Genomic DNA, 288,358 nt, shown 5'->3' with positions numbered 1-288,358 from the left:
TGCCTCCTGCACAGACTTCTAAGCCACGTTCTTCTTCACTGCCATGTTCAGCCTCCCCAAAAGCCAGTGCGCGGCTGATGGCGTGGGTACTCTTTCCTGGGCATAGCTAAGAGCAGACTTGGGGTTGCTCTAACATCTGTTAGCAACTCCCTGCTCCCTCCCCCAGCCCATCTTTCTCATCTGTTCTGGTGTGAGTACCTAGTGAAATGCCACTCTCAGTCCTCACCAAAAGCCCACTCCAGCCTGCATATAAGGAACAAACCAAACAGAAAAAGCTGCTAATTGAATTTCCCATTCTGTAGAGTTGTTAATGATCATCAGAGTCTCCTAGGGTTTCCTAGAAGTTACCCCTTTTCCACAGAGAGCAGTTCAAGGGATTATAAAACAATATCAATGCCAGAGGTCCTTTTAGGGTGTTCATAGATATATGGTATCTCTTGTTACATCTCTAGTCCTCCAAGGAGAAATCTTGCTACCATGGCTTGTTCACTGCGCCTTTGTAAAATCTCTTTGGCTAACAGGTACACACCACTAGAGAGACTGCAGCTAGGAGGTCAGAGCTAACGCTGCCAAGAGAGATGCAGGTGAACAAGTATAGTGCAGGCACAGACGTATCAGGGTTGTCAAAAGTGGTTATAAATGTTACCTACAGTTTGCACAGTCACTTGCTCAGTTCATCCCTTTTTCATATCAAAGTTATAGCCATATGTTTATGTCTATTAAATCCTCTGCAGAATATAACATTTCTCATCTAACCCTGTTCCCTGATGCCTCAGCCCTGAAATATATCTATGTGGGTAAAAATACCCAGAGGAACCTGAATATCCAGTGCTGAATAATCAACATGTTCTAATGTTGGAGAAACAAAGGATCAAGCAGTTTGTAATCAGTTCTAAATGAGAGTGCGCTTCAGAAGTAGACACATCTCTCTGCAGGAACATCTGGCTGGAAGCAGAGGGAGTACCTGGTACTGCACCTGGGTGGGAAATGGGTTTCTTCGTCTGCAGAGGCTTAATAAAAATCAGAAATAATAATTTTGATATGGGATGAAATTGGAAGTGGAAAAATCCAAAGCAACTGAGAAACTCATGCCGTATCACTTAAGATTTTCACTTCAATCATTTTTAAAATACTGGCAGTCTATTAGACCAGGAGATGAAACTTCTTGGCAAACAAGATGTTTGCTAATTTTGGTATTTTGTGTGAGTCAGAAATGTGTGGAGGGAAATATATTGAAACTAACCCCTTCTTGTGAACTGCTTCAGATTGCATAACTGACATTTGCCAATAAAAATGTTGCATCAGAAAGTTTCTGAACATGTCCAAAAGCACAGGCTTTAGAAGGTACTGCAAACACTCCCCCACACATCACTAAAGGCCATCGGTCACATTGAATTTTCACAATGGTCAACATAATAAATGTGTGCTTTCCACTGTGCCTAAGTCCAGCTAGTCACAAGGTAATCAAGTCCATTTATAAACTTGCATATTTCCACATCATTTACTTGATCATAGAGCTACACCGTCCCATTTCTTTTTATTTTATGTTTTCAGCTGTTTTGTGAAAAAGCAAGGGGATAGAAAAACCCAACTCTTTGAAAATGTGAATATATCATCTACAAATCAGTAAAAAAGTCGTGTTTCCCTTGATAGCATTTTCACACCCACATGTATTCAAAACTCTTAAAATTTTAATTTTGGCTTCTGGAAAGTACATTTTAAAGTGAAAATTATGGTTACAAAATTAGAATTGTGGTGTTGAAAAATCTACAAGTAGTTTGATTTAAATTATCCACAATTGTCTATTTTTCCTCCTACTGCAAAATAACATGTCACAGGTTCTTAGGATTTCCTTTTAGTGATGCTAAAAAAGCCTTGAACATAACTTATTTGCTTAGTGCACTTTTGAACTGAAGCATTTAATGTTTGAAAATAAGCACTAAATATATTATAGTTAATTGGAGAAAAAGAAAATTTTGGAAAGAATTTTAGCTTCTGTGACAGCTTAAAAGTTACAGTGAGAAGTGGTTTTATTGTCTTGATTTATGAGACTCATGTTGAATTCTAATTGCATTAAATGGGCAAAATACATTAAGAGATATGGAAACTACTGAGGGACAAAATAAACAGAGTGAGTATCTAACTAATACAAAGAGTGGAAAATCCTACTTAAATAACCTCTTTTTGTAACTAGTCATTCAAGGATTTCAATGGAAACAGTGAAAAAAAAAGTAGACCTTTTGAATATTCAGGAAGTCCTTTATTAAAATCTCTCTGGCTTCTAAGAAGTGTGTGAACATGGGCAGTTTGTAAGGATTTGAGCAGGCAATAAAAGAGTCAAGGCCATAATTCAGTAAAGATTGAATATCCTTTCTGAGTGCTTCTAGTGATATTTTGAGGCCAGATCTTCAGCGATATATCAATGATGATTCAAAGTGTTTAAGGCCATGGGGGCTGGTCCTCAGTGAAACAAATCTCTGCAGAAAAAGATTTCATTTTGCAGTGACTTCAACCATAGCTTGTAGCTCCGTAATTGTGAAACAATAAGGCCAAAAGGAATAGGTGACTTCTGATTCTTCTGGAAGCTTCTCAAGACATTTTAGTGACTGCACGCACACCTCAAAAACAAAAACTTCATGTTTCCACTTATCCCATGGGCACCAAACTGTTGAGATGAGTCGATATGGACAAAAGAAGATGAACCACAATCTGACACAGCTATACATCTGAGTTACAGCTACAAAGTGAGCAAGACTTCAGTGGTGCCTGGGGGAGCAATGCTCTGTCAGGATGGGTGCACAGAGCAGTGCCTGGTTCTGGCGACTACTTTAAAGCCACAGGTGTGTGGACACGCTGGAAGTGGTAGGAGAAATGCCCCTGCAAGTCTGTCTGTCTGAAGTGCTATGCCCTGAACAAGTGTGATGAGCCTCACACTGAAGGTGACATGGATCTAGTGGATATGCGCTTTTGCAGGGGCCTTTTGGAAGAGGCTCATAAGGACTTGTTTTTTCCATTGCTTCTCTGAGGAGTACTATGAAGACCTAGTATCTTCTTATATTGAAACCTGCCTTGTCCTTCAGTGCCCTGCAGATATCTGAGAGGAGTGTCTGCCATTGCCAAGGAGAGAGAACAAGGGCGGCCAACACTTTCTGGCTGATGAAGTTGGCTTGAGGTAGTGAGTTTTCCTGACAACCATAAGGCTTTTCCTCTATCATTCTCCTGGTGAAGCTGAAGAGAAGTAACACTCTAGTAGTCATCAGCTACTTTATCTGTTTATTTATCTGCCCTTGTTCCGGTGTCATGCCTCTCTTTTGTTGCATGAGGTGAAGTCCTGGCAAGGGAATTGCTGTTCACGTATGGGGTCCAATAACCACATAATCACATAATCATATTATAGAATGGCTTGGGTTAGAAGCGACCTTAAAGATCATCTAGTACCAACCCCCCTGCCATAGGCAGGGACACAGCCACTGGATCAGGTTGCTCAGGGCCTCATCTAACCTGGACTTGAATACCTCCAGGGGTGGGGCATCCACAACCTCTCTGGGCAACCTGAATAATCATCTTGGTGTCACAGCACCAAATGAGACAAAAGGAACTCTGGCTAGGTCTTCTCGCCAAGCTGTCCCACTCCTGAAGTCAATGTAAGGCCAGCACTATGGCAGCTGGCGGGAGTTAGAAGTTCCCTTACTCAGAATGCCTTTAGATCCGATTTCTTCTGCATGGTGGGGGGGGTCATAAAAATCAACCCAAGACACTGAGAGATAATGAAAGAGAGAATACTATCAGGAGTTAAAGCTGTTTTAGGTTCTCGGCTCCAAATGTGGTTTCTTTGTGGAGTTATTTCCAGTAATGACACATGGTGGGTGGTAGGTTGTGTAGTCAGCTCCCCAATTAGTTGTCTTTGCATGAGTTCCACTTTTATCAAATTAAATAGAACAAAACTCAAGACAGATGCTACCTGCTGATCAGGATAGTGTGGTACATATGCCACACGAATGCTGCGACAAAACCACGGAGGCTGAATAATCCAGATTGTGATTTTGTTACAGCTAGATCAAAAATTGATATTGATCTAAGTTCCAACATCAAAAAGTCTATTCACTTGTCCTCCTCTACAGAAGTGGTCACAACCTGAAAACATTCAGAGCTGGTGTTAGTACACCTTTCTTCTAATCCTTGCAGTTGTCCTTGTAACCAAGGACTCTGAATATACCAGTTTAACATAACCCAGGCCGTGGTATTTCTATCATCAAGAAATTTGCTGTGAAGAAAAAGGAGACGTAACAGAAATCATTCTGGACATGAGATACGATGAGTCATTCTCCATCTCATAATTCAGCATCATTTTAGGGCACAGCACAGTCGATGTAACACAGAGCCCTGTGTTAACTCACTGAATGTGTGCGCTAGTTCTTCCTTTTTCAGGAATTCCACACAGCTTCTGTGTCCCTCTGCTATGAGAACATAGAGGGATCATCTGACCCTACATAGTAGAGAGCCTTTGCCATGGAGGGATCTGTGCACCTGCCTGTCCTGTGCCTCGCAGAGTGCTCTCATGTTGTTTTTTTCTTATCAGTGGATGAAATGCAAGAACAGATTGGTCATGGTGTTGCCAGTGCTTGTGGGTTAACTTTAAAAATAAGTTAATACTATTTGGGTTTCAAATCAGCTCCAAACTTTTTCCCCCCAAAATGTGGAACCTTCTCTAAACCTTGTTTCAACAAAATGTTTAAAGATCCATCTCTCTGTCAGCACAGATTCCCCTTTTCATTGTGTATACATATGCAAACTGTTTAAACCACACGTTATGTCAAGGACGTGGAATGGAAAGAAAAGTGTGAAGACTGTTTTGCCCATATGCTGAGAAAAAATCTGCAGCAGACAGTAGAGAAGCTGGTAACGGGAAAAATATATGAAGTTACGTTACAAGGTAAAAGACAGGATTGTGGCTGTGAAAACAAACTAAAACAAAAGGAGATAAAATACCCTTTGCAAGATAAAGTGATAGTACTGTGATGCCGTAGGTTGTTGGGGGTGGTGGTAAGGTCACTGTAACAGTGTGGGGGCTGGCACAACTGACTTTGCTGATGCTGATATCACACAAAGCTCCCTCTCAACTCACAATATGAAATGGAGCTCTGACCAGGAGAGAACCCAGAGAACAAAAGACAGGAAAGTGTGCATGAGGAAGACAGGAGGCTGCATCACCTGAGAAGGAGCAGGATGTTTGCAGTGTGGGATATACGCCAGGGGAAGGAATCCCCACTCTGAGCTGCAACGTTGGAGAGTTGTAGATAAACACTTGGAGAACATACTTCATTTGACATTAATAATGCAGTGCCTAAAGTATGTTGGATGTGCTTTAAATATTACATGTGAATCCCAAGCTTCTCTTGTTATAATTTTAGGAAATATCCATAATCTTGTCATTTTAACAGCAGAACAAGTTTTCTGGCCTTTTCATCCTTCTTGGTGTATTAGGAACTGAGATGTGCATACCTTCTCCACATAAAAATTGCATTTACTGTTATTGCTGCCTCTGCAGCTATACAAGCAACAGCCTACCTGATTTCAGACACTTAAAGTAAATTAAGAGAGGATGAAGCCCCAAGCCCTATAAAACTGCTTTGGAGTCATCACAAGACATTAGCATAGAACAGTTGGCAGGTCAGACCCAGGTCTGGCATCAACAGCCTCAGCTCCAGCCCTTACAAGAAGTGCCTGTAAACATCAAGGCTACCCTCATACATCAAAGTTTGTGCTGACTGGAAAATAATTTGGGGCTTTGGAAAGCAGTACCAACAGTGCAACAAGATGACCAAATCATCATTGCAAGGTTCTTGCCAACATGATTTCCACTGGCTTACTTTACAATCCAAAAGAAGCATTACTGTGCATACAGACGAGGACGACAGTTTTGTACAATGTATAGAATGAGGAACAAATCTGATTCATTTTTCTACTTCAAAATTTGCCCTAAATTAAAGAGTAAGTCATAAGGGAATGTATGAACAGGAAAAACAACTAGGGGAATTTCTTTTTCTTTCTTTTTTTTTCTGGGGAGAAGTATGTATACTTCCAGTTAGCATCACGGGGACTTTAGAAGTATGCTTGCAAAAATACAATTTGTTCTTTAGATATTAAAAGACTCAGCTTGCTGCTGTCAACAATACAAGATGGGCAAGTGACACAATGCCTGCCTGAGCTAAATGGGTAGATTAAATATATATGGATTTCTTTTTTGTTTGGTTTATCCCACAGCTTTTGTACTGCTGGATGGTAAAGGTCACAGTGAAGGCTGAAGCTTTCCTTTGATATGAGGCATTATTAAAGCAGTGCTTAATTAAATTAATCTGCAATATATTAAAAGAGCACAGTGTTGCTCTTACACCAGGCCCTACCCCTCTAAACTTGGGGCTGACAGAGATTCAATCTGATGCAGAGCCATAACGATTATCTTCCTATTTTCTGACTGTTCAGTTGTACTCCTATTTTTCCTGTTTGATATGATCAACACACTGTTTATACGCTCAGCTACCCATACTGATAAATACATTTACTCACCGCTGGAGCTGCAGAGCAGCAGTTCCAACAGAAGCTGCAGTCATCCCAGTTCAGTAGTGGAGGGAAGAGAAGCAACATTGAACTGGGAATTAGGAGAGCAAATGCTCGTGTTGGTCCTGTACAGCGTGTGACTACAGGCAGGTCACATCACCTCCGTGTCCTGCCTCCTTTTTTGTTGGCTTTGACATGCTTTGAAGCAGGGAATGCCTCCTTCCCTGTGAGTCTGCGAACCCCCTGGTGTGTTTTCCTGCTGATGTTAGCCCTTGATCTTGAAAGAGGTGCCTGAGGGCACCATGCTGATGTTTCTGCTGTGCCAAATGTCCAAGTGGCGAATGGGAAGGCTGAACAGGTCAAGCCGGAGGCTCAAACCGTAATGGACCCGTTCAGCGCCCAGGAGTTAAAATCTCACTGATGCCAGGTAAAAGTTGAGCCCTTTGCTACCCGATGGTGAGTAGGGAGCTGTGTGACACGTCCCTTCTGCTCCACCTAGTACACTGGTAGGGTGTGCTAATGGGGGGTTACAGACCTCTTTACTCCTTTCTGCTTTATTTGCTCAGAGAATAAACAAATATGCCACACACACACACATGCACACTGAACGCAGAGAAAATCGTGCAGAAAGCTATTCAGCATAGAAGTCATAAATACACAAAAAAGAGTGTCACTTCCATGGTCTGTGTTATATGAGGTTCCTGACTTACTAAAACGTACCCAAAGAGAAGTTAAAAATGGCTTCCCATGGCCAAGACTGCTAAAATACAACATTTTGCTGTGGAAGAGAGGACCTCTGCCGGGGCTTCTGTGTTTACAATGTCACCAAAGGCAGGGAGTGCACATGAAAACGGGGGGAATTGTAGTGCAGAGGAGAAGAAGAAAGCTGGAAAGAAGAAAGAAAGGCACACAAAACTCGAGCTTTTAATCACATCCCTATGTTGCTAAAATATTTATGAGATCTCATTCAATTAATTAGAATAAACTATGTAACACTGCAGGAAACAAATTGAAAATTTAATAAAGTAAGTTCACTTCCAATTTCTTTTGAAGAAAGAAGCTAATTATATTTAGTTCTGTAATTATAACTTTAATTAAAATATAATGCAAAATATTCCATAAAGTGAAAACAGTTCTGTGTTAGAAGATGGAGCCTTTAAGACAACTTGCTCCTCAGACAGAAATTCATAACAATTTCAAACGGACATTTTAATACACCAGTTTCTAAAATCCTTTCAGACTAATTTTAATACAAATCCATCTTAGAACTGCTCATTACTGTTAGCTTTTATTTAAAAAGTAATGTCTTACCTTCCTGCTTTTACATAGAAAAGTTTTTTACTCTACATTAGTGATGCATTTTACTTACTGTATTTAAACCAGAGACACACTCCTTATTTATATTTGCCTATTGCAACCTACAGAACCCAATTTTTATTTAGAGAATAATTTCAAAACACATTGTAAATTATATCCACATAGCAGCTACCTTTACCTGAACAACAAGGGAAGAGAGTGCCTCAGGCAGAGGCATCCAGGCAGGCACAGGGAAATTTGGGTCTAGCAATATAAAACGAGAACACTGACAAAATGACCTTTTGTTGATGTTTTTGATGATGATTTAATAGCAGCAGAGTCTTCTAGGCTTGTGTGAAATGAATTTGTCTTTAGGACTTAAAAAATAATTTTACAAATGATTTCTAACACACAGTTCACCGGGGAGTCTGGGATGATGTGCTGTTTGTGTATTGTTGGAGTTTATCTGAACCGTATTTGAAGTCCAGCTGCATTTCTCCCACTTTGTTGGATTCTGATTCAGACGAGCTCCTAAGTATTTCCATTTAAGATAGAAACCATAATTAGATGCTTAAATACATTTTTAAATAAGTGTAGCATGGAGTCCTGTTCTCAGTGAAGCCGTTAGAGTCCTGGACCTTTAACATTTCTGTGGTTTCCAGTAGGAAAATAGTTATGCCAGTGCACGACCTTTGAGTCTTGTCTCTCATGTGGCTTTAGCTACCTGCCCTAATTGGCAGCTAACAACGCTCATCTTCCCGGGCCCTGACCTGTTTCCTGCCATTTATTCTTCATCTCTCAGCCTGCACACATCCTCTCCCAGCTGGCTCATGACCCCCACCTCCAGCTGAGCAGCATCAGTTCAGGATCACCTAGCCCCATGCGTACAAGGGACTTCCACGGTCCCTTCAGAGCATCCTGACAGTAACATTTCTCTCTTTTTCCTGGCCCATGCAGCTGGCAAATGCCACGTGCTAGGTCCTGACCCTCTCCCATTTTGCTTCAGCATGCTAACCATCCACCACCATTGGCTTTTTAAATGCCAGAACTCAGGCGGCAAGCTTTGCTCGATAACCATGGGAGTGCTGGCAGGTCTTCTCTGTCCTTCCCTAGTTTTCTGCGCTGGGATAGTCTGCTTTTTTTGGCTAAGCATGGGTAGTATTCTCTCCTGTCCTCCTCTGTTAAATAGCTGTATTCCTAGTAACACACAAATGAAACAAAGAGATCACATGGAAGAAAAAAAAATTGTGAAAAAAAGTAAAAAAGATGATTGCTCTTACCAATGTTATCGTACAGCAGTGGTCACTAATGACATCTGTTACAAATGTGCTTTTTGCTTCTATTCAATACCAATCCTAGGGAACTGCCTTTGCCTACATTTTGAAAAAAAAAGAGGGCATCAGACCTTAGGTCTTTCTCACGTCCACCTGTGCCTGTCATTGCCATAAAGTTGCTTAACTATAGATTTTCAGTGCTGACAAAAACTCCTTCTGTTCTCTCCAAGCAGATCAGATGTAACACGAGTGAGTCAGTTGTAGCGGTGTTAATTGAACAAAACAGGAACCCAAAATAGAACTATTTGAAGGAAATGCTGGATTGACATATGCTGTTTTCGTACATTTGTTGAACATTATTGAGCATTTCTAGTGCAGTAATCAGAGAGTAGGAAAATATCTGGGAGTGTTTATTTGATAGAGTTTACATTACACAGCCTGCAATACAGCCAGAGCAGCGTTTTGTGATCTTTCTGATCATCATTCACTTTCTTCCCCTCTTTGCCAAGGAACTCATAATGATCAAATATGACCACTGAGTGACCAGAAGCTGATGTCTGTCTAATGAATAAGAAGCACTGTAGCAGTGAGAGTCCTCTCAGGGTGGATCAGAGGCTGTGGCAATAGCTCTGTGCTCTGCAGAAGCTGCAGAGTAACTTCTTTACAGCTGTAGCTCGCTCTGCCTGATGAGCTGATCGAGGTGGTGGCCTTTCATTCCCCACACCATAAAGCCCTTCATCCCTCAGGTCCTGTTTCTTGGGATTTCTTCATCTCAAGGAGAGCAGCTGAAGACATTTGCTCAAATCTGCCTTGCTTAATCCCTGTTTGGCACAACTGAGATATCCAGTGACATTTCCACCTCCCTGCAGAACTGGAATGCTAAAGATCTGGATGGCTGGACTCATACAGGTGAAAATCAATACTGAAGTCAATGAAACTAAATCAGGACATAATTCATGGAAATCAGTTATAACTCTACTCAAGTTACTGGAATTGCTGCCATTTCAATTACAAAGTAATCCTGCTAAAGCCATGGTGTAAAACATGGTTTTGCTTGGTGTAAAAATAATGTTAGAATACGCTTACTTGCTACTGTTTCTACAGACACAGTATTAACCATATGTTGCTTTGTGCCTTTGCTCCACAAGCAAACTTGCTGGGCTGGACAGTCCAAGACTTGGGCAAAGATAAATTGTTAAGAATTTTTTTTTTTTAAGTGGCTTAAGAGAAATAGGTACACAGCTACAATTAACTGAATTTGCAGAAAGATGTAGTTTATATTCATATCTCTGTTGGTACTGTAACATACTGTAGAAACCATCTGTGGTTTCTGAGCATTCTCTTCTGCTGACTGCTATGGATGTGACTTGAAAGGCAGGGACACTTCCAAGGTGCTTGCAGCCCAAGTATCATCTCTAATCTAAACATAATATATTGCCAAGTTTGCCATGAATCTTCTGTGTATCTCTTTCTGCTCTGATCTTTTGCCTGTTGGGTTTATGTAAGTTCAGCATTCTGCTGCAGGAATTAACCTTTATGGCACATCTATAAAGTACCTAGAATAAATGGGTGTTGATCTCAGTGGGGAACTTTAGACAGTGGCATCATGCAAATTAGAGTTTAATCTGTAACACTTCTGACCCTGTTGTTATCAATGCATCTATGCACCCAAAGAAAAACTAATAATGAAGAGAAACAGTTGTTGTACAAGAGATGTGAATACTTAAATAGCTGTCTGCTTTCTTTCATATTTTTAAGACTTAAAAGTTCATGGATTTTTTTTCGCTGCCTATGTTAAATGAAAGCATCTTTACTTGATATTCATCATTGTACAATGGCCATTTCATCACCTAGACAACATGAATAAAAGTTATTATTCTTAGTCATTAGTCACTCAGTCAGGAAAAAGAGAAAAATTGAACGTTTTAGAACATTTTACTTTTCTGTCATTTTAGAGTAAATGACACTCCTAAATGATGGCCAGTCAAACCTACAGAATCTATTAGTAACTTGATAATAAGTGTGAAGGGATGCTGGGACCCAAAGGAGTCTTAAAGTGGCATTTATCAGGCATGTCACATCATTGCTACTGGTAATAAAAGCATTTTTGTTTTATGCTGCAGCGTCTATAGAGAATAATATTTTTTGTGCTATACCTAAAAGTGATATTGCTACATTCATCACACTGTTTGATATGAAATAGCCTAAAAGCACTGGAAATTGGCTGTCATTATTTGTTTCTTCCTTTTATTTTTTTCCCCTCCTAATCAAGCAGCCTGCTACAGTGGTGGGAAGAGTTCTCCTTGCCTTGAAATTAAGATACAAAGACAGAAAGCAATTTCTCCATCATAAGTCTAACCTTCTTTCTTTTTTCCTTTTTTTTTCTAGCACTGCCTTAATGGGTTAGTGTCTTTTCAAGAAGAAGTTTATGAGAATTTATAAGAATATTTATGATTAACATTTTGTTTTCTGAAAGTAAGGTTCAGAGTGTTTGGTTTACTCTCCTAGTCTTCCTGGCAAAACCTTCATTGACTGTAGTGAAAATTCTGTGTGTTTGGGAACTGCAAGATGATAACTTTGTATGTTAGCATCTGAATGTTAAAAATCAGAAAGAAAGTGCAGTGAAAAACAAAACAAAATGAAAAACCGAGGCTTTCTTCTTTTCATCTGACTTCCTTGGTAGGAGAAAGTTCCATCAGTTGCTTTCAATTGATGGGTCAACCAGTCACGGCCTTGTGCTCTGTATCCCCTGTACAGCTGCTGCAAATTTGCATGGCAAAGCTTGTGCAATTTCCTATGGAACTGTAAGACTAGGATAGGCAAATGCATCACAGGAGCTCACTTAATAGCAGAGAGGAAACAGAGCACATTCATCATATTGAATTCTTTCCCACTGATATTCATCATTTGCATGTAAAAATGCCATCTGATTTTCTCCCTCATAAACCTGGTGTGATGTTTTCCTTTTTTTCTGTTGTTATTTTGGTTTGGATTTAAATCTGTCACTTTTGTAAACTTATGCTTTGTAAGCTCCACTGCATTCTGAACATAGAAATGAATGGGATTTTGAAGGACTGGAGAAGTTAAAATACTCTTTGTTAAGCATGCTGGTGCAACACAATGGATTTTATAATTAATTGAGCCTGTTCTGAGTGGTGGGGTTGCTCTTTGAAGGTAAATTCTGCCCTGACCATTTTTTCCAGACTACAGAATTTGTCATATTGACTGACTGGTGAGATCTGGCATGCCTTATTAACAGTCTTCAGCAAAGCAACCCTCTCCTTGTCTGAAACATAGAGTCAGGCTAGACAGTTGGAACAGCTAGAGCAACCTTAACACTTCTGAGGGGCATGGTGGTGCCAATATTGTAAATAGCCCTCTGCTCTTCCCGCACATTAATCTTATTCCCTCTTTATACTGTGCAGACATATCAGCTGACTCCATGGGACATTTAGTCTTGTAAAAGTATGATGCTATGACAATTTAATTCAGGTTTTTAGAAGTTCATGCAGCCAGTCAATAAAAAAGGTATACCATATAAAAATGCAGAAAAGTACTACAAATGTGGAAATGCAATACGGTTAGCATGGATGACCTTATTTAAATTGAGTGAACAGGTTATGCCTTTCTCTTCCTGACTTTTTATATAATTATTGCTAGTTCTCTGCACAGCAGTTAAGAACTTGAAGATGAAGCAAGCTGCTGCTTTGAGGTCAAATATATCACTCATAGAGTATGGTGATAAGAAGTGGCCCTTACCAAATAAACTAATTTGTAAATAACATTTACTGAACTCTAGAAGTCACTGTGTTAACCTGTTCAGCCTTCCAGAAGATATGACATGCCTCAAACCACAGACTGAAATACCCAACAGTTGCAACCACGTGCAGGTCACTCTGAGAAACGAATGACAGGAATCATTTTCTTTTTGAATGCCTTTATAACTAAACACTAATATCACCCTGCACAGACTTTATTATTTCTACATTCTCTTTCCCTGACAGCAGTTCTTTTTGAAGCTGTTTCTGGCAGAGATCCATTTGTGTGGCCTTAGGGGGACTCCTGTGGGTTATGGGTGCTGTTTTCTGCCAGTGACTGTTTTCCCCAATCTTCCCTACCCCTTGCTCTGGTAGCATTTGCTGATTTATTTCTGAAAAGATAATGCATACGCTAGCAGACAGTTCTGCAATAATCATGTCTCAGCAGTTGTCTTTGGTCACCAGTAATGAGAAGAAAGGAACGAGCTAGAGAAAATGCTCTAATTAGTTCCTGTAGATCAGAACACTTCGCCGACAAAATAAGCCATGTGTCTTCACAGAGCTAATGTCATTGCACTAAAATGTTGGTTTTTCTGAGGAAAGAAATTGCAGTATGTTTTAAGGGACAAACCAAAATAATTCCATTATGAAAAACAAACAAACTGCAATAGTCTGAGGAGAGGAAGTTCAAAGTTTGTATCTGAAAATCTCAAAATCAAATATGCTCGTATTAATCTATTTATATATATTTATATTATATTCGTGTATTTATAGCTCATATTTAGTTTGTGTGGTACTCCATGGATATTTTCAGACTGAGTATCTCATACTGTTTGCAAAAATTTTTCTTTTGTCTTTACAGTCATCAATTTCTTGCTTGCTGCTTTCAAACATCACTCCCCCTCTTACTGCATTTGAACTGAGCAAAATGACCCACTTTTGCTTTTGTTAGTATTTGCATGGAAAACTAGAGATGTTTGTAGAGAATCCATGAATTTATTCTACAAGAAAATGCTGCTACTATTGCCAGCAAAGACAGTTTTTCTAGGTTAGCACAGTGAAATTTCACCAGGAGCAAGCCACAGATGTGTTGCAGTGAGACAGCTTGCCATTTGTTAGTGGAAACACTTTGCAGCTTCTAAAATATCACTTCTCTCAGGAGCAGCTGCCTCCGTCTCCACTGTATATTTGTTCTGTTGGGTAAGGTAGGTGTCTGGATTGCTCACATTCATTGCATACACACGTCCCCCATACATATGCACTCACAACTTGTCTACCTATTCCCCCTGCAAACAGAAGGAAAGCAGAACAGTGACATTGTTCCTACCCAGATAATTCTTGGCCCATGTTTGTTGTTTTGCTCCAGGGCGGCATTCCCTTCACCTCGCCATAAGAATGCGTTGTGAGTAAAGTTGTCTAGGCCAATATTCTGTCTCTGACAGTCATCGGAAACTGATGGCTGGGGAGGAGTAGAAGAAGGAACACATATGTGATTCTTCAGCCATTTTCAGTATGGGTACTAAGTTTTTAGTATGCCTAGATGGGTTTTGATTCCATGAATGAATTTTGATTCCATGAACTTTCCAGACTTCCCTCAAACCACTCTAAACTTCTTGCATTCACAGTACCCTTTGACAAAAGGATTCACAGACCACGTGCCTTTTGTATGAAGTACCACTTAGCTTTGTTCTAAGCCTGGCTAGGAATTATCTTTTTCTGTCTGTCTGTCCTTCTGTCTTTCTGCTTTTCTTACAGAAATGCTACAAGCTGTTTTGAGACATCTTTCCTTTCCTTTCCCGTCTTAAAATATCTTGATCTTTGTAGTGCTTCTCGTTTCTCAACTCCAACCTTCTCCATCTCTTCTATATGAAATCAGTAGGCAGTACCCTTGGAACATAAGATCCTCAGAAGAATATCTTGTTTAAAAGGTTTTACCCCTTTAGGACATTCTCCCTCCAATAGGACATAGGTATTTAAATAACAAATGCGCAGTCTATATGTTTGAGGGTTGACATTTCACTAGGGCATGACAAATAAGATCAACTTGCTCTGTTCCAGTTTTTTTTCTGCCATTGAATGCATAAGAATTCACTTCTTATCTTCTATTCAAAGACTATCCTGAGGCATTTCAGAAAAATTTATTGGAATGACTCAGCAGTAATAAAATATTGCAGGCTCAGATGCAAAGTCAAATACAAAAACATTTCAGCTTTAGCTAAAATCTTGGAAAGAGCATCCTAGCTTAGGAGCTGGACTAGGCAATGGGTATTGTCAATCCAATTACTAAGGTCTACTGTTTTTCCAGCTGCTTCCAGTAGCACATATGACATTGCTTTGAGCACACACAATAGCTTGTGACACTTACAAGCCCATCTGGAATATTTTGTTGCTTTATATCTTTGTATATACTAATGCACTACTCTAAAGTCATTTATTTGGTGTTCCTAACATCCTACTTTCCTCTGAACCCCAAGGATTTTGGAAGCCTGTCACACACACATGAATGTGAAGTCTGCAGGAGCAGCAGTAAGTAGTTAGCTGTCAAAAGGGCTAGGGGAGCAGTTAGCTAGCAGGAGTGCACAGGAAACTGCAAAGGAATCCACATAATGGGTAGAAAAGAGGAGAGAAACCAGAAGTCAGGAGTTGAATGCCTGAAAAGAAAAAGCATAAAAGTGCATATGAAAGCACTTAGCAACACGGAAATCGTAACTTCAAGGCCACTGGAGGAAAGATACAGAAGTGAACCTTCATTTTGTGCTTATCACTCAGTGAATTCTTTGGATTCCTAGTTGTTATGAAAAATGCAAACAAGAAGACAAACTTGCACACAAAATAAAACCATGTAACAATGGAAGGGAAGATGTGAAGCTCTCTAACACAGAGAAGCTTAAAACTGCTGTTATTTTTCATGATCACTTGAGTAGGACAGAAAAGCAGTCAGGAAGTGTCTAAAAGACAGCAACTGTATCTTGTTTCACAACTGTGCCTCACAAAATATGCGTTTACTCTTTAGTGAACCAATGGAAGGGTATCTGGATTCATAAATTGATCATTCTCATTAAACTTTACTGATAGCCTAAACAGTTAAGCTGACACAGATGTAATAAAAAATACGGAGACCTGGAAGAAGGTCAGAGTAGGTATCTCTTAAGTTCTAGATTTATTACTAGATGTTTATAAACTACAAGGAAATGCTTCATAAATAAAAAGGAATTAAGGCTATCACTTGTAATTCATCAATTTATACTGATAACATCTCACTGTATTTATAACCCAGCCTTACAGAGAGCATTTTATTCATTTGGTAGAGAGTAGCAGCAGATGTACTGTCTTCCATTAAAGCTGTGAGTGTTAAAATGTCACTCATCTTTAAAAAGCAAACTACTGAATGTTTTTCCACATTCACCAGTTTTCTGCAGTCATGTATTATTTGTGAAACTTAAGTGATGGCATTTCTGGGACAACCTTGCATGCAAGAAATTCAGCATTTCCATCCTCTAGAAGAGGCACATCTGGTGGTGACATTACCAATGATACATAAAACAACAATGATGAAGTAGGGATTACATTTCCTAGTCTAACTCTGAGTTTTTGTGCTTTGAGAGGTACCTAGGTTTCTTCAGTTGTTTCTATAGCATCCCAGTGTTTGTGTATACAGTCTGTGTGTATGTAGTTCCAAATCAAAGCTGATGAAGGTGGGAGGAATATGGAAAGATAAGAGTAATGTTTGCAACAGAAGAGCTGGAAAGAAAAGAATTTCACTTATCTGGACAGCTAGATTACAGTGGAAGGCAATATTTGATGGAAGACCCATGCAAATGTCAGGTGAGAAAGCAATACGTTCTGGCAGCTATCAGAGATCTAGACAGAAAGATGCCTCTGAAAAGTAAAGTGAAATTCTGCAGCAGCAACATCTTCAGTATTTTCTGTAGAGTGGAGATGTGGCAGGTAAGACAGAATAGAAATTGGGTGCTTTAGTATAGCATTTCTAAAATCCATCTGGAACTGGAAAGTAGGGAGGGGAATTGTTAAACAGATTTCTTGCAGATCTACCAGCCAGATATTTGAGTCAAACATTGTACAGCAAAAAAGACTGCCGTTTGTAGTGAATTCATTGTTTTTCTGTACTACTCAAAGCTTGAATAAGCAAGTGGTCAACTGTAGCTCCCAGGGACAGTGAAGAAGTGAAAGAGAAGAATGACAGGTTGGGGTGGTAGGACTGAATACAGAAAGGGAGGACATCATCTGAACTGAATTTGAATGCAGTGCAGGCAACTGAGATGCAAACATGTCACCTCCCAGTCTCTGCACGAAGGAACTTACATGGTCAAAATCATCCGGTAATGCAAAAAACACCCTTATTACTGCAGAATGGTTTGAAGAGGTACAGTGTTATGACTTTCTAGCTTGGGGAGACTGATACAGATATAGTAGCTCCGTAACCACCGTTACCAACTCTTCAGTCATTCTTGTATAAAAAAATAAAGCAAGATCCACGATTATCTTCCTGGATAGCAGTTTCTATTGTAGTGGGAAAGCCACTGTAAATTAATCATGCTTCAAAGACCTCATCACATTGTTTAGTCCATTCTCCTAGGTAAGTAGTAGACTGTATAATGCAGTTCCTGCAGCTTACAAAGGATCACAGAGCCTGCTTTCCTAATTGTAGGAAGAGGGCACTGTTTCTTTCAGTTCTAAGCATGCTTTTTTAAGAAAGGAAAGGGCAGTATGAGTGAAATATCAAAGATATTTCCTCTGCCGCCTCCTCTGGAGGAGGATTTTTATCACATATAGACATGCTTCGGATGGGATAAGAGAGAAATTCTCAGCCTTGCCCACATAGGCAAATATCAGAGCCGTAGATTTAAGGGAGGAAGAATGTATCAAGCCTAGGTGCATTTCCTGGCATTTTAATTTTATCTCTACATAAATTTCTGGGTCCTTTGTAGGTAACTGTTTGCATGTACTCATCTGATTAACCCTTGGGCAATTCTTACCTGCAAGTGCAGCCAGAAGGAGGATAATTTAGAGAAGCACTTTACTTCAATACTCTGCAGCTTAGGGATCAATGGGTAATGTATAGCTATTAAGATCTAGGTCAGACTATACCATTAGATTATGTCAGGTTTTAGGAATTCAGAGATACAGTTTCAGAATATGCGAGTGTTTGAAAAACTGGCTGTAGTATAGTAAGTATAGTGCTGCCTTCTATCTCAGTTTCTATCACTAGTCATCCAGGGTATTTGGTAATATGAAAGTCTGTCTGATATTCAGTTTTTTTCACTTTGCCCTTGAACCTCTTCTCCTTTGAAAAACAGTGTTAAGCAGAGGTTACTGACTAGCTTCTCTGTCAGGTGAGCTACCATGTTATTTACACCAATTTATCCTGCCCCATTGTCCATCTAAACCATCCCTGACTTAAAGATCACTGTTAAATAGTATCTTTTTATAACATGAAATAGGAATGATTGTTATCTGGCCAAGTGGAACAGAAATAAGATCCCACAGTTTGTGATAATAGCTTCATTGTGTGTCCTGAGGGCTGCTGAGCAACTGCAGTGCTATTGATTTCAGGATATTGCATACAAGTTTTTAAGATGTGTTATTGAATAGGATTTTCTCCTATTATTTGTTACAAGTTCAATGTGAAGTACCCCACAGAAAGTCACAGTGGAAGGACAGCTAAGATGGGAGGTGAGTATGGCTTGAGTCACTGTAATACTGATGATGCTCACCTTGCTCTTATGCAACCAGGTCTGTGTGAAACAGCCACAACAGTTTGCAGGTGGACCTCTCAATTTTGTTGTATGCCAAGTTCGTAGTCCTTTGACTCTTCTGTGAGATTTTTAATCCTGCAATTTAAAGGAAGTGAATTTCAGGCACGGACTTTTGCATTGCTTTCTAATAACTGTAAAATTGCCCGGTCCTTTGGAAATCGCCCAAGGGTCATGAACTACAACAAACCTTTGGAAAATATTGTTGTAAGTTCCAGATGCTCTTAGGAGTGTTTCCAACGGGCTTCAGTGATGAAGCCTGGAAACTTTCCAACGCTGGTAAATGCATCTAATTCCCTTCAGGTCCAATAGCTACTGCAACCTCTCTTGGAGCCTTGAACTGTTAGCACACTGGACTTTTGTTGGGTAACTCAGACTTCTCTTTAGCAGAAAATCAGAATGTAATCATGTTAGCAGTGAATTTTACATTAAAGCAATCCCAAAAATACTAGCAATCACTCTAGGTTTGTGGAGCACATCTCTCAGAAATGAACCTGACTGAGTAACAAGAACTCTGTAAGAGTCAGATAACCCTTCCAGCTGCAGAGAGCTCTGTAAGTAATTGTTTTAAGCTGTTATTGGAAGATGAAAACACTGCTTTAGTTGTTGAACAGTAACAAGTGGGGCTTTTTCTTGCACAGCACTTTTTTTCTGGTCATCACCTGATCATCTGTACATTTAGTCTGATGCTTTAATGGTTTATTTCACTTTTGTCTCTTGGTTCTTTTTGGCCCAGAGGTGTTTTATTTCATTTACTCACATTCTCTAATACTTTCCTATTATGCATTTTGCATTATGATTATCAGTATCATTTTGAATGGTTCGTGATTGGAAAGATACTACAATTATTTTACCCGCTGTTTCAGCTTTGATGGGTTACAGAGATGGATTGTTATTTTATATAATAGTAGGTTTTACATGTTAAATCCTTTCCTTTGACCTGTGGCATAGAGCATTCAAAACTAATAGCTGTAAAAATATTTGGCTGCAGGCCCATGACTGACTGCATTCTAGTTATAACAACAAGTTCACCTGCCCAGTCAAGGCAGGGCTTGGGACAGTAATATCAACTCTGACAGCTAAATCCAGCTGGGCTATCTATTGGAAAAAAACAATAGCAAACATCTGGTCAGCTTCAGAGCTTAGCTAAACTGCAGATTGCAATCTTGTTCTCACTGGATGGGGCAATCTAAGGAGTTGTGTTTTTTATGTGTACCAGACCAAAATGGTCTGTAGAGACTTCAACAGTCATCTGGGGGATGAAAATTAGATTGCACCTGGACATCTAGCTCTGTGCCTAATCCTGATGGACCTATTTTTTCATCCTATGAGACATCCTATGGGACATGAGAACATTTGATGAAGGACACCTACAATTTTTCCTCTTGGTCAGGCAGAGCACAACCCATCCTAGTCTGCAGGGCATAGTCCCATGGTTTGCACTAGCAGATTGGGAGCTTGAGCGTCTGTGTAAACAAACCTCCAAATTTATAATCTATTAGAGCTCTTTTTCAGATCATGGGTTTTGATCGATTTTCTTTTGAAGTATTTTATCTTTCTGGATTACACGAGATTGTGGAGAGGTTTTCTTGCTTCAGTGCCTTTTCTGGCACAATCTTCAGGACACTAAGATGATCTGGCTCTAGTCTCATCTACTAAAGCTAGATGCTATTTTAATCTTTCAATATAAGAGGACTCTAAAAATCAGTCTACAAATTAAATGGTAGGAAAGGAAATGATGAAAACTTAATTCCATTAGCATAATTGTTTAACAATTTTTACCTTTACCTGCTTGTAATAACTTAGTGTAACTTCAGTTATTAGACTTTCAAGCAATGTACTTTGCCTGGAATTTATGGTTTTAAATATGGACAGGCTTCAAAATGCTGTGGTAGACTGTATCAACAAAGTTTTTCATCACACAAACTCTAAATTTTGTGTGTAAAAGTATTTATTTTTTCTTGCAAATTTTCTTCAGTTTGTGGTGACTGTAATGTCACCATCTGTTCAAGAAGAAACAGAATAAGGTGCCAGCTCAGATATGTCAGAGAGATTAAAGCCCTGTAATGTTTTAAAATTTCATATTATGATAAATCTATTTGGTTTCTCTATACTGTTTATTGTTTATAGTCAGTATTCCCAACTATAAGAGTCATATGTGAGAAACTCAAGCTTGACTAGATACCTGGGGCAAAATCTTGGCCAGACTTTTTTTTTCCTTTCTGACTTCAATTTGCAGTGTTTCTGAAGTTCACTCCAAAAATTACCTACTTATTTTGGGCCTGCTTTATAAAGCACTTCAGTTCAGAACAAACATTACCTGAGCAGACCAAGCCACATTCTGCCCAGTCCTGCATTTCAGCTGTAGCAATCACCAACCTTCGATGATTCAGCAAGAGTGATGCTTCTATGTTATCCTTGTCTAAGACAGTCTATCAGAGACTAGATTATGCTAGGTGTAAGGTATACATACACCTTGGCAAATGCAGTTTTCAAATCCAAGTTTTGTGATTACACAATTGCACCCTTTCTTTATCTAGAGCATTTCGTGTGGATTCTGGCCCTTTTGAAAATTAAATATGAACAAGGTTTTCTGCAGGAAATGCTTCTATTATTAAAATATGTATAATGGGAGATACAGCTTAAAGAGTTCCCTTTTTATGTAAAGGGATATTTGCCAAACAGATTGCATAGGAAGCAATGATTAGCAGAGCTATATCCAAGCTACTTGTTTCTGTGAAATTATCCAACACGACTGGATGTCCCCTTTGGAAAATAACAAACGGGCAGGGTGGACTAGGTTCAGCTACATTTTAACAGGATTCTCTTTTGGTATTCAGATCCATTAATCTGTTTAATCTTCTGGTTTCTAGACTCTTCTCTTCATTCAGTGTCCAAAGTACATACAAAATTTCATCTGCCATGATAAGGCCTCTCCTCTAACAGTAAGGATTAGCTGAATTCTTTCCCTTGCAGGGCTCCAGAGTTTGTCACAGTGTTAAATTTTGAATGACAAAAGAGTGAAACTGTGATAAAAGTGATACTTGCATCAACAAAGAGTTCTGCCATATCTCTGCATCTCAGAAAGATCTCCAGGGCCTCTGGCTTCAAAACGTTATTAGGATCTTTCCTCTTCTGCCCCAAATAGAGCTTCAGAACAAGAGGCAATGGACACAAACTGAAGCACAATAGGTTCCACCTAAACATCAGGATCTAAAGTTGATTCTCCTGCCGGCATGGAGCTAGTGCAGCTATGGCATGTCCAGAAGTAAGTGTAGACAGCAGAACAGGGTGTGAAGGTCTGACTGGGGAACTGTTCAGCCTTGCAGATATTTTTAGATGCCTGAATGTCTCATTTAGTATGACTTTTAGAAATACTCTTGGGGAGATTTACATAATAGTTCACTTCTGTGTGCAGAAGGAACATTTCTCAAGATTAATGGTCCAGCATTAGAAGCAGTGCTGGTACTGAGTACCTGATGAAGACAGCCAGTGAAAAGGTTAGTGTTCAGATTATTCCAAGGCTCTTCCAGAACTGTTTTCTTACCTTGTCTTCTGAAGCTGTCCATTGCTGGATAGAAGGATCAGACCATTTTCAATATGAAAGCCTATTCTAAATACTAACACTATCAAAATAGAGAAGACACAGGAAAAGAAATGGGCTCCCACATCTAATGAAGATAAACAGAGTATTTGACAGTAAGGACCTCAATAGAAGTTACTGTGGATTGTCGTTCTCCTTCAATACACGGTTTGAATTTTTAAATTCAAAGTTTTAAAGTTTTAAATTCAGAAGAGATTTTACTCTAGCAAAATTGCCAAGCACTGACTAGTATGAAGATCTGACTCTGGCATAGCTAGATAATAAATCTGCTTAATTTAACTCTAACATAAATTAGCCATCAGATTCATACATGCACGTAAACACAGTAATATTCCTTCAGGCAACAAGGCCAATTTGTGAGCACTATCTATGTAAGAAATGGATGTATCTTGACAGCAAACATACGGTATTAAAACAGTTCTTCCTTTTGTGTGTAAAACATTCAGCAACTCCTCTGTGCAAGAAACCTGATGTACTTTAATTGGACATATTTTTGAGAAATAGTTATGTTTTAGAACAAACTGTCTCACTTTGGAGAGGAATCATTGCAAGTTAAATGATCATTTTTTTTCTGGCCGGACAGTATGGTTAGGTCACACTCCTTGTGAAAAGCAGCGTCTGGGATTCAAACAACTTGTATGGCTTGGAGGGCAGGAATGCTCCTGAGATACTGCATCGTGGAACACTCTCAGTTCAGCAACTGACTCTGTCAGTTTAATACAGTTCCTGTATTAAGGCAAGAAAACAAGTTAAAACAAACAAACAACAACACAAACAAACCAGAAGCAATACTAATAAATAAAGTGCAAGTCTGTTTGTGGTATTTTAAGTTCAATCTGAAACTTAATTCATAACAATATGCTTCAATAGTTTACATTAATTGCAGTACTAAAATATCTGGATACTTTAGTGCCTCTACAAAATGAAAGTAGGAGATGATAATCTTCAAAATCCCTAAGGCTACTTTTTTAAGCATGTTTAACCCAGAGCTTAGCTAGCACAAGGAAATGGGTGAAAAAGGCTTTAGGCATATTTAAGAAAACCTAAAATTCATAGTCACAAATCTCATGCAACGGGCAGGACTGGGTGATATATACAACCCTGTCAAAATCCTTTTTTACACTGAGTGAAACAGAGGCCTCTGGGCATGTGAGCTCAAGTGTGTGAAGAAGTGAGAAAATGTTTCTTGAACAGTTTGGGTGTTTCATAACCTGTTGAGTTTGTTCTTTTAGTTCACTTTAGGGTAGGATACCTACAGCTGTCTAAGGCACAAAGTGATGGGTGATTGAAAATTATAGAGTGGTTACAGGGAAGACAAGATCTGAGGTCAGACCTCTACATTTTAAAATAATTCTGTCTCCTGTCATGCTGTCAGTCATATTTCTATTAATGGTTGGTACCTAAAACCAGAAGGACTGAGTAAGAAGTATAATGGTGTAAACCAATCTTTCTCCGATGTAAAAAGAGGGGAATTAATGTTTGACCCCTGCGAGCTGACTGGCATATGTCTGGAAGTATGAGATTTAATTGAACAGATGGTAGTACGCATTACTGCTTTAGAAATGTGATTAATCATTATAAATGTTCTAGGTCCTTTAAAAGAATGACTAGAGCATCTGGCTATCCACACTGAAACAGTATACACCCACCTGACAGGAATCCATCTCCTTAACGTAGATGATACTTGTATTTCTGTTAATTACTTTGCATCTTTATGCTTCAGCTGAATGGACAACTCCTGGCACATTCTTTTAAATGAGGCAGGTTCATTTTGCAGTTAGGTTACATTTAGTTTCTATTTACTGTTGAATTTTGGCATCAACAAGAAGCACGAAGCAAACAAAAAATGTAACCTTAACCCATCAGTTTTCAAGAAGCCCGGAGATGAAATTTTTTTAGCCTAGGAAAAGGCAGAGTGCCTTCGCCTGTTGTTGAGGTGCTTTTCTTCATCAGATCAGTGAGGAACCCCATCACAGCAACTCCTGGGCAAGTGCACTGCCATTAGTCCTAATGCGATCTCACTGCTCGCCATCTCATTGCAAAGTGGCTCTTGTGTTACACGTATCTGCGATCCAACTTTGTTCCCAGTCAATGAACAGAAAAGCTGCCTGGCTGCAATTCACTGCTATTCTTGTATGTCATCCTACCACTCATGGCCACCCACAAGGTGTCTTTGAAGTATTCCTTATGCAGGTGCTTGGTAAGTGCCTAACAACTCGCCTGTGATTTTCTGAGGGACACAACATGAATCAGGAGGAGATGGCTAATGCCACTCAGCCCCTTCTGCTGGGCTCATACCTTTCAGATCTTGTCCTTGGATGGTTATGAGCATGGTGATTTATTTGCCTCAAATAGATATTTTATTTTTTAGTCCTCTATATTTATCCACATTCTGTCATTTAGTTCCATCTGCTGTACAGGGAAAATAGAGTCTTTATTTTAGAATCCAGTTCTGCAAACTGCTGTCAGTTTAAGGCTTTGAGAGATTCGCAGCGCTTAAAGCTGGACAGGAACCTTGTTTTCAGTCTGGTCTCCACAGTGCATGCCTCAATTCATTTGTGTCCTCCAATTGCACATTGCTGGCTGATCTCTGAAGTATACAGCAGATTTGCAGGAGATGTTCAGTGCTTGGCAGGATGGGGAGATTCCTGTGAAGTTCTCTGAGGTCCCTCTGCTTGGGAAACTTTCAGTCACACTCAAAGAAGTAAGTGATGAGACCAGCCTGAGGCTGAATGATAGCTTTCAGGTCGGTAGCCAAAGCTGCTAAACAAGTAATGTAGTCTTAACAGATATCTATCTGTATGGGCTTCTAAACATGTCTTCGTTTGCTAGAAGTCACATTAAAAGCCAAAGATACTAGGACAAGCCAGCTTGCTGTTTGTTCAACAGCTTTTGTTCAACAGACCGGTGGATTAATACTCTCTATCATTTTCATATGACTCTAAAAGGCTTACAGAAACAAACTTACTTCAGAGGATTACCCTCTTGTTTCTGTGCATTTATAAATGCCATCTGTTCCTATCTGAGAGCTGGGTGTTATGGTAACCTGAGTCTTTTAAACTCGAGCTAATTGCAGATCTCATGCCCGTAGTCGTGGATCACACATACATGTGGGTGCATAATGCTGGCATGAGCACGGCGACAGGGAACGATCCAGAATACAGCAAGCCTTTGGGTCAACCTTTCCTGACACAGCACGCACAGAGAGGGCTGGTAGGAAGGAAGGAGGTCAGTCTCCTTCACACGCAATGCAAGGGAATCAAGGAATTTTGCTTGTAATACTACAATATGCCCAGAGGCCAGGCAACAAGGGCTTTGCTCTTTTGGGACTGTAAAGCAGGATCTGGGGAAAAGATGAGGGTGGAGTGGAAGCCTCCATGCTGCAAATACTTTTTCTGTATAAAATTTAACATACTTTGTGGCTGTTTTTGTGATACACTGGCTGCTTCAATGTGAAGGTGTCACCTGTCTGGTTTACTCCATCTGTACAAAGAAAAGCTCATGATTATTACAGCCATGGAGTGAATTTGAGTCATCATGTGCACAATTCCTTGTGCATTTACCAAAATTCTTAAGTTGTTCTTCATAGAAAAAAATGGCATATGTAATAGACACCGTCTCAAATGACTTTTGCTCTTAAAAATGTCTTTCAGTATACAAGCATGTAGATCTAATAAAAGTTAATAACACAATTTCATAAAGTTTGACAGGTGCACAGGCTCATTCCCCATAGGTGACTGCTGTATGAACTGGCATCCTGCTACTGTTTTCCTCCTCTGTGCATCCATTAATTATGGATCAATTATTCAATTCTTTAAGAACTCAGGTGATGCTTGGGCTACTGAGTTGTGAAATTAAAGCAATGCCACAGTGAACAGGGAAGAACATGCATTTACTATACCACTATTATCCTATGATGCTGATATCCCTGGGATAAAAGCATTTTTCTTCAATCAATAATTAATCTAATTCATATGGATGTCCCGTTTCTCCACACTGCTTCTACTCTCCTTGCAAGGCCTATCAAAACCTCCTTTCTGAGTAACAATCTTTCCACATATTTTTAATGGCACAATCAAAATGTGAGAGCCAGATGCCTGTTGTCGTCCTAGGCATAATTCACTGTGCTCTACATTTTTCCTAAATGAAGCACAGCACAATTAGCAAAAAACAACTGCTTTACAAAACGAATCTTGTAGTTCAGTAAACTTTAGCCACTGAGGATCTGCTCAACAAATAAAGTATTAATTTGCTATTTGACATACTCGAAAAAATGTCAAACCAAAATGAGAGAGATGGCTTCTCAGCTGCTGGGACCAGGATTAGCACTCTCCAGGACATTGCTCATTGTGCAGTCAGTCTCTAGCTTACAATTTCACAGAGGTTCCTGTAACATTTTGCTGGATAAGTCAGTTCCTCTTTACCTTCAGGGAGTGAAATTTCAGATGACAAGTCTTTTGTTAGTAAATATTGTTTGCTGTTGAAAAATGTTCTGTAGCATAAGAATGTGAATAAAATCGAAAGCAAATATTTACTCAAAATAAAAATACGCTAACAAATAAAGATAATGGCTCGCTTTTCATTGCCTTACCCTTTGTTCTCTCATCTACATCAATCAAGTTAAGCAGTTAAGCAAATTACAGGAAAAAATATCTAACACTTCATCTTTTTTTTTACATGGGGGAGAAAGATGACTATTTTCAAATATCTGCTGTTTTGTTGAAGTGATGTGTTCCTAAAAAGTATTGTACTCAATCCCTATCAGCTGCCATATTATCTTTAACATTGTAGTGAGAGGCCATGCTTGTATAGATGGGGATGCTTTGTATGTTTTGTCTACTTCAGGGCCGAAAATGGTGTCTCTCTTACCCATTTGTTGCATTAGCCTGTTGCAAGAACAACTTGTGTTCTTGTAACCCTGAGAAGCATGGCACCGATATCTAAAAAACATGGTTAATTTTTAACCTGCTAGGTTATCTGGAATTCTGAGTTGAATAGAACAGAACTGTGGCCTGAAAGAAATGTTTGTGAATCAAGCTTGTGTAGAAATGAAAATGGTTATCTGGACTTTCTGTTTTGGTGGTTGTTGTTTGTTTGTTTGTTTGTTTTTGTTTCATTTTTCAGGGAGGAAATCATGACCTTCTGTGATGGGAAAGGTTGTCTTCTCTCATGTGGTCTGGGAAGGTGTGAAATGTGTAATTTGAAAGCCCATAGTGCTGCTTTTCCTTTTCTAGCATTATAAATGGCAAGAAAATTTACTTCAGGATAGTCACATAGCACTGATATTTGAATCATGCAAGTACTGATGTTTTAGCTTGGTCTTGATTATGGGCTGTATTTTTTTCTGTTGTTTGTTTGTTTGTTTGTTTGATATGCATGATTTAGCATAGGGTCATTGTAGAGACTTTTTTAATGGGAATTAAGTAACATTTAAAGAAGTTGTGCTGGAACATTAGTTTGCTAACTAGAAATGAAAAGGATGAAACTTCCCTTAGTTTGTTTCAAAAACCTCAACTTACACTTCTTTGCCAGTTTCTTCAGAAGAGTACTTCTCAGGTATTATAGCTGCCGAAGGATGGTGACATGGTGCAGTGCTCTGGTGGTTATTCATTCATTGACAAGCTGCCTGCTTTTGACACTAGATTTATATGGCCATTTAAAGAGAAAATTCAGCGCCTGTAGACTAGACAAGAGCATCATAACGTGCTATTTCTCCATCTAATGGAAATGTCCCGGTCAACCCTACCTTCTGCCCAAGAAATTCTCCACCTTTGAAGGATGGATGTGTTTTATACAGGATGAATCCAAAAGAAAAAAAAAACGTTTTGCTTCATAATAGATTTTTTTTGAGTTTTTATGTTACGTGTCTTCACTAGGTCCAACCCCACTCACAAGAACAGACTTGTTCATCACCACCAATGACCATACTAAGGGGACACATGTGAAACTCTCCAGAGAAGGGCAAACCTGGAGGGAATCTGAGCACTCATTCGTTCCTCTGATCTGACTGGAAAGAACACCAGTGAACTCAAGTCCAGTCCCCTTCAGGTTTCAAATCTTCCAGAGTTGAATGCGGACATATTCAACCTGTCTGTGCCAGAAGGCATAATGAACCTATGGATGCGTTTGCCCAGTTCCACTCCCAAGCCCAGGATTCATCTTGCAGCCCAGACACAGCAGAATCACCTTGGCTGTGAACTTACTTAGGAGCCAGGGACTACAGTCCTAGAAAAGCTGTATCCCTGGGCCTCAGCCTGGCAGCCCTTTTAATGGGGCCAATAATATCAGCTTTAAGAGCAGCTAGAGTAATTTAGATGAGCTAGTTAGTAGAAAGTATTATTAATAGATTTTTTTTTTTCTGACAGCCAAAACAGGGCTGACGTTTCTCACTGTTATATATTAAATGAGTTTTTTTTTTTTCCTTTTTCATGAGTTGGAATAGCATTAGAAACCATGGCAAACACATTTCCTGATTGCTTTTTCCTTTCTTTCTAGCATCAGAATACATCACTTCAGGGACTGTGTATTATTTACTGAATTGCTTCTGTTTGCCTCCTCCAGCTACTTTGTCAGCAGTCAGGGATCCAGCCTGTACCATTTTTTCAGTCCACATCTCAGATGCACACGGTGCTGAGTCCTGCCCAGATGCTTTTGCACATTTTTCCCTGAAGTTTAATGCTACAGTTGTTCAGCTGAGTAATACTCATAGCAGGAGGTGAAGGTCTTGAGAAAGAAAACCAGACAAAAAGCAGGCTCACCTCAAATATTGAAAACAGTTGGAAAAGAATTTGATTTCCATTTAAAGGGCACTTCTGCTTTGCCAGTTCTGGAGTGCAATGTGCGGTAATAAGAGATGATTATGCTGCACAATAGCCTGAGTATAGTCGTTGAAGCAGGTTGAAATTAAAAAAGGTTTCTTCATATAAGGCATGATGTAATGATTTCTGTCACGCTTACAGACATAAATGAAAATAGCAATTCATTACACACCAAAACTAAGCAAATAGTTGAGGCTGCAGGTAGTGCATAAGCAATAAAACCAAAGCCAATATAAGGACCCAGAGGCTGAGTGCATTTTCTACTTTATTTATTACCTTTGATCTAGACTAGAATAGACTAGGCTAGAAATAACTATCCACCTGCTCTGAGCACCCTGCCAATTATTTCAATCTACAAAACCAAAATGCAATATGAACAGCTCACTGCTTCTAGCAAAGTGCAATACCCATTCAGATATTCCTGCCCCTCCTTTTCCAGCAATACTTTAATTCATTTCTCTCTCTCCCAGTGCCAGGTCAAAAGGATGAACATTGCAAGCACTGCTGATAGATGCAATAATAAACTATTCTTTTCTTTTCCTTGTTTTCAATGAAAAGTAGGGAATGTTGCCTAAAGTGCGATGAAAACACTTTACAGGGTCTGTGTTTAGAAGCAGCCTTGCAAATTACTCTTTTTTGTTCTCTGTTCAGACTTCTCTTAAGAGACTGCTTTTCTCTTCTTTTCTGTGTTTAGCTAGATTATACAACACTTCAGCCTAACAGCTTCCTCTCTTTCCTCCATTCCACCCTTTGACTTACTAAAATGTTGGAGGAGGAGTAGCAATATTGCTTTTAGTAGGAGAAAGGTATATGAAAATCTGCCAATGTTCTTAGCTATTTAACCATCATGCCCTTGTTTCTTTTAATCTCACTAGAAGTTAAAAGCATGAGTAAATCACGTATTATTCTGAAAGGATTAACACCTTACCAATTAACAGTTTTAACAACAAATTTAACAGGTGTTGTTATATAGATACAGACCAAGAGAATAACTTTGTTTTCCTAGACACGTAGGAGTGATGAGACTTGTGAAAGCATGGATGAAATCTTAGTGTCCTGGAAGTCAATGACAGAACTTCCTAGTGTGCCAGTACTCAGACTTTTGAACAAATTAAGTGCCCAAATCCCAGTATGCATACCTTAGGTGTTTTGTTTTGTTTTGTTTTGTTTTAGTAAATATCATAGAACCTCTGAGCTGAAATGTAATCTTTTTTTTCTCTTTCATTTCAGGAGGTGACATATAAATAAATCTGAGAACTGGAGATGATGATGCCAGACAGAATATTAATAAAATCTCCTTACTCCTGCTTCTACCATATCTCTGGGTGAGTCTTTGCAACCAGGCAGACCAGCTAAAATCTCATATATATCGCTCTGATCCCTCCCAGCCCTTGTTGCATCTCCAAAGACCGCTGGCTTCTCCCAGTATCTGGGTGTCTGGAAATGCTGCAGGCTCCCGTTGCCCAGCCCAGCACCACTCCCTCCTGTTCACCAGGCGCTTTATTCCCAGAAGCTTCCTTCTGATCAGGTTTGGTTGCTCCTTTGACCAGGAGAAATGTTCACCTTCCCAAAATGGGTACCTGACAATGGCAGTGACCTTTCAAAGGATCTTAATGCACAGAATAGGAACAAATAGGTGCTATTGCTCACAGGAAACTGAAGCCTTTGCTTAAGCAAAAGGTGTTGTACAGCCTGTTTAATACTCATAATATTGATTTTTGAGAATAACTCTGAGGGAAGCTTGATGCACAACTTAACTTATGTGTTTTATAAAAAGGCTGAAAAATGCTTCTGCATTTCTAGACTGTTTCTTTCCTCTGTTTTAGTGGCAGCAGCAGTGATATGTTGCTCTGAAGTACCTTTGTTTGGGTGTAGAACCATATTTGAAATGACATCAAGCCATCCTTTAAATACACCAGCAAATAAAAGGGAATAAAATCCAATTTATAGATACAGATTCTAGAATTCCATATTCAGTGCTCTTTAAGTATTGCAATCCTATGTTCTTGAGATACCTTACAGATATATTATAGATTTAGAACTGAGTAAAGGTGAACTTCATTATATAGGTTCATTATAATGGTATTTCATTGGTTTGGGCTTGTGATTAATGGCTTATTCATTTATACTTTAAGACTGGAAGAACATGATCATATAAATAGTCCTACTGAAGTTAACAGGGCTGTTCATTGAGGGAAAATGCCATTCAGGAGAACACTTAAGTGTATGCATAGCTCTAAGCATATGTTTAAGTTCAAATTAAGTCAATCTATTTGGTTTTAAGAGGACTTGACTGTGCTTATGTTCCTTGAAACATTTATACTCATATATAGGGTAGCAGCTGAAGTAGCCTTGGGATGTCGTTAATGTCTTAGAAACAATAGTCTTTCTAAGCACTCATGACCATTAGGTAAGAGAACTGCTAGTAGTTCTGGCAGCCAGATTCAGGCCCTAAAAGCTCTGTGATCTGACATGTTTATCAAACTTATTTATGTATTATACAGAGGTAAAGAAGAGAATTTAGCTGCGTACCAGTTGCACACAAACTACTCCCTACTGCCAAATGTTACAGACAAGAAGTTGCCAGGAAAACAGTGCATCTCAAGAATGGCGGTAAGAGAAGGAATTTCTCTCTCTTATTTTTCTACTTAATTATTTAAAACAAAAACAGTGGGTTTGTTCTGGGGATTATTTTCCTTGGGCTATTTAGGACTCTTGTCAGACTGATAAAGACTGTATGTTATGGGAGAATGGAGAATACCGTTATGGTTACCATTTGCTGTAGTGGGGCAAGCACAGTGTGGTGAAGGGACATTGCTGACACAGTAGCCACTTTGGTACATATCTCTTACAGCAAAAAGCTGTGCTGTATAAGAGTAATTTGAATACAAAAGTTCATTTATTATATTTTTGTAACAAAGAGATAAAATGTCCTAATTACAAAAGATTAATACAGAACTAACAAGAACGTTGTACATTATCAAATGAGGATATAGAGGTTGAAAGTATTTTTTTTGCTCTATACACATAGGACACTGTATACACAAAGCCAACTGCTAAAGTAAGAATTCGAAGTGTAATTCTCAAGGTCTTCCTCATAGCTAATCTATAAAGAAATGCAAAGTAAACAGCATGCTTAATCCTCCTGCTTTTTAGGTGTATCTATGGGTTACTTGGCAGCACACAGTGATGGCAAGCTCCACAGAGCATCATTTCCCTGATTGGAATGAAGTCATCCCACAATTTTTCTCCCCTTGATTTCCAAAATAATTTTTACAAAAGAAATTTTTTATGTCTCTGCAGCTGCCACTCTCTACAATCTAAAGGATACTGCTACTATCCCACTTGTGTCTATAGTCCAGTTCATACTACAAATTGAATGAAAACCTACTGACTTCCATGTTGTAAGGGGTTTCATTCGTATCAAAGAGGTGCTATAGTTCCTTTGACCTTATGATCCTTTTATCCAAAGTAACAAAAATGAATAAAAGTACAGAAATGATGATTGATAAAATCTGCTCCTTTAATATTTAAGCAACTATTTTTGGACATCATTTTACTGTACTTTTGGCAATGATTTCTTAAAACTAGAGATAGAGGGGGAGTGCAAGCATAGAATGCATGAGTTTTTCCTTGTCATTTCCCAGCTATAGTCTGAACTCTGCTATATAACACTCATTTGCTTCTGTCTTGAATAACTAAATTCTCATTTGCATAAATGGGATAATCCAACATTTTCTTTAAGTTGTTTCTTCCAGATAGATGCATAAAAGCAGCAGATTCATATCACCATGTTTTTTTTGCTGGACACAAAACGGTGCAATTCTGAAGAAATTCTGTTGTGCCTTTTTTTTTTTTTTTTTTTTTTTTTTTTTTTTTAAGAAATGGATGGATATGCATGACTTGAAAACAGCAAAAGCCCTTACCTTTCTGTTGGTACTGAGATCCAGTACAATGGGTAAATGTTGATTAAATGCCAGTTACACCACACTGGGCAGTGCTTTAATCAGGTTTTTTTCTATATGTTCTGAAATGAGATGCACACTTTGAATTAAAAGCTTTGGGAAAAAAAAAATAATAAAAAAAGACAGTAGTGCTATAGTCAACAGGATGCAGAGAAATACCAGAAGTCTCATTCAAACATTTCGAAGCGTTGTACAGCAAAGCTATGTAGGGCTTACAAAAATAGAATGTCAAAGATGCAAGCTTTTAACATTGCTGTTCTGTTTCAGTGAGTGGACATAAACATGACATTTATGAGGTTTTGTGTTTGCCACTCGATCATCCAACATAAAACCTATTTAGTTTATAATTAGAAATATATTCTGTTCCATTCTCCAAATTCCAGCTTGTACTTTGGAAGTCAAGATGCAAACTTTCTATCCCACACATTGACAACAGAAATGAAAGCTCTATGTCAAATTAGGCCCAAATTAACACCTCAAGAACTTCAGATTCTTCAATTTCCCTGCACAAGACTAAGACTTACTAAACAGCTTGGATGATGGTGGTGCAAAGGAAGTAACTTCCATCTCACTCTTTTATATCTGAGCTGGTTCTCTGGAGCTGAGAACAATTAAAATATTTTCTGTCACAACAGTCAGCCAAATAATGTCATTGATGTATGAAAAGAACACAGAGCATTTGAGAGGGTGGTGTTCTTATATGATCATTTTCTCACTGGAACCAAAATGTGGCTTGCAGTGGATATCCTTTATTCTCCATACAGAAAATTTTGATGGAGCTGGTGTAAGGGTGCTATGAGCAAGGTATCCCTGGATGTTTGGTTATACCTAGAAAAATAGAAATTAGCTTCAGTCCACTAGCAGCACACCAGTAAGTATAGTTTACTAATAATAAACCTGAAGATAGACTCATATATACAAGTTAGGCAAGTGCCATTTGCAATCCTTTGATCGAGCAGTATTCTGTATGCATGTTCACTACTGTCAAATGGCTCAGAGTTTTTGTGGTCTAGTTTCACAGCAAAAAGATGTAGACACTTGCTTTGGAACAGCACCTAGCTTACTGTTTGTCACTTTTTACCAGATCATTTGAATAAGATTTGGGAAGCAAAATGTAACAGTTTGTTTGTTTTGCCTTTTTTTTTTTAAAATTTAAAGTTTACAGAAAGAAAGATTAGTGTGTGTGTCTTTTGAGTATTCTTATCAATTTCTTCTGTTCTGAGTTCTTCCTTGAATCAAAATTAATTCCTCTGAATGGAGATTTCCTCTCCAAGTTGGCATTTAGAGAAACATTTCTCTAGTTGCAGCTTAGCGTGGATGCTCAGGAATAACAGAAACTTTTAAATTATGGAACTAATTATCTACTTACAGCTGATCAAACACTTTGCACTTCTAGCTGTGAGTGCAACTCACCGCATCTGTTGGCCTCTCCCTGGGTAAGTCTACGCTGCAGTTGCTGCTGTGAATGTTACAGAGTGGAGACACACCAAAGGCAGCATTAAACTAACCAGCCTTAGATTTGTTAGCGTGTCAGCACAAAGCTTCGTGGTGGCTTCTTGCCTGGACCCATCCCCAGCTGCTTGCCGGGTGCTGGAGCCAACGAGGAGTTTGGGGGTGCCACAGCTGGGCAGCCGCAACAGCTCTCGCTGGTGCTGCTCTGTCCTTCACAAACTCTTTCCGCTGCTGTCTGTTTTTTGGTTACTTTAGTTAGGCTAAAAGCTGACTGGAGCTACAGATGGCACTTAATGCTCTTAGAGGGCAAGGGGATGATGACAGCGAGTTGGCACAACATCAAATCCAAGCAGGGAAAGAGGCCAAGCAGTCCATGAAGTAGTTTGTCCCTCCATTAAAAAGTTTGAGTGTCCCTGGGTCATAGCTATGAGAAAGGGTAAATTTGTTTAGACAGGTACAGTGTTCTCTTGAGTGCCTTACATTGTGAGAATTATTTAATATTCAAAATATCCTTCCCTCACTTAGATCGTCAGGACTCACAGAGTTGCAGAATATAAACACAATTAATGCACAATGTATTTTTCCTTACCTGACACATGGACGGCCTTTATGAACAGTCTTTCATACAGGCTTTTGGACAGTATGAATAATCTTTCGGTGAAAATACATATTCCACGTGCAGGAGTGCAAACATTGTCATCCAGATGCCTTGGGAAACCCTCCACTAGTATTTTCTGTACAATCGCTAACTTGTGCTGTGTGTTCAGCCTTACCTATGCATAATAATAGCACAAGAAAGGCACGTGACGTTCCATTATATGTTTGTGTATAATAACGGTGCTAGAAAGCCATATGATACTCCATATTCTCTTTGCAAGCAGAAGGGAAGAAGCAGTTGAGTCTTTTTTGTTCAGAAACATGCTGTTCTTCACCTATCCTGATCAGCAATTGTCAGCCCATTGTTTAAATTTCCCTTGTACTGGTCCTGTTTGCAGTGCATAACAGCTTGCTTTCTCTGACTAACAAAAAGCTTCTTTTTATTATTATTTTTCCTCCACTGAATGGAAGAATAAGGCCAAGCAATTTCTGATTTAACCTCCTGCTGCTGACTTTTCAAATTTTAAAGTGTTAACAAAAGGGACTGCACGTTTTCAGTGCTGAAAGCTCTGACTGCAATGGCACAAATTTATAAAAATCAAACACAGGCAGAGAATAGCAGGTTAGAGATATGTGACTCTCTTAAACTGCTGGCCTCCTGTACTGGAAATTGAACTTTCTCAGGAAAGCAAGCTGTAAAAAAGAGACTGTTCAGCCGAGTCTGAGTCCGTGTCCATTGTTGATAGATTTAGTTAACCTGCAAGGGAACAACAGTATTGACATATATCACTTTGAAAAATGCCAGCTGAATGAGATATTTTTGTTTCCTGGGTTACGCGGTGAAGCCATGTCATTTGTTCTGATTTTTTTCTGTCCCCACTAACACACTGTTCCTATATTTTATGATTACGTATTCACTTTCTGAACTACCCTGGGGTTATTGATTAGATTTTTTTTTAATTATTATTTTTCTGTGTGTTTCAAGTTTTCTTTGTGTGTTTCATGAGTGGTTTTTTTGTGTGTTTAATTATTATTTTTTTGTGTGTTTCAAGTTTTTTTGTGTGTTTCATGAGTGTTTCAAGCAAGCTACACAAAACTCTCATATTTGTTTCCATTTACATAATTGTTTAGATGAGAAATATAATTAGATGAGTTAAATTCTTCTCATAAAGAGCCTTAAACCTGGCAAACAATTTTTGGTGGGAAGACTTTTGGTTCCATAGCTTTCCTCGGCTGACATCACACATGAGAAAGTGTTGCCCCCAAAGGAGAAAACTAATGAGATTAGTTACATTTGGGTGTTGCCTCAGTGAGTTTTTCCTAAGAATTAATCACCGCCTGGTCCTATGCCTTCTGAGTCTCCCTTCTGGAAGGGTAGTGAATATTAAGGGAAAGAACCTTTAAGTTTTTTAAGTCTTCAGTAAAACTATGGATGCAGCTGCCTGCTGAGGCACCTCGCAATGCAGAGTCAGATCTGGGATTTTAAGATTCGGATCTCTTAAGATTTAGAACATGATCAGAAAACCAGAATGGAATGGACAGTGTCACCACTGCTTTTACTTAGAGCTTGTTTGGTGAGAAGGGTCAGGATCAGGCTTGTCAAGAAATGTTGATGAGAACAAAGCTTTTACAACAGAGATGTTCTCTTTTTCTTTCCTTCTTTTCTTCCATCCCCTACCCATGTAGGAAGCGGAGGTCTGTGTGGACAAAACCTGCACTCACAGCTGTTTGCTGACACCCCTTCAAATTTGTGTGCACAGGGCAGAAATGCTTGAATAATTCAAGGTAGGGCTGGTTAGAGCTGACTTCTGGATACTTCCTTTCTGTGAAAGCCATCTCTTGTTATTTAGAGAGGGAGCTGATAGTGTTGCTAGCAGTTCAGAGCAGCTTTGCTCCCAGGCCAGTGCCAGAAAGCAGATGTGTGATGTGCCATATCCTTAACAGATGGACATGCCATATGCCATTAAAAGTGCTTATCCAATTTTCTCTCACATTGTGGGTGAACAGCATCAAAACCTTAACAGGCAAAAAAAAAAAAAAAGAAAAAAAAAAAACATTAGTTCCTTGGGGAGGTGAGTAACTCAAAGGAAGATTTCCCAAGTGTCTTCCAGAGTTTTCCTCAGTGTTGAACACTTGTGTGCGTTTCAAGCGTCTGCGTGCCTGAGAGTTTGCTGTCCCCATGTTCCTGGCTGTGGGAAGTGTCCTCTCCTACACACAGTCCTGGGATTACACTAATGCACGTCCAAGTCTGAGCTAATTTACTTTGCCTTTCCCAAGGCAGGCCTGGAGCCAGGCTCACGTGGTCGTGGGGCATCTGGAATGACTTGGCGTACACTGTAGCTCCCATCTTCAGAGAGCAAAGGCAAGGCTTGTACAAATGAACATGGATGTGTAGCTGCACTCCAACTTTCTTACTGGATGGAGTAGAGCAATGTTCAATGGCCCAAGAACAGCTACAGACACGATTTGTGTTGGTTAGATTGTGTTGGTACCCAGCTTGGATGGGACACTTTCAGGCCATACTCCAGAAGGATATAAGTACTGGGGTACTGGACCACTCCGGTGTTTTAGGCTTATACAATTTTAGACCCATGAATAATGCTATGGCATTGTGTGGTTAAGTCATTTGTTGGACTATTGTGTAGGCTCTTTTTAATTCTGAGGAGGAAAAATTATTGTCATACCACTATTTGCTTGTAGTCCTAAACAACAAAGCTGAGATGATACAGTTTTTATCTTTTTAGGGTACGATATGCATCACATAAGGAACTAAACATAGGAAGTAGAATCACTCTGCCAACTCTGGGCTGAAAATGTTTATAATGCAAAAAAGTTGGAATTATACTGATAGAAATAACTTTTATAAAATGTCTTGTGCTTAGGTGACTAGCTTCCTATGAGGAGCATACAGTTTTAATAGAAATGTGCCAGAGCAAGACTGTTTTAAGGCTGACTGGTATACTGGTTTTGGTTTCCCTCTCTCTCTGTAAACTTGCTTTATTCAAATGAATGACTGGGCTTGGCTGCCTGGTGTTTTAGGTGGAGGTGGTACGAAATGGGAGTTGAGGGGAAAGGATGTGTTGAAAGTCTTCATAGGTAACATTTTTTCAGACCTCCAGCAGCTCCTGCAGGTGGCTGTGTTTCTGCCCCAGGTTATTCAGAACGCCTGATGCTGGAGGATTAGGATGAATGGTTTCGATTTGGAGAGTCTGCAGCATAATGAGAGACAATGGCCACAATAAAACCTACATAGATTGAATAATGCAGAGTCAATACACGAATGGAAGTGTGTGACAGGGGTTGCTATGGCATCTCCCTTATTTAATAAAGGAATAAATAAAGGAATGGAAATCTCCATAAATGGTCTGAGCACAAATGAGAACTGCTCCTAACTGTTCTAATATATGCAGTAACATTTTTGAAAAATTAATTATCTTCTTCCTTAAACAAGAATGTTATGTTTTGATCATGGTTAAAATTACTTTAATTTGTCTAAATCTATGCCAATTCCAGTTGAACTCTCACCAAAGCTTCACTTAGGGAGTAGGGAAATTATGAATACAGAGATTTGTATGAGTGTTTTGTTCAAATGCTTTCTGCCATTGTGTGCTGGAAGAGTAAGAGGACAAACATAAACACACCCCAAAACAAAGTTCCTTGGAGGATGTGGGACCTAAATCTGCAAGAACTTGAGCCCTTAGTTTTATTACCAGTCTTGACAAAGAAGGGGCAGTGACAGGATTTACTCTACATCATTGGAGCTGAAAGCAGTGCTGGCAGTTCACCTCTGAACCCCAAACCGATTCCCTATTCAGGATGTTCCTGAGCTACAACACCCATGCTCAGATTCCAGATCACATTCTCGTGTGCTTAAAATTGGGTTCTCTAAGGAATTAACAAGATTACACAACTTGGGTGTGGAGAGATGAAAGGACAAGTAAGTTACATGCAATGAATAATTAATCCATGGAGTTAATATCTGGTTTTGCTTGTCAAACATTGATTTTCTCAATTTAGCCTTACTAGCACTTGATAATATCACACATTTGAATAGTTGTGCCCGATCTGAGACTTTCAGAGTATGATGTTTAATTTTGTGCTGTTATTCAAATGGCTTTTTTCTTTATCTTGAATAGGACAGCGCTGAAGTTGTGCATCACATCTTGTAGGTGTTCAGATATGGAATTTATTGTCCACAAATATTTTCTCAGTCACATTTCTTATTGATAAAATCTCATGCAAATGAATATCAAAGGGGCATATTCTGGCAAAAAGTAATACAAAGAACATGTGGGTGAAACTTCTTTAAACGTGTTTCTCTTTCATTTCAAGATTGAGTAGAGGTTTCTCTGTGCTAGAGCATTTGTTACCCCTTAAATTTATAACACCCCCACATCTCCTACTGTTCCTGGAGAGTGTGTCAACCTTTAAATGAATAATTTAGAGCTAACTTAACTTTCCTGAGAACCGGTCTAATGAATAGATGTAAATGATGCCCACTAGTTATCACATTCCAGGGTACTTGGTGAATACATTATCTTTTTTTTTTCTTTTTCTTTTTTTTTCTTTCTGTTTTCCCTGCATGAAACAGTCCTCATTTGTGGAAATATGTTTGCTAGTAAAAATTATCCTTCAAATAATGTATGCTAACCAAATAGTATGTTTTGTGCAAGAGGCCTTCACTCACCTGAGTCACAGGTGAGTTTGTACTTCCAACAACAACAACAAAGCAAATACCAGAGGACAAATGATGAATGTTTGCTTAGGAGAAAATATCTTTGATTGCAAAATGAGGCATTTTTGTGGGCCTGATTTAAAGCCTGCCACTAATCTGAAAGTCCTTACACGGGTCAGGCAGTTGACAAACACCTTTTCCCCGAGATTTTTGTGAAAAGAGCAAATAGCTTATGGGAATATTTGAAAATAGTCAAAAGTAACAGGTATAGACAAACAAAAATCATTCGAGTTGCTCCATATTTCCTGCTATTTGTCTTAGTTACAACACAGAAAAATAGAGCAAATACATATGAAATACTTAATCTCATGAACCGTGGCCCATGGTTGTAATGCAAAGAGGTTGTGGGGCACACGCTGCACAAACAAACCTCCAGAAGCTTAATAAGGTGATTGCAGGTTTAGTTACTTACAGACAGTGAATTGCTGATGTTAATTAAAAGTATAAATAATTTGCAACAAGAGGAAGAATGGGACTGGGAAAATTATTTGTCCACGTATTGATTGTAAGTGCATTTTTCAAATTCCTTGTGATGTGATAAGTCCCACTGGCAGTAAAAAATTGGGGCCAGATCATTAGCTGAAAAGTCAGTAGCATTTGCACTGAATTCAGAAGGACTGAACAGGTTTGCCTCACCAGTAGCTCTGCTCTGTAAATCAACAAGCAAAATTTGACAGCTGAGTGTTTTATTCTCTCTGTTTATATTTACTATATAAACTATACATGAAAATGTTTGCACTTATTCTCTTCCTTGGACTTGCACATCATGCTACCCTATCTATGTTTCTTTGGCATCATGTCACTTTTCAACCAGAATTTAACAAGAAGCTAAAATATGCTTATTAATTTATTTTCATTTGCCCTTTAGGCTGTTTTATTTTTTTTATTTATTTTTTTGCCTTTTAGCATGAAGACATTTAAACATTTTGACCAAAAATATATAGTAGAAAGGTTTGTACAGTAGGAAAGTTTATGGCCACCCTCTTTTGAAAAGGGATTTTACATACGCCTCGGGAAGGGACAAATAAACAACTGTGTTCACTACAATATCACTTCATGCAACTTTCTCTTGCCACTAGTTAGGCCTTAGTACACTTAGAAGGTTGCTCTTCTAATTTGAACTGTGTGAGACTTTGGCTGGAGGCTACTTCTGTGTCCCAGTGATAAAAGAAGACATAAAACAAGCTGGTGCCTGATCATTCTCCCTGGCCGTCAGTGAATCATGTTTAATAGCATCTCCATTGCAGTTTTGGTCAATTTGCTTGCAATGGCATCCTTTTCCATGGGCTTACTGCTCAGCAGGCCCTGAAGCAATCTATGAATAACTTCCCAACAGATGCTGTTTATGAATTGAAGCAAATGGCTTCCCTGTTTCTCTTTTTTCTCACTTCAATAATTTTCAGTTACATTACGATGAATATTTATAGTCCTATAGCAGTGCATAAAAATGGGAACAAGCAGACCTGTGCATTGTTTCATACGTGAATGCTGTTCTAATGGGTTTTGGCTCAATGGTTTTAATAATGTTGTGTTGATGGACTGAAAAGAGAATGCAAATTGTAGATCAGTCACTTCCATTCACTGTTTTAGCAGACTGGGCATTGACGGAAGACTATATTAGGAGCATGTGTAGTGCACCTTATCTTCTGGAAATAATACACCCTCCTAATACAAGCCTACAATACCTTTCTGCTCAGCTTTATTTCCTATGAGTGATTCCAAATACATTGCTAAACACAGGATCTTACACTACTGCAGCTTGTACTAGGTTTATCAGGGTCTGGCTAAAATATCATGTGTTTTAGAACAAAATTAACGTTTAGGGGTAGAAGGTAGCCAATGTTACAAGTGTGTCATTTCTATGAATTGGGATGGAACAACTGATTTGTGATAAGCTGTCTTTCTTTAGCAGAACAGCGCAAAATTCTTGTTCAATCCTAAAAAGGCCACTTTACAACATTTTATAATTTTACAACAGCTCTTTAATGTTGTTTTGCCAAGAAAAGTGATGAGATTTACAACTGTATGTGTTTATTGAGTTTTTTCCAAGGGAAATGTTCTCAACACTGCTCCATTCATCTTCAAATGTCTGATCTGCTTGTCATTTCTATTAAACAATGGAGGCTAAAGAAATAATGCTTTTACTATCACAGTAATTCCGAGATTATTAAACCCATTAAATTACTGGATACACTTGTACAAATACATTGTGCAGACATATATACTACATGCTAATGTATATTTAAATACAGAACGTGTTAAATCATTCAATTTTCCATTGCTTTATAATAAATTAATTTATACTATAAAAGAAATAGGAAATATGAATGACCACATGCACTATTCATACTGCACATCCTTAATACAACATTTTATTCCCTGGTACTGAATGTGGAAGCAGGTAACAATCTGACCAATTTCTTGTATCCTAATGAGATGGCACTCATGTATTACAACTGTTAAAATCTGTCGTAAATAGGGTGCACTGAATAAATACGACTGTTGGGCCTATTAAACTCAGACTGTGTGGTTTCATCACTGTGGGCTCCCCATAAATGAATAAAAAGCATATACCATGTTAACTTATATTGTCAATTGCCATCTTAGGAAAGTAAACTCAGACATGCACTCTGTCCTGAGTTCTAGGCCATTAAGTAGCAAAATAAACTTCTACTTCTTTAATGTTCTGAAGTCTCTTCTAAAAGGCACATAAAATGGAAGGTTGGCATTTCTAATTCACAGGATAATGTGATGTTTGAAAATGTGTATTTGTTCCATTTCTCATCAAATCAATAAGCTGGCACGCTGGATTACTGAGATGGTGGAATTTGGCCATCAGGGTGAGGTCTGGCTCCCCACACTGGGTGGTGGGCTCAGGCTCTTGGCCACCAGGAGCATTTGGCTACAGCCTTCCCTTTCCAGCTCCTGACCTGCTCTTCTCTTCTTCTCTAGGCAGTGCCATCTGCTACAATTGCTGTATAAGCTCTTGGCACTTCTTTTCTGCTCCTTTTCCGCCAGGAGAGTGCAGTGTACCTGTGTCTTTCTCACACCTTTGTGATGCTTTTTCTGGCCTCCTGTAAGCGAAGTCCTACATACTGTATAGAATCATAAACGAGTCCTTCCCTTGAGACTAGATCAAATTAAGAAAGGCAACAAAACCACAGTGACAGAAAGGCCTAATTTGAAATTTTTAGCATCTTTTAAGAGTGAAAAAAATGCATTTAAGTGTTGAGCAGATATTCAGAAAAATGTCTTCTCCCTGTCAGTCATACACAATGCTTCTTTATTTAATTATTCCATATAACTTATCTTCACAGTTCCTTCTACAGCTCATTTCCACAGCTCCCTGCTTCTTGGACAGGTTATTGATCTAACGTGTACAGAGAAGGTTTTTTGAAGGCAGTCTTTTAATAATAACCACCTATGCACAAAATCAAGGAGCTCTTTAATGTAGGCAGTGGTAGAAATTTGATCAATGTGGGCATTACAACATTAGGCTTTGAATTATTTTTTTCAGCTTACAATTTTGGTCGCTTTGACATCACTTCAATATCTGGTCTTTTCAGAATTTTCTCATGTAGGAAACATTATCTTCATACATCACCATCAGCTAAGAAATTTTGCTGGAGAAGGAAGCAAAGTAAGTGGTGTGAACAATTTTCCACTGGAAGTTGGCAACTGAACTAGATACTAGCCCTAGTTTCCAGCTCCCACAACAGTGATTTAATACCTCAAAAACCCACAGAGAAAGCAGCGAAAAAGCTCTGTCCAAAACATTTGGCAAAAAAAGCTTATAATGTGTTACAGAAGCATCACTCAAATGGGCAGTGGGATACAGAGGTTAGCTATGCTTAAAGCAGAGTTTGGGTCTACATCTGAGATATGTTTGATGTGTGTTTTTTGTTTGTTTGTTTGTTTGTTTTTTCATTTTACCAGAGATTTTGACTGCTGAGGACTATTGCCATTAGTTAAATCTTCATTAAAAAAAACAAGTGTCGTATTTTTTTTAACCACTGGACGAAGATCAATGCTCTAGACCCAATACTCCTTCTTTGTTAACCTCAATTACGAGGGGTAAATAGATGCTTTCTCAGGTTAAACATAAAGAATTGATTTTTTTTCAAAACAAACACCTGAAGCAACATCTAGACAGTGAACTGTCAGGGTCACGCACGAGCACGTTTCAGATCACACACTGGTCAGCCTCCCGCTGGTCCTTGGGGACCATTGCTGCTGGCTGCAAACACCCTTCAGTAATGGTAATAACGGAGCAGGCAGTGAGTCTGCAGAGATGCCAAGGAGACAGTGTTCTTTCCAGCAGGAGAAAATGTGTATACAAATGCATATATATTCCTTCAAAGGCGTTTAATGGTTCGCATGTAGTTGTGAACAGTTCTAAAGCTTAGTGTTTCTAATGAGTTGTTTATTACTGTGGACCTTCAATTTGCCACCCACTAGCAAGCTATAAATATTGGTCCTCTATAAATTATTAATAAAATCAACATCTTTTATCACTTTCTTTCCTGACATAAACTGTTTTGAGCTTTAAGTCCTACAGATGCTTTTAAACCTCCCCACCCTCGTACACATGAAGGAAATATTTGCTTTTATGCAACTGTGGAAGTGATTTTGCTGTGGCCAGAGTAAATTTCCTCTGACTTTTTACAGTGGATACCAGTAACCAAAGTGGCTTTGTTATTGCCTAACAAAAGGCTAGCATGCTTTACCTTTAAAAAAACATCTCTTTCCTATCATCCTGTTCATCTCAGACCTGTTTTGTGATATAGTTAATTATTTTTCTCATAGACAAAATAAACCCCGTTAGTACTAAACAGAGAGATTCAGATCAAGGGCTCACAAAGACTTGATTCTCAATGTTAACATTATAATGTGAGCATGAATTTATCAATTTGGGATTAAAAAGTAGTCACCAAAAATGTTTAGGGCCATGATTCATAGTCAAAACAAAATATTAGAATGTTTATTTTATTCCATAGAAAAAGCAGATGTCTTTATCTTAATTCTATGGGAATTATGCTGGAAAATAAAAAGGTGTATGTCTTTAACAAAGCTAAATTTGAACCATCACATGTGATCATTTCACCTCTTTTTTTTTTTTTTCTTCTTTTTTTTTCCTTTCTCAGTGTGATGTTACTCAGACAAAAATAGCAGGATAATATCACAGATGTTCTTTTACACCAATCACCAGTTATTGCTTATCCAAATGATGTTTTAATACAAACACACAACTGATCATTCTGGTTTATTGCTGTCAAAATTTTGTTTCAGATTTAATAAATGGAGAAGTGTGAGCAGATGTGTCATTGACAGCTTGCTTCCTTCTCTGAGCTCCATGGCAAGCCAGAGGATGTCAGTCACATCTGCATTTTTAGAATATCTAATTCTGCTCCTTTTTCACCCAGTCTGGCACTCCCCAGTTAGCTGTTAGGGCCGGTGCAAAGGGGCTGTGGTTGTGCATGGCATCTGGAAAGCTACCGCAAGCCTGGAGCTGTGCAAGCAGTCAGCACCCATCGCTACCTCCTGGAACTGCAGGTATCTCACTGGCTTCTTGGAGAGCATTGGGAAAACTCATTTTTCCAGCCACAGGTGATCCCTGAAAACCTTAGCTATGTCTGCATTTATCCCATTTATTTTCAAGGTATTTGACATCATACTGCACCGTCTCTGACTGCTGCACAACTGTGGTTACAGACCCAGCTGTGCTCTGGTAAAGCCCATGATAAGACTGGTTGCCAAAATTAGATCTGCAGCCCCTGGGATGTCTGGGCCATCACAGGAAATGCATTTCTTATCTGGTGGGGGAATTTCAAGGGCTATTGCAATGTGGAGGAGGAGTTGGACAGGAAAGTCGGCTAGATCCTAATGAGGATCCCATAATCCGGTGAAATGGGTAGCTGATGTTTCTGGGAACAAGGCTGAGAGAAATCCCAAGGAAGAAATTGTCCTGCTATAATAACAGCTGAGGCCATAAAACACTGAAAAAAAATAAAACTTGTAAACATAAAGTGAAAAAATTAGTTCCTCAATTACAGTTTTTATGTGATTTATGTCTTTAATTTATTTAAATCAGTGACCCTTTGAATGCAGACACAAATTAGAAGTTCAGCAAAAATTTCAACCGCCATAAGGAAATACAGAGTTTTTATTTTCTCTTCTCCTGTGGCTGCCTCTCCATGTTACATGAATTTATCTCAAAATGTAGCACAATGAGGAATCATCTTCCCAGAGGATTATTGATCTGTGATTTGGGTAGCAGGCTCAATACTCTATAGACACAGAAGTGAAAGAGACAATTTTCTCCCTCTCGCACCCAAATTTTCTGGGAGAGTATTTGGTTTCAGTTACATAAGTTCATGGCAGTTCTGTGACCAAATATATGCCACATATTACTTAGGGGATTTCTCAACAAACCAAGAATGAGTCAGTATCCTTGTATTAATCAGATGGTCATGGTTTGAAAGCTGCTGATATCCGTGTCACATGGCCCAAAGGGGTCCACAAACAGCAAGCCTGCTCTGCAAGTTACTGAAGGGATTTTTTATTTCATTTATTTCATTTCATTTTTTTATCCTTCTCATTGGTTACAGCGGGATTTGGTTCAAGCTCAATAAATTCAACAACAAATATTGGATCTTCAGCTGGTGTAAATTTCACACATTGCTACAAAAGCAGCCGCTGCCTTTCACGGTGGGAATTTTCCTGGTATCTTGGGTATACATATTTTGCAAGTGATGGACTGTCCACCTCTATAACTTTGAAAAAGATGTTTTCCATGCTTTCCATGCTAGTGTCCATACTGTGAGTAGTACTTTTCTCCTCCTTTTTATTCTCTTTGTTGTTGATCAGTAAAATGATTATTTGTACAGACATTTTCCAGAAATACATGACCAAATTATGCCTGCAGCATTTGAGAAAAATTTGGTCCATGTGCCAGGACGAGGCCAAAAACGCACAGCACAAGATGTGTTTGATTTTCTTGTAGGAAATCATAGTATTTACAACAATCTGGCCCTCCCTGCCAAAATAATCCAACCCTCTTTCAATATTTGCCAGGAAAGCTAGACCAATATATCAATCTTTAATTATAGAAAACCATGTCTGAGTACAGGAAAAAGGGAAGTTTTAATTCTCTTCAAGGCATTGATTTCTTTTGCAGCCTCTGAGAAGTCAATCAACCTGCTTGACCCTGTGGTGGCCACTTATTCGTAATATAGGTGATGCAGGAAGGGCTGATGGGGGCAAAGTTTATATGTGGGTTGTCCATGGCTTGAATGAAGTGCCTCTATGAGGGACTGACTTAATAAAAAGCCAGCTCATCTTTGCAGGCTTGGAATTGTGCAAAAACTACTCAGAAAAGCTCTCTTATTTTACACAGAAGTGATTCGTTCAACTCACAAGCATATTTCTTCCTTAGGAAGATATCTTTAGGATTAGGCTCTCTGAAGTGCAACAAAGACATGTTGCACTTTCTAAAGGCTCTGACATATGTAAAAGCTTTTTCTGAAATTTGGCCATTTAAATTATTTTAAAAGTGTTTTTTTTTTAACAAATTGAGCCACAAATACGAGCTAATGGCATCCAAATATTTGTTTTTGCTCCACAGTGATTACCTTATTACATTATCTATGTCAAGGAAAAGCTCTCATGTTCATGATGCATATTTTCTGCACGTGATTCCCGATAGCTGTGCAGTTAAGAGGCTTCTGAGGGCCCATCCAGCGCCGCTCTCTGCTCTTCTGTGGTGGCCACAGAAATTTCTTCCTCTTCATGACAGGAAAAAGTAGAATGAAACTATGATGATTTCTGAAAGATGAGGATCAGTAGCTGCTACCTGTTGAACACTGCCAAGACATATGGCTTACGAGTGGCACCCTACTGGTCTGGGTGTATTTGATCTGCATCAGGCACTGATGCTCACTACATTTGTGTCTCATTGACAGGATTCCCTGGCAGAGAAAGTATGCCAGGTTTTGCTGAGTCCTGGGAAGATAGATGATACCAGTTGTCCTGGTTCATCAGTACAATGTCAGGTCCAGAGGAGTACAAGCCAGAGGGATCCATGATCTATTCTTGGTAAAATCAAGCCCCACTCAACCTATCTAACGCAATTATGAATGTGTAGGTTGATTTTATACCAGGTCAGCTCTTTACATTTTGCAGGTGTGACTTAATACACAGACTTCAGAAGCTGAATTTGCAATACCATCTAACCGCAGCTCCAAGAAGAGTTTGTAATCCTCTCCCCCTGTGTCATCTCTATTGACCTCAAAATGAAACTCTCTTTTGCCATACTTTGTGGATTATGGAGCCCTCTAATGTCAGGAAGCTGCACTGGGTGAAATGTGTCCTCTCCTCTGAGTTCATTCAAGTTGTGGATACTGTCAGATTCATTACTCTGCTTTGAGACACAGGATAGCGTACTTTATGAATGACAGACATGTATTATGTATGCCAGCACACTTCCAAATTGTGCTCCTGTTTACACTCTGAAATCTGCTGACTACAGTGGTACATAATCAGGACAGAACTCATCATTGTTTCTTTAGGAAACTCATATTTTTCTTGTTAGAGATGTTTTTGCTGCAGTAGCGACATACGTAGCTCCGTCAAGTTCTGATCAGAAAATGAAGTAAATAAACAGTTGCATTACAATTTCCTTCTCAGAACAAATACAAAGCAGATTTCTGGAAACATGCAGTAAGTTAAAATTAGAAATAAAATCCTGCCAAACCCTTAAAGCTGGGCAAAATATGTTACCAAAGAAACCAAAAATACAAAAAGAGAGCCATGTCACTGAACCTCACACATTGCCCTCTTGCTAAAAGCCAAAGTAATCTATATTAATGGAGAGCTTAGCATGTAGCAATGACAAAATCTGTATTAAATGGCATAAAAAGCCAGTCTAATTTTCCATGACCCTACATAAGCCTAGTAATACTCATTAGTGTCTACACAAATTTGTTAAACCTTCTTAGCATTGAGAAAACATGACTTCTTTCAATTTGGATTTGTTTGCAGCTAAAACTTTCAAACGCTATGGCTTTCATGAGGGTGACAATAACTTATATTTGAGGATTAAGGAAACACATTATGTATTCCACATCTCAATCAAAGTAACTAAACATTGTGACCTACCACCTTTCCCAAAGCAATCAAATGGCAAATCTCTGCCCTCTAAAGTAAACAGGCTTTCCTGTAAGAGAACCATTTTGAATTTCATAATCAAGTGAAAAATTAGATGAACGCAAGTGGGGTTATGAGTTGATGCAGTTTGATTGTAACACGAGGGCCATTAATAGTTATTAATGATAAGTGGGATAAACTGTCAGATATCATCCATGTGTAACTAGGTAGACATGAACGAATGATTAATAAAGGTGTCCTAAAGAAAAAGAATCCTTGGCTGAGACTTTAGTGAACTTGCAAGCTAGGAGAACAGATACAATAAAATGCTGAAACAAGGCATAAGTTTTAATTTTGGATATATTTTATTTGAGTACAGACCCCATCAGCAAGCAATGGCCTGCCATGGAAACAGCAAAGTTACAGATTTTAGAAGTCAGTCACATAGAAGTGCCCCTTTTCGCTCAGAAGCCTTTATCCACCCCTGACTAATTTCATTATGCTGCTCAAGCTGACATACTGATTAAAAGAAAGTCATTCCATTTACTGTTCCTTTTAATCATTAGGTAAACATAATACAGAGTGCCTGGTACATTTGGTAAATACGAAGTAGATCAGTTATTACTCCTCAGGTGCTGATAGCACTATCACACTGGGTTATCTCCAGTGTTATCAACACCCCATTCTGCCATATAGCAACTTCTCGAAATTTCAGCATTGTACACAAGAGGCCTTTGGGTATTTGCTTTTCTCTTTTTCAAATATACGTAATCACTCAGTAATACCAGGATGGTTAAATTATCCGTACAGCCAAATGACTTTGAATTAGATTTCTTCCTTAACTACATCAATGCCCCATATGCCACTGATATCTGTAGAACTGAGACAACAATAATTTCCTCTGCTGGGGCCATGTTCTGCACCCATCTCCAGGCTAAGGTGGCTCTGATGCACAAAGCCCCTCAGTAGCTCTTGCAGCTGCTCGCAGAGTACGTGCTGCTCCAGATGAAGAGACGTCCAAGTCTGCCCACGCTGGTGCCAGAGTCCTCTCCTACGTCAATGCTGTCACCCCTTACCGAAGAAGGACATTTTCAAATAACCTGCATGACACTGTTTTCAAGGCTAGTGAAGGCATTGCAACAGAAGGGTGGGATTTTCAAAATGCTGATGTAGATCTCGTTCTTCTTAAGCAATGGGAGCTTCACTATTGATTTCTGTGAGAGTGGAATTGGTGTACAGCTTTCCAAACCTCTTCTCTGCAAAAAAATGCAGAACATATTTTAAACTTGAGGGATGATGTAATGTGGATAAGCGAAGCCAAGCTGGAACACTGATGGGCCTCCTTCATCCTTTTATCCCTCTTTTGGCCATGCAGAGCCACTTCTTTTCTTGCATTGGCACTGGCAATATCTGAACCTGCAAACATAAGGAAATCAGTGGATAGGGTGCACAGAGATGGGAGGGGTAGGTATAGCACAGGCAGCAGTTTACCAGCATGTAGCTGATCCTTTCCCTCATTTCCACACAAATATGGAGCCATGCTCTGCTGTCTTGCAGGGGTACCACACAGAAAGATATATGTCTAATTCCTGGTTAACTCTACTAAGAAGGATGTTATATCATTCTGCAAGAAACAGTCTCCAAACTCTCTTGGGTAGGGGTTTTGAAAATCTCTAACTTGCAAATTATTTGTTTTCAGGCAATTCCCATCATCTTTATTATTACAACTGCTATTACTATTATTGGCATTTTTGACCATAGTTGCACATGCATTTTTCACAGAGTAAGGGTAAAACAGGAACCCAATTAATTTTTCCAATTCTAGTCTCACAACTACAAAAACAAAAACAAAAAAAACAGAGGTTGTCACCAGCCTGCCTATTATTTTGTTTGCTGCATAGTCCTTTGCCTCCTGAACAGTTGCAACAAGATGAGCATATATGTTGTCATTTCTCTTTGTTTTCTCTTTGCAAGATGCTGATGGCTCGTTGCAGACTGGAGAAGGCTCCCGGCATGGCAGCTGTCTGGACAAACTGCAGGAGCAGGTTAGCTGGGAGTAAAACCTTCCAGAGACACAGGTTTAATACTGTTTGCATGGCTTTCCCTCTTTGGTTTGCAATCACTCTGACTTCAAAGAAGTGTTTTATGGGTTCCTACAGTCAGAACATTGCAGAGAAAACTATTCGTTCATTCTTTCCTTCAGCTACTCCCAGGAACAGCCTGAAAACAATTGGTAAAGGGGAGGCGTTTTACCTTTCTGAGTCCCTTAAAGCAGCAATATCTTGCAAGACTGGAGGACAATTACAGGTGCCATGATTTTTTTGCTATCATCCTTCCTAGTTTGTCTATTCCAATTTAATATATTCTCACAGCTATGATTTTCCGTGGGTATAATTAATATTTTGCCTTCTGAATGCAGCAAGATAAATTTGCTGGTCTGTTTAGAGGCTGAGCCAAAATGCACTGTTTCTCACTTGGTAACATTTTAATATTCTCAGGGAGCACTGATCTATTTGTTAAAATTTTGTTCAAATAGAACAGCAGCCAAAACCGATATGTGCCTTTTCACATGAATCTTTCCAATGTCCTTGTTTCAGGTATGAATTTTCTTCAGGGGCTGTTTATTTACTCTATTTATTATTATTATTATTATTATTATTATTATTATTATTATTATTATTAAGGACATTGCAGATGGAGAAAAATAAAGGCAAGCAGGCAAACCTGTACATTGCTGAGATTCTCACCCTAATAGCTACATACAGTGAGGTGTAGAGTTTGCTGTGAGCATAAAAGTCTGGTCATGAACAATGACTGAACTCTCACTGTCTCCAGGAACATCAGCATCTCCTCCAGTGTCTCTCTCATAAGACCAGATGTTCTCATTCCTTTGTCTGAATCTTTTCTTCTAAAGAACTCATTCTCAACACTCTCTGATTTCAACCTTATTAAGAACTTTATTCATTTTCCCCCTTCCACTAAAGAATAACATATCTTTAAAATGAACTATGAATTCTATAGAAATATCCTGGTTTAGACAAAACAATTGTTGAGGAGCTAGATATTATTGTCAAAAAGACAGTAAGATCATGGCATTACTTTTATATCAGTGCTGACAAAATTTAGCCTTCAGGCTCATGTCTGAATCTCTTGTTTGCTTGATTTATTGCAGATTTTTCTCTTATCAGGTGAATAGTTTGATCATTTGATTTTATTGTTGGTTTCTTTCCAGGTGCCAGAAGTAGCGAGTATTTAAATATATGTCCAACGTGGAGCAGGAAATTGAAAATTGATTCTCTACAGCATTTATATGAGATGTGGTTCAAGTTCTTCAAGTTAGCCAAAGCAAAGAGCTTCCACTCTCAGTGGAATGCCAGCTTGGCAGGCAGTCTGGAGTTGATTCGGTGGCATCTTTGAAGAGAAAATCAGAAATTGTGTATTTTTTAAACAAGTTTCCTAAATAAGCATGGAAGGTAAAAAAGACTCCAAGAAGGATTTTTAATTACCTATGTAATGTTCAGGCACCTTTTAGTGGAGACAGAGGTGATGAGCTGGCAAATATGATTGATGATCAGATTACAACTCCTAATGATTTTCTTTAGCTGTGCTGTGGAGTGACTGCAGGCTCTGACACAGATCAGCCTTCTTGTGCTAGCTCTCATACACGTAGACACAAAGGAGGTGGCTTCTGCCCAAAGCATTAACCCACAGACTGCAATAGCAGCAAGCCTGGAGAGGACCAAAAGCTAAGAAGACAAAAGGTGACAGCCCGTTGCTGGAGCCTGAATATCCTCTGACACAGACGCCTGGTGTGTGGGTGGCTGTTCCCACAAGCACACATTCGCTGCACACTGGTGGCTCAGCCTCTGCCATGGAAGTGCATTTACTCTCCTTCAGCTTTCCAACCAGTTCCCAAGGTTGCTGAGTACAGCTGCAGCACACGAGTGCACTCCAGGAAAGCTAAGTGCCTACTGTGAAAGTAAGTGGCAAGACATAAAGTCATATTTTCACTAATGTTTCCATGAATTTGATATAGTAACAGGGGTGTACTGATTTGAAACGGTAACCTTTGTCACTCTGAGTCCTCTATAAACGAGTGGTTAAAATGGCACTTGAGTGTTACACAGTTTAGTGATGCTTTTCTCAGCAAAATCAATGAAACTGGTCTTGGGTAAAATGTTTGCAAGAATATAAAAGTGACTTAGACAATTCCATGCCTAAGCTTGAGTTTGGTAGAGCAGCACCTTCAGTGGTGGCCCATAAAACGCTGTTTGGAGTCCAGGAGCTGTGATGTGTGAGGCATCTCTAACCCTCTTTTACGCTCCAGCAGGAGAGAGAGTGCAATAATGATTCACTGTTACAGGCCAGCTCAATACAGATTGATTTGGGTTCCATGCCTTTTTGTTTAAAATGTATTTCCACACAAATGGGTCTGGTATGTTCAAACTTCCTAAATAATAACTCCAACAAAATTCTGCAATAAATAATTTTAAATTACCCTAAAAAATCTATTGGAATTAGAAATAAATCAGCAGATTCTCTGTTCAGCAGGAGCAATAAATCCTTCTACTATCACAGCATACACTGTTTACATTTGCCTAGGGGCTCTAAAACATTATGAGATGAAAAGATTTTCCTGTTCCTTGGTGTCTGGCTGCCATAGAATTTAAGTGTTTCATGAATTTAATTGTGAAGCGGAGAGTTTAACATCTTTCAGTCCCCTGTGGGAAGTGGAAGGAGGAGTCAAACACATATTATGCTGCCCCTCCAAATTATTCATATTTAAAATTTTGCTATGATGACTCTATCAGGTGAGATTCAGAAGGCCATCAAATGATCCTAAGTCCATTAGAGAGTAAGCTATCAGAAGAAGGCTTTGGAATCATAAGTAGGACCTAGTTTTCTGCTTGTGGTGGAATTTCATCCCAGGTTGCAAAAATATCTTTATTTACGCAACATTAAGCTAATTTTTATCATTTTCCTGAAAATCTGTTAGTTGCTTTCATGCCCTCTGAAAGGTATCATATTTCATGGCATGAGAATTCATCTGTCATACTTTGGAGAGAGAGTTTATATCTCCAGCAACTAAAAGCTTGTAAAAAAAAAAAAAAAAAGGCAGTTGCAGTCTTTTGCTGGAGCATAGGTAGAAGAAACAAAAATTACTGTTGTTGCTTAGATGTAAAAATATATATATATATTTTTTCAATTGAAAAGACTGTTCTGGTTTACCTTGATTACTGGAGCCAAGGAAAACATATAGCCTAAGTCTGACATACCATTTTTGTCCAATTTAGAGAATGAGAGAGAATTGCTGTACAAGCTGGAAAAAGAAGCAAAACTACTAGTTGAACCTCTTTAAAACATATACCTCTTTTTATTTTCATTTTTCAATCTCTGTTTCTTTATCTCAGTTCTCTTTTATTCAATTTCATGTTTTGCAAGCAATATGAGAAAGATTTCTGTGCCATTGTGTATGCTTACTTATTCTGACTTCTTGGCGCACAGAATTCAGTGTGACACGAAAAACAATTTGATGTACAGAGCCTACAATGCCAACAAAATCTAGTATTTTATTCCAAAGTAAATGACAACAAAATCTTTGAAAACCTGAGAAGAAGGTGGGATAGTAAAAGAGATGTGTGGGAGAAGAAGAATATAAAAAAAGGATCAAAGCAGATAAATTTCAGCTGGCAAGTGATAACATACTCCTCAGTTTCTACAGTTAAATTTGTAGCTTCCAGTATATTTTAGTGACGGATCCCGCATAGCAAACTTAACTGAAATTATCCATTATAAATTTGTTTCCAAACAAAAAACAAACAAACAAACAAAGAATTAAATATCATCTTATAAATTTTGCAGATGTGCTTGGGAGTGAAGCAAAATCAGCAGTCAGACAAAGAGCACTGTTGACAAATTCAGTGAAGTACAAAATCAGTCAAGTATAATGTTCATCATTCCTTATTTGCTATGATAATTAGTTCCCGACATTCTGCACTGTGATGTGCATGCTTGCTTTGTTCAAGATGTTACCCACGTTATATCTTTGGGTGTTGTCTTCTTTCTTTGCCACCAACTCAATACACATGCTTTTGGTATATATACACAGAAAATGGGTGCTTCAAAACTTCCTGATCAGCCCCACACCTCTCCACATGCATACCAAATGACACGGAGACAAATGAATTTTCTTCCAGGGACACAACTGTGTGAAGCGTTGCTTTGGTTCATTAAAACAACTGCCTGGATACCCACTCAATAAACGTTCTTTATCACTGAAAATTAGCAGTGATGTGGATGTGTCTCTCGAACTTTGTTGCTACAGTCGGGGTTACAAATGGCACAATCTGAGCATTGGGAATTGGAAGAAATAAAAGAGTAAATCTGAAAACAGAACAGACTGGAGGCTGGAGCACTCCTGCATCTCTCTTAGGGTAGAACTGTGCATTAGCAGATGGCAGCCTAAAAACAATATGCGCTGAGAGAGCTTGAGATGTATGGCAAGATTTTCAACACCTACGCAAACGTTCAAAAGAGTATTGTCTGTCAGGGGTGGTGGAGCAATTTACAAGTTGCTTTTGTGTGGATTTCTGAAGCTATTATCTACATACGATCAACTAGGAAATGTTGGAGGCAAATTCAAGGCAAATTTTTACAAAATGGAATACGAGAACTAGTCACAATATTAATCCATATGTTTTGATGTGAGCATTGTAAAACTTATACAAAGCAGCCCAGACCCTTCTTATTGGTAGATCATGTAGCTAGGTTGCTTGTGCGAGGCAGCAGAAAATTGCAACTGAAGAGCAAATCGTGATCTTGCCATCTGCCTGGAAGGAATTATTATATAGGGTTGGCTGTCAATCAACCAACCTGTTTTGGAGCAAAGGCAGAACAGTATATGATTTTTTCCATGCTCATTTCATGCACTAATTCCTTACTCAGAAACTCCCCATTTCCAGCAGTTCAGTACACGGGGCTCTGGCTGCGGTGCTCTGCCCAGCTCTGCAAACAAGTAGATGAGATGTGGAAGGGAGTGCTTGGAGTATTTTTCTTAAATAATGACAAAGCCCATAGCAGTGACAGCGAATTAAATCATAAGGTATCGTGTTCTTCAAAGCAATGGCATCAGGGATGCACTGGCTGCTGTATATCACATACTCATGCTGATTCTCACTTTTTCTTGTTCCAGTGGGAGAACTTTCCCCAGCCTCTTTTTTTCCTCTCCTTAATGGAGTCTTTTGTGTTGCTTTCAAATTTTTTTCTTTTTTCTTTTTTTCCCTCTTTTTCTTTATCATTTTATTTTTCCCCCCCTTTTTTTTTCTTTCCCTGAACATAGATTGTCCCTGTATGCCTGCTTTATCTTTCCAAGGATTTTCCCCCAAACTCTAGGCTATAGTATCACACACTGTATGTTTTTTTTGTTTTTGTTTTTTAATCCGTAACCAAAATTGCCTTGTGTAGCACCTCTAATCTGAGGCACTCCAAGCATGCTAAAAGAGTTGTATGGAAGCCACTCCACGTCCCTTCAAAATTAAAGATATTTCTTAAGTAATAAACCTAAACATATTTTAAGATCAAATAGTGAATCCCTCATAAGTGTTCATGCTACAGGGAGCAGGTAGCAAAGAAACCTCTCAATTTGTTAATGTTTTTTTCCACCATTGGCTTGCTTGGTGGTAAATTGGAAGCAAATACACAAATTTGCAAATAAGCTGTTTGGTCAATGCCCTGGTACAGCACAAGACCTGACATTCCCTCTGCAGCTGGGGCCAACGCAGAGTATATTGACTTTAAGTGCTATTTTCAGGGTAGCACCTGGAGTTATAAAGACCAGAAGTGCAACGCTGCAGAGCAGAATTGGCTCCTTGGATCTATCTTTTGCAGAGGTACCAGCCAAGTCTTTCTTTCCGAAATAAGATGTTTCTGAGTGCAGATGCTGGGTTGGGCAAAGACACACATTTAGTGTGTGCTGGAGCACACAGGGGTGGTGCCTGGAGGTACTGTGCAGCAAGGAAGGGCATTGAGCTGGTAGCGTGCCTCTACGCAGTGCTCCCTATCATGCAGCACAACCATCCTGGCTTCCTTCCCAAATCAGCCTGGTCATGTCTTATCACAGAGACTTACTGTAACCAAATAAATACTGTGTATCTGGTAGCTTTATGAGCTTCCAGAATGGCTTACACCTGTGTCAGTTTGTGGCCCCTTCAAAGTGATCCCAGGTGGCCTGAGCTTATAAAGGTTCCCCTCACCACACATGAGGAAGGAGGTGTGAGGAGTAGAGGTAAGTTAAGGAGTTTGCTCCGGAAGTAAGGTTAAAAAAAAAAATAGTCACAAATTTATTTAAAGAAGTCTGTGAGTTAGGGGGAAGCAGAAATGAAAGCTAAACCTTTCTGAGAGGTCAGACCTGGATATTTCAAGGTGGAGGCTTGGGGGTAGGCGTTTTGGGGCTGAAGGAGCACGTTCCTGGTTGAACTGAAAACGTGCGCTTTGAGCTTTCACTGTGTGTTGGGGCAGCTCTTTCTCTTCCCAATGATGTGCTGGGAGGGACTAGTAGTGTCTGGGAAAGGGCTGATGCATTTTTGAACTGTGGTCAGTGTGCAGGCCTTTCTGCTCCTGGCTGCTTCTCCCGCTGCCTTCCTGGGCCTAGCTGGAGGCCTGCTGATGGGGCTGAGGGAGCGCAGGGAAGGAGGTGGGCTTCTGGCTGCAGCACCTGAGGAGAAACCCACTTCCCCAGCAGCCTTATTTCTGCCTTTCTGAAAGACAAGAACTATGACAGAAGAGGCTTATCTTAACTGCTGCTTTCATTACTTGGAGATAATGGAGCCCTATTGTTTGTTAAGTTTAATTTAAAGCTGGGAACACAGCAAGGCTAGAGGGAATGAAGGCAGCCCAGTGACCATGTCTGAGCTCTCCTCAGTGAATTTGCCTGCCAGCATATCTCAATTGCTTTGTCTTGGTTGGATTTCTTTTATTTATGTTGTGAATTTTGAAAGCACTTGTACCTTCATGTAAAAATTGACTTTTTAGCAGCAGAAGTAAATGCTAAACCTGTGCCTGGGGACAGATATTTGACATCCTGAAACTGATTAATCCAATATCAAGTGTCCTCTCTGACTACAGATACACTAGTTTTCAGTTCATGCACCATGGCCCCTGATTTGTCTGCTGTAGGTGGGTCTTGGATGGAATGTGGGTCTAGCTGTTCCAGAAGGACAACCACAGACTAACACCAGTAAGAGTTCCTTCTGAAACTAGGGGTATTTCAAAAGTATTTCGTTTAATGGATTCAACTGTGCTAACAGAAGAATGCATGGGATGAAGGCTCTTGAGTTTGTGCCACGCAGAAGCTGAGAATCAATGAGAAGTTTCTGAATTTCAGATCAGGATGATCTCTCCAGCTGATGTATAGCTGATAAAGAATAACAATATCATTACTTGACAAGAACACCATGACCAGCATCACTCTAAGGCTGTTTTAACTTAGATTTCTTTGGTTTCTTGGGCATCTCTGAACTGAAACTAAATAAAAATCATCTCCGTTATACAGAGCCTACGTTCACCTGCCATAATATCCTGAGCACAATCATGTTTTTATGCTTATAATGTACTGGGTGTTACTGAAGTTTTGTTGCTTGTTGGTAACGTACTGCATAGCTAATTCCTCTTGTTACTCCATAGCATGTACTGATCTTGTTGGCTAAAGGCAAGTTATAGATAAGGATTGAGATTTGTTGTGTGTTGTCCTATGTACTTTAAAAATAGCTTGGGACACAAGCTTTTGATATAAACTTCCTTGACAAATAGTTTTCTTTTTCCTTTCCCTCCTCTTAGGTATGGACAATATGTATGAAGCAGAATCTTTGCCTCTCAAGCACAGAAACTGTGAATACTAGACCTCTCATTCACCAGGAAGAGCAGTGCCTTAAAGGTAGGCTGAAAAAAATTACCATAAAAGTCTTTCCTTTTGTGCACTACATAGCTGTGGCTGCAGCAGGATCAGAGCAGACTTGCTCGCACACCATATGTGAGGTGGGATGATAACCATGTGAACTAGCCCCTGGACTCCCATAGGAAATGGTTTCCCTGCATGTGCTGTTGTTCATCTCTGCTTCTTTAGGCTTTTGGTGTGTGTCGTCTGTACTTGGCCAGTAGAGGCTGTGGTCACAGCCAGACAAATCACCAAATGTGATTCCTTCACAAAAAGTTGAGTAGCTTTCTGGATGAGCTTTTCATGGTCGGTGTGGGTACACTGAAGTAAAATCTTTGCTTTCCACTAAAAAATTTAAAGGAGAGAACCTGACAATACAGACTAAATGATTTAATGTTATTGTAGAAGACATAAGAAGAAAGGGAAATATATTTGGTTCTGTCATTGAGGTTAGACCAGACCCCTTTCAAGAGAGGAGCAAAAGCACTGGGGACTGAGAAAGGAAAGTTTCTGGGCAAGAAGGGGGAAGTAAGGTTTTCCTGGGAAAAAGAAATAAAGCTCTACTGTGAGCGTCTGACTGGCCATGGGAGATGTGCATGTAAAACTCAAACTGCTACAAACACCTGTATGCATTGAGCATAGCATATAAGTGTTTTTCTGGGCACAGCTGCATCCACGCCTAGTTTTTAGGAAGCTCCTAGACTTCTTGCGCTCTCTGAAAAAATCCTGCTTTAGTGTTGGTTCTCCCTCTTCCACTGGGGGAAGAAACCAGGAGCCAGAAATGCCTGGGGAGACACAGGACCCTGAATGAGGGGTTGTTTCATGGCTGTTTTCATTCTGAGCTTCATGGCTGCTGTTCTGGCTATTGTATGTATGCAGACTGATCTTTGTGTGCCCAGCTGCTGGCAGTCTATGTGGACTGGCTTTCAGTGGAAGCCAAGCTTTGCTGTTGCAATTGATGCTGGGGTGGGAAGGCAAGCAAAAACTCTGTTCTGTGGGATTTTAAAGAAAGCTTCCATAAATGTTGTAGATATGAGATGAGAGAGTCTGTAATTTCCTTTTCTGGTGGAGGTAAGGTAAAATATACTGTTAGGCTGGCTCACCTGGAGTAGGAACATGTAGGTACTGATGAGCTGCAATGTGTACTGCCTGTTGCCCAGGCAGCAGCTGAAACTGAGTCTGGGTGTATGGAAAAGAGTGGTGTAGGGTGGGTGGGAGCAGCTGGGAGGGATGGAGAACACAATCTGTGAAAACCAAAGCTTCATTGTCCCAGGAGCACTAGAACTAATGAGCTTTGCATTTCAAAGGTGGTGAGCCTTCTTCAAACCCTGTAAAATACACGCCTGGGATTTGTCGTGTTAAATTTCTACATGTGGAAAAGGCGTGTGTGGGGGAGGTGGAGAGGAATGGAGATGGCAGCATGAGAAAGTAGAGGACAGAGGCCCTTATTTGGGTGCAAGTACCAATCTGCTGTCTGCATTAGTCTGCCTGGGTTGCATATGCTCTCCTTTTCTGTCTGCACAGAAACTTGTGATAAATAGAGGTTCAGGGATTGAAGAGCATTTATTTTTATTTGCCTATTTTTGTCATTCCCTTGGCATCTTCAGATGAATGGTGGAACCAGGAGGGAAAGGCTATTCTTCTTGTGAATACAATCATTGTTTGTGTGAGGCAACCTGTCTCAAAGGCAGTTTAATGCCTGCCGACCCCTTGCAACCTACCTTCACCTTAGAAATATCACATCAGTGTAATGGCCTGCTTTTGGCAACCCTGCCAGCAACCCCATAGAGTTTTTTGATCAGAGCTGTGGATAGGCAATTTTCCATTGCTCTTTGATTAGGGTAGCTCAAAACTCCTGGTTTCTGTCATTTCTTCTGTTTGCCATCAAGTGTTAGTGGAAGTGGAAGGACCAAGTGGGGAGGAAGACAAGCCAATGTGAGTAGAACACTCGAGTGTTTCTAGCATAAGCTAATAACTTCACCCTCACCTTTGCTGTGCCTGGCCTTCTCCATACCTGTAAGCCTTTCTTGTTTCTGTGATGGGCAGATCACAGGCTCCTCTCTGCTGTGGCTGCTGCCAGATGGTTGGAGGGAGACAAGGGGCAAGACCTTGTTTACAAATACTCTGCTTCCCTGTAGTCCTGCTGCAAGTTGCTTTTAGACAAATAATATCTTGTTCACAGGTAAACTGTGTGCAAACTGCACTGGGTGTGCAAACTGTAGATCTCCCTGGCCTGCCTTTGCTATTGCACTTTTTGCCACTTCCCCTCCCAGGCATGGATCATGTAACCCAGGGGCTGGTCTACCCCTGCTGCAGGGCCTGGTTCCATATTGTCCCAGCACTGGACAGAGCTGCCATTGCACCGGGTGGCTGGCACAGCCTTTTGCCTAATTTTCTTTCCTCTAGACATAAATTACTCTTTCAGCCTTTCCTTGTTATGACAAAGGATTTTGAAATGTGCAGACTGTTCACTGGTGTCTTATTTTCCTTCACATCTTCTGTTTCCAGCCTTGTCAGTGATAGCAGCTCCAAATTCTGTACATGAGCCTATGGGCACATGTAAAGCAGCATTCCCTTCCTGTCAAAGCCAGTGACTCCTGAAGTGAGGAGGCAAAAGTAAGCCCCAAAGCATCAGGCGAGGACACTGCCCAGCCTAAAGCAGGGTGAGAGGAGCTGTTTCATGTCTTGTTGGTCTGCTGAAAGTTAAAACTGGCAGCAAGGACATCAGAACAGGTGTAAGGATGCTATTGCAAGATTTGCCAAGGACTCCTCTGTTCCCATCTGATGCTGGGAGCCAGGGCAGGGAGGAGACTGCAAGTGCAGCCTGTTTGATATTCTATTCTGTCCCTCTGATCTTCCCCCCTACCCCGCAGAAGCAACATGTCCCATGTTTCTGCAGAGCTTGTCCTGAGCAATAGCAGCATCTGTCAGGGGTTATGGTGGCATTAGCCTCATGGAGCTGGGAGTTAGCAGTGCTTGGCAGAGTGACAGTTCTGCTGTACCTTACATAAATCTGCATCTTGCATAAATCTGTCTCTGCCTACTCTGCCAAGGTGTGTGGTCACAATTTGTCTGATTCCTCCTGCTGTCCAGAAGGCCTTTAACTTTCCTAGAAGATCTTATTTGCTCCTTGAGGCCCCTTTCGCTCCTCTTGCCTCACACCTCCCCATGCTGCACCCTTCCCCACTTGCCCTAGAGGGAGCACATATTGTTAAATGTGTTATTTTTAAAATAAATTCCCATCACCTGCCCCCCAGGTGTTGTGGAATGCTCCCCACATTTCCATGGAAAGAAGGAAGGTCTTGAGCCTCTTTGTGGCTTTGGACGGAAATCACAGCAGCTGTGACCACCAGTCCTCCACCCACCCATCACCTCCTGCTGTGGGCTGCACCTGGTCCCAGGTCCTGGTTCCTTAGGCATCAGAACTTGATGTGCTTTGGTTGTCTCTCTTATCAGCATTTTTTTTGGAAACTTCTAGACCCTTCTGAGGCCAGGAAGTAGCAGCAACTGCTCCAGTTCTTGGCCTTCTTCCAGTATCTAAGGAAGATCTTAGGGAAAACGTGCATTAAAGAGAACATTATGTTCCCAACCGTATTAGTGTTGTGTGGTTTCATATGAAATATCCAAAAGAAATGTTGACCTCTTGAAAGCATCTATGGCCGCTACAGGACTTGTCCTGAGCCACCCTCTCCCCAGGGCAGCTTTGGGACCTGTCAGGAGCTGTGCTGCAGTGGTGGCCAGGAGTGAGGGGAGGGCTCCTCCCCTGTCACATCATCCCTCACCCCAACTGCTTTATTGTGACAAGGCTGTAATAGAGAGCTGCGATGAGTGCTGTGGTGGAGACCAGTGCGATGATCCTGTCAGTCTGTAGGGCCAAGCTCTTAATGTGCAATCCCCAGTGAAATACAGAGCCTCCAAAGGAGAGTACAGACAGGTAAACTCACTGCAACTCTCAGCATCTCCACTGAGACATCTGTCCTTGGGTGCTGAGAATGAGGCGCTTGAGAGTAGGGTACTTATCGCTGTTACTTGCTATTGTTGGTGTCTGGAGCTGGTAAGCAGTGAAGGTAGCGTGCTTTTCTACCACAGGTTTAAGAAAATACCAACACAGTTACCCTGTTCACCCTGAGCTCTTAAAATGGAAACTTGTTTTGTCTCCTTGCCTTCTTCCTTTTGTAGGCAGAGATGTGAGCTGTAATGCTGAGTGAATGGTGTGCTTCGATGTGTATTAAATATATACAATGGCTCTTTAAAAAATAATTACATATGGTACGACAGGGAGAGGAAACCACTCCATTCCTGTAAATGGCCACTTAAGACGTAGCCAATAAATAAATAACTGTAATAAATAATTTTAGCATAAACAGCCTTATCATCTTAGCATTCAGGAGGAGTAAAGCAAAGCTCGTTTCTATTGTCTGTTGAGCCGCATGGCAGCGGAGTTGCGAGCAAGCCCCTCTCTCAGGTGCGGCAAGGTGTTGCAAAAACCCTGCTGGCGTGCGGGATCCGGCCCCTGCCCGCCCCGCACCGCCCCTGCCTGCTCACACGCGTCTGTCAGAGGAGAGAGAAAGGGAGAGACGGAGGCTTTCTTAGCGTCTTCCTCGCCTGTCGCGAACAAGTACGGGAGGAGCGCCCGCGGAGCGAAGGCGCGGCGCAGCCCGGCCCCCCGGCACTGCCCGCCCGGCCCCGCGCCGGTGCCGGAGCCGATCCGCAGCTCCGGCGCGCTGCCTCGCCACCGGGGGCCGTGTCGTTTTAAGGCATGTGATACCCTCCCGAGCAGGGATGCATTGATACAGGCTACGGTACTTACAGCATCGTATAGCGGCGTGCCTACGGCTGCCCGGCTCTGCACTGCCCGCGCTGGAGTGAGGCTGCTCTTGTCGTTGAACTGCTTCTCGTCCTTAAGTATCCTGGAAGCTGCAAATTATCTCAAGATCACTTCAAAGGTCTCGTCAAGCAGAGGGTGATGCTAGGAGATGATTTAAAGGTGAAAATGAGAAGGTTTCCACCCCTCAAACCTTGGCCACTTTTCTGACGGCAGTGTCTGAGAGCTCAGATGTCGTCTTTACTCTGGGAACAGGATTTGTAACGAGATTTTTTTTTCCTCATAATCCTGATAAAGAAGATTATTGGGAAGCTATTAAAATCCCTTATTGTGGTACAGATGGATTTTAAAAAGTGTTAGACCTTTCCAATGAACACTAATAGAGTGCTCTGCTCTTGGTTGGATTACTCAGGTAAGGAGCTTCTTTAGGATTTAAGATTCAGAAAGCAGATCTAGAACTCATCAGATCATAACAGGAGGAATGCTTTCTGCTGTGTTCCTTAATAATAAGATGATCTGTGCATAAAACTGTGTATGATAAGTCTGCTGACAAACAAGTGCAAGACAAATGTTTGTAAGAAATGCTGGGGCTTGAGCAAAGGTAGTTTGTAATAGTGTAGTTTGGGAAAGGTTTAAAAAATAATTAAATAGAGACCATAAATAAATAAGAGTGGATTAAGGAAGTCTGCTGTCCATGTGGTTTAGAAGATGATGCCTGAAGAAAGACACAGGAGAATTAAGCAGACCGTAGAAGTTTGGCTTTGCTTTACTGCTTGGCTAGGTTTTTAAAAGTTCAGTTTAAATAACCTGAATACCTGAAATATCCCTGTGTCTGAGAGTTACCTTTCTCTCTTACCTTCTTGTATAAAAAAACATAGGAGCACCAAATATGACAAAAAGAAATTTCTTCTTGAAGACACAGGAAGCCTTTTGGGAGCTCCCTGATCTGAGGGGACTGAATCTATTTTGCAAGATAACTAGGTCTAAAGAGAGGAGAAGTACACTGTATACTGGGAAGTAAACATTCAGCAATGAAACTAATTATATGCTGAGTAGTGCATCAGATCCTCTAAACAGAGAAAGAGCCTCATGCTGATCAAAATAATGTTTGGGTGTTTGCTGTTAATTAGACTTGTCAGTTTACGTGGCTCTTTTCTGCCAGTTAGTCTTAAAGGTTCCCAAAGGCTATGTCTACTTCTTTAAAAATGGGTGAAAATATTTTTCCATGCATATATTTTATTGACATTGAATTTCTCTATATTAATGCTGCTAATCTTCCTACTGCAGAAATCCCACTGATAAGTCACACAGACTTTTTTTTTTCTGTAAAAGCATGGTTTTTCTGTGTGAGAGATTTAATCTTTCAAAGTCTTTCTTCCTCTGTGAAAATGATGTTCAGCTGATTGGATTATTAGATAGAAAACGACATCATGTCATTGGCTGGAGAAGGAGAGTGCCTGAAGTTTGATTAATTTAGCAATATGAAATGCAGCAGAAGGTGTTGTTAAGGGAACTGGACGATGTGTAGCGTAGCTGAGCCTTGCAAACCTCCCGATTCTTGCAGGCATTAAGGAAGAGCTGCTGAAGTTGAAAAGTCAGGAAAATTTAGCCAGCTAGTACAATAATGAAAGCTAGTACAATAATGAATACAAGTATGAAAAAACATGACCACCTGTACTGGATGCATCTGTACATCAGCACTGGAAGACAGAAAGAAAGTGCCCTTTCCCTTTTTTCAGGAAGTTTTTCATTAAAAATTTGACATAACCTCTTTTGTGAAAAAGATAAAATATTCTACAGAGTATGTATGAAAGCCAGTCTGGCCATACTCCGGTCCCTTTACATGCACAGGTAGAACAAAAGGAATCTGGTTGCATCTGGGGATTAGAAGATAATTCTGAGAAACAATTACTTTGTTTAGCAGACAGCATCATGATTAAAAATTAATGCTCCCAAAAGTAAAAATAATAATAATAATAAAATTACCTTCTGGGGCAGTATTAGTCTTCCAGTACTGTGGATGGAGTATTTTTGAAATGCATCTCAGATGCCTGATAATGTTGTATCCCTATCTGCAACGTGTTTAAAGTAGTTTTGATGCTGTCTGGACATCACAGTATTTTTAGCTGGCCTTGTGATTTCCCTTCCCGCTTTTAAATTCAGCAGTGAACCAGTGTGGGAATATTTCCCAGCCTTCTGTTTATATTTTCTTCTTGTGTTCCCCCCCCCCCCCCCCCCAAGTCCTCAGATCGTTACAGTTTCATTTTTGCCACTGAATTATTAAAGTTATCCAGGCTTCTGTGCTGACATAGTGTTACATCAACTGTCCTTTTTGGGCATGACCTTTGTTGTATGACAATTGCATCCCATGGGGGGAAAATTGACCAGGTAAAAAAAAAAAAAAGACGTTTAACAAAAGGAGAAGAAAACTAAAAATACTGTTGTAATGGAAACTGACTACTCTGTGTGCTGCAAGGTGATGGATAATAATGTCTGTCTAATATTTCGTTTAGAGAATGGCAGTGGTCTCTGCAATGTCCTGGGTCCTGTATTTGTGGATAAGTGCCTGTGCAATGCTGCTCTGTCAGGGGTCCCTCCATCACACTTTCCAGCAGCATCACCTGCACAGACCAGGTAGGACTGATATCATCTGTGGGATGCTGTAAGATTACAGGCTTTCCCCCATGCTCATGTCTGTCTTGATAAATGACTGACTAATCATAAAATCCATTTTATCATTTAACTTTTATCCGTTTTCTGCCTTTATGTTGTAGAGCATCCTTTTTGGTCTAACGTGTTGCGCTTTGCCAATCTGATGTTGTAATATTCATCCTTTAATTTTGTCTTCTAACAACCTACCAACATGGGAATCCCATTCTGGATAATGGTTTAGTTTCTACCTTTGTCCTTATTTCTATTTCCCTTTTTCCCCCTTTCATGCAGTTCTGGAGTGGGTGTACAACACTGAAAGACGTAACAGCACAGTTTTGGGTAACTTTGTTTGCATTATCTAACTTAAGCTGGACAGGGGTTGCTTACTTGAAATGCTGTTACCACATCTCCCGCAGTCTTTAGGGTTCACTGGAGGTCAGGTGTTTGCCTTGGTGTAAATGACAATACAGTTTTTCTTAGGTTTACAGGCTTACCTCTGAAACTTGCAGACATGCAGCTCAGAGGAAAATTTGGGTGTGTCTCTCAATGGAGTCAATCACGTGCAAGGCTTTCAGAGTCAGACCCTCAGGTTTGCAACGAATGCAACTCACTTTGCTGTGATCCATAGAGACTGCACATTAGTTTTATTGTACTTGTGTTTTTATTAATAAATTCAATTGTTAATTTTTCAACTGTTAATTGTGCTTTGAAGAGGATGAGCCATATTTAAAAATTGAGAAGTTGGCATATTCTAGTGCAGTATTATCATCTAGTTAAAATTAGATAGACCATGAGTTGTGTATTACAGATCTAGAACCACAGAAAGGAGGGAGAGGTCTTAAGAGCTTTAGAAGTGGAAGATGGTAAATGTTAACTTGCAGTGACGCATCACCTAATATTTGGCAGCTAATACTTGGAGTTTTTTATAATCTAATGGCATACCTGCAAAAAGAGATGTCTTTAACTGTAGGTCTTTATCAACCTAGTTATTCAAAGTTTTTCCCAACTATTTCCCTTGTCCAAGAGTCATAGGTCTTACTTTCTTGGCATAGTCTTGTTTTCTTGTAATAAAATTTGCGTAATATAGAGAAATAAACTTAAGTCCTTCATAGATCAGTTCTCGGTAGCTACATTAAAACATTAGATAAATGCTATTATCTTTACTAGCTTGCACTGGAAGTTTGAGTCTTTGAATGACAATGTTTTTATTTGGGGCTTGCAGAGAAATGAGCAATATAGTTGTTACAACACAATTGTGAGTAATGCTGCCAGTTTTTTAAGTCTGTCCCCCAGTGAAGGAAATAGGAAAAAACAGCTCAACTAAGCAGGTAGGTAAAAGGAAAATGTAATCTTGTTTTGCAAAATCAGTTGAAACAAGTGACATTATGAGAAAAAATGAGAGCTGGACAGATTCAGAGCTCTGCAACATTTGCCTAAGGTTGAAAAATCACCTCTTTTATGAGGCAAGAACAGCAAGACACTGAATGCATACCAAGTGTTAGAGAAATGTGAAAAATGACAAAATCTTTCACTCAGAGATGTGATACAGATAGAGTGAAGGTTTTACAGCTGCCTCATCACCTACTTAGGCTCGCAAGAGGAAAAGCTTGGCTGTTTCTTTCTCAGGCAGCATCTCCACACCCTACACGAATAAGATTGATGGTGTTCTGATCCCAGGCAGCCAATTTTGGTCTCTCAAGAAATAATCCACTACACTGACAGATGAGTAGAATTTGACATGATGTTCACCTCGGTTTCAGATTGTGTGGCACCTGGGAAGTAACAGTGAGCGGGCATCCTTTAGGGAAACTGCTCAAGATTTTGGGCAATTTCTGCTGTCACAACAGAAAATCAAGACTGTTTTTTATAAGGCCATGAATTTGCAGTCTGCCAACTGAATGCAAAAGGTTGTACATAAAAGGGATGGAAATATGTTAACTAGCAAACTGAGTGATTTTAATGTATTCAACTGCAGTCCCTGAGCACACCCTATTTTTCATATTTATAATATTAGGAATGCGTCATTTACTTTTAGTTAGTCACTGTGTAAGTAAGATTAAAATGTTCAGCCAAATAAAAGTGAATAAAAAATGGATGCAGATGAACCAGAACATAATTTCAGTAATTTAATATTTGGTATATGAAATTTCAACTTATTGGATCATGGCAAATGTAGCTGTAATCAATAGCATGCTCAGCATACCTTTTCCCTCAGTTTGTGATATTCCATAGATAATGAGAAGCTTTAAAATAAGAGCAATTCTGAGCTGTTCAACTCCATTGTGGGGCTACCTTGGTACAACCTGATTAAAAAGGCAGATTCCACCCTGTCTTATGCTTCTCATACTTGATGAATAGAAGAGTCTCACTAAGCACAGGAAGGTGCAGGTAAAAGATAAAATCCTCATGGAGAGGATTTAGCATAATAAACTTGAACTGAACTCAATGGATTAATGCAGTGAATATACCCATCTGTAGTACTGTGGTTAATTCAGTTTTGAACCACTGGAAATCAAGGGTAATGTATGAGAAGATTAGTTTATTATCAGACATTTCTGAGCTTGTTCTTTTTTTCGCCTCCTGTAAATATCTTAAGCAAGCATCTGAATGGGTTGAAATAAGTTTCTACACTCGGTGTGCAATCACAGAAGTTTAAATCTTCCTTTAAATGTCGTATACAGTTTTATAGTTCATGATTTTATTCAGTTAGATGACTTGGCAGAAGGTGCAAACTTGAAAACAAATGTGATGAACCATTTTACGTGACATCATTTGTAATTGACTGGAGCTTTATTTTCTGTGAAATGTTGGCATGAGGGCACAGATAGTAAGAGCATATTGCTTGATTTTTAAGATGTATTATTCTGTATTTTCTGTACCTGTTCATGAATTCTTGCTTGTCCTATTAACACAATGAAAAGTTTCGATGCTGTGGTTAAGTACCCTTAAGTGATGATAGCTGTTCCTTTTGACTGAGACAGGTGAGGTGGGCAGGGTGGATTTTTGAGCTTTTTCAGTAGGATCCAGAGATCTTAATGGGGAGTAAGCTAGCTGAATGCCATTACTGAATGATTCCCCTTGGGTAATACGTATAGTTTTCTGCAGCTTTTTATGAATATATTTCATTTTGATGGAAATTGTTAGGCAAAGGATGTGTGATAGCATTCACAGGAAATAACTTTGTGCAAACAAATTCCATTTTTCAGAAGTATGTCATTTCTGTATGATTTAATAAGATCCAGCAGTAATGAGTAGAATTCCACATTGGCCGTTTTATGCTGTAAGAAGCTCTATGGTTGTAGAGTTGTTGAATTGGCCTGAGGATTAGAGTGGACAGGTTGTGATTTGCAGAGTTAGCTGAGTGCCTGTGATAGTCCATTGATCATCTGATTGACAGTATTGACTCTGTCCCAGAGGCAGAGTGTAAATGCTGGCATTTGGCAAGAAAATTAAAATATTCAAAAAGCAGTGTTTCATTTTTTTTCTAAATTAAAAATAATAATTAACCCTCCCCTAAACTGTGCAATTCTTAGCAATTTTTCTGGCTTTGTCCCATGAATGAGGGACGTCTTGCATCCAGTGAGGACCATTAACTAGCACTGAATCACGGTGGACAGCACTGGTCATGTGTTGCTTAAAAATATGGGAAAGTATACTGGAACCTGTAAGTTCATGCAAAATAATTGGCTGCGCATTAAGGATGCTAGGTTAGTCTTGTGCACAGCATAAAGATGTGAGGCAGACACAAGCAGAAACATGTACCTACTATAGCAGTGCTGACATTTGCAAATATGTTGATTAAAAATAGGTTTATTCAGAGGAGGGAAGTCATGGTCTGAATCAAGTATGGCTGGAATTGTAAGTCAGTAAATACGAAAGTATCTTTTATTGTGACAGTAGTTAATGATGTGTCCATTAAAAATCACCTCAGTAAATGATTCTCTATACCTCATATTATGAGGAGGAAAATTGGCATCAAAGCAATTCTACGCAAGCTAACAACCAACATCAACCTAAGAGTTTTCTGAGCATCTTTCTTAGCAGACAGCATTTTGCAGAAACTTGAGTTTGTGGCTGTGAGCAAAAAATTTCTTAGTTCTGATCTTGGCCCTCCCACTGATTTTTATAGCCTTGAGGGGAAACTGCATATTTTCACATTTCAAAAGGTCTGCTATTTTCATATGCCCCAAATGCAAGGCTACTCAGTTCAAAACAGCCTGGGAAGAATGTTGGTCTGAATCTCACTCCTCAGTAAAGTGTAAATAAAATATTTTTCTGTACTTGGCAGAGTAATTAAGATTTGGAAGATTAATTCAACAGGGTTTTTGCTCTTGGTGTTGATAGAAGCAGGTCTAGAACTAGGTAGTTAATACATGAATGGGTACACTTTCTGTGATCAGTAAGAATTGCATTCTGTTAATAGTTTGGTCTGAATGTGAGTTGCCTTCAGTATATAGTGTCTGAAATGTTGTGCAGCAACTTGGCCTGTATGCAGTAGATCAGATCGTGGACATGAAGTTGACAACTGGAGCTTCCTGCTGTGTTAATTGAAAGGAACAAACTGATAAGCTTTAATGTCTAGTTCAGATGCCATTTATGTCAGTAAATACACTTGAAGCAGCATCCTGGTTGGTTCATGATCAGAAAAACCTCCTTCCAGCTCGGTATTCCACAGGTGCTAGGTGGAAATCCTCTGCTCTCTCAGTAACTTTCTGTTGTGCATTTCTGGCCTTCACAGGCTGTATTTGAAAATGGGGAATCATCAACTGCAAGGTAAAGCAATCCTGGAGGTACCTACCGTGTTCCTGGTCATGCATGAAATATATCTGGATGAACATGTTTGTGTTTTGTGTAAGCAGAGAACTGATGTAATGAAGCCAACACTTTGGGACAAGGTAGGACTGCTGTCAGCCCAGTAGTGATGAATGGCCTGCAGAGCTTGTGTGGTGCACTTGCTGACAGTAGCAGGCTTTTATTAGAGGCGTGTGGCTTTTGAAGAATCAAACCTCCAAACAGGAGCAGACTTTAGGGCTTTAACAGTCTCTAAGGTAGAGTGCAGAGGGTATGTAGCACTGCCAGGCAGCAAGCGGAGCTCAATGGAGGGCCGAAGGCAGGAGGACACCTCTCTCCTTCACCAGCGCGTAGCTCAGCTGCAGATGGAGGAAAGGTGTCACCGGTCACAATGCTGAATGTGACACCTTGTTACTTCTGATCCGGGGAGACAATGCAAGCTGAGGGGAGCAGGTGTTGCAGCTCGATGGGCTGTGAAGAACAGCGTGGCTGCGCTGTGTGATGTGAACCAAGCTGCCCGCTGCGCACAGCACGGCTCCACAAGCTGCTGCAAGCACCGCTGTGTCGTCCTGTGCAAGAGCCCAAGCCTAGGGTGCTAATGGTGGTATTGCAAGAGGAAGGCTGTGTCTCTTGCACATGCAATTTCTGCAATTTTTCTGTGCTCAGGTTTGGATCCCCCTGCCTATGCCATTTCAGCTCCCCCTTGGACCTCTCTGCAGGTGGCCAGGCAGGCAGGAGCAAGGCATATCCACCTGTGTGGTGGGAGGTGCTCTGGGGGAGCTGGGACCAGAAAGCCCCTGTGAATGCGGTGGTCCCAGCAGGTGACTCCCCCTCCCAGATCAGCCCTGGGGCTGCGGTGAGTCATGGAGGGACCTCTCAGTGCTCTGCACTATTTGTAGCTCGCCATCGTGGTTTTAAAGACCGTGAGAATTGATACCATGGTGGTTGAGCTCCAAGGAAAAGTTGGCACCTACAAATATAACCCCCCAACGGCAATATAGGTTGCTCTGCACTGGAGTATTTCTGCTGATAATGTCAGAAACCTGCCTTTAATGATTAGCCTACTTAAGTCCAATACTCATTTATATTTTAAAAGGCAATATCCAAGTGCATTTCCTCATAAGATAGGCGTCTTTTTCTCCCATTGGTTCGTACTGTTTTATCCTATCCCTCTTGCAATCTCTGGATTTCTCTTTGAATGCTTTCTTTTCTGTGCTGCTGTGAAATCAACCTTTGCTGTGAGAAAGATTTATTTTCCTGTTGGGATTCAGCATTTTTGCTATTTCCAGATGCTCTGTATAGAGCAGCTATCTCCAGCTAAACTTTTTTTTTTTGCGTAGTAGCAGTGCTGGAGACTTCTTTTCATTGTGCTCTAGGCAGGGTCAGCTACGACTGCAGCACAATTGGACTCTAAATTTATTAGACTCAGTCAATGATGCACAGTAGGGAATTGGGGGTGTAAATTAAGCTGAATGAAGTTACAAAGCCCCATGTATATATCTGACTCATATTTCTATGCTCTATTTAGAAGACTGTTATCTGACATCTCTTGCTTGCATGTGTCTTCTGTGTCCATTCCAGAGCAGTGGTTTTCCCCTTTTCCTTTGCATTGGGTGAAGAAACCAATTTAGCTGTCCTTGGAAGGTAATGTCTTCAGTGACAGGATCATTGTGGCTATTATTTGATAATCGATAATTGTCATAGTATTCTATTGTAATCTTTATTTTCCCTTAGGGGTTTGGAGAGGGAGGAGGGAAGCTGTACCGGGGAAGTGAGTTGACTGCAGGAAGGGAGGACCTTACTAGTTTTTGGATGATGTGAGTAAATCAGGATTTTTGGAATCAAGTCCTAAATACTTGGAGTGATCTACACATCTGGCACTCTAGTATTAGACACCCATCAGCTCCTGATCTTGAGCTTTTTTTTGGAATTCAGCACTCTTACAGCTCAGTCCATAAAGGTACTGGGCAGGTTCTGCACTGCGCAAGGTCTAGCTGAAAGGGGCACTATTCTCCTTCCAAGGCTTGGAGCTCACTTCTTCCTTGAGAAAGGCCAAGCGAAGTAAGACAAGGCCAATCTGTAGTCAGAGATGGCTGAACTTGCTCAGTGGTGCTCTTATTGTGGTGCCTTGACTTTGAGCTACATGTAATCTAGAAGACTGCTCTACACCAGCAGCTAACACTGACAGTCATGCATGCTGGTCTTTTTTAAAAATTATGTCTAAATATTTCTCCGCTGAGCTTTGAAGGTTTATTTGTATATCACGCATCCTGACACTATACAAATAGGCAGCTAAAATGCAGATTAAATGGGAATCATTGCTCCTTTATTATTTAGGAGAGCTGCTCATTCAAGTCAAAATACGCATTTAATCTGTCCTCTCACATGATCCAATGGGATTAATAGTTTGGATTCTGTAGAATACAAATGTGAATCAAGAGCCTTCATGGCAAATACACTAAATACAATGAGTAAAAATCTATTCTGTAGTTAACTTTCATGCAAGTGAAAGTTTCCTTGGCTGGGAAGCACCTATGATCAGCATGATAAACCGTTCGAGTTTGTTTGAAAGTGGGGAACTGGGCTTTGGAAACTTCTGATGTAAATAATGCCAGCAGGCTATATAGGTCAGTCTGAGTGCAGGCAGGAGCCTCAGGACCTTAATTGTACACACTTCGATAAAACTTTATTATCTTTTTTTTACTGTCCTCGTTAATGCTCTTCAAAAATGCTGTTAAGTATTTCTGGCAAGCAAAGCTTCAGTGTAATTTTACTGTATTGTTAAGGATTTATTAATTATAATCTTTCCTTGCAGAGTCTATTTATATTTGATCATGACATTAATTGGTTGCCAAAACAAACTAGAGTTAATTGTGTTTAATTAAGTGGTTGGGAGCAGGCAAGGATAGTTTATTTGGAAAATGAGTTTCATTGATTTGTATGTTTACTTTTTTAAAGAATGTGAATAAATGAAGGGAACTTATTGTTTAGGGCCTTTTTCCCTAAATGCTGAACAGTTGTCATCAATAGCAGCTGTGGCTCTGTACAGAATCATGGATGGATATTTACCTAGTACTGTATATATTTCACTATACAAACCTATTAAGAAGTAAATGATCACATTCTGAACAATTCTGAATTTAGATAAAATCCAAAACAAAACAGAATTGAGATCAAGAAACACTGACCTTAAAGGTAAGGTAGTGTTCAGAACTTCATTTTGAAAAATGCATTTGTGAGAGAGAGAAAAAAAAACTAGCTCAGCTTTGTGATTTGGCTGAAGGTGCTTTGTATAAGAAAATTATAGTAAAATACACTGACGTATTATGATTATAATGCAATATATTGTTTTATGGCTATGATACAGTAATATATTTACACATTTAAATAGCAACTAATCTTATATTTACACAAAAAATAGCTAATTTTTCTGTTCAGAAGCTTTTGAACACTAGCCTCATTCATGTTCTCATAGTGAAATCAGAACAGAGTGGAGAATTCTGAAACCTTAAGGTTTTTGAGGAATTGGTTTCCTAAGCTGAAACTGTCTAATCACCTAAGGGGGAAAAAAATACCAAACTAGTCGCTTTCTGCATTCCTCATTTCTACTTTGACATTCTCGATAAACGCTTTTTTTTATCAGCATAAAATTTCTCCATTATCCCAGCAGCCAACTAAAACAAGTAGTCATCCTGTTAAATGAACAAATCCTGTCTGGAAGCATATTTTCAGATATGCCAACAGTGGCTTCTTTCTGAAAAGGTGACGACCTCACAGACTTCAAATCCAATGCCAACACAAACCCAGAGAGGGTCTTGTGTGTTCTTCCAGTTGGTACCAGCTCTTGTTTTGGTGTGCAGCATCAATGAACTTAAAGGAGGCCTATTTTTCCAGAAGTTGCCTTTTTTCATAAAATCAACTGTCTCTGTCTGCTGTTCTAATAGAATGTATTTCCCTGATCTAAAAATTTTGCTTAGTCTGTAAGCTACCAGGGCTATACTAATGATGTGCATGTTATTAACTCATGAAGTTCCTCTCTTTGGCTACTTCCATGGGATGCCTTTAAATTTGGGTGGCCAGTCAGCCAAAAGGCACTATTGTGTATGAAAATGGGAACTCGAGAGATGAGTTGGAGATAACAGAGGTCTTTGAATGAGTTTGTAATTGCTTTCAGTGTGCCAGTGCAGGATCTGACAGAATGATTGCATCCAAGCTGGCTTCCACATCTGTAGTATAATTATTTCTGTAGTAATATTGTATTTTGTGAGGCTTTAATGACCTGGGGGAAAAAAGATGCATTTTTAGAAACTGGCTTTCCATGGCTGAAACTTCAGCCTTTTCTCCATGAATTCAGCTGCCCAGGTGGTGTTTATTTTAACCTTGTTTCAAGTTCTCCAACAAATAGATGACTCCTTTGGTTTTAATTTAGCTTCTCTTGGTATTTCTATTATCTTTCTGGTTGGCAGGCAAGGAAATCCAACGTGCGTCAAATGAAACCATTTGTCATGGATTAGTGCATGCAAATGCCTTGATGACAGCAATAGACAAAAGCCTGTGTGTGTCTGCTAACTTTGGAAGAGAAAATTAATGAGGCCCAAACACCACAGATAGCAGTCCCGAGATGAGTCTATTAAATACCTAAGAGTAAGGCAACACTTTGTTTCCCTCTTTTACTTTTTTTTAAATCTTATTGGAATCTTAAGACATTAGGTATCCCCTGCTAATTCGAAAAGTGCCCATGGGACCTCCTGACTTTTCCAAGGCTACTCAATGGCAGAACCTTTCCTCTATTAACACCCATCTGTATCCACAGCAGAGGAGGGGGACGGGACTCATGGCAAACAGACACCCCTTAGTGATGCTGCAGCATGCATATCCCAGTATGTCACAGTGCATCGGGTGCATCAGATGAGCTGCCAAGTGGGATACTTCAGTGAATCTTGTGGAGGTGAAATACATCTTCCTCAGTGTCTTGGTTGGAAACGCTCTGCATTTCCCTTATCCCTTAAGAGAGAACTGAGTAATTGTTTAGTGACAGTCTCCTCCTGTTGGTAACTCATGGAAATGAATGAGTTGACAGTGATTGTTAGATCTTTATCTCATGTTTTTATTTGTAATCCAGCTTCATGATGAGTTTGATTAGACTCTTGAGTCCTGAAAGATAAGTGTGGGCTCTGTTGAGTTTTCTACTTAAAGGATAGTAAGAGGAAATACTGGGACAATGTTGTAAAAGGAATTTGAAGATACCCTGACTGGGAGCAGGATAGTGAACATGCTGTGCACATTGTATCTCCACCCTTAGGAGAGCAACAGACTCAAATGCTGGGGATAAAAATAGGCACGAATTAAAGGGAAGGGGATTTCTGCTTTCAATGTGAGTCATTTCATGGTTTCCCCTGGTAAAAGCGTTCCTTGACTTTTTGGATTGGATTTGAATTGGCTTTGAGCTGCATGATGTTTCGTGATGATGTGCTTTATACGAGCAGCAGGGTATCAAGCGGTTCTTTTGTATCAATTGTACTCTTCTTCTAAGGCTCAGGCTATGCAAGTCCCCCTTGAACCAAGTTCTTATGTAAATTGAATTACTTGCTAATGTTCTTGTTTTCTAATCTATCAGAGGAATAGGGAGAATCTATAGTGTCTAGAGATGGAAACAAACTACAAAGCAGTATCAAATTTATGCCGAAGTTCTTCTGATAAGGATTATGTGTCTTTAGTGGGCTGCTCCCTGCCTCTGAGAGGCTGTGCTCTTTAACAGGTGAGAAGTGATAATCCCTTAGTCCTGGTAGAATCTATGAATCAAAGTCTGTTAGGGGAAATTCATATAGTTTAAAATGCAATCCTGCTTTCATATGTAAATATAACAAAATAATTATCTCTGTATAATGGAAGTGTTTTATGCTTAGTACCTAAAGTTTTGGAGGTCCTCTTGTAAACTGCATCCTGTCTGATTTTAAAGAAAGGCTTTATTGTCCATGTTTTACCTCAGAACTAAGTAAACATATGAACAAAATTCATAAATCCCTTGGGGGGGGGATTATTCAGTATTCTGATAGCACATACAGATCTCCAGAACACCAACATTTGCGATAAAGAGAGCAGAGTTTTGCAGGGTACCCAACCAACACCTGCTTTTCTGTTCATTTTTTTCCTTCATGTCCAGCCATGAGACAGTTGTGCAGTACTTGCACAGAATTCAACATTGAATCACACGAAGATACTGAGAGATCGCCATCGTGCGTGTATATATATTGCAGTGGAGATGCAAATAATGGAGGCTTTGTTCTGTTCCTTGAGTGAGTTTATGGCAGTGTCTGGTGGCTGCCAGAGAGACCAGCCTCCCAACCTCCCCCGCTGGCACCCAGGGCAGGCATCCCATCCCTGGTGCTCCATCCTTGGCATGGCTTGGCAAGGAAGTACGAGTTTCTGCGAGCTGGGTGATGGATCATGGAGGCTCTTTGCTCCTTCTTTTCATGAAATCAAGTGCTTCAGTGTAAGCCAACTTCATGCTGGCTTAAACTTTCATGGTGGTTAAGCTATAATCTATCCGACTGCCCCAGCTGTGAGGTGTAAAGAGCCTTCACGTTCGCTTACTGTTACTCAATTGACAAACAAGTTGTAAAGGCACAGTGGATTTTTTCCCTGTGTCCCTATTCTCAGCTGAACCACAGGCTCAGCATGCGCAGATGGGCATTGCTGTATTTGCTTCAACGTGGAATTTGCTTTTTGCTTAATTGCTTCCTTCAAGAGATAAGGCTGGGTTTGTCTTTGGACAAAAAGGCTTCTGTTTTAAGTGTGTTTCTCACTCGAAAGCTGAGCTTCCCACCAGAGTTCTGTGCGATGCTTCCAATCTTTCACAGGCGGGGTAACACTGATTCTGCATAACTCAGTGTATTTTTATAACACGTCTGACTTGCAAATCTTGTTAACTGCACGCTGTTATCTTAAAATGCTTGCAGGCTGGCTACAGCAGCATAAAAACCTGTGGCAAGATAAATCATGTCATTTTTCTTTTAATAAGGGGGAAAAATTCAGAATACTTCACTTACCACAATTGGGGGGGGGGGAATCCACTTTAATCTCTTGATTGCTTCTAAAGACTTGGATTGCTCTGGAGAGAGGCCTGGAAGATCAGTCCCCAAGAGCATGGTGCTGTGGGGATCTGCTAGCTGGAAAAGCACCCCTGAAGGCTGTCTTGCTTGGCCCAGCCAAAGGTGGGGGTGGATTGGGGAAGGCTGGGGTGCTGTTAGGGTGCTGCATGTCCTTCCCCACTGGAGACCCTTTCTGGCTGCTGCCATTGGGTTTTGAGCCTCCTGCTGAGGTTCTGTTTCTCACTGGTTGGGGCCATAGAAAATCTATGAGCTTAGGAATAGATCTTCCACATTATTTACCCCTGTTTTGGCTTGGAGGTTTTATAGCTTTTTATGAGTATTTATGAATACTGTCTTGTTTCCTGGCAGGATTTCATGCTCTCATAGAGGCGCAGCAGGAATCCTATATTCGAGCTCATGTTGGGGCCACCTGGTTGGACTGGGGTCTCCTGGCAAGGGATCCTCTTCTGCAGGATCCTTCTCCTCTTATGCAACGAGAGGGGCAGCTGAGCTTCAGCTGATGGCGACTGCCTAATTTGCAGAGGGCATTTGGAGGCTTTTGTTAGGATTTGAGAATTAAACTGGGACTTGATTTAATCTGTATTGCAGAATTAATTTAAAACTTGCTGGGTTTAACCTCTTGTGGTTATGAGCTTTTATGTGCTTAAGGAATTATAGCACATTTTCTTTTCTATTGTGACAATTGTTTTATTTTCCTAGGTTGGAGGAATGCACAGGGTAACACTGCATTTTGAAAGCAATATTTCCTTTGTGTGAGTAAAGCAGTGTAAATAATTGAAATTTTTTTTGACAGCCAAAGCAAGATATCAAATGTTGGTTCGTTGCAGTATTTACATTTTGAAATTAGTTTAGAGCAATTTAATTGTTTTCCTTACTAACTGGAAAAGAAAAAGGAAACAAAACCTGAAACAATTTGTCTGATTTCTAAACACTAAACAAAAAGCAAGGAAAAGGCCAGATTATATAATGATAATAATGAACTCTAGAGGAGAAGGTACTGCTTCTTTCCTTAAATTGTTTGGTATTATATCTGGTTAGAGATACTGATTTTAATCACTGTTCTGCCATAGGAACTGACCCCTCTCCTTTCTCACATAAAGGAGGGCTGTGGTGTTACAATATTGCTGGTAGAGATGGTGGGTAACTTCCAGTATTTCCTGAGTTACCCATTTTGAATAAATAATTAGGTAATCAGGAAAGCAGAGGTGAAGCATCAGGATTTTCTCTCCCATCTGCTATGGCGCTGCTCCTGGACTCTGCTTTTCCATTCACAAAAGAAGCAGGAGCCCACAGGGAACTGATGTCTATGGTGCTACCGGGGTGTTTAGCTGACTGTTCTGTCATTTTAAGATCTTTGCTGATTTCATGAGCCTGCTTCACTTGTCAGGGTGATGTAGTTATCCATGTCAGAGACCAGTGCCCCTTCTCCTTTACCCAGTGCACAGCTGTAGCAGTTATTTTGCTGTCCTTGAAGGAACACAGGCTGAAATCTCACTATTTTTAAAGAGATGATGCTTCTAGTGTTTTTCTTGTTTTTAACTGAGGCTTGGTATTAGAAACGTTGTCTTTATCTAAGTGATAACATCTGCTTTTGTCATTTTTATGTAAACTCAGCTCTGCTTTGCAGAGCACCGCTGTTCTCTGCTTCTGGAGAAAATGTAATCATCTATCAGCACTGATGCTCTGTCTGTGTACTCTAATATTAATTGAATCCAACAGTTGTTTAAACTGTTTCTACTTATGCCTTCTTCATGACAAGTTCTGGGAGGGTGTGTGTGTGCGCGCAGGGAGTGTAGTGGGAGTCATAAATGACTGTATTGTATTTTAAATAAGAATATTTACAGTACGTTAAATAGGGATCATGTGCCAGACAAGACCTTCAGTGAAATTGCCTAGTCTGGTCAGTTAAAAAATAAAAATAAAAATTGGGAACATACCGATTTTGGCAGGATCCAAATTTTGATAAACTAAATGAAAACATCTAAACATCTCTGCTGAATATAATCAGCAGTGTGGTGTTTTGGATATGTCCCCGGAAGCTGATCCAGACCATGGGCCGGAATTTGTCTTGCACTTGTGCTACTGAGTTGTCTGCGTTTTTCCTTTCCTGGGGAGAAAGCGTGATCCAGCTGACCTCCTGTTCAGAGCCAACAGCATGGCCAGGCAGCAGCACAGTGCAAAGCCCAAGGGTTGGTTTTCAGCAGCACAAAGTGCAATATTTCTGCAGCCTTGTAACCGTTGTACAAGTGCCAGCTTACTTGTGTGTGATGTCTTTTTGTACTGCTACCTAGCTCAATGGACAACCAGGCACTGTCATGTCTTGCAGAGCCCCAGATTCCTGACAGCAGAAACTGAATAGGGGTGTAAAACATTTTTTTATTGTTTTGAAGGCCCTTCATCACATTGAATAGAAAATGTAGATTCATTTCATAGCTGACAGAGCTGATTATTTGTTTCTTAGAAAACTAAGCATGTCTAAGGTGTTTTTTTTAATATTATGAATTACTTTCTTTGTATTTTCACGTCCTTGTTTTTGAATTGTGACAGAGTAAGCAACAAGCAGCCCCTGAATTTTTTTTGCAATTGTTTACGTAGAATTGGACTTATAAATTTTGGAGATTTCTAATACGAAGCCTGTGAATGAACACATTGCAATGCAGTTTTGAGAAATGCCCCCTGAATTGTATCTACAGAAGGTATTGGTGCCATCATCCTGTTAAAAACACTGATTAATGTGTCAGGAAGTCATGCGACAGGAAGTCATGATGCAAAGTTGCTGATTTTTGATGCTTCTTTAACAGTTTTGACATAAGAATGTGAGTCTTTATGCTGGGTTATATCACTGCCTTTTTCTTTTCTCGTTGCTTTTACTGTGGCATGTAAATGTCAAAAGAACAAAAATGCACATCTTGTAACAGGAAAAAGATGAAAATTTTCCATCTTGCTCTAGTGCTCTGAGTACTTTAACGTCTGTAATGTAATTATTTCCCACTAAATAACTGACCCAGTTTTGGATAACCTCTTCTGTCTGAAGTGTCTCCCTCTTGTGTAACAAAGTTTTGGAAAGATGCTGTAAGAAAAGGAGGCTGAATTTTGTTCTACTGAAAAGCCTCCTTATTCATGGCTATTATTATAATTTTACACGTTTCCTTTCCTTACTCACTGAGGAGGGTAGAGGAAGGTGGCAACGTATCATCTCCCAAAATGTGTGTGTCTGTTCACATGGCTATGTGCACCTAACCTTTTTGTTCCTGGTGATGCATATTTGTGGGCACAAGCCTCTGTGTGTTACCTCACCTTGTAGTGCAAAGATGCATTTTTGGCTTACAGAGCTCGATTCTGGACCTATTTTGTTCACAGAATGTTGCCCTTTGCTTTTCCCTTATTTCTCATCCTCTCAAAATAGCCTGTGGTGGGAATGTTCAAAGAGGCAAGGTCTTAGTCACTGTTACAGATAACTTGGTGGTAAATGTCTCCCATCAGCTGACCAAGACTTGCAGTCAGTTATTCCAATAGTCTCAAGGGTTTGGGGGTTGGCTGTATTTCTGGTTATATATAAATGTCAGTCCGGAAAGAAATGCTTGCTGCAGGACCTGGTGCTTGTCATGTGCCAAAGCACCAGTGAGAATGGCTTTCTAGGGGACAGCAGAAAATCCCTACGCTGCATTGCCAGGTGGAAATGTGTGGCCTCAGTGCTTACAAGAATTGTGTTTTTTAAATGAAGTACTTAAAATCATAAAGGACAAATGTATGAAGCCTGGGAGCAATATTAGTTTTCCTGCCTTTTTTACTTCTCTAGAAATACTTTTCTTGTTATGTTTGGAATTGATTCCTGTAAGAAATTCAAAAGTATGTAAACTCAAGTGCCAACAACACTCAAAGTATCATTAAGTATGCCATGACTGCTTTTATCCATATTTAAACATATATAAGTGCAATTCATGCTGCAAACAAAGCCATGGTAAATTGGTGGAAGGTGTACTTGAGGTGTGTGCTCATATACACATCCATAACTTTACTGCAAGCCAACTTGTTTTCTGCTTTACATTCCCTGCTATTATATGGATTTCTTTCACTGGGTTTTTGAGTCTATACACTTGTGTGTGTGGTAAGATCCAGAAGTTTCAAATCTACATAATTAATCCTCTGGGTGATCTGCTCAGTAATGCTCAGGAGCGTATGGTTTGTCCAGCCCTGCACCTTGGTGTGCTGCGCTCTGATGCTCGTGGCCTCCCCAGGAGGGACCGGTGCCTCGCTGCTCCTGCAGCTCCCAGTGCTGCATGGGTGCCCTGAGCTGCTGCTGCCGTATTTTTGGATGGGGCATAAAGATCCGGTATTTAGCGGTGAGTGGGGATTTGAAGTAGTAACAGGTTTTCTTTACGATAAGCTTGCCAAACATTTTGGTTTCATCACACTTCTTCTGGCAGTGATGGATATATTAATTAGCATTTTTATCGTGTAATAGTCTATAGCCTGGAAATGTCAAACTGTGAGCACATTTGTAGATTAGGTTTAACTATTAGTGCTTTTCCAGGATTTATATATAGATACGTATTATTTCTTTATTGGCAATATTAAATCATCGTAGTTGGAGAACTATACATCTGTTCTTGATTCATTTTTCCCCTGCCACCACAGAAACATACAGACATCGCAGCATCTCACCCAGCTGTCAGTATTTGAAGATGTTTTCTCTTCTTAAGTCTCTTATATAGCTATATAATATGGGGGAGTGGAGGATATAGAGGTTTCATCAAGATGCATTTCTGTAACTTAATTTATATTTTTCAAGGAAGGAAACTTCCACATCTGTGAGGAGAAAATGAGGTAGACTATAAAACATTGTTTTTAATGGCAGCAATGAAAGTGTTCTGTGATTTGGGATGCTAGAGCAAGTCTGCTGGGAAATGGATTGGTAGGCCAGGAGAGGGTATTTTGATCAAAATGCATAGAAAATTAATTTACCTCACAGTCCTACAATTTATCACGTAGATATCACCTCTTCACATGAAAAGATACATGAGTATGGATGCAATATTGCTCTAGTGCTTATATCTTATTCCAGAACTTAAATAATTTAACACTCCTGCTTTAACCTTATTGAAATATTAAAACACTGCAATCCTTTAGATTTGCTTTTGTTACAACTGTAACATTACGTTTTCATGTCATCATGACACCGGTTTGTAATTGCAGCCCAGACAGGTCTTTAGCCATTCAAACAGAAAGCAAAAACTTGTTTTGACTGGTGAGTGTTGAGCAATTTCATCAAGAGCGAGGACACGCATTATAAAGAAATAGTAAATTAGATTAATTGACATCATGAGGCCTTTATAAAATCTTTTTCATTTGCTCATCCTTGCAACTCACATTTTGACTTAGACGTTTCCCATCTATGAAACTATTTAGAGTGATTATTTTTCAAGCTGCAGTAGTTACACTTCACAGTTGGACCGGGCTGGTAAACAGTTAATTGAAAATATCTGCTTTGAAGCAAGATGAAATGTCCTTCAGACATTTTAATAGAGAATGGAACAAATTAAAATCCATGAGTTGTTGAAGAGCCTCTGGACTGGGGGTGGTGGTGCAGGGAAGTGGAGCATGGGAAATGCAGAGTTAAGTCCTGACATGAGTTGTGGAGCTTTGCGTTCTCATTTGGTTCTCAGGGTCCAGGAAGGTGCCCTGACAAGGCTGCTCTGGTCTGTTTGTGCCTCTGACCAAGAACTGACCTGATCCTCAGTAACTCTTTCCTGTAAAATTGCTGCCAAATAGCTATTATCCTCAAAAGCTTCAATCGTATTAGATTTTTTTAAATGGTTACCAGAAAAAATAATAATAAAAAAATCCCCATTAGCTTTAGTCACTGTGCTTAATTCAATTAAGCTGAGCTGATCCCCGCTGCTCATGGAGCTGGTGAGCCCAGCGTTGCAGAGAGGGCTCACTCCTCTCTTGCTGCCCCACGTCCTCTTTCCAATGTCTGCACAGCTCCTGTCTGCACTGCCACCAGCTTCTGGAGCTGGAATCCCCTTATTGCCTGCATTCCCCTAATTAATTACTTATCTCCAGGTCTTTTAAAAATTTTATAATTGGTGTATGTAGATGGCTGTTTCCCCTAAAGTCTGGAACCATTTTATGTACAACTTATCTGAGTGTACAATCACCTAAATTAATACTAATTATCATTTCTGAGGCTCCCATGAATTGTTCATTTTCTGAAGGGAGAGAAGTTCTCTGGATTGTCTTTTATTGGTAGAGGTAAGGAATATCATTGTATTAATCTTTTTTGATTACTAAAACCTGATGACTCAGATTTCTTCTTCCTGAAATGCTTCTGGTTCAATTAATTTGTTTTTGTCTCTGTATCTAACTCACATGCTGCTGTAGTAAATCACCTGCAAACAAGACTACATTTCTGGCATCAATTTGGACTTGTTTGTGATTATGGCTGTTCTTGTCAGACTTCCATTTGAGGAAAAATGTGTTTAAAACCCTTATGGAAAGTTCAAATTAAAAATTATGTAGATATTTCAGCTAACTTGACATTTCTGTAGTGAAATATTGTCACTTCTACATTTCTTGAGAATTTGTCATTAGTGGGTTTGACTGTCATTTGCATTATTTTTACTTTTTTAGCATAGGAGTATTAGTGTTTCTTGCAGGCTTTTTCTGCTTGTCTAAGGTGTAGGGCACCCAGCCTTTACCTGCAATGTGACAATAAAATGCACGCTAGGACATTGGGGTGGATATGCTAAAGGTGCTTTCTGCATCTGACAGCAATGCACAATCAGAAGCACGGGTGAGAAGCTGTCCCAGGCACTCCTGATGTGGCTACACAGGAGGAGATGGATTCAAAATGCTGAGTTCAGCTGCAGGGGAGGAAGGTGGGGGAGAGCGAGTGAACCCATGCGCTTTCAGGCAGTGCTTCTGAAAGCTCGCAGAATGATGCGGTGCTGCTAACATTGGAGCTCAGACTCCAAAACTGGCAAGGAAAAGGTGATGGAAGGAGTTGCTACTCATGTAGAGAAGGAGGAAATCTTGCCAAAACAGGCAGTTGGCACTCAGTTGAGTTTTCATCATACTGTTACTTTGTCAGCAGAACATGGGTACCAAGTAAGACCATGCTGATTCGATGACATTTTATAAGTCTTGCCCAAAACTCTTGGCATCAATGGAGAACTGTTTTCTAGGACTATATATTAAAAACACCTGTAGAACTTCTTACAAAATTAATTTCATTGATAGTTCATATGAGGGGTTTCAGATGAGTCAAGTGATCTGCCACAGAAAGGAGTAGATGTTTGATGGGGAAATTTGATCTTAGCCAGGGCAAAATAAACCTCTTCCACTGAGGCCAAAAATCTTTATCAGGATGACTGTTGTTTAGTGCCACAGGAGTGAGCAATACATAACTAAGTCTACAGGTGGCAAAGATGTTTGGGTGGTCAAGAAGGGAAGAAAGGTAACAATTTTCCTAAAGAAGAAGAGGCCAAAACTTCAGAACCACCTCACAATGTATTATGCTAACTACAAATCAACAACAAGCTGGGATTCAGAAAACAGACTAGAGATTTAGATGATAGCTGAATAAATCCGCAAATGTTTTCATCAGTGTTGTTTTCAGTTTATAACCCTCATTTTAACAATATAATCTTGCTATTTACCTCTTAACTTCTCTCTACTGCAAATTCTAATCAGGCCTGCATGAAAATGTGCTCCCATCTGCTTGATGTCCTTGACATTTGGCTTTTGAGTTTAACCCACTGTAGCTAGAGCAAGGTTCTTCTTGTGGTTAAAGCAGGATTCCTTATTGTGCTCAATCTCCTTTAATATCGTTGTCTACTGTGAAGAACTCCGTCCTGCCTGCAATGTGTCACTTTCAGCTCCTCAGCTTGTGTCATCCAGGCCACCTCTAAATCTTGCTGCATGAGCTAGGATGCAGTCAGTCCAGTTTACATGCTCAGTCAGAAGCCTTGTTCAGGCTCTTGTCTCATGTCCCACTTATTTCTACCTGTCTGGTCTTCACAAGTTTTGTACATTGTCCTCGCGTCTGTAAAGATGAGGCAAAGTCTCTCCTTAGCCTGTACCTTGTCTTCCCGCTGTTCTCATATCCTTCTCTCTATTGCATCAACTATAAACTGCTTGTTTTCATTTTAATAGCCTTTTCGGTCTGTCCTCAGCAGATTTATTTCCTGTTTATTGTGTTGTACATGCTTTCATGTGGTTCATTCCCACAGTGCTTTGTGTACTCTTTTAAAGTACCAAGCCACTTTAGCTGCTGTTGGAATACTGGATTAGATGTAACAATTGGTCTGATATGCTATTATAATTTCTCCATGACTGTGGACAGAAAGGCTTTCTTTAGAAACTACCTTCAAATACCTGTACTTAGGATAGCAGATAACTTTTGCTTAAACTGAAGTGACTAGTTGCATCAGGAGATATTAGCTTGATCTGATTGCTGTGTGTATTTGGTGTCCTGCTGCCCTAGCTGGGCTAGTTTGTGTTGCTCCAGCATCATGTATTTGGTCATTGCAATCTTTTGGGGCTCTGTTGTTTGATATAGGGTAGTTTTAAACTCCTTTATCCTTTTAGGTGCTTAGCTTAAAAAAAAAAACAACAATATTTTAATGTTTCTCTGTTATTATCTTAGTTGCATACATGTATGTGTTGTGTGGTTCCCAGACATTGTTATCAATCTAATGATTATTAAAAAAAAAACTATCAATGTGTAGCTAAAACTTAATATAAATTTAATATTAAACTTATGCATGTTGTGTATGCATAGTGCCCCTGGTTTATTAATCTGAAACAAACTGTGCTGCTGTGCAAGAAGGAAGATGTTATTAAAGTGAAGTATATGCACAAGGCTGGGAGATTGGCTTACAAACTGTGGTAATAAACCTGAGGCTTAGGAGCTCTTAGAAGCATTCTCTATAGAGAAGCACATGCATTTGTTTATTATACTAGTCAGAGACTTAGAACAGGATTTCTGCTGGTTGTAGCCCATGCCCTGGCAGCAGTCAAGCGAGCACTTAATTATTATCTACGTCCCATGTTAGGGCCTTAAGGGTGACCTTCAGTAGAGGGGAGCAATCAGACACTTAATTTTGTAATTACTGAGTGGGGCTAATGGATGCATGGCAACATCAATTCCACAAAAACTATTCTTGTTCTTCTTTGGTTCCTCAGACTCCTTTGCTTGTATTGATTGTATCTCTGCACTGAAAAATGTATAGACAGTGTTGAAAGAAAGCTATTTTGGCTTAAGATGCTGTGAGATCAACACTGCTGTAGTATACAAAGTGATTTAAATGGTGTTCCAAAAATAGAGCAAGACATTGTAGCTCATCTCCACTGAAATAAGTTACTAATAATTGTGTTCTGTTTTAAAAAAAAAAGATAATTAAAACGTGGAGCAGGGAATTCCCTCAGAGTTGGGAGGCTTAAATTGCTCCAGTTAATAGTACACATACCATCAGTAATACTTAAACACAGCTCTCTGAAAAGAAGAAACTCACACTTCTAAATGTCCATGGGAGCTCAGTGCTTCTGGTGACCAGCAGCTACGCACCTATACATGCGGCACACTCACAAAGCATCCCTTGTTCCCCGAGGATTGCTGCTTCCTGAGCAGACCGTGTGACTGACGTCCGGTGTAGAGTAGACATGTCCTGGCATTCAGACCTTGCTGCCAGCTAGTGCTGTGGCTCAGTGACCTGGCGTTGGATTCAACGGCCACACAAGTTATTTCCTTTGCAGCACTGGGAAATGGGCTCCTGCTTTCCCCTCTCTTTTCTGTTCCCCTCGGTAGTAGAGCTCAAGCTTGTGTAGTGACCTAGAACTAAGTAATCATTGTGCATAAGAGTGCACTGATTTGTTAGAGTAAAATAGTAGTGAGTGTGCTATAGAGGTAATATTTAAAGTGGCATAATAACTAAATCAGTCTCATATGTCACATCTTTTAGTGCTGTTCACTAGTATTGCACTATGAAGAATGGTAAATAACTCAGCTTGGTCTTCCCATGTCATTAGCTATTTTTATACTTTCCTGTGTTCCTCCTCTTTATCTGTTCCTGGTGGAAATGAAGTATTTAAATCTTGGTTTGGTGTCCTTGATTATTCTTGGTCCTGTTGCTTCTCTCTATCTCCTGCTATTCCCACCTTGCCTCTCTCACGGCAGGGATCCTAAGTTTTGTTCCTTTTTTATTATTTAACTTTAGTTCTTCTCTACTGAATTTGTTTCCAAGCTGTTATTTTTCTAGCTCCCAATTTGTCAGATGTTATGGCTGAACTGTGATTTTTCCAACCTGATGTTATTTGCTTTGGAAGTATCTTGGAGAAAATAGAGCTGACCATTATGGCTTGAAATGGGATTGCATCAGTTTTTTTAACTCTTATATTATTTAATGATTTTTCTGTTCCTGAAAACAAAACAATGACAAAAAAAACTGAAAAAAAAACCTCAGTTAAAAAGCAGTTCAACAAATTAAAATAACAATTAATGTTGGCCTTTGAAGTGAAGCAGGGGGAGTCAGTGCTGGTATTCCCTTAGAGCCTCAATGCTATTTTTCTTCCTTTGATAATACCAACCAAGTGGAAGCAGCTTGGGCAGATTTGTGTGGGGAGGTGTAAAAGTTGTGGGAGTGTGGAAATAGAAAAATAAATTTATCTTCATCCCACTGCAGTGTGTCACTGCAGCTGTTTATTTCAATAGTTGTTCCACATAAAATACCAGTGCGGAGCCAACTTCTCCACTGCTTCAAACTGGCTGCAGCATATGGGTGTTTTCAGGTAATGGACCAGTAAGTATCAACAGCCCCAAAAGCCGCCTGCATTGTCATGTGTGGCTTGGGCTGGATGCAGTTCCTGCTTAATCGGTTGACAGAACACCAGTGCCAGGGGCTGTGCCTGTAAACAGCACAAAATGTGCAATGAAGCTTGAGGTCAGAGGATGCTCTTGACTCACAGATTTGGACAGGAGCATCCTGTGGTTCACTTCTTTAAATCTTCCCATTCCTGAGGGAGCAGGAGAAATCCTGAAAAGGATTCTCACATTCCTGAGCCACCTTCTCTATCTCAAGTGCCACAGCGAGCCACTTTTCTTAAAAACAAATGGTGAGCTCCTAAGGTCATTGCTGCTGCTATTGACTGTACACAGGGTGAGCTCCAACAGCACCTTGATGAGCTGGCATCCCTGCCTTTGTGGGGCTGTCTGTTTTGGCTCTGATATAAATTAAAGCCATTAGCTCTTCCCCAGGCTTCCTATGGTACCTGTGAGTTGTTGCACTGGAAAGTGACCTCGCCATCTGCTCCCAACTTCACTGTACCTGGATGAACAAACTGTATAAACTTTTAGCAGAGGTGTGACCTTAGGTAGAGGGGGAAGAAAAGACTTTACACAATTTAAAATATCTTCATTATTTAAATATTGATCCTTTAGTATTTATTAAAACATGATAACTGTCAAATTTAAATAGAAAAATAGCTGTTGCAAATGCAAGTTATTTCTAAAGTTCAGCTGCTGCTAAATGAGATTCTGGAGCTCCTATACTTAGAAATGCTTAACATAAATTATGACCTAATTAACATTTGCATGGTAATCTAGACTTCCTACAGCTTATTCTGCTAATTAACACATGACAAATGATCAAGAATTAATATTTCATTGAAACATAGCTTGTCCAAGAAAGCCCATTAATGTTGCAGAGAACATTTCATTCCCTTACAGTTTTATACCTGAAAAGTGTTTTCTTACAGTCAAGACTATTACATAATTTTTGTCATTAAAATTATTTGTTATAAAAATTCATGTGATAAGGATAACTGCAGGTGTTTCATAATAAATTCTTCTCCTGTCTATTTAAAAATAAACTGAGTACATGTCCTGACATGATTACCTGGGTTAATTAGGTTTTGGGGTAGCTGGGGATTTTCCTGTAATGCCCCCACTGGACTTCAAATAGTCATATTCAAACAGGTTGAAACAAGCACAAAACCCATGTACTGCTGCTTTTCTGTTTTTATTTGTAATGTGGTAGTACCAAAGGGTAATATGCATTCTGTGTAATGCAGAATTACAAACAGATCTACAGGTTACCTCCAAGCAAGCCAATATCAGTATGGAGCGCAGAGTGGTGGCATGCAGAGATACCAGCTTGGGTCCTTAGCTGCTATTGCAGCGTTTGCTGCGGTGTGGTTTTTTTCTTTTTCTTTCTAATGCTGCTGAACACCCTTGTGCTCACTGCTGCCACAGTGGGGGCCAGGCTTCCAGTACCCCAGTGGAACCCAGCTCCTTCTACTCGCCTTCCTGGGAAAGACATGGTGGCTCTGTGCAGGATATGGAGATAAGAGCTTGAACTTCCACTTGAAGAGTTTCCTGTCTTAAATTGATGACAAAGTAGATATTACAGCTCAAACAGAGAGAGCTTACTCTCCAGAAAAAAAAAAAAATCCCTATTGTCTCTGGATCTAAAGAATAGAGCCTAAAGGCTTCAGTAAATTGTATAGGTTAAGGATAATTAACACTTAACTGATAACTCATATAACCAAGAAACTGATTTAAAACTTCAGGGTTGTAATTAGGGTTACATGATCAATGCAACACAAAAACCCAATGAACTGGTACCTTGAGTTTAGAGTGACTAAGTACTGGCTGTTTTTGCCATGCTTTGTCAAGCGTTTCTACTTCTAAGCAATGCTTACCCAAAATATGAATAAGGATGTGTCTCCTTAGGCTAAAATAGTAAGTTCAGTTACCCTTAAAAACAAGAATTAAACAAATGAAAACAGGTTGTTTCCTTCTACATGTATTCCTATGCAAATAATACTGGTTAAAACAAATATGATTTTGCACAAATGTGAGCCTCATTTTCAGTGTTTGGTCATCACACACATCTCTACAGACACCGTTTGCTCCATTTCTTTTAGATAATAAATCATCATTTGTTCACCAGGCAATAAATCCTTAGTGATTAATCAATCAAAATGCTTATAGGCTTCAGAAAGGAATCTCAGTTGCTTGCAAAATGCAGGACCTGCTCTCTAAGGGAAGAGCAAAAACACATGTGCATATTAGACTAACATTTGCTTTGTTTTAAAGTCAAATTAATTTAGCCTCGCCTGAAGCTGAGAAGGAACTTAATCATATAGCGAGAGTCTGTAATAAATCCTGCATGACATATGGTATTTCCCTATGAGCTTCCAAAAAGGAGGGGGCGCAACAGATACGTTGTTCAGGGACAAAGGTCTGGTGTTTGTCGAGCACCAGTTGAACGCCAACATTTTGTATTTGCTTTTGTACTCTCGTTGTGCGTGCTCTTCTTGGGAGGAGCTCGTAGCTCAATTTTGTTGCACATGGCTGCTTGGCACTGTTCTTGGACACAAGCGCAATGCAAAAACGTGTATTTGAAAAATGTTTCATAGACTTTTCAGACAGCTAGTCTCCAGTGTATAAGGTCAGAGTCTAAGGTATGCGCTTCATGGGTATAGTTTTATAGTAACTTGAATTCTTAACGAATTACTCATAGCATTTTGCATTTAACCCAGAGCAATACTGTTATTTGGGTCTGTATGTTCTGACCTGATGTTATGAATATCTGCGCTTAGCGCTTCAACATGCCCAAACTTCTTCAAATTAAGAATGAATTTCTCAGAACTATGACCATGAGGAATTGTGACTGTTTGTGCTGGCTCCTTTGATCTCCCTATGAAGTGCAAAATGCAGTCAAGGCTATGGGGGATTCTGGGCAAGAGGAGCCTGACCAGGTTTGTATCTGAACGATGGTGTTATGTAGCACGTCATTTTGATCAACAAGTCAGGACTAAAATGCTGAGAATCCTTGGGCAGTCATTTTCCCATTGCTTTCCTGGGACAAGCCTGAGTGAGTACTAGCTGCAACCTGTTGTGCATTTAACCATTATGGGTTTAATATCATAACATTCTGAGTGTTAGTACAGCCGTATCTTTGAACTTCTTGTAAGGGCAACAGAAAAATTTCCTTCATCCAGAGATGGAAGTGCAGACAGAAATTGGTAATATTGATCTGCCAACAGTAATATATATTTTACAACTGACTCTGAAAGATATCATCCCTTTGAAGCTCTCTTTCTTGTTTAACTATTTTTCCTTTGTCCTGTTTTTATGTTCTGGCATTGATGCCCGCAATGTAAGAGAACCGAATGAAAAGCCCTTCAGAAATCTAGCAGTTGGCACCTGTTTACATTTTTTTTCTGTTCTACATTAGATACTCAAACACATCTGACCCTGAAAAGGCTTCCTTTAAGGCTTTTGATCCACTGTGACAGGTTACTTGTGTCTGCATTATGCAGGTGGCATCATGGCATTTGGCCTCTACCATACAGCTGGAGGAGGAAGTAATAACACAAAATTTCATGTCAATCACTTCAACTGTAGGTGGCCTTTCAATGCTCCCAAAACCCTGATGTGCATAATTTTTTTCCTAACTTCATGGAAAACGCTAAAAGGTTTCTAGCATACGATTTGTGCTTAATTCAAAATATAATACCACCTTGTGTGTTTTTCTTCAAAAGAATCAGTTTTTGAATTAGTTAAGTTTGAAGAGTCTGAGTCAAATCTAAGTCTACAGATCTGATATTCTTCCTTCAGGGAAGTCCTGCTGAATTTATTTGATTAAAATCCTCAGGGCTTCTTGGGATCTTGAATTTGTAACAGTCTCTGAATCATCATGATTTTCATATTTAAGTGGTGTTTTATTGTTTCCCAAGAAGAAGCAGCACCTGTGGCAGGGTACATCTGCAATGGGTAATCCTGATCTCGAGGCTGCCCTGTATGCAGGAGGGCATGGATATTGCTGATGACCCAAAAGGCCATCATGCTCCCTATTTAGAATTTGCATTTTGGATAAACCCATGTTTATACAGGCTTATGCTGTACCGTATAATTGAAACAATCTGATTCATGCAATGGAGTGACACTGAAAGCCAGCAGCTCAACTCTAAAATATTTTTTTGGGAATATAAAGCAAAGTATCTTGAATGTCTTTGATATATGGCAAAAGGTTAAAAGTTGGAGACAGAGGAGACATTGCATGTCACCCATGGATCTGGGGATGGCAGAAATGTCAGTCAGGCTCCTGCTTGCTTTGCAGTACGAGCATTTTCATGTCTCTAGTGGTCCTACATCTTCCAAATGTTGAATTCTCACGCACTTGTATCCAGCTTCAAATTCTTTACTTTAAACTTGGGAAGAGTGACAGAAACTTGGCCTACTGACTGAAAAGAGTCTTCAATAATCGGTTTTTTAATCACAATAACCATATAAACCAAACAAACACTGATCCAAATAGACTGCCTAGCTTTTCTATTCTGGAGTTTGAGGAGTCATGCATTTTGACATAATTTCATTTCTTTTACCAATTAAGCAGCAATGTTTTTTTCTGCCTTTTTTATATCCTAGCTTCTTTAGATCTGCAGGTAAATGTATAGCCCCATCTGCTTCAGGAAAGGCTTTACTTCTTTGCAGTTGTTTGAAGTAAAAACCATTTGCAAATAAACAGCAAGTCATCTTTAAGCAGCGCCGGTCAGTGCAGTAAGGAATGAGCCACTCTTCCAATTTGGCTGTCTAAATGCAATTAAATGCTGCTAGATTTGCTGTAACAAACTGCTAAATTGTCACTGTCATCTGCTGAAAGAGACACCTCCAGTTATTGAGGGCACTGTTCATTTCCTCCTCCCAGATAAGGGATCTGTCCAGCCGTCAAGCATCAGTCATCGTCAGGCGATGCTGCTGTGTGCCTGGGCTGGGGAGCGTGCAGCACGTTTCATGTGTGGATGGGATTTTTATTTATTCTTCTGCTTGGGTTTGCTGCTTTGGGGTACGTTTGCATTTTCAGCTTCCCAAGAAATGGTTTCAGGTTGTAACAGGCAGGGTGAATGTTCAGGGAAACAGCAGAGTGGGAGCAATTATTGAAACGGGTAAAAGCTTGAATTGGGACTTTTTTATGATGCCAGGCAGAGCCCAGTACCGGGGCCTGGTAGAGCCAGGAGCTGTGGTGGTTTTGTTCTGGGTCTGGCTGCATGAATTTGCAGTCACAAGGGTGTTTTCTTTTCTCTGCTCGAGCTTGTGCTTTGTTCCAAATATCTCTGTTCACAGACCATTGCAGTCAGAGAAAATGTTAGACTGAGGGAGAGGAAAAAATGTCTGTGTTGGTGATTTCAAAGTGAATTCATGATGGGGATAGTTTTTTCTGAGAATAGAGGCCAGGCTACCTGAATTTGGTCTGTCTCTAGCATTGAGCTATCTGTTACTGTAAGTCGTTTTATCTTTTCTGCTTCCTGTTTCCCTCTTGAAATGGGAAGAGTGCACTAGAGCGTGTTTTCAGCATTAATTAATTGGCACTAACTAATTTGAGCTGCTGAAGAAACCCATGATAGTTCAGACGTTTTATTTTGGGCTACTGCCTCTTATTGATTGATGTTGCTAATCTCTTATTGATTGACATACCTATTTAGTGGGGGGGGGGGGGGGGGGGCAGGAGGGAAACATCCCTTTTTCAGGTGGGTGTTAAACTAGCTCTTCTTTTTGTCTGCTCTTATCCAGAGCATCTGGGGCTCACAGAGCAGCTGCCTGCATCCCAGGCTGCTAACAAATGAAAGCCGCTGTGCACTGATGGACATGTTGTACATTTTTTCTGATTTGTCTAGATGTGTTGATGCTAGAAGGCAACGTTTTGGCCACTGGGGTGGGTATTTACATTTAAAGCTGAAGTGTCAGACTGCTGCTCATCTTGGAGATGAGGTTGCCCGTCCACTGGAATCACATGAGCTTCAGAGAGCCCCCTGTGTTGTATGTGACAAGGGCAGAGGACTGCCTCACCAGGGGTCCTTCGGTCATGTAACCCAAATGTTGAGAGTAGCCACATCTGGGCAAGGCTGCTGCGATGCCCCGAACATCCCATCAAACAGATTGTTGCAGAGCAGCTGCATGCATTGACTCTATTTATCCAATAATTAATTTTGGTAGCAGAGAGCAGGGATGACCATAATTTACAATGCAATTCAGAGGCATGTGGAAGAAAGAATAATTCTGTAATGTTGTAGGCTGCAAATAGGAAGTGTAAGTATGCCTTAGTATCTCAGTTGATGTACTAAATACATTAAAGAACCTTCTAACCTGAAGACCATCTTTATGGCAATAGGAGAGTCCAGCTCACTTCCTTCTGTGTGTGTCTTTCTGCTTTATTTTTGTTTTTGATTTAATTGAGTATTGCACTGCTCTTGAAAATATGTTATTCGTTCTGGGGCAGCAGATATATTTTAATGTTTTTAACCAATAGGATGTCTATAGGCCAGCAAATGATTTGAAAATAGTTTTAAGCCACAAATGCAGATTAGACTATGGGGTGTGGAACTCTATAAATGTATAATCAGTCCCCGTGCTATTTCCTGGATGCATTTTGTTGCTGAATGCCCTGGATGACTTTACCTCCTCCTCCCTGCTCCTTGCTAGGAGGGGAGCAGACATCACCTGTGCCTTCTCCAGAGCCTACAGAGTGCTGCTGCCTTCAGCCAGCAGCATGGGTGTGAGGCGTGTGGGGCAGGAAGCATGTTTATCTTCATGTGCTTTAAATTCCATATCATCAGACTCAGAGTTAGCCCATCTGACAAAATGTGTACAACACGAATGACTTTGTCTAATTTTTCATCACTGGAGTGACTTCTGGATATCAATAGCTCAATAATTATTGATATTACATTTCCTACAGAGCAGGTAGTATCTTTTTAAATTTATTCTCTTTCCTTACAGTTTTTCTTCATTTTCTGCAACATTTAGCCAGAGGGGAGAGAACGAAAATGAGCATTCAGTTTTATTTTCTAGTTCAGGATCCCTTTCATTCCTGCCAGCAAAATACAAGTCACATTGCAAGCACTAGATAAATGGCCCCTCATCACGAAGTGAAACGTCCTTGCTCAGTTTTTTTGCCGTTATGTCTTTGGTGTTATTCCATTTGCAGCACTTGTAGCAAGTTCCAGTCTGGTGACCTCCTGTGATCTTTTCTCAGTAAATGCTTGCAGGGGGGTGCATTATTATAGCAGGAGAGGAAAAGGGGTTGGCAAGATTTCTTTTAGTGCTGCATGACTCTTCATAACTACCAGATGCATTTGGAACATGCTGCATTGTTAGTTTGCCTTTTATTTTAGCTTTGGTAGCTGAGATTGGTTGTGGTGAATGTGTGAACAGCAGAGATGAACTCAGGCTCACGCCAGTCAGTGCATTAGCACAAGAAACTTGACTGCACTTTGTGGCACATCTACCCTGGGGTAGAGCAGCCATGGGGGATGCCCTGGCTGGCAGGCGCTGTGGGTCCTGCTGGAGCAGAGTCCCGGCTGGCTCTGACCTCCTCCCCTCCATGGATGATGGTGAGACATCCACCGGCACTCTCTCCCAAGTGGACACTGGGTCCTGAGCTGACTAGAATTTGGGATTTTTATGTATTTTGATTTGAAACTGCTTTGGTTTTCCCAAATTTTAATATTCTATTTACTGTTTTTGCAATGTTTTTAACAACAGAATAGTGGTTCAATTTTTCAACTCCTCTTTCATGTTGTATCTCCTTTCATGTTGTTTTGAAAATCGTTATTGCCTTGCATTGATCAAATCACAGTTCCCTTTATCTAGAGCAAAGTGTCTGCTTTGAGATGCAATGAAGGGTAAGTTTGACACTTGTACAAAAATCGTACTTTAAGGCATGTCAATAGAAAAGTAGTGCAGGATGTTACTATCATCTTGTTGACAAATGTGAAATACATCAAATGTATTTCAATACTCCTAAAAATATCCATAAATTTCCTTTTTAAAAAATATCTCATTGCAACACATTATATTCCACAATAACTTTGTAGAAGTTTGTATTGAAGTCACCAGAATTTGCAGAAAAATTTCACTTTTGACGAAGACCAGCATTCAGTTACAAGAGAAAAAGCCCTTCATGATGGCCTTGTCCTTACCAGAAGCTACAGCAGATCAAGGCTAAACACCATTTTTAAGCTTGCAAGCTCTTTCTCAATCAACCTCTATTGTGGGAGAGAGGGAAGGAAGAGCTATTCTTTCCTAAAACCGTTTCATGATGGTCTGAAATCTCAGACACAATCAAGTCTTTATGTACTGGAGAATCAGCTGGTAGATATCAACCTAAATAGATTAGATGAATTATTAACGTGCACATTTTTGAGATTGGCAATAATTGGTTGAAGATGACAACTCTATTTTCATAAGCAGTGTGCTCCCAGAAACAGTCCCAAATCAAGGGTCTGGGCTGGGGCCTCTCCATTTGGAGGGGAGAAGAAGGTTGAGGGGGAGCAGCCATGGATAACCAAATTGCAAGGGCAGGAGAAGAGCCAGTTGGGAGCTCTTCACCTAATTCTTCAAATTTAGAGCTTGAGGCACCCAATGAACCAAGAGATTGATTTTTAAAAAGATGTTCATATCCTTCACTGTGACCAGTGCAGGGCTGTAGGTGCTGGGGAAGCACAACGGCATGGGGTGGCATGAAGCACTCAAGACTCTCGTGTTTGCCTTGAGCAGCACTTTACTGCCTCTGTGGGAGAGGGAGAACTGACTCCCAGGATACTTCTGGTAGTACATCATCTCTAAAAATCCTCAGTCTTTCCCTGTCTTTTCCATACATTGTGAGCAGGGAGAGGGTGTGTTAATTTGAGCTAAGAAAAGACGCTTTAGCTGTTTTGTCACATCCTAGGAACGTGCCGCTAATAATAGCTTGGATGAAAAAAAAAAATCCCAGTTTTCCATCCCTTCTCATTTGCACCCCTTCTAACAATGACACACTCAGCTCTGGTCATCACCTGGCAGCAGACTGTTGCTTTTGAAGAACCAAATGAAATTTCAGTGATATGGACAAATAATTCTGTGATTTGTTTGCAAATTGTTTATCTTGTTTCCAGAGTAGATTCATCTCAGATTTTCCAATATGACAGATTAATCTTCTGCTTAGTCCTCTTGTATCCTGTGTCCAAGCTTTCTGCAAGGTATGCAGATTTTTAGTGTGTAATACTATCATGGCAAATGGATGCATAATGTATTAAACCTATGCATAAACAAATACTGAATGATGTTTACCAACATTTTTTTTGTATCCAAGCTGATCTTTTCAACTCAATTTATATAGATTTTTTCAGCCCAATTTCCACCTTTCCTGTTAATTTTTTTTTTATTTTTTTTTGAGCTGGTGCCCTTAATTTTGTCCTTTGGAGCTGTAAGAATGATAGAAATGATGCTATTTGGTTGCCTTTCAGGGAGTTGATGGTAACAGTGGCAGCTTTCACTCCAAGTCCCCAGAAATCTTAGTGTGTGGCTGATATTCCCGTCTTATTTTCATTTCTCAGGTCAATTTCAAAAAAGGTGCAACTGATCCAAAAACTGTACATCTCCATCACCCTCAGAAGGAGAAGAGTACAGTGGAGGCATTGACAGCTGGTACAGCAAACACCTCTGCTGCCCTTTTGAGCCTCGTATTTTAAATGACACAGGAAGAGCTTTACTTTCCTTTATGGCTTTAAGAACTATATGAAATATCTGTGTTGTGCAAATGGCACCACGTAGTTACTGCTGGATACCTGTTGTGGTACAAGGCTTAAATTAGAATTACACAGAGTCGGAATGGCAGGATGTAAAAAGAACCCCCCTAAAACAACCCCATTTAGTTGGAAGAAGCTTATCCTTTAGTTTGAGGCTGAAAGAAATTCCAAATTCTGTCCATTTCCAGAGGGATTGTGCCTTTGTCTGGATTTGTTGCATCGGGAGAGATAAATGTTTGCTTTACGTGTTTTGTGAAAACAAAAATGTCTTTCAAAACCCTCTCTAAAATGATGTATTTTTGTGGTAGTGTTTTGAGTTCAATTTGAATTTTTTTTCCTCTTCTGAGGAAAAAAGAAATAGAGTGATATGTTTCCGGGCAATACTGCGGTGTTTTTTTCTTCAGAGCTCTAAAAGTTTGGCAGGCTTGTCGTTTGATATGTACGACTGTCAGTACTATTTACTTATTCAGGGATGAAGAGGCCTTTAATACTCGTAAATAGTTAATATCAGCTCTTAATGTCTAATCATAATATCTTTTAATCTAGAATTAAAAACCTTATGAAATCTTTTACATGGTTTTGAATTTTGGTCATTTCATGCCTTTGTACTTGTATGTGCTAGAAATTCAGCAACTATCCCCTTCATGCCTGTTAGATAGAGAACTACAGTTGTCCGACTTCAAAGTCTTTAGTGAGAATGAAAGCATGAAGATTGTTGGAGCCTTCCCTAAGCATTTGTGTAAAGACCTATTTTCATTTATATTGCTTGGTAATTCTGATTTTTGTTTCAATTATAGTACCATGTTGATAATATGATATCTAGGTGTTGATATAAATCCAAACTGATGTATATGTAAATTTAATAGATAGATCTCCCTCTTTATATGATGCATAAATGATTCACAAAATAATAGTCCTGCATAACTTGCAAAACCAATTAGGGATTGGTATCATAATGTGCCTTTGGTCACCTTCCCTATTGTCTATTCACAATGGTCTCAGCCTCTCTTACCGTAGCTGCCACATTTAAAGCAAGGCACCGTAGAAGAGCTCTCCGGCAGCTCTGTCAGTGTGGAACATGGGTGGAATTGGTTCTGACACAGGGTACAAGATTGGTTGGTTCTGGATTCAGTCTTGGATCTATCAGAGAGGTGAGATCCAACAGCCAGTGACCCTGCAGGATTAGGAGAGGAAAGTGGGCTCCCTCTTTCCCAGAATGAGATGTCGTGGCGTCAGGTCCTGAGGAATTTTGTTACCTACCCCAAAATAACTCTTGTATGGAAAGTTTAGCACAAAATCATTTTCCAAAGGTGGGTATAAATGTACCCCTGATAATAAATTAGACCAGGTACATAGCTGATAGAAAAAGGAAATTTACCACAGTGAACTTAAAACACTCTAATTTTTTTATTTATTTTTTTTTGATGTTCAAATATATTACATGTGGCAGTGTGGATTAAAGATCTCTCAGGATTTCACAAACATTTCTTTGGGATGACCTTCATAAGTTCCTTGGGAGTTTGCTATCTGCAACGGAGACATCCCCGATGACTGCCAATTAAAAATTTATACCACACCATATTTTTGCATATATAGTGGCCACCATTAACATTTCAGAATTTGTTTACAGATGCTGTATTCTCACCACAGTTATTTGCTAATTCAGGCATATACACAAACAAATGGTACCTCAAATAACTCTAACTGTTGGAGAAATACTAAATTTTTAATTGTGAGCACTGTGTATACATGTGGTGTGTATTGTTATTCTTAAATAATTGGGCTCAGAAGCCCCAGCTGAGAATAGCAATCTATTGTACAAACTTGCATAGGAATCTAGCCAAATATCTTTGCAAAGGAAGAGAGCTACCATTCAGAAGACCTTCTAAGATTGTTGTCTTAATGAAGGTAGCAGTTAATTGAAGGTAAACCGAGTACATTCATTCACAGATTGTATCAGTGTAGGATATGAGGTTAGGTAACAGCAACGTCTCCAGTCATGCTAAAATAGAAATAATGCAAGATGGAGGAGGTTCATATAAAGCCCATAAGTCATTGTATCCTTACAGAGTTTATCACTTTGGATTCAAAGTTGAATGCAATTTACAGTCTGGTGCTTGCAGTGGAAATGATGTTTCTTTCAATTTGTAGTGATTCCTGTGCTTAAAGGGTACAGCTTAATAAAACACAACTTCTATCTGAAATATCAGTCATGAAAACTAAACACCTTGGAATCTCCCAACAAATATCAGATGAACTCCCTATAATTGCCATTATTGTGTTGAATTCAAAGTACATTCCTGTTGTAGGACCTGCTTCACTAAATGTTCATTTCAAAATATTGGGTTATTCCGCACATTGAAAATGTGCAGTTGTAAGCAAAATAAGTGATGAATGGACTTGACTAGTGGCAAAAATTAAAACGTATGTGTGCATTCATCATACTACTGTGCAAAGTTTATTCCGGTTGGATGGACTCAGTTTGGTCATATTTTGCTGTGCACAAATCAGATTCAAGATGTTTCTATTTTCTGCCATTTATTCCAACCAATGCAAAGATCATATTCAGCTTATTAAGTTGCAGATACAGATGCCCCATCCATTTTTTATGGGTTTTAGTACTCCCCCCAAGACTTCTCCCCAAGGGCATGGGATCACTTGGGGTATCAATTCTTGAGCTTCTCCTTTGTCATTATTACTCTCTGCATCTTACTGTTGCAAGAAGCTGTAAAAGTAAATTTTGGAGAGGTTTTGAGGTGTTCTCATGCTGTGAGAATGAGAAACCCTGTGAACCTCCTGTCCATGTGTCTACCTGAGAAGATACATGCTGTCCCAGTGTTATTGCCTCTGGCTATATGGCTTCCAGGTAGGTATGGAAGGTTATATGCCTATAGGTAGGCATAGGCTATGAAAAGACTGGTAAAGGGAGACAGGATGTGGCTGGGAAAAAAAATAAAATAATAATAAAAAAAAATAACAGTGGCAGAAAGAAAAGCAAAATAAATCAATCCAACACATACAGAAGTTAAAAGAAGATATAGCACCCTAGAGGCAGCATCATAAGAACTCAAATTAAATTAAATTGCTGTAAAGTATTACACCTGGACTATTCCTACTGTCTAATCACAGAAAGCAGTGCTCTTAGGAAGACCAGTACTGGTACTGAAAAGGATGTATAAAAGGGAAAAGGCAAATTCTGTATCCTAAAAAGGAAAGCCATGGCATGAACACCTTCAAGTATACCCCCTGTAATAACATAGGGGTGAGACAATCTCTCCCTTCAGAATGTTGTGTTATTATTTTTTGTCAGAAGGAGGATGGGGGAAATGTTTTTAATATGCCCGGGGGCACTGCAACAAACTGAATTAGTGCTGTATACTGAAAAGCAAAATAATTAGGATTGTTTCTGGATTTGTTCATCAACTTGAAATTAAGCTTCGAATGGATTCATACTTGATGGTGCAAGTCATGTCCCAGAAAATTGTGATAGGCCTTGTTTTGGTTATTTTTGAAAAGCTTACTAGCCAGGCCATGCAGTGTATCTCTACAGAGGTAATGGCCCACTAGAAATCACTGGTTAAAGAGGCTTGGCTGCACTGCAATCAGATTTCACTTAGCTAACACATCATAAATGTAAAATAAATGTGGTTGTTTTGTTCTGCTGTCTGTTGGGATGGGCAGTTGGTGGTTTCTTCAACCACAGAGGACTAGTGTAGTCCCACTTCAGCTTGGGTTATGCAGTGGGAATGAAAAGTTCCTCTGTTATGCAAAGGACCATTTTTTTTTCAAATTTTCTTGCAGATATTTTTGTTTAAAATAAGCTCAACATCTGAGTCCTAACTCTTATTCCAAATACCTATAGAGAAGAGTTGTACAATTAACTCCTTTCAGTATTACTGGACCTAATAACACAGTTTTCACAAATGTTATTGGAGTTATTCCTGCACAAAAGTTCTCGCTCCATGTGCTCACCTCCAGCTGCTCTTCCCTCTCCCTCACCCCGGGGTTTCTGATTCCCAGTCTGTCCTCAGAGAGCCCGAGGCGGCGGGCAGATGCGCGGAGGCACTTGGGCTCTGGTGAGGCCATGTGGAGACCTGGGATGGAAAGGAAGGGCTTCTTTCCAAATTGCTTTGTGCATGAGAGACGAAATTAAACTTCTCTGGAAAACAGAGCCTTTCTAAAGGGATTTCAGGCCACCTTCTAGCTTTGTGCACCCTTCTCAGCCTTGCTCCCCCTCTGCTCCCCAAGCAAGACCTGTGTTTCCGCTCTTTGCTCCCTGCTGCACAGTATGAGCAGAGTGCACGTGAGCCACATGCCCTCCCTCTCCCAGCACCCTCTCTCCTTAGGGACAGACAAAAATATCTCGGCACGAAGGGATGCTGCTGTGTCGCTGAGGGTACATCACAGGCTGCTGAAAAGACGTCATCCTGGTATCGGTGGATTTGCCAGCTTTGGTCTAGCTGGGGTGGGGAAGGTGTTGCATAAATTTCAGTGATGCTCCCTCTGCTCCTGCGTATGCGTTTCTGTTGCTGGCCAACGGTACTGTGCTGCTGGGGTAGAATCTGCCCCCTGCCCTTAGGAAGGTCCCTGGGGAGAAGAGGAATCGGTGGGAGCCAGGCACGCTAAAGCCAAATGGATTTCACTCCTGAAACCCAGCTCAGCCTGTGCAATTAGTCATTCAGCTCTCTGAGAATAATACAAATTATGTGCACTTGCGTAAGAAACTTCCTCCTGACAGCACTGTTTAGAAATATGTCAGCTTCTGAAATAAGTGTTTGAAGTCTTTGATTGGGAAACCTGCCTTTTCTGAGTGCTTTTCTTGCTAGAAGATGACATTATAACCTGGCATCTTAACCTCCTGCTAATTTGCTTCTATCAGTCAAATAATGAGTTGAGGTAATTTTTTTTCCTAGTAACTAGCAGCATAGGTTAATATCCACTTTTTCTCCCTACACAGGCATGACACCGCATAAATACTTTCCACTTATGTGTACATATGTTAACAATACAGCTTCTTAAATGATCTATTATCTAAAAAGTAGCAGTTAATTACATCTTCAGCTTGTAGAGTTTCAGAATAGTAAAAACAAACAAACAAACAAAAAAAAAACACTTAAGCAGTAGGCACCTGGTGTTGTAAGCTCCTGGAAGGTTTGTTTCACTAAGAGGAGTAGTTTTTGGAAAAATTGCTGCAGAAAAGCGATACATCCTTGCTCAGCAGCCCTCCTCCTGAGGTGTGTTCTGCATCACCTCTGCTGAAGGTAGTGACAAGGTGTGTTTGTGCCACTGGAAGTCAGACGTATCCTTTCCTGTGCATCCATCAGGAATGGGGCAGAAATGCTTCTCATACTCCAGCCACTTCAAATAAGCATTCCTGGAGTGGGCAGGATTACAGGGTTATTAGGACAGGCAATGTAAGAGGGCAAGGGAGAGGCAGATACGGTTGAATAATTGTTCGGTGGTGTGTGAGGCATTCACACATTGAAAGGAGGCAAATAGGTGCCTCAGGGAGTGTGGGGTGCACCTGAATTGGTGTGGGTGCCCGGTGTGAGCGATAAAGCCCAATGCAGAGGTATTAACCACCCAGAGTGGCAGAGAGCAGGTAGTCACGCTGCAGTTTGCTACGGTAAATCACCTGGTAAATGAGAAGCAAGCGGGCAAGCAGGATTTATACAGCTCTGGGATGTCATCCTTTTACACAAACAGGCACTTAAGCCTCTTGGTGCGGTTATGTCTCGTTCTCCTGGGAGGCTGGAGTCGTTTTTTGGGGGGATAGTTGAGTTCAGCTCTGAGCAGGTTTGTCTGTGCTCTTTATTTTATGTCATGGTGAAAGCTGCTGATCTACACTAGCCTGTCCTTTTTCGCAAGTGCTTGCTATCGAACTGCACGGTACCTCTGTTCCCCCAGCAACTCCCTTAATTCATTTAAATCTCTCCTAGAAAGTAACTTTCCCTGTCTGCCTTTGGATAGGGAGTTATAGGGAATTACAAAATCAATATACAAAATGCACCCAAACTAAATTTAGAGAGACCTGTGCCAAAGCAGTGCATCTATTTGTGCCTTATTTAAGAAAGATTTACTTTTTGCATTGTTCCCTTTGTTCTTCCTATATCTGTCTCTTTATCCTTCAGATCAAACGTAGGAAAAAATGCTACGGCTACTGAGGTGTGAGTTTATGCATGTGTTTTTGTGTATAATGGACCTCTGTTATCTTCCTTATCTAGCCATTTTTTAAGAATAGATAAGAGTTTGAGCAGTATGTAAACTCTGCGGTGCATTTGTACGGATATTGAGGAGGTGCAGTGAATCCTTTGCAGAGGTGAGTTCATGGCTGGCCACATCACTGGATAAAGAGGCAAACCCGAAGTCCAGCCAGGGCGACTCAACAGATTGCAGCAATTGTGTCAGAAATAGGGATGTCTGAATCTGGCTTTAGTGACAACTACAGTATAAAACCTGAAATTCAGGGAAACAATATTTGGTGGATGCACAATTAAGTGCTCTGTCTTTGGCTCTGGTTTCGAAAACATTGGCGCTTTGATGAGAGGAGTTTCCGCCACAGTGCTGAACTCCCACAGGCTGCCCAGTTTGATTCCTCAGCACTCTAAATAAAACCCCCAGGATGCTGGCAGAGACTTTATTTTTCATATTTTCCTGAGTTCCAAAGAAATTTCATGTGAACTAATGGGTGTAAGCCTTTACTCAATTGGCACAAACCCTTAAAAATCAAATCCTTTCCAGACCATGTAAGAGAGCCTCTTGGGTTGTGCGAGCTATTCCAGTCCAGACCCCCATGATGGCAGAACCAGAGCCAGGTTTTATAGATGTACAAGAAACTTTATCTTGCCGAGCAGACCCCAGGCCTTGAGTTGTCCAGGTTTGCTTCCCAGACGCTAGTGAGCTGTGTTCCCAAATGGGGTTTGCAAATTTTCCTGATGTGAACCACCGCTGCCCTGTGGTGTACAGCTGCTTCCAAGAAAAGCGGTGTGAGATGAGCTGCACCAGCCCCTGTCAGGGTGGTGCTGGGGCATGTTTCTGTATCCTGCCTGCTTCTAGGAGATGAAAGCTACCTGCACTACTGCATAAATCCCGAGAAAGCTGTGCAAAAGCCTAATGCCTGCAGTCTGTACAGGGGCCCATTTCACCCTGTGTCTTTGTAGCCCAAGGCTGTCAGCCAAGGCTTTCCTTGAGTCATGAGGATTCAAAGGAAAAATAAGATAAAACATTTTTGATTTTTTTTCCCTACCATCACCAAACAGCATATAATTAGCTTTTCTTTTACACATTAAAGCCAGCCTGATGATGCAAGACCTATTATAACTCTAAAAGCTTAATCTTAAAGGGGGAGGAGGGGGAATAGAGTAGGACCATACTCCTGGAAATTAGCATAGGGCTTTTTCCTCTTTAGAGGAATGCCTGAGGATGTGACTCATGCAGAAGGAGAACAAGTTTCCCTTCAGCCTCTCGATGTAGTGGCTGGGATATCAAACCACATCCAAGCCCTAGTTTGAAACTCCTTTGGAGTTTCCAAATATTTAATTGGATGTGAACTACTTTTAATGAAGGAAGGATACCTCTTTTGGTGTTATATCTATGGGAAAAAATGAAAAAGCAACTTTATTATGAATATTAGCATGCTCCAGGGCATGCAGTCATAATCAAGTGAACATATTTCCTGGCTGCTGGATTCACAGCTGAAGCATCGTGTACAGAGCACATAGGCTACACGCAGCATCTCACACAGGGCTCAGTCCCATTTGTGCTCCTCCTGGTACTCTATACAGACAACTTCCACCTCAGGACAGGAATGTTTTCCAATATTTACCCTAAGGAAAATGAGACCTCTCACAAATTTCTTCTGTTCAGTGCTTGCTAAGAATGGATAACTGGCCCTCAATTTTTTCTCCTTGAATCAGACCCAAATTTTTAATATATAGGCCTCCAATGCACAATCTGCATACGGTTACAATTATTCTTCACAGTTATTAACAAGGGAGGTATGTTTCTGATTTAGTCCCATGCAGCTCCTCTGCTTCAAGGTTTTAAGTGGATAACGTTGTTTTACCTTTTCCTCAGTCCTAGGGTACAAGTTTTTAGGAGCACTGCACTGAAGTAGATGGCAGGTGAATCTTTCCACCTACCAGTTGTAATAAACATATAAAGTTTGTCAAATGTCTTATGGTTATTTGTTGATTTCTTAGAAATCAGGCTGTACTGTTGAATGTGTTTTTCTTATTATTAACTAGCTGAACGATGGCTGATACAAAGTCAATATTTAGAAACCCTCTTTTTCACAGGTCACGACAAGCATCAATTTGAATTGCGGAGCACTGCTTTTGAAAAGAACAAATAAATAGTCTGTCTTGTACTTTTTTTCTTTATTCAGAAATAATCAACAAACAACTGTCTATTTAATTAACCTTTCATTCTAATAACTTAGTTATTTATCTTACACAACCTCATTATTTAACATTAAGAGAAGCGGTTTGTTTTGCCAAATCTCAGTGCTCTTTCTACCCATCGTTGCTGCTCGATCTGGGAACCCTTATTCCAGATAATTTTCTGTATTTGATCTTGTAATATATGTGCATTTAATATTCTGCCCAATGCATACTCTGCCCTGGGTGTCCTCATAGAGTTGTTATAGAGTAGCTAGGACAGGCTACACTTATAATTTACTTCTCAGTAATTTTCCTGTGATGACAAGCACTAAAACAATTATTTTTGAGCTAAAGGTCTGGAAAATTCTTCTTTTAACTATCCAAAAAGCAAAGAACTGATCTTAGGGAAGAGCAAGATTCAGCACTGACTGCCTACTATGTTGTTCTTCCTATTGTCTACAGGTTTTTGTAGGCAAACATCTGCACCACGCACCTTTTACTGCATTATGCAACATTGTTAACATTTGCTGTGTATTTTTGTTCTCACCTTCTCCTTGGGAAGGGAAGTGTGAGCTGCTGTGTGCCTGTGTGTTTTTATTTGTTTGGTTTATGCAATATGCACATTTCATCGAGTTTGTTCAACTGAAATGAATGCTCTTGAAGAGAAAATGCTGAAGGGTCCGTAGTTTCTGTTTCAACCTGGGAAAGTTTGGCATCTTGCACACATGATCTTAAATCTCATTGTAGCGATATTTTTTCCACATGAAGCCATCCTGAAACACGGTTTTCAGTCTATACATACCAAGTCAATTGAAGTTTTGGTAGAGAAGCCCTCTACCATGGCACCACACCCTGATGTGGGTGGTTGTGTGGGATTCAGGCTGTGCAAGGGCTTTAAAACTTTCTGGGGATATTATTGTAGAGAACAGAAGAGTAACCTGATTTACTTGCAGTGCCTGGGAGCTACAGCGACTGCTGCAGCTTTCTGTTCCAGCTGGGTTTTCTTTGACCAGATCTCTTTGTCCATCTGTTTGCACCGGCCGCATATCTGGCTGGGTCAGGCCAGGCTGGGACCGGGGTCCTCAACTACACCTTTGCGAGGGACAGGGAGCAACCTTTGTGTGTGTGTGTACTTCATAGCCTTGGATTTCTTCAGTCTTATAACCACTGCGAAACTCTTCTTTATCCTGTAGGTCCCTTGAATCCTATTTCATCCCAGCCACAAAGGAAAACTTCTAACAAATTTCATTATTTCCTAACAGAGAGTTGAATAGACCTCGTGTTAATTGCAACAGTGCTTCAAATTTTCCATTAGTATATGCTGTATCATTCTTTCGTGTCAGTAATTCTTTGTTCAGTCTGCCTCACTGCAGGAATATATTAAGAATCTTTATAGCCCAGATTTAGACATGCTTAGACATGATGATTTTTCATTTATTGTTGTAGAATGAACATTGCAGAGCAAGCAGGAGGCTAACCATTTAACATCAAGTGTCTTATTAATCAGCTTTTGTTTATTTAATTTAATAAGCAGCTTTTGATAGCTGTGAGAGTCTGGTTGTATATTTAATTTAAGCAGCACTTATTGCTTTAGTCTTTGGAATGTATGACATCGGCCTTCTTAGAACTTTGCAACTGTATGGTGGCCTTTAGAGCTCAGATTTTCTGTTTGGATTTATATATATATATATATATTTCTTTTTCTTTTGAGAACTTGAGGATTGTATTCTCTTTAAGATGTAAGGGAGCACACTTTTCTTGGGCTGCAAGTTTTACGCTGCTTTCTTCTGAAATTTGGGAGGTATCTATAAACACACAAAGGTCAAGCAACTGCTTGTGTGTTGGCATCGAAACGTAGAGCAGCAAGTGCTAGAAACTCCTGTCTTTAAATCCTCAGTCTGGTCCTTTGGGAAGTTACAAAAACTTCCTACCATCCTCCCTTCCTTCCTGACAAATATGGGCACTTTCATATACCTGTGGTAAGTCCCATGTTGAGTAAGTCCCAAATTATTTCAAAAGCACTGCAATGAGACAAGGACCAGAATCCACTTCTGTAATCTCAGGGTCCTCTACTTCTGACAGTCCTCAGGTTTTCTCATACATTTATTCTTAGAGTCATTTTAAATGCTTCCCAACACTCAGCGTGCTGCATTTCTGCACATGGCACTGCAAACTTCTCCTTAGGGATTTGGGGTCTAGGAGGTGATTGTCACACTGCTCCACTCCTTAGAAGATCAGAAACCTTTGGGGCCAACAGAGCTCTGGGAAGCCTTTCTCTAATTTAATTTATTTTGTGTAATCATCACTTATTCATTAAGTAATTAATTTGGTTTTATTTTTTTCTGAGCTAGAATAATGTAATGTGGTTTTGTATCTTCCATTAGTTCAATCATGTCACATTAACAGGACGGGTTTGCATGTACTGCCTGTAGCTCCAATTGGCTTTGGGCACTTTTTTCATGGATCCAGCAGCTAAAGTTGGACCTTGCCGTAGCTAGTGAAACTAAAGAATTCTCCTTAATGTCTACTGCAATATGGTTCAAGAAAGTCTTGATAAAATTAGGACAAAATATTGCTGAAACTTACACGTGAGTTCCAGGATGTTATTTTTCATGCAAAAAGGGTTATGAAAAAAAAATCTGCTACCCATGATAATCATATTTGTGCATTTTTACAGGACTAGATTGACATGGAAACCATGTATTAAATAGACTTTTTATATATGCCTCATTCTATTCACAGAGCTGTGGGCTATAATACTGTGTTTCGAAAAACTGTTCAGGATTAAGTCTCTAACTTCACATATGCCTTGCATAAGTTGTTTAAATAACATTTAGGGGTGGGGAAGAATTTTTCAGAACAGAAGGATAATTTTAATTGTCTTGGTGAAGTATATGTTCATAATAGTAATGCTGACAATACTAATGTTTAAATATTTGACAAACCCTTAAAAAAACAAAACAACAACAACAACAAAAAAAACCAACAACTGCTGGTATTGTCAATGGTGCAGCTTTTGGCAGATTCTAATGCAATCTGAGAAATGCAAAGATTGAAACATGACTGCAGAGTGCTACATTTCCTTGGCTGCTGCAAGTATCCCCATTATGCCATTCTGATACCCAAACAGGATGATATGTCAGGGCCAGTTATTCAGTGCTGAAAATCTATTTAAAATAATATAATTAAAATCAATAATAATATATATATATATAAAAAAACTATTACAGAATTATTTGCATTGTCTAGTTAAAAAAAAAACTATGCTTGGCAGAAAGACAAGGGCATGGTCAGATTTGATTTCAAAAACATGGGTATACAACTAATTAGCAAATCAAGCTTTTAAACACAAATTAAAAGGAAGGAGAGAAGAAGAGTTTTGGAGCACATAATTCAGTTTTTCTTTCAATTTGTTCCCATGCTTTCATTGATTTTAGGGGGCTGTTGAGTAGTTCAGTTGTAGTCATTAGGATCCTAATTCTCTTAAGTACTTATTAAGCACTAAATTGCTTGTTTATGCCAGATCTCAGTAATTCATTGTCGTGAAATAAGAAAGAGAAATAGCAAAGATTGACATGTGAATTGTTATTTTTCTTAGTGTTATCTGGCAGAACAGTAAAATCAGCATTTTACCACATTTTCTTCTCTCTGCCCTATAATTAGAATGTAAGACAGTGCCAGTAATGATGGAAATAGCTTGCCTAAATGGGAATGCTTAGGTGTCTGTTCCAGTATTTTGCCCTTTCAGGAACACACTTTTATATAGGGTTCTTGGTACCCAGCTCCCTCTATTTCTAAATTTCCAAACAAAATGACCGATGTGCTTAGAAGCAACGTAATGCTCCTTGATCCAGTAACAGTGAGACTTTCACCCATGTTTCCAAGCATGATCTGAAGTAAAGGCCTTAGAAGTTGATGTGGGAGAGACTTCTCCAAAAATGGGTCATCTCACCCATTATGCTCACAGGGTCTATCAGACACCTGAAACATTTCTGCTGCAAATAATGTCAGAAGGTCCCTAAGTTAATTGTCTCTGAACATTAACATTCCTTAAGGAGACATAAGGCCCAAACCAAATGCTGCTGTGAGCATTAGACGCAGCAAGTATGGCAGTAATGTTTTTGGCACAGACAATGCTGAAAATGGAAGCAAATCTACTGTCAAGCCTTGAGTTTCTTGGCTTTCCCCAAAATCCAGTGTACATCTACAAATTAATCTGAGATAGTTCTGTGTCCTAACGGGATGGCTGGTATGCAGGAGCAGCATCAAGAAGTGCTCTTTGACAGAAATATTCATGATGAAAGATGCCAAAGATGGTCCCTGGGGAAGGGGAGGGAGGAGTATTAAAATGCTCAGGTTGAAGGAGGAGTCGGCTCTTCACAGCAAAAGGGGATGCCAAGCTCCCCACCTGGGCAAGGACTGATCTTGGAAAGAAGTAGGGCTCGTTGTGCTTTAGTGACCCAAAGTGATGTGGGCATGAAGGAGCTATTAGAGGACAGTAGAAGCAGAGAAAAGATATTCCTCTTAAGTGAGAAATGAGTCATTTGAGGAATTAGTGTTTTTTTTTTTTTATTTAATTGCTTTTCTCTGTCTCTGTTAGCTAGATATCAGCTGTGAGAAATGTGCTATTTGGGCTTCTGGGAATTCATCGGCAGTATTTCAAGTTTGTTTATGTCTATTGGTTTTATAGACTTGTCAGCAGAAAATCATGGGAGAACACAAATCAAGAAATCCTTAATTGGGTATAACTTATCAGTTCATTTCCATGTGTATTTCTTGATACTCTTATTTCTACAACAGTAAGTGCATGTATGCATTTCATTTTCATCGTGGTTATTCATTGAAAAAAAGAAAAAAAAAAGTTTTAAGTAGAATAGTGCTTTCCTAAATGCCATCTTGCTAGCATTGAAATGTTGTGTCTCTGCCACTCTTAGTTAAGCCAATGAGGGTGTTTACTACTGTTATTCCAGAAAATAGCTTGCAAGCTGCTATTCTGTATTTCCTGCATTTAAAAAATAAATAAAATCACCCTAAATCTGTATAAAATTCATACGAGAGCTTCACAATATCCGCTGTGCCATTTTGGAGTGTCCCGGCTGTTGACAGAACTGCTATATGGATCAAATCACCTTCACTACTCTGGTGGTACCTCCAAAGTGACCCCACGGGAGGCCACCAGGAGAAGATTCAAGCTCAGTCCTTCCCTCATTGCTTTTTCCTCTTGTCCTTCTTTTGCTGTTTCTATTTCTCTTACTCTTCAAAATTTTTCTCTGTCCCTTCTTCCAGACCTCTGGCTGCCATTTCTTCTTCCCTTATGACCTTGTCCCTTTCCTTTCCCAGGTTCCCATCTCTTACTGTCCTCCTGCAGGCAAGCCCTTGTGCTTCACCTACTCCGGTTCTTCCCTTCCCTGCTAGTAGCTGCTCTCCCAGCTATAACCAGCCTCCTTTCCTCACCCTCCTCCTCTCCCTTTTCCTGCCACTCTAGTTTCTTTTTAGGGTGGTGGCTGACAAGCAGGTTTACACTGTTTTACCCAAACTAGGGGAAGCGGGTGAGCAGCTCTTATTTCTGTTCATAGCAGTTTATTTCGGTTTACATCAGAAACAGTACGCGCTTATGTTATAGCATGGTGGAAATAGCACAGAATTGTGGATTTTAACCTAGTTGTCCCCCTGAGCACCTCTCCTGCCCTGTCTCCTCCACCTTCATTTGTGTGCTCAAGCTGGGATGGCCTTCTCAGTGCCCGTGCCAACATTTTATAAAACTATTACTGAGTAATACTTGTAAGTCCTTCTCACTGTGGCTTGATTTGCTTCATTTTAAATGTAGCTTATTAAGCCTACATTTTCTTTTTTTTAAATCACTTATCTGTTTTCAGCTCAGACACTGTCCTACTGATGGTTTTCTTTAACTTCACCATCCCACTGAAGCTCTAATAGTGTTTCACTGCATTTCTGGGTACTGCTGAGGGCTCATCTCTGACAGCAGCCATGCCTTTAACATTCTACAGTTGTATAAATCAATCTGATTTACCCGATTTTTATTGCCGCTGATGGAATGCAATGTCTTCATTTGTAATGCTAAAATATATATTTATACCCCCATCCTCAGCTTTGCCTTGTCTAGCTCGAGCCAGCCATGCTTGTTTCTCACATCACTCAGTTTGATGCAGAGGGCAGCTGCTGCTTTGTCCATAACTCTGGTTGTGAGGGGAATAGAGAAGGCACCTGTAAGACATTTGCTCCTTTGCAGACAGATGGATTACCCCAGCCATCATCCACTTGCAAAGTCAGACGAATGGGCTTGATGCCTCCCTCAGAGCTAAGCATTTACTGCTTCGCCAAGCAGGTCTACTGATCTAACTGCACTAAGGATTTTAAAATAAGTACCACTGCCTTTGGTTTAATTAAGTTTTCTAATTGTGTGCTCTCTTTGCTGTACAAGGTAATTTGGGTGCTTCAAGAGAAAAAGTTATTCTTGTTTCTGGGTTGTAGGGTTTGCTTGTTTATTGGAGGTTTCCCTCAATATGACACCCATAATATTTCACTGTATTGGACTGGGAAAACATCTGTTGTATCCAATGTGGGAAAGGTGCTTTGAGTCCTGGGCAAATGGGGACATGGCTCATGGATCAGGGCCTGGCTTCTCAACAACCCTGAAGTTGGTAATATTGGATTTCATACCACTACTGGGAACTTCTTTTAGGATTAAAATACAGGATGAGAACCACGGCTCATTTAAGCCTGATCCCAATTTGTAATAACGTTATTGTTCCTCTGAAATGAATATTGGAGAAGAGAAATAGCCCCATTAGGTGATACGATCACAGGGTATATACCACAATCCAGTCCTTGTGTAGACGGTTTAAGAGAAGAAAACACAGCAGAAGGATCCATATGAGTGATTTTAAGATCATCAGTTCTCTAAGTATTGTCCTTATTTTCCAGAGAAGTTTCATAAATGGTAATTGCTGTTTAGGGAAGAGGCCATTGAGTGTGGCTATTTGGCAGCTATCACAGCCAAGGGGCTTAAGGACTTTGTCACGTGGGGAAATTTACTGGCATAATTACACCAGTGTAATTATACCGCTCTAATTGTACCACCATAAATACCCCATGCCTTCCAGAATGAGGGTGACTTCTTCTAGTTTATCGTGTTTCTGCCACTATGTGCTTTGTGTAACAAGCAGCAAACTTAGGCAGGCATGTCCACCTTGTGAGAGAGCTGCAGCTCTTTCTGTGCCAGGTTGCTCAAGCCCTCCACACAGGGGCATCCCATCATCTGCCAAACTTGTGGCATCGCGGAGCGGTGTCCCAGCACTACGTTAAAACAAAGAAGGCAGAGGTGCCCAGCCCAGTGGGATTACATTGTCCATGGGCTGAGCCTCAGCCATCTGCGTGGCAGCTGCTATTCCGCAGAATAATAAAACATCTATCTAGCAGGGACGTGTCTCTTTTGGCACCACGGAATCTGAAAAGGGATGGAGTGGCGTGCACTTTCAGCAAGATGATGATATAGCATATTATTAAACAATAGAGGCATGGGAAGCTTTAGAGAAATGTAAAAGCAGCACGCTCAGCCAGTATTCCCTTCAGGGCTGGGAGAAGAATGTTCCCGGGCTCGGGGCTTTGCTCTGAGGCTGGGTGAGTTAAAGGGTAGAGGAGGCAATGCAGATGAAGGGGGAATTAATTTGCTGAAGCTTCTGTGCAAGCTTCAGTTATAAGCATTAGGAGTCTTATTTGTGTAACCACTATTATATGGAAAAACAAAAAACAACAAAACATAGAACTCATTTGGAAGTTGGTTCTGTTCAGGACAAAGAAATGTTGCATCTTTCTGCCAGTCAGCATCAATAGGCAGCCTATTGGAACCTGCCTAACTAAGTGACTCTTTGGATTTGCAATTATCATTTTTGATTAAAAAAAAAAAAGAGGGATCTCATCTTGTTTTAAGCACACATACTGCAATATTTCTGGTAGTATGGGAAACAGCATACTATGCACTTAAAAATATATATATATATATATATTACTGCTCATTAATTAGCTTCTTTGATCATAAGAGTGAGAACATCCCACCTGTGCTACAAGGTGGCCTAAAAAAAAAAAAAAATTTGCTGAAAAGGCCTATCCTTTCTGCTGTGTTATGCAAACAATTTTTTTATTTATTTTTTTTCTTTTAGTAGGAGTGAAGTACGAGTTCTTTTTCTCTTCCTGGCTTGCTAAAAATGTGTGATAACAAGTTGACTTCAGTGGGAGTTTTGCATGGGTAAAAGCTGAAGGATCAATCCCCATATTGTATGTGATTTTGCCCTAGTAATTATTCTTCAGTTGAACAGTTTCTCCATGGCAACTGCTTCAAATAAGTCTTGTCTTCACCTATTTTTAAAAAAGGACATATTAGGATTGTATGTTTAAGTTTTTTTTTTCACCCTTAAAATGGAGAAAGGGAAAGGATCAGACAGAAACAGAAGCATATAGGATTTGGCTGAAGATGTCCTTTCCTCCATTCACATCCCCACTTTTTCTCTGTCCTGGAGGGGGGGGGAGGGGGAAGCATGTACAGTTAAAAATAAATTCACTACCTTGTCTCTCCACGTCCCCTTCCTGAGCCTCTGAGACATTATGGCACTGACTTGATCAATCATCCCACATCCACCCTGACAGTTCCTTAACACAAACTTTCTTCTCCCCACTTTTCTCAGCCACAGTCTGCTTTCTGTCTGGCAATTAATTGTCCTACTTCTGTTCTCACAACTGTGTTCTCATCACATGGCTTGGCTGAAGGTCAGGGCTTGTTAGCTGCTTTGCTTTGCACTTTCATCCCATAAAAAAAAGGGAGAAAATATTCTGTGGCTGGATTATTCTCTCATATTGGACTCATCTCACTGGTCATCACTCCACATGCATTTTTTTCTCTTTTTTATTTTTTTTGCCAGAGACTAGAAAACACATCCATCCAGCTATACAATATTTAAATAAATAAATACATCCAAATATTTTAGACTTAATTTTCTCTTTTCATTTTAATAAGGCAAGCATGGTTTCTAACAAAACTGCAAGATCAAGGGTTTCATATAAATCATCTCTCTATGGTTTTCTGTTGTTGGAGGCCGCTATCTTTGGAATAATACATTCATTTGGAATAATACATTCATTCTTTTTTCTTTTTTTCTTTTTTCCTTGATTCATTTCCAAATGCAAGGTTATTATTGTGTGCTGGATGTGTTATTTTATGTTAAGTTCCTTATACTGTACCACTTTACAAAAGCTAATGGGGCAAAATGGGGCTCCCCCCTTTCTGCTGAACACATGAATATGCAAGCTGGCAGATAAGTTCACCTGTCCTGTAACATGAATTGGAAGCGCTGCTCACTGACAGTTTTGCTGGCAGGTTTTCACACGTGGCTTTTTAAAGCTGATATATAAGGCCATGTTACATTTGTTTCACCTGAAAACCCACGTAACACGACATACAAAAGTTATCTAATAGATTTCAGCAGGACTACATACAATGTGAGAGCTCTTTTGTCACTTTTAAGGTTGCTTCGGGAAGTTTTTGCAGGTTATGTCTAATTTTAAAATCATCACTCTTCTTTGTGAAGATCATTGAATGCTGATGATTTTTAGCTGAGTTTTAGCAAACCCAGGATGACTGATGTTGGCCCTTAGTCTTGCCTTCTGTTGCTGCTCTCACCCCTCGGGTTATTTTCTGTTCTCACCCTCTCTTTTAGAGATCCAGTCTATATTATGACCCAATAAAGAGTTTTATATGCAGAACTGAGGTGGCAACAAAACATGGCAGAAGATGGGAAGAATTTCCTGGAGGATGCAGAGCATCGTAAACCATCTTTCTCATTTAACCTGATTTATTGCTGTGCCTGAAGCCACATTGCCCATGCGTGTCAGCAGGTGCTGCTCAGTTGTCTTTTCTTGGCAGCACTCAACAGCAAAAAGAGGGCTTAACAGGCAGCATCCACAGGTGTACCCGTACACTATAAAGCACTGCCTTTTGTTGTTCTTCAGCAGTCAAAGTAGAGAGAGTGGTGAATAAACTAATATCTAAACTAGTATCTTTCAGTTCAAACATCAATGGCCACTTTACAAATGTCGTCTTGTCTCTGACACTCCAGGAAACCACTTAATAATTAACACTGTGGTGGGGAGTTTAACTTTCTGCCAGTTCTGATGATCACCAAAACAACACACAAACTCAGTAGATGTAGCAGCCGTACCTCAGGTGGGCTGGACATCAGGCACGGAAGAGCAGCTGTCATGTTTGATACAGTGCCATCAGATGGAAGAAACACCAGCTGAATTTAAACAAGATGCATCTATTAATTTTTTCTTATATGTATCTGGCTTTAACCAATTTGATTATATATATATATATAGGCATTAAACGAATTAAGCCAGCAATTAAAAAAAAAAAAAAAGAAAAGAAAAAAAAAGAAATACAACTAGAAGTGAAAATCTAGGATTTTTTAAAATACATCTTGGCAAAAATAATGATGAAATAGTATGCTGTCAGTCATGTTGGGAGAATAACTTGACTCTAAAAAGCTGAGAGAGAAAATTTCTTGTTAGCCTTGGTTCTGCACTACCTGTTATGTCACTTAGCCTAACATTAGGGTAATTAATTCCAAAGAGCTATCTTGAAAAACAAATAGCACTGGATTCCTGCAGAAAATGACAGAGAGCACTCTACAGAAAGAAAAAAAGACAAACAATAGCTCACTTTTATCACAGAAATTTGGGCTCTTCTACTTAATTGGGAAGTACCCAAATTCTCAAAGTACTTTCTGAGTAGCAAATTCATATCTTTATATTTAACGGGTAAAAATGGGCATGATATGGTACTGCTCATCATTACCTGTACAGGTCCTTTAGCCAAGCAAAAATTGCGGAGGACTCTCTGAAGCGTTAGCCTTATTTACTAACCATTTAATAATAATTTAAAAATAAGCCCTCTGCATTTTGCGGCTTAATGTGTTTCCATGGACCAATATGCGTTGCTTTCTGGTGTTTCATGAACAACCAGAGAAAGCTGGGGTGCACGTGGGATCCCCGCTGCGATCCATGGACAGCCTTTGCTGAGACTGCACAATTTCCACGGGCAATGTATTTCAATCAGCACCAGTTTCCCCGCCTGGCAAAGAGAAATACCTTTTTGCAGCAGCAATAAAATGATTGATGCTGTTGTTTTTTATTACTGCTAGGTCTTAAAACATCCATTTATCCCGTCCGTCCGTACCATGAAGATTTTAAACAAAGTGACATCTTTTCCATGAGCCTCCTGAGCTTGCTTCTCTCCCTGAGGCATGGCTCCTTCAGTCTTTGTATTTTCCTCAGGACGCCCATCTCCTTGCTTCTGTAAGTAGGATAGTGAATGAAGTATTCTTTGGTGGGGAATTCAGCAAGTTTATTGTTTCATTTATTGCTGGATTTGGATTTTGAGCAAAGACTGAAGCAGTGGGACCACACATTGAATGCTGAAGGGAAGAATAAATGTTGCATGGTCTGCATTGCCAGCTGAACTACATACTGATTTGGGCAGGGTCCTGAGGAGCAGGGAGTTATGTACAACTCCTGCTGTAATGCACAGGATTAATGGTGGAGGATTAGACCTGACAGTAGATTGGATCCTGCTTTCTGAGGACTTGACTTTGAATGCAACTTTAGCATTCTTCTCAGTCATTTTCTGTGATTATTGTTTACGAAAGAGTCTCTTTAGAGACCTTACAGCAACTTTCCTGACATAAATCCATGTAGTCAAACAGTTTCCACTTGCACTAGAGCTTGTGCTCCACTGTATTATGGGTATTGTACTTCCTAATTTCACCTGACCCCACAGTGTGGCTATACAAATGATGAAGTAATCAGCGTGTCAAGTCCAGTCCCAGGGACAAAGGAGAACAGGGCTTGATTTCCACGGTTGCAAGAACAAAAGAGAAAAGTTTGTTGTATCTACCTTGGTCAAGGATCATGACGTGCACCACCTTTTCTATAGGTTTCTGTAGGTTAGTTTTTCTTTCTTTCCCTGTAAAGCTGTCTGTTTGTATTTGGCATATATAGCTTCTTGAATGGTGGTATTATTTAAAATAAGATGTCAAATACATCTCTCAGTTGTTCAACTGTCAAGAGATATCGAAAACTAGGTGTATAAAACCCTTTCTGTACCGTACCATACCATGTTATCTTGCTATCACAATTAGGGAAAAATCTAATGAAATTAGGGAAAATCTAATTTATCAGGAGTCCAGCTTAAATTTTGAGACTTAAAGGTGTTTAAAAAAATAAAAATAAAAAATGAAGGCAGGACTATGTGTGTGTTAATATCCTGTAAACTTAAAGCTGCCTGTTAAATGCAGTAAACCTAACACATGCTCCTGTCAAATTACGTTTCTGGCTATGGAATGTATACGAGCAGATTACAGCTTCATGTTTTTCTCAAGGCATGTTTGTTTAATCTCCATCACTATGTAACTGCAAGGTCTGCTGGCTACATATGTTTTGTTATATTTGTAGCCCGTGCCCAGATTTAGGTAGCACATAAGTGAAATTTTGTCATTTATTAAGCAATTAAAACTGATCCTAGTTTCCAAGTGTCTATTAGAATGCAAAAGGAGCCACGACATTTGTCTTGCAGACTTGTACTTTTGAAATCTAAATGCATACGGAATATCTAGTAAAGAAATTTGACTTGCTGGGCTGGATTTTCAGGTCATGCTGAATTTATGCTTGTGCAGTCTTTTCTGAGGGAAAGAGCCTTTGCTTATAACTTTGAAGGGATGTGAGATAATGGACTTTTACACTGATACATTTCTACTTCTAGAAAAGCTTTTACTGGCCAAGAGCTATGCCCAGGCACTTCCGTGGCGTGGATAAGATTAATTGGTGAAGAGGCTTTCCACATTTAATGAAAATGAAAAAAAACATGTTTTGATAACTTTAGGGACTCTTGTTTTCCTAAAAATGACTGTCTGAGCCTGCTGAGGAAGGAAATGTGTGATATGTTGGTATGTTCAAACAAATTGCAGAGAAATGTATTAGCAGGCAGGCAATGTAGTTGTGGATGTGGAATAAATTATGTGGTTGTGATTATAGATAAGGAGGAGAAATCCATGAGGTGAATTCTGCATGTATCTGTGCATGCAAGTTAAACCTTTGCAAAATAATAGCAGAAGGAATAGTGTATGCTGTGAAGCTGGAGCTGAATAATAGCTTTGCAAGCTGCCTCCTTTTTAGTGAACAAAGATAGAGGAATCTTTGTAACACATAGAAAATCAGGACTCTATAATGTGTTGATTAGCCTTCCATTAAGCATTATCCTAGACATAGAAGTGGAATATAAGTTAGCTTTATAGGGGAAGTATTGAGTAGACAGGCTGCAAACATAGAGATTGATTTTTATTATTTAGGAAGGCCCAATATTAGGATACATGAGTGTTTCTTTTTTTAACCAAGATGCTGGGCTGTCAGTGGTGAAATATTACTGCAGGAGAGTTTTCTTTTTATACACAGTGGTAAGAAGTATGGCTTCCTTTCTCGGCACTTCAGCCACAGATGCTATCAGCTAAACCATCTGTGGTGACAGATTTGTGTTATATCACTTAAAAACTAAGCGAAGCTGGTAAAGCCTCCTACTACAGGATATAAGTAGCTCCTGCTAAGGCCGGGATGTATTCCGATTCTTTCTTTCTTCAGGGGGCAGAGGAGTGGGAGGACTATGTGGATAGAAACTCACAATAGCTTTTAGTCCTGTCTTCACAGAGTATTGAAATGCCGGCATGGATCTTCTGGGGCAGTGTCCATACAAAGCTCCTTTCTCTCTGTCTGCGCAGGGGGTAGATCTGGACCAGTCCTGCTCCCTGTACATAGTTAGTAGACTTGACCCATTTGTGGATGTCATGGAGAAATCTGGGTAGCACTAAGTCTAATTTCAGAGGAAGGCTATGCTAGGTGGTATGTACCCAGCGCTCATGAGGCCTGTATCATGTCTAGAAGAATGAATTTGCAGAAAGGACGATGTCTCCTCAAGGTCATACTGTTTTAAAGATGGTGGCATTTGGGGATCATGGTGGGTTTCTTCCTGCCCATTTGTTGTCATCTCTTTGTTCTCCTAATCTTCAAAATGTTCTTAATAGTTGCTCTGTGATCTCCCAGAGAATGGCTCTTAAGCTTCGATGAGCGCTATTGGTACCAAGTCCCTGACCATGACCAGCATTTGAGCACTGCTGGGACTGAAATTGTTACACCACGCATGGAAAGCTGACCACAGCAGGGGTGTTTTATCAGTCATGAGTACGCAAGAAAGGTGTGCTGGTGGTGTGTAGTGTCGCACAACGTTTCTGTGCAATGAGATGTGGTACAAATATGTGTGTCGGTAAAAACACTGAAGAAAATTGCTGAGCCAAGAATAGAAACCTTCGGTCTTCCAATTTGTGACTGTCTGGTTGAAGGTATCTGGAGTTGTATTAGACTGGACAACTGTATCTTTTCATGTCTCCATAAGCACTAAAAAATGTGCTTTTAGACTGCGAAACAATTTTTGCTGCTGAGGACATTGTGATGTCCTTCTGTGTTCAGAATCAATGGGTCATACTCAGATACCAAATAAGCACAATTTAATTCAACAGTGTAAAAACTCTCCAAGTATCTTGTGCTGAGAATTACGGGCTCCTCAGCCCATGATGCTATCAACTCTTTCCCCATCTCAAATTCTATCAAGTGATGACAGAGCTAACAGTGTTGAGCACCTTTATGGGAGCTGGCATTTCATGATCTCAAGCTCCCCACCTACAAGACAGAAACCATCCATTTGGTTTTGTAGAGAAGTGGCCACGACTTTGTTCAGTAACAGAACCCATAAAACAACCAAAAATAAAACTATGGCATTTTACAAAATCTAAGTGATAACAAACACCTACTTGTCAGTATAAATTTGCAAAATTGTCTTTCTTTTTTTTTTTTTTCCAAATAAAATCCTACCAGTAGCTTATACTTTAAATCCAGCAAAATGACTTTCAAACAGATGATCTCAGGAAATTGATTTTTATCTTTGTCTTTGGAAGATTGGGCTTGCTACACCTCACCCACAGTAACTTTGCAGAGGGAAATCATAGCATTGGCACTCTGGGTATAGCTCCCATTCACTGTGCAGTCAGCTAAAATTTTTCATTTGGTCAGATAAATACTGGAAGACTCATAAAATGAACAGTTCCTCTTTGTGAAGTCAGCTGTTTCCTGAAAGATAAATTGGTAGTCAGTTAAGCCCCTAGCTGGATGATATAGCTTACATGTATTAGCTCATTGGCATCTCAGGTGTTACTACCCCTTTCCTTATTTTTTCTCCTTTTTATATACTTTATCCTTCCTTCTTTCATCCCTCTGAGAATTTGGACCCAAGTTTTATGAAGACTTAGTGTAATGCAACCAGAATGGCTGTATTGATTTTAGTGGTTACTACATGTATGGCATCTGCTGTTGTCATACTGCCTCTGAGCAAAATCTCCATGCACTCAGTCATACTCCTTCCCCCTTCAGAGAGTCCCAAGACCGACTGCAAGGCGGAGGGCATACGAAGAGGTTGCCGAGCCCTTCTATCAGGCATGGCGGCCCAGAGGGAATGCAGAGCATGGCCATGCTCTGATTTCTCCATCTGGCTTATTGGTTAGGCCCCCACACAGCTGGCCCAGGATGTGCTGTCAGGAGGGTGGGCAGGCAGTGGTTTGCTCCCGAGCATGGCCCTACACTACCCCTAAGGAGAAGGGTCAGTGCATGCAGTTATGCAGGTAGAGCATCACACTGCTCCTCCACCAGACTTTACTGGTGCACCTTTTACCGTTGTCCCTACCCAAAGCACTCCTATATAACTGTTTTGGTCAATACAGTCACCCTGTGGGGATTAGGCAACAACCTTGCCCTTGACCCAAAACCCTGAAAGCTGGCCCTGATCAGCTCTGGAAGAAGATAGACCTGAAAGCCTCAGATCCTCTCAGCAGCTCCTAATCTATTTTAGGTACCTGCTTCTCAACAATATCTGTTGGGATGTGGTGCTGAAATACTTTGGAGGATTCAAATTGCTTAGTACAATAAAAAGATAAGATCTGCTAGTGTGCTAACAAGAAACATTTGAAATTAATTCTTTTCCCTCTCTGATTTCCAGAAAATATTATTTGTGCTTTTAAGAATGTGAACTGGCTATCATTCATTTTAAAGCGAAATGAAACCAGCAACAGGCTGCATTTAATTTTTATTTTTTTACATATCAAAAGATAGCATACAATGGATATGTATTATTAAAAAAAAAAAAAAAGAGAGAAGAAACTGTGATTGGTTTTACCTCAGGATCACTGGTGTCCCTTTACCTAGGTTTTTTCTTTATCAGGTATATGTCAGGAGGGTTTGTTTTATGTATAGGCATGGTAGGATTATGCCAAGCTGAGGCACAACAGATTTATTCATTTCTTTTTTTTTCTTTTTTTTTTTTCTGTCTTCAGTACAATTAACTTGTTGCTTGCCAGTTTTCGGCCGCACTGGCCCCCAGGTGAGAAGAGGGAGCTTTGCAGAGTCTTTGCAATGCCTTGGAGCCCTAGGTAAATATGATCATGTAACAAAATCAAGTCAAGCCTCCCGGTCTGTGCTTTTGGGGAGTCTTTCTGTGAAGGACCTCGGGTACTTTTATTGATACTGTCATCCAAAATCCTGCCTTAGGAGATGTTCCTTGATGTCTGTGCTTGTCCAGTTCTTTGGTCAGTGGTTGTATGCAGCACAGTGAGGTGCTGTCCATGCAGGGTTGCAGGGGGTCTCTCTGAGGTCTTCTCTAAGAGTTAAGACTTCTCCAAATTGAATGCTCAACCACCAACATGCATATATTGGAATAGGGAGTGTTATAAATAATTATAGTCAGAGAACTGTGGGTTCTTGTCATCTGGAAGACACCTCTGAGCATCATCTAGTCTAACCTCCTGCTCATGGCAGGGCAGGTAGAGCAGGCTTCTCAGGAACTTTTCCAGTCAAGGTCTGATTAACCCATGCTATGTGAAGTCTTAATGAGGTTTGTTGGTCAACCTAAAATTAACTTCAGACAGGCATTACTGCAATAGAAAACATCCTGCCAAAAAGAGATTATCCCTAAACTGCATGTAAAAGGGGAGATAGATGAAAACCAAAATCTTTGGCATGAATTGTGCTCTCCATTATGTTCTTGTCATGTCCTTGAAGCCAGGAAATCCACCCACTGGATAGCTCGGGTCAGAGCCAGGTTCTGCACCAGAGACTTGATGAGTCTTGCATAAAGAAGAATACTTTATTAACAGTATGCTTAAGTTTTGTCAACTGTCAACCATTCATGAACTTTTTATTGACAGTTAAATAGAACCTGAATCATTTGGTTTTTGGCTGTCGTTCAGGGGTGCTTTTGCTTTCAGGTCTATCTTAACCTGAAAGCATGTAATTTGTTTCATTTGTGGTGCTGCATAGGAAATGAACCTGGGTCTCCAGTGCTCAAAGGCAAATGCAGTAATCATCTGCATGACTTGATTCCTTATTCCGGTAATATGAAAATTGTCAATTATGGATGAATTATGGGCGCTACTGATACCTGTAATTTGGTTCTGCAGTTTTGTAAACATATGCAGCTGCATTTAATTGTATTTTACTAGTCATGTAATTCATTAAGGTGCACCTGCAGTCACCTAAGATACAGATATTAATGAAGTGAAAAGCTGTATTTCATTGTCTACTATTTATATTGACATTTCTTACAAGTGTTTGCATTTAATCACATCTGTGTATCTGAGATACTGATTAAAAATATCAGGAGATAAACAGAACATAGCTAACTGTTATATTTTAAGTTTCTGAAATTACTTGCTTAAATAATTAATTTAAATAATTGCTTTTCCATGCAAAGCCCAAGACTTTGCATGGAGGAAAATCTGTAGAATTGATTTTTGCAACCGTTATGGTGGCAAAGGTGAATCATTAGGTAACTGATTCCAGGGATGTGAGCTGCTGAAGCCTGTACTCTCTATTTCCATGGTTGACTGGTGACAGATGCTGTTCAGTTCTACACACGTACAGTACATTTACCTTTCCTTTTCCAGTCCAGTCTGCCAGGAGAAATTATCTCAGCTTTGGGAACATAGTTTTAAAATAGATATGTTATATTGAACACAAATATGTTTAATATGCACAGCCTATCCCTCTTCTGCTGCTTCTAGGTATTCCTATAATTTTGATATAAAAATAAAACAACAACAACAACAAAACCAATAACCAATCATTGGTTCAGTGCCTTTTCCAGCATATACAGGTAGGGAACTGAGAATCAGATCGTACAGGTCATATCTTGGATTTCTTTTTTCTCTTTCGGCCTATTATTTGGGGCGGGGGGGGGGGGGGAGGGTATGGTCTTAAGGCTTCAGGATGTCTGGGATAAACTCTGGCTCTATAGGGAATCATCATAACTTTATTGCACAACATAAAGATGGAAAAGAAGGTGACACAGAGAGCTTCAGCTCCTGTGTCCCTGGGAACATTGCTCTGTGGCTGCTGTCTGTATGGGAGTGCCCAGAGAAGAGTGATGAGCCCATTAGCTGCAAGCTGCTTAGGGGAAACTCAAACCTTTCCATCACTGCAGAAAAAAAATACTTTGATCCCCTCTCAGTGTTGATCTCTGCCTGTTTCTGCTCTCTCTGTTAGCTACCCCCAATCTCTCTAGCTGGGGAAGTTCTTCCCGTCATTTCTGTCTCCTTGGACAGAGTTTGTTTTCCTCTTTTCCTTCACCCCATCTCAAGGGATTGTCCCCCCTCAGTCACACTATTATATATACGAAAGAAACCACACCGCTAAAGTTAAACACCATAGAAGCTAAACAGAATAAAATGGTTGAGCCTGGGAAAGATGTAACATCACTTACCACAAGTTAAAAATGTACTTCCCATTCCTGAATCAAAGATATTGTATTTCTTGAAAAAATCCCTCTGTTTTGAAGCAACCTGTTGGCTGGTTGAGGATCTTACTGGAAACAGCATTAACTTATTGTGTATTACATTTTCACTGAAATAACTCTTTTTATTTTCAGAAATGTTTTCACAGCTTTTGCTATTAGAATACTCTTTCTGCCTCATATAAAGTTGGTCTTCTGTCTTGTAATGTGGGCCCTGGGGCAAAAATAGAATGAATCCTTTCCATACATCTTGACATGTTCAGGGATGTGTAAATTTTTTGTTGCAGGTTTGGGGGTGGGGGGGGGGGGGGCGGAGAGGGAGGGTTTATTTGGTATTTCAGAAGTTTCTGTGTTCTAAGCAAGTATGATGACATACTAAGAAATACCTTCTCGCCTTACCATGAGATTCTGTCATAGATGCTTTTGCAATTGCAATATTTGTCACAAAATGGACTAATCCCATCACTGGAATGATGCACATTGTGGTTTAGCACCATTTAACTGCACAGTGATGTTTACTGTAAGTGCAAGCTAAATATTCTTCAGTCTATCCAGGATATTAAGGACTACCAAGCATCACACCTCCATTTCTTGGGGTGCTTTACAGTCACAGTTTCCAGCTAGGAAAATGTCAGGCAAGGAGATGAATTGGAATCAGACTAGAAAGACTTGCATAAGGGGGCATATGATCCTCAGATGGAAGAGCCAAATATCAGGACAGATGCCTTTAATTGGAAGGATGGAGAATTCGTGTTGCAAAACTTCCAAAAATCGCAGGAGTTGCTGGAACGAAAAGTCTGATTATGTCTGTCCTGACATCTGTGAAAATGCTGGAGTGTCCAATGGTGGAACATTTGCATGGGAACAATGAAAGTACTTGTGTTCTTCTTCCCCTAGTGTCTAAAAACAGATAGAACAGTTAATTGCATGTTTCTTCAGTTTCTTTATGTTCATTAAGAATATGCAGACAACTGAAGGAGAAAGTAAAGTAAAAGGAACAAGGAACTGCCATTGCTGGGGAGAGATTAGGAAATGAGAAAAGGTGGATGGGAATTTATTGTGCATCAGTTTAGGGATACTATCATTCACTAGGAGAATACTGTTCAGAAATCTGAGTTAATGTGGGAACCTGGCTGTTTTATGATTCTGTTCTACTGACTGTATTGAAATGAGGTATTAAAGAACAAATGAAACACAGAAAAATGTTAACAGTAGGCTACGTTTTCAAATCTTTTTTTTTTTTTCAAGCTGTACTTTCCAAGGCAGTATAGAATAGATGAAGCCTGGTTCCAATAAATTAGTGTCACAGTTCAATCATTTTAGAGTCTTTCTGCATAAGACCAGGACTATTAAGATAATTAAGTGACCAGGTCCCATGGGTTGGTTCATCTACCAGGCCTTGCATTTAAGGCAAGTCCAGTTATGGCCATTTCCCTGCTTCGGCACAGATAGTCTCCTCGAAAGCTTGGCCTTCAATGGTCTTTGGATAAGGTCTTTGCACTATTGACATCTTATCCACTTCACTGGGTGAGGGAAAAAGATTTAACCCTCATCTCTGGCTATAAACATCAACTGAAGTTGTCTTTAAATAAGATTCTGTGTCAAGCCACCTAGATACCTAGATTAGAAGTAAACTACCTCAGTCATTAAATGGTTCCTTGTTTTTGCTGCAAGTCATACAGTGTTGGAGAATGGCTCAATTAATTTTGAGTTTGTAAACCTATTGATTTCCTCCTCCTTTTCCCCTCTGTCAAGCAATGGACACTAGTTATGACAGCATCTATCTCTTATTTTTATGAGAAATTTCCACAAGTAGCCACAAACTTCAGAAATTAATGGCTTTATGACAAACTCACAAACTTGTATGATTGTGTTTACTTTGATCATCGATTTGTATAAAGTCTGAAGTGTTGGAAGAGAGGAGAGGTGTATCCAACTCTCAGTTGACCAGTAAGTGTCGTATCTAATTGATTCTTTTGTGCCAAGTGGAAATTGAGTTTTCTTGGCTCAGAAAAAGGTTCCTATTTCTGGAGTTTGCTAGAATTTAAAACTCTCCTGTTTATGCTCTTGATCGTCATAGCGTTGTCATTTACTTTTTGCTGTTGGTCCCTAAATACACTGAACTAATGAACTTTAATTTAAAAACTTAATACTTGTTTGTATAATTGGTTCTTTCTGCATTGAACATTTATTCTTAAATCTCAGGTCTTCTGTTGCTGAACTTCCTTCCAACACTTTAATGATGTAGGCTTATGCAGACTACAGAATTGTTCAATACACAATATGGATAATTCAGTGCTTTGTTTCCTGCAATACATGTCAAGGTTAGTTATCCTAAACTCAGTTTGTCTTCAGTAAGGACAGAACTATTATTATATTTGTCATCAATAGAAGTCTGAGGGCCAGAGAAATAAAATTATGATTTATTTTTGACAATATTGGCGATTTCAGGAAGCTGCAAGATGCACCTTTTGCTAACTTTCATCTTCCTGCTGTCCATTGATGCTCTCTGAAAGGATCTCAGCAGAACTCACAGTATGAAGCACACAGTGGCTGTGTATTAAACACAGCCTTAATTTGAAAATAAGCGTGGGATGGTTTGTAGTTTAATTGGTTTGTGCCTTCATCTGTCTAAATAAGGTAGGAAGAGAGTATACAATTCACCCTCCATTGCACAGCTTACTTAAACCTCCAGTGAGTGGACTGGGAGCTGGTGGGTAGCTCCAGGGGCTGGGTAACACCTCGGCTCAGCCGTCCCACTCACTGGGTCAAAATAGCTGAGCCAGCACCCACGTGTGGGGAGGTAATAACTCAGCCCTGTTATAGGCCAGCGGTAAATCGCTACCCTTTCCCTCCCACAATGAGGAGGTGATCGTGATTCAGAGATGCATCTCTGAGTCAGGTGGCCTCCCAGGGCTCACTGTGGGATGTTCGCTCCCAGTTTAGCGCGCAGCGATGCTGAAAAAGTTGACGCTCGCCAAAACCTTGCTGGAAGGGGCTAATTTCATCCAGTTTGAGAATAAGGTATCAGGAACTGTTTTGTCTTTTGGATTCCTGCTGAACCAGTGTCCCATCAACCCTCCAGTGATAGAGAATGACTTGGCAACCTGAAGCTGAAATTTTATATCTAGTCTTTCCAACTGTTTACTTTCTGGAAGTGCCTATTATAAAGCATAGGAATGTAATCAGAGTAAAGATTGTGTGCCAGTAGAGGAGTTGCATTCTCACACCTGCTTTTCAAAAGGCAGCAATACTAAAGATAAAGGAGAAATCTGAAAAGAATAGCAGGAATTTTCTGATGAATGATTTTTCCAAAGGAAAATATCTTTTTTCCTAAACTGAAATTTGGGAAGAGCAAATTGTCGAGGTTGTATTGTATGTTGCACTACACCACGAGCCTACTGTGGATAAAGAAATGTGTTTCCTTTGCACTTCACTTTTAGATTAAGGTTGTTTCTTGAGGTGGTCTATTTCTGAGATTCTTGTGAAAGATAATGACATACTGACCAGTTCTGCTTCAAGACTAGTAAACATGCAGGAGTAATACACCATATACAGTGTCCACCCAAATAACCAAGAAACTTCTTGTTTCTCCTCTGCTGGGCCCAGTTATTCTCGAACTGTTCTTAGACAGTGCTTGCCTCACAAAAAGGGGACAAGAATACTATTACTTGTAAATTTATTACTAGTGAAGATTTTATTAACTGAAAGTATACCCAAAAACCTTCCTTAGGCAGGATTGAAAGTAAATGAAAGAATAGGAGAGATTCATGGTTTTGACATGTTTTAACAGTAAGCGACTTGGATTAATATAAGGTACTTTTTATTCCTGTCTTTTGTGCACAACCATACTCATGTCTTTTTCTCCTTGTAAAGCAGCTGTGGCACTTGTGAAAAGACTGTCATCAGTGCTAGCGAGAGAGACATACTGCATGACATGTAGCAGTGGAAGTTTTCCTGCTCCATGAGTGTCCCTGCCTTGATTTTTTCTTTTTTTTTTTAGAAGCTGTGTAGTAGAAGAAAAGTAGTAGTTTTAATCTTAAATTTCAGATCAAACATTAGACTAAAATTTCATGGTAATGTAATTGTTTCATATTAGAGATTTCACTTCATAAATGGTGCCTTCTCATGGTCTGGAAATAATAATATAGAATGGAAAGACCCCAGAAACACTAATGCATCACCATCTCTAGAATTGTGTTATCTAAAAAATACTTGAAGTGCCTTTTTGATGTGCACTGTGTCCAGAATTAAAATGAGGAAAGACAAATTTTTAAGATAAATTGGTTCGTGAAAAATTTATGTGCACTTTAGTAGTGCATGCAGGATGTAATCTGTTTTGTATCGAATCTGCTTGAGAAAAAAAAAAACACAACACAATGATAATGAGATTATTTTAAAGGCACTTTTAAATTCATGCTGGCAAAAGACAAATAGTCGTGACTTTTAATTTCTATAAACTTAGCAGCTGGGGAAAAAATAAAGCATTATTAACTTAAAGGGTGTAAGGAAGTTGCTTTTGTTTCAAGGACAAAATAAGTTATTCTGTTTTCAGTGTTAGTCATCTATGTTGTCTGTCTGATCTTTCTGCTGGTATATCCAGGCCAGTGAGTGGTTTTATTTATGCTGCTTTTATTGTCAGTAGTGAAAGATGAGGGATCACAAACATCTCCTATGATCGGTGTACCCCAGCCTTGGTATTGCTTGTAAAAGCATTGGATATTAATGAACTATGCTTCAGGAACAAGTTGCTGTGATACTAAATAAGATTTTCCTCATATTCAAAACATAAAATGTGTTACCAAATAGTGAGGATCTTCTTAACTTCATTTTATTGTTTGAAAAAATATTATTCCTGTTCTGTCTGTTCAGCCACTAATGATACAACATTTCTCCTTGTCATACTGAGTTCTTACACTAATTTTCATTGCATTAAGTGCACCTTACTGTTATCAGAAGATAAATAACCGTTATGTTGCTTTATCAGCATTTTACATTACAACAAGAAGAAATCTGATTTTATTTTTTTTTTCATTTTGATTAAAAATTTAATGTAATCCAAATGCCATCCATGGTTTCTTGGTGTCCTTATGTGCCTGCTGATTCTTTTGCCTGTTGAATTCAATTCTATTTATATTAGTGATAGATTTTTCCAGTAAATATGTTTATTTGCCACCTGCAGACTCCTCCTCTATTTTGCCAGACTTCACCATAAAAGTTGTAGAGTGTATTGTATTAACAGTAAACCACAAGTTCATGTTTACATACCATGGGGTTTCCCTTGAGTCCCGAGTCTTTACTAACTGATTTGTCATAGAGGTGAAGGGCACAACCTCTGTGTTTAGGAAATCAATAGCAGTTGCCGTTTCCATTAAGGAACCTTGGCTGAAGCTCTTCTGTCTTGCATATTACACTGCTGTCTGTATATGCTTTTGTTTGCTCATGGTCTGAAGCTGAAAAAAAGGGACAGACCAAAAAGGGCAGATGTTTTTTCTCAGATAAGTGTGTCTTCCCCCTAGAATTGGAAAGGATTGTTCTCAAGATGGCTTGAGCAAAAGGGGAGACAGAAAAATTGGTGTGAACAAATGTTATAAAAGGGTGTACTTACACATGCTCAGCTAAATCAAAACAGTGGACCAAACTGTATTTTGACCTAGTGCAGAAAAAAAAAAAATCCTTCCACAGGGCAAATTTCATAGTGCATTGCAGGTGTAGCAGGCTCATGTCTCTGTCTACTTGTTGTTGAGTATTCCTTGGTGTCTTGAAGAATGACCAGGGTTTCAAATAACTGTAGGTGGAATAGCAGCAAAGAGCCATGTGTTAGGAGCAACTGTATGTGCTGTCATGGTTAGGCACCAAATCAGTGCTTCTCCCGGGAGCTGATCTGGCTACAGCCCTTTATTGGCACCTGCGTTGCTGTCCCTTTTCATCACGTCTCATCACCAAGACATGTTTTGTTGCTTCTTACCTTTGAAGCGCAGGAATGCATCAGAGCGCCAGCGAGAGAGTGCCATTACAAAATGAACTCACAGCACTGTAAATTCTGAGGAGAAAGTGGGCTGAAGCCATCCATAAATAATCCTGAAGTCAGGAATGTGAAATCACGAAACATCTTTCGTGATCACAGATCGGTGCGTCCCAGTTGGCACCACCCAACAGGAGAGGCATTCAAAAGATTTGTCAGTACCAGGTGAAAAAGTTGGACCAGATGATCTTAGAAGTCTTTTCCAACATGAAGGGTTCTGTGATTCTAGGATTAAACTATGTGTGCCAAGGGTAAACTCCCCTTCTCCCATTGTGCTGCTCATGGATTACCTCCTTAATACACCACCGTTAGCACCCTCTTCTCTCACTGTCACATCGACTTGGTTAGAGTCTGTGGTCACACAGTAGGACTGGAGGGATTCTCACAGGGTGTGGGCAGCCTCAGCGATGCTCCTCAGCGCTGTGCCAGAGCACCCAGACTGCAGCACCAAGCCCCTGCCCGGTGGTCTGGAGCATCCAGTGCCCAGTTAATGACACGAGCAGATTTGTCCCCCAAGTGTGGGTGCTTGGCAGTGCTAAATTACAGCAGCCACAGTGGTGTGGAAGTGGGCTAGAGGAAAACTTGCTAGCCCTGCTGGTGTTGTATCATGGTGCTGCCTGTAGTAGAGCCACTGTTGCTAGGCCATACGGTCTCTCCAGAGTATTCCAAATATTGAACTTTTAAATACTGACCTGCAGCAGAAATGATGCCACTGCTGAATGCTCTGCTCGTAGGTGGGATAGTCTTAGGGAAGATACATTTCTATTAAAATTATTAAAAGAGGCATCTGATAGCAGTGTTTCTGTTAAGGCTTATTAAACTCTCTCCATTTTATCCTCCATTTTCAGGGATTTCTAGTTTTGCTATAAAAATTCACTCAACCTTGAAACGTGGCATCCATGGCTTCATTCCAGAAGAGATTTTTAAAGACACAAAAGCAAAAATATCCTTATTCTGGCAATAGCTTAAATGGATATTAACTTTCAGTCCTGCTGTTCAGCATATTGGAAGGTTTTGAAAAAACATTACTGTGTGCTAAAAAAAAAAAAAAAGGCTTGCAGTCTAACTTAGATTATCCATTGAAATATTTGCTACTTTGTCTCTTGAATACGATCTGATACATTTTGAGGATTGTTGTCCAGTTTCAGAGAGATGCAGAGATTCCTCTGCGCTGTACTTCTGGCAGGGGCTGGAGCCACATGCTCCATCTTAGGGGGTCCCATGTTCCATGAAACAAGGGATTAATAGATGGGGAGGACGCCCAAGCACGGGCATTCCTGAAGTCTCTATGAACTAACCATTTAGCAAGGGAGTTCAAGCTTTGAGATGTAGGAAATCCTGTATTATGTGAATGCCTGGGAGTTTTATGAGTTTTGGCAGTGGGCAATAGTGCACTGAGTTTGAGTGTTCTACAGACTTACCGGAGACGGGAAACAAACTTTATAGATGTTAAGTCTTGGAACGCAGTAGGATCTCCATCATCAGACCTCAGACAGGACAGACTAGGCATGTGTCAGTAACATTTAAGGTACAGTTAATTCTGCATGCGGGCAGAGGGAGGGCTGGACTGTCTCACATCCTCCAGGCCATTTTTCACTCATTTTTCATCATAAAATTTTCTATATACTTTGTCATTGGTGCTGCGTATTCCTCTCACCATTTCACCAGGTGAGTGCTTTATAGCTGTCTTTAGTGGGTTCTTATTTCTTAACACAGAGCAAAGTTTTATGCTCTCAGTAGAGGTCTCCATTTTCCTGTCCTTTTTACCTAACACATCTGAGCCTGGTGTCATCTTGATTTCATTGGCATTTAAACTGCTTGACATCTTTAGCCCTCAAGGATGCTCTGAGCTGTAAAGACTCCTTGCTGAAACTGCTGTTCTGGAGGAATAGGTGCTGCACGATTGGTTGGCTGCTTCGTGCACTAAAGAAATCAGGCAGCATGTTGCTTCTCCCATTAAAAATTAACACTCTGCAGTAGGCAGTAAAGACCTTAAATGTTTTGTTGTTAAGGAGCAAATAATGGAAAAACACTACCTTCTTGTTAAAGAATGAAGGACACTTCGAGTCGGGAGCTTTCTCCTGCTGTGTGACTAACGCTGCAACGAATCCAGTGACTGGAGAACGATGGCCAGGAATGCACGATTGTGCTCATCGGTTGTTCAGATGGTATTTCACTGTTCTTAATCTCACCGCTTCTACCTGAAATGGCCAATACGTGCACGCGGTATGTTAAGAGATGGATAAGTACCTATGTGATTTGATGGTACTTTGGGTATCTGTTCACATATTTTGTGTGCATGTAAAGTGTCACGCGGCTGCAGATGGCTAATTTGAAAAGAGGCCTGTGGGAAATTTGGCTTAAAGTGCATTCACTAATACAAATAACAATAATTCATGTGAGAAAGAGCAAAAGGATCATTTAAAATGAACTACTAATTGAGCACTGATTCCACAGCTTCCCAGGCATCCATGGATATTCTGGGTGAAGAGGCTAAGCTCGTGGGGGAGGAACCAGGGATTTGGTAATTGCTCAGGGCCGTGGGAAGATGAATTGTCAGATCTCAATGTTCATGTCTATTTTACACACTCAAAGTTTGCAACAGGAGATTTGCCTGATGCATGGGGCTTTTGTAGCTGTCTCAAGCTGTTCTTCACTCTGCAAGACAGCGATGACTTGAAGCTAGAGAAATGGCCACAGAGTGGGATGCGGTGATTAGAGCAGACCTGTGGACAGCAGGCACGTTTCCTCTGCTTGCCTGCGATGGCATAATGTTTTTGGCAAGGGTCACAGTGAAAGAAATGAGAAAGGGGCATTCTGTCCAGCCAACTGTCGCTGCTCGTGTTCACTTCCCCTCTGCCTAGCGCCGGTACATCGGCCGCTGTTCAGGTGCACCATCTAAATGCTAAATAGCAGGGCTGCTGTGTGTCTGCAACTATGCAGCACTCCTTTGTGGCACTCTATGCTGCTGCCAGATGAGAAAAGAAAAATAGTTACTCTGTAATTGAAGATTTAGAACTGTAAAATATTGCCATGCAAATAAGAGGAAAAATGTATAAGGATGTATAAGGATGAAGTGTGCTTTTCTCTTTTTATTGTGAAGCTCTCTAGAGTAATGTAAAATGAAGTCTATACATCTAACAGGGTTGCAGCAGAGGGGTCCTTCCACTCATCTTCATTGTGATGGGCTTTACTGGGTATAAAATCTGGTGCTTACAATCTCTACTTGGGAATAACTGTAGTAAACTAGTGGTATAACAGACTAATTAGAATAAATGCTATTAATGACATTAACACTTGCGTTAATGTTGATGTGATGAAGGGTGTGTATTGCTGGGTAATTGTTAGTTTTAACTTGAATTTCAGAGAATAAATTATCTGCCATCACCCACTTGGTCAGTGCAACGTGAAGAGGTAGCTCAGACATGCACCTGCACTCAGGCTCCCCTGGTTGCCCTACCCGTGTTGCACCGTGCTCCTCTTCAAAGCCTGTCCACAGCCCCCAGTGCACATCCGTTACGGAACGAAAACAGCAATGTCACTTTGAGACAGATCCACAGGGTTTAGACCAACTTTCCATTTCCTCAGTTAATTACCAACATAATCTCTAGATAATCTCTTCTCAAGTCTATGAAGATTGGCTGCCTTTGAATTCAGAGGACGCTTGGTCTTTTTGGATCCTAGCCATAGATTAAACTTCTTCAGAGTGGTGATAGCTGCACTCTCCCGCTGTTGATTGAAACACGCCGCTGAACACTTCTGAAGTTGGATAACCCCTCCAGAAATGCAAACAATTGCTGGCCTCCCTGTGTCCTCCCACCTCGGAGTAGCCAAATCCCATTATAACTCATCTCTGTGCAGACAGTCAATCACCGCCTTGTTGTTCAATGTGTGACAGGATTTTCCAGTTACGCTAGGAATGCTTTATCAGTAGGAAATTACACATTATCAAAGAGACATTCCCACCAAACTTGCAAAATAATGCCCATAAAGTATTTATTTTTATTCATGTGTTGGTTGCATCACTCTGAAGAGGGGAATGTTATAATATTATTTTCTTAACTATCCTCATTGCAACTCAGTTCTTACAATTCCCACGTAAGAAGAGATCTCCCATCTGCAGGAGACGTACCCCTGTCATTTGCACACCTCGGCTACCTTCTGTCCAAGGCATTTTGGCATGCTCTGCGGATAGCATCTGCCTCCAAAAACACTCACAGGATTTGTCTGACATCAGTGCTGGGAGCTTTGCAGAAGACCAGAGAATTGTCAGGGAAAAATTAAACATTTTCCTGGGGAGGACAGATTTTTTTATATTTTTTAATAAATGAATTTCCTCTCTCCTGCATGCCTTCCCTCTGTATCGCCCACACCTCTCCCACTCTCTGCAGGCATAGATCATCTGAGGAGCCATTTGCTCACCACCTGCCTGTGGCTGGGAGTGCAGACTTGCAGAAACCAATTTGGTTTCTTGCAAACCACGTAAAACATTCAAGCTGGTGTTAGGCAGTCCCTCAGTAGCCTGTAAGGCCATTCCTGGCCCTTCCCTTCCGGCTACGCACTTCTGATCTTAATGGCCTCACTTAAAAATGCTGGGATCTGAGAGCATATATCCTTTTTATGTCACTGTTGGAGAATAAAAATACTATTTTTTTAAAAATATTTAGTAATTTATGAGACAGCAAGAGAATCAAATGCTTAATATATTCTTTCCTGTAGGGCATCATTTTAAATTAAATTTTGCTTTTCAGTGGGCCTTGTGCTTCTAAACTATTTCACATCAAAAAAAATGTGGAGAGATACCTGCATGGTCATGTTGGTGGGCTTTGTGTCTGTTTCAAAACTGGTAGCAAGGCTGTTGCTTAAATTGCTGACCTCCGTTTACAGACTAAACCCTAGCCCTATCTGAAAGTAATGTATTAAATGTCTGCGTGGTTTCAACACAAGATGTCCCATCATCCTGTCAGATATCCATACAGTAATTTCCCCTGAGCGTGGAGGAAATCATTCCATCTCCCAGAGGACGTCTGGCATCATTTCCTATTGTGCTTGAAATTTCTTTGCTTTTGAGTATTGAAATTCTACCCCCACCCCAGCCACACACAAGCATTCCAATTTCTGGCAACAAGTTTGTGATCAGGTTTGCTTTGTACTCTCAGGCTTTTTTGAAAACTCACCATTGGGGTAAATTTCCCTTTCATCTTCATGTAGCTTTCTCCTCCCCTTTTTCTCTGAAAACATCTGAAATTGCTAAAGAAAAAAGTTGCAGTGCAAACACAATTTGCTTTTTTTAGCAAATTATTTAGCTTGAAGTTGTAAATCCTGCCCACCTGCCTTTTTTTTTTCAATCTCCCTACAGTGAAAGAGAAAAAAAAAAAAGAGAAAAAAACACAATAGTTTTTATCTTGTGACATTAAAATCTGGAATAAAGAATAAGACAGCGCTTTCGTTCCCCAGCTGTATGTGTTTTTACAAATGTCATGCTTGGTTTTGAATGAATGAATAAATGCAAATATAACTGCATACTTAAACACGGTGCCATAAAGGCATCTGAATAGACAGAGTTGGAGCTGGCGCTCTGTGGGTGGAGGGAACAGTGCATGATTCTCCTCTGCCCTGTCTGATGTTTTGAATGTTATCTGCAAAATACAACAGCTGATGAGTTTGCTAATCAAATCCTGCTCTCTACCAAAGTACTGAGGATGTTACTGTAGCTGAAATGTTTCACTGCATGAAATGTAGGAAAAAGTGAGAAAAGTGGGTGAGAAATAGCTTTTAGAAAATGAATGATTTTGATTTAAGACATAGGAAACTTGGGCTGAGCTTTCTACCATGAAATAAGAAGAAGATGGACTTAAATGCACCCTCTGAAGCCATTGACCTAGCAGGCAGCAATATGTGTGTTATATGTTAGGCAGGTGGACTCTGCGTGGCCAAGGCATCCCTTGGCCATTCCCAGCACTGCCCACATCTCAGCTCGCTCCCACGGTGCAGCTCTGGTTTGGGATCAGGCAGTGCCTCGCCCAGCCCCACAGCAGAGGCTGCTCCAGTGTACATTTCCCATAGAAAATGCCCAGAAAAACACTAAACAATTACCCTCTTCTTATGTGTCCTTGCTTCCCCACCACTGCCATGGAGCAAAGGCTGGAAGTCTGCACAAAAGACGATTTCAGTGATGGATTGCCTGGAGTGTTGTACTTTCCCTCTTCTCCTGCCATCTTCTTTATTTTCCTAAGGCAACCAACATCCCAAAATCCCATGAGCTGCGCCTGCTCTATTAAAACCCGATGCTGAGTCCAGAAAGAATAAATGTTGAAGCAAGGCTCTCAATTCGGCTCAGGCAGGCGAGCTCTACCAGTGCTGCTGCCGCCAGGTGAAATGCCAGCCGCGAAAAGCCCGGCCCAGAGCAAAGCACAAAGCCAGGAGTTTAAGGCAGGGATGTCAGCGACCTTTTGTTTTTTGGAGTGAGGACTGGGAGTGATCCTGAGGTTATCATCTCATGAGAGTGTCATATGTGGATTTAGGAAGATTTTGGAAAGTAGTGAGTGTGAAGGGAGGTATAAAAAATTGATTATTTCTTGTGTTGAGCTTGTTGAACACAAGGCGTCCCGATCCTATCTGGTTTGCTGCACAAATCACAGCTTAAATTAGCATGCATACTTTACATCTGCATATGTACTTATATAAATCTCTTTGTACACCAGACCCTTTACAATCTATGAATGATCTCTGGTTAGTGGTTAATAAATTCTTCAGGGAGAAAAGACCCTACTCAATTTTTAGATCAAACATGATAAATTCCTGTAGCATTATACAGAGAACCAGGTCCCAGCTGGTGCAAAATGGTGTAGTCCCAAAGAAACCAAAGGATGGCTCAGGCCAGAACAAGCTGAGAATTCAGCCTGTTCAATAAAAAAGTTTAAAAAATATACTGTTAATCCATTTTAATGTTAGAATATTTAGTGTGGTAGGATATTTTCAGGCAGTAAAAACAAGCAGCTCCCAAACTTGCTAAAAATATGGAAAAGCCTTGAATGCTCCAAAAAGGTGTTATTTTCACTGAATGCAGTTTATTACTTGCATAATTGGCATAAAATAGAAAACAGTTCATGATAATGGTATTGTTCATACTCCTGTAATTAAGATTGTATCAGTATTTCAAGGGCATAATATCCAGTTAGAAAAATGCATGCAATTATAGCATTAATTCCTTGGGAAGTAGACTTTTAGCCAATTTTTATGGGGAAAACACTGCTTTGGTTGCTGACCAGGTAGAGGAGTCCAAAGAACATGATTCTGGGTTCCAGCATGGCATCAGGTGTTTTGCATTCCTCACATAATTAAAGCCTAATGTAGAAACGATGCCTTAACAGACTTAAGCAGCAGAAATGCAAATATTAGACTGACTTAGTATGTTCCACTTTTACAATGTATTAATTGCTGTAAATATGCAAAGGTATGCAATTAAAAGAGCAAATGAGTATTTCTAATTAGGATGGAACGGTAGCACATTTCATCAAAGTAGGACACGGTGTGCTACTTAGCTGTGTATATGTTTTTGCCAATTAGTCAACAAGGAATTCTCGTATGAACAATTGAGCCTTATATAATTGGAGAAGGAGCACTGGAGCACCAAGGTCCAAAACCAACATTTATATTATCCTGTAACACAACAGGGTAGTTCTGGCCTTCTTTACATCTGGGGAAAGGAACAGTTCACTGACAAAACATGTGCTTGCACATGGAAGCACGGCTCCCTCCTTTCCTCCTTTTGGGCTGCTGGTGGCGGAGACATGGGCAGAGCCCTGCACGAGGCCAGGTGGAGCAGTGCACGTGGGTTTGGGGAGCCTGCAAGACATAATGCCCTTCCCAGGCCCCCGAGAAGCCCAAGGACAAAGCTGCTCTCTAACCCCTTGCATTTGTTGATTGAAATGCATCGCTCGGTGTGCCGAGCACCGTGGAGAGTGACCTCGGTGCGTCGCAGTGTGTTAATGCTCAGGGCGAGACACGGAGTTCAGTCCTGGCAGCGTGTTACAGCTACCTCATTCTCACTGCTGGAAAACCACATGAATGTGTTACCAGCACTTTCCTGGAGGGTGTTTAGAAACAGGTTAAGGTGGAAATATGATGAAAACAACTCTTGGCTAAAATAATTTGGATCTATCTCCTACATGGACTTGCATCTACGGGGATGCACATGTGGGAGAGAGGCAATTCCCCAGGGTGGCTGTGCATATCGTGCCAAGGCTGCATGGATGCTGGGACCATGACAGGTGACCTGCTGGGAGGCTGGGGTGGCCCAGCACCACTCTGGGCATTCATACACTGAACCTAGTGTAGTGGGGAAGCAAGCCATGCTTGGTGCACTCAAGTGGGTGCAGTGAATGCCCCACATATTGGCTGGGAGGGTGCCCAGGGCACGTGGAGTTAATCCCAGTTGACGCTTTGCAGCGCACACAAACCATGGGAAGATTTCTCTTTGGAGATTTAGTAAATGAACAATTTGGGAATTTGAGTACCAAATCCCTTTATTTATTTTAACACGTGTGTGTGTGAGAGGGGAATAAGGTTTGAAGGGCAACAACTTTTGTTCTTGACTAACCTCTTTGGGGAAAACTGTATGGAAAAGCTTGCTGCTGATACAAATTGGAGCCACAAATATACCTGTCAAGACACAAGTTCAGACAGACACAGGGTTTGCAGGAACAAGAGTTAAGTCTACATGTGCTGGGAGCTAAAAACCAACCTGCTTTGAAGAGCCCCTGCAGGGGCAACAGAACAGGAGAAGGATGGGGAGAGGAGCAGCAGAGCACACGGCAAAGACCCCAATCCAGGTGCTCGTGGGAGCTGCTTGGAACAGGAAGGTGCCTCCAGTGTTTGCAGTGCTTTGCAGGGTTTCCAGCTGCTCTTCCTTTGCTTTTGGATAAAGTTTTTTTGTGTTGTAAGAATTTAGAATCTGGGTTGTGTGTTCAGTAAGTTTAGGGGTTCATGCGAGGGGAGGAAAAGCCATTTCTCCTTTGCATAACAGCACAAATACATTTAGACACAGGCTCCACTTACCTGACTGACAGCCCCTGTGACGAACGAAAGAGAACATTCTGGGGCTGCAGAATAAAATAACGTAATTCATACTGCACTGGGCAGCCTCCTGCCCTGCGCCCTGACCCCTCAACAGATATTCTTCCCATAACCTCCTGGAATATTCCCAGAGCCTCTTTCATGGTGAAAGGTAGCTTGCTTAGTGCTTCCTCTATGCTCAGAAGGCGCTGGCCTGTAGCTATAAATAATTACTGACTACTCACACTGCCTAGCTCAAAGTTCGGGTTTGAACTTTCATTCAGATACCTCTGTGCCTGTTCGTGCTCACTGTACGTGGTAAAAGTTGCATTTTCTACATCTACCCTGTTCACTCCAAGTTAAAGTGATTCTGTCATCTGGTTGAGAAGCTCAGATAGAATTAATTTGGCCTTCTTTTTTCCTGATTTTTTTTTCCTTCTTTTTTCCTGAGGAACATTTCTGAAACATTGTTCTGTCCAAAAAGAAAGGTGTTAGTAATCTAACTCCAGGTCATTGCCACAGGAGTATTTATCTCCCTTGTTCTCCATTATGAACTGAGACCAGAAGACTGCGATCTGCCCTACGACTGACTTTCACAGCTGTCCTCAAGAGTTAGGGAGGTCCCAGCCCTGTTCCACCCCAGGGGGAGACCCACAAGTCACAGCCTGCACTGTAGCTGTGGTCACAGCCCTGGAGGGCTGGAGGATCCTGGCTGGACCCCACATTTCTTGGGTTTCAGCTCTGAAGGGAGATGCACTAAAACAACAGAACACTGATGCGTTTTTGCAACCCCCCTCCTGCAAAGCCTCTGAAGTTGAACCCAATGATTAGATCCATGCTTGTGTGGTGTGGTGGCACCTCTGCGCAGTGTTCGTTGGGCCCTGTAAGGAGGGCAAGTGACCTGAAGGACATTCACGTGGAGATTAGTGGCAATAAGGGCAAACTCTATCACAGCAGACTCTATCGCACCCAGGCTTCATGCTGTCCTTGCAGCTGGTGAAGCCCGTGGTGGCCAAGCCCCAAGGGGCCCAGCTTCCAGCCGAGAGCACCCCTCAGGGCTGCCCTCCCCTGAGTGTGCGTTGACCGGTGGGACGTGTGTAAAGTCCCTTACAGAGCCCCGTGGGACTGCACCTCCGTTCCCTTGTAAACACCACTTACATATGGCAATGGCAACAGATGCCTCTTCCGTCCGGCCCGGTTTGACGTGTTGACAGCTGTGCTCCCAGCTGATGTTCCAGTGCAGAGAGCAGCCTTCTCCAGCCTTCAGCAAACCTCCAGGCGTTTGGCATCCGGGTCTTTTTGTGCTGTTCTTCCAACAAACTTCCTACCCCAAATGCTTTGCATCACTCACGCTTGCCGGATTCTGAGCTTCATGTTTTCTGTGAGGATAACTCTCCTGATGTATTGAAGGTGTTTAGTGCTTTCATTTGACCTTAGCTTTAACTTGCTCATATTTGTCACGGGAAAGAAAGGTGATTAGGAAGATGTATGGCACCCCATACTGATTGCAGACAGCGGATACGCGGTGCTGTCAGGGTGGGCAATTGCTGACAGAACTGTTTCAAGTGCAGTGCAGTTTGGATCTCAGGCTCACATCTCTCTCAGCTCTATTTGAATATCTCCTAGCACAATTTCAATATTTACTTCATGCAGAATAGAGAACATCTGGGATTTATGTGGCTGCTCGCAGGAATAAAGAAAAAAAAAAAGTGATTCTGGGGCTTTGCCGACAAAAGCTTCAACTTTCTGAGCAAAGCTAAATGGTGTTTGGCAGTGCTATAGTGGAAAATTAGAATGAAAATGGTATAAAGGCTCCTGTTAGCACCAAAAGAACTTGTACTTCTGGAGAATTTGGCATGGCAACATCATGCATTCCCAGAACTCTCCCTGTGTATTCAAAAATAATGAAGTGAAAACAAATTGGGTTTGTGGAGTGCATTATACGTGCCAGCAGGCTTGTTTGTGTGTGTCTGAGATAAATGTGCATGTGCCTTTGTGTACGCGGGGTAATTGTTATCTGCTAAGTGGTGTGTGATTGCCCTCCCCCAAACTTACATCGCCACTGTACGGTGCAAATAACAAAGAAATACTGCCTGGGTGCTACCGTTTCTATGTCTAAACTCAGTTTCCATGTAAAAAGGTTAATGCTAGCTAAGAATTAAGTGGTCTTCTCCTCCTGCTACTTTTGAGGCATTTGGGAATATTTTTAATCCCTTCTGCTTTTAATTGCCGTTGTCCCTGCTTCATCCTCTCCCTTGTTGCCACTTATTCCTTGCTGAACTGAAGAAATGGCATTTACACTATTGAGATCTTTGATAATTAAAGGTACACGCTGTCTCTGCTGTCTTCTGTAACAGAAATTTGCACATGGGAGTAGTGGTGAAGGTTGTGTCGAGGGGTCAGCCAGAGCCTTAGGAAACCCACTGACATGAAAGCACTGCTTTGCTGTGTGCTGAGTGGGGATCTGTCACCTCTGTCCTCTCAAAGGTGATTATTTTTGTCAACAAAATAGGGGGTGCCTACTGTGTCAGGACTTTGTTATTCCAGAGAAAGCCAGCTGAATTTCAGGACAGCACAGTATCTTCACAGCTGTTTGATGCTGTGATAATATATGGTTTATTGACAGCCTGTGTTAGAGCTGAAGCTTTGCACTCTGCATTAAGAGCCCAGCATTCTGCAGTAACTGCACAGCAATTCCCCTCTTGCACTGCTCCTTTTATTCCATGAATCCTGATTCCTTACTTAGCTCAGAAAAATTTGCATTGGGCCAAGCCTGAGCCAGCTAAATCTGTATGAGGTAAAGTGTCTCAAAGCAAGGGCCCCTGCAAGAAGTCACAGCACCTTGCTGCAAACTCAGAACTGCTGACATTGCGAAACTCCAAATGTTACTTCCTACCCCATCTCCTATATATGTCATGAGTATAACTTCAAGGTACCATATGTCTGGGATTTTCTGTACTTGTTTTCCTTTTCAGTGCTATAATTTTCTTCTAAGTAACATTTGGCCTGTATAAGTAATGTTTTTCCAGTTACAAAGTAGTCTTTATCTGCAGAATTCCTGTGTGCCAAGGTCAGGGGCGCAGCAGGTATGCAGTAAGTCAAACTAAGCCTGTAAGTATTGATGATACTGCATATGCACTGAGTATTTATCACTAACCCACAAAACAAGTCCTGGACTTCACAAAAAGTTTGTTTTTACATTGCATGCCTGGTAAGTCAGTCATCTACCAAAATGCTAGATTTACTGCATGTACAAAAAGCACCTCTGCTGCATGTAGACCTTAGCAGTGATGTTTCCCAGGAGCATCTGTGCATAAGGTCACAGTTGCAGAACAGGATATCTGGTGTTCCAGGATAGCTTAAGCTTTGTTAGAGCACATGGTTTGTGGCTCCGCAGTGTGGTGTACTCCCATGCTGGCCCCTCTTTCAGAGTAGTCCTTCCTAGAGGATACCAGCCACATCTGAAAATGGACTGATCACCAGGAAGTGATAAAACGGTCATTACTGGGGGGAGAAGATGTGTCACTTATTGGGGGAAAAAAAATGTATAATAGCAAAGTAAAATCACTTCTGCTCTGCAGTTTTCTGAAAATGTGTCATTATGCTTGCGGAGTTTGCTAACATTTCTGTAATTGGCAAGTCACTGTGTCTCATATCATAGCGGAGCAATTCTGCATGTGTAGGTGCATATAATATGCAGAGATGGTTTTATTCATCTCAAAGGAACATCAAGAGTCTAAACTATATCTAAGCAGTGGCATATATTAGTTGAATGAATCTCGGTTTGCACAGACTTCTATACTTGGATTTCAGCATTAATTTCACCATCAGATAGTTACAGGTTGTCACTGTGCCTAGTCTAAGTATATTATTTGCATATAATTTTTGCATGAATGTGGTGGTATTTATTCACACACAAATAAAACCAATAAAGCACATATCTAGTGCATATTTTATTATTGATGTAACATTTACAGCACTTTATTTTTAACATAAAATAGCCATGTAATAATGGTACATATATAAAAAGCAAATGTTTCAGCACAAATCATCCTAAATGTTCAGCCAGCATGACCATCTCATATAATGTTTCCATTTATCAATCAGTATGTCAACATGCCCTGATGCATCAGATGTAAATTATCATCTGAGGTATCTTTAACTCCTCAAAATGTCATCCAGTGAACTGAGCTTTTTCAACTTCACCTTTTAACTTTTTCTCTAAGATGCTCACTGTCCATCAAGTATATGAAGGAGGTCAGAGGTTAATGATTCTTAATTGGACTTCATTATGTGGTAATATAGCACCTTAAGTCTCTAATTATGCCCAACTATCGAAGAGCAGTGTCATAACATTAGGATGTAATGAAGTGGAATCCATGCGTTATCATGCACCATAGCACTTCATGACTTGATATGGTTCTCTGCATTGTCTCTAGTGAGGTATAAAGTTTGGAGCGTATTAATACAGTCATATTTCAATTTTGAAAAGTATTTGAAACACATTTTAAAGTTTGATGACTTCTGATTGGTTGAATTAAGTTGCAATAAAAGGCCAGTGTTATCTAATGCTTGTTATAATTATAGTCTGTTGTTCTTTGTTTGCAAAGCTTAAATGGGAATTGTATTCTTTCAGCTCAGGTAGGATAAGTCAAAGTGAAAACAAAAACCTTCACTCAGTGTCTCCCAAATTGTATGGTGTAAATTTGCCATATATTAATTTTTGCGTATAATTTGAGAGCAAAGAATTAAAGTAATTCATTAAGTAATAAAATTGTTTTACTCAGAGTTGTAACTAGCCCATACTATTTTCAATTTCTATTTGGAGGATTGGAGGCCATGAGTAGAAAGTGATTATGTTGTCGTTTCATACGTCAAAAAGTCTGCTTATAGGCTAAGGTTTAGCAAATAATGCACTGAAGATATTAGTGAATTTAACAGGGCATTGCAGGACAAAAATATTCTGAAGCTATAATATTTTAGATGCATTGTAAGTACCACCGTGTACACATGTATTTCTGTTTCCCAAAGTTTCATAATCTGCAACAGGTGCATTTTGCCAATTATTTTACAGTTGTCATTTATATGATCACTTTGTTGTCTGATTTAAAACAGGATCCAGGTGCGATGTCTGGTTGCTAGAAACCATATTCTGTGAATAAAAGTTGTAGTAGAGAGCTTGCAAACAGCTCTTCACAGAGCTGTGTAAATAATTGATAGGTCTGTTTGCCATCTGAACTGTTTTGTTCTTTTGTTTGGTTGGTTGGTTTTTATTTTTTATTTTATTTTTTTTTCATTTTAGTCATTTTAGAGCAAAATATTTTCACTTAGGAAGAAAAACGTGATTTTAGGTTACCTAAAATATTTTATTTGAACAAAAATGATGTTTTGTATTTCTAAGGATTTTAAGCTTCATTATTATTGTTACTATTCAATATTTTGACATTTTTTTAAGAATAACTAAACCAAGATTTGATTTGAAAGTAAAAAAATAAGTCAAAGTTTTATTTTTAAAATACTAAATGATAACATCATCTTTTAGCAAATAAATGCCTCCTCCCTAGGAGGAGAAGGGGAGAGGGAGGTGCTGATCTCTTATGCCCAATAACCAATGACAGGATGTGCAGGAGCAGTGCAGAGCTGCACCTGGGGAGGTTCAGACTGGACATCAGGAAAAATTTCTTTACGCTGAGGTGGTCAAGCACTGGAACAGGCTTGCTGGCGATGTGGTTGATGCCCCATGGATGTCAGTATTCAAGGGACATTTGGATAATTCCCTCAATAATGTGCTTTGACTTTTAGTTAAGCCCTGAGGTGGTCAGGTAGTTGGACTAGTGGATCTGGAAGGTCCCTTCCAACTGAACTATTTACATTATTGTCCAAACTTCTGTATAGATTACACCATAGAAATGCAATTTTCCTTGTGTAAACTATTCACTTTTCAATTTTTCATTTCTTGGGTCATTCATTTTTCATGAATTTTTATTTTCACCTTCAGAGGTACTTTTATTTTTATTGTGGAAAACCCAACCCATCATCGCTCCTGGTGTGTATAAAACCCAACTCCCATCACTCATCTGTTTTGACTAAATCTTAACAATACATACAGTCATTTTTAAAACAAAACAAACTCAACCCAAAAGATAAAAAACAGTAGGGTAGATGTGAACCTCATGACAGAGAGAGAGAAATTTTGTTTGGCTTACATAAGAAATGTGCTGATTTTCCCCCACTACAATGCTGTAAATGGCAACTAATTTAAAATTGTTTCATAAATATATGACTTTCAGTCAGCAAAGGAGCGCCTTCATTTCTAAGCTGGAACTGGTAATTTTCTTGTGGACTTTCAGTTGTTAGGAAAGAAAACCTCATTATACACTACTGTCTATACCATCAGGTGTCCTGCTTTGAATCCAATAACTGAGTCCAACAGCCTCGGAAGGATATTAAACATCAATATCCTTTCCTCAGTGAGAGCTAATCAGTTCCATCTCTCTAGCTTTCAGGATAAAATGAGGCTGCCTGCTTGCTGCAGGATTTACAATATTTATAGTAGCATTTTACATTCTCTGTTTCTGTCTCTTTGTTTCCATCCCTCTCATTTTCTGTATTTACATAGGATAGGCGTAAGCTGAATGGAACACTGCAAATTGGTTCAAGAAACCAAATGGTAGGACGTCTGCCTTAGGAGCAGCCCCAGTTGTTTCCTTCTAGAAGAGAGTCATGTAGCTATCTTTATTTCTTATTTTCAGTCTGTGAGAACATATCCCAGGGCTAAATAACCATCAGAGACACTCTTTGGACACAGTAATGGCCAGGTAATCTTTGTGTCCATGGATGTGTCTGCATCTTGCAGGAGGTGGGGCTACTGTGAGGGCACAGGCACATCTCTTCGGTCTTTGCAGTGTTTGATGGTGTAGGATGCTTGGGGATGGTGGACAGCGCAGATTTCTGTTATCACTAAATGCATCCTCATGTCTTCCCTGAATGTAAACTGGGTCTACACATCTTCTGATCCCTGGGTCTGCCCTGAGTCAAAGCCAGCAGTGAGCTTTGCCAGGCAGCAAGGCTGCCCTTGCTGTGTTCATACAGCCCATAGCACGGCAGGACCCTGATCCTGACCAGGTTGTCACAGCACTTTTGTAATGAAATGTCTATTTTCTATTGCATCAACTGATAACCTGGTTCAGATAAATGATTACATGGGGGGGAGGGAGAAAGAAAACAAACAAACAAAACAGGTAGATATGGTCTCTGGTAGTACTTCTCATCCCTTAATAATTCTTAGGCTTTTAAAAAACACTTTCCTAGGGCATAACACATTATTATTGTCCTTAAAACGTGAAATATAATACAAATAAGCAGTGGCAATGAGAGATACACTTGCTGTATGTTTAGGTAGGGTTCATCTGGTGGTGTTCTTTCACGTTTTGATAGATTTATGACAGTTCAGTCACAAGTACAACACTGGCACACATATGCTCCATACCCGCAGGGACAATACAGATTTCAGGAAACACAGTAAGCATTCGAGCAACAATCACTATTCAGGACAACAGTGTCTTCACTCTGGATATCAGTGGCAACATCTAATTATAAAGAAGAAAATGTCAATGCTTTTCCTTTATTACTAGCATTGTGGCTGCATTAAATCTAACTTTATTTGACAGAGACTACTCAAAATTATCTCCTACAGAAATGTGCAATCAGACAGCAAGAGTATATCTTTGTCAAAACAGCAAGCAGTAGCTGCTGTTAAGCAATTTAGCAAATATGGTACCTTCAGGCACATATACTATATTTCATTCCACATTTACTGATATGACAATTAGCCTTCAGTGTCAAGATAAGAAAGATTATGGATGCAAATATGGCTATTTCTTTTCTTTCAGTTGATTGTATCTGATCACAGCCAGATACTACTTCTCGGAATGATGAGTTTAAATATGGTTTACTCTTTTCTTAAGAAAAAAAAAAAAAAAAAAAGGAAATTGACAGCAGAGTACTTAACTGCTGAGATTCATATGTTCATTTTATGTATATATGAAATGTAATTCAAGTGGCTGCAAACATTGACTAATCCAAGAATTCAAGCTTATTTGAGTTTTCTGTAGAGAAGCTTAGATTAGATCAACTTGATGAGTTCTTTTGAGTTGCATATTACAATGTCATAAAAGACTGTCTAACTGAATTCACACCAAATCCAAGCTGGGCTCCAGCTCTCAGAACAGAATCAGGATTTGCATCTTCTCTTCAACAGCAGCAAATCTCATTTTTGATTATTGGAGGAGTTATGGCAGATTGTCTCACTCTGAAGCAGTAAAATAACAAGAAGAATTCTTATTGTGGAGTCAATACACATACATGAATTTTCTCATTGTAATTTTCCAACCATGAACTGCACTTCAGTTTTGCAGCCTGGAGGTGGCTAAAACTTCTCTGAGAACTTTAGAGACAAATTTGTCAGAAAAGTATTCTGGAAAACTAGCTGGAAATATTAAAATACATAGTTAAAGTGAGTCACTTTCATAGGGCAGACCTTGGAGAAGGCACATGGCGGTTTATGATGGACTCATCTATCACACAGCCGGGCATGGAGGAGGTCTGCAGAAGGACTGGCGCAGTCTGGGCTTGACCCAGTGCTTCAGATAAACCCAGCAGGCTTGGTCCCGAGCGTATCAGGGTCTGCCCTTCTGCATGTGATAGCAGAGACAGCAGGGACTGCTGTGGAAAATGGGTGGTCTTGAGCGCGGACTCTGTAATCAGAGACCCCTTCCTTTGTATTTACACTGAAAAACTAGTCATGCGGTGGTTTGGTTTTTTGCTTTTTTGTCTTTTTTTTTTTTTTCCAGTTTATTGCCTGAAAAAAACAGGCATAACAATGCAAGGAGTGCATGTGTTAAAGAGATGGAGTCAGGAACTAAATAAAGAGAACAATAAAAGTTGCTGAGATTATGCTGTTGGCAAAAGAGCTGGATGCAGTTAAAAATCCAGCAGATCAGCTCATTAAGATGAAATTCATTGAAGGATGCTAGGCAGTAATCAGAAGAATGTGTTCCAACCACAACAAAAACTGAAAAGAAAACACAGAGACGGCCACAGCAGGTGTACTTTGTACTGCTGGCACTCATGAGACCTGCCAGAGAACATTACAGGCATGTGGCAGCAGAGCATTTGAGTATAAAAGGAGCATAAAGTTGCCCTGGCATTCACATCCAATACAAAAGAAAAGCACTGCTTGGATACATAGAAAATGTGTATCTTCCAAATATTTCATACAGAGATTGCGGCGCTTGTGTGGTTCTAATCAAGAGGACATTCATGGAAGAAACCAGCAAACAGCAGGCTTGAACAAATGCTTTCCCAGCTCCTAAGTAGGAATTATTTTTAATCATAAGATGTAAAGCATCCATTGGAGTAAACCCCTGATCAGTATCTTGCTGTCGTATGAGTTGTTTCATTGATTTCAATGGAGCTATTAAAGATAAGCATGTGCTTAAGTGCTTGGCTGAGTTAAACGCTAAAGAAGGTAAGCTATTTTTACAAAGATACCTGACAAAATCTGCACTCATTTGCAAATTAACTCCCATTTCATAGTTCTGGCCTTTAAGGAAGCATTAACTTAACTGAGAAGAAGAAAGGAGTGAGACTCAAACTGCACCAAAACAGCGAGACTGTTTTCCCTGCAGAGATTTCAACAATATGCAATGACCTCCAACAACTGTAATTAAAGAGAAAATGCATGCAGGAGGAATCAGTACAAAGATATAGCTAGGACTAATAATTTAGTTCAGCATCAAAAGTCAGTAAATCACTGTGCTTCATGAAAAGCAACTGTCAGTCTTTGGCCAATGACTACAAAACAAGCTGTGATGCACTGAAACATTAGGGAAAAAAATGAAACTTTTGCTGACTTCTTAAAACTGGGCACACAGTTAATATTCCTTTTAACTACCCAAGGGAATTAATTAATGGGGAAATTAAAAAAAAAAAAAAAAGAAAAGAAAAAAAAAACACACCACAAAACCAAAGTCCATTGGGAAGTTAATTGTAGGTATGTGCTTTCTGGCTCACCTGCTGCTTTGGCTGTTGCTCCCCAGGATTGCCATCATTAGCTGCTGCTGACCTCACCCTGCGAGGCAGTTCTACAGACTTGCATAAAATCTGAGGTGCTATAACCCTGTGCTATGTTCACCTGAGCTGGCTTTTCTGATGATTAATCCAGGGTTGGTGATTATCAGGGAGCAGCAACCTTTCCTTTTTGGATTAGGTGCAAACCTACACAATTTCCATCTCCACTAACAGATGTGGGGCTGAAGGACTTGTCTATTACAGGTTTGCATTATGTCACTGCTCCTCCATCAGCTTCTTTCAATGACTGCTCTCCTCAGTTCTCTATAAATACCTCTTTGGGGACCACTGTATTCTCCCTCAGAGCAATGGAAAGGCTCAAGCTGAGCAAGGGACACTGTGGGTGCTCAATCTCAACCTCTGCTTCTCAGATCTTTTCAGGTTCTGGCCACAAAATGTCTTAGCAGCAGTACATTTTTCTTGACTATATCTGCAAATATTGTCTTCTGTTGTTGAGGTTTTTCACCTTGAGTAACTGTCATTAAGTGATAGGGCATGGAAATTTATATAATCCTCTGTAGGTTTTCATTCAATTTTCAGGAAAAACCTATAGATTTCTTACTCCAACCTCTACTCTATATGAGTATATTGATTGTTGGAAACCTTTGTGATGTGTTGTGTTGATCAGGACATAGGACAATGCCTGGGATGTCTAGAAGTCACACATTGAAAGAAATAAACCATTTTCTGCATCTCTTGCACCCATCTTTCTTTCTCTGCTCCCATGCAAACACTCCTACAGACAGAAATAAAGGTGTTTTTTGGATAAAAGGAGATGGGTACTGCCAAATTTAAGAATTAAATTGTAAATAACCAGGTTATCCAAATTATCTACAGTTAGTGCCAGTTACTGTTGAATTCAAGGCATCTTTGCTTGTTGACAGCACTCAGTGGAGATATCCTGTCTAGGCACTAATACAACCAGTAGTAGTGTCAGCTGAAGTGATATTTCTCTTTCCTTCACCTAATAGAAACTGAAAGGACCTTGAATTCATGGATTTAGCTGTGTAAAAGTACCAGGTATTTAGAGAGACCAAGAAGAAAAAAGATGGATGTAGGAACGAAAACCACTACAAAATCAACAAAGCGTAAAAGAAAGATTGGTTCATGCAGGGTTGGATCCTGCCTATGGCAGACCTCTCTAGTCTAGGCTAAATCAGGACAAAAAATTGAAGAAATACTATATAAAAAAAAAAAAAAGGCTGAAGCTTGAGCTTTTACCTATATTTTTTTATAGGTATTATTATTTTTATTATTATTATTATTTTACATATATTATTATATTGCTTAGCTACAGATATACATGACTAAAAATCTAGTATAAGTTGGACTTGATCATTTTTCTACAAGGCTGCTTATGTAGTTATGGAAATACAGATGGCTTGGTTACCAAAAAGCAGCTGGAGAGAGTCATTGAAAATTAGAGCAGGTAACCAGCAAGACTTGCTATACTCTTTGTAGTTTGTGTGCATCACAAGGTAAATTTGTTTTATTGCAATGTCTTACACCTATATTACTGCAGATACTGTGGCTGAATCTAAATAGCCAAGTAGGTCCTTGAAATTACCTTTTAATCTATGTGTGTGGATTAGAGCTTACAAATGAAAACATCGAGGAAATATTCTATTTCTTCTGAATAAACCACCAAACCATGTCTTAATGTCAGATTTAAATTCTAGTTCCAAGCAATTTAGTAGAAGTTTTACCAGCGTAAGGCTTCAAAATTGAGCTCCCTGACTCCAGGCTCACACCTCACTGAGCCTGGCTCACACCTCACAGTGATCTCCGAGAAAGTTATTCTGGCTGTTAGTATGACATCTGTAGTATTGCAGCCGCATGTCTTGTTGAAGTGTGTGCTTCATCTAAACTGTACCATTTAGCAAATAAAAGCCATTTAGTAAGATACAGTAGACGGATGCTGAAATTGGCCTATTAAAGATGCTTTAACAAATTGTGTAATGAAATTCTCTGCAGCTGAGACACTAAGCTTAATATGACTCAGAATAGATAAAGCAAATAGTGACTAAGAGTAAAAGCACTTTATAGAAGATAATTATCATTTAAGCAAGGTACTTTGCAGATGTGAGGAATTTCTGCAATACCCTTCTATTTCTGCTAGCATTACAGGTAGTTTCCTCTCAGTGGTGACTCAGTGTGGAACAATTTGTTTCATAACTTTAGAGTTTAAAACATAGTTTGGAGGTTTGCTAAAATGTCTCAGACTCTTCATTTTGTGATGCTTAGAAATAAGCTGTGTATTTATGAATGATTTTCCTCTGAGTCCTTATTAACTAACAACTACGAACCCTCTCATTCTCCAACACAAACTCCTTGTGAGTGAATTTTCTTGTTGCCTGTGTGGTATTTTCATATACTGCAAAGGTCTATGTGCTACAGAGAGATACTCTAGTAAAAATCTGGCCAATAAACCATACAATTTAAGGTCAGATTTCAAATACAGTTTGGAGCAATCCCTTTTTCTCATTACATATAATAGTTGTAAAAGTGTGCGGGGACTGGCTGGGTCATAAATATGCATCTGTGTTATAAATATCTATCTGTTCCTGCTGTGTTATAAATACAATCTCAATAGCCTCGTCACCTCAACTTGATAGCTCCTTCAGATGCACAGAGACTGTTGTCATTTCCTTATGAACCAGGTTTTGATTTCCAGAATCGGAACCGTAGTCCAGGGTTTTTGCTCTTCATCTCAGATAAGAGACAGGAACAGGGAAGTTGGAGACCGCTTTCCATCTTAACCAAAGTATGGTTTGACTACAGTCATTGTTTTTTTGGTGAACAACTTTGGTTAATACTGCAAGAAGGTAGGATGGTTAAGATGGGAACAACAGCAAACAAGTGGATATGCACAGTTAGCTTTGGAAATAGGTCCCATTTTGCATATTCGTGTCTCTGAATTTTGGCTGGACTTTGGAGCCATGTTTATTTGTTTGTGTTCATGCCTGCACATTTAAAACCTCAATATTACAGTTTAGCACATTTTTTTTGGAAGTGCTAAAAAAGCAATTGTGATACTTTGTGACTGTTTTGCTTTTTCCAAATCCTCCAACGTTCTTCAGAGAAGCAAGGCTAATATCTATTATCATGCCACTTTTGTTTGCTTTACCACTCCACCATTGCTTCAGGCACCAAAGTGAAAGCCCTGAATGAAATACTGGCTGTACCCATGCCCATAAACAAAGCTTAATTGTGCAATATTTTTATCCATTATCTCCAGTGAATGTACATAGTTGAAGAATGGTGTCAGTTGGCCAATATAATTTTTATAATATTGGTAGAGAGACCATTCAACCGTTAATGTTCTGAAATTAAAATGAAATAATATTGATGCTTATGCTATGGCTACTAATGATAATCTTCATAAAATATAATTAATAATAATTTAGGGGTAATGTTATCAAATTAGGAAGTTAAATAATAATTTTTCTTCTCTTTGGTGTATTCAGATCTGACTCTAAAGTTACCTTCAGGTATTGGTGACTCCTTAACCTTATCTGTAGATAGTAGACAACTCAAGGTAAACAGAAAAGCTGTGTCTGGATCATTCATGGTCCAGGTCCAAAGCCTGGCCTTACCAAAGACAAAAGATATGATGGAGATGCCTCATGAGCTTTTTTTCAGTCCCCTGAAGTTCTTGGTTTTTTTTGGGCAGACTGCTCCTGCTTTGAGCTGTGAGCAGAACAAGCAAGGAGGTGGAAAAGGTTGGCATACACAAATGATTTTACCTGGTTAAGATGTCTTCTGAGATATATGGTTCCTGAATCACTTTTTAAGTAGGCGACTGACTTGATTAATTAGTTTTCTGCAATATCTGTTATTCATAAGCAGTTAGGAAGCTTTTCCACTTCATCACAAAACACTTTTATTTCACCAGATGTTATTTTTGTTTAATATGCAATCTATTCAGCAACTGGTTTCAATGCCCCATACAAGATTTTTTTTATAAGTGTTGTTGTATATTTTAGTAGTCAAGGTAGTTATTGTAAGGTTTAATGTTCATAGTATATCTGAAACAAATGGCTTTTCATTGTTTTAATATTTTTATCCTATCAGTAAAAAGCTATTACATGAATATGGAACAAGTTTTATGTGACACAGCAGAAAAACAGTATTAATTTCCCATACTATTACATTCTCATTTCGAATTAAAGGTGTGACTGAGAATGACTCCTAAAATAACATTGTGCCATATAATGCTGTATGGAGAATGTCCTGAGAAGGAGTTGCTGCAGTTTCAATGAGGATAAATGGAATTTGCTTTCAGATACAAATTCCTTCTTTGAATATCCTTCCCCATCTGTGATGCTGCAAAGCATGACCATGTTGTTTAAGTTCTGGCCAGGTGCCCCACGGAGGTACTGCAGTAGCCCCTTGCACATTTGATTTAATTTCTCAAGCCGAATCCCATGGCATGGTTACTGTGAGGTTTCCTCTTACCCACCACTCTCCTATGCATCTGGCGTAGTTGTACATATCTCTCATGTGGCTTTCCACCTTGGAAGGGCTCTGCAACCTGTGCAGTGAGTGTTGCAGGTTAAGATTAGATTTAAGGGTTAAGCGAACGTTTTCAGGGATTAAGCTATTCACATACACAGGTTGGAGCTATCCCAAAACGCCTCGCTGAGAGGTTAAAATCTAATTTGCTGAATAAAATATTTCAGGCTAAATCCAGTCAGGGAGTTGGTCTATCAGCACACGAGGAAAATTTCCACGTTGGAATGAGAGCAAAAGGGGGCATGGGAAGGAGGGCAGGGGCTGCCTGGGGAGCTTCCTTCAGGCCGGGGTTGCTCCACAATCTGGGTCAGTGATGGCTCTGTGGGTCCTGCCTTGTTCAGACATCCACAAACCTGCCAGTCTTCCCTCATTTTCCATTTACATTGCACTGTACCTCCAGAGCCAGCTGTGCCCTGGTTTGTCTCAGCACATCTGCTTTGCCTTCCGCACTGTAGTAATTTGCACTTGTCTTCTGTGAATTTCATTTTCTCAGTTTCAGTTTGTTTCTCCAGTTTATCAAGATCATTTTCCTGAGCCTGTCCCTGAGAGACTTCCCTGCCTCTTCCAGCCTCTTGTCGTGGGCACGTTTCAGAAGTGGTCTCTCTTTTCTAATTACTCACTATGTAAAAAGCAGTACCGTTGCTGCTGATAAAGACTGGTAATCATTTCTTTGCAGCCTGCAGAATTTAACGAGTGTTACACTTCTGCTCTGGGAGGCTATAAATGTCCTTAAAACTCTCCAGAAGATATAATTATTTATTTAAATGTAGTGAGTTTATCGATTCCTGTGGAATCCAATTGATTCCATCTCTGTTAAAATCCAGGTGACTAAAGAAGGAAGACTCTTTGATAAATTAGTGATCAAATGTAACGAATTATTAATCGCTGCTCTTGTTCTGCCTTTGGTGGCATGAAGTGCAAAGACCCTGCTTACTTCCTCTCCTCCCCCTATTTCATTCACTGAGCAGTTTCCACACCAAATTCAGGTCGATTCTAAATTTATTAGGTAAATAATACTAGGTACGCACCTGGCCTGTTGAGTTTATAGAATAAACTATATATTTGCAGTTTATGAGACTTAATGAAGTTTGTTTTTTTTTTTTTTTTTGTGGGGTTTTGTTTTGTTTTGAACATACATGGTGTCTGTTTTTCAGCAGAAGCTGTTGTATTCCACAACTGTGAGTTTCACTATGTACATGCTAGGCCTGGGTGTACACATGCATTCCGTTACCTCTAAAACAGTCATTAAAATTACAAATCAGATGTTTGTGTGGCACAAATACCCTCTGAAAAAGAGACTGAAAAACAGGTCTTGAACCTTGCGCAGAGCACTAAGTGGAAATCATCCATGGTACAAGAAAAATTGTTTTAAGTTAGCGCTGCCCATGTTACAGGAGAAATCAGCCAAATGTACTGCACTCTGCTATTTGCTTCCATTTCAAAATCGGTGTTTGCTTTGAAGACCCCATTTACCGCAGCTGCACACATTGCTTTTTCTCGTGATCTTGACTTATCTGCTTATTGACCTAATGGAGAGAACTCGATATGTTCTCTAGAAGATGAGATTACAGACAGCACTGAACAAATGATCTCTCCCTCTCTTATCATGGCCTCGGGTACCAGGTGCCTCACTGGCCCAGTGACCTGCAAAAGCTGCTGCTCAGCGTTGTCTCCTTGCCTTAGGAAGTGGCAGCTCTCCAAAGCGTCCTTGATCTCGCTGAAGGATTACTTAGTAGCACTCCCTTGTTTCTGAAATTGTGGGTTTGTTTTTTTTCTTTCTTTCTTTCTCCCTGAATCATTTTAAAGCAAGATATTCTCTAAAAGGATTTATAACTTACTATTAGAAATCCTCTTCATTGCTTTTTAGCCCTTTCGGATTTTGTCAGGATGACTATCGGGATTTTTATCACTAGGGAAATATGGCTTCAGACATTATATCTTAAAAAAATAAATCTGAAGTATAGACTGTCAATGAAAGAGCCAACACATTTATATTCTTCTCTAGAATAGCTTGCCTCGTAAACCAGAGGATTCTTTAGCAAAGTGTTTTAATTTTTTATGTGTCAGAATAAAGCAAATTTCTGGCTGAGGAAAACCATCTGTACAGATGACAGCTTGACCATCCTGGTTTACTATTTTGCTAACAAATAGGTTTAAAATGCTTCACTATGTTTCGCTACAGCTGCATGCTTACTCATCCCATATTTAAATATATTCTTAAGTCTAGCTCTGCTCAGCAATTCACTTGGGATTACAAGCATGTACATAAGTAAATCAAACGGCTTCTCAAGTGTTTTCCTGCATCAAGGCCCCTCCTCTTGTGTGCAAAGGATGAGTGAAGAAGGAATTATGGACATTAGTTCCTGCTACTCTAGACCCAGGAGGCATTGTAGGGTAAAAAACATTCAAGCTCCCCTCTAAATTTATCTTTGGGTGTACCAATTACACAATATTCAAGGCAAAAACTTGGGTAGGATTGACTGCAGAAGTGAACTCATATATATGACTTTATTGAATGGCTTTTCTACCCAGGCTTCTTGTCATGACTTAAACCAGTTACAGTCTTCCCACCTAGAGGAAGGATGATCAGCAGGTTTTTACAGTCGCAGCCTCCTGCCTAGCCATTGTGAACACCCTGAATGAGCCATGGAGGCAACTCACCAGCAGTGTTTATGCAGAGACCTGTTCATGACCTCTTTATGTCTCCATATTATACCTGGTACATGAATACTTGGGAAATGAGTCAAGCTAGGAAGGAAACAGACCTGAGGAAATGTTACATCACATTAAAATAAATAAATAAATAAATAAAGATAATTTAAAAAATCCATGTCAGAGCTAGGGCAGGCTCTTAACATAGGAGGTGACAACTCTGTTTCTGGAAGTGTTTTCCTGAATCAGTTTTGTCAGGAAGGTTGGCTCCTATGGTGGGTCTCTGTGCTCCAGGGTCACTGGGGCTCTTTATGTTCTTATTGTAAGTCAGTTAAAACCATTTTCTTAAGTAACTGCTTGATTTAGAAAATTTCTGTCATTCCGGTCTTTTTTTATTTCTGCCTTTTTTTTTCTGATCAATAAAAAGCATTTATTGGTAAATAAGTTATATAATAAATCCAGCAGGCTGACTGACATTGACTTAATTGGATAAAATGCATAACACTGAAGAGGTTAGTGGGTCACATAAATCTTTTACAGCCAATAACTCTGTTATTTCAAAAAAATTACTTAAATTTGTGTGTCTGGGGATGTAGTGTCAAGGCTATCTTAATTTCACATCCAGTATAATTATTTAAATGGCCTCTAATCTATTATCTCTTAGAAAATCTAAAATGCAACTAGTAGGAATGAAATCTTGTGATTACAACATTTCTAACCACTGCCTGGATTACACCTAGCAATGCTCCAATGCTTTGGTGGGGAGGGAGTTCTTTCTGAGATACTATTTTGTTTGATTTCAGAAAAACTTTCTGGACCACTTATCAGCAAGTCTAGATTCATTAACAACAAGTGCAAAATAGAAATTCCTGAAAATGATAGAAACTCCAAGCAATAATGAGCATGATCCATCCACATCCAAGTGCCGAGGGCTTTGTCAAGCTGTGACCATATGATGTCCATGAGCTACATGCTCATCTTCCATTTTTAGCAGTATTTAGGATGTTCTCCAACACGTCTTCATTTGCCTGAAGAGTATGAAGAGATTTTGCAAAAAAAAATAAATAAATAAAAATGCTCTCGATAAATTGCTATTAATTTTTAAACAGATGAGTACAATCCTCACAGCTGGTAGCTCTCTGCTATTTACAGCAGGAATGATCTGTCTATTTATATATTTATGACCGGCCAGGTAGTGGCTAATGCCTGGGGGCTGGGGGGGCAGCCTGCCTCACCAGGCACTGCCACACGGAGGTCCTCGTGCAGAGTCCCTCTCCCCCTGCCTCAAACAGCCTGGGTCACTTTTGTCCCTCCATGAACTACATGTTCTGCTCCTGCACCACAGAATTATGTAAATCAGAAATCATGTAATTGGTTTAAATGTGTGTGATCTTTAAAGAGAAGCCTGTGTCAGGTAACTTTTATTTCCATCCTTGGCTTTGACCCTTCAGACTTTAATCTGCTTTCATTTTCAAGATCATCTTTGAACCCACAAAGGCTGTCTTGTCAAAGGCAAGATATTGTATCTAATCACTTGACTTCAAGAGCTGGGCTTTAAAATTAAAATACCAGATATTCAAGTTCACGGTAAGGGCAGGAAAAGTCCTCCTTAATGCCAAAGTTAGCAGGACTTCTTTTGTCCCCTTCCATGCCATCTCTGAGCCCCTGGGGCAGCCCTGCAGCTGGTGCCAGCTCTGAGAGGCACGCCAGTGAGGGGTAGGTGCAGCCACAAAAAATTCTCAAATTTCACAAATACCCAACCTGGCAGCTCACCTCACACACGTGGTTTGTTTTAGCAGGGGAGCAAACAGTTTAATTGCTCTGATTCCAGGCCCTGACCTCAACTAACCTTAATTAATTAATTAGCTATCGGCACAAGTCATCAAGCCTGTAGGTGAGGAGAGGAAAAAGCTTCTATTTTAAGGTCTGCTGTAGGACCTTTCTTTTTGTCTTTGCCAGAGGAGGAGAGTGAGGAAAGTGTTTTTTATTGCTGTTAAAGCAAGATCTAGAAAGGCTCAGGTAAGTGCAACGTGAGCACAGCAGGGCATGAATTTGGACTCTCCTACAGCACCCATCGTGCAGGAATTCATGTGGCTCTTTTCACCTCAGGGAGGCTGATGTCCATGCCCAAGCTTATCTGATGATCAGATGAATCTGTTTTTCAGAAACCAAACATACATTGAGGCAGGACTGCTGTAGCTGGAATGAGCATTAGATGCTATCCCATGCAAAAAGTTTCTCTTAAAATTCTAACGCAAATTAAAACCACAGAAGCTTTAGCTTCAGTAGGGTTGGTGGTAGGCTGCCCAACACAGGTTGGGTGGTTACAGGTCAGTCTTACCCCCAGGCAAAGGATTTTCAGTCCATATATATTCTCTGGATACTGAGGAGAAATAGGTCCATCCAGTGAACAATTTAGATGAGGGAGGCTCAACTGGACAGAACACCCTTCTCTTGCTTAAAACAAGTCCCTGAGCTGCCCTGAAGGGGGCAGCCACCTCCGTGAACGTTTCAGAGGATGCCAAGAGGGAGTGGGAGCTGTTACAGCAATATCTCTCGTACAGCTTTGGGTGGCTGTAGTTCAGCAGGACAGAAGTTTGTCGGTCTGCAGCCTCAGATTTGGTATGTAAATGTTTCCTTTGGGAAGGGAAACAGGTCTTCCCTGAATAATTCATGTTTTTTTCCTTAATTACTCAATAATAGGTGCCTGCCCTTCTGTACTGAGATCCTGGATAAAATGCCAACAGTGTGTTGTGTCTCTTAATCTCATTTTCAGGAGTAGTTTGAGGCTAAATTTTCAAGGTTATGAAAGCATCTTAAGATAGAGATAGCAATTTTCAAGGCCAGTAATTAAGCCAGGCATCCAATTCCCCAGGAGCACAACCTCTGTAGACATTTTTGTAAATGTATGTTTTGGCACCTAATGACCTTGGCATCTCTCTCAAGAACAGAGGACTGAGGGAGTTTGGATGACTTCCTATGGCTAAATTGCAGTGTAAGCTTTTGTTAAATAGGAAATGCAAAAACGGTCTTTTAGCATGTTTATTTGGTTAGCTGCTCACTTATGATATAGCAGAAAAGACAGGTCTTGTAAAAAGCTGAAGTGACAACTGAACCAGCCTTGTCCTTTTTTTTGGAAGAAAAAAATATGTCCTGTTTTTCTTCTACTTCATTTAAAATTTTCTGTCTGAGGCCGTGCTACCAACTTTATATGGCATCATTGAAATATAAGTAGTTAAAGTAGTTTTACATTATTAATTCCTTAGAAAGTCTGAAATGCAACTAATAAATACAAGATCTCTTCTGCCTAGTCCTCCCAGCTGCTCACCACTCTACTTGCTTTGGCAGATCCCCAGCATGGTTAGATGTCCTCTCTGCTTTCTGCCCTCAACGTGTTTTCTGGATCAGAGCTTTTGACAAGTAGAGAGGGTGCAAGTGTCATGTTCAACAGCTCCACTTCATTAGGAAGAAGCTGAAGCAGTGTAAATCAGCATTATTGCTCTGACCACAGTAGCAGTATATTTGTTTTGGTTAGTTGAAATTCTGATCTGGTTGAGAATAAAAGATTAAGTTCAGATGAATGTTTTAATGTGTTAATTGAGGATTTTTTTACATAAATTGTCTCTTTTTTAATGAAATAGTGCTTTTGTTTACAGATTTATGTACGTACATCCTTATTTTATGGTCTGTTTAATAATAGAAACTTGGATAACTTAATAGTTAATAGGAATAGGATACTTAATAGGAAGTATCAGAATTTGTGCTGGTTCAGTTTCCATTAGACAGAAGCCTGAGTTCCCCCCTGCTCCACTGTAGCCTGATAGCAGCCTCCTGAAGGAGGAAATCCTGTCCCCTCTCTGCCTTTTGGGGACAGTCAGGGCACCGGGAGCTTTCTGTCCCCTCTGGTTCAGTGCAGCGAGCTGGCTCAGTCCCAGCAAGAGCATGGCCGAGTCAGCAGGTGCTGAGAGCAGAGTTAATTCTGCTGCCTGGCCTCAGCTCAGGGATCAACATGTTGGATATTATCTATGATATAGACTTGCCCTAAGGCTCAAGTCTTTAAATGTATTTAGGAACTTTAATATGCAAGTGATTCCTGGTGGACTTGCCCAAGGTCACAGATGAGGGCCGGGAAGCAGCAAATGCTGTAACCCTTTCCAAAGACACAGGGCATTTGTGGGAATTGAAAAACGTGTTGGGCACTGCTAGAACTCTGGAAAAAGAAAAAATACTTAATTTGGAAAAGTGAACAAGTAGTATTTACATAATGCTGATAGGAGGATTGCCTAGTTCCTGCTGAGCATGTGCTATCCTCACTTCCTCCAACTTCTGATATTATAAACTTGTAGTTCATCACTTAGGAGTAAACTAAAGAACACAAATTATTTACAGAAACTATAAGATAAATTTACATAACAAATATATTTGGTTAAATGATAATCTGCTTGCAGATAATTCACAGGGAGGGAAAAATGTGATGCTTTATTTATGACAAATCGTTCACCACTGCAAAGTATTTTTGATACTTACAGAGCTGTGTCCGAATTTTTAAAATATTTCAAGGGAGTGAGCCTCCCTACATTATGAGAACATTGTATAGCATAGTCAGTGTTCGGATGTAAAAGTTTACTAAGAGATTGTTTAACGTGAAAGTATAGCTCAAGGAAATCAGCCTGTAATCTACATTACTATTGGATTTTCCTTATGTACATTTCAGATCCGATTAGTGCTGCCTTGTGAATTTTAACTTGGACATAGAAACTAGGGGAAAGCAAGTGAAATGATAAAAACAATTGTTTTCTAGGATCTTATTTCAAGAGACCCTTTCACAAACATCAGCTTTTGCAATAGGCTTTCATGGTGCCTAGATAAACAGCAGCGGTTCCTGGTTCCTGGTATGTGAATTCCCCTTGTGCTACTTGACAGCTATCAGTCAACCCCTGCTGAAATGTACTTCTTTGTTATAAGCATTTTATGAAAAAAAAAAATAATAATATTAATAATAAAAGGAGTCTACTCACATGACCTCAGTGGGCTTCCTTAGCATAATGCGATAAAGTAGCACTTCTCTACTCCTTGTGCATTATTTTTTTTCCTCTAGAACAACTACTTCATCTGGCTGGTTATTGCCATTCATATCTGAGGGGGACACCTAAAAGATGTGTACTAACAGAGTGGCTTCTTGTCTGGGCACTTCCCTTTCTTACTGTCTGAATTAATCTTGATTAAGGTGTCTCTGGCTTTGGTCTCTACTTTACTTCATATTTCTGGGAAGTTTCCTTAGCAGACATTCCTTGACTCAGCAATTATGATATAGTTGCATGATTCAGTTAATGTTGTCTGGATGTTCAGAATTAATATTACAGCATGTATGTTGTATACATTTTTATCACTAGTTAAGACAACATCAGTAGTGCAGTAGAACCAATAGTGAGTGGTATCAAAGCCTTGTACAGGCTTGTGAGTCCAAATTTCACCTTGTGTGAATTGGTGTGTAGTGAGGTTGGGGTGGTTTTTAGGCTTTAAATACATTGACCAAACTGATTGTGACTTTTCATATTGTACTGAATACGGAGCTATGCTGATTTTTCCCAGCCAGAAAATCTAACCCCAGTGCTTTGAAATTGCTTTTCTGACTTTTTACGAGTTTCAGAGGGGGAAAAAGAAAAAAAAGAAAAAAAAAACCAAAAAAAAAAAAAAAAAACTATGATGAGAGACCTAGCTTTGAAAATGTAACAGGATTCCTTTTCTGTGGTAGCTAGGGAACGGGCTTGAAAGTTAAGCTTATCCATATATATGTATATATGTACATATGTATTTTTGAAGCTTTTAAATATGCATTCACAAATACACATATATTTGCAGGTGTATTACATAAACAAAAATAATTAATTTATGCTAAATCTTATACAATTCTTAAATGAAGAACCAAAGCTTTCTTTCTTGCAAAAGATGCAATTTGGATAACATGCCAAGCAAAACAGTAGTTTGTCTGCCAAGGTACTGGTGTTTTTGCCTCTTTAAGAAAGTTAAATATAACTGATTTCAGAAGATGTTGTTTAATGAAAATGCTTGCTTTCTTTCACACTGGTGCTGCTTATTTTTGTCAAACGCTGGCTGGTTTATTAAATATCACTAAATGATATTTACAAGTTTGCAGTGTTCCCACGGACCAGGTGCAAAGATTCTTATGCATCTATCTATCTATAGGTTAAATATATATATTCTTGATTATACATAGTCAAAAGGATAAATTAATGGCAAATTCCCACCTACCCATCATCAGGAATGTTACTGCATAAATATAATTTCATTTTATATCTTTTCAGTTTAATGTTCAAGGAAATGGATCAGACTTTACAGCCCGAAAGACTGAATATCAAGCAGTTGTCTATGACACTTTCCAGCAGATAGATGTTTGAATACCTCTCTCATCATCCCTTGATTTTACCAGAAACTTCATCTCAATTCCCTTGCAAATCCCACAGCTGCTGGTGTTTGAATTTCCTCCTCTCTGCATCCCTGGTCATTTGGAAGAGCCCATGTGTCTATCTATACCAGTAAATATCCATCTATTTTAAAATATCAGCCATAAATATCTTCCCCTTGCCCATGACCCTCCCTATCTGCAGCCACATTTTAAGTGTTGATTTTGCAATTGGACTGTCTAATTGCTCGTAGTGTTTTGGCATGTGAGTTGCCATCCCAGGTACATGTGTACGCTCCCAGGTGCCTGAGCAGAGAGCACGCAAGGGAAGGAGGACAGACACTGAGGGAAGAGTTTCTGTGACCTGATCATAACCCTGTTAACCTCAGCTTCTGGCAAGTGGGAAGGTTAGCACTGTGCATCCTTTCAATATGACTGCAAGATTTAAGCCACAGATGTTTGGTGGTTTTTTTGTTTGTTTGTTTGTTTTTTAATTATTTGGATGCTTCCTTCTAAGTACATCTGAAGAAAATTGCATTTTCAACCAATTCCTTTTGTTGTTTTGAATTACAGAGAGTAAACCATTTTAAAATAGTTCTTCCTGAGTTATTTCTCAATTTTCTTGTAAAACTGATATCAGTTTGGTTGCAGCATTGTGTCAACCAAACACTAGTCTTAAAACATTTTCAGATGCCAAATAGAGCAAACATAACCACTAAGTATCTTAGTCTTTACTTCTTCAAAGAATTGTATGGGTCATACTGACTGGCATATCATTCTGGGCTCCCCAAGTTCATAGTACACATGTAGGACTTCACCTGCTTTTTTTTTTTTTTCCAAGGTTACTATACATTAAGGGATGCCTTATTGTGGTCACTGCCACCTCAGAATACCTTAGAGCACATCAGTAGACACTTTGTAAGGTCTGTGTCGAATTGTTCTGCTTAATTCCAAGGAGTTTTGAATGATCCAAGGTACACTGAGTTCTCTGAAGGTATCAGGTTCACCACATCAGTGGAAAATTCTTAATTCTTGCATGAAAATGTAGTTTGTGTATCAAATGCTGAAGGTAAATTTATTATGGTGATTCTAATTCAAGCCACGTTCTTGAGTTCAGTCCATCTAACCACAAAGAAAGACAATTTGATTGATAGAAAAAATGTGTGATCTACCCGTCTCTAGGGTGCCATCTTTTCCCATTGTCCCTTTGAGCTCTCGGTTCTGACACAATTGAAAACAAGGGGTCAGGTTACTGCTCAAAATGGAATGATTTTATGCCACTTACTAATGCTAATTTCCTGGTAGGCCAGCCAGAAAGATGGAAGAGTTTGACATGCTTTTATGCCCCTTGAAATTGGGTATTGAAGACCTTATTAGCATGCACACATTTGTTCCATCTCTTTCTTCTGATGTACAGCTAACACGTTCTAAAATTAGGCTGATGCAAGTTTCTCACAGAGTAAGAATATGCTTATTTGGAAGATTTCTTACCTTTATTTTTGACATAAAATATGATCAGTATCTTAGATTTAATTATGAGTAGACACAGTTTATTGATAGACAAATGATACTGCCAGTGCTTGAACTTCCTGTTATTTTGACATTTTGCTTGTAATTGGTGTTGGTGAGACCTAAAAAATTAGCAGGATGGAATCATCTGATACAAGCAGAATACACTGAATTTTGAGATATCCAAGTGGAATGGAAATATATCTACAAACATTTTCTGGTAGTTTTTTCCATAATCATTTCAGGCGGGTGTTTGTGTTTCAGAAACTGCAATTTATTCTGCATAGCTCCCTTCATCCAGAAGAAATGGACTACAAGGTGTTTTATAGACTGTGGTAATTTAACTTACAGCGGTAATATAGGCACAACATGGCAAACAGACCTTCTAACTGGCAGAACACTTAATTCACGCTGAACATTAAGCACCTCAGTAGTCTCATGATGAAATCCACTTTGAGACTGCTGACAAGCCGTTTTAATGTTAATCACATGCTTACGACTTTTGCCATATCAAGGACTTAATTTACCAACACTGGAACATTATGCAGCAAAAGAGAGAAAAATAGAGAAGACTGTAAGAAACCATTTCCAGATAGAAAGCACTACACTTCAAAAGTTGCTGAAATTGTCACAGTCTCAGGAATGTTACTGACACTTGACTTATGCCAAGATATTTTTTTCTGCAAAACTAAAAGAAAAAAAAAAGTGGAAGAGGCAAACAAGGGAAAAGCAAAATCTTAACCCTTCCCTTCTGAAACTATTCAGTGCCAAGTTTGGTTCCATTTGGCTTTGTCAAGAGTGTTGATAGGAACAAGATCTTTCTCACTCATCCCTTTATGGTAAGCAGTTGCTCTTGTGACGTCAGTGTGCAGAATCCAAATATTTCTGAGCTCACTCCAAATAGCCACATCCCAGCTGTTTGGAAGGAAGTTCCCTAAAATACATTATCATTTAATATAGGTGAGAAAATTTGTCCATCAGTAAGTCTGTAGAGCTGATGATCAAACTTCCACATTGGGTTTAAGGCTCTGGAGAACAAATGAAAGGAAATAAGGTGAATTGGTATCAGATTTGATCCTTCTAGAATCACATAATTGAAAGATTTCAGTCAATGTGTGAGATTTGTTCAAGATCTGCTGTGAAATTTCTGAATCCTTAAAGATTTTAGTGATGGAACAGTTAGGATTCTGTTCTTGTATGTTCTTCTATTGTATGTCTAATGGGCATTTTGTAGATTTTTCCTATCTAGACCAAGGATAAAAGATTGTACTTAATTTCTGAGATATGAATTCAGTAGATTTGTCAGTTGAGTGTAATGGTTTTGGTAGTTTCTTACCTGTTTCTTTTTTAATGTAAATACTTACTATTTTAAAGATACATAGATTAATCTGTTGGGGGAAAAAAAAGAAAAACTCTTATCATTGTTAATACAAGCACAATCTAAACAAAACATCACAGAAAATGAAAGACAGAAAAGATGTGTGCTGACTCTGCTGACAGCAATAAAACTTTTGCAGAACACATTGAAACTTCTGTCACCAGAACTATTTTATTGCAGCTAGAAATAACAAAAACTGTGAAAACTAATCATTAGAGACAATAAAAACAGTGTTTTTTTCTCCACATAGGTAAATCACATTTTGAGAGGGAACAGATAAACTAATGCTACACAGCCAGCTGTAAATAAACAATCCATCCCAAGGATGAAATATATACTTTCTTCAGTCATAATCGTAAACCTTCGTTAAAGATCTAATTTCCTTCCTTTAGCAAGGAGAAAATACAAGACTTTATCAAACAGTAATCGTTTTAACAGAAATGCCAATTAAAACTACCCTTTTCTTTCTACTGTATAGGCTCTTACCATCTGTCTTGCAGCTCAGTACTGTAAATAAGAAGGAAAATAAGAGGATTCACAGTTTATTATAGCTTTAACTGTAGGAAACAAAATTTGAGCATTCCCTTGATGTCAACAAATATCTCTCTTGGCACCCAGTGAAAACATGATTGTACTCTTGCACTTCTGCTTGAATTAATGAGATTGAGTTTAGTGCTCGGGGTGCAGGGCTGGGAGCCAGGGGCTTGTAACCTATAATCCAGGGCTGGAGAGGCTTTTGTTCGCCGAGGGTGAACAAGCCTTTGAAATGCCTTTGGCAGACCACACAGCAACACCTAACCAGAGTGGCAGTCAGCATGGAGAATGCACTAGGAACGCTGTGGAACAGGGGACTGCAAATTGCAATGTGGCATAGAAGCGTACCATGGAGTTATTAACAGCACTTTGCACCATCAATTAAAACATGCTTGGGAACAAATCCGTAATTTCTGATGAGCTGTCTAAACACCACAACATCTTATTTGGAGAAAGGATGTCTTTCCAGGGTATCAAAGATAGAAGCCTTCTGCACTTTTCTACAGAGTTGTGGATTGAGTCAGAGCAAGCTCCTGGATCCCATTTTGAAATAATATCTCTGCTGCTCTCTTCTTTCTTCATCGTGCCTATCCCAACTGTTCAAAAATGGAAAACATGACAACCAGGCTCATCTAAACTGAGATCGGTTTAAAAATGAAATGAGAGTCATTACTTCTCAAAGCTGCAAGATATTTTCAGAATAATGCCATGATAATAATGCAACACTTTAAGATGCTCAAGCCCTCTATTCTTTCATGTATAAGCCTGTTTTAAGTATTCTGTGACCCCTTTTCTTTTGTTTTTAGAAAGTGATTCATAAGTTTATTCCCATGTCCTCTGGGACTTAGGTCCTGACAAGTTTTTTTTCTTTTGGCAACAACCTGATCAGTTGAGCAAGAGGAATCTGTCTGTGTGCAGAAAAGCTGCAAGCCTCCAAATTAGGGTGAACTGTAAATTGTTACTAAAAATGGCACATGAAAATGCGGTTTGGGGTCTAGAGATTTGTTTTTCAGCTTTTTTGTTAGTTCTGTCTCCCATAAGTGTCCCCGCTGCCTGGCAGTGGCAGGCTGTGTTTTATGGTATGGTGTGGGAGCAGGTGTGGTGGGAGGAACTCAATGGGCGGCCCATGGTTAGGCCGTGACATTGGTGTTGGTTTCAATGGGCTTGTCCTGCAGACCCGCTGCAGTATGAAGCAGCTTATTTCAGCACAGAAAGTGTGCGTTGCAGCATGCATTAGACTGAATGCAACAAAAGAGATGTCCATCCCAATGGCTTTATTCTGGACATAATTATGTGCTTAGTGTTATAAATCATAACAAAATTACTTTTTTTTCTTGACTTTTTTCTCTTTTCTTTCAGCTTTATCTCTGCTGGTCTCATGGCTTCACAGATTATTAATTCTGCTTCAGATATTTCTTGTGTAGGCCTAACCATATGTTTCTACAAATTCCTTGTAAGCCAATACCTTCTCCTCTGGGACTGGAGTGGCAATGCCTTAATTCCCCTTTGCATTCAGGAAGTACACCTGAAGGCTTGCTGCCAGCCTACTTCCTATCCTTTTAATAACTCCTTTAACTCTCCCATCTCCAGTTTGATAGCTTATGTTTTATTGAAAGTGAGCTTTCCTCTTAAAGATAATGACACCCTTTGGTTTCTAAGTACCTAATAAATTGGTCCCAAAGCATCTTATGACTTTGACTTGTTGAAACATCCACCCTATTCGTTGTACAGCTTCTCTCTTGTAAAAAGATCTTTACCCAGTGATGGAGTTTGTGTTGCACTGATGATCATGTCATTATTGATTAATAATCTGCACATCTGTGATGTTGGGATGCGTTTGCTGCTGTGTGTACACTTGCAGAGCTCCAGTCAAGGTGTATACTTAACAAAGACAGAAATGTTATTAATGGAAAAGACATTATGTGCAACATAGAAATTACTGCTTTCTTTGTTGCATTTTCTTGTCTAAAAAATTCTAGGTAATAGGAGACGATTAAGATAAGCTATTCAACACAGGAGGCAATGTGTTGGAAGAAATTAGTCCTATTCGTTAGATCATACTTGCTTTTCCACTGCAGCAGGCCAAATCCTACTATAAGCCTGAGGAATATCATCTGTTTTTCAGACAAAGCCAGTCAGATCCATATTCTGGTTTAATTGTGCTGCCTTGGAAGCATTATGGTGTATAAGGATCCATGTCATATATGACCCCAGGTGGCAATAAACATTAGGATGTTCCTAAGCCAGGATTCGTGAATATGTGTAACTAAAGGTAACAAAAACTTCCTTATATTTATCTCTGGAGAATACAAAGGACTTCAGCTCCTTTTCCAGTAATGTGTACTTCTTGGGAGCAGTAGTAATTTGTGTAAAATGTGAAGCAGAATGGCCCCATGATGAAATATCCTAGAGGGCATAAAAGGGGTGTATACATCTTTCCTATGGAAAATTTAAGCCAACTCAGAAAAAGTCAGAAGAGCAGGTAGTGCCATCTAAATACTTGTATACCACACACAGGTTTTGATGCCGTAAGGTTTTCATATTACTCTGAGAGGAGGGTGCCTGTTCTGGTGAGGAATGCTACTGTCTTTTTGGCAAATATCACATCGATTGGCACTCTGCATAAATGGTAATTAATTAGAATAATTTACTATAAAACGAGGAAAGTGGCTTTCTTGTGAACCTCTGCATAATGAATATAAGTAATACCACACTGAGGTTTTTGTCATTTTTCCGCAGTATCCCTTTCTGAATATTTTTCTCTAACTGATCCACTTGGCCTGTCATTTATGTGGCTTTTGAAATAAAACAATCCTCCTTATGCGAACACTCAGTGTAATTACTAAGGCCACTGCTTAAATAACTCTGCTGGAGTCACTCCATCTGTGAACTGTGTGAGCCTACGTCAAATAATTCACTACCCGTGTAAAAGAAAGGGAGATACATACAGGAAAATTGCAGATAACCCCAGGGCTTAGTGGTAGTGCTACAATAAAACAGAAGATTTTTGGAAGGTGACCTTGTGGATGTTCATTTCTTACTCTTGTCAACAGTGGACCATGATGACAAGGCAGGCAGAAAGTAGTAATGAGACAGTTTGATTGATCAGTGAATGTCAAATTAATTCAGTGGGAAGCTTGCCAGAACAAAACACAAAACTGCATGGTGCAATAAATAGGAGAGTGGATTTGATACTTTGGTTAGAACAATGCTCTGAAACCATTAAAAAGATGGCTTGGGCATGGAAAGGTAGAAAAAAATATATTCCATAATGAATTACTTGTCATTCAAAACAAATTTGGTTTTACAACAGGAGATAAAAGCTATACGCAAATCTTGGCAGCTTTGCCAAAAGGAGAAGCAATACATTAGAAAAATGATAGTGGGACGGATGACGAATATTCATTTATCTTTAGGCAATCTGCAAATTCAGCCTCTTAGATTAAAATCAAAGGCACCAGTCTGAAGAATTCAGTAATTTAAAACATGAAGGAAAAAAGCCTGTTTTTCTACTTTATTTTATATGTACAAGCACGTATCTCTTTATGGAGCTTCTTCAGAATCAATCTTGAGAAGATTGGTCTATTAAATATATTTATTTGGATTTGATTGCAATCATTTATGAAATGTTTATGGTCTGCTGTATACACAGAGGGAAACCCCGGCCTACTGAGTCAGTGGCAAAGTCTGCCTGACTTCAGCAGGTGCTGGGTATCACTGCTGCATGTACAAGGAAAAATTATTCCTCCTGAAACCAGGTTTTTATCTGATAATCAAATATAGTGGTTATTTCTAAGCTTAAAAAGCCATTCACATAACTTATGCCTCTAACTAGTATGTTGCTACTGTTGTGAAGCTCTCTCCCTGCCAATGTGGCTGCACATCTAGAAAGGCTTCTTGCTCCTGAATGTGGTTGGTTTTGGTGTAGCAGGGGTGGGAAGAAGGGAAGTGGCAGGCTTGGGAAAGGGACAGGGCGAACTACAGGGCAGCGAGAGGTGGGAACACCTCTGATGTAGCTTTGTCGGCTGGATCAGGCCATACTGCTCTTCCCAGAGCTGTTTCCTGTGGTTGCCCATGCTGTTGTCAGGAGCTGTCTTTGCAACCATGTGGGGTTTTTGTTTGTTTGTTTGTTTAAGAAAAACGAAGAATCTGGCACAATAAATGTGAAGTCTACACCGTAGAAATGTCACCGCAGAAGTTTTATCAGCTACCAGCAGTCAGTAATTACAGAGCTGCATGTTGCTAAATGTTCCCTTTTTCATTAAGAGAAAAAAAAAAAAAAAAGAGTAGCATTGTCCTATATAGACTGCAAAGTTACTTATATCAACTTTGTGATGCAAACATATGGCATGAAGTGGGAATTTGCTAACTTCACACAGTATGGGTATTTATGCTGCAATTGCAAGACCTAGTTTTATCAACGTAGAAGATATCTAACTGGGTTTTGTTATCAGTCCTCTAAGCATGTGCCATTCTGCTGGATGTAGAATTTTCTTCCAGGTGTAATGCCAATGTTGAAAACACCAAGAGAGATATGATAACTGGAGTTAGTTCAATTGTTCAGTGTCTCCTGGGAATATTAATTCCATCACACATGTAAATTAATTTCCTTTGGCCATTCTGTGTTCTACTTGTTCTATTTATTTTCTATGAATATTTCTGCAAGATGGGTTTATCAATACAAATATTCATAGAATGACTGTGTCTAAGGCAAGGCGTATTTGCAGGGGCTGCAGTCTTAGGACCTGGGTCCTGTGGACTGTCCTGGCAGGCAGTGCTGGGCAAACCCGTGGCGGCAGCACACGTTCTAACCCAACACTGGCACTGCTGCGAGCACATCTTGGTTTCACGTCACGGATTGGGTGATGAGTAGAAATAAGACACAGGAATTTTGCCACCAACTTCAGTGGGAAACAGATCGAGCCCAAGGTGTTGTCTTTTTATGCATTTATCTGCAATGATTAATTTTTCAGGGAGTTGGGGACAGCCAGCTGCCACTAAGCTATCTGTTCCTAGGCTCCAACTGCTCAGTAACTTCCCAGCTGGAGAAGCCTTTGTCCCCACCTCATCTCTTTTTTGGTTGTTCACATTATCACTTGATAAATATCTCATGACACAATGCTCTGTTTTACCCAGACCTGCACCTCAGAGACATCCCTGCAGCTTCTGCCATCCCAGCCCCAGGAATGTAATGCATCAATAAAAAAATTGACGGCTTGATGTGACATGAAGAGAGACCTAAAATACCCTCGATACTGCACATTAGGTACATTTCAAACCTTCACAGGCTGTGGGGTTTAATGGCTTGCCACAGTTCTATTGAAAAACCTTTTTTTTTCAATCGTGTAGAAATTTGTCATAAACAGAGGAACAATTAGATGCACAGCAGAGTCTCTTGATCCGTTCTGTATAATTATATGATGCCTATTCCCAGCTCATTCTTTTCCTGCTCCTATAAGTGTATCAAAATACTTTTTTGGGTACTACCTGTCCTTGATGAAAAATCCTATTTATTTCCATGGAGATCAGCACGCCCTGTAGGTGCAGTGAAACGCCTTATGGGAGACAAACTCCAATGTGAAAGTTGAGATACTCAGTTTGAATGCCCTGAGTTACAGAACCTTCTTGCCCTAAAACTGGAGTAAGGAAAGAGCTGAGCCTGGTTACTGCTGAGCAGAAATCACTCGGAGGAGTTGCCAATTTTTTTCGACTACAGGAAAGCTCCTGAGTCATGGAAGTGCCTGGGCAAAGCACTTAAAATATGTATTCCCTGCAAAGGGCCACAATTTGAAAGTCACATGTGAAACTTCACGGTCCATCTTTCCTTCAGGAACAGACATTTGCACATTGAGAAATCTCATTTGATTTAATTTTGGTGCAGGAATGGTCTCTTGGTTTTAGTGTTACAGATTTCTTACAAGTGCAGTAAAAAGCACAATCGCGCATTTCAGGGATTATTCCATTTCAAAGATTTCAGCTGAAAAATGATCCTTCAGAGCTTCTGATTTTTTAACCTTGAAGGCAAGAAACCCATTGCTTTTCAAAGCAATCGTCTTGTTGATCTAAGCTTGCTCCTCTTGAAGTCTGCCATTGACTTCAGTGGGAAGGATCTCAGGTCCACCCAAAACCTTGAAACTCCACCTATTCTTTCTTGGAATATTAACAAGTAGCTTTTTTTTGCCACTGTGCTAATGCTATTTAACTCTCCAGTTCATTTAAAATTATAGCCTCCCCTAATGTTTATTGTATTTGTAGAAAATGTGTACTTGATCTTTATTTCCTGGTAACATCTGTATGTCAATATGATAACATTTTGATTTTCCAGCTGACGTATGTTTCTCTGTAATGAAGTACTTGAATGCATAGCCAGTGCTCTGAACTTTAAAGAGGTATCATAGGACTGGAATTAACATAAATGTAGTTTTAAAAGCCTCTCTTATCTTTAAACAATTTGCGTGCACACACAAAAAAATCAAGTGTAAAACATTCTATTGATAAAAGATTATTTAGCAGGTTTGAATAGCTTTTCCAAAACAAACAAACAAAAAAAACAACCAACTCCCATATCTAAACTTTGTCACATTTCTGTAAGCCTGTGCTGATGTTTCCAACATGATTTTTATTAATGGCAAAGAAAGGAAAATGGTTTTGTTTTTTCCGAAAGTATATGCTAGGATCTGATGTGGCGAAGAAGACAACCATCATTTGCTGGGATTTCTGCTGCCATGACTCATTTACTTGTTCTACTCTTCTAGCAATTAGCTTAGACAAGCTCCCTTTCTGCCAGGTGGCGCTCCCAGAGCATCTGAGGGGAATCCTGGTGCTTCCCATTTGCATCAGCTGAAACGAGAGGTCCCGGGTCACTTCTGAACACAGACTTTGGCATCGCACCCCGCTGTGCAGTCAGCTCCCTGCTCCTCCATGACCCTGCTGCTAATTACAGTGCGCTCATGTCAGAGAGGTGGGATCTCAGAAGGGTCACCTCTGGGGAGAGAAATGTAAAATGTATGGGAGGAAAATGCTACCTGGGAGACTGGGCACCCTGACTTTCTAAATAGGTTCGTGGATATGAGAAAAGACTGCTGCAGTGAGGATTTTCCCTTCTTCCTAAAATCCTTTACCATGTTTTGTAGTACAATGCATTTTTTATTTTTTTTTAAGTGGAGAGAGGGGAAAGGGAGAGGAGCACTAAAGGTAAGGATTATAATAAGGGAAGTGGCCAACTCTGGAGCCTGCCAGCATGACAAGATTGAGGTAGAAGTGCAGAGACTGATTTTTGATGTGGGATAATTTAACTTAAGACCATGACTATCACTCACAGCTTTACACACTGTAATGAATGCAGGCATGCAGCAAGAACAGTTTGGGAGCATCTGATACATGAAAGCATGAATATGATATTAGGTACTTTTAATTGCTTGATTTTTGGTGTCTCAGGCTCTTTTCTCATCATTTTCATTGTTGCTTTTCTTTCTTAAGAAGCTGTAAGCATTCTCCTTAGCTCTACAGGGTGCATCGGACTTGGAAATATTGAAACCAATTGAATTGTTTCTATACTTTATGCTAGTAAATGATTTATTTTGTATGACAGCAGCTTTTGTGATGCATCTCCCTAATTAAGCTACTTCAAGCACCCTTCCAAGTGCAGTGTACATTGGCCCAGACTCAAGATCTGCTCGGTGCAGAGGAGGGGTACCAGGGAGCCGATTACAGGTCTCAGGCTCGCAAGCCCCATCTGCTCCAGCCTTGATTTCAATTAGAGCATCTGAAGGGGCGGCTCCAAGTTGCCCCTGGTTGTTCAGTGGCCTCAGAGACACTCAGCTAGCTAGGAACTGAGGAAATGGAGATTTTTACTCGTTATAATCATTGCGACTGGGCATGTGACAGCTAAATGTGTCCCCAGCTGGGGCCGTACCCTGCCCAGATGTGCTCTGTTAATGGCTGGGTTGAGGGGCAAGAATACGTGGCCCTCTCAGCATATTCTGACTTTGCCATCATGTCTTCTGCCAGCAATGTCTGTTAGTCCCCTATGGCTTTTATGAGTGGATACTGTTCTCACCAGACCTCCATGCTTACACTAATTACAAATGGTATGAAAATTTAGTCACAATACCACAGAAGTTTCCTTGGGACACGGTTCTCAAAGAATTCTTTCATAAAAAGCAAGGAGGAAAAATGTGATAGCTTCACCAAATTCAAACTGAGAGCTTTGATGTGTTGATATTCTTGGTATATTTCTGTCAAAACCATAAGTTCAGCTGTAACTATTTTTTGCCAAAAAAAAAAAATATTCGAGCTGCAGTGCTGGGGAGACAGATACCAATCTTGGGAATGGGAGAAGATGCATTTATTGAACAAATGCTCATACAAATTATTCACAGTTCTAAATATGGTCAGTATCTGCAAAACCACATTAACTTAAAGCAAAAGGGAATCTATTGCCTTGCTGAAGTGGAATCAAGAGGTAGGGGGTGCTCTTTTGTAGCACAGTCACTGACATTTAAACTCATCTACAAAGGATTCTTGCCAAAAGTGGGGTTGTACTTGAGCAGCTCTGAGAATAAATTACAAAATTGTAAAATTACTAAAAGAATATCTTCCTACAGTATGAGTCAAGGACAAGCCTGAAGTTACAGAGAACTGAACGAGAATTTTCTTTAAATTATACTGCTGAGCTACTTAAGAAGTTCTACAGATGTGAGAAAAATAACTCCTTGTGCTTGATGTCTGCCATTTCTGAGATGGCTGGTGCATGCTTTTGTTGTGAATGTTTATGTTTTTATGACTTGTGAGGGGATTCAGAACTTTGATCTAGTTGAACAAAATAAAATCGTAGTGGGAACGCTCGAGGAAGGTGCAGGGAGGCCACCGGGGAGCTTTGCCAGCAGTGGTCTGCCGGTGACTGTCCCTGCTCTGTGCACAAAGAGCAGCTTTGCTGGCATGGAAACTTTCAAACAAATGGCTCTTTCTGATCTCCAGAAGTCTTCTTTTGGATAGGGCTCCCAAGTGTCTTTCAGTAGATTTCCCCAACAGATTGAAGCGGAAACATCTAGGTGTCTCATGGAGTTTATTCTCTAAATACTGACAGATTATCTTTGCCAGAGACATGTTACACCCAAGCTTGAAAAAAACAGCATACATCAAAATGTTCTTTTCCTCACTTTTTTTTTTCTCCATTTTTACATAAAATAAATGAAGAATATTTACAGAAAAGTAAATCACCAAGAGGAGATGCTTAGAGTACTGTAGTACCCAGTTCTCTGCCACCAATATCCACAGGATAATATCCACGTCCAACATACAGACATTAATGAAAACAAGGATCTTAATTAAAGCAGCTTTTTCATATTTATTCTTTCAAGTTGCAGAGCTATTACTTTGCAAGGGCCATTAGAAAACTCCTCTAACTGCACTCGCTGTTGGAGAAGGATGTCACATCTTAAAATGCTGTCACCTTCAGAATATTGTGAAAGTCAGGGGCAAATTATTTTAATATGGCATTGGTAGTTATGAGTAGAATCACAATGGAAAAGCAGCGTTTTCCTTTATGTGGCCAAGACAGTAATCTCAGTGTCTCTGGGCAGATGCTAGGAATTGTGTTGAAGGTGAGATTCGATTTTGAAGAGTGTAACAGCAAGAATAGCTACCATGTTACGTCTCTAATGCATTAATAATGCTTAACATTTCTGAGTTGTGTAGCCCCTCTCTTTATAGATTTGTTGTACCTATGCTTCTTCACTGCAGTCAGCTCTGCCTGCCTTGAGAGATGGAGAAATAGGAAGGCTTTCTTTGGAACGTGATTGATTGGGGTGAGATAAGGCTCCCGCAGGAAGCGATGGAAACTACCTGGCTCATGCCTTGGAAAATGCAACTGAATGACAGGGCAATTTTTATGAAGGAGAAGATTCTCTGGTACGAGAGGGATTTTGTGTTGTGCAGGAAGAGCCTGATGGTGATTCTCAGAGGAAGGGTTAATAGGAAAGGAGTTTTGTAGTCGACATAAAATTCAGCTTGCATTGATGACTTCTTCACTTGGAGAGCTCTTTCTTCCTGCAGGGGAAATCACAATAAAGAATAAAGGAGATTTCTTACCCATTCCCCTCCGACTGACCTGAGGCCCCACGATTTATGCATCATGCTCTTTTCTCTCCCTTGCTCTATCAGCTACCTCTACCAGCTCTAGTGCCAGTAGTTAAACTGCTTCCAGTTTGGGTTTTTCACAGCCTTTGTTTTAAAGTTTCATCTCACTCTTGGAGTCTTCCATCCCAGATTCTCCACACTTATTTATTTATGCGCAAAAGCTGCTTCTCAGCAAAAGCAGAGATCTGGGCAGGAGGCACAGTGACACGCCTAATGTTTCTGCTGTCTAATAGCAGGATTGCTGGAGGGGTCAAGCCAGCACAGCAGAAACAACACACTTCACACAGGGCCCAGGCAATGCAGAGGGGGAGCTCTGCTCAGCCTTGGATTTATTTGCAGTCTCAGATTAACAGCATTTCCACCCTGCATCTCCTGCTGTGCGGTGTCTTGCTTGCCTGCCTACTCGTCACTGAGACCTAGAGAGCATCGTGTACTCGCACAGCCTTGGTAATTATCCCAGCTACCTTGGCTCCTTCCTCCCAAACCAAGGCTGCCAATATTTTCTGTTGCTGGCCAGCCAGATTTGCCCTACAAGTCCTCTTAATTGGCTTTTGGGATAACTGAAGTTTACCTATTCTGCCTGGCCACTTTGCTAACAAGGCTCAGCTGCCTTTCCCAGGCCTTGAGAGGCTGGAGAAGGATTTTCAAGCCTTGGTGAGGGTCAGAGGCTTTGGAAGCAACCTGGGGGTTGCTATCGGTTTGTTGTGCATGTCCAAAATGGGGATTTTTCTCATTGAAAAAAGATGGGTGAACTGCCCATCTCTGGTTCTTCTTCACCATTCCCTAAATGCCCTCTTCCCTTTTCCTCCCCTCCTCGCAGCACCATACAGCAAGTGTGTGTGCGCCAAGGAAAATAATGAACCTGTACGCGGTATTTTAGTGCTACTTGCTACCTGTGTATACTATGTCAGGTATATTGAAAGAAATGGGATTTATAACAGTATTATGGTTCTGATAGTTGGCCATATCTAGAGCTAATCTTGTTTTTCTCTGAGCTCCACTGTCCTTTGCTGCGCTCCGATTTGATTATTTTGAATGTAGTGATATCAATCTCTAGGAGGCAATGTTCTGTCACAATTAGAGTTATTAGATGGCACTGTATATAAAAAGAGGCCAAAGTGACTTGGTAGTTATTTCTTTTTTTGTACCTGTAGACTCATTAGAAGAGCGTCAGCCACTTGTGGCAGGCAGGCCAGAGCACACCTCATTAGTGTTTAGGATGAGAAAATGCTGGCACGCAGCACCAAAGGTTAGTTACAGATGTATTTCATGATAGATCTAAAGCTCTCTATTATAACAGTAGCTCTAAAATAAAGCTACTGAACCATGGCTCTGTGTTACAGTACATTAAAATGCAATGATAATTACCTTCATTAGGAAAACGTCTCCTCGTGGCTCTTGTGATACTTGCTTCAAAAATGTACTATGGAGGAGTACACTTGGGATGCAATCCACAGAAGTGGGGGTGAAGAGTAGGAAAGCCAAAGTACAGAGAGGAGAGATGGTGAAGAGATGTCCCACCCTGGCAGTGAATCCTACCACAACAAGCTCTCTCTCAGCAAGGGGAAGAGCTTAATTCAGCGGTCACAAGTCAAGGGTTTCCTCTAGGCCAGGAGACAGCTCTCGGTGAGTCCCAGTGAACCCTGTTTGCCTTGTGCAGGTCTGGGAGATGACTGACTCAAGTCAAAGGTTTTGTGTACAGGCATGTTCACCCGGTAGTCTCTCAGGTGGAATTTTGGCTTTTGGTAGTTTTGAGCTGGCAAAGTGAAAGGTGTTATAGTTGAAAACAGAACTCATTAAAAGTTAGGTTTGTATTTCCAGTCTCTCCATACTTAAAGGGGAGAAAAAGTGGTCCTTGTGCATAATATGTAACCCACAAGATTTGGTTTAAAGAGCCGCATTAGCCTGGAGACAAAAGAGGGAAACCTTAATTAGGAAAAAGCAAATAGACTTTCAACACCCCTGAACTTGGTGGGATACATGAGAGGCCTTTCAGTAAAAAAGCTCCTTGATCTATCAAGTTTCCCCAATGATCAATGTGTAGAACAGCAGTTATATTTAGTAAGAGGGCAAAAATAAAGTTTATCTCCCCATTCCAAGCAGTGGTAAGGCTATCTGCAATGTTATTTTTAATAGAGGGACGAGAGTTTGATAAGGATCAACATCTGATCCTTACAATTCAGCGGAAAACTCTGCTGACGTACTATGTCCTGTTGCTCGTTCGTAGCCTCCAGGAGTTATATGAGCAGAAAACCAGTCAGTTGGGTAATCGTGGTAATTAAAAGAGATGTAAACTTCCAAAATAGCTGACACTTAGTCACTACACCAAGCTGTCATGCTTGACTGAGCTAATGTTAATTCCAATATCCCATTATATCTAGCTGATATCAGTTTAAAAGATAGCTGCTGTGTTTCTTCAGCAACTTGCAGCTACAGTCATAAGAGTATTGATTGCAGTACAGATTTGACAGATGTGAGATGTATTTAAGAGAAATTGTGCCATAGATATTCTTTTACTTAAACCGCTCAATGCTGTGTGGATTCCAAGTATATCCTGGATTTCATCTGTAAGGTCCTATGAACTCTGCCTGAGAGGTGCAAGAATGAGGAGATGCCTTCTTTTAGGCTGCATTTTTAGCTTCTTAGCATAGATCTTTTTGATTTTGGTACCTGAATACACATAACAGGAGAAAAGGCAGGTTTTAGCCACTTTCACCATTTTCTTTGAGTCTTTACAACATACTAAGTTAGAGGTTTCAACAGAAGTGAAGTCTTCTAATTGACATCAACAGACTTTGATGGAGGGGCTGAGCACTGAAGTTTTCTATTCTTTGGGAATTATTTACATATTTAAGAGTTATTTTATCTTTCTTGTTGGTATCAAATTGATTTCCCAGTAGTGAATTATTATTTTTAGGGCCTTGTTAGATTTCATTGAATACTAAAACCACAGATAGTGGAAGCTGCTGGGAGCCATAAGAGAGTTATGGAGAAGTTCTCCCTTGCAGGACATAAACTCACGGTTGCTCACAGCAGACTTTGTTCTCACAAGCGTCTAGAGGACATGAAGTTTTCTTGTTCAACTCTTAAATTATTTTTGTTCCTCTTCCCCAAAGTATCCCACCCTTCATTGTCATGTGAGTTAAATAACCACTTATTAGACTTTATATTCTCCATTTCTTCTTTGTTTCTGCATAAAGTTTTTAATTGTTTCATGTGCCTGGACTAAATGTTTCATGTGCCTGTGAGGAAAATGCTGGCAATTGTTTTAAGATAAATAAAATAAAATAAAATAAGAAAAGGAAAAGAAAAACAAAAAGATTTGCATTTCCCTAAAAAAAAAAAAAAAGGCAAATTAAAAAAAAAAAAGTAACCCACTTTTATTTATTTCTTTAAAATCATATGCTACTCTATAGCAAGGTAGTTATTCATTGTTATATTTCTCTGTTTAAAAAAAAAAAAGGTAACACGGCTTTCACAGAGACAGACATACTGACATTCTGGAAAAAAAAAAAAAAGCCAAAGTTCACCTCTAGCTAAAGATTCAAAAGCTGTCATCAGATCAATGTATGCCTTCCAGTGTAGCTTGCAAAAAATCGTTTCTCAGCTAATATCCTCAAGGACAAGATATAGTTTGATTTGGTTCTTCCAGGAGGTATTCTTGATCGCTTTGGAAAGCAATATTTTAAAATGGGGGCAAGGGAGGGAGGATGGTGTGGTGTTTTATTTTTAAAGTTCAGGCAAATCACAACATAAATCAGCCATGAGGATGGAGACACTGTTTTTTTTTTCTTCACAATGTGAATCTTGACTCTTCTATTTTATGCCTAATTGGGAATTGTTTTAATGAGTTTATGAAAATCAGTCTGCCTTCCAAAATGTTTCAGGGGTTGTTTTTGTTTGGGTTGGTGCCTTCTTCTGCTTGGTTGTTTCTACACTGCAATGTAGAGGGACTTTTGATTGTTTTATTTTATTTTTTTAATCAGCCTTTGCATTTGATTCATGTGTGGATAAACACTTCACACTGTATAACTAGACTAGATGCCAAATTTTATCAAAAACCATATAGAAAGAGGCTGGAGACAATAATCTAGTAGTTCAGTGTTTCTGCACTAAGGCGTTATGGAGACCGTCAATTTGACTTCTTTATTATTTTTTTCAGAAAGCTGATTGACACAGAAAATGAACATGGTAAATAAATGTTCATGCTATGTTTATTTAAAGAGGTGCATGGGCTTTTGGCATGCATCCCACAGGTTATTTAATAAGATTTGTGCGCAAGGCTCCCACACAGTGCTTACCACCTGATGGGCAAATATGCATGCTACTCGGCGGCTTTTAAATGTGGGAGCCTAAGAGGCCTAATTCCCATTTCTTTATTCAGTCAGCGGTGCTATTATTACTAAAGAAAAAAGAGATCTTACGTTTTCAAAAGCCGAGATGTACACCCAGCCCTACCGTGGCAGCAGCAGCTCCAATGAATCACATGAGAGGAATTACTGATGTAGACGTACCTCAGTAAAACTTCTCTGGGAAATGCTTACGCAGAGACACTTCTGCACAGGAGACCCTGAAAAAAAATGTGTCCTGGGCGTGTCCTGCTGGTAGCAGGAGAGCCACTTTCAGGGGCAGTGGCATCCATCTTTCATTCGAAATTTGTCACCTTGAGTGCTTCTGGTGTGCCTCCACTTGGTTTGATCCCATCATTGATAATTTTACGTTGATAAAAATGAATGAATTGGCTGTTCTGCACCAACTGAAGAAAGCCATTTGTCTCCGTTTTTTTGGCTCAAAGCACGTAATGGAAAATATATCTGATAACTGGGTGTCTGGAAGAAGCGTCCAGCACAGACAGCTGAACATCAGTGCAGGGAATTGGAAAGAGCGGGGCCTGTTCTGCAGCCCTGCTAACCACATAAGGTACGGCTGCACTGCTGTATCAGGACTCAGCAAGCCAGATTTGCAGAGCTATTCTTTGGAATATAGAATGCAGAAATGGCATGCGGATTAAAGAAAAAAAAAACAGGAGAAACTTCTTTTCCTCACTCTTCATATATGTCACTATATTGCCTATAATGGCACAAGCCAACGTTTTCTCCATCTTTACACTGAAGTGGATTTCATCTGCCTTTTGGTAAGATGAAGAAATTCCTAGATGTTCAAGTGTGTAAATTAGCCTCAAAAGTATGTCTTTGAGAAAATGAGGCACATCTTTGTAATGGCTTTTTTTCCTATAGGCACTCAAAATTGTATTTGCTTCACCTAGAACAACTTTGAAAGGTGTGCTCTATTCCGGCAGTGTTTGTTGCACACCAGGTACCTCCACAGAAGTGAGCTGGTTTTGCTGACTTCATCACATTAATTTAGGCTGCAGTTTCCCAGCTCTCTAGTGTTGTTTCTGCCCCTCTGTCACCAGGCTTGCCCCAAGCAGGAGCCCACAGGAGTGTCAAGCACACGGTGCCATTGGTTAAAGCAAAAACAACCTGGCACCCAGCTCAGAGGTGATGAAAGTTATTGAGGAGCAGAGAAGTTGCAACTTGGCAAGGCTTTTTTTTTTTTTTTTTTTCCTTCTCCACCCGAGTGCAGCTTCACTGCATTGATTTAAAGGACATGTTTGTCCTCCACACGCTGGTGCTTTTATCATTTAGGGAGAGTTGAAAAACAGATTAAATAAAACTCGATAATTTGAGCAAAGATATAATCAACTATAAAAAATGCAACCTTAAAGACATGGAAATCTTTCACTTAGTGTCCTGTGCAATGATACTGCGTTGGTAGTTGTAATTGTTTATCACTCTAACATGATCAATAAAGTAGCTAACCGCAGCTCTCTCTTTCAATACCATTGATTGTAGCAGCCCAGACCGGCAGTCGCTTCATGTACACTACAGCTGTAGCAACATATTAACATGACTTCTGAATGGCTGGGGAGATTTAGACTCAAAGGATGCTGCTCTACACTGATTTACAGCCCGTGCAGTATTCCTGAGGCTACGTGGAATGTAAATCAATGGAGAACTTGGCCTTGATGATGAGCTATATTCCATTATAGAGAAATGTTATTTCAATTTTGGTGTATTTACAGTGTAAAGCACTTAGCTCCTCTGGTATTACTTCTAATGTGAAGTAGAGGTGCAGTGTTGGGATGTAAAGTGTTTTTTTTTTTTTTAAAAAAAAGATGACAACTACTTGTTCTTTGAACACAGTACAAAGGTATTACTAACTTTTCTCATAGTTTTTGAGTCAGCACAAGTGCACAAACATTAGAAATGCATTCTGGGCAAATTCGCTTTATGAGAGAGCAGATCCCTGCACGTACCTAACTCTTACACGCTGCTTTGCTTACTTGTGCCGGGAGGGTTATTGACACAGGTGAGCTGTGAACTCTCCTGTCCAGACTGCTGTTCTTCCACAGGAAGATCCTGAGACACCAGGAAGATCCTGAGGCTGACCATGGACCACCAGGTTTGCCCTGAGCAATTTCAGTCTGTGTTTGGGTAACACGCTCTTGGTAGATCTGTCCAGTGGCAGGGCACTCCAAGCAGCTGGATTTATGGCAGTCTGGTACAGGCACTGTGTTTATTGAAAGACTACCTTGAAAGGCTTAAATTACATTCATTAGAGTTAGTGTATGTTGCCTTTTTTTTTTTTTTTTTTTAATGACTATCAGAGTTTAGAGGGAGAAAAACGCCCCCCTCCTCACCCCTTCCCAGCTAAAATACAGCACAGCTTTCCCACAATCAAAATCACGTCTTGATGTCACTGGCTGCCAAGCTGGTTGTGGAGCAGGTGTGTGCTCTCAACAAGAGCTAAGCACACGTGGCACTGCCAGAGCCTTGGTTCATACAACCTACGTACCCTGCCCATTGGTACGATGCACTTCCTTCCCACCTGCCGCTATGGTTTTCAACTGATCTTTGGATTTGTCACTGCAAAATGTCAGAGTGTGTCCCCTTTCTGAGTGCTGGGAGATGCAGGACTCGCACCATACAGCAGTTAGAAGCAGCAGTAGGGGGAAATGGCTTAGATTGTGTTGGTGCTGTGGCTGTCAGTCTGATAAAAGAACAAATAATGAAAAGCAGATTTGCTTGCGCCATGGGTGCCAGCGTAATTGTGGTTTGCTTCTGCTGCATGCCTGTTTGCAGGTTGGTCCATGTCAGTGTTAGAGCCATGGTACTGAGTGGCCCAGAGCGTGAAAAAGCAGCCATCCAACATAAAATAAGTTTTGTTTCTATTTTTCTTTTCTTTACTCTTCTTACCTCCTCAAATCACTAATCACAGGCACAGAGACAGAATCTGCCCTTGGCTATATCTATAGACTCCCACTGACTTGCAGTGGGAGATCACAGAGAGGGACTTGAGGCTAAAGGTTTTGCCTTAGTTTTATTTTTCATTCTGGAAAATAAACAAAGAAATAAACAAAACCACCAATGCAAGAGACTAGTTGGAGCTGAGAACTGGAAATTAAAGACCCCAAATAAATTATTTCTGTGCACCTACATTTTGAAAGCAGGTTGATTTCCTACTTCTTCGTGTTGATGTCTCACATGCTGATTGCCTTATTAACAAACTGACACGATCTCCACCACTGAATAGCTGAGCAAATTAGTGTATTGCTACATGTGTGTTACTTGAAGGACATGCTTCAGCTGGGATTTCCTTCAGCATCTTGTATCTGTGAAAACCTAATGAAACTGCTTTGTATTTAGTGCTTGTGATGGTGCCTCTGACCTTTTGAGCTTCCCCTCTCTTCTTGGATAAGGCACCTGCATTTTGGACTGACTTGCCATGCATGTAAATCACTGTAAGAGGCAAAATGACTTTTTCCTGATTCAACAGAGAGTACTAAGCATTGTGCTTTTGTTTCCTACACTACTGAATATAAGAGTTGGCTAACTATACACACTGTGAGAGCTATTGTATCACGCTGTTAAAACCTAAGGAGCTTTTTATTGGACTTTCATGCTAAATAACTTTAAAGGTACCACCTGGTGTTTTTATATAAATTATAAATGTTTTAAAAATACATCAGAAAAAATACTTTAATAGCACAGTTTCCTACTGTGGAGCCTCACGCTACGTAAACTTTCGATTATGGCTATTTGTCCCTTCCCCCACCAAAGATAGTCTGTTTCACAGGATTCAATTATAGCTATTTATTCAGCTTGAATAAAAGATTTCTTCAGATCTTTGGCCCTGGAGCATTCTTCTTTATTTTGTAGGTTTGGTCGGAAACTAAATTTTGTAGGTTTGTAGGAAACGCCCACAAATACAATTTCTGCTGCAGTCCCTCGAACGGTGGTTGTTTGTGAAAGTTGGCGTAAAGACCATCATAAGAGAATCACCTGCCGTTTCCAAGAGGAACACAGAGTTTGCCATTAGTTTGTTCTCACTCCATTTTACTGGGAGCTGTGAAACTTTTAGCCCTGGTATTGAGAACTTCAACAGCAGGAACACAAACCTGCAGCAGGTCTAGAAGGTCAAATCTTGCAGGCGAGGGGCCGTTTTCCCACTGAAACAGAAACCCAGCGTAACTATTTACAGCCTTCATGGCAAACATGACTTGTCCTGAAAGCTGTTTCCCTAAGGTGTAAGAGAAGCTGCACTGGCTGGCATTTGCTACGGGCAAGAAGCACGCACGTTGGCAGTTGGTGTACCTCTGCAAGCCTGCTGTAACTTGTTAAGCTGCAGCAACTCAACAGTAAGTCTGAAATGCAAGCCACCAGTGCTCCTCAGTGATAAACAAATGTCCTGGGGTCACGGAGTGTTTCCTATTTCCCTTTCATGTGAGAGGAGTTGCTAGTTATCCTTCTGCTAAGGATTGTTTCAGAGTTGCTTATGACTTCTGGACAAGAGAAACTGGAAAACTGCTCTGGGCAAAGGTGACAAGCGAGCCCCAGCTCGCACCCTTGTCTCGCCGCGTGTTTCACAGTACATGGCCCTGAATGTGGATGAGGGCAAGCAACTTTGCTTCTCACTGCACCATCGGCATGAGAGAGAGGTTTATATTTAATATTCTGTCTTGAGCTGTGCTGCCCTAAGGTGAACATTTGTGTTGGCGCCTGTGAAAATGGTGGAGGGAAAACCAGGCAGAAAAAATGCTTTTGGTATACTGGTAAGTGATGTGTAACGGGCTGTGTCGTGAAGAGTAGTGCAGGGGTAAGGCTCTCCGGTGAGAGGCTACACAGGAATGATGTTTGGTGTTCTCTCTCCTAAAGAGAACTCAAGTACTGCTCACAAGGCAGAAATCAATTGCTTTTTTAACCTAATTATTTTATCCAGGCAATTTTTCTCCCTCTGCTCTTCTGCCTCCCATATTAATGTTGACTTCAGAAGAGTTCCTTGTACTCCATCTTATGAAATATATAACCTTTAGCATAAGAGTTATCTTCTGTGCCTTGATGTGTGTACTGAGTGAGCTACAGTTAGTAACAGAGCACCAGGAAGGAAGGGGCTCCTATGATCCAGGGTTTCCACTGTGGTCCACAGCCTCCAGGTGGAAGCCAGCTGGTGGTGAAGCTGGGGCATTCCTATTCTACTCCCAGCTGAGTTTGGTGGTGAGGTTAGTAATGGCTGGTGGTAAAACTGGAAGGCAGAGAAAGGGCTGCTCCCCAAAATTTGGGTATCACTAGCCTAGCTGATCTTGTGAATTCAAGAATAAGTGAGACGAGCAAAGTAGCTAGCTGGGAATTTCTTTCTGAATCAGATTTTTTTTTTCCTTGAAAAGGAGTTTATTTCTGTAGATATCACTTGTGACCATCAGGTGTGCATGGCTTATGATATGCTACAGATCACAGTATTATTTTTGATGGCCTCAAAACTGCCATCTGGAGCCAGATAATATCCGGAAATGATGCATTATAACTGTTGACAGAGGAAAATTGTGTTTTGCAATCAAGTACAGCAAAAATACATTAAAAAAAAAAAGTAACTGCAGAATTTGCAAGCATAACAATCCTACAAAAATATTTCTTTTTGCCTTCCTATTTATTCATACATTTGTAAATGCCAAAATGTCTTTTATCTGCCCTTTCTCAAGGGCAGTTCCCTTGTGTCATAGTAATTGAAAATTAAGAATTTACAGTATCGTAATTAAATTCTACCCTTTGAACTCTTGTAGACTGTAGCTGCATATTAACAACATCCCACTCAGATCATGAGTGGCAAGAAGTATTTTGAACACCAACTGCTGCTAGATAACATAACAAGCTCTGACAGCTCCCTAATTACAAGACTACCCACTAGTTAAAAAGTCTTTAATACTGTAGCAATTCTCTTCTTTGCACATAAGTCAAAAGGTATAACGAATTTGTCCTTTAATTGATATCTATATTGCTGTTTAAATAAAGGGCACATACTCCCCCAATATACTTAAGCATTAATTTATAACCTATGAACCAAATTTAGAAAGTAATTGCAATGATTGTAAAGGCTTTTTTTCATTGATTTTTATCACTTTCACCTGGAAACTTTTACCTCCAATTTGATCATTAGTCATGATAAGTGATCAGCGTTGCTGTCCCATGCAAAGCTGAAGTTAAAATGCATCTGCACATGTAAAAAAATTCCCTGTGTCATGTCCCAGTGCATGTGACTGAGTTGCAAAATAATGAATAAATTGGCCTAAAACAAAGGTTGCAGAGTCACAATGTGTGCATCTGAATGGTCCTGCCACATTTCATTGTGGTAAGACGCCCCATTTCCAGTCTACAAGCCCAGCAGGATTGTATTGGGAGCTCATTAGCAGTTTGCTCCCCACAGCAAGCGGTGGGTGACTGCACTGCTGAGCTCCGATACCCCAAACCCTACTGAAACTGCCCCCCTGCCCAATACCCTCTGCCCTCACCTGACACCCATCACCATCTCTCTGCTTTTCCTCCTGGTGGCTATAATTTAGGTTTAAAAAAAAAGGGGCCCTGGTAACTTGCCAGTTGGGAAGTAAGAGTGGGAAGGTGATACGGAAGCTGCTGTAACGAGATTGTCAGCACAGACACAAAAAGTAAATTCTGTAGAGGATTGAAGGTGGAAGGAGGTGAAAACAGGACATTCTGCTCTCAGGAGTGTAGTTATTTCCACAGGAGATGAGGACATCCAGAAGATGTGACCAGGGTGGCTATGCAGCCTCTCTGAATGAGGCAACTTGCAGAGATCAATACATGCTTCCGCCTGAAAGGCTGCTGGAGAAATGCACATCTCTCTCAGGGCTACTAATGAATATGCCGTGAGTTTCTTAACAGCTTCTGGCTTTGTGTTCTTTGGCACTTTGTGAACATATCATGATTGAAGTCTTTCCTTAAATTGCAGCCAGAGGAGGTGGGAGACCACTAATGAGGCTCTTTTTGGGACACTCCTCATGCTGTGTAAATACCCCTCAGAGACCATACTATACACAAAGATAATAAATGTGGTTTTCATTTCTGCTTTTCTCTTTTGTTCAGTACCTGGCATGAATTTAATAGAAATGTTGTCTTCCGTGCATGTAAATACAATGTGATGTTTTGATGATGATGACTAAGATTATCTACATTATTTAAGTACCTAAAAGAGTAGACGAGCTCTTCTGTGAGCATCACTCAGTGCCTCGCTCCCATCGAGGCTCCAGCAAGAGCAGAGGTTCAAATAAGCCCACATGTCCTAGCTGCACATTGGGTTGCCTCTGTAACTTTAAACCCACTTCGTCCTCCTCCTCGGCCCTTCATGATGAAGAAAACAGGCTCAATATGTTTATTTGAATTTTCTCCCTTCAATAATACCACATCCTTTGCATGCATTCCTTTAATGTATCACCACTGAATTCAAACTGCTTGCATTCAGTCAGAGAATGGCACAACAGATCTATGCCTTTACAGTGACACAGGTGTGAGTTCTCTGAAACATAAAAAAAGCTCAATATATTTTTCTTTTTATTTATTTATTATTTCTTTTTTGGTGCTTCAGTTTCTCAAAATGGCAGGGCAAACTATTATTTGTCTAGCCAAAAAATGTTTCCTCATAGTGGAAAAATAACAAATGGCTCACCCACAACAAGAAGATGATGACCTGTTTATAAGTTATTTCAGGGAGTCATTATTTAAAACCTCAAACATTTTTTCTTTGTAGTACTTTCTGGGTCAAGTTTTTAATTCTGTCCAAAGCAGAGTCTGAGCTGACTGCAACTCATAACTGAGGCAGAGAGGAAAAATGTAATGGACAAGAACAACAAGTAAGACCAAAAAAAACCCACATCATTGTGGCTGTACGATGTCTGTACAATATCTGTCATTAAGATATTTTTAATATATTATTAACATAATATTTTTAACAAGCTATGCTTGCATTACTTGTGAGGAATGTATTTGTTCACTTACTTTTCCCTGGTAGGAGACAGAAAATATCAGCACAATTTAGCAGGAGAAAAAAGGCTGTCAGTTTTTGAGATTTCGGTAAATATTCACTCATGTCAATTCACAAAAAGTCCCAAATGTTGTTTCATGAATGAGGCAAAAGCTGAAATACAGATGTGGCACAGATGTCGCTGTGGAGAGGAAGAGTGGATGCTCCCTCAAGCAGCAGATGTGTATGCACGTATCGTGGGATGAACGATATCCCAAAGTGGCACTGAATATACACGTGCACATTACTGTTCTGTATGATATATTGTATGCAGTGTATGCCTGGGGCTAGTCCACTGGTCTAGTTTCAGAAAATCTAATGAAAGCAGTCTCTGCATCACCGAAAAGAAGGAATCTTTCTGTGTAGTCTGTGGCAGAAAGTTTGTGTCTCCGTGGTTTTCCCACTACTTCTATGTTTCCTTGGGACTCTTTCAAAGACCTTTTCTTTCTCCGTGCCGCCGTGAGCCATGCAAAGCTCCTTATGTGAAAGATGCATTGCCTGAATACCTTTGTGGTGGGACAACTTGGCCATGGCCCACCAAACCAACTCTTGCCAGAACAAAACCAGTAGAATGAGATAGAGGGAGGGAAGTGAAGAGATACATACCACTGGCCCAATGAAAGTCCCAACTCTCTCTGCTTTTCTGCATACAACCACCTGGCTTTTTTATCAACTTTTTTATCAACTTTAGTTTATCAACTAAATGTGCTGTAATCATGTAAAAGGGACCTCTGGACAAAAAATGTATTTTTTGTTCCTCTTCTCCTTTGTATTAAGTGAGCTCTTTTATGGTGCTACTTTTTATATCCTATAATCATAGTAATTATGTTTTGTTGAATCTTTCACAGTAGTCTAACATTTAGTAACATTTATCTCACTGTACTGGGACTTGAAATCTTCCCTTCCATCAGATGCTAATATGGTTATATTATTGTGGCAATATGGGAGCTAAGCCTAAGTACAGTTGTTACTCATTACCGTTGTTACCTTTGGCAAATTACTTCTGGTTATTATGAGTAGCTGAAATCAGAAGGTCAGTGTTAAGCAAACCGTGAAGATATAAGCAATAGATATGTTTAAATATCCACAGAAAGCTCATAGTTGGGATTCCTAATGCGTTGGTCAGCATCCAGCAATCAACAGTGCTTGCTTTCAGCATTTTGTGCTCATTGCAACGATTATTTCTTGTTGAAGATTCCCTCGTGTGCTTTTTCAACAGAATGCACGTGTCCAAAGCTAACTCAACCAGATAATTTCTCCTAAATGCTAATATTAGTATAGTCCTGCCAGCTTATTTCTGTAAATGCTGGACTATAGAGCATCATAGCATCATCAGATCCATCTAAGGAGGTATTTCAAAGGAAAGAAGTTTAGAGAATTAATACTTAGTTTCTGCAACGTATTCTGGGAGGAAGAAATTCATATCTCTTTCTCTTTCTGTCATCTGCTCACTTGCTCTCCCACTTTATGGCTGGTATTGCACTCTGTACTGTAAACAATCACCATTAAACTCAATTGAGGCACTTCAAGACAACAGCAGAAGTTACACCAACTGTTTATTTCTCCTTATATTCCTCCAGTCTGCTCTGCTGTCATCATTCCAAGGCAAGATCCTCAGCTGGCAAAACTCAGGCTAGTAAATTTGTATCTGTGAGGATGTACCCCACGATAAATGTACCTTTTATAAACTGTCTAGCAGGTTGTCAGGTGGGTGAGCTGGTTGTTCAGAAGTGGCAGATCCTGTACTGGCAGTGGGAGAGGCATCATCCACCCCAGATCATGTCTGCTACTCATAGCTTAGGAAATTGCAGCATGGACCTTAATGTTTTTATGCTCATATTGAGCTTGAATAAAATTGATCAAATGGCTGATATTTAACTAAAAGCGTTTCTGCTGCTTCTTCTTTTCTCCCTTGTACAGCCTTTTCTCGGATGCTCATTAGCCAGGAAATGTAGTCACTACGGTTTCTGCCCTAAGGCGAATCCAGTGATATACCCTGCACACTTAACAGAGAGATATTGCTTCAGCAGGGGAGCAAAGTGAGAGAGAATACTTCTGCCTTCTAATAGGATGACACAACAGTGTTTCAGAACAGTAAAATCCTGAGCTTTTGTGTTTTGTGTGTGACAGAACTGAAAGCCCTTTGAGGTCCTATATCTGTATTCTCACGGGGACCCAAGGAGCACACGGGGTGCCCAAGAGTGGTGGCTGGCGGGCAACATCTCCTCGCCTTGCTCTGTATGGCTGCCTTGCATTCAGAGCAGCACGAAAACTTGGAGGGCTGATCTGACATCTTGTGTAATTTTAAATGATATTTAAAGAGCTGCAAAGGCAAATGGGTTTTGGTGAAGGGAGGTTGCCACGGGTGGCACATGCAGTGTCATGAGTGTTTAGGAGTGAGAGGCAGAGAGGAGGAATGCCTCGTTGCCTCTTGCAGCTCCTCCCAGGCATCGACTGGCGTCTCTTTGCCGAGAGGTTCCCCCTCCTCCAGGTTTCTTTGAACTTGTCATCCTTTCTTCCTCGAGGCACCGGCACTTCTCCCTGAAGGTTTGGTTTTGACTCAGCAAGGAGAGGAAAGGCAAACTTTGCATTCCCTGAGCACAAGAATGGGGAGCACAGGAATTTGTGACATGCCAGCAGCAAAATGATCTTTGCAGTATTGCTCTAAGGAAACAAAAGAGTGAGCACTGAGACACAGTGTAACCATGGTAGAAGATTTTTTTTTCTTTTTCTTTCTGTAACAACATCATTTAGATGGTCTTGCTGCTGTTGTTTCCATGAAGGGCCTGGTGGTGCTCTGGGAAACACAACTTTCTTTCCTCTAGAACAGCCAGTTTAGCACCGAATCTCCCAGAGCTCTGTTTACCAAGAGATCTCCCATGCCTCCAAATTTTAAAAGAGAGCACTGATACACGCAGCATCCAATTACAGGGCTTTGTGCTGCAACAAACTTGTAATATAAGAAAAGTCATTATTGATTTTTAGTGCTATTCGAGTTTCTTTGCCCTCCCACCAATCTGCTTCAATGCCTCTGACAAGCAATTGTCTCTCAGGTCCTAGAGTAGGAACGAGCAAGACAAATCCAATAAAGGATTTAAGCATCATTGTAAAGCTTGGGCAAAATTCAGGCTCCTGTGTCTGAAATTGCAACTCTGAAAGCTCACCCAGCTACCTATTTCTGAGGACACCTGAATGCTTTGGTTTAACAGCACACCTTGAGGGATTGGATAAAACTTGTCAGTATTTCTGCGAGCAGGGTCCAGGACGCAGGGCTGCTACCTTCCCAGAGGCAGCTAGAGGTCGTTTCTTATCTCTCCTACCCAGCAGCACAGGCTTGCTCTGCCTGTCGTGTAGTGACCAGGGTGCTCGGTAGAGCTGGGTGATGAGGACACCTGAGCCTCTGGCTGAATGCTCTAGCAACAAAACTGCTGTGCAATAAAAAGGAAAGCTCCAACACAAAATAAATAATAAAATTAAATTAAATTAAATTAAATAAAATAAAATTAAATTAAATTAAAAAAAAAAATCTAAGCCTATGCTTTGAAAGAAAGGACATGGCTGCTGCATGTGTTCAGAGAGGGACTTGGGTAGGACCTTCCCATAGAATGAGCTGGGAATAAGACATTTAATAAGTGGCACTTAAGTCCCACAACTGTCCCCATGTTAGCTAGCTGATGGCTAGCTAGATAAGTGTACTGATTTTAGATGCTGTATGCTCCAAGCATAGGATGTTTTTGCACTCCTTTGGAAGCACTTTATAAACATAACAGTTGTAGCACCGAAGTCCTTTGTTAGTCCTTTACTTCTACCTTCTCAGATAATTAAAATATTCTTGCTGCGTTTTATCTGTCCAACACAGTCTTCCTCATTTCATGCTTTCTAATTGTATTTTTAAAAACATCTGAAAAATATTAACTATATGCGTGCTATTTGTTGTATGTCAATGAAGGACAAAGGCAGTTGGTAGCATGAGCCATAATTATTTGCTTGTTTTGCACGAAATGCCATTTTTTAGCCAGTTTTGCACATTTTACAGATGCCTTTCATGCCAAATCACCCAAGGAACATACGAATCATCTCAACTGTTAAATTCATTAACCTAACAAACTATAGACTAAAAGCCACATTTAAAGCATGCATCCTAAATAGTATTCTCATTATGTGGAATCAGATTAGTCCCTAATCAAATTTGACTTGGAGCTTGGAGCACAAGGTAATGGAGTATGACCCCTGATTTAAAACAGGATAGGTGAAGTAAGTATCTAGCACACAACACCTCCATTTTGTGTGTGCCAACTAATTCCATCCTTTCTGAGCATTCTCATCATTTTGTAAACAGACTTGTGCTTGTTTAGCTCCTTAACTCAGCTTCTTGCACATGCATGACATCTGCTAAGATATTTACAGATATTCCTTCCAGCAGCTTGATGTTTTTCCACATTAATATCACTGATGTAACTTTAATATCATGGACCAACAATAATTATCAATTCTATTGTTGTTGTGCCAACATACCAAGCATTGATGGGACTCTGTGGTTAGAGACACAGTACAGACAGAACAGGAGAAAGTGTCTTCTTCAGAAAATTTGTTGTATAACTAGGAAAGGCAGGAGGCAGTAGAACACACAAAGAAAAGGGGCAAAATTAACAAATACCACAGTCAATTCCTTCCATCCTGGAAAACAGGCAGAAAAGTGGAAGAGAAATCTGCTATGTAATGAAAGGAGAGGAGAGACGAAGAAAGGCTGAATATAGTTGTGTTATGCATTTGAATAGTGGATTTTCTCCAAGGGCTTCTAAGCAAGTCTTTCAATTTTTCCTTAAGGAAAACTAATTAAAGCATAATTTCCCCGTGATTCATACTCCTCCACCAGCTTGGGTTAGCTGGTGCGGGTCCTGTTCTCCACTTGCTGAGCAGGGGAGACTGACATGAGCTGCTCACCACCAGCCTGGTTTCAGGGGATGTCACAAGGTGGGAGAGGTAAGCTTTCCCCACCTCCTGCAGACTGGGCCCATGAAGTCACCACGGTATATTTACTTCATGGTAAAGACACCTTCAAACGGCAGACCAAACCCAGGAGGTGGGATGGTGCAATCTTAGGTCCCCTTGATAACCCACCAGGACTGAATTCATGCAGGAAGATTCAGAGCATATTAAAAAATCAATGTCTGTCCTACATCGGTTTTAAAGTACCTACATCCAAAAGACTACTTTGTGTTGAGGTTTTCTGCTGGTTTTTTAATCCTTCCTTTTTGAAAAACTCTGGTTTTCCCTTTAGATTCTCACAGCATCCTTAGAAGGTTCCCATTTCACTGACTTCCATATGTAATTCCTTTGTTTGCCATCTATCCATTGGTTAATTAAAGCTGTAGCTGCTCGTGTGATAAATGAATGCTATATTCCAAAGTTGGTTTTGCTCTTTAGCTGTATATTAGAAGTAAGAAGGAATGGTTTGCATCTACAAATAAATAAATAAATAAGCAAGAAAAGAATGGTTCATAATTGAAAATAAAAATCTGATATTCAGAAGCCCAAAAGAAGGACTGTCAGCTTTTAGGAAACCAAGAGACAAATAGTTTTAAAAGTATGGTCAAGGACACGAGGTGAGGTTACCACAAAGCAATTTAGCAGATAAGAGTGTGCACAGTGGTGCTGAGGTCATCGCAAGCCTGCTCATGTGCTGTTACCAGGCTGATTTGTGATGGAGTTTTAGACACCTCATATTTGTTGCTGTCTGTCTGCAGCACCCAGCGCTCTATCAAGGCCCTATGCATATTGTCCTGTGGGAGGGTAATATACAGCTCCCTATTCTCCCTACTTGCTGTAATCGACTTGTTTGGGGTTATAAATATCTGTTTATGAATTTGCAACTGTTAATTCTTTTTTCTCGTTTCTTTTTTTTCCTTTTTTGCAATTTCATATGCAATTGATGACTTGAGTATATAAACAAATCCTTTTTAAAACTCATTAGTCTGGAAGCAGCTTGTGTTATTTAATCAGATCTGCGGTTGCAGTACAAGGCGATGGCTGCATCGTGTGGTTCTGAAAACAATCTCAGTGCGACGATTGGTGGTGTTTGGGGTGCCGCAGTGATTGCAAAGCCACCATCAGTAATCTTGTGTAGACGGCAGCCTTTGTTAATGAAATGGTAAGGACCGATCTAGTACAAATCGCAATCATTTTTCATAACTTGCACCTTAAACTAAGATCATTTTCTCTTTTTTCCCCCACAGAATTTTAATAGTCATCTATTTTCTTTCCCTTTTTGCAAGTCATTTCGTTTCTTCAATCTTCTCAAAAAAAAGAAAAAAAGAAAAAAAGAAAAAAAGAAAAAAAGAAAAAGGAGGTTAGAAAAAGCTACTCAGACCAGACCCTTCAGACAGATCCAGTAAATGAATGGGATAGCTGGCTCACTTATGATTTCCTTCTAAAGTTACAAAAGTTTTAGATTTTTTACTTTTTTGACCCTTTTAAGTAAATGGGAGTTTTGATTTTGACTTCAATAAAGTCTTTCTCCTTCTTGAAGAAAATGCAGTTCTATAATTTGAAGTATAGCAAAGCCTTTCTGCCTGCTAAAATAAAAGAACCTGATTCTGCCAGTTTAGCAATTACCCACACAGAGCCTTTGTGCCAACTTCTGGGGTGCGATTTGGTGTCAGCAGCTGGGCTAGAATTTGGCTTCAATAAATCACTTTAAATTGAAAACTGGAACACAACATGAGCATGGGAAAATGGTAGGGGTAAAAAACAGAGTAAAAAACCTGAGCAAGCATGCCTCAGTAAGTACTCTGCGGCTTATAACAGAGCTGTGAAATGCAGATTGGAATATCTGGTTCAGTTCACATATCTGCTAGGAGAAACCTCTGTGGCTCCCCTGTCCCAAACCCCTTTGTTGCTGGCTATAGATACATGGCTGCTCCCACCCAAATCCTCACCCAGTGCAGTAGTACCCATTTAAATGCACAGAAATTCCTGGGAACTGTTTGCATGTGTTGCAAAGGAGGACACACAGCCCCAGATCCCAATGTCGTGGGCCGGGAGCCCCGCAGGATCGTGCTCGGGGACAGCAGGGCAAGAACACTGATGTGGTTTCATAACAGCCACTTGGGCTTCAGCACATGCATGAGGCACAAGAGCTGTCTCTGCAGGCAGGCATGGAATAAGGGATATATCGCCAAATAAGAGAAGCTGCATTTTGAAGTCACAGTTGGTCTATTATGAGGGCCTCTTCTTAGGAAATCTTTTGAAAAATAGAAGTGCAGTAAGGAAAGGCTCTTCTGCCCGTTGTTCTCCTTTTTTCTTTCTTTTTTTTTTTTTTTTTTATGAGTTATTTTTCTGCCCCCTTTAGATAACTAAGCTGATGGCACCTTTAGAGCTGGGAACTATTTTACTGGACAACTAATAAATTAGTTGAAAAATAGGAGCTAGCTGGGAAGAAAAGAATTTGGGTCAAATCCTATAAATAGTTCCTGATGAAAAACATAGGAACAAGAAAGAATTCAAAACCACTTCATGGGAAATACCAAAATGTTTCATTTTAATGCTTTAATGATCCAAATTCTTAGCTCTTTGCTTCAAATCAGCATTTTTGTTTTAATAGAAGATCTGAGTAGTAAAAAAGGAAACAATCTTTTGCTGAGGAGTTAAATAAACCAAAACATAATAAAATACTTTATTTTAGATTAAATGAAGCATTTCATATTGTTTCTATTCTTAATGCAGAGGTTTGGTTGTTGATGAAAAAGCACGTGTTTTTTGACCTTAACCAATTTCCTCCTCAATCTCAGAACTGGCTGAGAAACCAAAGAAGCTTTTTTTTTTTTTTTTCTCTCCTTCTCCCTGTTCCAGCATTCTTGTAGCATTACATTTTTTTAGCAGACTTTTCCAAGAGTGGACAGGCTTTTCTGGAAACAAAATCTCTCTGCCTGTGACTAGCGAGATAATATTTTCTGCTGAAACATTTTGCATGTGTGTTTTTCCTGAGGCAGACTGCGTTGCCTTTGCAGAGCACTTTCCTTGGTCATGCACTCCATGAGTAATTATTCTAAATATATTTTTGTTAAAGCTTTGATTATTATGGCAAATTTAGGTTTTAGATCCCCATAATACTCTGTCAGCGGTGGAGATTTATCCTTTGCCTTTGGACTGTGAAGACTTAAGGGTCAAATGATGGACCTTTGCTAACCACTGAAGTTAAAAGGTTCACTGGTTAATCAGGGTTATTGCAACCACATGCCTTTCCTCCTCTCTCCCCCCAGTTAAGATCTCTCCTCGCTGGAAAACACATCTCTAAAAGCTGCACTGGCATGTTCAATGATGTCCAAATTCTGTAAAGGTGTAGTGCCTCACTCTGGTATCCTTATCTCTTTCAATAAGGTTGGAAAACACTTCAGGAGTGTGAAGAGTAAGGAGTTGCACAGGCAGAGATGGCAAAAATGGAGTATTTTTTGCTCAGGACACAGCTGTTGAAGTGGGTGTCACAATATCTATTGCTTTCTCTGTAACAGAGTGAAAAGTCAGGTAGAACCTGTCCTCTCTTCTGCTCTTTGTGGCTTGAATGCCCTGCGAACGAAGAAAAATCAATGCACATCCAGGAACCGCTTTATGGTCCCCTCTTATGAGTGCTGAGAGCAGGTGTTAGAAAGGAAGGACAGACAACCAAGAAGACAGCAGCTGCTGTTGTCCTCATCATATTTGCCTTATAAACTTCCCTAAAACCAGGGGCTGAGCACTCTGGAGATGTGGTGCAGGGAAGCTGAAGTCACCTGGGGTCCAGCATCGACCTCGCAGCCAGCCCTGCCAGGCTCAGTGTGTCTGGTATAATGATGAATTTGCCCCCAGGCCCTAAGTGATGTCCACGATGCTCCTTCTGTAGCTCTTCCCTGGCATAGCTGAACGCTAAAATACAGCCCTAATCACAAAGAGTAGTACTGTGGCTCTCCAGTGAGTCTTACGTGGACATTCACATGCCTTTATAGCACAGGATTTCTTTTAATTCAGTCTTTGCAACATCTTCCCATTTTTCTGTTTGGGAAATAGACAGCTGCGTAGATGAAATCAGATTTCTGCCTGCTCTTTGCCACTCCGCTGTGATTATGTGTGTAGGGAGGGAGAGAGAGGAGAGAAAATTTAGAGTCTGGCAATGTTATGGGAGAAGGAAATAGAGAAAATGTTTATGAGGAAAAAAAATGTTTTGTGCGGATTTACTTTAACATAGAATAAAACATTTCCCAGATATATGAATGTTATTATCTAGATCAAGAGTATTATATGGAAATATTATTTCATGCCCAAGTCCCAGTTTAACTTCCACTAAGTCAATAGAAAAGATTGCAATATGTTCAATGGAAGCGAGATGCAGGTCTATAAAAGAGGTTTTCTTTTCACAGGGGGCATTGCTTTGCCATTTGTACTCTTCGTTTCTTAGGAACATCTCTCAGAGGTACTCCCTCTTTCATTTCTCTCGTCAGAAACATGTGATTAATGATCTCTTTTTAAGCTTTATTATTCAATTCAGCTCACTAATCCAGTACACATGTGCATAGTTCTGAAAACCTGAATTGTCACCACAATCATACACTCTGGTGTATGTACACTCGCAACTATCCTGGAATCTGACAAATCAAATCGTTTTAATGAACCACAGCAAACAGTTCATGTTGAAACAGCTGTAAGCACAATATGCAAATCGTGTTTACTGGTAGCTTATGCTCTGGAGAAATAATCTTTATATGACTGCTTTATTATTTACAGTAGTTCCAAAATTTAATTTTAGTCAACATTGACAGATGCCATCCATGTTAATACTTGGACTGCTATATGTGGAAAATGCGAAACATATGCAGAGATCTCATGTTTGTGAGTTGATAATGTGGTTGACAAATGGGTTTAACAATATCCACTCATTTCTGAGCAGTCAGCTAAAATTCACCTGAGGTCTGTGGTAACAGAGTGAAGAGGAAGGTCAGAGGAATATGAATGAAGAAGAAATAAAAGAATGACTCCAGAGAGCAGTGGGTATAATAAAAGCATGACAGAGGATGATTAATTATATTTTAGAGTCAGATAATTCCCAGAGAATATGTGTGCATGATAAAACTTTCTAACCTTTCGATTTGTAATTAAATGAGAGATACACTAATCTGACCAAGTGGAGACTATTCTGTTCCTAAAACAGCGCTAATGCACATATTAAAAACGTGTTATTTCAAATAAGCAAACCTACCTGGAATGAATACAATCAGAGGTATTATATGAAAAAAGACAGAAATTGAGAATAAAACTGCCATATTAGAAAAAAAATTGAGATTGTTTAAGATGTGAATTGTAATTCACGTGTGAAGTTAGGGATTGAAACCCTCTAAAATTCTTCTCTATTTTTCATTCCATTTCCTTTGTTTTGAAGATGCCCATTTAAGTCTTTGGATATTCATTGTCAGTGACTTTGGTGGCTCTGTCAGAAGTAACATGGGTTTCTGTTCAGGTCCTGAGTGGTGGTTGGCTGGCTGATTTAGACAAAAATACTGAAAAGACTTGAGAAATACTCATTCACTATTGGCTCTTTTTTATCCGTACTAAAATATGGATCTTTTCTTTGAGGTGAGTGGTCACACACCGTAAAAAAAAAAAAAAAAAAAAAAAAAAAGACCGTCTCAAGCTAGATCTGCACAGGAAGAATTCGTTTTCAATAGATCTGAACGTATCACAGAAGCACAAGCATGCAGCAAACTTTACATTCAGGGTCCACTTAACAGAAGCCTATCATTTGGCATTAAAATCTAAATCTGTGAAATGGTTAAGCACATATTTAATCCTAATGGATTGTAGACCTACTCATGTGTTTCATTCTAACACTTTTTTCAGCTTTCTGAAGCACATTTTTCCTTAAGTTTTGCAACAATAATGCAGCGAATTATGCTGATTTCACCCTGATCTCACATATTTAATGTTGCAGGCTTGATCAGCAAATTTTAAATCAAAGCATTTCCCGTGGCTTCTTAGATTAAAGTCAAAAAATGCAGCTCAGCTGTTTATATACAAACATGCAGCAGTTATAGTGAAAGAGTTACCCACAATGCCAGTGTAACTATAGTAACCTGCATTCATAAAGATGTACATTTAGTGTGGTTAAAGCCAAATACATATTTGTTTCACATAGACAATGACGATCCTGTAATAGAAAACAACAGTAAAAACACAGAAGCTATAAATAAATAACCTAACCTTTATATTACCGGGAGAACGAAAATCTCAAAAGAGCCAGCTTTTGCATTTTCTTTTGAAGATGACACCTGTGGAGAGCAGACATGTAAGTCAGACACTGGAGTTCAGTGGGCTTTGTTGTAAACACCGGCATAACATACGCATTTAAAAACCTCAACATTTACAATCTGTTAAATTAAATATTCAGCAATTTTTAGGTTGTCTCTTCAACATCTCTTTTTCTATTTTCTGGAAAAGACCTGTGGATGAGAGCGTTAGGTGTGGAGTACCCTACAAAATAGACTCTGCCTTTGCCTTTGCTAACAGTATGCAGCCTCCTAGGGTGCTTCAAGTATGCGAGAAGACTGAGTCATACAGAGTGTTATTTCAGCATAAAATGAGCTGAAAATCCAGTTGTCCAAACCATCATCCATGGTAGTGTCCGCTGGCAGAGGTCCCACAGCACAGAGCACTGGTGATTTCAGCAGGATGGTTTTGGGGATGAGACGCTCCCTACCCCAAGACAGCTGCAGCAGCTTCTAGCTGCTATAAATGTTTAAAATCTTGTGTTTGACCATGGCAGAGCTGTTACTGATTCCAAGTGATGGAAAAAGAAAATAGTGTAAAAACAAACAAACCAACAACAAAACAGAAGGCAGATAGAGAAAATAAAATAACAATTGGATGTGTGGTGCAATAAAAAGGTCCTGTGTAGTTTGTATAAACTTTGAAGGATTATGCTTTGATACACTTTATGATGATGCTCTGTTAAAGAGAGGTGTTGTTTTTTTTTTCACTCTACCTTTGATTGCAAGCAAGAGTAACTACTGATCAATAAAATCCTCCACTGGGAATGGAACATTGCCTGGAAGTGGTGTTAGCAAAACTATCTGGCTTATTGCCTTGCAGGTTTATGCAACTACTTCTTCATAGTTTTTTCAATACTTGTATGCAGAAAAGTCAGCATTGGCCTAAATCCACCTTTACAGCTTGGTAGTTTCTGGGATTGTAAGGGTAGAAGAGGTGATTATTTCCTCTGCTTTGACTGCTCTTAAACTTTAATTTCATCCAAATATCCTGTATGGAGACTGCACCAATGCTTATTCAGAATGCTAACAGCACATGGTGGGCAGAGAATGAGAGAATTGAGAGTCATGGCACATTTTTAAGTGCCAGGATGATCTCAGCAGGAAAACCTCGCCTGTCCTACAGGGAAAGGCACAACAGTCCTGCAGGCCCTGCAGATTTGATACGGAGAAAGAATCATTCCCAACCCCAAAGCTGGTAACTGAGGCAAGCACAGCAGGCGGGGGCTAAGAAGGCACTCTGTCCGTGCTGCCTCCCTCATTAGTCCACAGCAGCACCTCTTCAGCAGCTGCAGCCCTCCACAGGTCCTTCAAAGTAAGGCAGAAGAAAACCCTCATTTTATCTTGGCAGTTGTTTGCTTTATAGGGGGGGAAAAAAAAAAAAAAAGTATAAAGTAAGTATGACCACGTTTAGCTGAGATGAGTGTTTTTAAGCCTGGAAATACCAGTGCAATATTGACCAAGGATTTCCAGGGTTCAGAGTAATTCTGGAACAGTGTTTGCTCCAGCCAAACTTGAAGTATGCTGTGTTTTTTTTCTCAAGACTCAGGTATTGGAATATTATACCCCTATTGATTGCCGTCAGATTCAAGTGTGTATGTCCCTTAATCCAAATGTTTGGTTTCTGTTCCCAAATATGTGGAAGAAACGTTCGGGTATAAAATGGGTACATAAAAGGTTAAAATACAGTGTGAGGATTGTGCATTAGCTCAGATTTCCACCTGAGTTTGGCGTGTCAGCCTATATAGTTGAAACATTTTCTTTAGGGGGCCGACATGCAAGTTTGTGGTAGCTGTTTCCATCTCCCTGCTGCGAGGAGGCATTATCTGCACCAGAAAGCTGCATCCACACTCTCTGCAGCTTTGAAACAAAAAGCTACATAGAGCAGCTTGAAATTAGCTGCATTTTGTTATGGCTGAAAACAAGAACATAATTTCAAATGAGCAGCACTGAGCTGTCAGCTGCTGTGTTCTTTACAACTAAAAGTTAAATGTGATTCATCATACATGAGATAACAGGAGAGAAAGGAAGTGCAGGTACGTGGAAGGCTAACAGATAGAAGGGCTCAGTTTATCCATATAATATTTCCACCAGATCTGAAGTAAAACTGAGAAAATGAGCAAAAACATAAATTGCTTATATAAATAGAAGGAGAAATGAAAATAGAAATGTAGACAACAGCACAGCCAGGATACAATCTTCATAATGACATACTCACAACAGAGGACAAAAGTTTAAAATCTTGTTCCTAAATCAATAAAGAATAAAAAATGACATACTTTACTCCAGTCAAATAGCTTTTTGGATTTCCATTTCAAATAAAGTGAGAGCCGGTTGCCATGACTACTGAGTGTTATTGAATGTCTTCATATCTGTATAATTGCTGAATATTTGTAGACAAACAGTCGAAATACATCTTTCACTTTCACTTGAGAACTTGGAAGATAACTACTTGTTAATGTGAGTCCCCTGGTGTCTTCATGAATAATTGGCTCAGCATTAAACTATGATTATCTCTATCCAGACAAAAGATGGATATTCAAACAACCACCATACATACATCAGGCTCAGATATCATTGCATGTTAACATACTGTGGATCTTGATCATAAGATCATCTTACAGTGATTTCCTCATTTAGACAAATCAATGGCTGCTAAAATGGTTGGCATGATTTTATGAACCTTTGGGCTGTTGGATCTTTGCCTCCAAAACCTGAGAGCTTTTCAGAGAGAAGTGGATCTGCAGAGGTCCTGTGTATGGAGAGCTGATGGTTTGTCAGGGACCTGTCACGGGGCAATTTTATATAGCATTATATAGTGTTTGTTTACAGTGTATATTTTCATCTGGTACATGGGAAGTCAACTCTAAAAGGCATTCCTGTGTATGTGTGTTTTTTTGTTGTTGTTTTTGTCATATGACACCTCTAAAAGAATTAAGAAAACACAGTATACTAGGGGACAATTTTGTAAGGTATGAAGAATTTTAAGCTCAAATCTGTGCAAGCAAATCCTTGAGTAATAAATGTGTATAGAAGCAAACACAGAAGAAATGTAGAAAAAGCTGAAATTTTCTGGGGGGATATTTCCCTCTGACTCCACCAGTACTTGTCCTGTTCTAGAAACTGTTTTACTCCCCATGCAAAGTTTTTGAACCAGTACCTATGCACTGCTCACCAGCAGTGAGCACAATATAGTTCTTGGTAATGAGCTGTTATTAGCAAAACGTCAGAACTCCAAATCAGAAAAACCTTCAAAATCCTGGCAGCACCTAACAGTACAAATCTGGATCACATTTTCAGCTGTTCCCTGAGTACACAACTAATTACCCAAAATCCAATTTAGACTGAAACCTGCAAGTAGTAAAATTTTTAACAAAGAAATCTGCAGTTAACAAATTGCTTACTTTAAAGTCAGAAACTTACTTTATTTCAACTAGCTCTATTAGGTTTGGTGCGGTTTATTTACTTATTCAGGACTTGAGGTCTATATAGAAATCAAGTTTACTTTTTACTCTGTCTATATATAACTTTCAGTCTACTAGTGATAGAAAAGAAGTACTGCTTAAAGGTCTGTGGCTATCCTACCAAAGGTCATTATGCCTCTAATGAGCACTTGGTTAGTCCTTTAATCACTCAGGAGTTTTCTGTGAAACCGTATTTTTTCATTGACATTTTCAAACGTGTAACTCAGATCTGGCTATGGAAAATAAGTTTTTCCCAAGTAATGTCAACATTTTCATATGCTTTTCTATTTTTCTTAGTAAAAGGTCTCTGCTAAGTCATTTTAATGAACATAATTTATACAATTTTGAAGATTTTCATTGTATTATATTTTAACCCCAGAGAATCAGGTGGAGGCATAATTACATCAAATTCTAGATTCAATCTCTTATGTATCTGAACATCTTTAACATTTCAACAACTAAAGCAAAAGCCAAAAACGGGAATAAATAGAATGAATCCTTTCAAGGTTCATGAGCTCAGCATTTCAAAAACATGTGTGAAACTTCTTTTTCTACAGTTATTCCATCAACTCAAAGATCTTTAAGGTCAGAAAGTGTCACTGGAATTATGTATTCCATTCTCTTGTCTAATATAGGTCACAGGACTTCAACCAGCTGTTTCAGTGCCGGGCCTCATGCACTCTGTTGAATAAGCATATTTACTGAGGCAGAAGTCAATGAACTGGAGACATGAATCGAGTTTTCCCCTCTCAAACTGTCAAAATCCCCTCTGTCCTCTGCATTTTCAGTCAAGATGCCAATCTTTAAAAATAAAAATAAAAAAAAAAATTACATACATAAAGGTGATTTATTTATTATTTTTTTTTAGATTTAACATCTAACATGTTCTTTATAATAAAGCAAATACATATGATGTACTCTTCTTAATCTACTTGCACGCACACACTAGTCTTTCTCTATTTGGTAAAGTCTCCCTGAGAATAGTTTTAGTTCTGCAAACATTTGTAATCCCTCTGTCATGATAATCTCTACATCTACAATCCATTTGTTTTAGACAATGAAAACTCCTCAGAAACTTCACAAAAGCTTTATAGATCAAATTTACAAAGCGGAGAAAATTCTAACTTACAGAAGTAACACTTCTGGAATGAAGACAAAAAATGCACAGTCTGTCCTTATTTGTTTAATTTTTCAAGAACAAACCTTTGATGAACTGCTTAGGGCATCTGCAGCTCACGTGTTCCGCTAGTCAAATTCACAGGGAAAGAAATGACTCAGTAATCATGTTGAGCTTCCAAACTGGTAGAAAAAAGTCCCTTATCAAAGGTTCTCCATGCTGGCTGTGAAATGCTTCTGAAATCCCAGCAAGGCTCCCCAGGCACTGCGGGTGGTCGGATGTCCTCTGGGTGCCTGCTGGCCCCCAAGAGATGCCAGAAAGGACACTGGTGGCCAACCTGATGCTTTCCAAGAGTACAAGGAAGCCTTTGGTCCTGAGGTGGGGTCCTCCCAGCCCATCCTGGATCAGGAAATTGCTGCTACTCTTTATGCTTCAGGCTGGGGTTGGAATGGTGTTGGATGAGAAGCTCTTTCTGTAGTCAGACAGAGTGGAAGTGCAAACCCGGCCATCCTGCAGCCAGTAACATGCACGTGTGCTGCTACAGAAGAGCATGGAAAGGAGCTTTGTTTACTACCAATGCAGAAGAAATGATAGAGAACTTGAAAAATGCAATGCATCTGCTGCATTGCAGGTTGTATTAGTTGTGCATGGAGAACCTTAGGGGAATAAAACTCATTATCAAAAAGTCAAATATTTGGGGAAATTTCAGTACAGGTTCAGGCACCTGAAAACCTTTAAAGCTTCTATGCTTTTATGTCCATAAATGAATAGGTTCCATACATTTCTCAAGCATATTATCACATGATATTACACTACAGCACCGTATGTACCTTTTGGGGTGTGAGCACCCTGATGTCTGGAACCACTGCCCCAGCTCTCCCAGGAGATGCCGTGAGCTGCTGCAGCGAGCAGGCACAGTGTCAGCACCAAGGAGGGCTATTTGTGCTGGGAACAGAAACAGCAAGGCAAAGGAAGGAGCAGGCCTCCCAAATGACACTCCAATGTAAAGCACATTTCTCTGCTGAGCTGGCTGCAGTGGGCAAGGGGGGACAGGTCACTCCTTGCACGCACAGGCTGAAGTTCAGATGCTACTGGGAAAAATGACATCAAGGCTAAGCACTATTCTTTAAAAAAAAAAAAATTCTTCTCTTGCATTAAGCATAAAAACTTGTTGAAAATAAGATTTTCCATGTCTTAATTGTAATACAGAGAGTGTCTTTTATTCTTCCCATGCCTGAGATAGCAAGGTAATTTCAGAACTGAAACTGATTGTCTCAGACATTCACGACTCAAATATTTAATCTAAAGGGGAAAATTCCCAGAGTACTTCTCTCATCATTCCTTAGTTCTATAGAGAATAAAAGCTTCAGCTTTATATGATCTGATATTATTTCCATTATTGGTATTATGCTGGAGGCAAATATCCTTCAAAAAGCAAAAATCCACTTCCGCAATGCTCAGTAAGTTACGCATCACAAAGGCCCAGTCTCTCCTCTGCACTGTGTTCTGGAGATGCCTTGTAATCTGCTGAGAATTTAATAACAATTATTTTACTTGTAGTGTGGAGCCTTTAAGATGTAATATAAAATATTCATCTGAAATCTGCTGTATCCAAATTTCAGGGGCAGTTTAAGAGTGAAGGATGAGCTTTCCAGCTAACTCAAGAGTTTTAGTAGTAGCATGCATCTGTGTGTATGCATCTGTGTACCTCTCCACAGGGGTGTGCAAGGACTTTTTCTGGCAACCCTCTGATTTTACCGTTCTGATATATGCAAAGACTGCAATAAGTAATACCTTACTCCTAAGTAGTTCCTACATTTTCAGAGCTCTGTCTCTGGAAACAAGAATAAAAGGAAGCCTTTGCCTGTGTGGTAAGCAAAGGCATCAAATTCTCTCTCTCTCTCTCTCTCTCTTTTTTTCTTCCCCAGTAACCCCTCAAACTCCTTATTTCCGTAATAACACCTCAAAGATTTTCATGTGATATGAGTTCAATTGCTTCCATCAGAAAGTGCTAAGAGCTACTGGATAAGGACTTCTAAACAGCATGCAGTGTAATATGACAAACTGTAAAATATTCTGCAATTGAAAACAGTGGGTAATATAATGCACTTTACTTGTAATACAGAAAGGACCTCTTAATGATATCAGACAAATTCCTGATGTCTTTTTTTCAGATCTTACTGAGTAGAAAACTCATTGACTTTATCACCTCAGAGGGCCTGTAGGATTTTATCCATCCTGCCTGATACCACAACATGAATATGGATTGCTTTCTATATTTATAGTAATGCAAGGGAATATGCTTTGTAATTATGCATAACAAGGTTTGAAAGGCTCTGAGTTGTGTGTGTGTCTGCACGTTAGCCATAGACATGCAAGCAGGAGATGGATACAATTTCTCTACTATTGATCATTTCTAAACACAAAATGTGATGGTAGAGAATATTGCTTAATGCAGCTGCACAAAGCAGTTACTGCATCTACAGAAGGCGCTCGTGCAAATAAGTGTTTGCATGAGTGAAAGAGTGAGGAGTAGAATAAATGCATGAGAATTCAGGGACACATGGGTGATAATTGTATAATAGTATATATGTGGAGCAGCAAGATCAAAGATTAGACTGAAATATTGAAGTAGACAAACATTCTGTATCACCAAAACTTGTTGCTTTCTGTATTCAGAATATCTCTGGAAAACATTATTAGCTGCATATAGTTGTCACATCAAATTTGGAGTTGACAGTTGGGCTTTGGTCAAACAACGAAACAAGGGAATTGCAGAATTGCAAGAATAAGGAACCACGACTCAGGAATGTACAATAAACTGAGAAAGAAGAAATCACAACCTGTGCCAAAGAATAAGAGTGTTAATGTGTGCTTAGTATAAATTTTCTGTAACGGTCCAAACCAGGAAAATAAGAAGACTTATCAGGCTGGATACTTGATGAGAAACCAAATTGCACTAGGAAGGGGAATCATTTTGCAGGAGATGCTGCATGCAGTTCATGGCAATGATAGCTTTATGGACCAGATTTTAATTAACTGAAGCATTATCAAATAGTCATATCAAGCAACAAAAGCTATGTTGATCCACAGAGGTTATGGATCTATTTCAAGATTCCAATTTGGGTATTTTTTAAACATGAGAGAACAGAAAAATAGACCAATAAGTTATTAGGCCTGATAAAGTTAATTAACATAAGAGATCATCCTTTCTGCTATCTGGATGTATGTGCAGTTAGTATTCATTGGGTGAACTTGGGTTATCACCAAAGTGTGACATTATATTGTAGAAAATGATCTGTGTATTCAATTTCTTACCTAACTTGCAAATAGCTAGTAAATGTCAGAATATGCCAGATGACATTAAGAAAGTTATTCGAGCAAAGATGGTTTAAAACACTTACTAGCGCCTGTGGTGTTTTTAGATGAAGAGTAGAAGACATCACTCAGTATCCTCTTGTTTCCGATAATAACAGCAGGTAAAGGCAGAGCTGTTGCTCTAATGTACCTCAAGCTATCTGCTAACAGCACGTATCTTTCAAGATAGTCAGAGACTCCCAAGGAATATACAACTGAATTTAAAATTCTAAGCTAGCTGAACCTTTATGTATATATATGTTTAAAAATGAGTATGTTTATAAGCATGTACATGGATTTTAGAGATACTCACTCTGTGTGCAAATGCACCCTTAAATGGCATTATAATCTCCACTTAAGTACAGAATATGCCCTGCTTCAAAGTCAATAGATAACATTTCTTTCATTCTCCTTTATTAGCTTTTTTTTTTTCAAAGATCATAGAAGTGAAGTTACACTCAGACTCTGATTTATCAGTGAAAATTGATAATATCATTTACCATTAATTGATGATCCTTTTATTATCTTCTCTTGCTTGGTCTTTTGAACAAACATAATGCAGCTTACTGTAGCATGAAAGGTGTAATAATAATTGCTGTCTGGTGGCTTGAAATGGGTTTCCTCAGCTTTAGCAGAGCTGGTATTTCTCAAATGGTCATGTGGTTAAGAATTTTGTTTCGCATTGATAGCAGCTACTTGCTGCATTATCTGGCTTTCCAAGGGACAATGGCTCTAGGAGACATCAGTATTCAGAAATAATTGTAGTATAGTGCAAAGATTTGAAAAAGAAAAAAAATTAGAGGAACACCAAGAAAGCAGCAGATAAATAACGAGAGGCATAGTCACTAAGAAAAAAAAAAGGGGGGGGGGGAAATAAGATTTTATAGGCCCTACAGTGACTGAAACCATGCAAATGATGTTGAAGAACCTAAAATATCTAAATAGTGAAATTACTGAATCATCTTATGAAGTTCCGGAGGGTGGGATCGGAATAGATGAGTGCTCATTGCCATTAAACATCCTTCCACTTTGGGGAAGATGAAATATTGCTCCCCCGGACCATTTCAGAAGTGGATTGTAAGGGTGTTCATGGGGGTAGGAGAGCAGTGAATCTGCTCTACAGGGAAGTTCGCCCACTGGGGGAGGCACTGAGGGCTGCAGACGGTCCTAGTCCCAGCACAAGAAGGTCCTGCAGGGAGGTTTGCAGTTTGGAGGAAATGTTACAAGAGATACAGGACACCAGTAGCCTTTAATGGGAAAGGGCACTTTACCTGGGCTTAAAATAATAAATGGTGTGAGCTCAGTGAAGCCATTATCAGGGTGTTTGTTTCTCTTTATTAAGACATAATTATGGTTTTATTATAATAAAGACTAGTTTGGGGACATGTTTGAAAATCAGCTCCAAAAGTAATTTTCTTGGGCTGGAAAGCAATGAAACCAAATGAAAAATCATTCACTTTTTTAACATTTTGTTTTGCTGCCCAACTCTTGCAGTAAAAAAATAAAAAAAATTTAAAAAAAAAAGGAAAAAATCTCAGCTACACAAGCTGACAAGTGCAGGAATCCTAGAATCATATCCTTTCTGAAACTGTTTTCTTTCCAAAATAAAACAACCTGCCAGGTAGCTTCCAGTTATTCTTGCTGTGGCAGTAGCCTTTCTCAAATAAATCAATGCACTGTTACTTTATTAACTCATCCAGGTAGAAAACTGTCTCCAGCCAGCCAAACAACAGCTCTTTTAAGAAAATACAGTGAATTTAAGCATATAGCAGGGAGATACTTAATGCTATGATGGCGACAGTAGATCACCAGGAAGAGGTGATACAGTAGTTCATGAAGCAGTTAGTGCTGGGTTAGTGTGGGACATGCACTCCTAAAAATGCTCTTCCCCAGCAGCCATCACCACTTGTAGCCATTACAGACGTTATGGAGCTCTTCATTTAGGCATGAGTATGATTCTCCTACTACATTAAGACTAGATGATTAATAACGTTATTTCTAACGAATATGAGAGAAGGATTTAATAAAAAAGTGTACTGGTTGTTCATGATGTGTTACTCAAAAACGATCGGGAATTAGGGTTCTGTAGTTTGTACAACTATGTAAACACATTATGCAGGACCAAGCAGCTTCAACATTGTATAGCTGATGCCTATGGTTTTTTCTAGGAAAAAAAATATACGGGTAGGACATTTTTCAATATTTTGCAGTATTTTCAGCCGATTTCCTAAAGTAGATGTTATGATATACAGATAGTGTTCTCTACACTCATCCAAACTTTCCAGTAATTACATAAGTTTCATAAGGGCTGTTGCAAAGGAGGTTGTGAAGGTGTTTGGATGCTATTTGAACACAAATAGGGCAATCTTTGACCATGTTTTGCACATGATTGCCTGTAAAGTTTAAGCTGTTCCGCAGTAAAGCTAGAGGATGGAGAAGCAAACATCAGAGCTTATTAAAGCAGTCACATGAATGCCTAAAATGCCTTTTCTGAGAACATGTACCTAGTCAGGTACTGAGCTGATTGCTGCCTGCTTAACTTCTGATTTTTACTTTGTTCCAGCTGTAAGTGACAGGACTCATTAGTTATTGGATCTCAGTGGTATTATTGTCATGGCTAATTCAGGACTTCCTTCAATAACAAGATGCCAACTTGCATTGCCACCTAATAAATGCTGACAGAAAAAAAAGGGTCTGCAGATGGAAGAAATAGGGCAAAATTTGCTTCATTAGTTACTTGGTAGATATGCCATTTGATACAATTTTTATTACAAAGGCTCACTCAGCAGCTTGAGAAGTTGCTAAATTTGTGTTACTAATATTGTTCTAGTTAGTCACTTGAAATACGTTCTATACAAATAAATATGACATATGCTGCCATTTAAATTCACAGCTTGACATCACACTAAGACATAGAAATGTTTAAAAGAGTGATTTATTTAGAAATCTTACTATTTTATGCTGAACAAGAAAATACACGTTAGAATATTGACAATATAATGAGAGAGGGAGAAAAAAGTTTTATCATATGTCATTGAAAATAGCAATATATTTATTCCTGTAAGCGTTTCCATAGGTTTGGACAACACTGTCTTTATACTTTTAAAATCATATAACAATCACGGTGCTGTTTCTGTTATTTCTGCGTAACGTTTTACTTAGGAAGAGTAGAAATATATTACATAAAAGAAATCCACAAGTTGTGGGAGGAGGCATGGCAATATAGCATGGCTTTATTCATTTTATTCATGCTTCCAGTTAGGGTAGGCACCATATTTACTCCAGATTAAACATTAATGTAACTAGGAGTAAAGCCTCATTATCTATTCTGCTCAAAAAAAAAAAAAAAAAACCAACTGTCAGGGCATAATTCAATTGTTATTTTATATTCTAGTTAACACTTTTGATATTAAAAGGAATGCTTCTGCAAAGGTCATAAGTATACTCTGGGTTACTGAAGTTTTCAGGAAGCACTATTTCATATTGGTTTGGGTGTTTACTTTGGAAGTAATGGGATGCAATACTGCCTTTATTAGAGTGGTTTTTTTTGGCTGGGTCCCTTCAACTTCAACAGCCAGACACATTGATTTGGTGTTGCATGTTCCTTTGAACATTTTATTTCATCCTTTCTTTCTCTTCCTTGAACTGTTTTGCTAAACAAACATGAAAACGATAAATCTGGGAGGCTAACACACACAGAAAGAAGCCTTTGTATGAAAAAAAGTAACCTGAAGAAAGGCCTGGATTCCTGAGAAAACCACAACACTTAAGAAGTATTATGGTAGTGTCTCAGTAATTGAATCATTTACAACCCAGAACAGTGGAGAAAGGAACAATTCCACAAAACAAGCTTTTAAATTCCCCTTAACCTCTTGAATTTAGAGGTTGGGATCCCTCATCAGAGGCTGGAAAAAAGCTGCATAGGTGAGACGAAGGCAGATAAATTTCATGCAGTCCACATCCCACAAATGAAGCAGTTTTCAGTTTCAGTAATTAAGCAGGTGGAGTGAAGTCCTGTCCATGTTTGGCACTTTCTTCAGTGGGACCTGGATTTTGCCTTGAGATTGCATGTGGCATACAGGGACCAAATTTCCTGTCAAGTTTACCACTATGAACTGACTTGACGAGTTAGGTTTCTTTTCAAGTACCTTAATTCCTTAGAAGCATCTCAGAAAGGTACTATGGTGGATTTTGCTACATATGCTCAGAATACCTGAGGCAATTCAAAGTGACTGAGGGCTGATCCAGAAACAGAAATGTCTACGTTCTTCAGATTCTTGACGTTACTGAATCTGAACTTCAGCTTTCACAACTTTTTTCTTTTTCTTTCTCCATTCTATTTTTTTCTCTATGTTATACTCTCTGATTACTTAATTATTGCTATCAATTCTACTGTATCATGAAAGAGACCATTCCTCCCTTGTATTTTACCCATGAAAAACATTTAGACACCCCGTAATTATTTTTATAATAGTAGGTACCGGAATGGAGAAACACCTTCATATGCGTCAGTCTTACACCCAGTGTGGGATCATGAAGTTGAAGCTGAGCTGTGTGCTTAAAGGTATTTATCAGTGCTGCTGCTCGGTTAAATTGATGTGCTGGTGGTCTGCCGCAATCAAAAGAAAAATGAAAGTGGACAGGAGCTAGTTTGCAAAAGGGCCTGAGCATAAGGGCATTAGCCTTTTAACACATATGGGAAAGGGAATCAACATCTCTTATCCACAGTCTGAAGTATATTAAAAAAAAATATATATATATATATATATATATACAAGGATAACAGCATTTTATTTTTTCTCCATTTGTTTTGACTGGCATCATGAATCAAGCAATGTGGTGGAGAGGCCATGAGATATCCCTTAGGGACAATACCTTGTAGACATGGATGGTATTCAGCAGAACCGGCTTTCCATGAATAAAATTCTTACAATTCTGCACAAAAGCAGATGTCAAATATCTGCCCTCCACCACTTCAGATGCAATACGTAGCCTTCTGACAACAGCCTCAGTCTGCAACTCTGTCTGAACTATTGTCACTCTGGTGATTACATTTGTGAACCTCACAGCAATAATAGTCAAACACAAAATATAGTAGTATATAGCGTTTAATATTGCTTAGCAATTCTGTAAGAATAGTTTAGTGGAATTATATATATTTGTGCATTTTTGTGGGTGTATTTAATGAACTGAGCTAAAAATTTATCGAGGAACATATTTTAATGCGCTAAAAAATATAGAAAAATGTACTGCTCATGCCTAACGAACACAATTTCTTTGTAATGGGGCCTATGAGTATAACATGCAAAACCCTTTATATCTGCACACAGACCACAAACAGGCATGCTCAGCACTGATGGCTGCAGACCTGGATGTATGCTGATGTGCACAATTGCCCACCCTGTGCATGCACATCCAGAGTTTCCACAGGCTGACATGCACAACCACTGCTAAAATATGTACACAAATTTGTGTTCCCCACTGTAACATGAAATTCTTTCATGCTGCATGCAGCCCAGTCTTAAAATTAAGAACTCCTTATTTCTGGATAACCAAGACAAATTAAAATGAAATAATGTTCATGTAACAGAGCATGTACATGGGAGAATGAGGGTGCATATGTGCAAATAATGGAATTATCTCCAGTACTACTTTTAATGTGATAACACTATTTTCAAGAAGCGTGCTAGTTATATCTTATTTTTAATATTTATTAATTAGCACTGAGGACTTGCTTACACTAAGTTAGGTTGGAGTAAGCCTTTGAGCAATGATCTGGCAAGTCTGGAAATGTATAACATTAAATTTTTTTTCTTCTGAAACATGAGGAGAGACTTGACTTGGAGAGAATGACAAAGCTCATAGTCCTGGGTGATGGACAGCATGGCAAAGAGTTTCATGGGGACTAAAAAAGCCAGATGAATGGGTAGTGTAATGTCAGGTGGTTTTCCATGTTGATGAAAACAGGAAAAATGAAAGAAAAAAAAACCACATACATAGGACAAAAATGACAAACGTTCATTTTAGCCTTGGGACCTTATTTTGCCTTTATATTCAATGGAAAGAAATAGGCATTTAAATTGCCACTTAAACGAGCTAAAGCTAGTCCTTGTGCATGTCCCTCACAGTACTGTTCTCTAATTAAATTATAACTACTCAATTCAAGACCTGGTTCATCCCCTAAGCAGAACATCTGCTCACTGTACTCTATATTTAACATGATGCAATGTGTGATGTGGTTAGCAACATTGTTCTCCAAATATGAATAATGGATTTGTGAAGGATCATATAAGTGAAGAACTAGGGAAAGTGATGTTTTCGAGATGTAAACTGCAGAGAGAGAAGAGCACCCAGGGGAATGTGTGGTGAATTGTTTCTAGTTGTTAACAGAGGGCCAGAGACTGCAGAATAGGGTAACAGGAGTTCAAGACCAAAAGGACAGGAAGGAAATAGAGAAACAGGCCAAGAATCATTAGAAAGCAAAGCTAGACTATTCCTGGAGGTGATTCGCCAGGGGCCACTTACTGCTCCTGCAGTGGTGAGAGAGACGTCAGCCATGTGGTGACACTGCTGTTACAGATCTGTTACAAAATAATCGGGTATTGGGGAAAAAAAAGAAAAAAAGAAAAAAAGAAAAAAAGCAGTGTAAGACCTAAGCAGACCTAAGGTAAACACCTTTAAGAATAGCAACTAATTTTGTAGGACTCTGTTTTGGGGACGGAAACTGAATTTTCCTAAAGGTGTCTGATTTACAGCATATCTTTTACCTTCTCTACCACTCAGGTCTCTTAGCACATCTTCGAGTAGACACCCAAAATCAAAAGCTACCGCAGAAGAACTTGATTTAGGTATTCCTTTAGCCATTGGGGTCAGTGGAAAGCTGTCTTGTTCACAGGAGTTAAGTGCTGACATTAGTCTGCAGGTGGAGAGGTGCGGAGCTGCTGTTATATGCGAGATCGGGTGTTCAGAGGACTGTCCTGTACAGCAGCTCTCCTTGTAACTGTCATTTACTGTTCCACAGAGACTAAAAGCATGTTTGGAATTTTCTCAAAAACAGAAATATGCACATTTTTTTGAAGATATATGTGAACTTTCTTGCAGTTTGTATGTTTTCTTTGTGAATTTTAAATAAATTGCAAGCACTTATTTTTATTCTTGTCTAGTAGTGCCTTTCATACTAAAATCTCAAAGAGCTTGGAGAGAAAGAGAGACAAAGCATTTTATTTATGTAACTGCATTAACTTCAGAGAAATCACACAAGGCTTTGTAAGGTCCATTTGCCAAGGAAATTTCATAAAAAGTGTTCTACCTTATGTAAAGAAGTAAGAAACATATAATGCTATCTTGAATCATGCTACGCAATCTTCTCTGGGGTAGGACATGATGACCCACAGCCAAACTGCATGAAGTTTCAGGAGTGAAGAGGCGAGTATATTCATCTGGAAGTGCAGCATGAATTTATGTGCAATGCAAGTATCCAAGTCAGAATCAAGTCCCTTTTCTAATGTCTTATGTTGGCATTCAGCATCATAGTACTAGAGCATCTCCCACAAGTGGAAGGCACATTAACACTGCTGTATTATTTGCCTAATGGAAATAGGCTACTTGTATTTTGTTCTTCATTTTAATTCTTATAGCATACAGAAGAGTGTGAGTGATATCTGGTTTGGCTTTATGGTGGGAAACTTTGTAGAGAAGATGATTCTTCTGTGACTGTGAACGTTCCTAATTCATCTGGCAATGAATTTTGCCAAAGTGTTTTAGCTCTTGAAAGCTTGTGTTTCCTCTTGCATACACACCAAAACCAGCTGCCATCAGGAAGCGATGAATGAGGCTATGATGGATGTCATGGTATGATGTCTGGGTTAGGTGGTCCATAACTGTATAGAAGACTTTCCAAAGTCTGTGAGGTAGCAGCCATTAACTAGACCTTGCTCTCCTGTGGGACAGGGTGTCCTGTGGGACAAAGAGCAGTAGATGATACTTCCCAGAAAATAATCTTGATGAGGTGGTGTCTGCTACTTTATGGAATGACTGGGTTTTCTTAGGACACTGTTTCTCTCCTACCTATAGGGAATTCAGTCAAAATTTGGTCAGATTTGATTTCATGTCTTGCCTTTGACCTTTGCAATCTTCCATCATTTGCATCTTTTGCAATGATGATTGCCATTATCTTTTGTAGAAATTACTGTAATCTCTCTCTTTTTTAAAAAATAATCACCAGCCAAAATTATTGAGATTTAGATCAAACAGCCACTTTAACAAAACCTATATTTCGTCGAGAAGTTGCAGTGCAGTTTTACATTTTTTGTTTTCTTTGTTGTTGTTGTTGTTTCGCTTTGTTTTTTAATGCCCAAGTGCTTACTCTCTGTCTCTGGAGAATCAGAAACAAAGCCATAAAACCAGGACCAGTTGACTGGAAAGCCCATATGTTAGATAAGTGGCAAGAAAACAGCAGAGATATCATCAGTCCATCATGCTGATGACCATCTGATGGAATTCACAGCATGATAAAAGGAATTTCTTATTGAGTGAGGGTCAGTGAGTGAGCAGTAACAGCTAAGAGCTTGTTTGTCAGGGGCATTGATCAGTGCATATTTTCAATCTTCTTAAATATCATCCCTTTTGAAGCAGTCACAGCTAGTAATTTATTTAGGACACAAAACCTCTAACATAAACAAGGATTAATCTTGGAAGAAAACTAACAGAGACAACAGCTTTGTGCCATTTCTTTTGTTTGTATAATTAATGTTCAACATTAAATGTTCACTCGGCTGATACATGCATGGTACCAGCAAAGTAAATTCATTCAAATGTAAACAGTTTCTCTTGTATTGTTTTTGGAACTATACGGTACATTTGTTCAGCTCCCTGGTAATACTTTAAAAGCTAATTACTTTGAAAAGTAAACAAGTATGCAAATATACATCAAGAAGTGCCAATTGGTTGTTTTTGAGGTTTGGGGTTGAAAGAGCCCAAGAAGTGAGAACTATGAGTTTGCTGAATTACTGACAGTGCTGCATTTTCTATTTTCTATTGTAGCTCTCTGCAGTATTTTTTTTCTATTGTCAGTCCCTACAATAGTTTCTTTATCCAACCTAGTTCAAAAAGAATTGGAATCAATGCTTCGAGATCGTGCAAATTTTCAGCTGAAGCAAGTCAACAAAACTGATAGTAGGGAGGAGACCACAAATGCCCAGGAGATTTGATCTGTTTGGAAAGCAGCAAGCAGTGGAATATTTATGCACAAATTGAATAGACCTCACAGATAGCTTCCCTACACTGGCTGGGGATGATAGGCTTTTGATCATTGCAATGAAAACATGAAGGAACAAAGCAGAAAAGGAGAATGAGAATTTTGGGGCAGCTGTGTCCCATTGTGCTTCTTTCCAGCCCAGCTTTTTGTTGTGCTGTGCACTGAGATGAAATGTCTCAGGGCTAAGGATTCCCTTCCTGACTCTGCCTTTGCTGAACCTCAGAACCAAAAGCTCAGGAGCATAAATGATACAAGCACTCGTGCTTTCTGCTCCATATTCTCTGCACTGACACCATTATCTCAGAAATAAGTGGGAAGGAAGGTACACAAATTTGCACTTCATTAGTTGCTAGTTATGCCAAACATCTTAGTTGCTTGTTCTGCCAGTGAGACATCTGCATTTGTGTGCTCTCACCAGTCCTTCCTTGGTCAGAGAGGCCATGCACTCATCTTTGCTCCTCACAGGTCCCCATCAGGAGGATGGGAACTGCAGTTGTTCCTGGATGCTGTGCTGGCAGTATTTTATGATACTCCCGAGCATAATCAGCAAATGGAAGGACAAAATTTAACCCTTCCAGACCTAGCCATGACCTTAGGTTTTTCAGTGATAAAACTATATATGTAACACTTAGATATGCACTGGACAGTGTCAAGTGTCTTTTCAAAGGGAGATAAGAATAATTATTCATGACCTTGATATAAGGTAATTCCTGGTCCATGTTTTTATGTGAGCAGCCAGATTATGAAGTCCCTCACTCAAAATCTGGGACAAGCAGCCTCAGCATCTCCTGACAAAGCAATTACTTTGGACCTAGTACTATCTCACTGAGTTAGAAACCTTCTCACAAGAAAGACCATCTCTTGGTCTGAGAAACTTCAGACATTAGATTTCCTTTCCAGAACCATTAATTCTCTGGACTGTCTCTTGGTATGAAACTGCGATTGCATATCCCCATCTCAGAATGGTAATTAAGTCTACCATTCCAGTTCCAGTATGGCTGAATATTAGTTATTGCTGTGAAAAAGTATCTGATCCTGAAAGCATTAACATATATATTCAGACATTGTGCAAGTGAGTTGTCTCACAACATGAATTATGCTTTCTAAATAAGAGAAGGGCTAAAATGCATGTGACTGTGAGGAGGTGACTGCAGTATCAATGGAGGAAATGTCTTAAATGAATTTTCTACTGATTTCAGGAGCTTATCTGCTCCATGGAATATATGAATTATTGTAATGTGTTTAGATGAAATTTGGGTAATCAGAAGTATTTTTCTGGATACACTAATATGTCAGAACAATAATTTTTTGGATGTTTTCTGTGGGTTTCTTTTTGTGGCAATTGAAATAAGACCCACGTCCTAAAGCTATTATTGTAGCAACATGGATTTGCTGGCTGCATTACTTGTTCACAGATGGTTAGCCTTTGACATAGCAATGAGATTGTTCACTTCTGCAAGATGTTAGCACAGATCAATAAGAAAACTGTCTTACAGAAAGAACACCTGTTTGTCAACCAAGCCTGCCTTTAAGGTATTTCAGATATTACATTCTCGTTTGTTCAGTGGAGAGCCAGTAGTTTCCTGGCTGCAGGGTTAAATTCCCTCTTTGCTAGTGTGGCGTTTGATAGCAGTAAGAAAACTCCCTTTGGAAAGAGAGGGAAACCTACATCTTTGCAACACTGGATATCATAGAAGGTTTCAGCTCTTTACTACTTCCTCCATTTTGAGCCATCAAGGTAGTGCATGTACTAGTTTTGTGCCAAGCAAGAAAACGCCTTCATCTTTTGGGTTTTAAAATAAATATCTGGGGACAGCTCTATCCAGGTTGTGCCTTGTAGGAAACAAGGCCCCTGCCCATCTACCACTGATGTTAAAATATGTATTGTAACAGATGACTCATATTAAAAAAATCAGAAAAGTCTGAAAAACAGACAAAGGAAATACTGTGAGTGGAACTGGAAAAATGTGAACTAATATATCTGGGGAAAAGAAGTATTCAACTATTAATGCTGGAAAATTGCTAGCTGTTACAGTGGAGATGAAAAAAATGCAGGAATGTGATGGCATTTTCTCAAAGAGCAGGAGGTAATAGTCTCTTTCTGAGTTGCCTGGTTGAGAACACTGCTGGAAAGCACAGAGCACCATTTCAATTAGATACGGCATTCCTCTTCTACCCTCAGACTGTTGGCTAGTTTTTCTATTACATAGCATCTGTCTCCGTTTCTGTCTATTGCTTGTTTTTCATTCCTTGTCTATCTCCATAGTGCCTATGTGCCTAAGCAGTAATAGATAAATGCCTGTGTGTCTTGTAGTTTATACGCTGATGCTCAAATATTTTTGAAACTTGATTAACTCATGTTTGTTGTCTATGTTTCAGCTAAGTATACTGTACTGAAGAACAGACTAGAGATAAATGCTGGGTTGGGAAAAGAGGGCAGATTTCCTGTCTTAAATGGAGACAATAATGCTCTTCTACTTAAGAGCACAGAATTTTTATTACTGTTAATAATAATGTTGTTATTAGATAGTAGAATCCTAAAAACATCAGTACCAGTGATGTCAATGATGCGGAGAAGAGCTATAGACATAATTAAGGTGTTGGAGGCAGGCTTATGAAGAAAGATGAAGAGAAAGCAGAAAATGCACAGCTTGGCTAAGTGGTGATAATGATGATGGGGGATGTGATGACCATCTAAATGTATCTGACATCTGTAAACATAGAACAGGGAGTAGTAGTGTTCAGTTGGTCATAGCATTACAATTAGGGTTAATGAGGAAAACTGAGCAAAAGAAAACACAGAACATTTTTTTGCTGTTGAGCCCAATAGTAGATCACATTAGATGCTAGAATGGTATCTTCAGAGGATCCCTGGTTGCACCAGCAGAAGCCCAATTGCTTAAATAATGTGAAAATAAATTGAGCAAGATGCTCATGAGTGTGCAGAGTGAAACATTTTGATACTGGGAAAGGACTGGGAAAGATGACCTCTTCTGCTTCTAATTTCCAGCACTTTGTTAGAAAGAGTTGGCAGAGATGCTCTATTTCTAGTTTGTGGGCATTTTACATTATTTTATTTGTAATGTGGGGGCCCAGTTTAAACTCAGAATTGTCCAAAACTTTCAAGATTGGAAACAGGTGAAAAGGGAAAGGGAGGGCTGAACTGAGAATAGAAAAAAATGAAGCTGTCCAGAACTGTGAAGCTTTCAAATTCTGAGGCCAAACCAACACAGAACAGTCCCTGCTACCGTGATAACTAAACCCAGACAGACATATTTAGGCTAGGAGCCTGTCACAGGCTTAGAGCTTCACGAGGGAGCCAAAATGTCCAGATGTTTCTTGGTTTTGGTTCTGCATCTCTTGGTATAGCAGAGGTGGGTTTGGTGGCTGTGGTGAAACTGGAGGGGGAGCCTTCAGGACATTAGGGTAGTTTCTTTGTAAGGGTTGACCTGGAGGAGCAGACCCTGGATGCCCATGAAACCCCATGGGATGTCAATTAAACTTGAGATATCTAAAACTAAACATCTGCAGCACATCAGACTGCTTTTCCTTAGGAACTTGCAGTGCATGCAAATTATTTTCTTTTTCCCCATGTAAAATGGCTCCTCCATTTTGTGACTCCAAGAGTCATAGTTAAAGTAATTGATGCTTAGATTTCCTTCTATGTCTGAACTTCAGCTTTCAGGATACTCTCCCCTTTTTGATGAACATATGAGTACATAGTAAGGTTTCTTGGCTGTAATATTGTATAGGAAAGAAAGTGGAAACGATTAGCTAAAAGTAGATGAATAATACGACTTATAACCCCCTTGCGACAGAGGGATTTTATCTTAAATTGAAATGTATTGATGTTTGCCAATGAAGCACCAATATTTTTCACCGGAAGTGTTTTAACTAAAAAAAATCTGCTGAAAGAGAAAACATTAATTAAGAAAAAGCCTACCTCAGATTCTCAGGGATAGTATTTGGATGAATACTGATCACTACAAAGGGTAAACAGGAGAAAGAAAAATATGCACATTTTCTGCCTGGCCTCTCTGGTTCTGCTAACTGCAGAGCTCCCAGCACACTGCTGCTGTTTAACTAATAAAAAATAAATTAATATGAATTTCAAGCCAATGTTGTAATGTATCACACATTGCTTTCAAAGTAGGAAATTATTTGCTCACCAGACCTCATGCATTTCCATTCAAGTATGCAGCCCTTTTTATTCTTATTATAAGGGAACAGAGTGAATGAATTGCACATGTATTCAAAGAAGCAGTACAAATCTGAGCAGGAGCCAGATGATCAATTATCAGGAGGTAGTATTGTATTGTGTTGTTCACCAAGAGCTTCAACAGAGACAAGAAATTGTCAAAGAGAAAACATTCAATGCTGTTACAAAAAAAAAGGTAAAAAAGAGAGAGAGAGGAATCAGAATAAATTGTGGTTTGAATTGTATGCTGAGAGCTGGAGCGGAAAGACAGAGCAAATCAAGGTGACAGGAAATAAAATATTGCTCATCAATGGCAGTAGGGAGGAGAGAGACATCAAAATATGGAGACTCACACAAGAAGGCAACTCGGGATAGTGACTATTCAAAAATGTAAGGGAAAGGAGGTCTTGGGAATGATTAAAGCAGTTTGGGAAAAGAGAAAATCTGTCAGACTTGTTGTGTGTGATATTAATGTCACCAAAACTGGACAAAAAGGAAGCTAATATAAGGAGGCAGAGGTTATAATGAAATAAAATATTGCCCATTGTCCTCTACTTAAAATACTGTTGAGAAGGCGATCACTCTTCCACTAAGGCTTCCCACAGAAGTAGCCACAATGACGAGATGAAACTTGGGAACAGTGAGGGCTGAATCCCACATCACCTTCTGCATCTCTCCCTTACTCAGACCTGGTTTGGTCCTGACCAGATGTAAACCAGGTAAATTATGCTTCAATCTGGTTGAAACAGATTATGCTGGGAAAGAAATTTTTAAAACTTTTCAACTTATAATCATGGTATTGTAGTTTGAAAATTAAAATATTGTTATTCACTTACACAGTCTGTAACATTTACTTAAGCATTTGATAAATACAGTTCAGTAATGAACATACTATAAATTCTACAGGCTGGAGTCGACTAGGCTCTTCTGCTATAGATAATGCATATAGTGTAAAATGCCTACCATGCGAAACCAGCTGATTGCTTCTGTCCCTTCGGTTCCACTCTCTGTCTTTCTGTACAGTCACTTCCCGGAGAAGATATGATTTTCTACACAAGTATAGGACCAGCTGCTGGTCGTCACGGTGTGAATGACTCTGCGAATATATATGGCGTGGGATAATGTGCACGCTTGTCCACTGAAAAATGACTGAGAAATGATGGCCTGACATTGCTTAGCTGCAACAGAGTATAGAATTTACTGCTGCTGCTCATGGCACACAGCACCTGTACGGTGACATTTTCATTACATATGCCATAACTTATGGTCCTTTGTTTTCCTATTTGTGGATTTTGTAACACGTGCCCAACCCCATTGACAAAAATGTTACTGCCACTATAGCAAGACAACCCATCTGCAAGAGATACCATTTGAAATATCTACACTTCGATCCCACCCTACCGTGTCAGTTTTATACATCGGCCAAATTCTTTCAGTCTTGTTCCTCCTTGTTATTTTATTTACTGCCATTCTTTGGAAGATTAATGCAGCTTCTACAGCAGTAATAATTCTCTGTATCAGTCTGTCTTCAGTATCTTTGCAATCCTGGCTCTTCATCGCTGTACATTCTTTATGGATAACATTACTTTCACCACCCCTTATCTAACTACTTCATAAAAAACACCTCACACATTTATAAAGCATGACAAGAGCATTACCATAAACTATGTTAGTCTGTTCAGTAAACATATCATAGACTCTCCATAGGCTAATTACCTTAGTGGATAACATTATCTGGGGATGAATTTATCTGCGGCAATCATATCAAAAGACAGACTGTATAGAATAGCATTGTTCTGCTTTTCCACAAGTATTTAAGATCCCTGCATCATTTTGTTTTCACTGAAAAGCTGGATTTTAAAATTTTTTATTGCTGATCTTTCTAATTAGTAGATTTATGTATGAATATTTAAGAAAAAAAATAGAAGTGTAAGATTTTTGGGTATCATATGAAACACATAAAGGATATGTTATGAATATAATAAGAGCAATTTGTAGTCTCTTCTGAGGTGGATAGGGAAAGCAATATAGTTTACTGATCTGGAAAGTGAAGATCTAAATATGAATAAAACGATTGGTCAGTTTTAGAGTTCTGGAAACAACAAGGTGCTCAGGAAAAAAAATGTTGGATCCTGGTAGAGCCCGAGTAAGAGAGACTGACAGAATCAAACAGTGCTCGCCTGGCTGACATAGAATAATTTCTTAAAATTTTCATAGCAACTATTTCTCATAAACTTCTTATGTTCATTTCTCATCAGCACATGTGCCTAAATCGCATATTTCTTACCAGCCTATTTATTCCATCTTTCACTGTCTCTTTTCTAAGACTCATTTAACTTAACATTGTTCTTCGCATGCCTTTTGCTGGCATTGTTTAGGAAAACACTACTTTGAGGCCCTAAGAATAATATTGTGTGGTTCACCCACAATTTTTTCTTAGGATATTCTCAGGCCTAATTCCAGTATGGATTTTCACTGCACACTGGCAAGGAACTGGAGATGTCAATAGCAGAAATGTTGATTTCTCCACAGCTTTGTTAGCATCATAGGTCTTTTTTATCTCTAGTTTATACTGCTGCCTGCAGTTTAAGTTACGGGAGGAGCACTACCTGAATGCAGGCACAGTATATCTATTTTACCCACACTATTTTTTCTTATCCTCTCTGACAAATCAAATATTAAATTTTCCAAACCACCCAAGTGTCTAAGGGCAAGATTTTTTTAAAGATATTTCAAGATTTTCTGCTCAGCCTTTCCACACCTACATCATTTAGAAAAAAAGAAATCCCATTTACAAATGATCTAGACCTTTAGGAATGTAATATCTCACTGAGAGTCAATGAAAATTAGAGTCATACTGCCTATTACTTTTTGAAATGGAACTTAAGTTATTTCTCAAAAATAATGTTCTCTTTCCGAGTTGTTGAAGTCCTGCCTCTTCACACGTTTCTTAATGTCATCCTAAAGCTGTAAATCCCACCAAAACTTCTAATTTCTAGCCTATGTTTCTCCAAGTTGCTGTAAGCTGATCTCCCTTTGAAGTAGAAAAATCTCATTAAAAGACTGAAGATCCCGAGTAAGAGGATGTTGGATTCTTGACTGCCTCATGGGTTACATCTCTGCTTTTTGTAGTTCATCTATACAAGAATGCTAATAGCGCCTATTACAATGCACTTTCAACACTCCCTGTGACAAAAAAAAAGCAATCAAATGTACAGGATATGTGTACGGTCCTCTGCAGGCGGTGCTGCCTGACAGCTCTCACTCTGCTGTCTATCAGGGACAGCGGGCACAGGCAGTAGGTGGGATTTTCTCATAAACTGTCATTTTTGTCTAAGGCTGTACGGTACGCATGCATACAAAATTGTAATTAAGGTTACCGATAACTCTACTTCAGTAACAGCTAGAAGCAAATTCCTCATCAGCATTCCTCTCCAGCCACTCTTGCCCCACTGTCCTCTTGAATACTTCAGCCAGCGCTGGTTAGTGCACTGCCATTTGAAATGCAATGTGCCAGAGGCAGTAGCTGCTCGAAGCCTGCCTTGTTTTTCTGGATACCATTTTTTCCTTTGATTCATTTTTAAGAGGTTTTTTTTTTTTTTTAATATGCATAAGAATAAGGTCCTGTGCAAATTTCTCAGGAGATCAATTTGCAAGGCTCTTTAGCAGAAAGACCTATTCTCTAGTGTGTATATTGGTTTGATATGGAAATCCATAAGCCTGCCCTAGATCCACCCCCATCTTATACACTGGTGTGCTCTGGGTTTTCTTTGTGAATTCAAGAGCAGAAACCATACAATTTCTTCTTTTCAAAAAAATACTTATTTTTAATTTCTGCGAATAAACCGGTTCTTGAGGATCAGAGTCTACTCTGGGTGTAAGTATAAGAATTGGTAAATCTCTCAGATAAAAAGCCTCCTGTGGCTGATGGGAGAGCATTAGTAGAAAATTGTAAAAGACTACAAATCCATGTGTTAATTAGAGCTTTGCATATCCCTGCTTTCCCTGTTATACTGAACAGGAAATAAAATACAAATTAAAAAAAAAAAAAAAAAAAGATTTAGTATTCAAGTGAAATATTAACAGTCCTCTGAACAACATACTTTAAAGATATTATTTTCTTCTAGAAATTCTTGTTGTTATGGATTTTTTGTAGAAAAGTTTGATTTCTTGGAAATGGCCTTTTCTGTCAAAAATGAGTCTTAGAAAATTAGCTTAGAACAGCGTAAATAACCAGGGATGCCTGTACTGAATGCACGTTGGCCCCCTCAGGTTTTGAATTCTAACTCCAGAAGCTGTCAAAATTTTTGCTTCCTGTGAATTAATTCCAGCTATAGCTGACCTGCTTTGTCCAGCAGTTCTTCTCCAGACTCGGACCAAACGTGCCACAGGTCTACATGAACAAAGATGATAATATTTCTGGTCTTACTAGAAATAGGGTCATTTTATCAGTGGTGCAGGAACTAGGGCCTGAGCCAAACGTGAATGTTACACCACCATCCACCAGGAAATAAAAGTCCTTTGCCTCACAGCCAAGCTCTGAGCTCCATGGGTATTCTTTTAAGTGACCTAGGTGTTAGAAGAAGCTTCAACAGAAGCTTGAAATAAACTAGAAGATGCAAATCTGTAGGAAACCAAATTTTGTTAGCCACACTCCTCATGGAACTACTTGTTCTGGTCTTTCGTAAACAAATACCATTTTCTTTGGAGGAGATACCCCGTGTCTCCAGAACCCTCTCATAGCAACAACTTTTGAGAAAATAATATCCCAACCCAAAACTTAATGACCCACAGCGGGAATCACTTATGTTGCTGCTGTTGCGTAGTGTTCCCACACTGAAAATAATATATGTGCCACATAATGAACAATGAAAATACTGAATATTAATGAAAATATAAATATAAATTTAGGAAATAGACCGGTACAGTCTTATTCTGATCCCCTGGGCAAAAAAGTAATGCGGTGTATAACCAGGAGGCTCACAGAGCATGTGCAGTGGGTTACAAATTCCCACGGTTACTGTAATTCCACATATAATGAGTAGCCCATGAATCTATTTATAATAGTTTTCATAATGGGCAAGAATTAAGTATGAATTAGAAATCAGAGTTCTGGCTTAATGCTAAATTTTGGTCCATTTTTTTCATCGTACCTTTGTGTTACTTAAGCTTCATAAGCCAAATTCAACTCTTCTGTAACTTGATGGGAACTGATGGCTCTCCAGCAACTGAGCTGCAGTTAGCCTCAACCCGATAAAAATGAATAAAAACCCTGAGCCCTGATTGCTTTTCAGCCATTGCCATTCTCCACTTGCAGAGAGGCACACTCCTCTGAGTGCAGAAATATGTCCTGTAAACTTGATCCTTTTCTTTCTGGAGCAGATACAGTATGTATACTGGGGGTTGGACCCAATCATCTCTTGAGGTCCCTTCCAACCCCTACAATTCTGTGATTCTGTGATGTCAGTGGGTTATATGTAAGATAAAAATTGAAGTATAATTGCACTGTGCCTATGATGAGTCTTTTATTTGTTCACTTATGAAGTGGCTCATGGAGTAGCATGGGACTTTGTTTTTCCATCTGTTACGTATTCCTGTCAGGAGCAAAAATGTTCTTTTGTAAGTAATATGGTAGTAGGTTATTATTTCTTAGAGTAAAGTAAAGTATAGTATTTTCCCCTGAGCGCAGTGTAGTCTGCAGTTCTGGCACATTAGCTGGCACAAACATTTTGATTAAAGCTTATGAATGTATTAATTACACCTGGGAAGTTTCCAAAGCTTATTCAAACTACAAACTCTTCAAACTGCTGCTCCCAAATCTGAATTCCTTTCAGCAACTGTGGAAGTGATTGTCACAGGATTGTCTTTTCTTTTTCTAGAATGTTTGTATAAAGATATGAGGTAGCAAGTGTGTAATTTTTTTTTCCCATTAGTTTCAGTAAGTCTTTAAGTGTCTGAAGATTTTTAACTTCCATGTTATTAAACATTTGCTTGCAGTCTGAAGGTCTGAAGAACTTTAATTCTCTTTAAAATTTTCTGTGACATCCTAGGTCTAGCAACATCTGCATATACTCAAGCATTTATCAGAATAATGTCACTGGGCATATGACTTCAAACAGGATGACAACACTGGAACATACACTACCTAGATGAGGCTGTATAAATATAAAGAGCTATCAAAACTGGTAATATTTCTAATGCTGTGTTGATAGGACTTGGTTCATATGCCTTCCTTTGTTCATACTCCTATGGTGGGTTGCTTATGGTGTAACAGAGGGCAGAATTTGACCAGCAGAGCATATATAGTTGTTTGGGTATCACTATTTTTTTGCAAGTAACATGAACAAGTTCTTACAACAACCTTCAACCAGATTAAGTTGCACGGTGCACTGAAGAGGAGATAGAAGAGAATGCAGCAGAGAGTCTGAATTCTAAAATCACTGGGCATATGACCCCAAAGAGAAAGGCAGATCTTATCTATCAGCTGTCTGTGCCTCCGCCAAACAACCCAAGAAGCCTCACCTAAGCACAGCTTTGCTCATGCATTCATGCACTCATGCATTCATTATGACTGACCTGCCCTACAAAGGTCCATTAATTGGAGCTCATTTCAAGCACAGATGGTCCTGAATAGCTTAATGTCTGCCTGGTGGCCAGAATAAGTGAATTCTTGATGGTCTTAGACTTCTGATCACATCCATGCAGCCAAGGAGCAAATGAAAACATGTTTATCATTTTGATAAACAACCTATCTCATTGCTCCAGGATGCTCCATGTAACTCAGCAGCATCAAATACTATTAAATTGTCATCACTGTCAAAGACAGAACGTATAAGTTTTGCTACCTGAGTCATAGTTAATGACTTCCACAATGTATAACACAAATAAGTACTGGTGTTTGCCTTTTTAATGTTTGTTTACTGATAAGTTCAGGTTCTGCTAGAACACAGAGGTGAGTTATAATTTTGAAGTGCAAAATATGCTTTTATTATTACCTCTCAGCTAGAGATATAAAAAACAGAGATGACTAGAAGATGGCTTTTTGGCTTCTGCCAGGCATGCACTCAGCCCCTATTGCTGATTAGATAGTTTAAATCACAGCCACCCACAGTTGGTTCATACTTATGATAAAATATTTCACTCTGCAGTGTGTAAACTCAAGGTGGCTTTATAACAGAGATAAAAATGAACATGTTTTCAGGAGTTAGGTGTCCTCCATTTGGAATTAAAACATTTGCAGGCAATAACAAACAGTTGTCCCTGTCTTATAGGAAGAATGATAGGTATTTTCTGTACTTCAATATTTTAAGCCTATGCAGAACAAAAACTTCCAGTAGGAAATATGAGGACAGTCTTAACGCCATAGATAGCTGCAGTTTATGATAGAAGAAGCTAATTCCTTTCCAGAAGCTAATTCTGTCCCTCTTGCTTAGATAGGCAGCAAATTTCCTTTATGCAAACTTCAGGGCAACCCGTGAACTGAGCACTCAAAAAGGGTCAGCTGGTCTTACTATCAAGTGCTGGTAATGTTCGGTGTGAAAAGGATGCAAGTCACATTAGGACATTCCCATTCACCTCCAAAGGTTCTTGAAGAAAGAGCAAAGCTATTCCTGATTTGTGAGGCCCTATGTATTTCTAATCTTTTCCTGATTTTCTTGGGAGAGGATGAACACCAAAAAAACAAGCAAGCAAAGCCTTCTTTCTTCCCTGGTGGGTAATGCAGCCACTTTGTGGGATGTAACTGTCAGCAAGACATTCAGAACACTCTTACTTAGAGGATTTTAGGGTGCTTTCCTCTCCTTCTAAAGTCGGTGGCAAATCCTCTATTGAATTCTATGAGTTGGATGAGTCTGTTATTGTAGAAACAAAGCCAGAAGCCATATTAGCTCAGTAGACCATAAACTGTTAAAAAAATAACCCTTTTCTATTGTTTGTGACAAGGATTCAAACTTTTTCTGCACTCAGCCTATCAGGTTAATAATTCATATTTTTATTTAAGTCCCTAAGTATTAATTTATGACAGATGGGAATGGCTCCAAGGGAGCTGCTACAGTTTTGAGTCAATAATCCATGTTTTTTAAAAGTCCATAAACTTATAAATACATATATATCTGTAAATATATATGTATTTATATAATATATATGTATAGTATATATTATATGTATATAATTTACCATTATATACATATTATATACATACATGTATATATATTTGGTCTACCATCCAGGTCAACTCTGATATACCCGACAAAATGTCTTTGAGTATTTCTTCCTCTCTTTTTTAAAACAAGCTGTTACACCTATGAAATATATCTTTATGTATAATATTACCTTGTACATATTGCCGGCTTCAGTGATTTGTAAGAGATCTGATAATGACAACTGATAGGACAATGACTGATTATGTTACTTGGGATCTTTTCTCCTTTCCATAAGGATAATGGCAACTAAAAGGGGAGATATTCCAGTTTCCAGATTTCAAAAGGTGTCCTAAGGCCTGAAATCCACATTTACCCAGCAGAATTGGAGATGTCATTTTTGACCAGACACCGGTGTTGTTTCAATAAAATTTACTCCTTGGGTGAGGATATCTTTAGTAAGCAATATCAAGCTCTAGGCAGGTAAACAAAATGTACACATTGTCCAAATGCAATGCTTCCTGTGAACAATGCCTTTTGGGTATTTTTTTTCTTTTCCTGGTAACTAAAAGTTGACACACGTAATATTAACACCAAAACGGCAAACAGCATCAAGAAAGAACAAATGTCATAATGCACCTGCACTACCCAATCTTTGTGCTCTGCAGCATGGAAGTCCAAAATGTTGTCTGTGCACTGTTAAAGGCTACGAAAGTCTGTGTAGTAGTTTTATTAACAATTCACCTCTTGGCAATGTGTGAGGTTGCTACTTCTGTCTTACATCTCCCATGGACTGGTTTCAGTAGAATTAATCTGCGATATTAAACCTGAGAAGCTAGAGCAACTAGACAAATGGAAGTAAGGGAAAAAAAATATTTGTTTTCTTTTGCTCAAGGAAAATATTTCCAGCTATGCTCCTGCTTATATCTCCATCTGAGAAACAGAAAGTGTGGGAAAACACATTTCATAATCTTTAGAACTAGCAATATTGTGGATATAGTGATCTGTTTTCTAGACAATGTGTGGGAAATACAAAATCAAATAATGTTTAACTATGTACACTGATGCTTTCCAATGTCAGGCCGTGGCAAAAATTTCTGAAGCTCCATACCATATTTTCCTGCTCTGCAAAATCAACCTTCCTACTGGTGGGGATTATTTAACCATCAGAAATAAGTTGCATTCAAAATCAAAGCCAACAAGGCCTTGAGCTCTCTTCAAATTTATGGGGGATAAGTATCTTCAGTATATTTGTTGTATATATGGTTCAATAAATACTGTAATCAGGAGTGTGCTTTTTTATTTATTTATTTTTTTAGCAGTCTCACTGTTTCCATTTGTATTTATCTGAGCATTATTATCTATTTCTATTTTGCGTGTGGCTTTTAAAAACTGTAACATGTATGTGCAATGTTGTTAAAATATATTACAACAAAATTCAGTGCATGTAATGCTGTCCAGTGATGGTTAATAGGTAAAATGAGTTTTAATGGAAAAATCTGATCCTACATAACAAATTTTCCTGGAAAGCTGGGTGTGTAACACGCATAACTTTCTCCATGTGAGATGGATTTTTTCTTCTGTGTCAGCACTGTGAAGGGTCTTTTTATTATTGTGATTATTATTTTCATTACAGCTACAGTCAGCACAGTTTAAAGCTTCAGTTAATGTACTTAACTATCTAGTGGTCACAAAAGGAGTTTTTTTTTATTGCTTTTATAGTTTTGTTATGTTTTGATGCTCCTAAGCATCTATACATTTTGAGTTAAATTCTTTATTGCTGCCACAACTTGAGTTTCCACATAAGAATTAAAGGTTTTATAAAGCTCATCAACTACAACCCATTATTTTGAACAGATAACCAAATGAGCAAGACTAGCTCATGTGGTTATTACTACTCATACAGGAAATTAATAGAGAAAATGAAGCATTTAGCTTATTCACAGATATTTACCGCACAGTATATGTAGTCTAAAATTAGAAATACTTATTACTGTGTACATTATCTTTATTGTCGAGTTTTCTATCAATAAAATCGCAAATCTCTCTTCTCTTAGGACATGACCACAAGATGAATCAAACCAACGAGAATCTTTTTATTGCTTTCAATATGATTTGGATGGGGGAACAGGGAATTTAAGTGAAAAATTACTTCATAGAAAAACAAAGGCATTTGGGGCTGAGTTGATTGTCACAATTCCTCTTACTCCTGAGAGACAATTAAAAGACCTTTTGTCAGATGACAGCTTTCTGAATTGTTGGGATCTCTCTTCTGTGGTACCTATTGGCTTTCAAAAAACCTGTGTCAGCAGGCCAAATGCACCTAATAAGTAATACATGAAGCAGCATTTCTCTCCAGATGAGTTGAATATTTACTGCAGTCAGTCTTGTCTCAAGCTTGCGGATGCATCGGTTCTTAACCTCGTGACCATGCAACCTAAGCTCATTTACCTTAATGGATATTCACCAGCTTTGATTCACTGACTCACCCTGGAAGGCCAGTGATTTGAAAACTTAATAATATAAAACATTTCCACACATTGTGGAGTATCTCTTCAATGGTAGTTGTCATGCAACTTAATATTGGGAGTACGCTTTAAAGCAAAACGCCATTCCTATTTCATGGCAAGACCTGCCTGGATGGCATTTTGCCAGGCAATACCTGCCTGGATGGCCTGGATGGCCTTTTCAAGGCCTTCCAAGGCCCTGAAAGTCAAGAAAGAAAAAGCGGCCTCAACACGACCATTACAGATTTACTGTATGCATTACTGGGTTTTATGGTACAGATGAGAGCTTAGGCAGGTGAAAAGGTAGGAGGAAAACATTTTCCTCAGCTCACAGCACCATCGGTGGTGCCCTGGCTGTGAGGCTTTCTCAGAAGACAAAAAGCCTGCCTTGTCACTGTCTGCCTCCTGTCATTAAGTTGGTCAGGAGGGAGAGGATGTTTGATCCAGAGTGACTGACTGAGTGGATCACAGGCCACAAGGGTCTCTAAAAAGAGATCGATCATGTCTCCAACATAACCTTCGGACTGCACCTAGAGGCTATCTGGTCAGCCTTCCAGTCCCAGCATTTCCTCTCTTCTGCCTCGGCCTAGCAGAAGTTACTGTTGCTTTGCCTTGACAACATGCAGTCAAAGGAGATTCCTCCCCGCCCTGCCTATCTACCCCAGCACTTCACTACAGATATACCACATTCCTAGAGTCACCAAGTAACGGGACTCGCTCCTGTGTGGAGAGAGGCCACTGGATTCCTCGACCTCTTCTGAAATCCTTGTTCACAGCCAGATGTGGACCAGCGTCTCCACACTGCTTATTTTCCTACCTGCCGGCAGGGTTGCAGAAGTGCTCAGAAGCTCTCAAAGCTGTTTCAAAAAGAAGAGCGAATGCCAAAGATAGGAATAATGCTCTTTATGCTATAGTAAAGGCAATGTAGATTTAGTATGTCATATTGACATAAAATAATAATGCTTTTCTAGGAAACCTTTCTACTTATCCTGCTCTTTAGTATGCTCTGTGTGATGTTTTCTACTAAGTTTAAACAAGTCCTGCCAAATTTATGCTGCAGTTTCATAAAGTAGCCAAATATCTGTGGGGAACAGACTGGTGCTATTAAATGCTTGGCGATCATGAGCTAAATAGAATTTGAACTGAAAAATCAGCAAATTACTGGGCAGTGTATTAGCCCACTGTGGTGTCTCATCTTCTCTCACTACACTGCTGAGGTGAATGGGAATAGTACACGTGACACTTCATTTCTGTCATAGCATATGCCACAAATACCAGGTATTCATAAACCCTAAGGCACCACCTCTCTGTCTATCACTCCTTTGTGTTCTCCTCCCAACAAAACCATTGCAAATGTTTGTAAAGGACAATGAGGGAGAAGACTAATTAAGCCTGGTGACCTTGCACACAAAGGGAATGTTTTCTGCCTTAAAACTTCCAGTTTTATGCGTGGGGTAGGAAATAGAAAGGCTGTTGCACCATGCAGTGATTTGGAGAGGCTGATTGCCATCCACTAAAGGATGAATACTGGCATAGAATCAAATATTTAGAGAAAAAGGTTATTTTTAGATGTATTCCCTTAACCCCTGTCCTTGTACGAGAGAATATTTGGGGGAAAGGGCTTCCAATAATACAAGTATAAAATCAGCCAAAAGTTATTGCACTTATGCATTCAACATAAGCATCATGTTACCTATATTTGTGGCATACTCCATTTTTTTTACGCCAAAAATTTACTGATGTCAGAGAAGTTTCTAATATATGACAAGCAAACAATATCTGCTCTAGAGGGATATTTATCTGCATTTTCTATTACAACTGAAGTATAGCAGCACATGCCTGCTCACACATAATGGGAGAAATAATGTTGTAATCCCAGCTGCACAGAAACTGTGCAGAGACAGTAGCATGCCCAGGTGCTTTGATTAGCCACTGCTATTCTTCCTAATCAGAGTGTCAATATTCTCTCTCTTTCCTTTTTTTTTTTTTTTTTTTTTCCTGCCAGAAGGAGGAACGTGTGAAGTTATAGCAGCACACAGATGCTGTAATAAGAATCGAATTGAGGAAAGATCACAAACAGTAAAATGCTCCTGTCTACCTGGGAAAGTGGCTGGGACTACAAGAAACAGACCTTCCTGTGTTGATGGCAAGTAGCTCCTCCTGTATATATGTGTCTGTACCTGTACCAACCAGTAAGCAGCTTTAAGTCTATAGAGTATGCACAGGAATTTTGTTGTGTTGTCTTGTTTAATGAAACAGGAAAGCTATGAGCACAAGCATGTATTTGAACCACCTTGCCTGCTACTATAGCACATGGTACTATGCACATGGATCACGTCAAGATTTACTCTCAAAAATATGAGTATAGCACTCAGCGCAGCCACTCAGATCAGTATAACAGATTCTGTGTCAGGATTGAGCCCTTAATAAATAATTAGATGAAATTATCCCATGTATCACTTCAAGAAGCCTCCCGGTGCCACATTAGTTTTGATCCATAAATATTTCAAAGGGCAACAGCCATTCATTTTGATTTAATTAGCCATTTGAAAAGTCAGTGGCAAAATAAATAAATAAATAAATGCCGTGGTCTTATTCTGTAATGAACATTAGAGAAAGCTAGGAAAAAAACTCTGTCTTTTGAACTCACTGGTGTTGAATCTTGTCAGTCACAGGGATTTTTTTGCTGTAGCAAGAACACCAGGTTACTTGTATTTGGGATTCAATGCTGCACCCCAGGTCTAGCTCAACCAGGTGTCTTCCTCTCTGGGGCTCCCCTGCCACCCCTGCAAGGTGAAACCAGGCAGCAAGGGGGAGCCAGCTGTGGCTTGGATGTGCTTAGCACAATATGAATTGATTACGAATTGACAGGGAGTAAGTGGTGCCATCAGTTCCCCTTCCCAAACAAGCCACTGGGTGTTGAGGAATCCCTTTGTGCAGCAGCTTTGTGAAACTTTTTTTTTTTTTTAAAGTTCCTCGCTGCTCTTTATGGTAAATGTTTGGTGCCCAAAGTGAGACAGGAGAATTGTTGGGTGTTGAGGACAGGAAGACCTTATAGACAAAGCTTGGAGGCTTGCACATTCAGTACTAAGAAGATGAAAAACAGGGAGTGCTTTTAAGAGATGAGAACCTAAAGTTTTCTCAGCAAGTATCCGTGGTGAATATGTATTTGGCTTATATTTTAAAGACTGAAAGAAAATGTTGCATAATTTCAAAAATACTTTCAGAATTTTAAGTTATGAGGCAGTCATTTAAAGCTTGTTACGCCGGGAATGCTATTCTGCTTCTGAATTCATGACTAAAAATGTGCTATGAATGGACCTGTGAATGACTGCACTTTAATCCACATTCTGTCATTTTTTTACTGCTTAGTTAACCCAATTAAAATATATATATATATTTCTGTTGAGCGCACTCATAAAACCATAAGTGAAACCTACAGCGGATCTTAACCAAAGATCAACCGTACAAGCCTTGAAGAGTTTCATGTTCTTTGGCAGGTCATGAGAAACAGAGGCACCGGATAGAGCAGACACCATTAATTCAGATCTCATAATTCTGTTCAGAGGACAGGAGCTCCTGCTGTGTTAAGAAAAAAAGTCGGGTGCAGGTGTGGACCGGTGCCTAATTGCTCTGTCAGGATTACAATAAAAAGAAACATTTTTGTCTGGAATTTTGAAAGGAGTAAGGATAAAACAATGACTAATATAAAAGTGCAAAGCTAGTCCCATTGAAGTCACTGGTAAGACTCACAGTGACTTCAAAGCCTGAAAACGTGAACTACAAAGGAATGTCTTCCCCTTTCAAGTTTAGTTGTTGTAGTCAGACTATAGCTTCTTTTGTGGATGGCTGGTGAACAGTTCAAAAGCCCAATATGCTGCTTGTAAAAATTAATAGAATGGACATTTTCTTTCACCTTTGTTTTATCCCAGACTTTGCTTTGTGACTTTTGACATACTGACCTGTTTTAAGTCAAAGTTTTGACCTATTTGGCTCTTCTGTCCTTGCTAATGCAAAACTCCTGAAACTTCCCATGGGAGACTTGTGAATGTCAATACATTAACTCACATAAAGGTTTGGGATTTGCTGTCTCTTTTGCACAGGACATTTTAAAATGTCATCTGCAACTTTTTACCTTCTTTACCTACATTAGTGAAAGGATTAAGACCTTTTAACCATGGTGCATTTTACATTGCCTATGATTTCAAGCCACAATCTGTGATTAAGAAAGCTTGTTTGGGTCCAATACTTTAAAAATACATCAGGGATGTTCAGGTTACAGCAGTATACTCACAGCCAAACATGCCAACCACCTCTGAGGTGACAGAGACTGGGAGATACCATGTCAACAGTCTCCTCCCATCTGTGGTTGATGACTGCCTTGAGCCATCTCCACCTGATAGCTGTTTAGTTGTGTGTATTAAATAAAATAAATAAAATAAAATAAATAAAATAAAATAAAATAAAATAAAATAAAATAAAATAAAATAAAATAAAATAAAATAAAATAAAATAAAATAAAATAAAATAAAAATGAACCTCGGCCTAGCCCTATTTGTACCATTGGCCAAATTGTGACTTAATGGGATCAGAATCAAGTTCTTGATGCTTCCCAGCCCAATTGCATCAGAAAACACCTCATCAAGGCCGATGCTTTGACACTTTGAGTTCATGTCACAGAGGAGGGACAGCATTCCCTGCACTCCTACTAGCCACTGCTCCAGGACACAGCTGGGCTGTGTAGGAAGGAGAATACAATTATATGCCGTGGTCACTGTAACCTTTTCAGTAAGTATCGGGGGTGACAAATGGCCCTTTTGTCTCTTATTGTGAAATCTCATTGTGGATAGCACACCATCGTAGTACATAAGACTCCTAAATGTAGCCATCCCCCTGAAAGCCAGGCCATGCGCATGGCAGGAAGGGGACAGCAAGTTCCTGTCTGTCCCCACGAAGTGCTTCCTGCCAAGCCCCGCAAACTGTTCCTCTGGGGCCTCATATTAAAAAAGATAGAATGGGACCAGGCCAAGGCAGCCTCCGAATTTCTAAATTATTCTTTGCTGTTTATTCTGTGATTCAGTAAATATTGTCCTAAAATCTGTCTGAATTGTGTAGTAACAGTGAGAGCAAAACAAAAGCCAAACCTTGCCATGAAACAGAGAAGCCAGCCTCTTATTTCTCATCGCCTCTTCTGTTGCACATTTACTTTCATGATTCCCTTCACTGCTCCAGTATTTTTTTTTATTTTTTATTTTTAGGGTTGTTTTGAATGCTCCCTTCCCTCTTCCAATTTATCTTGTGTGTCACTTGGCAGCAGCATATACCATGGGCATTAGTCTGCTCAGCTCTCTGTCATGTCTGTTATTATTTTCTCCATTTGCCCAAATACCTCTCTAGAGCAAGTCCCAGATGGATTCACTCAGTTTCTGTTGCAGCAGCATGGAACTGTCCCATTTTCGGGGGGGTAAAAAGCAGTGCCAAGCATGTCCAGAAGCTCCCCAGCCCTCTGCCTATGGAGCACGTGGGACCTGTGCAGCTGAGTATTAACAGTGCTGGTGGACATAGCCTGTGTGCTGGCTGGCTGAAGCTATCAGAGCAAACCCGTGCTCTAATGTCCTGCCCATCGTCCCCCTGATGGCCATGGCCACCCAGGACTTGAGTTTGCAGCTCAGACCAGCATGCAGATCCCTTTAAGGCTGTGCTTTGATGGACCTGCTCTGTCTCACTTGGCTGTTACTGCAGATCCTTAGTGTGACGCTCTATTTCTGCATGGTTTTCTTAGCTATACTTCTGAATTCATACCCTCCTTCACTTTACATACAAACAGCTTGTCTTCCTAATTTCAGAAACCCATGAATTTTCCTCCTCCTGCAATGGTCTCTGTGGGTTTACGAGGGCACTCAGGTGTCAGTGGGCACATACTGATGACCCTGTTAGGTGTCAAACCCATATCCTTTAGAAATTCTGTTCATCTCCATGCATAAAGATTAGGCAACAGCTTCTAGTTATTTCCCTTAATAAGTGAATCTTCTATCTTTCCACATAACACTAAAAGAATCTGCTAAAATGAAAAAGAAAAAAAGAAAAAATCAGGTATTTATCCCTTTTTAATAGATATTTGTCTTTCTCAATAATTTTTTTCACCTTTACCAGTACATCTTTTACACTAAGTGGGGCCAAGATTTTTCTCCATTGTTCATGAGTAACATGGAGGGATTCTTTATCTTGTTCATCATTTCTGCTGAGTTTTTTGTTTCTGCACTATCTTCCTTCTTGGTATGCAGAGCACTGAACACAGGCAAACCCCAATGAAAAAAAGTGGCTTTTAAATGCCTTTAAAATCACTGTTTGAAGCTTTTCTAGGTACACTCAGCATATTCTTAAAATACATAAATGTTTATTCAGTGAAGGATTTGCATTCAGAAAAGATCAACAAAAAGTTGTTTTTATTTTGATTTTGCTTTGTTACAACCCAGGACACTTTCTTAAAATACATGGCTGCAGGCTGCTTGAGGTTTGGTGGTTCTGCTAGAACTTGGCATCGTATGGGGTTTGATAACTTCAGGCAGACTTTAAAATAACTTTGTTATGACAGTATCAAATGTAAAGGTTAGACTGACGCTGTCATATTTGGGTCAGGACTGTAATGTCCACCCCTCATTCTTCATTGATCTAATCTTCATTAAAAATTGAAGTCACCTTTCTGAATGGATTAAGATTTTCTTCTGCGGTGTGAATAAAGCTGGCTGTTTGGACTAGAGAGCAACAATGAGCAAGTTGCAGCCGTGAATTGATTAGTACACTTTAGTCTTTTTGGTGGGTTTTGTTGTTGTTGTTCTTGTTGTAGTTTTTTGGTGGTGGTGGTGGTGGTTTTTTTTAATTCTTTATGGGCTGTCTACACATGACTTGCAGTTTTCTTCAGTTGCTTCCATTAGGAAAACAGTCTCATGGCCACTTTTTCTTTTTTGTTGTTGGTGGATGTTTTTTTCTTTTGGAAACAGTTCATTTCGGTACTCAGTATACCCAACATGGATGCTTGAGCATACACAGGAGTCACCACGTTTTCTACATTTTCTCATTGAAAATTCTCCTGTTTGGAAGTCTCCCATCCTCTTTCTAGGTATACCTCTGCTTTCTACCACACTTTGCAGTGGCTGCACACATTCCTTCCAGGAGATCAGTAAATGGGCCTGGTCACAAAGAGCAAGTGTGAAGAAAATGGGAGTGGAGGCCAAGTAAACCCCTGGGATTCCTAGTCACTGTTAACGGAAAAGCTCTAGTAATAATTTCTCAACTCTAATATTTTATACGATTGATCTAAAAAATGTAATAATAATACAAGATATTTATAATCTTAATACCATCACTTTTACACAGTGAATAATGTGCATGGTGCCATATCATTTACAGTGGTATTGGGCCATTCTGTGCAGTCAGTAGGTGGCTATTCCCATGTGTTCTTCAAGAACTTTGAATAATACATATTTGTTCATCTATACTGAAGTTTACTGTGTTATGGTTAATGATGCTCTCAGACACACATTTTTGTAGTGCTTAAATTTCTTCTCTTCAGTCTTCTTCCAGTCCCTTTCAAGCTCTTTCAGAGGCAATCTCAGTATTTCTTATACAATTATCTGTGAAATTGATTGGACCGTGGGGTATGGAATAACAAAAAAGCACATGCACTGGCTTTTGAAATTGTTCAAGAAGGAACCATCATACAGGTTGTGTATGTTGCCAAGGATTTTAGGAAATGTGGCGTTTTTAACACTGGTCAAAGCCAATGAGAAAGAAGGAAGGTGTTACTGAAACTTTTCCTAGTGCTGTGCATTATCTCTCCCTATAAATTATTCCCATAAGAAACGTCTCTGCTAAGGTCTGAGATGATCCCAGTCTATGTTGTCAGCAGATACAGGATTTGAACTGTTAGCTCTCAGGCAGCAGGACTAGTGTGCTAACTCTCCATGCCTGCTGCTGGCCTGTTTTATATGAGCCATGCATCAGGGAAAAGGGAAATCACTCACTGATACAGAACAATAAAATGAAATGAATCCAATATTTCCCATTCTGCCAGACTGGCTTTGGATCACATCAAGTTTCAAATCATTCTGTAATATATGAAATATTCACATGCATGTACATACTTCAGATTTCTATTAGTTTGAGGATTATCCATCACTAGCCAACACACAGCCCTGTGATTTTACATCAGACTTTGTCTGGACAGTGCTAACAAACTGAACACAAGTCCTAATGACTCTTGGGAGCACCGTGACTTTTAGTACATCTCTGGGCCAGCACCACACAACTCTCCAGACATGCTACTGATAGTACTGCAAGTTATTTTTCCCCTGTGCAATAGTGGGAGCAGGGAGAGGACAGCTTTCATCAGCACTTGCTCCTTTTGCTGGCATTTGCCCTCCTTGCTGTCACCCAGGGCCTGCAAATGAAAAGGTCGTGGCTGGTAGGTCACTGCTTGGGCAGGCGGTAATTGCAGCCACGCTGTTGACAAGAGCTAATTTATTTTATTTTTAAATTATGGATAAGATGCCGACTGTGGAGTGAGCATTCATAATTAAAAAGCACTGCGCTCCTGTAGAAGCAGAGGTGCAGCTCATCCCCTTGAGGGGACTTGAGCAGGCTCTCAGCCTGCGCATCCTCCTGTGGTGCTCCTGCTGCCCCAGCTTGCACCGGACAAGAAGGGGATGGGATGTTCAGAAACTCTTTAGCTCTCCTTGGAGTGGAAGCCAGATTCAAGCCCTGCAGAGTCAAATGAAAGACTTCCATTGACTTTGGGTCAGCTCCTTAGCAAAGACTTTGTTAGATATAATCCTGTATCTATCAGCACTTACATCAAGTGAAAACAGTTCACCATCACAAGGCCAATAGCTTTCTATTTATCTTATGTGTACGTTAGGTGGTATCACCAAAAAGCTTTTTTTTTTCCACTCTGTGAAAATACTTTCAATCAATTCTTATTTCTTGAAGAAAGAAGGGGAAAAAGATGTTTTTTGCAACTGAAGGAGTCAGCTTCTCATCCCTCTAGCTGTGCTTCAGCCTAGATAAGAGGAGATCTCAGGGTCCCATATTATTAATGCACTGTCTGTATGAATAACGAGCAGGCTTGGTGAATTATTTCACACTCCTGGGAAAATCTATAGCCCTGTCCTTCTGCAGCACCACTGGAACTGAGCAGGAGACTCGTATTTTCTGATTTGGTGAATTCAGATGACTTCATTTGTAAAGAGGAAAAAAATGTATCTGTTCCCTACTGACACCCATTTAGTAAGCTAAAAAAAAAAAATCATATCACATGTACTATTAAAGAGAGAGAGAAGCCTAACTTTCTACTGGAATATTTTCAGACTTTGTTTTTGTCCTGAAACACGTCTTCTTGAAGCGCCCTTGCAACCACTCTGAAATTACAGCCAGCCCCCGAGCTGAGTCCAGTGTTGGAGCCTGTTGGTTTCCTGAGCCCAGCCCACTAATGAGCATCCAGGGAGAGCAGAGTGGGCACACTTCTCCCTGAACAAGCATATGTGCAAAGCATATATGTATATATCCATGTCTGTATGGCTTTGTATACCCTGTGCACACTATGTAGGGTCATCCTGACACAGATGACCCACCAAAGCACCCGGTGCTGTGCAGAAGTGTAGGTATATGTTCCCAGTGGTTGACATACGCTACGGGAGGATATTCAAGGGTCAAATTGGAGCCAATAAGAACCAAAATCTGTAGTGAGGGCGCTGCGCTATGCCTTCCCCATGTCTGCATTGTTTGTGCCGCCTGCAAACCTCCACGGGGCACCAGGGAGAAGCAGACAGATGATCGCGTCTTTCTGGTGTGAAGACAGTGCAGCTAATGAGATCATCTGACTAGGGGCTTATGTGAGTACATCTTCATCTCCGCTATAATTTATCTCCCTACCTATGTCTTATATTTCTTTCTTTTCCAATTGACATTGTGGTTTCCCGCGTAGCAAAGCAACCACACTTTTTAATATCCAGCCCGGAGAAGAGCTGACTAATCCACCCCTGAAGTGCAGAACACTCGCTTCAATCCCAATGAATTTTTCCACAGGAAAAACATTTTCTTTTTCTATTTTTTTTTTTTTAAAGAGGGAAAAAAAGCCATCAGCCGTGGCAGCATCTGCGTGAGGGGCAGTCGTTTTTCCATGCTCCAGGTGACAGGTCTCAGTGCTGACACAGAGGGAGGAGAGCCAACCAAGGTGTACAACCAGCGCCTTTACGGTGAAATTAGAGACCAGCACGGCCATGTAGCAGTGTGAAGACACACAGGAACATATAATTACTTCACCTCCATACAGAGGAAAATAACATTTCTCTAAAATACTTCTCATAAGCCAGCTAGAAGCTAAATGGAAAAGCAGTGGGAGTTTTCTTCTCTTCCAGGTAGCATTAAGTGTTAATCACAGCACTGGAAAGAGCCCAGCGAGGGGTTTTGGAGGCAGAGAGCTCAGGCATGGAGGGCCACGGGCACCATAGGGAAAAAGAAGCACAAGCTGGGTGGGAAAAGAGCCTAAATGAGAGAAAATTCTCTCACAGGGGCAAAGCCACAGGCAGGGCCATGCAGGTGAGCCCCATGAGATCAGGTAGTGAAAAATTGTGTGTGCTGCCTGGCCAAGCACAGATAACAACTGAGAGAAGGGCTTTTTGCAACTTTTTCATATAGGCTTCTACATGGGCCAGCCTGGATGAGCCCAGGACAGGGCAACAGCCCCCTCTCACCTCTATGCAAGTCTGTGCACATATGGCCAAAACAAAATCTTCAGTGATGCTGAGGGATGTTCCACTTGCAGCAAGCAGGCATCCAAACAGTGGCCAAGAGGAGCTTAGAGAAACATTGATGTCGAGTAAGCATCTGCAGTATATCCCCTTGCACCAAATCTTGATAATTTGTCTTTGCCAGGAAGGGCCATATTGCTCAATGGCTAATTCTGCACAGGCTCACATCTTTTTTGCATCAGATACTGTATTTTCTGTGTGCCAGGGCTATGAAATGCAGCTTGTCTACAGGCATCTCTAATGTGGTGTAGAAATACGTGATCAGAGTATTGCAGAGCATGAAGTCTTTTCTTTCACAGCTACCTTGTGTCTATAAACAAGGAGCTAGTTCATGAGGCTTGAATGTGTTTTGTAGGATTAGGATTTGAACACAAAAGAAATGGATGATTAAGTAAAAATGGAAAACCCTGCTACGCAGTGTGCTCTCTTTAAATTAAGGAACAAGAACCCGAAGCTATTGCACACTGCAATTTTAAAGAGACAATGACCAGATCCTTGTAAGAAGAATACGAATCATTAATTCTTTTTATTCATTCAGTGAGATCGAATGAGAGTCACTAATTTAGCCCCGGGACTGTCCATTATGTTAAACTACATGAGTTAATCCGGCCACTGCAACTAAAGGTGGACAAGTTAACAAGTGTTTAATTGATTTCAGAGAATTGATTATCCATAAAATTGATCACGCAAGTGTTTCCTGTTGCTTCTTTCAGAGCATAGCCAGGTAGCTGTAGGACCCAAACCTCTTGGAGTCTGTCTGCCCATAGCTGGTTCTGAGTGATTTTCATGCATTAACATTGCAGAATTGCCTTACATGTAGGATCAAGTAAGTACACTGCAAGCAGGGAGTTTATTTCAAATCTCAGCCTTTATGCCAAGGAAGTCTATTATTCAGCATGTACATACCCTGCAGATTTTGAAACAGGTCTCTATACCTACATGTCAGAAAGCAGTTTGCTAATCCGGTGGCTCAAAGAAGGCATTATTCCTTTTTGGTAGCTAAGTGTTTCTGTAGACCACTCAGTTTACTGCAATAACTGCTCAAGGTTAAGCAAGCACAAGTGCTGATGCAGAATGGCAAAATTCAGTAATATTTTAAAGTGCTGTCTCCCTTTTGAAACTATTGTGCAAAAGATAGCAGTGTGGAAAGGAGCTGTACTCCACAGATTTAAGCATTCTGTCCTGTCATTAGTACATAAAAGCTATTCTGCAAGCAGATGGATTGTTTATAATACATGGTCTTGTGTAATCATTTCCTTTTGATTACAATTCCTAGGCAGCAAGCATACAGCAGGGTTTTCAAGATGCATGGGCATGGTCAGTACGTATTTTTTTATCTATCTTCCTAATGTGCCCAGGACTCACAAACAGCAAGGTGAAACATCAGCACAAGCCATCACTCTGCAATGAAACTGAGAAGCAAATGACACTGTCCTAACTGAGCACAATGGCAAATCTTGCATTAACTCAAATGAGAGTAGAAAACATATCTCTACATTGGCTTTATTATTAGAAAATGCCCTCTTCTTTTTCTTAAAAACCCTCTGCAAAGTACCATCAAATATGATTGTATTTAATGTAGTTTTGCAAATATCAAATTAACCCTATTTCCTTTGAAAATTCCTTTCCCTCCTCTTGAAAATTGCTAGGTGGATGAACACATTTTAAAACAAGAGCACCTGTAGTCCCTGATAAATATATAGATAAGTACATAAATAAAAGCCCATTAGTGTAATGAACATTTACATCACATTGGTGAGATCATTATCTGGGGACACAGATACCTGTTGCTCAGAGCAAGACGGGAAAGGAGGGTGACCAGTGCTTTGAACCAAAGAGCACAGGAATGAAGCAGTAAAGGAGAAAATCTGAACACTTTCAGACAGGTTATGTTTCCTCTGGGATTCAGCTTAGTAGCAAAGGCCTGGCCTCATTATTGCACTGGTGCTACTCATTTCTCTTGTTTGTCTGTATATTGTGATGAATTTGGTTCATCCGAATGTCAGGCAGGGAATCAGGTGAGGAATTTGTGGTGGAGCTGGAGAAGTGTAATGCTTCTCCGTCACATGGCCCTTTCCTGGGATGGATGTGTGGTTCTGGGTGCTCAGCTCCAAGAAAGGAGATGGATTGTCTTGGGGCCCAGGTGCAGAGAAAGGCTGGGGCTGCTCAGGAGAACAGGCAGCCTCTGCTGAGAGAAAAGAGCTGCAGGGCATCGAAGCAAAGGATGAAGGAGCAAGAACAGGAAAGGCAAAGAAAACAATGGAGGATTTAATAGATATAAACTCTCTATAGTAAAATGTAGGTTGGAAATTAAAAGAACAGTTCTAACTATTGGAGGAGGTTGGTAACAGCTTCCTTGTAGGAATGCCAGATAGTTTGGGAGGCTTACAGAGTGTTTTGCCATATCCACAAAGGCAAAGAGATTATTGTCTGATAAAAGCCACCATGGCATACTGGCGAAGAATGGATGTACCACAGACAGATAGAACTCAGGAAAAAGAGCCATAGAGCAGACTCATAAGAATTCATTCATCTGTTAGATACCTAATTGCATATATCTTTTCTCTTTAATATAGCAAGAATCGACTAACTTTGACACAAAAAAAAAAACCAACAGTTTTCAGGCAGCTGTAGTTCATATCAAATAAAGGGTGAAGTCTGGGGGGGCTTGTGTGATGGTTTTTGAAATGCAATCTTTGAAAACAAAATTGTTTTGTCAATGTTGTGACTTTCACAGTAAAAGAAAAGGGGACAAAATTGCCAAGCAGATATATGGAAAAGTTTCATCCCATTTTGAAGGCTTTACTTACAGTTTGGCTTTATTTGATACAGTAATTTTTTATTGTTTGGTTGGCCAACATTGATATCTTTTCTTTTATCCATTTATTTTCAATACCATGCTGATAAACCACTTTGAGCAGTGGAACAGATTAATTTTCCATTGTTAAGCATTGACTTAGATTTTTTTAATCTATTCTGTTTGTCAGTGATGGCAGAACTGCACTTCCCTGGATGAGCAATAATGAGGCAGTATTGCAGAATCCATTTCTACTAATCCTCTGAAACAGTGCTTGCAAGTTCTATGTGGTCATTGTGAAAAACAGCACTTGCACACACGAATTAAGTAAATAACAGCCTTACTCTCTGGTTTGCATTCTTCAAATGATCCCTGGTGCCCATAAATGAGGATCCTAACAAAAAGTATTGGTTTGAGTTTGCAGATTTCCCAGCTGAGCTTGCTCATTAACACACAGCAGGATGAAAACTATGACCAGAAGTTATCTGTGATTACAGTGGATATGGTCTAAATATGTTGTGTACAGTCAGGATTGGTAAATAAAATGAGTAGGGGAGAATTCAAAATCCCTAAAATTTAAATGTAATTACATGCCACCCAGATCTGTGATTTAGCGTTGCCTGCTACTGAAAGCATTTTGAAAACTCATACAGTTTCATAATAAAAAGAATAAATGGACAACACAGATTAGAAGCTTACACTCTGAATGTAGCGACCCTTATGTACAGGTCTTCAGTGAAAACAACTGCACATGTGCCTTGTGTTGAATCAGTACATTTCTGAAGTAATCACAAACACTTATTTGTAACAAACTTTGGGTTAGACCTTTTCTGTGTGACCCACTTAAATTTTAAACTCATTATTTACGGTAGGTGTAGCCACGCTCTTCATGCATTTTGCATATTCAGTTTTCAAGCCAAAATAGGGGAGCTGCATTGGCTTCAGTGCTCCCAGCAGGTAATCGGCCTCCTGCAACACCAAACCTTATGTCGCCAGCGGTAATGGGCTGAAATAATCAGAGCCTTATAAGGACTGTGTCTGCCCAGCTCCTATTAAAATTAATGGGGAGTAGGCATTCATTCCCTTTAGGCATCTTTGAAAATATCAGCCAAACCGTGGTGGTAAGTATTAACCTTTAGGAAGTTAGTGTTGGCAGCCTCCCGCTGCCCTGCGCTCATTTCCCAAATCAGCCGCTCTGATGAGGTGTGAGCCCTGCATGGGAGCCTCCTGCCCAGGTTCAATAGGACCAGGTCTGGGAGCAGCTGTGGGCACCTCCCACCTGGGGGCTCTTCTGGCTCGGTAGAGCCTGGGGAGGCCGAAGGCAAAGTGTGAGGTTGGTGAGTTGCTTGTACCACCAGCAGCCTGAGCTGAGCGTGAATTTCTTTTCCTGGTCTTCAGTGGTGAGGAATCCGGTCCCAGAAAGGCAAGTAGAAGTGGTGTGAAATACCTACCCTGGCTCTGCATGTGATGCAATATAGAAATCTGGGGCAGAAATGCTAATAATATTACAACCTAGTAGTTAAAATAAACATATTTGGTGCAGAAAATACCTGCATGTGAATGCCTTTATATATTAAACCCAGTAAGGAGCTTTTACCCTGCTGATTTAAACTTCTTTAATTAGGGTTTTTTTCCCTTTCCTCTCTATATTTATAAAGAAAAACAGTCTGGCATTTAAAAAGAAAATGGAGATTAGAATTACTTATTATTGGATTACTATTAAACCAATAGAAATAGCAGTAGAAATTCTTGCTTTTAAGAATCCCCAAGGTCTCAGGTCTAATCCATACAGATGACCTGTAAGGAAGCAATGTTACAGGAATAAATTGGCTATGGTTTAGATGGGAGGATTTCAGCCCAGCTAACAAACTGTCAGTAGTGCATGCCCAAAATGCTACCACAGTAGCTGGAGAGCAGACTGTCCCCTTTTTGAAAATTTTCACCCAATAGCGCTAAAATAACCAAAGAATAATGAACACGCTCAGTGAGCAGATTGTTTGTGGACAGAAAATACATTCCTAAATCAAATAAATTGCTAACTGTGAAGCATTTGCTAGGTTCTGCTTTACATGCTGTGAGATAAGAAGCAAATAAAACACGCTGATCTCTCTTACTGGCTCGTGCTAAAAATGCAAGGTAATACATAGGCTTTCTTGATTTTGTAGAAATCCTGTAAGAACCAACTGGATCTTAATGACCTGTTACACTGCACCTTCACCACCGTTATGAATACATGGTTTTTGGTAGACATCTGTGCCATTTTGAGGAAGTACTAATTGCATTTTGCTGGATTTTTATCCTGATGTTCTTTATTTTTTTACTTTCCTAAATGTAACACTCTAGTAGCCATGGACCTGGAGGAAATGGGTAGCCAGGAACGTCTGTGGTGCTGGCAGATCTCAGAAGAAGCAAAAGGGCCAGCCGGAGCCCTTCTTGGCTCTGCTGAGTCCACAGGTTTTGAGCAGAGTTATGGGCAAGGCTTACTGCAGTATCCCTGTGCTCAGGATGTGCATCGTGAGCTTGTTCTGCTAGCTTTTCATGAAATATTAGGTATCACTAAATGTAGCTTTCCACAGAATATAAATCAGCTATGTAAGAGTAGCGTCCTGCTTGTACAACATATTTTGATTGTCTGCCCTTATATTCACTCACTTCGTGGCATAGTACAGTATATCAAAGAATGTAGATGATGATGCTGCTTCCTACCACATTTTTCAGCTAAAATGACAGGTGCCTGGAATTATTACAGCATTTTTTGTTTGTTTTGTCACTACGAAAACAGCACCATAGATGCTGAGAGGTTCTTGCCAGGCTTTGCAAAGACCAAGGGGGCTATGCTTGTATTTCTAAATCTAACAAGGGACCCTAATCTACTGGTTTATGCCGCTGAACAAGGTGGGCATCCTGCAAGGGCAGGAGCACAGCTTTTGTGAAGTGGAAAAATTGGGCTGTGGGCAACACAGGAGTGAAGAGAGGTTACAGTGCAGAGTGGGAACATGCCTGCTGTGTTAGGTAGTACTGGAAACAGTAAATAACCCCAAACGTTTGGATTTATTTTTCTTTCTAACAAATGTCACTGTGCAGTATCTAAATATATTAAAGCCATGCACTGTTCAGATAACTGTTACTGTTTCTTTGAAGGATGAGATAACATCTAGCATGGGGGAATGTAAGGGAAGGGCAGAGCCACAGGGTCCTGTTCTATGCTCAGTTTTGGGAAATGCTAAGGCAAAAGAAAATATTCCTACAGCCTGCTTTCCATTCCTATCCAAAAATACTCTTCCTTCCAATTTTTCTAGGGTGTCAAAATAAATGAAAATGTTTCATAGTGATTAATGGTGTGCTGGTTACACAGTGAATGCTGCTAGGGATACAGCCGATCACAGAAGACGATATTTTCAGAAAGCCTCATCATGTTTTGTTTTGACTTTATGCTGACATGTTGAATTTTGGCAAAAAAGTGATGAAATTCAGCCAGCTACATAGGCATGCATGTGTGCACATAGACACACGCGTGGAGAGAAAGAGAGATGACTGATGATTCTGCTCCTGGAAGGAAATCTCTCTCCAAAGAAAAGCTCCATTGCTTGACACTTGCTGGACTGTTGCTCATCATTTGCTCCAGGGTGGTGTGCTTCAGGGCTTAGCTCTGCAGGACAGGACTGCAGGAGCATCCCTGTGGTCACCAAGGCCACCCAACGTTGTGTGGCACTGTGGGAACCAGCAGCCCCTGCAGGGAAGGTGGTGACAGATGGAGGCTTCTCTGCCCCTCACCCTGCCTCTGAGCACCCCATCAAATGCTACCTTTGGGAACAAAAGGAGGTGCTAAATGCCAGCCCACCCCTGTTTTCTTTAGGAAATTGCGTTGGTGAATTAATAAGTGCTTGCAGGGTTTTGGAGAGAGGTCCACAAACCTCAGATGTCAATCAACTCAGAACTTCTTTTAGGTTTTCGATAGAGCTTGTTATGCATTAAGTCTACACTATGGTTATTCACCTGGAGACCTTAATCGTTATGTACAGAAAGAACAACTACAGCACAATACTGTTTCTTTCACTGCTATTGATCTTTAGTTTCACACTTCAATTTTGCTCTCCACATTAAAGTGTTTTGTTGTTTGTGTTTTTTTTTTTTGTTTGTTTGGCTTTGTGTTGTTTTGTTGTTGTTGTTTCACATTGCTCTGTGTGTGAGCTGTTTAAAACATGCTTGAGATTTCAATTTTGAGAGGGTTATGCAAGGCTAAGGTTGTTGCTTATCTAATATTTTTGTCAAAGTCCAAGCTCTGAGTTGTAAACGTCAATTTAGTTTTAAGCTGTTTTTTCACCACTACAGTGAATAATCCCATTTTAAATTATTTTGTTTTTTATTATTATTATTTATTTATGTTTTGTTTACAAGTTAGTTGCTTGTCATTATAATAATTTTAGTGGAAGCGACAGTGGAGGAACCAAGCCTCACAGCAATAGATTGTTATCCAATGTAACGTATTGATCAGGTCAGGCAGTAAATTAACAGGAGCAGAACACCATTAAATTTTGAACTTAATTGCCTTCTACTCTTAATTTCTATTGGATATAATCAATAGGTGCCAGAGGAAAGTTAAGACTTACTTAGCAAGCCGCTATTTCCTGCGGCATAATGGAAAACTACTGTTTCATCCTCTAGTTGATGCAAATAATTTGCAGTTCAAGTGTGGCCACTTAAGCATTTTATCAAAGACTCACTTTTAGTTCTGTCTTGATTAATCTTCATCCCTGCCAGAAAGAAGTGTGATTTAGTGATGCAATCTGTTTTAGTTTAGCTGTCTCTTTGGTCTTTACACTTATGCTGGTGTAGCAGCAATGCCGTCTCCCTCCAGGACCTCTCCATCCTGTTTTCCTGTTCTAGTCGTGCCCAAACAGAGTGTATTCAGGCTGCTGTTCCCAGAACAGTAGCTTTTAATGTCGCTGCCTTTTCCGAGGAATTGCAATGTCACAGCCAGTAGAAATGGAGACCATAGCCTTGTTCTCGACTTTTCTTCTTAGATCTTCTACTAGCTCATTTGGGCAAGTTGCTCACTTCTTCCATTTTTTTTTTCTGCCTGCAAAAACACTAATGTAATTGCCTTCACCAAGGTCTGGTGTCAAACTGACGTGTTGCACTCCTTTCTAGGACTCCCTGTGCTGATGATAAGCCTAGTTCTGATCTCTAGCCTACTGCTCAGTTTGTTGCTCCTTGCATCTCACGTTTCTCTCTCCGGTAATAATTCAGATACTTAGTTGTTGCTTTTTTCTTTTTACTTGCTGTTGACTTTTAAGTATTGCTTATCCTGCTGTAATCTAAAACCAGTTCCTTATAAATCAATACCTCAATGCTATTACTATATTACACCTCTTTGAACACTCTATTACTTTTTCTTTTGCCAATAAAATGCTGCAAAGAAAACACTGTATTTCAGGTAGCCTTCTGACAAAGCTGTATGCCCTCTAGAATCACAGGGACATGAAAAAGCCATTGAATGTGGGATAGACATCCAATGCAATTTAGGGGTTTGTTGCAAACTTTGGTGAGCCTTGGAAGCTATATTACTGAATATGTAGAATAAAGTAGACCTAGGTAAGCATACCTCATGTTTTACAATAGTGTCAGTTCTGTGCCAGTTGTGCTATTCCATATTTATAACTTTATCTTGGCATTAGACAATTCACTTTCAAGCTAATAGGAGTTTTCCAGGAGTGTCAATTCAGGTTCTTGACGAGAAATGAGCACAGCCCTTTTTGCACAGCTTTATAGAAATAGCAGTTAGAGTAGAGAAGAGTCTACTTGAGATTTTTATGAAGTGGTGCATAATGATGGATCACCAAATTGAAATTTCTATGAAAGTCTGCCCTTTTCTAAGAGAGCTGATCTATACACCCTCTGGAAACCAAATATCTTCAGGGAGTGGCGAGTTGCCCAAAATAGAGTCAATGCATCCAGCAAGCTTTGCTCTGATATCCTATCTTGCATCCCTCCACAGTTCTCTCCATTATGAAATGTAGGTACTGGGCATTTTACCATAAGCATCTTTGATTGTATTCAAGTCCAGTATATTTGAAAAAAAAAAAAATACTACTTGCTGTCTGTGCAAATTTAAAACCTCCCAAATCATCAAAAGAGCTGAATATGAGTTTACCTTTTGGACAATTATTCCTTGTCACATTATGTTGGTTAGCAGGGAATTCATCACAGGGGAGAAGAAAATTAATTCCTTGTAACAATCAGGAGGCTTTTATTGTGCTTCCAAGAATATATTTTCTAAGGGAAGGCAAAGTTTGGTGCTGAAACTATACCACCATTGGCCTGGTGCAGTGAACAGGACTCCGTCTGCAGAGGGATGACTTGTTGGTCTGTGTTTACAGGCCAGCAATTGTGCAAGACTCCTAGTCCCAGCTTCCAGGAGAGGCTGAAATTCTCCAATTTCAGGTCATTCAGAAATTGTGCCTACATCGCTCATCCTCACCTTATGAGCAGGCAGACAGAAGAGTTGGTGTTGTGCCTACAGCATACTTAGGGAACTGAATCACAAAGTACACGTTCACGCAGAAGCCTGTGACCTAAATGGGAATTGTACATAGTGTTAATTGAGAATCTCTGGCCAGGACGGTGTCAGCAATTATAATAGCATTCGCCATTTCCTGTGGAGAGGAGTTCTTTTTGTGTTCACCCTTCTGCCAAGAAAAGGATAAAATCTCTCATTTGTCACTGAGGAGAATCACCAAGTCTTGTCCAAATTGTGCTGTTTCCAAGGCACCAGATTAATCTCTCTGATATCCCTTTGACATTTTTTTCTAGACTAGCACATAGCTGAATTTCTTCTTTCATGATCAACTGGTATGAAGGACAGCTAACTCACATGATAGTCTTTCACCACTACCTGCTACACTGAAAAACCCTACAGGAATGATTCAGTACACATGTACTCCCCACAGAGCAGAGATTTGCTGTGCTTTGGGGCAGAATTTCACCCGACTTGCTTCATAAGAAGCCTCTGGAGGAGACACCTGAAGCAGCTGACACTACCCCCTGGAAAAGCAGCAAAGAGAGGCAGCTGAGATGATGTTTTGATGCTCTGTCTGATCATCTTTTGAAGCTGCCCTGGCTTCTTCTGAGCCTCTTGAAAGGGAAGGATCTGCCTGCACCATACAGCAGCCTACCTCAGACCAATATTTGGCATGATTTTTTTAGGTATTTGCAATGATTCCCAACTGCTCTGGAATGAGATGTGGATAAAAAGACATTCATGGTAAGGTCGATAAGTATGGTTTGGTTCAGTTGAAGTTCCCCCTCTGGCTTGCTGTCATCTCAGAAGCCTTGTGAACAATAGATTGTAATAGGTATACACACCGGCAATGGCAGATAAGGTAGAAAGTCTCAGATATGCCAATGAATTAGGATCAAATGGAGCAAACTAATTCTCAATCATACCTAGTCACCACTGAAAAGATGATGATAGAAAGAGACAGAATCAAAATTAACAGGATAACAGATTGCATTTCTGGTTAGGAAGAAGTCCTGCATTATGAAATGCTGGTGGATTTAATGTTAATTCTACCCTTGTTTGTCATGCACATTGTAAAGCGTGTTAGCAGTCATCGCATGCTAGTTGAATCAAGGCAGTGAGGTTTTGGTATTTTTAGAGTACTTTGTTTTATAGCTTAGAGCCTTGGCTGAAGTCCATCTGCTAATATAGAAGATTCACTGTCAGGCTGGGAACTGCAGTTGTTGCTGTTCTCTCTATACTCCACGGTGTCTGCAGGAGGATCGGGATTGAAGCTGTGAATTTTTCTCATGATCCCCAAATCCAAAATCATATTTGTGTAATTTTTGTCCCTATAAAGTTATCCACTGCTTGCAACTAGCTTTCCTCAGAAATGGTCAGACAAGACATATGGAACGCAGTCTTCCTGTATGCAGATAGTATATAAGAAACTAGACAAGACAGTAACTCTACTTATGACCAAAATGGGGGTGCAGCTCTTAGAGTTCAGAGCACAGTTAGTGTTTCAGGTAAAGAATGCATTATTTGCATAACTCTTCAAACCGAACGTGTTGAATGTATACATCAGTCTTTTTCAACTCCATCTTGTTATTCAGTCTAAAGAGTTTAAGAATTTTTCAATGGCATACTGGTGGAGTTTCTCAAAATATTGTTACTGGCAGATATTACGTGCGTCAGCTAAAGGGAAGCTTCAGCTTCTGAGGGGCGTTTTGTGATCCTACCAGGGAAGTGAAGCTGCAAAGGTGTGTTCCTACTGCCCAACTCTTTCAATGCCCTGAAAAAGAGGGGAAAAATGGTGTAGAAAAAAAAAATTGTATATATCTACTGCATTTCACAGCTATGTGATTGCCAAGGTTGTTGTTTCCCTCCATCCTATATTGTTACCTCAGGTGTATGTAGAAAGAGGCTCTTTGCAATCACACTAAAGATGGGTGGGGATTTGTGGGTGTGACAGACTGCTGAAGAAAGCCCCAGAGTATTTAATACACTAGGAAATATTAATGAAGATGCAGAAAATGCCTGTTCCATTCTCTCTTTACCCTAAACTAGGTATTTAGGACCCCACTGTCACAGACTGAGGACTTAGTGAGTTAACTAAATTCCATAATTGGCCACCTAAGTCACTTGCCCTCAGTGATTTTCTAAATTAAGAATTTAAAACAAAGAGCACTAACAAATGTACGATTTGTTTTCTCAAATTTTCTCCATTTGAAAGCAATAGCAAACACAATGACTTTAAAAGTAAGTTTATGTAACTCTTTATCTTTTGGACAATTTCCTTCCAAACAGTGATAATAAATGTACATGTGAACATTTAGAGCTCTCTCTTGGGTCCCATTTTTTAGCCTTGGAAAAATCCTTTTTTATAGCTATATAAAAGGTTATGACCATTCCTAAACAATTCATGAGTGCCTTTTTATTCCACTGCCCACAGAAAGATTGCCCCTAATCTGTCTCTCCAGCAAATAGGACACAAATATAACACAATATTTCTCCTAGACAGAGGATAGTTGATACCCTTCCTGCCCATGTCCTTTGGAGCAGCTTGTACAATCCCTAACAGTCCAGAGATGGGAATATACTTTTGCTTTCACCTTGGTGGAACTTTACCATGTCAAGGCAGAGCTTGGGAAGTGCTTTGAAATCCTTGCAGAGGTGGTGATAAAAAGATATTGGAAACTGCTGTGGTGTAGAGATGTGCTGACTTTGCTGTGCCATCAGCCTCCTCATTACTACCAAAGCATTGGCAGGTGCAAAGCTGTCCTAATTTGACTATTTCTACAAGGCTTTTAGATGAACAAATGATGACACTGTTTGACTAATGCGTTTATATTAAAATATAAAATCCTGCAGCAGCCACTAAAGAAGACACTTCTTTGCAGAAGGCATTCTGCATTTCCCTGGCCCTGCAAGGCAGAGCTTGAAGGTCTCCCCAGGAGCTCCCAGTGCAGAACTGAAGACTCAGATGCTCCCTGGCCATGAACTGAGCCCGTGAATGTACAATGACTGAATATTCATTTTGTCCATTCTCCAAAAAAAAAAAAAAAAAAAGTATAATTTAAAGTACAAGAATAGCTCCATTCATAAGCCACAATGTGAGACAAGTATCTGTCACCAATGTCGTATCTACGTTTCTTAATAAGAAGCGAACAAAGCCAATATATTAATACATATAAAAATAAGGAAAAAGATATACAGAAAGAGAAATTACCTTTTTGTCATGAAGTGATGTGGGTTGATTATAAGCATAGGTATTATTTCTCTTTGTTCACTTCATTGTGCAGTCTGGGAGAATAGGGGAGCCGTGTGCACCTGCTGTATGACCGGATGAAATTAGGGTTTCAACATTCGGAACAGCAGATACTTAGGGTAAAACTTTCCCCTGATTTGAGCTGAACTATTCATCACACACGTAGCTGCCATTAATCTTACATGCAGAGCCAGGCTTCTCATATTTCAAAATCTTTGGAGAGGCAGCTTTTTAATCTATATTTGGTTCTTCTTTTTTCCCCCTCTGAGATTGGTTTCTCTTTGCATATAATGCTGTAGTAGTTTCAATTTAAACAGAAACCTGAAATAAAATAGTTGAATATGAAACCTTGGCAGAGAGAAAAGAAACAATTATCTTGAAACTCTTTTTTTTAAGAGGTAAAAATCTTCAATGACAACACGGCTGACTGATAAAATTGACATGTATTTTAACTTCTGTTTCAAGCAACAGATTTTCTTAATCACAACAAGAGGGCATGTACTCCTGGATGGGGCCATAAACTCAATTAATCTCAGTAGTAATTCTCTGTGCAATTCATCTTGATATAATGCAGCACCCTGAAGTACCCAAATTGCAGTGGCTGGAGCCAGGTAGACAAGAAGCAAAAGCAGAGGCTGCCCAGCATCTTCTGGTGGCTGGCTCTCCTCTCCTCCCACACCAGCCCATGGAAAAGGCAGACCTAGAGTCGCTCTTGGGAGCCTAGATAGGAAAATGAAAGAAAAGGAAAGGAAAATGTCAGGGAAAGCAGGAGGCAAAAATGGAAGCGAGAGTAGCAACTTGGGGTGGGGGTTTAACATCTAAGCTAACTACAACAGCTGTAGGTTACTACCTATTTCTATCAAAAGTTTCTGGTAAGCAAGAGCAAAATTGTAAGTCATTTGCATAACCCTTCGGGCTCTTGAGATGATGATATAGCTGTCTGTTCCTTACTTTGTAGGTCATTTATACAGAACATATTCTAAACCCTTCTCTCTTCTCAAGATCTCAGAAAGGATTTTGTTGGCATCCCAAACTACTTGCCATTTTGCAGATCTGGATCGGGACATATAACATTATGAATTCAGCAAAGCGTGTCAATAATGAGAACTGCTTCTCCTACCAGATAGCCTTGGGAAGGTACTGGGAACTGTTCAGACACTTGTGGGTATTTACATGTGTGTATGCATCTACCAGGCACACACATACCAAAACACTCAAATACACGTGTCAATTTTACCATTAAGCACTTGCATTTCTTTGCTCCACCATTTCTTCTTAGTTTGCTTAATTTAGCATAGATTTCCTGTGTAAGTCTTGCAACTAGTCAATTACTGAATTCCTTTTCAAAGGAAGAAAAAAATGAAGATTACAAACCTCATCAAAGTAGCATAAATCACCATATCTTCACCACGGGAGGATCTGACCTGCTAACAGTAGTTTCTTTCTTCTTTATAGAGGTAATTATTCTATTAAAATTAATAGTAAAATGAATACTGCTGTGGCTGAATTATATGGGATAAGCATGAATTGCTGTGATCTGTTCTGCTATGAATTAGTAGTTATTGTGTGCCCAATGAAATTTGCATACTTTCCTCTCCTTCCCTGGTATCAGCCTTGGTTTACTCGCTAAAGCTCTCTCCAGTGTTGCAGCTGAAGGTTGCTTGTGCTTTACACTGGCACAGCAAAGAGGAGGTGTTTGTAGAACAAAGTACCTTTGGTTTTAAGAGAGAAGAAGTTGTTACAAGATAAGCATTGATTTGTTTGATATTTGAATTATCTGAGATCACCTTTCCAAATGTGGTGGAGCTTTTGTTTGTGCTTATATAGGTGAGGTGAGAAAAAAAGAGGAAAATAAATTCTGTCTCCTTTCCACCTGCCATTTCTTTTGTGAAAAGAAATGATATGTGATATGACTTTGAGATCACACTGCCTGGAGCAGCGAGGGTTGTTGGCATCTCAAAGGGACGGTGCTCAGAATAAGGAAGACCCAGGCTCGTGCAGAAGCTCGCAGACCTGCAATAGCTCTGTTTGAGAGAGAGCTGCACTCACCTGCGTGCACTGAGGTGGTTCATGGAAAGTCTAAAGTTAACCTTGAAGAGGATAAATGATAGCAGGGTGAAAAGCAACCTTTTCCACACACATCTTGAGAGATATGCCTTGAGCGAGCAACAGCAATTACTTATTAACTAGAAGATGGCAGGAAGCAATTGCTTTTCAGTGCTGTGTGGATGCAGGGCAGATGTCAAGTGTCAGGTCCAGCCTGGCTTCCAAGGACTAGATGGAGCACAGCACTAGCAGGGAAGTTTTACCCTGCAGGCTCTACAGCACTGCTATGTTGGGGTATGAGCTCAGCTCAGTGAGGTGGGCCCCTGCCTCAGGACAAGGTAAATGCCCCAAATAAAGGGATGTACAGGAGATAACAGACAGAGAGAGCTACTCTCCTTGGACCCATGGTAGCCTGAATCCAAAATCCTTGCAGGTGTCCTACAAGAGCCATGTGCTCAACTTGGCTTCAGATGTAGAAGGAGGAAATTACTGCTGCCCAGGCAGTGTGGGAAAGCCCTAGCTGGCTGGATTCCTGTGAACTAATTGCTTTTGTTAATAGGATTTTATTGTTATTAACCAAATTAAGATGGTCGCAAGCTGGTTTAGATAGCTTATGTTTGAATAAATAATGACCTGCTGTAGTAATGATTGCAAATTTCTCCAATGAACAAAAATCTTTTCTCTTTCCGAAGAATAGTTTGCAACCACAGTTAGTCCAAAAAATACAAAAAATAAAGGGCGGGGGGGTAGGGGGGGTGGTAGACAGGGGAGAACAACACTGTTGTTGACATGGTTATTTAATAGAATGTGTTTTGTTTCTTTGGCAAAACCTTGATCTCGATAGTCTCCAGGCAAGTAGAAGATTGTTCCCTTTTCCTTCCTACAACAGTCTGTGCAGTGCATAGCCTAACCACTTAAACAGCTTAATAGAAGCACTTTTTCAACCCAAGAAATCAACCTTAGACAACTTCAAAGAAGGTCATATCAACTTTAGATGCAAGACCTTATTTTTAATTCATGTGGTCTATCTGTATTTCCTATCACCTGAATAGTCCTTCCTACAAATTACATTCTTTTTGTGAATATAAACAGTTTATTAAAACTCATGTATTAATTATTTAAATGAGGCTATAAATATTTGAGGAAGCCCATGCAAAAGGCACTCATAAGAAATTATCATATTCTACCTTTATTGAAAGTTAATTACTGAACTCTGAATATAGCTTCTGTGACAAAGACATCACTGCTGCCTGTCATTACAAGGGGTAAGAGCATTATCTCTAGGTAGAATCAAAAAAAGAAAAGCAGCACCTAAAGTTTAAAGGGAAATATCAACACTTCAGTCTTAGAGTGGTTATACTAAATGTGGCACACAATCAGCCATGTGAGAGTATAATTACCCGTGCTCAATGTCTTCTGGGAGGAGCCATCAGTTTCCATCCTTGACTTTGAGATCACAGGTGCGGAGACTGAATTAATGAGCAGAAGAGGAGATATAGGTGTAGAGGAGAAGCATGGAGCAAGTGAAACAAGAAATTGCTCACACAGATGGATGTAGTGAGTGAGAAGTCAGACACTGTAAGCAGTACTGGGAAGAACATCAATCCCACAACTATATGGCAGATAAGCCTGAACAGTGCAAGGGGATTTCTTATCTGAGAGGACAGGCACAAAATAAAATTGAGCAACAAATGGCAGCAGCAGGATAGTATAAACCTCCCTGGATAAACAGTTGAAAGTCTTTTCCAGATGGGAGAAAACTTCAGGTCTGGAGTTGTTAGTTTTGCAGTACTGATTGCTGACATGAAGACTCATTTCATAGATATTCCCATCTTCTGAGTCCCAGACTCAGTGCACGTGGTCATGTCTAGCTGTCAAAGTTATTACACATTACAAATGACAGGTGCCAATCAGGACAGAAGTAGCTCTGCAGAATTTGGATAATGGATAATTAAATCAATTAAATAGGAAGAGATGTCCCATGATGATCCCTTTCACTATGTACTTCTTTTTCTGTCACCATGTCCTGTGTTCAGGGAGTTCCTTGAGTCACATGCCTGGATTTCTGGAGAACTTGGTAAGGTTACTTCACAGTCATGCAGGATAGACCAGGAGATGCTGCTGCTGTGAAGCCTCAGAGTGTGAACTAGTGGTGGCTGATAAAACCAAAGCACGTGTTAAGATGGAATCACCTCTATGAGGCGTGATCATTCAGATTTGCTCCACATATCCAGACTCCAGATTTTTCCCAACATTTGTCCAGTCACCTGCTTCTGTTCTCCATCCAACTTTTCCACTGCTAAAACAGAAAATCAGAGATCTTACTAGCATGAGGACTGCAACGTAAGTGATTAATTAGCCAGTTATCTTTCCTATATTGTCTACTTACAGGTGTTAGTGGTGGTGACTGTTTAGAAAAAAAAATAAAAAAGCCATTTCAACCTCATGTTGTTTTCAAGTGCTTTAAAAAGATGAACAAGAAATATTTTAAAACTTGACTTAAAACAATTTCCTTTTCTGTTTGTTAGTCACTATAGGAATTCTCTGTATCATTGTTTAGCTATTCATCTTTGGAGGGCTTCTGCTTGCAGACATTTTGCAACTGGCAGAGCTGAACATATTCTGCAATACATTTTACGCTAATTCATGCTCAGATTTGTAAAAAAAAAAAAAACTTGTGCTGGGCATGCTCAGGCTCCATTTACATTCATTTTGTATGAGCATTAATGAGATCAAGTAGAACAAGGACAGATGTTTGTGAAAAATAAAATGCTAAACTCCTATTTGTAGTGATGAGAACAGAGCTTGTGGCTTCGTAGCTAAGCATCATCTGACCAGAGCATGCATCGGATTCCTGGAGTATCTGGAGTCCAAGACTCACAGCTCCTTCCATACGGTTATTTTTTCAAGCACACATCTTGTGTATTACACACATAAGAGATAATGATCCTTGGATAACTTCAGGATTGTTCACCCCAAGGAAAGCAGAGTAAGGTCATTCTATGCATTATGTGTAGCAGAGAGTTAGAAGTGCAATCCAGGGACTCTCCCAAGGTTGGAGAAAATTAAAAAAAAAAAAAAAAAAAGAAAAAAAAAGAAAAAAAACACGGTAAATGGCAGTGAATTTTCATCTTTTAAAATAATACACCTTAGAGTTAAATTGAATGAAGGTAAAAAGACATGAGCTGTGCCAATACCAACACGGCCATGAAATTTCAAGTGCCCATTACCAGACTTCTCAGCTCTGTAAAATGTTTTGGAGTAAATAGGTATTATGAGCACTGAAGAAAAACACAATTTCAAAGAAAAGCTTCTCAGTTAAGGTCAGTTTAATATCCACTCATGAATTGCACTGTTTTTAATTCATGCTGATAAGCTTTTATAATTTAGTTACTTTTCTTATTCCAAGCATACTAAAGCAGTATTTAAGCTATGATATGAGATACAAAGTATCGTGTGCTCAATTCATCAATTTTTGTTCAACCTAACAGTTCTTGTTCTGATTTCACTGGCATTGTTGCTCTGAAATATCTCCAAATCTATCATGTCAAGATTATGCATGATGTAATTTGTAATAGTAGCTAGGGATTTGTTTACAAAAAACAAATGTTCCTTTAATCTTTAAAACAAAATTAGACTTGTCTTACATCGCAGAACAAAGAGATTTGCATGAATACAACACTTTTAATAAATGAGTAATTACCTTGTGGAGTGGCAGTTGGCTCATTTAACGTAACCTTTGCAAACAGCTTTCTCCATACAGATTTTAAACAATGCCCTTCTGAGACACATTTTGAGAGCTGGATTGCAGAGGTTTAAGTGCTCTATAGGTGTATTATTTTTACCACAGCAGCCCCCAGTTCATGGAAGAGAATTTGGACCATGGCTTCCCTTCACAGCAGAGGTAATTGCAAGTTAACTGATCTATCTCTCCTAGAAATTTGTAGGCTCTGCTTTTTGGTAGCACCATGGATAAAGCTGCACACCATGTGCCAGGCCATCACTAGCACAATAAAACCTGCTTTTGTTTAGCATTTCAAATTGAATCATTCATGTGATGAGAACACAGGTCCTGACCCTACATTGCAGTGTGAGTTTCTAGGTTGGTGGAGGTTTAATAACACTCCTCCAATTGTAAACCAGCCCATCATAAACATATTTCTGTGACTGTTATGACTGAGAATAAATGGTGTGTACAGGCAAAACCAAAGGGATGCTTCCATCCTCTCCTGGAGCACTCTGGGTCATCCGTGGGTTATGCTCATCAGGGCTTTGACCCCCACCACTTTACTTTGAAAATCAGACAGTCACACACCAACAGGAAACTAATGAAGGCTGCATAAATGTCTTGGATAATAGTTCTGTGCATTTTTTATTAGGCTGTAAGACACAACAGGCAGAATATTTGGGGGAAAGAGAACATACCAAGAATGTATTATGAGGCATTAGGTCAAGTGCAGATGAACTTCAACTACCTGAGAAGTGTTTTAATCACTGGCCATGGACCAGTTAGGCAGCTTTACTATGATTATAGAGGAAAAATCATGTGCTTGGTGAGTGTTTTGGACGCAGGCATGACTGCACTGGCCGGTGCTTGTACTGGTGGGACTGGGGAGGACAAGAAGGTCCTTCTGAAGCCATTTCCTGCTGCTGTGATGATGCTAGCACACAGCTGCTCACACCCCAACCCCATCTTCACATGGTTGGGTCAGCCTGTTCAAAAGGATGAGGTCTCAGGCAAGGGTTCTCCTATAAAACTGCAAACCTGAGTCACTAAAGTGAGGGCTGAAATCCACATTTAATCACACGCATCGATGTATTGGTGAATCTGCCAGTGCTGCTCAACCCAGCAAGAGGCTTAGACCAGCAGTGATACTCGGATGCTTTCAGGACATCAGGTTCTTGTAATGACCTCAAAATTACGAGCTGTATTCAGGAATTTTCCAGCTCTGATTATTAACCGCTTCCCATCCTTTTCAGGGGAAGGGTAGAAGATGGCTTAATGTACTTCATGCTTTTTAGTAGTCTATTTTTTTCAGAAAATCCTTGAAATCCAGATTATAGGAGATACATCATCCTTTTACTGCTCACACTGATCTCTGGTCATTGTGCTTTTGTTTCTTTTGCTATTTCTCCTGTCCTCACATACTTTCAACAGCAGGTATATGTGTGACAGCCTTCATTATTACAAAGAGAGGCCTGGATCTCCAGCCATATATTTCAGCATTTTCAGCCTTAGTACTTTAAAGCACAGGAAATGTAGGGTTTTGTTGGTTTGTTTGTTTATAACAGGAAAAACAGTGACAATATGATAGCTTTCATTTTAAAAATAAAATAATCACTTTTCACATAGGAAATCATATACAAAGCTAAATTATTTTTTTTCATTGACCAGAAGCACATATTTGTTTTATGTGTTATTAATGTCTAGAAATTCAATGGAAATTATTGCCTTATGTATTTGTTTACAAGAATCTTCCACACGGACTGAAAACAAGAGACAAATACCACACAAGCAGCATACCAGATCTTAATTTCATAACTGATAACTATCCAATATATTATGCATGCTTTGTTATGTCTCATAAATGCATTATGTTTATATAATTTATTCGTTTTCAGTGTTCTTTCATGGCTTTGCTGCTAAGCTATGTTTCTGGCACTTCATTCACACAAAATTTCATGATACGCTTTCACTCTTTGGAGCCCATCTCGCAGCTTTTCCCTTCCACCTCACTAAACCTGGCCTCCCAGGGCACAGGGAATTCACATTTGAGCAAACATCAAGTTTTACAGACACCAGATTTGGTTCAAAGCCCACAAAAGCTAAGGAGGACTTTTTTCCTCTTTTTTTTTTTTTTTTTTCAGTAACTGTTGGATCAGACCTTAAACACGGGTTATTGGTTTCTAATGCAAAGACAGGCAATAATTGTTCCTCTCGGGTGCTCACTTCCACCATCATGAGAGACAAAGTCATAGCAATTATATCTTTGGTTCAACACCGTCATTTCCTGGCATTTACGGTTGTGTGAGCAAACATCTCCACTGCCGCATCAGGACCACAACAACTCATCAGCAAGATTTAATTTAGGGTCCCTGCTGCCACCAGAGGAATAGCAATGGAAAGCCACCCACAAACCTCCAGGTACCCCCCCCCATCTTCAACTCACAGGCAGGCTCTTCTTGTTCTGCATCTTCCATTTACTCCATTAATGATTTATTATTAATGAAAAATTAACATTGCATGGAGGCATTTTTCTTCTTTGACAGCATGCCAGTCCTCAACCCTGGCCTGAGACATACGTGTGAATATTTATAAGCTGCTTCCTATTGTCTTTCCAAAAATGTATAATTATGCTGCAGTTCATTGGCATTTCATTAAATATATAACAATAAGATTAAGCATTTGCTGGGCTATCTAGAAGCAGTTCAAATAGGATGTAAATAATACTGCTAAACTGCACAAATATTTTATCAGCCTGCTCTCAGCTTTGTCCTGCAGTGAGGGACAGATTCAGTTCCAAACTTTGCAATAAATCGCAGTAATGGGTCTCCCTAACCTACAAAAGATCAGTTTTCCCCATACAGGTAGGGAGAGGATCCTCAGTTACATATATTCATTCCAGCTCCCTGCAGGTGAGCATTTCATGTTTTCATTAGTCTCATTAGCACTCATTAGTGTCATGAGGTTGCTCTGAAGTGACCCGCTCTCTTTGCAGTGGGGTTATGTCAATCAGCAATAAACTCAGATGCATAAAACTATAAATAGAGGTGGGTGGCTCCACACTTGCTTTAGATGTATGTTGCTGTGCATGACTTCAAGAATTACCAAGAAAAAATGTACAGTTGTGTCCTAGCACTCCAGAAAATCATAGAAAACATGATGCACTTCTGTGGAGACAAGTTTATCAATGATGATTTACTTCGTCATTTCATTTCCTTCCTCTCTGCCACATATATCTACAAAAACCTGTTTTGTCAAGACTTGCTCTGCCTTTCTTTCTAGAAATCAAGTTTCCAGATAAATAATGCACAGAAGGTTCAGTTAAAACATCAGCTGTGATCTGTAACTGCCAGAGAAAAATGTCAAGCACTGGTCACATCTGAGCTAAGTGGCATGTGGAATACTTAAAAAAAAAAAAAAAAAAAAAAAAGCTTTTTGATTACAGTATTAGCAAGTAAGAACTGTCCTGGGGTGGGAGCCAGTTGTCAGGCTGTGTATTTTCCCAATTAGTGGATCATACTGTAGTTGGGATTTCACTTGTGAGTATCTGAAGCAAATTTGACTTCCCAAAATCTAGAAGTTAAAGGTTCCATGTGAGATCTCTGAGATGTGCCTAACTCAGAAGATGTTAAGCAATCCCTACAGTTCTCCTTAAAACTTGGATGTGTTTACCTGTGCACCTAAGCTGACAAAAAGAGCTTTTCCATCTGAACAGCTGTACACACTTTTTAGGTACTCAGAAGACTTAAGTACTGTCATTATTAATGCACTCCTGGAAGTGAAGATGCACATTCACTCGCCATGAAGGTGCCACCCATGAGAAAACGTGGCCCTGCCTCTGTTACAGATGCCCCTCAGCCATATGTTTGAGCAACATTTATTTCCAAAGGTGCAAAGAGAGGGACATAGGAAAAATGACAAGCTGCAGCATATAAGCCTCACAGACTGAGCAGCATGAGGACTAGAAATTCCCTTGCAAGCTCTGAGCTATTTTGGATTAAATCTGCTCTTTAGCAGACCATCTCTATTCAGCTGAAAGTCATACATGTGCTTAAAAGCCTCCTGGCATCAGGCATATATCACGTAATTTTAATGTTATTTTTTATTACCAAAGTACCTAGGAAGCCCTGCTACCATCCAAGACGTCATTCTTCAGAAAAAAGGTCAGTCCCAAAGTGATAAAACTCAACAGGTCAGTAAGGACAGAGAGAAACGTACGAGGAAACAATGCAAAAACACCTCTTCCTCTCAAGTAAATAATATTACAGATGGAAAATTGGAACAGCAACAAGATGATTTACCTGTAGTAACAGAGAAAGTCAGAAGCAGAGCCGTGATTATAGAAGCCTCAGGAGTTTCTGATTCCTAGGCCATTAGCCGGCACTGTCTCTGTTAGACATATTGTTATGAGGGAGGTTTACAACACTCTTTTTTTTTTTTTGTCAATTTACCTACCAGTATGCCAACTGTTAGAAAATGGCAATGTGTTTTTTTCGCTAGTGAGTCTTCTCATGCTGTTGAATTTTGGTGGTTTATGCAGATCTTCAATGCAAATTGTTCAAGGACTCTTTCCCTCTTATTTACCCTTTCATATTTTATGGGTATATTTTAATGCAGCCCACACAGTTCTTCAGACACATATTAGGCCCTTAAAAAGATCTTATTCCGGCTGCTGAATATACTGCAATGAAAAAGCCAAGAATTCTGGATGGGGGAAAAAAAAATAAGGTTAAATTCTCTGTAATACTAGAGAATTAATAAAACGTTGTTCAAAAACCTGGAGAATATTGCAAAGATTGGAAGGTTCTAAAATAAAAAAATTAATATGATCTTTTTTTTTTAATGTTTACTACAATTAAAACATATTAAATTAACTCAGCAAGACTGGATCTGAGGTAATTAGGAAATATGAGACATCACTTGCCAGACTGATTGCACTCTGCTTGTATGTTAAACTGGAGAAATGTCAGCTTTCCCAGCATTATTAGAGGTCTGTTATCAAAGTCTGCAAAGTATTACACTGGGTGAGCATTAGATTGATGCTTCTAAAATTGAGTGAGATTGAATTAAAGCAGATAGTTTGATGGACTCCCAGTGGGAAACGTCCTGTATTTCTCCTAGCCAGTATTATTCAACCTGAAATCTTGTTTTGGATTTTTATTCTTTAACTTATCAGACTACTGCTTTACAACTCACAGTGTAAATGGTATCTTAATTTGTTTATGAAATACACAGAAGACACATTGTTTCACTCCAGTTTTCTCATCCTCCTAGAAAGTGTGTTCCCTCCCCTGTAGTTCATTCTGCACCCCATGACATCCCAATAAAATATGAGGAACTACACGTCTCATTCAGTGCTCTGAGATTTTGTTTTCTAAGGAATAGGTGAGCACAGGGCTACAGATACAGATACTCCTATTCTAGCTTATATCAGGTTTAAAAAAATAAAAAAATAAAAAATAAAAAAGCCTGAAGGGTTTTACCTACCTCTGTGCTATTTCTATTGCCAAAAGTCTCCATCAGTGCAAGAGTCTCTCATCATGGGGAGTTTGAACTTTCCTTTAATCTAATCCATTTAGAAAATGACTTACAACTTATTGAATAAATTGGAGAAAATTGATATCTTTTCATTAGACTGACAAAGTCTTTTTCACTGCTGGCATCTGTGAAATATGTTCTCTATTTAAATTTTATTTATATCAATCTTCTCTGGTGGAAACGAGATTAAAATGGAATGCTTTACACTTACAGTAAAAACCTTCCCATCCTGAATGAGTGTCATACTGGTTCTGCAAACGATCTCTGTTTCTTATTCCTTGGAGTAACACAATACCTACGATCAGGAGGAAGCACAGTCTAATCTCTCTATTCCTTTGTATTCTATTTCTAAATAAACAAAATGTGTATACTTTATCACAGGAAAAAGAGAAAAAGAGATAGGTGCTGTGGCTTTGTGATGGCAAATGCAGAAGTAATCTTGGAGCATTTTCATACATAGCATGTTCCCTCTGAACTGTTGAAAAATGCATGATGCAACTTTGCTCTGTTTCATATTTCAGGGTGTTCCATAAACATGAATTAAATTTATATATTACTCTGTATCGTCATACTGTTGTATTGTTAAATATAATGTCTTTATACTCATTGTCATATATGTTTGTCATATTGTTAAAGCAATTTCCTAAATACAAATGTAGAAAAGTTAAAGGAGAATTGCATCTGTCAAAAAAATCTTCGCGTTCTTTATACTCACTTGAACAGCAAACATCTGAGGCAAGTGCCTGCAAGTTTCTGAGCTATGTGCATATTTTCTCCCAGACTTCCTTCTGCCCTGTTAATCACCTGTGAGAGAGCAGTCAGCTGCTGCTCTGAGGGACAGAATAACTGCAGTTTAATGCAAGAACTTGAAGACCGAGAAATGAAAAACTCAGCAAGTTTGGGAGTTTAAACGAGCAAGGATATTTTAATCAAATGAATTGTGTTGTTGTTGTTGTTTTAGTTTGGTTTTTGTTGTTTTTTGTTTGTTTTGTTTTTTTTCTAAATATCTTTTGATTCAAGGGGAAGGTGATTGAATGGTTAGTATTTCCTTGTTAATTTGATCTCAGATCAAATTTAGGTGTTTGAGGGTGTTCAAGTGCATTTTTATTGTGATGCTGTAATAGAATAATTCATCTATGAAATTCGAGGGGAAAATATCCCCAGTCAGCCCTCATGCACCCAAGCTTTGTGCTCCAAAGGATGCACAAGAACAAGTCAAAAAGCGGTCACTGCCCTTATGCAACCCACAAAGAATCTCATGAACTTTGCAGGCTGAAGCCCACTGAAGTCAATCTAGGCAGGAAGTTCCCTGCAGCCATCTGGGTCTTTGGGCATTGTTTGGGAACAAATTCATTTTAAAATGTGATAGAATTGTGTAAACACTAGCAAACGTAAGCTTTCTGTTGCTCTTTCCCTATATGGAATCTGATTACCAGATCTCTTATCTGTTGTTTTATTTCTCTGATGGTATACATGAAGAGAAAATGCAATTTCAACTAAGTGTTTTGTTTTGTTTTGTTTTGTTGTCTGCAATTCATGCAAGCTAAACACGTCAAAAGTTAAATATTTTGATCAAAATTTTTCTATAGCTTCTCTAACAAAGGTGATAAAAATCCAGTGTGAATTGAACTTGAAAAAAAAAAAAAAGGAAGAATAAAGTTTCCTTTATCCCTCTAGCTCCATTAGTTATGTGCTTAAAGTTTAATATTCTCATAAAATATGCATTTTCTTGAAAAGAGCTCAGATATAAGCAATCCCTTATTTACAGTAGCAGGAGCTGGGGAAAAATAACACAAACTAAGCAGGAGCAGTCAAGCCTCTTTTATATCATATCCTTTTTCTCTCCCCATGGCTGAGGGTATCTGCCTCAGTCAAATCAGCCTTGCATGAAAAAACTCTGCACTTCAGGTATTCCCCAGAGAGTGAGAAAGAACACGATGAAAACCACTCCAAAACGTTACTAGCATCTAATTCAGAATGATGTGAGCACTCACAGCCTGCAATGCCTGGTGACTAACAGGAGCCTGTAATTCTCATCCACAATTAGCAACCTAGGTCACTGAGAAGCTCAGGTTCTTCATGATCCTGGAGATCTCGAATACAAACCATCCCAAGGGAAAGCACCTTAATTTTAACAAATCTCTCTCCGCACGACCACCTCAGCACATCCCAGAGCGACATCACCTAAACAGAGTGAAACTGCGTTGTATTCCCTGGAGAGGATTTTTTTTTTCTCCCCCTCCCCATACAGGTGTGCCTAAGCTCAAAACACAGCAAACTGTGATTCATTTTAAAGCTTTTGCCTGCCTCTTTGAACAGAGCTGGAGGTGTAAAACTTTGAAATGGAGCAGACCTCAAAGGAGCAGCGGTGCCCAGGAAAGATAGCTGGTCCTAAAGATTAAAAGGCTCTTAATAGAAGTGAAAACCTATAAACACAAGACTCAAAGGAAATAATTTTCATCTAGGTCTGGATGCCCCTGCCACAGCGTGGTGCTGAGGACAAGACCACAATAAGCTTTGTAGTGCTTCAGACTTACAAAAGACTTTGCCCACTTATGTATTAGAAAAAAATTGGTGCTTTTCATCTGCAAATGACCTCAGTTTTCCTTTTTAAAAAGGAGCCTTTTCCTCAGCCCATCTGTACTGCTTAGGGACCTGTGAGGGTGCTCACTGGTGGACCCTTGGGAGGGCTTTCTTGTGATTGTACCTGCACTGTGATCACAAATGGGTATGTTCACTAAAATCTGCACGCTGGTAGATGAAAGAGCTGACATCAGGGTTCAGTGCTCATTTTGTGTTTGATTGTTCATTGGGGTCAATACCAGATGCTTGGGCTGTATTTAGGAACAACATCAATGAGGAGTTAGATCATTGTAATCGCAGTGAACAGCACTGCTTCCCCACGCTGCCTGTCAGTGTGTTCTCCTATCTCTGAATACATTGCAAACCCTGTGCCAGAGAATTTAGTTTTGTGGACTTTAGCACCTAGTATCTTAGGATACCTCTCCACAGTTAGTTAATGCTACGGCACTGCTACTAATAAACAAATATGATCATTGCTTTTGATTCCATATCATCAGATTCTCCTAAAGTACCCTGAGGATGCTCTGCTCCGATGCTTGCTGTGAGGGCCTGTATTTAGCAGGGTATGCTTTTCAGTTTGCCCACTGCACAATCTATTATTAGAGTGCAGATTCAGCCTCATATGCCTTTTCAAGCATAGCAAAGAGAGAGATCTCTTTTCTTCACTGTTAGCAGCATTAATGATAACCTTCTGAAAATGATGTGTGAATAGCATCATTACACTGCCTTGCAAGCGCAGGTGTAAAAGGGTTTTTGTGCTCTACATATGGATAAATGATATATTACATGATAAAAATGAGGCACAAGCTGTGAGAAGAAATAGGAGAGAAAAAACAGAGTTTAACTCATTTGCTCCAACTTATTGACTTCGTCATTCAGAACAAATGAGCTTGCAAAACCAAAATATTTACTGCCTGTGTTTCAAGTAAACCCAACAGGTGAAAAGTATATTCCTGCTGGGACAGCTATCCGGTGAGTCTGTTGGTATAATCACATAGCAAGTGAAGGCCTGTTTTAGATATATTAATTTGGACTCCAAAATTGGAGTGACCTTTTATTAGAGCAAATTAGCTCTAAAGAGATATCTGGCCTGCCAATGTTGGTTCTCTGTCTGGTGTGTTTGTCCTAACGGGGCTGGATGCCCTCCAGCATGGCCCACCAAATGTATTGACCAGACGCTGCTCAGGTCGACATGCTCAGCAAGTGGTTTTTCCAGCTTATATGGGGAACAGCAATCTCACGTTTTCAAAGGAAAATTTTATCACACTGTAAAAGAAATAAAACTGAAGTTTAGTGACAGTATACTTGACCTTCTTCACAGGACTTCCCATTCTATATTACTCATTTTTATTTCCCTCGGTTTACTACCAACTTTATGTAAAAAAACAGCTTCCTTTCTGAGTATGTGACATGATTTAGTGTTTATTTAATCAATATACATTATTTCACTGTTACATTCTTACCTAAAGGAAATGGTATTTGGCTTTTTTTGGGTACAAGCACGTGTATGTAAGTCTCTGTGTTTCCTTAGGACTTTGTAAGCATCATCGGAGTGCTGCTAGATAAAAAAATAAATCAAGAATTTAATTATAAACTCTGAAATGTCCTTAAATCAATGCATGCACAAGGGGGCATTTTCCCGGGCTGAATGGTGTGATGCAAGGTAGTCTGCTGCTTCAAAGGTACTTTATAGGCTTGACGCAGCTATGAGGAGAGGTACAGAAGGGTTAAGCCTTTCTATTTGCATGAGTGTGGGAAAAGCTTTGACAGTTAGGTGTCACAAGTGCAACCATGAAATTAATTCTTGCCAGGGAAAACAAGTGACAGACAGAGACACTCAATCCCCAAATATTTGCAATTTGCAAGGTCAGCTAAAGTTTATCAAAATCCCCAGAAAATAGTGCCATTAAGATACAGTTAGTTTATGGACAGATAACAATTCCCAAGGAAAATAAAATAAAATTTAATTAAGATACACTCAAAGTTGTAAATATACGTGCCGATTGAATTCAAACAACAAGACCCAAACACTGTAATTATTTAGAATGCTAAACATTTGGAAATTGAAATCAACTGCTGAAGATAATATGGTTTCTATAAAATTCATAATCGTATTTCAACAAACTGAGTTTCTGCTGCAGTTGAGTAATACCTTACCTTCTCTTTCTAGTTGTAGCACTCCCTACTATGGGATACTGCAGAAGCAAAAAGTCTACATGTGTTCAAACAATTATGCACCGGTTTGCAGAAGAAAAAGCCAGCTGTAGGTATTCAAAGCAAAGCAGACACTGATTCCAGAGTTCTCTGAGACACAAGTCCAGAAGACCTGCAGAATATCTGGGGGAAAATCTACAACTTATCTTGTTCTGTTACATCCAAAAAAATCAGACTGGTCATTCACAGACTAGACCTTGTGTGTAAGGAAGCTATGGCAAGCAGTGCACTGTTTGGACAACATTTGATGCAAAGCAAGCAATTAAATGTGGACTCCTTGCAACTAAATTTCAAATGAAGGGTTTAGACAACACTCCTAAATAGAGTTGTCCCCTTGAGATATAATTTATTATTTTCATTATAACATTGCTGTGATCATTGTCTTTTCTCTTTTAGCTTCAATAGTGATTGGGAAATGGTGGTGTGAGATGGAGCCCTGCCTAGAAGGAGAGGAATGTAAGACGTTGCCTGATAATTCTGGATGGATGTGTGCGACTGGCAATAAAATCAAGACCACCAGAGTAAGTTGTCTTTCTGTCCACACCCATGAGGTTTTAATAGGAACAGAAGTCGATAGTGATCACCTACACCTCGATCTTTCCAGCATCATGTCTGCTGTAAGTGTCTCAGAGATCACTGTGCACCTCCCCAGCCAGATGATGCTTCTGGTCTACTGAAAACTCTCCTGGATTCAGGCTGCTCAGCTGAGTCCAGGGTCGACCACCAGCAGCTTAGAGCTACTGAGTCACCATTCTTATAGACATTGTCTACAGAATGAGCCCCTTTCTGGTGGCTAAAGGGAAGAACATAAGATCTAAGGGATCTGCTGGATCCTGTATGCGTTCCTTGGCTGTCCCAGGGCACATCAGTATTAGCAGCTGTGCAGGCACTTTGTAGCACAAAACGGTGCCGAGGACTCAGCTCACTGTCTGCTTTTCAGGTCTTCCTGCAGACTAGGTATAGCCCTGTGTGCCCATCAGCAATTGGCACACATAAGGCTCGCTGACTCCTGCAGTATAAATACAACTTTTTGCCACGGAGGGTGGACTTGCTCAAAACATGCTTTGTTAACATATCCTCGAGATGCTAAATTTTCGGGTTACTCAGGCCAACAGGTGCATTGACTTTCACCGTGCATTGCCAGGAATATGCTGCAGTATGGTTGCAAAGAGAAAAGGTAGGATGTGAGGTGGCTAAGCTTCTTCCACTATGGAATTATCTTTGGGGAGGAGGCAGGTGAGGGGAGATCTTTTCAAAAATAGATTTTATTTTTTGCATTGGTTGAATATTTCACAATCATTTTCATAAAATGGCCATCTATACCTGTATTCAACAATTTTAATAAGATTGTTTTCATACCACATGATTGAATTTTTTATACAGTTGTCAACTCAAAACATATTTTTTATGAATGAATACATTTTGGTTTTCAGTAAAGTGAAAAATACCTTTTGAAACCTGTAGAACTGAAAAAGCAGAATATTCAAGATTTTTTTTTCCTGTTTATTAAAAAGTTCTACATACTCATAGCTGGCTACTAATTCACGGGAAATTTCGTGTCATGATTTCCCTTCTTTGTTTTTCTGCAGTCCCAACTGTAGTTATTTTTAACATTTTCCAGGCCTTTTGTTGAAGGAGGTCTTACCCCAGCTGATCCCCATGGCTTCTGAATTCTTTTCTTTCCCTCCATATGATTTATCCCATGGGGAATGATTTGTATTGCAACTTCACCTTCTCCTGGCACAGCTAATCTCACCACCACTTAAAATTGTGCCCCTCCTGCATGTGCCTTGCAATGCAATCAAAAAATACAAGAAAACTAACAAATTACTATATGACCTTTTCAGTGAGGCAACAGTTTTCTCACTAAATTAGGGATTTAAAATGGAAGAAAGGGATATTAAAGAAGTAATAAAAAACATAAAGTATGTTATACTTTCTATTTAAATTACAATGCTGTGGTAGCTTTGCAGTCATTTGCTGTTTTTCTGTGAACTCATCCTACCCTTAACTCTCCCGATCGTCATCATATAATCTAGTTCTAGGAGACAGAGGTGATTGCTAGAAATTTAGCAGCTTCATTAATATTCAGATATATGGTCCAATCTATTCAGTATGCATTATTGTATTTCATTTAAATTAAATACTTACAGAGTGAGTGCTCATAACTGAAAAAATATTTCTGTCATTTACCCACAGGAGTTATTTTAATTAGCTTGTGAGAGGAATACCTTATGGTGCTGCTTCCAGTAGAATTTTGCTTTGTTGCTTTAAAATATCATTACAGAGCCCAGCTGACAAAGGCAACATGACATGATGAGCTGCACAACTGTCTCTTGCATTTTCAAAGCAAAAAATCCTACTTCATAATCCCTGAAACTTTGCTTGAGTCCGTACTGCTGCGTCAAGTCGGGCAACATAAATATAAAATAATAGAAGCAATCAGATCCTGAAACAGGCATGTTTTTTCTTTGTTTTGTCATTTCAGATGGCATCAGAGAAAGAGATTACACTATAATCTGTACTGATCCCAATCCAGGCTGCAAGATTGGGCAATGTATGTCTAATTTATGTAGTTAAGGAAGTTAAGAAAGCAGAAGAAACAACACAAATCAGTCATCATCCTAGATATATCTGTGGTGATTAGCCAAAAAAAGCTAAAGCAAGTCACCACAGGCTGTAAACTATTTTAATGAAGGCTTTTCCTTACACAAAATGTATTTATGTTGGGCAGCTTCTGTCCTGGCAAGGAAAACATTCACATTCATGACTCACAGGATTAAAATACTTATTATCTTCAAGGCCCACACTATATCATGTATATCACACATAAACATGTGTGTGCATGTATGTGTATATGTATGTATGAATACCTGTACACAGTGTGTGCAATTTTGCAGTGTATTACTATATGATTGGTTCTGAGGAGTAATTAGTGTCAGAATTAATATTACTTTGGAGTGAGTAGTGTCAGAATGTGGACAGCAGATCCAGTGGAGGCTTTGCCAGCACAGCCTCCATCCCTTCCTTTTCATGCATTTATTCCTAGGCTTAGTCCTTCAATATAGCTCACTAATTAAGTTGTTAAAGCCAAAGTTATAAAGCTCACAGTCTCTGTAAATTGATCTGTTTTCTATTGATAGTCAGAGAAGGTGACAAACACTGGAACAAAATCATTTTTTAATTCTATTTTTGGACCAGTTTCAACCCTTTTTGAATTCCTATTTACTCTTTTTTTTTTTTTTTTTTTTTAAGAATGTAAATTTCAAAGATTTCTATGAAAGTCTGGAGGTTTTTTTTAGAGCAGCATGAGCACTTGGTTGGAGATCATGCCATGACATTTCAGGAGAGCAGCTGGCACCAGGGAGAAAGAGAACACATGGTCTCAGCCTAGATTTTGGGAGGTGGTGCCCACAAGCACACCTAAGCACCTTGAGAACCAGACTTGCTGAAAAACACAAAAGCATGAATCTTCACATATCCCCTGTTTTGTGTCTTCCTGTCTGAGCAAGGGACTCCCTCACAAGCTCTTGACACCCAGCTGGTGCCGATGCACAGCCTTCTGTGCACCACTTTGCAGGGCCCTTGAGGAGCGCAGTGCTCCTCCCAGGGCTTTGTGCCCAGCCTGTGCGCACGGCAAAATGTGCTTTTTCTGTAATCCACACTAATAACACCTGGCATTCATATATGAGCCCTCCAAATGCTTCAACAAGCTGTTTTTCTGCTGATACCACGGAGGATGGAAATTAAAGCCTTCAGCATTTGAGGACTGGCACAGCAGCTCAGCTCGGAGCAGCTTCACGGCCTGCACCCTCCCTTGCAGCCCACCCACCCTCTGGTTTACAGAATATATTTTGTCACCGAAGAAATGCAGGTCATCCTTATGGCGCCCCAGAGGGCTCAGAACAGCACGTTTCATAGTGGCCACACTCATCTCACGCTGCAGCAAATGGCACCTGAAGTGCCGGTGGCCCCTCGGCACCGCGGCCCCGCAGCGCTCTCTTCACCGACTGCCACATCTTTGTGGCAGGGCGCAAGCCAGACAGGGGCGTGCTCATCCCTGAGAGAGGAAACCCAGCAGGGACACTTGTCAGCAGCAAACCACAAGAGCAGAAACGGGGAATGGGGGAGGAATGGAAACGGGAAATGAAACCACAGTTATTGGTTGTTGTTTCTTTAAGCTCTCCTACTAAGTTAATATGCCAGATGATTTTCAGACTAGGTTTTTCTGAAAAGAAAAAAAGAAGAAACCCTTCTATTTTTGCAATAACTGTCTCTATAATTAAGAGGTCAGTTCAAAACAGTAGAGCACAAAATAGTAAATATCTCTTGCTCTTAGTGTAGCATTTCTTCATATCACCTAGTGCTTAGCTAATAATTTGTAGCCCTAATTATGCCTAAGCCTGCTCATATTCAAGTCAATATGAGTTTCACTGCTGACCTAATCATCTAGCAAAGTGTTGGACCCCTTCCGCCATTCATCTGCGTGTATCAGTTCGGAAAAGCAATGGAAGCCTCTCCTCAGGAGAGCTATTTTTTGCTTCTAGTAGGTTGTTCTTAAAAACCTCTGGGCGGTGGTGTTTCCTCTTCAAGCCATTAGTGCACTCACTTAGATCAATTGTGGTGTTTGTCATGAAGAGCGATGGTTCTGCTGTTTGTTGTGCTATGCAGGCTGTCTTATCTCACTCGAGGTGAGGAGATGGAGTCGGTCAGACTGCCCAGTCTGTTACCTTGGTCATTTGTCATACCTTGCCCCTCTTTCGGTGAGTAGGGTGGTGGGGGCCAAATGAACCTGAAAGTGGGGCCCAGTCACATGTCCTGGCCTAGCAGGAGCTACCAGCATCACCCCAAGAAGGGGAGGATGGAAGGCTTTTGGCCTCATGCCCAGAGCTGTGCCAGCATCTCCTGCACCACCACAAACCCAGCATCTGGGGCACGGGCAGGGGCTCCTTTGGGGTCTGCTTCTGTACACCCTTAAATCACTGCGGCCTCAGGAGCAAAGAGAACCAAAATATAAAATTAAGATTTGATCTCAGCTGTACAATGAGCAGGGCTGCGTGCCACAAAGCTTAGGTCTGTTTTTCTTTCCTCCCCTGGCACATTTAAAATGACTGACTCTCGCACTTTCTTACTGCAGATCCACCCGAGGACCTAACAGAGCGACGTCTGCACGGAGACAGTGAAAGCCCAGCTGATTTATGAGGACAAAATATCAAAAGTTGAAAACCATCTCAGCATTTACAAGCCAAATGGATTTCTTATTTGCACTCTGACTGTTTACCAGACAACAACAGTGGCTTTACTGTGTGAAAGAGAGTATTCTGTGGAAATAATGCCCCTGCTTTTTGACAGCTGAAAAGAAAAATGAAGAAAATGGTTCCTTTGGTAAAGTTTCTGAGATTACGAAGTACAAACAACAGTATAAGTTTGGATCTACAATTTACTTTATACCACTTAAAGTATATATATATATATAGAAATATATATATATTAATATATGATATTTTGAAATAAAAGCCTCACTCTTCAAGAAATTGAATAGTACCACACTTTGCTGCAGCTGCTGTAATTTTTTTTTTCTTTATTGTAATGGTCTGGAAGATCCCTACCTGTTTCAGAAAGAAATGTGGCGGTGAAGAGGCAAAGCAAACCTGCTGCGGTACAAGGACGCCTAAGAGCTACACGAATCCTATCGATGCAGCATCCAGAGCTTTCCATTCCCTTCGGTAGAATTTCAAGGGCATTTTGTTGTTCAACTTTGTGTTCTGGAGGCTTTTCCCCTTGTGCAATACTAGCATGCTGGCTTTGCTTCATAACCATACTTGATACTCGATTGATATATAACAATGATAATTCTATCCTCTTCCAAGAAAATATTTTTAGAGCTGTTAGATATTCTGTGGAGAAGAAATGGACAACTACTGAGTGAAGTACAGTATGTATTAAAAGTTTATTTGGCAGAGTTTGGTAGACTGTGAGCTCCCTTCTTATTAAAGATGTACAGTACGTACAATGTCTTCAGACTTTGTATAGCTCATAGAGACTGCAGTAAAATCCCAGTAACCAACTCCAAAGCTTTGCGTTGTTGGCTCACTAATTCTTTGAAACAATGACAAAGCTCTTTCTTTCTAGACTGAGATGCAAGAGGGCTTCTACTTATGGTTTGTTTGTGTTTTGTTTTTTTTTTTTTATGAGTCAATTTGCAATTGGTGAACAAGCATTTTTAGCTTAAGAGAATGCCCCTGTGGACAGCTCAAGTGCTGAGGCACACCCACTTGCCTGGCTGTGTGCTTTTATCCCACAATAATGGTTTCTTTCAGTTTAATTTTAATGTTTCTCACTAAGGTGAATTCGGCTGAGATGAGATGATCTTCAGCAAGGATGCATCCACAGAGGCATTTAGCTACTAACCGTGAACACTGAGTTCACATTCCTAGCTCAGCTATTGCTGTTCACCATGCAGCCTGGCCCTTGTGCTGCTGAAGATCAAATCTGAGGGCTGAAGTGTGCAAGTCTAGTTCACATTCCTGAGCACTTTTCTGAGCAGTTCAATTAGTTTCAGGGGGGTTATTCATGCGGAAAAGTGTCTTTCTTTCATGCATAAGTGTGCACAGCCCACCCTTCAGTACACCTAATGCTACCAAATCAAAAAGGAATGTAGAAGCCTAGCACTCATTTTATCCAGTCGAGCTTCATTTCTTTGATATGTCCAATTTCCTTTCAGCCCGCTTACCTGTCTCTCACAGGACCCCTTCAGCCATGCTAATCACTTTTAATCCAATGCAGAGGAAGAGCTGCGCTTCCCAACCCAGAATTGGTCAAAATTCCCCCACTAACTTACTTTCTCCTTCGGGGCAACCACTTCAGTCCCTGACGTTTCAAGAGGCAGAAATTTGTCACTGTAATTACATTGTGTGTTAAAGCAGCTACATGACATGTCACGCCATCCTCCATGCAGGCTTTCCGTGCTGGTCCCTGCCTGATGCTCACGGCAGAAATGGAGATGCTTCTTCCAAGTAGTTCTATTATTTCTCTTTTAAAAAGATATCAGAGTGAAAAAGTACAGGGAAAAATCTTTTTCTCTTTTCTGCGCACAGAAAAACTAAATAGAACAAGCCTCACCACCAGCTGCAGATCCTACCATATGGACACCAGCCCCCTGGCAGTCCCGCTGGACAGGCCATGTATTTTCTGGCCACAGACATCTGCCTGAGCCACAGAAGATACCTGTACCCTGCTTTAGTGATGGTCTACCATGGATGTGTGTCCCTAGTCCCATCCTCTCGATTTGGAAGTGACCACTGCCTGCCTCATTGCCCACAAACAGGTGGGTTCCCAAAATAAGATTGTTAGACCAACTCCAAGTCCACCCGGCACAAATAAGGAGAAACTCTTCCCAAATAAATCCTTAGCATTTCTTATTTTTACTAGAACAGCACTTTGAAAGGGCCCTCCAGAGATAGGAATCCCTCGTCGCACTAAGAGATATCCCCTGCTACCAGAATAAGGGGGAATTAAAAGCTAGAAAGTGTTGCCATCCCTTTACCAATGGTATCTGAATAGCTAAATGTCCATTCAAAATCTTATTAGCAGTCTGTGGAAAACTGGGCAGAAACTAAACTTGAGTGTCCTTATTCCCAGTCCAGTGATGCTCTAAATGATAACCCCCACACAACAAACTAGCCCATGGCATCTTGTATCCTTTGGCAAATTCCAAGCTATCACCATTGAGAGGTATTTATCCCATAGCAGTGTATCCGACATGGCTCAGACTGTGAGCAGATAACAATGCTTATGCCCGTGTCTATGAAATACGCCTGTTAAGACTGGGAAATATTAGACTTGGTAAAATATAAGAAGGAAATGTTGTCATTTCCACGGTAAAGTTTCCTAAAGATGTTTATGAATCCTTTCTTTGCCAGTAGGCAGCCTCAAATATCACCACACCAAATTCAGTAAACATCTGCGTCTCTTTGAAGTTGCTGCAAAATCTGCTCATGAAGTGCAGCACTGAGAAATTGCTGTTTTAATTAAAATGTTTTAGAGGGGAATTAAGGCCTCTGCAGAAAAAATGACTAATAAAACGTGAAGTCAAATTAAGAGCTGGATGCAGCTAACCTTCATTGTTTCAGTGAACCAAATTGAAAACAATAATAAAAATATTCAACCAGCCTGGAGTCACAATGATCATGTATTTCAGTGATATGCACAGTAATACAGTGTGTAGAGGGAAGAAGTCATAGCTGCTTTTTCACCTTGGCCAGTGGAAACACAGTGTGTTCCAGTGGTGGAATGAATGCGTCCCCCATCCTCATGGAAATGTGTTAGTCGTGCTGTCCTCTGCACAGTGTTAAAATATTTACATCAACAGAAGTTAAAGTTGACGTTCCTGTTTCTGGTAGAAGTCAAGACAAAAGGATGACAGGGGGGAAAATAAATAAATAAATCAAACATTTGTAAATGCCTCAAAGACAAACTTAGTTATATCAGTGTTTCTTCCTCAGATGTGTGAAACCAAGTTATGTAAATCAAAAATGTGCAAGTTGGAAAAAATACTGGAAAAAAAAAAAAAAAAGTAGCTACCATCTGCCTATTGATTCAAAAAAATCTAGATTACATGTTTCTGTCCAAAAATCTCTAGTAATAAAAAGCTCAGTGTGGTATGATTTGATATTGCTTTTAATATGTTTCATGCTATATGTAAAGAGAAATGCTTCATGGAGACAGTCGAGTGCTATGGCCTGTGATTTTGAACAGGATGATGTGCACCAAAACCTGGTATTACACAGAGATGCCTGTGAAAAAAATACGGAAGGTGACTGACGCGGTTTCTGATGAGTGATACTCCTATTAGACCTACTGATCAACCATTAACATAGTGTGCAGATATTTTCAGCTCTGTATTGCTTGTAGATTTCCCTATTCTAAACTGACTATCTCTGTTCCAAACTCTCCTCACACACCACCAGTATTGCATCACTCACGGTCACTTTGTCAGAGGAAAGCAGTACTTTTCCCATTCACTGTATGGTCAAATATAATTATAAATGATAGAGGAGCTGTGGAAGAGAGAAACCTACCTTGGTTTGGAACGCATATCCATTTCATCTGAAGGTGGCAGTCTTTGTTTCTCTTTTAGTGACAGGATGAATATTGTGTCCTAATATGAGCGTCTCTTATTTCACTACCTCAGTCACATCCCAGCAAGCAGGTTTTAGAGCCTGCCTGACAAAGAAATGGGTCTTGCTTCTTTGCTTGGTATTTTACTTTTTTTTTTTTTTTTGTCAGAGGGAAATAGAAATACATTCCCCAAATAATCTTTCAGATAGACAGAAAGGGATGTGTGTAAAGGGCAGTTGGTTTAAGGCTGTCAATACTTTTTCTAGTTCACCGGTTTGAATTCAGATCATAGGCCTGACACATATTTATGGTGTCTTCTCCAAAATACTCACACAGTCAAAACACTTAACTCTGCAGATATTTATACTTTATACAACTTTGCCGCTCTGAGGAAAAGAAACTGAATCCTCTGCTTTGCAGGTAGGGAACCAAGACTCACAAGACTTGAGACCTGCCCGAGTTTACACTAAAAAATTCCAGCAGTAGAATTGAGGGCTCCCAGACTCTGGGCCAGCATCACAGACAGTTCACCTAAAGTTCACATCAGTGAAACTTCACTGGCAGCAGGCCCTGGCTTTCAGCTTGGGTCACAGGGAGCAGAATTAGGGTGCCTGCAGTCAGGTGTGGACAATGGTGTGCAAATGCCAGCACTTCAAGCCACATAGCTTGAAGGTGACTTCCTTCAGCTGAGGTTTGTGAACCACTCATGCATGAAAGACCACCACTAGATCTGCTCCAACATCTTCTACTCCCATAGGGACAGTGACACAGTCCCACCCTGGTTTGATTTTATGGCTCCTGAACAAAAGCTGATGAGAGTGCCTGAACCAGCCAACAAGAAGCACAAATAACACACTCAACAGAAAAATGTGAGCATCACCACTGTGGAAGAGGATGCTGCACACAGAAACTAAGTCAAGGAAATAATGTATTTATTTTTGACATATTCATCTCTGGGAACACTTGGCAGATCTCTAAGTATATATATATATATAGTTGTTTGACAAGTACCCCTAAATCTAGAATGAAACTCAGAAAAGTACAGAGGAATTTTTTCCTCCAACATTCATTGTCAGTTTATTTTTGTTTTCCCACCAATGAGCAATGTGGTTGAATTTGTATGACGATTAAAAATAGACATGTTTGAGCATCAGGTTATTGATCCGCTTCTAATCATTTCTCATCTGCTTTCTTTGTCAGATGGCTGTCCTTAATTCAGTTAGAAATGAGAGTTGGAGGCCCACCTAAATTTGAAGCAAACTACCTATGACCTAAAATATTGCTGAGGGGAATGTGCAATTTCTTCCTCCCACCTGCCATTCCTCTTCATTTCCTATTTCATTTCATTTTCATTTCATCTCATCCCCTCTCTCTCACACCACTTAATTATTTTCATCCATCTCTATTAGTACTTTTTCACTAGTACTACCCCACAAACTAAAGAAAAGCAGCTGTGCTGTCAAGACCCAATTCAGGGAGCTGTTCCCCCAAACAGCAGTGATTTATGTGACCTTTCTTTTCCTTTTTCCTCTGTACTTTGGAATGCAAAAGCCCAACCTCGCTGCTGCTGCCATGCCAGCGGCTCCCTGTACTTGTTCTGCACACACAAGACAACAGGATCCATCTCAGTTCTGCCCTCCTGTGCATGAAGCAGCTGCTGCTAGTACTTGATTCACAGCAGAGGACCTAATCATCAGCTCCTCACCTTCACCGAGCCCATCCTCTTTGTTGCATCTTCTACAGTCATGTATAGAGAACTTGGCACACTGATAGTTGTGGCAGTGCCATCAGTTCATGCCTCTGCAACAGGAAAATGTGTCGCTGTTGATTTGATCACGCTTTTCTTGGACTTGAGATAAAGAATGAGAAACAGCCGAAGTTGTTATTAAATGCAGCATTTAGGATTCAAGCACAGAGTTGCCAGTTTTTGTCTGTTTTTTTTTTTTTCCCTGTTGCTCTTTCAATTACATTTTCTTTCTGAAAGACTCTGCTAGCCAGATTTGTAGAGATAACATGGTATCGCAAATAAAGACTCCAGAGTTTTTAAAAATCTGGTACCAAGTCCCCAAAGCCCTATTACTATCTCACACACACTGATGTAAAGCAGATCCACGCTCAGGAAATGTTACAGGTTGAAGCCTACAGACTCTGTGCCCTTCCTCTGCATCAAAAAAAAAAAAAAAAAAAATATTTCCTGAAAGTGTCTTTGAGACAAAGCTTGAACTTTCAAAGCACTCTGCAACCTAAAGAACCTCAATACTGAATTAATGCTGAAGATCAGCTAAAAATCCTTAAAGACAAAACACACTTGGCTCCCAGTGAATTCAAGCCCTTATTCAAATCTTCCATTAGCTTTGCTTCTGGAGGAGTAACTGATCGGTCACCTTGAGACCCATTAAAGCCTTTGTAACGAATGTAAGCAGGGAAGGAGACCTATCATAGAGACGGTGCTACCTCTCAGTGCTACCTCCAGGCACCCTCCAGCTTTCCTTTAATTCTGGCAGTGGCAAGTCTAACATTTAGCACCGAGTGCCTGCTACAAAAGGGGCTGCACTGTATCCACTGTAAGCAGGTTTGTATCTCCCTTGAAGCCTAGCCTGAATTTGACTGGTACATATGTGTGATAATTGCACTTATGACTTTCCAACACAGTACAAGAGTCTATAAATAAAGCTTTCCTCCAGAGGAAGGCGTACAACCTTGTTACAATTTCCTGATTTTTCAGTAGAGTTTGGTAGGCTATGTCTTCAAATCTGCTCAAGAGGAATGAACAGGCTGCAGTGTTTTTCCTTAAGCAGCTTGGCTATTTTTCCCCATTCAGCTTGGCCGCCAGGCTCTCAAAAGTACATAAACAAAGTAGCACCTGCTAGTGCAACAAAAATAGCATCATAGTTTGATGTGTGCCTTCAAGAGGCAGCTTCAATGAATGCTTGTTTCATTTTCCTTCATTTTTTTTCTGAACTTGACTTCTAAGAACTGATGGGATCAATACAGCACCGAACAGTGACTTGATAGCAAAAAGGTGGATAAACAGTTACCCTATTTGGTATGCAGTTACACCTCTTTTTCTTGAGTTGGCATAAGAGAAGATTTAGAAAAGGAGGTGGGGGTGAGGAGAGTGCTCCAGTACTTGAAGGCCTAAAAGTGCTACACACCAACACTGTCCTTTTCTGCCCAGCTGTGCTGAGATATGATCATTACAAAAATTTCACATTTTCTGTAAGCTTTCCTACTCCCTCAGCGGCTGATTTCTAAGTATTTTTATAGCCTATCTCCTTTTCAGCCTGCTTCCATCCTGCCTTTGTCCTAGGCAGCAAAAAGTATATTCTGCTTGCACAAAAGGCTATTCTTTTACTTGACATAGAAAACAAGACAGATGATAAGATCCCATTGGTGTTATTCAGCAAAACTAATCTCATGACTTGCTTTATCATGGGATTATAAAACAGTATTCCAGCCTACCCTCATAACTGAAACACCTTTTTTAAATCCCATCTTTTTCAGTTGGACAACTTTGAACTTGTTTACAGCTCTGCAATCCTTTTCTAATTCTCTGATTTGAGAATAATTCAATGGAGATTTCAAAATAGTAGGCCCAAACCTGCCATTTTCTTCTTGTATTTGTTGTGTGAATTTACACCACAGTTTCTGCTTTGCAATGCTCCCCCAAGTAGCATCTTCCAGTCAGTGCTATCCCTGGGCAACACCGAATGAAACAGAAAACTCTGAATTTATATTCCTGGCATTCGTATATTTTACAAATTAAAATACACATTAGGTAGTTTAATATTTAATGCTACTCTTTATCCTTTAGTCGCTCACTTCAACTGAGGGTACAGCAAAATTTCACCAATGAGTAGAAAGGTTAGGTGAAAGATGGAGACGAGCAAAGTCAAAGTTAGTTACATACATAGATTATCCACTCCCTAGAAAGACTCTCCAGACTGAAAGTTACTGTATTCACTCAAGAGAACTCTGTGGTAAGGGCTGAAGACTGTTTTCTGCCAAAGTACACCTGTTTCCCTCAAAAATGGATTAGACCCACAGTTCGCAATGTTGCTTTATAGCCCCCCCCCCCCCCCCCCCGAATTAAAAATATCTTTTTTCCTCAATAATTATTCGTATTGTGGCTGTTGTGACCGCTCATTATATATGATCTATGAGACCTTTGAGTTAAAGACAGTCCTCAAAAGCTCTCAAATCTGCCACGTCATCTCTTCTCAATAATAATATCTCTATGGTGTCTGTAACAAGAACCTGCAAAAAATGCTTATGATGGGATAACAATACATCCCTTTCTCCATCAAGCAATAAAGCTACATAGAAAAATAAGGATGACAGAATTTCTTACAGTCAGTGCTCTTCAAGACCTAGGGGTAAAATAAGGAAAAGCAGACCAAAACTTTAAAAACAGCTTAGTACATATTTGTCATACATTTCTAGTCCCTGTGGTCCTCCCCTTATACTCCACACATCTACCCGGACACTACACTAACACCACCTTGAAGCACCTCCTGTAGATATACCGTTATTTACAGCCTTGAGACCTGCAAAGGAGTCCCAAAAGCCACCCAAACTACACAAAGCAGGTGTAGACCTGGTCAGTGAGCGTCTGCTTTCCGTTTACACCTTTCTGCTGCTGCTCTTGTGCTCCCAAAAGAATTTGAACAGAGTAGCTGCAGGAGACTCGTTCTCCATATATTGCTGTAAGGCATGAAAGTCATCTTATGCCTGAATAATTGAAGCACTCAACTCTACCAAGAGACTGTTGCTTGCTATATTCCTCATTAACCCGCAGCAGCCCTATTTAAACTGATCTAATTAATGCCTTGCAATCAAAGACAGTGGTTTGGGGCATAAGAACTGAAAAACGTGAGTTCACAACAAGTAAAGTTATTGATCAGGATTATTATCACTTAGGAACTCAAAACCAAAGTCTGCATAATGAGGATTTTGAGAAGATACTGTCTATTACATAGGAAAACCATTTGCTCATCACTGATTGACTCCATCCTTCTCAGACACTTTTTCACAGGCACCTAGGATCAGGATTTCTGAGCACATACAAGCCTAACATTAAGTTAAATGAAAATTGAACTGACCTGAAAGCAAAGATTACCAACCTTAACTTTCAATTTATCGGAACCTTGCCATGATTGAAACGCAGTCTGCTCTGCTGAAATACAGAAAGTTTCTACCTGCAGCTCTCAAATTTCTTCTCTGCTCTAAAATGCAGAGGCTAAACTGAGTTTGGAAGTGTAAAACCCACCCAAAATACCTTGCTCGCCTCAGCAGTAACTTTCCTCACATATTAGCATCAAGATGCTCTGACTGATAAACGTGTAAACTCATCAAGCATAGCCCAACATCCAGCAATGTGAATTATATTGACTATTCATTTTAAAGTTTATGCAGTATAGAAGAAAAAAAATACTCATAAGAGGAATAAATTGATATTAAAACCAGTGTATGGACAGATGAAGATCTACATCTCACAGAT

General features: G+C 39.8%; 1 protein-coding gene and 1 long non-coding RNA gene across 5 annotated transcripts; one reads left to right on the top strand and one right to left on the bottom strand.

The window, feature by feature from the left end:
- The first annotated feature begins 59,875 nt into the window (after positions 1-59,875).
- TAFA1 (TAFA chemokine like family member 1) lies at positions 59,876-282,609 on the top strand. Of its 3 annotated transcripts, none has more exons than XM_080605930.1 (6): positions 59,876-64,143; positions 66,245-66,365; positions 236,264-236,404; positions 274,135-274,259; positions 276,227-276,295; positions 278,876-282,609. In XM_080605930.1, the coding sequence occupies exons 2-5, from the start codon at positions 66,248-66,250 to the stop codon at positions 276,254-276,256; spliced, it is 414 nt and encodes a 137-aa protein (XP_080462056.1). In that variant the 5' UTR covers positions 59,876-64,143; positions 66,245-66,247; the 3' UTR covers positions 276,257-276,295; positions 278,876-282,609. The 3 variants fall into 3 exon arrangements, 2 of the variants coding, with proteins under 2 accessions (XP_080462056.1, XP_080462057.1); XR_013955505.1 differs by lacking the exon at positions 276,227-276,295 and having other exon boundaries at positions 60,988-64,143; positions 278,876-279,464; positions 280,836-282,609; XM_080605931.1 differs by lacking the exon at positions 276,227-276,295 and having other exon boundaries at positions 60,988-64,143.
- LOC308200340 lies at positions 251,803-259,664 on the bottom strand. Of its 2 annotated transcripts, XR_013955507.1 has the most exons (4): positions 259,008-259,664; positions 258,221-258,353; positions 257,595-257,954; positions 251,803-256,157 (listed from the first exon to the last, which is right to left on the bottom strand). It is a non-coding gene; the product is annotated as an uncharacterized lncRNA (long non-coding RNA). The 2 variants fall into 2 exon arrangements; XR_013955506.1 differs by having other exon boundaries at positions 251,803-257,954.
- Positions 282,610-288,358: the final 5,749 nt, after the last annotated feature.

The sequence above is a fragment of the Anser brachyrhynchus genome (assembly GCF_964034855.1).
Source record: "Anser brachyrhynchus genome assembly, chromosome: 10".
In the NCBI taxonomy this organism is placed as follows: domain Eukaryota; kingdom Metazoa; phylum Chordata; class Aves; order Anseriformes; family Anatidae; genus Anser; species Anser brachyrhynchus.
Note: the sequence above shows the minus strand (reverse complement) of the source record. Positions and strands in the feature narration are given on the sequence as shown.

Excerpts from the sequence above, each read along its gene's own strand:
- TAFA1 (XM_080605930.1), top strand. The coding sequence starts at position 66,248 with ATGGCAGTGGTCTCTGCAATGTCCTGGGTCCTGTATTTGTGGATAAGT. Across the intron at positions 236,405-274,134 it reads CAGACCTTCCTGTGTTGATG|CTTCAATAGTGATTGGGAAA; the intron begins GCAAGTAGCTCC and ends TTTCTCTTTTAG. Across the intron at positions 274,260-276,226 it reads ATAAAATCAAGACCACCAGA|ATGGCATCAGAGAAAGAGAT; the intron begins GTAAGTTGTCTT and ends TTGTCATTTCAG.